The sequence below is a fragment of the Prionailurus viverrinus genome, chromosome A1 (assembly GCF_022837055.1).
Source record: "Prionailurus viverrinus isolate Anna chromosome A1, UM_Priviv_1.0, whole genome shotgun sequence".
Classification (NCBI taxonomy): Eukaryota; Metazoa; Chordata; class Mammalia; order Carnivora; family Felidae; genus Prionailurus; species Prionailurus viverrinus.
In genome coordinates, this window is record NC_062561.1 from 195856783 (window position 1) to 196145140 (window position 288358).

Genomic DNA, 288358 nt, shown 5'->3' on the forward strand with positions numbered 1-288358 from the left:
GGGTCTTGGGGAATAAAATAGACATAGAAATAAAAGAAACATGCGTGCCAAACAGGAAAGTGTCAGTGTGCAAGGCATTTGGTGGAGAAAAATAAATGGAAAAATACAATTAATAAAGTTAAAAGTAAGGTGGGAGGAGCCATCAAGGGAAAAGACTAGGTAGGAAAAGTGCATTGGGGAATATTTCTTTGAAGAGATAGTTAGCATTATAAGATATCTCAGCAGGGACTACGACTTAACTGATTTACCATTCCTCCATTACTTGCAGTTTCAAATTATAGATTTAAGCAAAGCTCCAATGAGATAAAAACATCTCTCTTTCCTCTGATACTTAAGCATCTCTCTCGTTAATGCTATCAGAGCATGTTCTTTAATTAAACAAGTGGGGATCAAAGGAATTTGCCAAGCATCTCAGAGAGATCCCATGCTGGCCTAAATTTTTCCAAGACTCTTTAATCTTTCTGTGTTTGATTCCTAAACACACAGGTGGTAGATCTGTTCAGAGCATTTTGTATTCTCAATTAGAGTCTTGTATATGTTATTACTTCCAAAAGAGGCAATCACAGGTATGCTAGGCCTTTGTTAAATAGTTATGCTTCATTCTACCATGCCTCTCACTCCTCAACATGTCTCTTTTTTAATCTCCTGTGTTCCAGGTGTCTTCTTCTACCTGAGCTCAGCCGTCAACCCCATTATCTATAACCTACTCTCGCGCCGCTTCCGGGCAGCATTCTGGAATGTGATCTCTCCCTGCAAACAGGGGCACTCTCAGCACCACCAACAGGGGCCACCTGCCCAGCGGAACATCTTCCTGACAGAATGCCACCTTGTGGAGCTGACTGAAGATGCAGGTCCTCAGTTCCCTTGTCAGTTAACCGTCAGCAGCTCGCACCCCCCTACAGCCCTCTGTAGTGGACAGGCACCATGAAAGGGACACTCAAAGAGTTGACATTCCTTTATGCCACCATACTACAGGAAGGGACACCCTGTAAAATTTATGCCTTCTTACATGATAGTAGGGAGGTAAAATGAGTCTTACAACTTATATACCCACTTCTAATTGTGTGTGTGTATGTGTGTGTGTGTGTATTTAAACAAATTGCTACCAAATCTGTATCTAAAACCCAGAACCTTCTGAGTTTTAGCTTCCTTTCCACCATCCTAACTGCCTCATGCTCCTTCACTAGTTCATGAAAAGAAAAAAAAAAATCATGACCAGTAAAGAATGACACCTATACTTTGAGTGATTTTCACTTTTGGAAACAGTTTGTCCTGAGTCATCCAAACTCTGAGTCAGGCTCTAACTCTCACAACCAATGGCCCCTGTGAGATATAAAAGGAAGACATGTAGATGGTATGTTACTTTATATGACTCAAGGGAGCCATACCAGTGTTCTTCCACAGCAAACTTTTTATCCTACTGCCTCATATTTGGCCTTTTTAATGTGATACATTAGAATTTTGAAGCCTCTTACTTGAAGAATCCTCCTGATAATATGGGGATGCTCCTTAGAACTATTTATTCCCACTTTCCTAATCCGCACATCATTCTCAGTCATTCCTCACCAGGAATCAGATCAGATATAAGTTCTACTTAGAAAAGAATGGGAAGATGGAGAAGGCCATGGTGGAGGGTCAAAACAGACATAAACTATACCAAACACAGGCTTAGTTGTTTTCATAGTTTTGTCTAGACATGGATTTCTGAAGTCTTACTCCATACATAGAGGTATGGTCTACTATCTAGGGAAAAAAAAAAACAATCATATAGTAACTACTAGGACTTTCACTGACTAAATCCTTCATTACCTATATAACACTCTTTGTACATATAAGAAAAATCAACTTTCCAGACTCCTCTTCTATTATATAATCACATGTAATGTATATTCTATTCAAAATAGAATACTTGCTTTTCTTATGAAAATATGCCCTGGTTATTCCGGCTGCACATATTTGCTTATAAAATTCCCTCTTTGTCTCTAGTTTCCATCTGTTGCTGTCCTACCCATCCTTCAATGCCCATCTCAGTGTGTCACCTCCATAAAACCCTGCTTTATTTATTCAAATAGATGTGGTATCTGACTTGTCAATCTCTCTCTTAGCTTTTTCCTCACTCTGCTTCGTATTTCAGGGATTTATATCCTTGTTTTGTCAGAATGTAAATTTTTCAAAAGCGTGAAGTATCTTGTGTTCATTTTTGCTGTTGCTGGGATCCTGGTAGTATATCTGTCAAAATGGTAGAGGTTCAATAAATATGTGGTGAGTTAGTTGAACTCACATTCCAGTGTGCTGAGCTAAAGAACAGCTCCAGATGAAACCACATTAAGAGCCAAAGACTAAAATTCTGTTTCTGACCAGGATATCTTTCAGTTCACTGTTTAACCAGTTGTGATTATAACAGCATGCCTTGCTGTGCCCACAGTACCAGAAGGTTCTTCCCAACCCCAAATTCTTACTGACGCTGAAACATACAAGTTCCAGCTTTTAGTCTCTGAATTTTCCCTAAATTGAATGAACCATCCTACTGATAAACCATCCTGTTATTGGTCTCTGACATCATTATTTCCTAACTGAACAATCATCTTCAAAGTGATTCAATATATATTTTTAAAAATCTCTTTGCTAATTAACAGCCAACTTTAATGAATCAGAATTCTCCAGTGATGGTTTATGTTGGTGAGCAGAATCCTTGGGTCATTTGGGGATTAAGTTGAAAAGACTCAGCAAAGCAAAACTCCAGAAATGGAAGAGAAATGAATTTCCTTCTCATCTTTTAGAGACCTTCTCAAATGAAGATCTAGTAAAGTCATCATCTTTAACATCAACTCCCAGTGACCAGGACTAAATATGCTTCTGGTGTAGGTAGATGGATAGAAAAAGAAACAACACTAAAATTGAAGCTAGTAATTTTGTTGCTTGATTACAGCTTTGATCTCTTTTTTGTTTTCAGGAGCAATAGGTTTAATTAAGCCTAGCATTAAATGGGGGGGGGGGGAGTGTTGAGATTTTGTTTATATACATATACATGCACACATGCATCCATATAAATAAAGGAAATTTATATTTCAAAACAAAAATTCAAATGTCACAAGTCTTAGAGTTAGCTCATATAATGGTTCACACACAGTTAGTAGAACAAAGGGAAAAACTAAAGTCAAATTGTTCAATGCTACTCAATAGTTGACTTCATCATCTCCTTGTGAATTCCTCATGATTTCTGCATTTTGCAATAATGAAAGAGGCCACACAGCAAACATGATTAATAAAATGCTGGTAATTATACTCTTTTGTAATTCAACAGTGACTTTTGAGCTCTCTAGTAATTCACAAACTTAGTGAACTAAAGCAATGACCTTCAGAACGTTGCTTGCCAAATTGTCTAGCCCATAAAGACCCATGAACAAGTGTCAGAAGTCCAAGAAGCCTCTGAAATTGTATTCATAATTCTTAGTGTGTACTTTTTTTTGTGGAGAAGGTTTATAGCTCTGGTTAGCTCCTCAAAGTAGTCTATGACTTAAATTATTAGAATTAAGGCACCCTTAATGGCCTCACTTAGTGGATGAGTTATAGTTGAATGAAGGCATTGCAGGATAATTTAAAAGTATCACTATTCCAACATAAGAATCCAGTGTCTATAAGTATTAACTGTTCAGTGATGTACTGGCTGGTACTGGCTCAGACTGTCTTGCAAAAGTTTATTATTATATATTTAGGAATTTTGAGAACTTGGTATTAAATGATTGGTAGCCTGAAATCAGCCACAGTGGGAATATTTACACCACAGACATTGGCAAACACTTTACATTGGAGCTATTTTCCCCCCAGAGAGCTATCTTATCAGCACATCACTAACCACTGATATGCTGGCAATCTGCCACCTTGCTGTATGACACATGGTTTGTTTATAGACTAGATGGCCAATAACAAACACCATTATAATTACAGACCATTTAAATTTGTGGTTAACTCACTGAAAAAAAAAAGTCAATGAACCAGATTTTGACCCAGAGGTATGAGATAAAATAAGCTAAAGCATGCTAATTATGACATGAAAGCCTCATCAGCATTTTATAATTAACCCAGAATGGAAGAATTATCCTTGGATTTTGTCCATTAGCATCAGTGCAGGAAATAGTAACAGTTCCACATGTTATCTTCCCTATACATCTGTTTTTAAATATCCCACAAGATTCATTGTAAAAAGATGCAGGATTCCACATTCTCTCTACTTGGCTGGAGATCTCGTTTTTTGAATATGTAGAAGTATACTATACAAACATTGTAAGAAAGCTTGAGGTTGTATTAGCTTATGCAAGCCAAGCAAATCGAAACAATCTATCTCTTCCCTTTTTTTAATCCCTTCTAAATCATTAAATTACAGTTGAACTCTACATTAGACATATGCATATGCTGTACTTTGGAAACATTTTCTAGGTAATGTCAATGTTTGGGAGTTTTAACTAATCTATACATAGAAATTGTTGCATATACCTAAATGATGCTATTGCCAGTGAAATATACACAGGGTGAAAAATATATACTGTGCATTTAGTAGGCAGGATGGTTAGATTGAGCTGGCAAACAAAACACTATTTAAAAAGAAAAGTAATTCATTATTTTTAAAAACAAAAAAACATATGTTAAGAAGCCAACATTAATGCATAGGTAAGAATGATTTGTGACTACATAGATATTTTGAAAATAGGTCTTAACCAGCCTTTGGTAAGGATTATTTATTTGAATATTATACCAACAGAAGGAATATCTTGTTCTAATTCCATGCTTTCTTTTTTAAACGTTAAAAATTTTGATATTGATCCTAACTTTATTACCAATTCTTTAAGTAGAACTGTGAGTTTTAGAAACTGTTAGTTTTACTTCAATAACATTCATGTACACGATTATCTCATTAAGTTCCCACAGCTTCACTAAGAGGATGTTGTCATCTCCCTGCTTACAGTTGACAAAATAAGACTTGTCCTCCCTTACACTTGGGAAAAGAGACAAGCAAGCACAAAGTCTGAGTGAGTCGCACAACAGTATTTATATCTTACTCATCTGTCTGCAGCCTAGCTGGGGTGACTCTACTCCACCCAAGCTGGGGCATTCCCAAGGAACACAATGGCCACCCACTGCATGCGCTCCCCATGCTAAGCAAGTCACATGGCCAATCTCAGAGTTGGGGGGCCTGGAAGTATACTCCACTCACCATGAGACCATGGCCTGACCAACGATGAGATGTATAATACCACCAGAAGTAGTGAAGTGTTGAGACTGAAGAATGCATCTAGCGAATGGTGCAGTGAGTTTGAACCCACAACTATCTGACTTCAAAGTCTGAGCTTCCCCCATTTTACTACATGGATTCTACATGGGACTCTAGTTCATTGCCATCACTAAAAAAGCCTTTCAGTTTAATGCCATCCCCAAATATTACCTCTTCACTTATTTCCCACTAAATCATTAACAAATATTGGAGAGCAAACACAGCAGTCAAGAACAGGGACCCTAGAGCCAGATGTCTGGGTTCAAATCCTGGCTTTAACATCATTAACTGCGTGACCTTGGACAAGTTACCTAATCTCTCCATAGTTCAGTTTTGCCATCTATAAAATAGACATGCTGACAGTATCTATCTATATCACTGTGGTTACATGAAGATTAAATAAGTCAACATATGATTTGTAACATTCCAGGACAGTGCTGGACACCTAGGAAGTGCTATAAGTGTTTGTGAGAAAATGATCCATAGAAATGGAGGCATTTATTGCTTCATGAAGATATATTTTTTGATGCCATTTCACTTTGTTTACAATTTTTAGAGAATGTAACTCTCACTGGAAGCATTCAAATGTAAGATTTAAATGAGCTCTATATCAGGAAATGTGTCAGGTGTTTTTTGTAGTAATTTCCAACAGATAAACAAACTGCCCAAGATTGTATCACCAACTGCTAGGATTTCATTAATAATGAAGGCACAAATATGCATTAAAGATTGTTTCTTTGTTACATGAAAGATTAATCAATATTATGATAGAGCAGTCAGCAAAACCACAAGGCTTCCAGGCTGCTAAGGATGACCAAGCATATTAATTGTCTTAAAAGGCCTTTGGCATGTCTTCATCTGTGGAATTAAATGTCTTCTTTTGGACTCTCAGAATTAGAAGACTTAGGAGGCTAAGGATCCAGGTAATGTGGTCATTCTAGCATAGACACGAAGCTCAGAGAGGAATGAAAAGAAGATAAGCCTCAGGGGTACTCACCATTACACTATCTCCAACACATGTAGAAATGAATGTTTAGCTGTATTATGTGTCTGAACCTCAATATCAGATTTGGATCATATATGGCTATTTACTAATCACTTAGACGAAGCACACAGTGGGTCATGTGCTTGACATTTTTACAAGTAAAGCTTGTAACAATCCCTATTGGACAAATGAGATAATTGAGTCTTAAAGAGGTAACTGAGTTGCCATTTATACAAAGAAGTGAGAGGACTAGTGGTCAAGGCAGGAAGTCTGACCTGGAACTGTTCTTAATTGCTCTACATGCTATATTTTATCCACTTTCCCTTTCCAGTAAATGCTAAATATACACCAAGTGGCAGACATTGATCTAGACCTAAAAACACAATGAATAACAAGTACACCCTTATTCTCAATCTGTTGAATCTATGGGGATTCAAATTTACCCACTAAAAGAAAATTTATATTCATTCTTTCATTATCTATTCTTAACCCTGTCCCTAACCAAATGGAGACATGCAGCCTATTTTGAATGCCTATGTAACTTAGAAAATTTATAGATAACTAGAACATGAAGGAGCCTTCAAGATCATCTAGCCCAATGTGCCTTTCAACTATCAACCTTTATTGAGACTTTTCCAGCTACTGTGCTAAGAGCTTTACATTTATCATATTATTTAGCCTTCCCAAGAACGTCACAAGAAATGGGCACTATTATAATCCCCATTCCATAGAAGAAAAATACATTGAAACAGAGAAGTTAAATAATTTACCCAAGGTCACACAGCTAATAAATGTTGAAGATGAGGTTTAATTCCGTTCTAAATTTAGACCTCCGACTCTTAGCTACAAATCTATACCACCAATTTAAAGCAAAAAAAAAAAAAAAAAAGAAAAAAAAAAGACAAGTGACTAGTCCAAGATAAAACAGTGAGTGGCAGGGTTGATATTTGGACTGATTTCTCCTGACTCCAATTTCAGTTCACATATCTCACTACATTTGAATGAATGAGGAGAATCTATAATCTGGATAATTCAGAAAACAAAGCAAAATCTAAAAATAGCATAATTCTTACATACATAATATTAGTCTTTGTGTCTCACTAAAGAAGATTTTATCAATAGGTTTATATCTACTTGATTAGCTATAAAATTACCTTATACTCCCTACATATGGACCGATTTTTGACAGAAAGGCATAGCTTTAAGACATGCCTACGTAACTGTTACATGGTTCATGCTGAGTAGAAAAAAAATTAAAATCACACGTTGACATGAATTGAAGAAATATCTAAGAATCTAGTCTTAATCTGCCCCCTGTAATTTTTATTTACTGGAGCTTTCATTGCAGTGTAGTGTAAAATAAAACAAAAATTGCACTAGGAACTTGTTAAAAATGGTGAGGAAGACTCTATGTAAGACCACTGTAATAAGGGATAGACTACTGCAATAGGGGAGAGAGACTGAACTCAACTCAAACACAACAGAACCCAGTGGGGATTTATGGCCAATGGTCAGGGTGAGGGAGTGGATGCAAAATTACTAAGAGGAACTTGGTTAAGTATCAAGGGCGGGGGAGGGGAAGCAGAACTTCTTTAGATAAAGGGTAGAATTAAAGAACTTGATCGGATGTCAATGGGAAGAAGGATGCTCTATAAACTGGCTTAGCAGGATCCACTGCTAAAACTGGACTTAGAGTCCCAAAGATGAGGGCCAAGAAGAAACTTTATCAAAAAGAAGGTTTAAAGGAGCCTGACTAAAGTTTGGTCAAGGAGAGATTCCTTGTCTACAGTGCCTAGGAGTTGAGAATGGCAATAGGAGGAACCTGTGGCAAAAAGAGAGACTTTCCAAGTGTTACATAGTGCTGAGGCCTGGAATATGATTCTTAGAAAAGTTATGACTTTTCTTAACTTCTCCTATCCATCCTCTTTTCAACTATTTTCTTCTCAACTATTTTCCCCAGAAGTCTTCCCATGACCATCTTTTCTTTTATTTATAAATTCCCTCAGGGCTTGCATTAGTCAGGATTCTCTAGAGAAATAGAGCCAGTAAGATGGACACACACACACACACACACACACACACACACTTAACAGAAGAAATTGGCTCATGTTATTATGAAAACTGAGAAGACTAAGAATCTGTGGTAACCAAGCTGGAGACCCAAGACAGCTAGCAATAGAGTTCCAGTCTGAGTCTGAAGGCCTGAGAACCAGTAGGGACAAGCCAATGGCATAATTTCCAGTCCAAGGATGGAAGACCAGTGGTCCAGTGCAATCAAGCAGGCAAACTTCCCTCTTACTCAACCTTTTTGGTCTATTCGGGTCTTCAATTGATTGGATGAGACCAAGCCACATCAGAGAGGGCAATCTTCTTTACTCAGTCTGTTCATTCAAATGGATCCAAATGTTAATCTCATCCAAGAAACACCCTCATGGATGCACCCAGAATAATGTTTGACCAAATGTTTGGGCACTGCATGACCCAGTCAAGTTGACATGCAAAATTAACCATCACAGGACTCATGAGTACTTTCACACAATCACTTCTGTGGCTCCTGGAAATTATTCTCTAGTAATTTTTTCTGTAGGATAAGTATGATTCATGCTTAGCATGAATAGGGTCCTACCCCTGCCCCCTACCCACCCTTCTATAGTCACCAGAAACACCTTATCTCTAGGTCTTAAATTTCTACCTCAAAAGATCACCTCTCTTTTAAATTACAAATTCTTGTAAACTATTAACATCTGTATATTTATTAATTTATATATTTTTTTCCTTAGGGGAAAAAATCAAGATATTACAGAAAAGCAAATAATTTTTGTATGTTAGCTTTGCTTAGATCTGTGGTCCTCCAAGTCAGAGACATTTTTTATTGTCACAAAGAGAGGAGCTATTTGTGACATCTAGTGAGTAGAGGCCGGGGGTGATTTTCAACATCCTCGAATGTCCAAGACAGCATTCACCCAACAAAAAGAATCCTCAGACCCAAAATGTCAATAGTGCTGAGACTGAGGAACTCTTATCTAAAGGAAAAAGAGTTGGACCCCCTTAGCACAGAACTTGATCATTTGTTGGGAAAGAATGTCCAAGCTACAAAGGAGAGTAAAGAGTATAATCCAACTGCCTCTTTTTGTTGACAAGAAAACTACAATTCAGGATTTAAATGCCTGAGGTGTTGCAGCTGGTCAACACAGAGGAAGGACTAGAATCATGTCTACTGACACCAGTACAAGACAGATTCTGGTCACCACATCCATAAAATAAAAATCCCATTAACTATTGAATGCTGTTGAGTAATTTTTCAAAAGAGAAATAAGTTAAAATGTGAAATCTGCATCTGTGTTAGGCAGCCTATTAAACGGACCCCTATAATGATACCTACATTTTGGTACTCATGTCCTAGGTATCCCCCTCCCCTTGAGTGTGGGTTGGACTTTAATGACTTGCTTCTAACAAATAAAATATGAGAGAAATGACTGACATCACTTCCAAGAGTAGATTACGAAAAGACTCTGCCTTCTCTACTGAGCAGGCTCTTCCTCCCTCTTTACATAGCATTCTCTGGAGAAGCTAGCTGTCAGTGAGTTTGGAAGCAGATCCTAACCCAGTCAGGCCTTGAAGGGACTGCAGGCCTGTGGACACCCTGATTGCAGCCTCATGAGAAATTCTGAGCCAGGGTTATCAGCTGAGCTGTACCCAGATTCTTGACCCATAGAAACTATGAGGGAAGAAAGATGCATTATTTTAAGGTTATTTATTTATTTTGAGAAAGAGAGTATGACCATAATCAGGGTAAGGGCCGAGAGAGAGAGAGAGAGAGAGAGAGAGAGGGAGAGAGGGAGAGAGAGAGAGAGAGAGAGAGAGAGAGAGAGAGAGAATCCCAAACAGGGTCTGCACTGTCAGCACAGAGCCCGATGCAGTGCTTGAACTTAAAAACCATGAGCCAAAACCAAGAGTCAGCTGCTTAACTGACTGAGCCACCCACATGCCCCAAAGATGCATTATTTTAACCCACTAAGTTTTACAGTAAATTGTTATGTTACTGTTATTATAATAAAAATGTAAAAGTCTTGAAATTGTTTAAGAGGAGAATGATTCAAGTGTTAGTGTATCTTTATAACCCAGGAATTTTCAAACCATCTTGGGACTATCTTACTGAATTGAATTGAATTGAATTGAACATAATGAAACTACCATTAAAGAATTAACACTAATGTCATTCAGCCTCTGGGCATATGTGTTGCTGATAAAACAATTTTAATTTGTATGTTTTTAATTCCTGGGTATTACAGGGAAAAAAGGGAAATAAAATCTGTGTTTGTTCATAATTCCTATTGTGTTTGTTTATACACTAGAAGAAACTGTCACTTACAAAATAAAAGACATAAAATAACATCTAGTTGGTATTTTTTTCACTTATACATATAATGTATTTGCAGAGGAAATACAGAAGACTCCCTAGAGATACTGAAAAAATACTTTACTACCCCCAAGTGGACACATATGTTATTTTTACAGAAATAAAATACAAAATTGCCATTGTTTTCCAACAACAACAAAAACATGGCATGCAATGATTATACATCAGACTTAGGATTTCAGAACTGGTGAGGACTTTAAAATTTATGAGGCTGGGTGGGGGTAGGGGAGAGGAGAAAATGGGTGATGGACACTGAGGAGGACACTTGTTGGGATGAGCACTGGGTGTTGTATATAAGTGATGAACCACGGGAATCTACCCCCAAAACTAAGAGCACACTTTGCACACTGTATGTTAGCTAATTTGACAATAAATTATATTAAAAATAAAAATAAAGTTTAAAACCCTAGAACTGGTGAGATATTTGAATTCCCTCCACAACCTATCTTAGACTTGTACATTTTAGTTATGTAAGTTTGCTGCCTGCCAAGGCAGCTCATTCTCTTTGCAGATAGCTCTATTTTAGTTGTTCTAGTAAATCTTCATCTCTCTTATAAACAGTCTGCAAACTCGTTGAGCTCTCTCATGTCATCTAATATTCATAATGTTCTGGAAAAAATAATTTCCAGAAAAGGAGATGTTATAACTTCCCAGAAAGCATATTCAGATAACCCAAAGAACTGAATCTTAGGCTGTCTGAGGTCTTACCCTAAAAGCTTCTCCAAATATTGGGACACCTGGGTGGCTCAGTCAGTTGAGCGTTCAACTCTTGATTTTGGCTCAGATCATGATATGAGCCACAGTTCATGAGCTTGAACCCTGCCTTTGGCTCTATACTGACCATGAGGAGCCTGCCTGGGATTCTCTCTCCTTCTCTCTCTGCCTCTCTCTGATTCATTCTCTTTAAACAAACAAACAAACAAACAAACAAACAAACAAACTTTAAAAAAAAAAGACTCCTCCAAATACTTTTTTTTTTTAATGAAAATGACTCAACTGTTCATAACATACAATGAATGCCTATAATCTTTAAGACTTCCAAATTTTCCTAGGTCCAATTTGTTAATCATGCCTCTGAGAGTTAAGTTTGCTCAAATATAAAACTAAAAGTCTAGAACATCTGCCTACCTGTGTCAGAGGTTTCCCAAGAAGATATTTGATTTTGGAGTAAAATGCAAACTTAGTTCCCCAGCCTGGAGTTCTATTCCAACCCTCTCTGCTGAGTTGGGTAGGATTGCATGTCAGCTTAAAGACTCCTTTTGTACCCACTAAATAAAGTAGAAAAGAAATATAATTGATATGCTAATACACACACACACACACACACACACACACACACATATATATATATATATAATGGATCATATAAAATACTCAATTACAATCACAAAAGGCAAAAGAAAAAAAGAATGGAAGACAAAAACAGGAACAAAGAGCAAGGGCAAGAAACAGAAAACAGTAGGAATATGACACATAGATATTAATCCATTTGTACCAATGATCACATTAAATGTCAATGGTCTACATGCAATTAAAAGACAGAGATTGTCAGAGTGGATCCAAAAACATGACCCAACTGTAGGTTGTCTACAAGAAATCCATGCTAAATGTAAACACACACATAAATTAAAAGTAAATGGGCAGAAACAAATATACTATGATAACACCAATCAGAATAAAGCAAAAATAACTATATTAATTTCAGACATTACAGACTTCAAAGTAAGGAAAGTTATTAGCGATAAAGAAGAGTGAAAGTGGACTTAGCTTTTTTGTAAATATATATTGCAAACTCTAGGAAAACCACTTAAAAATGATAGTTTAAAAGAAGACTTCTTTTGCTTCTCCAGCCAGTGTCAAGACAGTTGATCCTCAAAATATGACCAACGGACTACCTTATTTGGAACTACTTGGGGAGTTTGTTAAAACAAGGCAGATTCTTGAACCTGCTAAATGGAACCTCTGAGGTGGAATACAAATACAGGAATATGAATTATTATTAAGTATCTCCAAGAATTCTTATACCTACTAAAGTCTGAGGACCACTGGCTTAGGCCAACTTTCCCTAAGGGTGTGTCCTGGAAGATTCATGGTGGTCTCACGATGAATTCCATAAAAAAAACAAAAAAATATGGAAGTCAGAAAAGTTAGGGAAAATCAGCAAATTATAAAGAAAGGCACACTACAGCATCCTCTCACCATGCCAGGGCACTTCTTTAATTGTCTCCACCAACAGCAAAGAAGGAGGAATTGCATGTGAGAAGGAATTACATATCCAATTGTTCAGAGTTCCGGAATACTGACTGGACCATTGTTAGTATCAGATACAAACACTGCACCTTGAAAGCATAAACAAGATTCTACTCTCTCTCTTACACTTCCATTTACAAACTGGTGCTTTTGTGCAGGCATGACTCTGATCATTCTCTCATCTTTCCCAAGCACATAATTTAGGCTAGGACCCGATCTGCAAAGCTGCCATACTGCTCCTCAACAATCCCCTTAGAATGCCCTTTATCCATGAGTCTAACATGAGATGGTAATACCCCAAGACTTAAGTCAGGGGGAGGGTAGGAAGCACTTTATGTAACTTACATTATAAGTTGTGTGTTTCACTGTCACCATTTGCAGGAGAGCTCTGCAGTGAGGGACTAGACACTTGAGCAGCTGTTAATACTGTGGCATTTTGGTCTCACTCTATTTTTCTGTGTGGATATTACTTGTCCAGAGACCTCATGGAAAGAAGAGGTGTCTTTCAGGCCAGAATTTAGGCATTTTTAGAAATCAAAACCATTGTACCATCTTAATTCTCTAAGATTTTATTCTGAAACCTACAAGGTACATTTTATCCCCTTTTAGAGACTCACATCCATAGTGAAATATTAAAGGCTCTGTAAAGTCCTACAGTGAGGAAATAAGCTTAATCTTGTTTAATTTGGAGTTTCCATGCCTGTGTGTTCATTACCACTGAGGTAATGTCACTGAAGGCAATTTTAGGAAATGTTAGTACAGACCAGGGGGTGAGCAAACTTTTCTGAAAATGGCAAGATACTAAACATTTTAGGATTTTGAACTAAAAAACAGTGTAAACTAATTCTTTTTTGCAACTACTCAACACTGTTGTTGTAGCATTAAAGCAGCCACTGACAATATGTAAACAAATTAGCACGGCTATGGTCCAATAAAACTTTATTTACACTAATAGATAGTAAGCCAGGTTTGGCCCATAAGTTCTTGGTTTTTTGTTTATTTTGCTTTGTTTTTAAAGTTTATTTTGAGAGATAAAGAGAAAAAAAGCACAAGCGTGGAAGGGGCAGAGAGAGAGGGAGAGGGCGGGAAAGAGAATCCCACATAGACTCCACACTGACAGTGTGGAGCCCAACACGGGGCTCAAACCCACAAACCTGAGCTGAAGTCAGATGCTTAACTGACTGAGCCACTCAGGTGCCCCATGGCCCATAAGTTAATGTTTGCTGGCCATTAGTAAAAACTAAAAACAGTCAAAGGATTGCTTCTTTTCTTTCTTTCTTTTTTTTTTTTTTTTTTTTTTACATTTTCTTCTGTCCACAGCCTGATAATATACATATATTTTTAAGATCTTATTTCTTTGGGGTGCCTGGGTGGTTCAGTCGGTTGAGCGTCTGACTTCAGCTCAGGTCATGATCTCACAGTTTGTGGGTTCAAGCCCCATGTCAGGCTCTGTGCTGACAGCCCGGATCCTGGAGCCTGCTTCAGATTCTGTGTCTCCCTCTCTCTCTGCCCCTCCCCCACTCTCACTCTGTCTCTCTGTCTCTCAAAAATAAATAAACATTAAAGAAAATTAAGATCTTATTTCTTTGCTAAGGAAAAATACAAAAAGAATTGATTCCTCATTCTAAACTGAATCAATTAGAGTTGTTTTTTTGCCTTGTTTTTTATTGTTTTAATTTTCTCTCTCTCCTCCCTTCTCACTGCCCCCCTCTCTCCTCCTCTCTCCTCCCCCACCTCTCTCTATTTTTTTTTTCAATCTTTAATTAAGAGTTCTGGCCAGGACAACCGGCTTTCTGGAAAGTGAAATTCAAAAGCACTGGGCAGAAACCCAAAAAGAATATCATGGCCAAGAAAGGATGGGAATAAGAAGGAGCAATTCTAAAAGGGACAAGAGAGACTTCGCCTAGGACAAATCTACAGGTTTTCCCTTTATTGCTTTCCTCTAGAACTTACTAATAGCAATATGGTCTGGCTGGTCCTTAGAGTCCCTTTCATCCCTGATCCATAGTGAGTTCTTTCTCCTCCCCCGGCACAGAGAGAGATTAAAGAAGCAGAAAGAGAAGATAGTGGAGAGAGGAGGTCTTCTTAACTGAAAGACCTCAAACTTCCACTTAAGATTAGAGTGAGTGACCAATAATTACCAATAAATCCATTGCCTTCTCTCTTTCCTTAGAAGTGTTGGTTTTGAATTTCAATCCATTAAGTAATCATTTTTATGCAAAATAATACTTTCTCTCTCCACTTATCTGCTCCTTTTTTATAGTAAAATTCCATCACAGTCTATATTCTCTGCCTCCACTTTTCATCTTCCATCTTTTCTTGGAATCTCTCTGGTCAGGATTTTGTCTGTACTACTCCAGGGAAACCATATTTATTCAGCCCACCAATGACTAGCAAGTCTCTGTTTGCTCAACTCCTCCAAAGCATTCATTTATTTGGTCCTCCTCCTTATTGAAACACTTTCTTGAGGTGTCTGGATGGCCTAGCTGGTTAAGCGTCTGACTCTTGATTCCAGCTTAGGTCACTCACAGTGAAGAGCCTACTTGGGATTCTCTCTATCCCTCTCTCTCTCAAAATAAATAAACATTTTTGAAAAAAGGAAAAAAGAAAGAAAGAAACACTTTCTTCACCTTGCATCCTGGATGCTACACTCATCACTGATCTTGCAGCCACTTATGAAACACCTCTTCACTATCATGCTAATCCTCCCTTGTCTGATCTATCAAACAGCTTCTTAACTGTTTTTTTTGGTTCCACATTCCTTCCCCACAGACTATTTTCTACACAGAACATGGAGTGAGAGCTGATTTGATGATTTAAAGAATCTTGATCTGTTCAAAATCTATTAACGCGCACTAACAAAATGTAAAACTACTATGCAGCCTACAGAGGCCCTGCGTGAAATGTGGTCCCAATTCCACTCCATCCACATAATAGTCTTCTTCTGGCTCATTACCATCTCATGGCCTTTGTGCCTGCTGTCCTCTCTGCCCAAAGCATACTTTTCCCAGATGTTTTACGGCTTACATCTTCATTTCAGCAGCTCTCTATTCAAATATCACACTTCAGAAAAGCCTTCCCTGACCAACACTCCCTCTTTGCTATGTATCTCCCTTACTCTACTTTAATTTTCTTCAAAATGCTTATCACATCTTAATAATTTCATGTATTTATTTGTGGGGTGGTCTGTCTGTCCCAGTAAAAGATAAGTCTCATGAGGGCAGGGACTCTGTCTGTGTGTTTACTACTTTATCCTCAGCACCTGGAACATTGCCTAGAACACAGATGTTCAGTAAATATTTGTTAAATGAGCTGAGCACTGGGATATAAAATACTTATGAGACCTAATATTTAGTTTTAATAGGGTTCTTAAATCTAATTCAAAGTATGGAATAGGAAATAATGGAAAGTCATGCATACAATTACAAAGATAAAAGGGTATTTTCTATTAAAAAAAATAAAAATTTTTGAGAGCATGGTTAAGTTAGAAATTACCTCTAATTAGGCAAAGGCTTTATAGTGAAGATGAAATTAAGCTGAACATTAGGCGACATATAGTATTTTGTTTGAAAGAAGAGGAAGAAGGAACAGCATAAAAAATGCGATGGAGGTAAAAAAAATGTCCATTCTTTCATTTAATTAATATTTATTGATTTTCTTTTTTTTTAATTTTTTTTTCAACGTTTATTTATTTTTGGGACAGAGAGAGACAGAGCATGAACGGGGGAGGGGCAGAGAGAGAGGGAGACACAGAATCAGAAACAGGCTCCAGGCTCTGAGCCATCAGCCCAGAGCCTGACGCGGGGCTCGAACTCACTGACCGCGAGATCGTGACCTGGCTGAAGTTGGACACTTAACCGGCTGCGCCAATATTTATTGATTTTCTATTATGAGCTTGTTAAGCATTGCTCTTAAAGCTGGGGATTCAGTAATGAATAAAACAGAGAATACAAATTACAGCCTCCAAAAGTTTACATTGTAGTGGGAAGAGTTAATCCATAGTAAAACAGACAAAGAAATTTACCAAACAATTTCAAAACACAAATTAAGCAGTGTCATAACACATTGGAGGAGGAGACATAGAACTCAAAAGGATTGCACAAGAGGGAGAGGCACTGCTTGGGATGAACTTGTTATAGAAGTGCTCTCAGGGAAGTCTTGGGAACTAAAGTGTGAGAAGTATGAGAAGCCAGCTCTGCACAGAGTTGAAGAGAAATCATACCAAGCCCAGGGCACAGACAACAGAGTCACTGGTACGCTTGCTGCCCATTTCTGGTTCTCCACCTCCAAGGATTTTCCTTCTTTGTTCTTCTATTGGATGGGGACTTGTGACTAATTCTAGCCTCTAAATTCAGAGCAGAAGTAATATGTATCACTTAATTGCTGATGTAAGATCTGCCACAGTTATGTTTTTCCTCTGGAACAACAACTAGCAATTGTTGGTAGGAATGGTAGCTGCTTCATCATTCTATGTTCTCAAATGGACAGCAAGAAGCAGAGCCCCTATGCTGATCCACAATGGACAGGTAACAACATTCAGGTATAGTTTTAGTGTAGACATATGTTTTCATTTCTCTTGGGTGGGTACCTCCAAATGGAATTGCCCAGTCACGTAGTAACTCAATGTTTAACATTTTAAGAAACTGTCAAATTTTTCCAAAGTGACTGTACCATTTTATGTTCCCACTAGCATTGGAAAGGCTACATTTTTTTTTTTTTTTGCACCCTCACTGACACTCATTATTGTCTTTTTCATACGCTGGAATGGGTATGTGATGGTATGTCATTGTGGTTTTGACTTGTATGTCTTTAATGGCCAATGAACACATGATTTAACTGGCACTGGGAAAGAATGTATACAAGGAGACCATTGAAGAGGCTCCTTCCTAAGTCCAGAGGATAAGTGAGGGATCAGGTGGTAATAATGAAGAGGGTATGAACTATAAACTCCTTTGTGGCACAAAGGATTTGCACAGACACTATGCTAAGAGATTTGACTAAACTTGAGCCTGGCTTCTACCTGTACTAGGCCATGTCCCTAAAGGTGACCCTAGCTCCATTGCTGAGTCTTTACTCATAGAAAACACAATGCTGCCAAACTACAAAATGTGCATTGTTCCAACTCACACTGCCAAATCATTTTTGGTAATTCTCCACTTATTCCTTTCTGTAATTTTCCACTTCCCACAGCCCCCAGTCCCTTTTTATCACCCTCCTTTCACTTCCCCATGGTCCTTCCTTGTTTCCTGTCATCACTTTAAAAATCTCAGTTACCTTTGTCTTAACTGGAGGTGAGCTCAGTTTATACTAGAGTTTCTATCCCCTGCTGAATAAAGTCTGAATAAAATCTGTCTTGTCACCTTTAATAAGTTTTTGGTACTGTTTCTCTTTGACCAGAGAAAGAAGATATTTTTCAGAAACAGAATGAAACACCATGATTCTAAGTCAGGAATGAAAGTAAGGAACATATCAAGGTTGACTCCTGGGGTTTCGTCTTGAGTGGGTTCTGAGCGGACTTGGGTGGGTGAAGGTGCCATTTAATGATATGAGAAAGTTGGAGGGGCATGGAAGGAGAGGAAAGAAAAATTCAATATTTTTTTCTGTTTTAATTTTTTTTAGTTTATTTATTTATTTTGAGAGAGAAAGAGAGCAAGCAGAGGAGGGGAAAAGAGAGAGGGAGAGAGAATCCCTAGTAAGCTCTGCACCATCAGCAGGGAGCCCAACATAGGGCTCAAACCCACGAAATATGAGATCATGACCTGAGCTGAAACCAAGAGTCAGGCATTTAACTGACTAAGCCACCCAGGCGCCCCCCAAAACTCTGTTTTGAAAATGGCATCTTACATTCAATTACACATAGTAAGGAGTCAGATGGATATATAAATCTGAACCACAGAAAAGAATACAGGATAAAGATTTGATAAAATCCTTCATCCATTTGATATTTAAAGCCATGCAGTAGATGAGATCATTGTAGGAGAATGTATAGGCAGAGCATGGTCTAGGACCAACCAGTGGAGAACGCTAACAATTAAAGGTAGGATTGAAACAACAACAACAACAACAAAATAAATAAATAAATAAATAAATAAATAAATAAATAAATAAAAATATATAAAGATTCAAGAATTGTGAGAGGGTGATATCTTAGACACCAGGAGAAGGGTTTCATGAAGGAGAGACTGGCTACCGTTAATGGTGAATAAGAAGTTCAGAGAAGTGTCCATTAGTTTTGGCAACACGATGACCATAGACAGGAATGGTGTGAGAAGCAGCAATGGTAAAAGCCAGACTGGAGTGGATGAAGACACAGTGGGAGATAAGGACCCAGATCCAGTAAATGAAAGTAGACCAATCTTTCAAAATTTACGGTGAAGAAGAGAGAAATATGATAGAAGAATAGAAGCTGCACAGTTAGAGGGTAATGTAAAATGTGAGAAACTAGAGTATATTTATATGCAATGGGAATGATTTCATTAAAAGGAAGAAATTGTAATGCAGGGGATGGGGGAACTACCGAAGGTAAATGCTTGAGGAAGTTACAGAAGCAGGGAGACAAGAGACTTGGCCCTTTACAGAGGGAGCGAAAAGATACAAGATAGAGAATTGGGGTCCAAAGAAAGATGTGTTCTGGATTTGATAACGTGTATATGAGAGTTCCCTCTGCTTCTGTTTTTGAGGCAAAGTTATCAGGTAAGAGTGAGGGTACAAGTGTGGTAATACTTCTGAGCGGGTGAAAGACATCTGAGAGAGTTGTCTCAGAGAGGAGAAAACAAAGTTACCAGGATGTGAATTCTAGGCAACGTGAGTACCCCTTTGAGGTTTGTGGTCTTGAATTTAAACTGCAGTGGATTAATCACTATACTGTACGTGTCTTTTCCACTTAGGTGCAGATGTTCATCTGTTAGATACGGATACAGATAAGGTAAATAATTAGATTCAATCTGCATTGGGTTTAGCCACGCAAACACATTACAAGGTTGGTAAGGCAAGGTTATTGAGGGCTTTTACAAGGGAATGATCATCATGATGGACAAGTAAATCTGAACTGGGTAAAGAGACAACTAGCGTAAGAGGGACATTGTCAGCGATGCAAAATGGTGACATCAAATGTATTAGAGACATAGGTGGTGTCTAAATATTGTTGGGAGAACTAGATGAGAAATCAAGTCAGAAGCACAAAGGTTTGTGATTAGAGAGAAAGATATTTGAAATGACAATTTCAGAGGTGATACAATTACTAATGATAACAAGGTCTAGGATGAGGTGGGCTGGAAGATAACAGTTGTGGAGATCAAGGTGACCAATGGATTATCCTCTTAGACATTAAAGTCATCAGATATTCTGATAGGCACACAGCTTCTGCAAATTCATACCAGTGAATTTAAATGTGGAAGGCTCTTATTCTATGAAGATCATTACTGGGGCACCTGGGTGGCTCAGTTGGTTAAGCGTCCGACTTCGGCTCAGATCATGATCTCACAGTTCATGAGTTTGAGCCCCACATTGGGCTCTCTGCCGTCAGCACAGAACTCACCTGAAATCCTCTGTCCCCCCTTCTCCCTTCCCTTCCCTCACTCATGTGTGCTCCCTCTCAAAAATAAATATTTAAAATATTTTTTATAAAAAAAAATTATTAAAGGACAAAACCTTGTTTTGCTGATATTATCAAAATCTGAAAAAAGTTGCCCCAAACATTATTGAAATCTATGAGCATGGCACTCTGTGGAATTGTTACTATACCATTTGTGTAGCTGTATGCAACAGCCCTGTAGACATACTTAGTCTGACCAATGGTCTAGTCCACTTGTTCTCAACTGGGAGATTTTTTTCCCTTTTTCGTCCAGGAGGCAATTGACAATGCTTGGAGACATTTTCATTGTCATAACTTGGGGTGGGAGGGTGGAGAGAGGAAGAATGGCTACTGGAATATAGTGAGTAGAAGTCAAGAAGTGTTAAATATCCTACAGACAGGATAGCTCTCTAAAACATAGCATCATCTGGCCCCAATTGTCAATGCAAACTTCCAAAGTTGAGAAACCATGGTCTAGTCCTAGAAGTTATTTTGGGCATTACCTGTATTTTCCTCCTACTAGGCAGATAAATACATTACTCAGAGAAATATAAAAGACCACAGTAATTTTTTTTTTATTATTATTATTACAGCATGGGATCTGTGCAAGCTCTGATCAAGTGGCCCGTGCCCTGATCTCTCCCACTCCCACCTACATTTCTGATGCAACTTGTTTTCATTCCAGGCTGGAGATAGAAAAAGCATCTGTAATCACTAAGTCATTCAATTAATTACCTGATGCATAAAATTAAGGTACTTAAAAAGGAAGAATTAGGTCAATCCTTCTCAATTGGCTACACTCTAGTTATCCTATAAGCTGTTAGTCTAATTGTGGAGCCTCCATGGACTCTGAGAAATGCCCCAGAGGTATTTCTTGTCTTCTCTCAGACATTTGCAATTTGCCAAAGGGCTTGCAGTGGGAGTTCTATGTTAAGTATCCAATACCTGGGGGGCAAGTTCTGAATAATGTGCTACTTGTCCTAAGAACTTTACTTGAAGTTTTGTGCCACAGTAGGTATTTATTTCAGAGACCAGTTACTAGCCCCAGCTTTGCCACTAAATTCGTAATGTTATCCTGGAGAGGTCACTTTCCTTCTCTGGATTCAATTCACTGCCTGAAGCTTAAAGAAAAGGGGGAAATTAGGCCCTGTTCAAAGCAGAGTATTAAGAATCTCAGATTCATTTTGATGGGTGCTAAGGGATTTAACAGTGAAACTAATAGGTCCAATATGGTCTATGGTCCTCCGGGACACAATCACCAATAAGGGAAAGAGAGTTACTAAACACAGAACGATAAAATGTGATGATTGCATATAGGAGAAGGGCATATTGTCAGAGTCTTGCTACTCAAAGTGTCATTCTTGGACTAGCTTTACCAGCTTCATCTGAGAACTTGTTATAAAGGCAAGAACCCAGGTTCCCACCCCAGATGTACTGAATCAGAATCTGCATTATAGCAAGATCCCCCAAGTGAACCATACGTGCATTAAAGTTTGAAAAGCATTGTCTATGGGTCAGGAGGATCTCTCTGCACTTTTAATAAGCAGGAGGTAGGAATAAAGCTGAAAAGATTGGCTAGGTTCAGGTTAAGCAGTTTGGGCCTCCCTCTGTAGACATTTGTAGACAAGATAAAGCATTTAAGTGGGGGAAATACATAATCAAAGCTGAGACGTATGAAGATTCAGTTATTTATATGTAGAACAGATTGTTTAAACTAGAAAAAGGTAGATAGTTACTTAGCTATTCCAAAAGTGCAGGAAATTGTATCATGACAATAAAATGAAGAGAAAGTAATGAACAAAACCTAATGCTATTTTTGTATTTCAATGGCATGTTTACAAAACCACAAGATTTTTTTATGATTTTAGGGTTTGTTTACAGTCTCTGAGAGCCTTAAAATCAGCAGTGTACTCTTAAGTCTCTTTCCAAAGGGCTAAGAGTGAGAAGTTTAAATGGCAATAATATGTAAAATAATATATACCTTTCATATCTATAAGTAAAACCGGTCATCAGCCGCTTACAGACATGGATATTTTATCAACCATGGGTTTCTCTCCATTGCCAAGATGATCAAGTTAAAACAAGTAAATAAACCCAAGAATTGGGCAACATGAATAAATAAATTAAAAACATATAGGTAAGTCACTTCTGCTTTCTGGAAGAGGGTGTCTCCCCACACCAACAAGCAGTTCTCAAAGTCAGAATTCAATTCAATTTACCCAAAAATATTATCAGATCCCATAGGTTGAATCCCATAAGACTGTCCTCCTACAGACACTTTTGATGCCAGTCAGAAGCCCAGCTTGTTACCTGTACTTCTGACTGACTGGCTATAGATCAGTTTCCCAAGACCTCCTTCTCAGGTTCAATTAATTTGCTAGAGCAGAAACACCTTACTTACTAGATTACCAGTTTATTATAAAAGGGTATAACTCAGAAAAAATCAAGATGGAAGAGATTCATAGGGCAAGATGTGAGAAAAGGGCAGGGAGCTTCCATGCTGTCCCCAGGCATGCCACTCTCCAAGCACCTACATGCATTTACCAACCCCAAAGCATCTTGTCCTTTTTAGGTTTTATGCAGGCTTCATTACATAGGCATGGTTGATGAAGTCATTGGCCACTGGCAAATGAACTCAATCCCCAGACCCTCCAGCCTCCCACAGGTGGGGGGCAAAGGGACTGAACGTTCCAACCCTCTAATCATGAGGCTGGCTCTCCCATCAGCCAGGCCCCCATTTTTAGGTTAGTTGAGTGCTTTCCAAAAGTCACCTGATTACCTTAACAAAGACACCTCGCAGCTCTCATCATAGGAAATCCCAAGGGTTTTAGGATCTGTGAGCCAGGAACGATGAACAAAAACCAAATATATATGAGAAATATATTCTGGTCATCTCACTGGCCAAATATGTATTTCTTAAAAATTACAGTATTGCACCTATGATGACACCAAGAGCTATCCAGGCACGTGGACACTATGATGAGTTAAAGCAGATGTTGTTGCCCTCACAGAGCTCTTCCACCTTATGATCCTTGTGGGTAGATAAACCTTAAGCTACCAGAAAGATGCCCTGAATATTTCAAAACTTAAGTTGGAAATCTTGGAAGATAAGGTGCATTTCCCGTGACTGCTGTCACAAATCGGTACAAATTTGGTGGTTTAAACCAACAGACATTTATTCTCTCACAGTCGTAGAAGCAAGGGTTCAAAGTCAAGGTGTCAGCAGAGCCAGGCTCCCTCCTAAGCCTCTACAAAAGAATCCTTCCTGGCCTCTTACAGCTTCTGTTGGCTCCAGACATTCATTGACTTGTGGCAATAAAACTCTAACCTCTGCCTTTATCTTCACATGGCCTTCTCCTCTTTTCCCAGTGCCTTCTCCTTTTCTATCTCTTATAACGACACGGCCCATTGAATTTAGGGATAATTCAATGTATAATCCAGGGTGATCCCACCTTGAGCTCTTTAACTTAATTACATGTGCAAAGACCCTTTTTCCAAGTAATGTCACATTCATAGGTACCAAGTCTTTAGATTTGGACATATCTTTTTTGAGTGCTACCATTCAACTGCTATAGAACACTCTCGCTCAGAATATGATTAGGTACTGTTAATCCAGTTATATAAATAAAGCTACAAGTCCGCCAACAGAACCGACCATTGGTACTGCCCCCAAGTTGCTCCCAAAACATAATGTAAAAAGACATAAACCAAGCAGAGAGCTGGGGTATTAAAGAGGCACACACTTTGTCATTTCTGTAAACCATCTAGCCCATGAACCTTGACGATCATGTCAGTGATCCTTCAGATGGAGCTTTTGAAGAGAATCAATACTTAACTGAGGGGTCAATAATTTAACCCTCTTAGGGAAAGCCTTTCAGATTCACTTATTAGTACACCTCTGTTTCAGTAAACAGAGGAACAAAACTTAGCCCGTGAGCCTAAGGAGAGTGAGAAGAGTCAGGGAATGAATTTTAAAGCTAATAAAGGCTCTATGAGATTGGTGGGCTTCAGATCTACTTTAGTATTTTCAATACACTGACATAGTTTTCAACGAGTATGTCCCCAATCCCACCCTGTTTATTGAATGAGTATCAACAGACTTTATTTTTTATTTTTTTTCCAATAGACTTTAAAAGCATGGGATAATAAGATTATGTTATTATTATCCCCAATACTAAATTGTACAATTTTAAATAATCAGAATAAGAAAAAATTATTCTATGTAATATATGTAATCACTATTATTTGAGAGAATAAGTTGACTGAAAACCCATTCATGTAGCATGAAGCACTGAAATCTTTCGAGACAGAGAATATCTAATATTATGCTTCTCTGAGTTTTTATCCTAACTACAAAATTATCTGGATAGAGATGTATGTCATGTATGTATATGACCAAAATATACTTATAGCCACAAAACAAAAAACAGGTTTCTAGCCCAGGCCTTGATCCTAATAAAATTATTAACCTAGTCTAGAGCAAGATACTTTCTCCTCTGTGAGCTTCAGTTTTTGCTTATGTCAAAAGAAGGAAATAATCTCTGAGGTCATGCAATATAGGTCTGGCGGCGGGGGGGGGGGGGGGGTGGGAGGGCAGGGGGAGAACACTGAAGTCAAGTAAGTTTGGGAAATGCTTCAAAGTGTATATTCTCCTTAGATATTCATAATGCACTTTAATATACTAATGGTTCTGCAAAGCCCTGTAATAAAAATATACTTATGTAAGCTATTTTGTAGATATCAAGAAACTAATTCTAAAGTTTACACGGACAGGCAACAGACCTAGAGTAGCCAACATAATACCTAGAGTAGCCAAAGAAGAAAAGCTTCAAGACACAATACCTTATTTCAAGACTCATTATAAACTCTAGTAATCAAGATGGTGTGCTATTTGTAAAAAGAACAGAAACACAGATGCATGCAACAGAATAGGGTTCTTAGAAATAAACCCAAACAAACATTCTCAACTTATTTATGACAAAGACACAAAGGCAATTCAATGGAGAATGGATAGTCTTTTCAACAAACGATGCTGGAACAATTGGACATCTATATGCAAAAAAATAAACCAACACAGAGCCCTTACAACTTTATATCTCCCACAAGAATTAACTCAAAATGGATCATAGAAATGTAAAAGAAAAACTATAAAATTTCTAGAAGAAAAAATAAGGGACTTTGAGTCTGGTGATGAGTTTTTAGATACAATACAAAGAGTATGATCTAGAAAAGAGAAAAATTGATAAGTTGAATTTTATTAAAATTAAAACCTTTGATCCATGAAAGCCATTGTTAAGGCAATGAAAAGAGAAGCCACAGACTAGGAGAGTATATTTGTAAAGGATTTGCATTCAAAACACATACAAAAGTTTACAACCCATATATGAAAAACAAACAACCTAATTTAAAAATGAGCAAAATGTGTAAATGTACACTTCACCAAAGAAGATATAGAATGTCAAGAAAAGATTTTTAACATCACTTGTCATTAAGGAAATCCAAATTAAAACAAGGAGCTACTACCATGCACAATTAAAATGGCTGAAATGAAAATTAAAAATTAGATAATACCAATTGCTAACAAGGATTTAAAGCAATGAGAACTCTCATTGATTGCTGGTAAAAAAGCAAAATGCTACAAATACTTCAGAAAACAGTATGGTAATTTTTTGTAACACTAAATATAATCTTACCACACAATCAAGCAATCACACTCCTAGGTACATAACTGATTAGAAAACTCATGTCCATATAAAAACTTGTAAGCAAATGTTTAGAGAAGCTTTGTTAATAATCTCTAAAAACCAGAAGCAACCAAAATGTCCTTTAATAAGCGAGTGAATAAGCAAACTGTGATATGTCCAAACATGGAATACTATGCAGTGATAAAAAAGGGTTGAGCTATTGAATCATGTAAAGACATGAATGGATCTTAAATGCACATTGATAAGTGAAAAAAGTCAGTCTGAAAAGACTACATACTATATGACTTCATCTGTATGATGTACATACAAGTGTTAACAAAGAAGGCCTAAGATTGCTATCCTTAGAAAGGCCTGTTTCCAAGGTTGCTTCTTGGCTGGTGTTTCAGGACTTGGATTTCAGGGGGTTTCCCACCATTCCAAAAATTCATAAAAGTGAATCACTGTGAAACTGTTGTGCAAACAATGTGGTGTAAGCTGGACATCTTTCCTTGCATGAGTCCAGGTCTTTGGTACATGCTATACAGAGTATACCTATATGACCAATCTCTTTTAAAAACCCTGGGCACTGAGTCATTAATGAGTTTCCCTGGTAGACAATATTTTATACATGTTGTCATACTCATTGCTGAGGGAATTAAGCACACCCTGTGTGACTCCATTAGGAGAGAGCTCTTAGAGTTTGTGCCTTTATCCTGACTTTGCCCCATATGCCTTTCCTTTTGCCAGTTTTACTTTGTAGTCTCTCTTTTGTATTTTGTAATAAATCTTAGCTGTAAGTACTATACAATAAGCCCTGTGAGTCCTCCTACTGAATCATCAAACTTGGGGATGGCCCAGGAGATCCCAACATATATGACATTATGGAAAGGCAAAATCATAGAGTTGGTAAACACATAAGCTGTTTCTTTCCTGAAGTTTGAGGTAGAGGGTTAAAACAATGAATTTTTTTTTAGGGCAGTGAAACTATTCTGTATTATACTGTAATGGTGGATATATAATGTATTTGTCAAAACCTATAAAATTTTATAGGACAAAGACTGAAAGTAACATATGCAAATTTTAAAAAATGATTTAGATAATCAGGGAATCTCAGGATGGAAGGCATAATGTGGCCAAGGAATCTAACTGTGGTACAAATTTATGAAGCAACATCAGTCATGAGGATGAGATAAACCTACCTAACAATTAGTGCAGTCTGTAAGAGCAGAGGCAAAAGGAACTATATACATATGCACTGTCCTCTACTCGATAGTTTTTTTCTCTTCCATGGGAAGTCAGCTCTGAAACTATTAAGCACATATACTGGAATTGAACAATTAAATAACTGAGTCACCAATGGTGGGAGCCTGGTTTTTCCTGGTTGAAATAAAAAATTACAGATAATCAAGGGCAGGAGGGTAAAATACCTGTGTATAATGAATTCAAGTTAGAGACATCAGTATAACCTTTATTCAGTTTAATATAGACACGGATGGTTAAATATATTGGTATTTATAGGTAGGTATGTGTGTGTGTGTATACACATATACACATACATACACCAATTAGGATGCACACATATATTTCCTTGCTCTATCAGCTGGAAGCTATGGCACCCTAGCTGCAAAAAGCACTTCTAGCATCTAGCACCCAGATCTTGGTTTCTAATATCATTAACCAAAAACAAACAACCCCCCCCCAAAAAACACAAAAAATAAACAAACAAAGAGGAACCAGACCTCCTTGTAAAAATGACTGATTCTAGGACGGGGCAGGAAATCTCCAAGATGAGCCTGAAACACCTTACAGTGCCAGAAAGCAAACAAGTGCTAAAAAATAAATAAATACCCCCCATACTGAAGGTATGTCAAAAGAACACAGAAGAGAATCGGAAAAGTTCCCAATGGCCAAAGATTGAATAATTTGAGCAATAAAATAAAATTCTATTGCACTATAACAATTATTAGAATTTTAATACCTGGATTCATGGTACATCTTTCCAAATGGCCATATGCAAGCTACTGTTTCCCAAGAGCAAAAGAATGAAGGTCACTCAAGCCCTTCCTTAGTTGTGTCTAGTTCACAGTGTCCTTGAAGATCCTTCTACAACTCCCACTCAGCTATCCTGATTTCAGGGTTTGTGCCTCTAGGATATACAGTTCAAGCATGACTTGATTCTATTGCAAAAATGTCTCTTATTTGAGAGAGCTATTTCAATTCAGACTCTTACCTGACAGGTGAGCAGCATCTGGTTAACTTTCTATTTGGATCCAGTTTCATGATGCCTTGTACTCAGTGCCATGTGGGTTCAAGCCATGGTTCTTCTCCTGACAAAGTGGGGAGCTTGGAAGCATCATTTTACCCAAGAGTTGGCAACTTCCCCCTGAAAAGGAGATCATTTTACTTATCATGTGTTTCTCCTGAGAACATCATCACAGTCAAATAAGGGGATGTATGGCAATAGCACTGAACTACCAACATGTACCTACCTATGAAAGCAAAGAATGACTCCCTTAGATGCATCACTCTAGACCAAGCATTTTTAAACACCATCCTCCTCCTCATAAGGAGAACAACTGACTCCATATAAAAACTTACCCATATTTCAAGGCTCATCTCAAATACCATTTCTTCCATGAAGACTTCCCCAATTTTCAATTCAATACTCTCATAGTCTCAGTACTGTTGCATACTTCTAATCATTCCTTCCTTCACATTTAATTTTTCATGCATCTTTCCTGTAGTGGTCATCTCATTCAAGAGATATCTGAATGGTATTCTTGACCTCTTTTCTCTCACTCCCCACACACATCCAAGAAATACTTAATACTATAATTTCAGTTCCTTGGTATTTCATCCCCCTCTTCCCATTGCCCCTACTACTGCTTGCATTACTATCATTCATCACTTGGGTAACTGCAACAGAAATTTTAACATACTCCCCAAGCTCTGGTCTTAACTCTGTTCCACTCAACTCCCCCATTGGGCTACCAGAACAATCTTTCTAAAATTTAAATACAATCATATCACTGTTAATAGCTTTCGGTAGTTCCCCATGCCCTCAGGATGAAATTCAAACTCCTCAGTATAGAATGGCCCTGCCATTTTTTTTTTTTTGGGGGTCAAAAAAAAATTTTATGGTAGTGCCACAGAAACAAATAGACCAATTAAACAGAATCACGAGCCTAGAAATAAACCCAAGAATATATGATCAACTAATATTTGACAAAGAAGCCAAGAATATTCAATGGGTAAAAGACAATCTCTACAATAAATGCTGCTGGAATAATTGGATATTCACATATAAAGGAATGAAACTGGATCCTTACTTTACTCCATTCACAAAAATTAAATTAAAATGGATTAAAGATGTAAATATAAGACCTGAAACCATGAAAATCATAGAAGAAAACACAGGAACAAAGCCTCTTGACATGGTCTTGGTAATGAGTTTTCAGATATGACCCTAAAGCACAAACCAACAAAATCAAAAATAAATAAGTGGGACTATGTCAAACTAAAAATGTCTGCTCAACAAAGGAAACCATAAACAAAGTGAAAAGATAACCTACAGAATAGGAAAAAAATATTTGCAAACCATTCATCTAAGGGGTTTATTCCAAAATATATAAAGAATTCCTAGAACTCAATAGCAAAATATAAATAAATGATCCAATTAAAATGAGCAAATAACTGGAATAGATATTTCTCCAAAGAATATATACAAAAGGCCAACAGGTATATAAAATGATGCTCAACATCACTAGTCATTGGGAAGATGCAAATTAAAACCACAATGAGATACCCATACCCGTTAGAATGCCCATTGTAAAAAAAAGGTAAGAGATAACACATGCTGGCATGGATTTGGAGAACAGGAAATCCTGTACACTGTTGGTAGGAATGAAATTTGTACAGCCACTATGGAAAACAGTATAAAGGATCCTCAAAAAATGAAAAACAGAACTACCATATTATCCAGAAATTCCACTTCTGGGGATACGTCCAAAAGTAATGAAAACACTAACTCAAAAAGGTATCTACACACCATGTTCATAAAAGTATCATTTATAATAGCCAAGACATGGAAACAACTTAAATGTCAATCGATGGATGAATGGATGAAGAAGCTGTGGTATACATATCCAGCAGACTATTATTCAGCCATTTAAAAAAATGAGGAAATTCTAATATTGGTTACATTATATATGATTCTTGAAGGCATTATGCTAAGTGAAATAAGTCAGAGAAAGACAAACACTATATGATCTCACTTATATATATATGGAATCTAAAAAAAATGCATAGAAAAAGAAATCAGACTTGTGGTTACCACTGGCATGAGGTGGGGGGAGGGGGAAATGGAGGAAAGTCATCAAAGGATACAAACTTCAGTCATCAGATAAGTAAGTACTGAGGATGTAATGTACAATGTGGTGACTCTAGTCACACTGCTCTATGACATATAGGGAAGTTGTTAAGAGAGTAAATCATGAGTTCTCATCACAAGGAGAATTTTTTTTCCCTTTACTCTTTTTTCTCTTCTCTTTATTTTATCCATATGAGAAGATGGATGTTAGCTGAACTTATTGTGGTATTCATTTCACATAATTCATTTCACAAATCAAGCCATCATACTATATTCCTTAAACTTATACAGTATATATGTATGTCAATTATTTCGTAATAAAACTGGGGGAAAATTTTTCACCTAGGTGTCATCTTCTCTAGAAAACTGTCTTTAACCTCCTTCAAAGACAAAATACATTTCTGATCTACATTTTATAGCACTGCGTATTACACTACACCTACAAAAACTAAGTGAATATCCTATACACATCTTATTATTTATTATTCCCCATCAGACTGTTCTCCTTAGGTAAAGGAATAATAGGTACACCATATTCCAGGGTTTTCCATCACCTGTTTGGTTTTTGCTAGGAAAGACTGCTCTGAAATTAGTATTTTCCTTTTGAAGTACCTGGGCCCAGAGCCTAGTTTCCAGAGAATTCACCTAGTTTACTATACTATGAACTAGTCTTCCCTTGGTTGTTGGTGACTTATGACAGATTAATTTCAGACATTAATCTGTACTCATGGACTTTATGCTATATTTATTATTTTTTTAAACGAGCTGTCTTTTTTTTTCTTTTCAAATTTTTATTTAGATTCTAGTTAACACACAGTGCAATGTTGATTTCAGGAGTAGAATTCAGTGATTCATAACTTACATACAACACCCAGTGCCCACCACAAAAAGTACCCTCCTTAGTACCTATCACCCATCTAGCCCATCTCCCACCCACCTCCCTCCACCAACCCTCAGTTTGTTCTCTACCTTTAAGAGTCTCTTATGGTTTGTTTCTTTCTCTCTTTTTTTTTCTTTTTTTTTCTCCGCTTCCCATACATTCATCTGTTTTGTTTCTTAAATTCCACATATGAGTGTAATCATTTGGTATTTGTCTTTCTCTGACTTATTTCACTTAGCATAATACATTTTAGCTCCATCCACATTGTTGCAAATGGCAAGATTTCATTCTTTTTGATGGCTGGGTAATATTCCATTGTGTATATATATACCACATCTTCTTCATCCATTCATCCATCGATGGACATCTGGGTTCTTTCCATAATTTGGCTGTTGATAATGCTGCTATAAACCTTAGGGTGCATGTGTCCCTTCAAATCAGTATTTTGTAGAGTAAACACCTAGTAGTGAAATTGTTGGATCACAGGGTAGTCCTGTTTTTAACTTTTTGAGGAACTTCCACACTGTTTTCCAGAGTGGCTGCACCAGTTTGCACTCCCACCAACAGTGCAAGAGGGTTCCCATTTCTCCACATCCTCATCAATATCTATTGTTTCTTGTGTTGTTAATTTTAACCATTCTGACAGGTGTGAGGTAGTGTCTCATGGTGGTTTTGATTTGTCTTGTCTTTGGAAAAATGTTTATTCATGTGCTCTGCCCATTTCTTCACTGGATTATTTGTATTTTGAGTGTTCAGTTTGTCAAATTTGGATACTAACCCTTTATCAGATATGTCACTTGCAAATATCTTCTCCCATTCCATAGGCTTCCTTTTAGTTTTGTTGATTGTTTCCTTCATTGTGCAGAGCTTTTTATCCTGATGAGGTCCCAACAGTTCATTTTCGCTTTTGTTTCCCTGGACTCTGGCAACCTGTTTAGTAAGAAGTTGCTCCAGCCGAGGTCAAAGAGGTTACTGCCTGTGTTCTCCTCTAGGATTTTGATGGTTTCCTGTCTCATACTTAGGTCTTTCAACCACTTTGAATTTACTTTTGTGTATGGTGTGAGAGAGTGGTCCAGTTTCATTCTTCTGCATCTTGCCTTCCAGTTCTCCCAGCACCATTTGTTGAAGAGTCTGTCTTTTTTTCCATTGAATACTCTTTCCTGCGTTGTCAAAGATGAGTGGACGAAATAGTTGTGGGTCCTTTTTTGGGTTTTCTATTCTGTCCCATTGATCCTTGTGAAGGACTTTATGCTTTATATCCAGTTGGATGATAAAATAATTTAATTGAGTGAAAGAATGTATTAGTTACAGTCACTAATTGGGTGTTTTCAACTCAAACTATCATCTTAGCTAAATAGAAAACCGTCCAATTTCGCAGAATCAAATCCGTAGCCACTGGTCCAGCGCCTCCACACTCTTCTCAGGAAGCCAAGTAATGTCCTCTCATGCATGGGCTGAGTAGGTGGAAAACTAGCCAGTGTGAAATGAGGGGTAAGGAGAAAGCCTATGAGGGAGACCTCTCCAGTACCCCATCTAGAAAAATACTTTTCCCTTAGAGGATTTGTATTCCAACTCTGCTGCCCATTTCTTTTGCTACAGCAAATTAAATTCCTGCAATTGTTTTAGAGCAAGGGTCAGCAAACTTTTTCTTAAAGGGCCAGATAAACAGTTTAAGTTTTGTTGGGCCAAGCAACAAAATGGAAGCAAGTATATAGGTACTGAGAGGACTATTTAAAACGTAAGCATTTAATTTGTTTTAATTGTTTTAATGTTTATTTATGTTTGAGAGACAGAGACAGAGGCTTGAGCAGGTGAAGGGCAGAGGGAGAGGGAGACACAGAATATGAAGCAGGCTCTGGGCTCGGAGCTATCAGCACAGAGCCTGATACAGGGCCGAACTCACAAACCGTGAGATCATGACCAGAGCTAAAGTTAACTGAGCCAACCAGGCACCCCAAAAATGTAATCATTTAAAAATGTAAAAATCCATTCTTAGTATGCAGGCTGTGTGGCTGGATTTGGCCCTTGGGCTGTGGTTTGCCAGCCTATGCACTGGAGCGTTGCTTATCCTCTTTAAGACAGCAATTTGGGCATTTGAAGATAGTGCTCATGGTAGCATACTCCCAAATGCTGCCCCATATCCAATCCCTAGATACAGCCTTGGCTTCTTTATTTTTCCCCTTTCAGGGTCTCTGGAGCCCTCCAGCTTAGCAACACTTACAACAAATTATCTATTTCAAAACATGGCACTCAGGTTTAATGCAATACTCGAGCTCTTGTTTGTGAGGCATAAATTCCAGCAAGCATCACTTATTCAGAATCCATACCTTTATTTGTAATTCTCTTTTGTTCTCCCCTCCTACCTCTGCTTCACATAAGTAAGGTCCTAATCATCCTTTTTATCTCAACTTCAGACTCCTCAAACCAGCCTCCACTGACCACCATATCCAAAATCCTGCCCATTTCTCACTTCTATTTCAGTGCCTTTATTTGTTTTTCTTCAGAGACTCTAATGTAATTTATAATTATTTTATTAATTTGTCTACTTGAAGGATTTTTGTTTTCTGACCCAGCAAAATAAAGTAAAAGCTGTAAGAAAGCTACAATAATTTCTAGTTCTAGCCTTTATAGAGTAGCTGCTATCAGATTTAACCTGTGCTATAAAAGCTGAACGAAATATATAAAACAATTGTTTTCCGGTATTGAACAATAACCAAGGTAAAGCTTTGAGCCTCGAGAGAAGGGAAGCATATGAGATAAAACCCTCCCATTTACACACCAGCTTTCTTTGTGAGGGCATTTTTTCCAAATCACAATGCAGAAAACTAGAATCAAGCAGACAGCAGCAGTTTTGCTGGGTTGGGGAAACAGAGATCAGAGTTCACAACTGCTCAAATAACTGGGATTTGTGCAGACACAAAATTCCCTGAAGTTTATAAATTGCTCACACACACCTTCCCTCATTGACCCTTCCAGCAGTCAATGCAGAGGAGGTGAAATGAGATGAAGACTCTAAGAAAGTACTATTAGATGCTGAATCTCCATGGTCTGCTCCCTTCCCCAGAGCCTCTGCCTCTGACTGGTGCTTTTTCATGGCACTGCTATTTCCGTATTTGTGCTACTTGGGAACTGAGATTGTCAGTAACCGGACTCATTAACACCATTTTTTTTTTTTAGTTTATTTGTCTAGATGTTAGAAGTAAATCTGTTTCCTAGCAACTCTGTCCCCTGCTCCCTCAATTTTCGCTACTCATTATCTTCCCCATGATCAACTACAAATTAGCCAAATTATGGGCAGGTTTTAGATTTCCCAGAAACGGAAGGGGCATTTTCAAACATTTGTTCTTCTGGCATAAAGTGGCTCTAAGGGCCCATGCTTGCTGAGGACAAAGCAGGAAAATGGAAGTGGCCATTAATCTTAATGTGCCTGCAGATCTGGGAGCCAGGCCTCCCGGGATAGCCATTTAAGTGCAGTCTTCTAGCCATTTCATGTAAGAGCCAATGTTAACCCCAAGAGGAACCATAATTTTGGAGAAAAGGGGATCCCCCATGACATCCTCTGCAAAGTTAATTGTCAATATGGTGGCTCCACTCTCAGCTCTGTAGTGAAATCCCTGAATGACACTCCAATTCCACATCCCACACTTTAATATCCTAAAAATCAGACAACTATTCAAACTGACCTGCCAAATACCCTTTGAAAAAACATGAAAAAATGACTCCTATACCAATATAAAATGCAACTAGGGACTCATGCAGCCTAGATGCTTCTCAAGCTCAAGGCTTCCCAGCCATGAATGATCTACATTGAAGACAATTTCCCAAACATAGTTTTTTTTTCTGTCATTATTTCCTTAAAGGTTCTAACAAAGATAATTTCAGAACTGTGTCCAGGAACCAAGGTTAATCCTAGGTGATATGAACTGTTATTTTACTTTCATATATTTATTCAAAGCATATTTTAAGTACCTACCATATACCAGACACTGTTCTAAATGCTAAGCATGTAGTAGTAGACAAGTCAAAAGTCCCTGTGCTAGACATTATGAATAGGTCTCTTCTTCCAGGGCTATAGTAGGATTACACTTCCCTGCCTATGTGACGGGAGTGATTTGGCCAATGAAATGTGAACTGTACTATTATATATCACTTTGCGGTAGAAGCTTAAAAGTCAAGGTATACTTTGCCATGTTCTCCTTTCCATCTGCCTCAGCAACTAGCCTAGTTCCTAGAGTTAGAAAAGCTCATAGGAGGGGCGCCTGGGTGGCGCAGTCAGTTGAGCGTCCGACTTCAGCCAGGTCACGATCTCGCGGTCCGTGAGTTCGAGCCCCACGTCGGGCTCTGGGCTGACGGCTCGGAGCCTGTTTCCGATTCTGTGTCCCTCTCTCTCTGCCCCTCCCCCGTTCATGCTCTGTCTCTCTCTGTCCCAAAAGTAAATAAACATTGAAAAAAAAAAATTAAAAAAAAAAAAAAGAAAAGAAAAGCTCATAGGAGAACCCCCGGAAGATCCAGCATAGATATGTAACATCTTACATGTTATCGTGTGCCATTGAAAAAATATTTATTAAAATCTAACTTTTTCTGATACAGCCCAATTGTTGTGGGCGCATATATTCAAAATTCTCTCTCTCATGATATCCATCTGAGTCCTACCTACCCTGATCATATGGCATAAAATCTAATAGTCACAGTAAGACAAACCCTGTTTCTCAGGTACAGAAGAGTGTTGTGATGTCTTTCAACTATAAAGACAGCAGCAGAATACAAAGGAAAGAGCCCTAGCCTGGAAGTAAGAGGAACTAGGCCCTTGAGGCTGTTGCAGGTTGGCTCAGAATCAGGTACGCGCAGGCATCTGAAAGCCTAGCACGTCACAGGTTTCCAAACCTAACCGTCTACTAGATTCAGCACCTGATACTGTCAAACGAATTCTCTTAGCAGATCACTAGATCTGGGCAGATGCCCTGAAATTAAGCTTCTCAGCTGATTCTAACGCATCATGCAGCTTATGCAGTCATTGTTTGAAGTCATAAGCCTCCTCATAACACATGTCATGTTGTCCCATCCATTTGATAGTGCCTGTACCTTGGTTCCTGATTTTCATACCTACTCCCATTCTAGGATTGGGATTCTGTTCTGAACATAAGCATACCAGGCTGGAGCCTTGGCCACATGCATGCCAATCCCCCTGTTCTGGTAACTGAATCCTGTCAGCCAAACTCGCGGCCACTGGTTTGAGTTCTGCTTAACAGAGATGACAGGGGACAGATACTTGATACCTCTGTGATTCAGGGCATAATCACTGTTTAAAAAAGAGGCCCTTCTGGGACTCACATTTGGGATACAGTGGGATACCAATAAGCCCACATTCCCTTCTCAGAGAACTTTGCTCCCAACACCTGTTAAGGGGCATTTTAGCATGTGACCTAGTCAACTGCACACCTAACACACACAAAAAGGCAACACAAGAAAAGTCAATCTACTAATTGACTAGGAAATAATCAGTGCTCTCTCTTAAGAGTTTTAACAAAGTGGGGGGGGGAATGTATAATCAGGCACATGTATGTTTAAACTGAAAGGTCATGTAGAGTCGTGAACAGGATGGTCATTTTTAGCCACACACTTACTAATTATCTTAGAAAGTGGTATTACTCAGAGAAACCAATCAACATTTTTTAATGCAGCTAGAGAGTAAAAAACAGACACAAGAGAAAACTCCATCCTTAGGACCTTTACAACAAAGCCTATGCCTTTCTGAAGCAAAGTACACAGTTGTCTTTCATTTTTTGTGAAGTGTCCCTGTAAATTTTCAAAACTCTCCTTTACTTGAACTAGCAAGAGTGAGTTTAGTTCTTTGCAAATAAAAAAAAATTTCCCATGTTGAATTCCCTTAAGTGGCGAACCCTGGTCTTATTCTAGCCTGGAGCTTCCTTTTGGGTGTAACAAAGTAGACTACTACAGGACTTAGGACATCCTTTCCTACCAGCCGGGGCCACTAAAGCCCCAACATTACTCCCATCTGAATCAATCTTAATTATGCAAATATTTCTCTTTTTCCCCCCAGCTTTACTGAAGTATGATTGACAAATAAAATTGTAACATATTTAAAGTATACAATGTGATGATTTGCTATAAGTAAACATTATTAAAGGAGTCACGCCATCCAGCTAATTAACACACCCATAACTGTGCATATTAATCTTTTTTTTGATGATTTAAGAACACTCATGTTTTATTCCCTTAGCAAATTTCAATTATACAATACAGTATCATCAACCATAGTCACCATATAATACATTAGATCCTCAGACTTTATGCATCTTATAACCGTAAGTTGGTACCCTTTTACTAACTTCTCTCCATATCCCTCACCCCCCCCCCCAGCCCCAGGCAACCACCGTTCTACTGTTTTTATGAAGTCAACCTCTTTTTTTTCTTTTTTTTTAGATTCCACATATAAGTACTACCATGCAGTGTCTTTCTCCATTCAGTTTACTTCCCTTAGCATAAATAATGCCCTCTGGGTTCATCCATGTTGTCGCAAATTGCAGGATTTTTTCTTTTCTACAGCTGAAAAATATTCCATTGGGTGTAGGTGTGTGTGTATGTGTATACCTCACTAGTATATATAGGTAGGAATACATATATAGGTATATATATTACATTTTCTTTGTCCATTCATCCATTGACAGACACTAGATTTGTTTGTTTTTATGTGTTGGCTATTATGAACAATGTGACAATGAATAGGGACAATGAACAGGTGTGAAGTGATATCTCATTGTGGTTTGGACTTGTATTTCACTGATGATTAATGATGCTGGGCATCACTTGTTGCTCACGTGTTGCACGAGTACTTGTTGGCATTTGTATGCATTCTTCAGGAAAAAAATGTCTATTCAGGTCCTTTGTTTATTTTTGATTGGATTATTTGTTTTTTTTGCTATTGTGTTGTATGGATTTCTTACATGTTTTGGATATTAACATGGTTTATCAGGTATGTGGTTTGCAAATATTTTCTCTGATCCCATAGGTTGACTTTTCATTTTGTTTATGGTTTTCCTTGCCAAGCAGAAGCTTTTTTTTTAGTTTGATGTAGTCCCAACTTGCTTATTCTTTCCTTTGTTGCCTTTGGTGTAGGTGTCAAATCCATAAAATTATTGCCAAGACCAAAGTCAAGGAGCTTACCCATTAAGTTTTCTTCTAGGAGTTTCAGGGTGTTTTCCCAACACCATTTTTGAAGACACTGTCCTTTCTTCTTCTTTTTTTTTTTTTTTTGTAGTTTTGTCAAGAATTAATTCACCATATATGTGCGGGTTTATTTCTGGGTCCTTTATCCTATTCCAGTGAACTTTGTGTCTGTTTTTATGTCAATATCATACTGTTTTTATTATAATTTTGTAATATAGTTTGTGAGTAGGAAAAACAAATTCCTCCTGTGTTTATCCTTTACTCTCACACTCCTACACTTCTGATACCAAATGTATGGATTTTCCATACATCAAGCAATTCTAAGTGACACCACCTTGGTGTTCTACAATTTGAAGGTGGGCACTATCTACCTGGAGACAGTATCAGATCCCACAGGTTAAGGGCTCAGTCCTACAAGACTGTCCTCCTACTTCAGACCCTAATTCCAAGTCCAAGTTGTTACTTGTGCTTCTGACCCGTGGCTATAAATCAGAGGTTCCCATGACACCCTCCTCAGGTTAGATTAATTTGCTAGAATAGTTCACAAAACTCAGGAAAACCATTTACTTAACTCAATTACTGGCTTCTTAAAAATGACATAACTCATAAACAGCAAAATGGAAGACATACTAGAGCCAAGTATGTAGGAAAGAAGTGAGACGCTTCCATGTTCTCTCCCTGTACACCACTCTCCCCGAACCTCCACATGTTCACCAACCCAGAAGCTCTCCGCACCCTGTATTTTGGGGATTTCTATGAGGGCTACCTACCTCACAAAAGTATGATTGATCATTATCTCATTCTCCAGACCCCTTTCCTTTTCCAGAAGGATGAAGATAGGGATGAAAGTTCTGAGCTTCTAGTCAAGATTTGGTCTTTCTGGTGGCAACCCCATCCTGAAGCTACTCAAGAGCCCTGAAGAGTCACCTCATTAGAACAAAAGATACTCTATCAAACAGGAAATTTCAAGGATTTAGGAACTCTCTGTCAGGAACCAGGGTCAAAGATCAAATATTTAAACAACAGATGTTCTTAGTGCTCTTATCGCTTAGGAAATTATAAGGGTTTTAAGATATCTGTGCCAAGAACCAGGAACAGAGACCAACATAATTTTTTTCTAGTATTTCCCAGTTTGCTATCCAAAAGTGTGATGCCCCTAGCTTTGTTCTTCTTTCTCAAGATCACTTTGGCTATTCAGGGTCTTTGGGGGGGGGGGGGTCCATATGAATTTTAATACTTTTTTTTTCCCATTTCTCTGACAAATGCCATGGAAATTTTGGTAAGGACTGTATTGAGTCTGCATTTTTTTCTGCTCCCTCTTCACTGAGACTAGAGGGGACAGTCCTGTGGGGCTCTTGAATGCAAGCCCCAATGTCTCTCAGAGCTAGGTGTTTTGGGGTCCTGTCTCTTTGGTGGTAGTCTTAAAATTTGGGGTGCCAGATGTGTGGTCCACACCCTTGCTCTTCAGGGAGAAGTTGGGAGTTGGGGATTTCCCTCCTAATGGTAAGATGTTGTGACAGGGGTGAGGTTTATGGCAAGAGTCTGTCTCAACTTTTCCTATGCATTTTGATGTGGGTATTTCCTCAGATGCCTGATGTGTAGGAGTCATTCAACTTGTTTCTAAATTTCTCTCAGGGGGAACTGACCTGTGCATAGCTGTATATCCCCATCCATGTAAGGAGGGAAATTCAGGAGGTCCCCAGGTTGTCGTGTTGGTGATATCCTCCCAAATACTAAGTACGCCAATATTTCAACAAGATTATTTGTTTACTTTTACTTGGCCCTACCCCTAAATTGAAATAGCTTATTGTTCTTTTGCTACTTTTGAAAAAGTATGAAAACAATCAACTGATATCTATTTGACAAAGTGTTAAACAGTTGGGTAAACAATATTAAGATGCATCCTAGCACCATAATCGAGAATTTTCCACCATACTTTCTTATTAATCCATATGTGCCCTGATTTAAGGAAATTTATAACAAAAAAAAATATTGCAACTTATCATAAATTATGAGGGCAAATTTGCTTTCCCAAAACAACTCTTCAGATTCAGAGCACTCTCCTCCCATGTGTAAGCATGTGCTTCAAAGATAAAAAACTACTCGGGAAAACTGAGTGGCAAAGAAAGAAATATGGTAGTGTCCACTGACTGATGGATATCTTTGTAATCCACAAAAATCAATAGGAAAGCAGAATGTGATTTGCATATATCTCCAGGACATGCCACTTATTAATGATGGTGAGGCCCCCCTAGGGCTCCTGAGACTCTGGGATGAGTTTAGCTAACTAACCTCATTCAAACACACTCAAGACTATCCCCAGGAAATGATTTCACAGCATTATTCTTTCCAAAAGGCAAGTCTTGCTGTGAGTTAGTTACGTCTGTCTCCTCTTTTCACAACACAGCTAATTTAATGCCCAGAGTCCTGTCTGCCTCCACATCTTAATGTACTGATTTCCTTCTTTACTGAAATGCAGCGGATAACCTGGGACAGTCATAGTTGAAAGGGAAACTGAATCTCCTACCAGACTCACCAGTGTTTGCTGAGCAACACTCCCCTCACTGTACCTTGTCTTTCTTTTGCAGAACAAGGAAAAAGTTTTAAAACATGGATTTACTGGAAGACAGGCATTAACAGTACATTTATTCACTCATTATGTAGGAATTAATAGATGTTTAATATAATTGTTAGTGATTATATGTTTGTTAAATTTCTGTATGACAGTTTTATAAATCTTTTTATATTTTTAAGTTTATTTTTATTTTGAGAGGGTGGGGAGGGGCAGAGAGAGGGAGACAGGGAGAATCCCAAGCAGGCTGTGCATGGAGCCTGATGAGGGCTCTAACCCTCTAACCATGAGATCATGACCTGAGCCAAAATCAAGACACTTAACCTGACTGAGCCACCCAGGAGCTCCTATAAACAATTTTAAAACATTTAATATAGCATGATGGTTAAGGATATGGCCCCAGGAATCAGTTGTCTGGGTTTTAGTCATAGCCTTTTCACTCCCAGCTGTTGTTACCTTCTAAGTTTTAGTTTCTCCCTCTTTAAAACAGGAATGAAAATAGAAATAACCTTGCCCTGTGTAAATTGAATGATATTCATGTGTGCTGGTTAATTCTGTGTGTCAGCTTAACTGAGCCATGGTGGTAGAGGGAGAGAAGGAGGTACCCAGACAGTTTATCAGACATTAGTCTGGGTGCGTCTGTGAGTACGTTTTTGGATGAGATGAACATTTATTTATTTATTTATTTATTTATTTATTTATTTATTTATTTATTTAATGTTTATTTATTTTTGAGACAGAGACAGAGAATGAACGGGGGAAGGTCAGAGAGAGAGAGGAAGACACAGAATCTGAAGCAGGCTCCAGGCTCCGAGCTGTCAGCACTGAGCCCAACGCGGGGCTCAAACTCACAGATCGTGAGATCATGACCTGAGCCGAGGTCAGATGCTCATCTGACTGAGCCACCCAGGTGCCCCGGATGAGATGAACATTTAAATCAGTAGACTGGATAAAACAGATTGCTCTCCCTTATGTGGGTGGCCCTCACCTAATCAGCTGAAGGCCTGAATAGAACAAACAGCTGACCCTCTCTCAAAAAGAAGGGAATTCCTCCCACCTGGAGAGAAAAAAAAAACAAAACCAAAAAAAATACCTACCTGAGCTGGGACATTGGTCTTGTCTGGCCTTCAGTCTTGGACTGAAACATCTGCCCTTCTTGGTTCTCGGGCCTGCCAGCTTGCAGACTGACACTTCCATCATCAGCTCACCTGGCTCTCACACTTTTGGACTAGGACTAGAGCAACACATTTTCTCTCCTGGGTGTCCAGCTTGCTGACTGCAAATCTGGGATTTCTCACCCTCAACAACTGCATGATCTGATTCTCTGTAATAAATCAGTATCTCTTGATGATAGACAGAGAGACTCTAATAGTTCTGCTTCTCAGGTAAACTCTAATGCACCACACCGAGCACTTAGCACAAGCGTCAGACTCATACTGAGTACCTAATACAAGGATAGCAACTATCATAAATAAGAGACTGTCCTGGGCACAGGAGGAGGCCACCACTGAGATGACTCAAAATCAAACATTTGCCTTCAGGGAACTCGGATTAATAGTAGTGATAGGGTGTGTGTATTACTAAATGTCATTCCTTTGTTTAAAATCCTTCAATGGCAACCTAGGAGCTATAGAATAGAACTGCCGACTCCTGAAGATGGAATACAAGCCTCTTCATTATCTAGTCCTTGTAACACTTTTGCATGCCCTTCACGCTAACATGGTCTTCTATTGCACTGACTTCCCTCTCACCTCAGTGGGCTTTCAGAAACTGCACCTTTCCCTCTGAAGACGTGTTCTCTTTGTATTCCTGAAAATCCCCTATTCATCATATCTCGTGTGACTCTCCTCTACCCATGTTCTCTGTGGCACCTTTCCTTCTCCTTTAAAGCCCACACCATAGTCCATCACCACTGCTGGTTTTCAAATTCTGCAGAAGTCCCAGCATGAGTCCAAGTCACTCCCATCTAGGATAACAACACATCGAAGAATTCTGGAGGAGCAACCAGAGGCCACATGATAGTGAAAGGGGCCCAGGAGCCTCTGGGGAGAACCCGACCTCAAAGAAGATGATGCAGGAACAAAGCCTCCTGCCTGGACAGGAGGGTACTGTAATTAACCGGATATTTACCTAAAAACCTAAAAAGCTAGTGGTCAGGAGCTGTCATCTTATTTCTCTTACTTCCCTTAGAAATACTTATTCCACTTGCACTTTCTCAGCCCAGACTTTCTTCTTTTAACTTCCTGGAGCATGGGACAGAATTAATTTGCATGACCAATTCAGCTCATGAAAGGTTTCAACTTATCTTCTGGAAACTAGGGTGTGGCTGGTTAGCTCAGTAGTTAGAAGCTCACAACATGGATCCAGTCTCCATGTAGACCAAAACAACTACTATGGCCTGAATGTATCCAATGCCAATGTGAAGGGATGTCAATCTAAACTGGAATTGGAGGATATAAAATGGAGAATGTCAAGCATGTACCTTCAGCAGAACAGAATTTAAGAATGAAGCTCATTTCTCATGAACGCCTGATTTAGAGAAGACCTTCTGACCAATGCCCATCTACCAAGAATCTCTCCCTTTCCTCAAGCCAATGAACTTAGTGCTTGGACTCTGGTTGGACTTCCTTCCTTTTGCACTCCTTGCCCATAAATACAGCCTGCCCCAAATCCTCAATGCACTTGCCTGCAGCTTGCTACGCATGACTTTCTTGAATTGCAACTCCTCTGCTATCCCCAAATACCCTCAATTTCTGGTCATTTGAGCTTGCCTCAGTTCACCTGTGATAGGAACATGTAGGAGAGCACAGGGTACATGACATGAAAAAGTGAAGAACATCCTCTCTTCTAGCAAAACTAGAAAAACATGTTCTACTTGTGAAATGTTGCAGAAGCCTTGCCTGATACTTTGCTGTCCCCAGAGCCTTCCCAAAGCTTTCCAATCCCCATGGCTAAAGCCATTCCATATCTTGTGCCGGTTGAGATACACTTAAGACAGCTAAGACTCAAATTCTTATCAGAAATAATCCTTAATAATATTTAATATCATTGAATTTGATTACATGTTCAGCATAAAAAACAATAGAAATTATATAAAAGCTCAAAAATAAAATTACCTCTAATTAAGACCCTCAGAATAATATATAGTATTTTAGTATATATTTTTTCCAGAATTATACTCATATATACAAACATATACACACAGTGGTAGTATATCGAAATATTGTAGTGTGACTTGATTTTTTCACTAACTACATGATTTGGACATTCTTTCATGTTATTAAACAACTTCTACATTATTTTTATGGCTTTGAAATACTCTATTGAAAGGAAGAATCATAATATCATAATACCAATCCCTCTTTTGTTGTATAGCAAGTTATTTCTACTGTTTTTGCTATTCGAAATAATTAATGTTCTTGAACCATAATCTTTCTGAGCCTCCAGGAATTTCTTAGGTTAAATACTAAAAAAAAAAAAAAAAAAAAAAAAAAAAAAATGGAAACACCGGATTAAAAGATATGCATATTTTTGAGAATTTTGGAGCTGATTTCCAAATAACCCCATAGAAGGGAAGTTTGGGCAGAGTATTTCCTCCAACAATACATGAGACAGATTCAGAAGAATTTAGGGAATCCTAAGCTCATAGAGATAACACAGCATCCATCTATCCATCTATCCATCCAACCAGCCATGCATGTGGCAAATATTTACTGAGTGTGTACTCTACACACGTGCTAGGGACAGAATAATAAGAAAGACAAACATATTTCCTGCCCTCCCTGTACTCACAGTCTAGTAGAGAAATCAGACCAGCAATGACAATACTGATCAGTTTAGCCTTATTGCTGCTTCCATTCTGACTCTCATTTTAAAAACAAGGCCCTGCCTTGTGGTTTTTTTTTTTTAATCTTTTAATGTTTACTCATTTTTGAGAGACAGAGTGTGAATGGGGGAGAGACAGAGAGAGAGGGAGACACCGAATATGAAACAGGCTCCAGGCTCTGAGCTGTCAGCACAAAGCCCAACGTGGGGCTCGAACTCATGGACAGGGAGATCATGACCTGAGCTGAAGTTGGATGCTTAACCTACTGAGCCACCCAGGCGACCCCTTATTGTTGAAACTAAGGGCCCCATGCCAGGTCTTCTTATTTGTCCCGAGTAGGGTCTTTTTCTCATGAATTCTCTTAAAGGTGCTATAGGGTACTGGAATAGCAGCCAACCCAGCTGACAGCATCTCTCTCCCAGCTGAGAGTCTGTGCAAGTTACCCGTGCCAGACTCCAGCTGCACATTATTCCTTTTCTGGAGAGAAGTAATAAAAATCATGACCACTTTGGGCCTCATGTTACTCACTCTGTCCCAGGCCTTATACCAGGTCCTTAATAAAAATTATTTCATTTACTCCAAACAATAAGGCAAGGGAGATGATGTGTTGCTATTCCAATCTACAAATAAGGAACAGAAGGATCACAGAATTTCTAACTTGCCCATTGTCAGACAGCAGAGGCAGGATATAAATATAAGTCTCTCCTACCTGCATTGCACTGTACTATTTGCCTAGGTCTCTGTCCATGCCCTGCTACAATGTTTTGTCCTGCCCGACTAGGCATTTCCTGGTCATCCACTGCTAGAACCTTCTCCAAAGGCCTATCACACCCAATGGGCAGCTGGGGGCTGGCACTCTCCTAACTACTTGAGAAGGTATCAAACTGCCTGGAGGCAAACCCAATGATACCCACTGCCACTGATTCTCAAAGTGTGGACCAAAGTTCATCCCCCACAGAACAGAATTTAAATCCTTGTTTAAATGAGTAGCAAAATATGGTATATGCATACAATAAGATATTATTCAGTCATAAAGAGAAATGTAATACTGAAATATGCTACAACATGGATGAACCTCAAAACACTACGGCAAAGTGAAAGAAGCCGGATGCAAAAGGACATATACTGGGTGATTCCATCTATAGCAAGTACCCAAAGTAGGTAGAACCATAGAGACAGAATGCAGATTAGTGATCACCAAGACCTGGGGAGCACTGGGGGACAGGGAGTGACTGCTTAATGGACACAGTGTCTCCTTTGAGGGTGTTGAGAATGTCTCGGAACTTAGAGGAGATGGTTGCACAACATTGTGAGTGTCCTAAATACAGGATATTGCTCACTTCAGGATGGTTAATTTTGTCATGCTAAGTTTACCTCAATTTAAAAAGGGAGAGGGGCAACTGGCGGGCTCAGTTAAACGTCCAACTCTTGATTTCAGCTCAGGTCATGATCTCACAGTTTGTGAGTTCGAGCCCTACATCGGGCTCTGCGCTGACAGTGAGGAGCCTGCTTGGGATTCTGTCTCCCCCTCTTTCTCTGCCCATCCCCCACTTGTATGCTCTCTCTCTCTCTCTCTCTCTCTCTCAAAATAAGCAAACATTTTTTTAGAAAGTAACATTAGGGGTGCCTGGGTGGCTCAGTTGGTTGGGCATCCAACTTCGGCTCAGGTCATGATCTCACAGTTTGTGAGTTCAAGCCCCACATCGGGCTCTGCTTTGATGGTGCGGAGCTTGCTTGGGATTCTCTCTCTCTTCTCTCTGCCCCTCCTTGCCTTGCTTGCTCTCTCCCTCTCTCTCAAAACAAATAAATGAACTTTTTTTTAAAAAAAAAGGGGGGAGAGCAACAACCTACTGAGTCTAAATATTTGGGCTCAGAAATGTCCTTTTGTACAAGATCCCAGGTGATCCTGGCATACACTGAAGTGTGAAAATATTCCTTAAAAACACTCCCAGGATAGCTAAATAAGACAATCATCCAAAAGAACCCAAAAGTTCAGGGTGTTTGTTTTTCCAAAGCTCGAATGTAAGAAAACAAATCCTAATGCAAAAGCATGGTTATAAAGTAGCACAAAGAGCCCTAATGTGATGCAGCATCATTGATCTGCCTCGTGCCATTATTTTCAATTAGCAAGGAATCCAGAGGGTTTGCCTGAGTCACATGTATGTGTCCAGCCCCATCACTGGGAGGGGGAAAATGAGGACAGAAAGCAGGGGGCAGGAATAGAATGTGACATGTGTGAAGAAGGAAGAGTGCTAGGCCAGAGGAGGAGGGATACTGGCTAATCGATAGGACCAGGCAAAGTAACGGCAGAGCTCCTGCACAGCCCTGAATTCAAGTAAACGGGAATCGATGGGCTAAAAACCGTGGATTCAATAAAGCCATTAAGTCATGGCAATTCCTTTTGAGGCAAATTAATTCCTCCATGGCTGTGTCCCCTGTTGCTCCCAAGACTCAATACTCTACTGGCAAGGGATTTGGTTAGCACGGCTCTCTATAAAGGCTTCATGACCTCCTCTCCCCCATTTTATCCCGATGGGAGGGGGACTTCATTGCTTTGGCTGTCTTCCATCCACACATTGTTCTTGCGTCAAGCCCTAAGTGAATTGCTTATGTTGCAAGGGGAACGACCTGACTGCACCTGCTAAAACCTAACAAGGGGACAGATCCTCAATGGTTAGTGCTGTTGGTGCTAACCTTCCTAGAGAACCACACCAAGTCATTGTGTGTTCCCTTACTCATGAACACAGCAGCAAGACTAACCCTGAGACAGGAGCTATACTTCATTAATTTCTGCAAAGGCAGAAATACCTGTGAGGTAGCCACCATTGTGTCCATTTCATGGATGAGGAAACGGAGTCTTGAATGGTTTAGTAACTGTTGCAATGTCTCCTGACTCCAAAGTCTGCCTCGTGGTCCCTACACTAAACTGTCTCTATACACTGAAACCCTTTAAGACTCCAGGAAATGACAGGATCCGACTCCACCCACCACCCACCAGCAGTCAGGGGGGATAAGTGAGAGCATGAAACATACAAAAGAATGGACTTTCTCCCCACTACACAGTCTGTGTTCTGAGGGACACTGACAAATAGACTTCCATAGTCCCCTGCACTGTTATTGGCCCAACAGTGCTGTTATTGGTGCTGTCGTTAGCACACAGCCAGGTCAAGAAAGACAAGGGAATATATTTCAGGTGAGTGAGTACTAAAGACCCACAACCCAGACTTGCTACAAGGACACATATGCAATACATTAAGATAAGTGAAAGCAATTGTTTTGAATGTGAAAGACCTGTGTCCTAACCCCCAGCAACTCCTTCAAGTTGTATGGCCTCTGGCAGTTTTGACCTTGCTAAGGATCTACAGTGCCATTGGTAAATTAGACTATGTTTATCTTACATGGTGGCTGGAATAAGTGAATGGTGTACTCCACTTAAGAGCATTTAGCACATGCCTGGCACAGAATGAATTCTTAAATGCTAGCTACCATTATTATTCCCAAGACCAGACCACTGCATGACAACCCTGCCTGCCTGCAAACATTAGAGCCTGTGTTCACGTAGACCTATGCCCACCCAAACCCGGGTGTCCTTTCCACTAACCAGTGTGTAGCCTAGTTATGGAACCTCTCTTAACGTCCATTTACCTGGCAGCTAAACAGGGATAATAGTATTATCTGCCTCCCAGGGCTTATAGTCTGGAATATTAAAAAAGAGAGAGGCTTTAGTGACAGCCTGGCCCTTGATTTTATGGATTAGATCACCCATGGTAACACCCTCTTTACCCAGAGTTTTAGACTCCACCATTTTTTCCTTTCCCAATACTGCAAAACAGGTTGATCAGGAATTAATGCAGTGTTTTAAAACTCTGCAGGGCACAGAGCCAGAGGATAGCATGGAAGAAGCCAGGCGGGTCCTGGCTTGCAGCTCATGGCACTTGGAGTCACTGGCCACTAGGGGCCGTTGGTAAGCCACAGAAAGCAGGAAGGATGTCTACCTGTCAGGTTTTTAACGCTGCCTTTCTTATTTAAAGGCCTTTCTGGATTATCAGAAATCTAGCTCAGGGACCTTGCAAGGAGGCCTGGCTTTATTTTCTATAAGGGCGTTAGCCCCATTGCCTCCTGAGATTGAAGGGAAAGGGACATGTATGCATTGTGCATCTTTGAGGGGATAGCTTGCTCCTAACTAGTTAGTGAGCCACAAGGCTGGTCAGGAAAAAACACCTGTGTGGTAGAGTTTGTGAAATTCAGGGAGAACCTCCACCTGCAAGAATGTCCCCAGCGCCCAGTGGCTGGAATCCCTTTAGGTCTTATATATACTGTAAACTTGTAAACCCCACTGATAAATGTGGAAATGCAGGAAGGGGACCACATGGCAGGCCACTGTGAGATGCTGTTATGCAGAAAAGGAACTGGGAGCACAAGAGAAAGCATGCAAGCCTGGAGTTGTCAGATGTGGGTCTGACTTTTAGGTTAGCCAGTTATTAGCTGTGAAGCCTTGGACAAGTTACTTAACCTCTCTGAGTTTCAGTTCCCTTTAAATCCCCTATCTCCTGGGCTTGTGTGAGTTTAGTTAAATGAGATGACATATACAATATTTTGCACAGACAAACAGACAAAGTAATTTCTATTTAGTTGTCATTCTTCTTTCCTCAGGTCAAAGTAAGAGCTGAACTAAAGGCCTAGAGAGCAAATATGCCGGTGGGCATTGGGGGACTAGGAAGAGGAATCAGGGTACAAGGGAAGTTTAAAAGACAGGAGGTAATCAAATTAGATGTCTCTAATTCATTGATGTCCAGACAAAGCACATCAAGAAACCCCAATGTGACTGTGCACATATTCAGTGTTCTTTTTCTGTTTTTAGGGTACGTTTTTAGGGTGTGTAATGGCACATGTATAAATGTGTGATATTAGTGGTGTTCAAACTACAGCTCAAATATACATCCCAGATTCCAGAGGACTTGAAAGTCCCCTGCAGGCAGGACACCAGAGGCAAAATGTGACTAGAAAAAAATATTAGTTGATAGAGAGATCAGGAAAAATGAGGAAGACTATAAGTCTACCCAATTCTGGACCTCACACTGTGAAAGCAAATCAGAACACATCCACAGGAGAGTGAATGCCTTGGGAAGAGTACACAAACAGTCCCTGAAAGTGAGTTGACAAAAAAAAATATGGCAAGAGAAACACGAAGGGAATTTGATCCCTTTATTTGGATCTACCTTCCCAGAAGGTAGACTTAGGATCACTGACCACTGGAGAGTCCGTGAATATTGTTTTCAATATTGTATATTCACTGTATGTATGTATTGTACATCTTTGAGGGGAAAAGAATCCACAACTGAAGTCAGATTCACATCAGACTTTAAAAACACTCAAGCATCCTTGATATAAGTAATAACAGCTAGTATTTATCAAGCAATTACTAGGTACCAAGCACTGGGCTAAGCCCTTTATGTAAATCATTGCCCTTTATGTAAACCATTGAATCCTCACAAGAGCCTTCCAAAGCCATCCAAAGGTGGGATAGCTGATTATGAATGCAGGCTTTGGAGCCAGCCTGCCCTAGTTGATATCCCAATTCTGTCACTACACTAGCTACTTGACTTCTGGCAATCCACTTTCTCAGTTTCCTAGTCTGTAAAAGAGGGATAATAATGAAAACCTCCAAAGTTGTCTTGAGGATTAAGTTAGTACACGTAAAGCTCTTCAAATAGCAGATGACAAATAGTATATTTTATAACTGTTAGCTATTTGAGAGGCATGCTGGTAAATGTCTTAAAACAAGTTCCTGAAGGAGCAAAATAAGCTCTAATTTAGTGTTAGAGCTTATGTGGTATATGTGCCATCCTGGCCAATGTCAAGCTAGCAAAATGAAGTCCACCAGCTCTAAAATTCCTAAAAATCTAACAATCAGCTTTCATGAGATGATGAAGCCAGTTCCAGCATACCCCTCTATTACAGCCCCCCCCCCCCCAACAATAAGTGCTAAATGGAAGGGTGCCTGAGTGGCTCATTCAGTTAAGTATCCCACTCTTGGTTTCAGCTCAGGTCATGATCTCATGGTTCTTGAGTTCGAGCCCGGCAACAGCTGTCAGCATAGAGCCTGCTTGGAATTCTATCTCCTTCTCTCTCTGCCCCTCCCCTGCTCGCTCTCTGTTTTTCTCTCTCTTTCAAAAAAAAAAAGAGTGCTAATTGGACATGGCCAGCAGATATCTTCCTGGTTCCTTGAAAGAGTGGCGCTCATGCAGAATTGGGAGAAGCAAAGTTGATATTCTGTTAGAGGAGATAGGTTAGAAAGGGGGAGTTGAAGAAAGGCTGGCAAGAGAATGAAATCTGTTTGGGTGAAGAGTTTTCTGTAAGTGGTGGACATAGATCTTCTTTGGGGTAAGTAGAAATCAGCAGCGATCGCACACGGAGAGCTTATTACATGCAAGGTGCTTTCACTCCATGCTTTTGTTTAATCTCGAAGACAGCCCTGTGAGGTAGGTGGTCCTAGGTGGCACTTGCCCCAGGTTCACAGAAGACAGAAAGGGGGCTCCAGGACATGAAGAATCTGTCTAGGAATATAAGGCAGGAGGGAAAGGACCTGAGAGCAGAGCCCAGGCATATGTGACCCTAAAGACCACGCTCTTCCTACTTCTTTATGCTGCTGTTCATACAACAGAGAAACACCCAGGCACTTGGGTCATTTTAAGGGAGGAGAGGGACGTCCTTGGAACCCTCTTGGGTAAATTCTAAAGGTGGATCCTTGACTTTCCACACTCTTTCCACAGCTTGCTCCAGAAAACCCCTTCATGGATGAATCCTTCAAGCGGTTCCATGAACACAAGGCTCCCTCAGCCACCCAAATCTCTAGGACCTTTCTTCTGCTGCCACCATGGGGTTACTTCCCTGGGAAGTTTTCTGGGACTATCAATATCCTCTGACTTTATCCACTAGAGTCCTTCCCACAGAGTAAGTTCAAGCACCCACCCTGAGGCCATTTAGGGAAACTGCACCCATGAAGTCATATAGGTGACCTAGGAAGCCATGCCAAAAATGCTAAATCTTTCACCATCCCTTAGGGACATTCTCCTTCTATTTCTCTAGAGAGACAATATGGGTATAATTACGATCACAGTTTCAGGAATTATATTGCTCAGTTCCAACTATGGCTTTGTCATTTGTTAATGATGTGACTTTGGGCAGCAAACATAATCTTTATGTGCTTCAGTCTCCTCATCTGAAAAATGGAGACGATACAGGGTCCTCTTCAAAGCAGTGTCATGATTTACAATAAAATAATATTGAAAAAGGCCTTAAAGGAGGCTTAAAGTAATATTGTAAAAATATGACACACTCAATACATGCTATAGCCTGAGCATCTTCCAAGTGCAATTTTTTGGGTCCCATCCTCCCATTCTGGAATTCTGGTCTTAGAGCTCCTTGACTTGCTTATATTGAGCCCAAACCAGTGGTTCCTAATCTTTTGAAAAGTTACTGATCCTTTTGGAAAGTAAAAACTATATATCCTATTTCCAGTGAAATACACATATGCAAATTTTACATATATTTTTCAGGGGACTACTTTGACCTGTGAAGCCCATCCTCGGCCATGCCCACCAGCCTAAAATTCTCTGCCTTCCATTTCAGTTTGTCCATCCTTGATTTGGCTCCCAGAGCCTTGCCTCTTCCCCCTGCATTTCTATCTCCCCTGTTTTCTCGTATTTTTTCTACACGCAAGGGTTTTTCAGCATCCCCTTCTTGCCTGCCTCCAATCCCTTATTAACTAACATAGCTCGTCATCCAACAGCAACCCCATAACCACTAAGAATCAAAATAATTGGGATGTTCAAGTGTACATCGGCAGTACTAGAGAGAATTGTAATATTGTGCAGAGAAGATCCCGAATTATCTTCCCTTCAAACAATCACAGTTTCTCCTCGTCTAATTTACATACCACCATCCCACTTTTACCATTTCTAAAGCCAGCTCTCAGTTCATAATAATACTTTCAGTACAGGGCAAGCTTGATATTGTAGCATCCTATTCTCCATGAAGATAAGTCCAAAATACTTATCTTCCAAAGGCAACACTTCATTGGGATCTAGGCTGAAATTTAGCAGGTCCCCAGAAATAAGATACTGTCCATAGAAGTGTACAGCATAGTTAACCAGTAGAAAGACCACGGCTTTGGGGCGCCTGGGTGGCGCAGTCGGTTAAGCGTCCGACTTCAGCCAGGTCACGATCTCGCGGTCCGTGAGTTCGAGCCCCACGTCAGGCTCTGGGCTGATGGCTCAGAGCCTGGAGCCTGTTTCTGATTCTGTGTCTCCCTCTCTCTCTGCCCCTCCCCCGTTCATGCTCTGTCTCTCTCTGTCCCCCCCCCCAAAAAAAAGAAAGACCACGGCTTTTTCATATAATATATATGTGTGACCTTAGTCAAGTCCTCTGAGCCTTGCCTTAGTCATCTGTAAAATGGAACTAAGAATGAGAGTAAGCGTAGTGGTGAGCATGAAATGTCACCAGCAGTCACTCATCAACTGAATATGTTTATTGAGAATTTGCTGTGAGTTAGGCATCATGGTGAGACTGAGAATAAATGTAAGGGAAAGATGTAGTGCCTACCCTCAAATTGCTCACAGTGCCTTTGGGAAAACATATCTTGGCAACTCTGTGTTAGAAGAATACACAGGATGCTCTAGAAATCTAGAGAAGAGACACTTAGCAAAATGCTTAGCACACAGCAGGCACTCAGCAAATGTGACTTCTTTTCCTTAGCTGACAGGTAGACCCTCCAGTAACCAAATCAATATACATATATATATTATTTTTTTAACAGATGATGCCCTCGAGGGTAAATCCTTGGTAATGCTTGTCTTCTCTGACACCAGAAGGTATCATTTCCCATCATCCACCCAAAATGCAAGGGGAGAAATCCCCCAAAGCTTCATTAGGCAGAGGACAGAGAGCCATACAGACCAAATGAGTTGAGCCCAACTGTTCACTCCATTCATTAGAGCACTCGCTGTTCTTAACTTGTGGCCAGGAGAGCAATAATAAAGAAAGCAGCCAAGAAAATTAATCAGGACCCAGAGAATTTTAATAAAATGTTATTAGAAGTCAGCATAAACTGTGGGGAGGAGAGGAGGTACAGTCTCTGGGGCATCTATTCCTGTTTTAATTGGATGACTCAGGTCTAGCCGATCTAAAAAAAATGCCCCACTGATCCCTAGGTTTTGCTTTGCTCATTTGCCTACAGCCAAATCACCCTTCTTATTTCTCCTTCAGTGCCCACCATGTCCATCACCTGCCCCATACCACTTTTATTAGTGACCCCCAACCCTCTATTTCAGAGGACTCTACTTATAGAACATCCAGAGCACTTTCTGTGGCAGACAAGTGCCCGGTATTAGAAATCAGAGAACCAGGCATTTGGTCTCAGCGTCTGCCTTTAACCCACTGTTAAAAAGTTCCCACTGTGGAACTTTGATCAAAACCTACATTCCCCACTAGGCCTCAGTTTTCTCATCTGTAAAATGGGGACATTGGACCTTTCATTCTACCTATTGTCTTTCTACCAGTCTGTGATTCTAAAAAGTACATTCATACCCCATGATAGGCAACAGAAGAGTTTTATTTTTTTATTTTTTTATTTTTTTTATTTTTTTTTTCAACGTTTTTATTTATTTTGGGGACAGAGAGAGACAGAGCATGAACGGGGGAGGGGCAGAGAGAGAGGAAGACACAGAATCGGAAACAGGCTCCAGGCTCTGAGCCATCAGCCCAGAGCCTGACGCGGGGCTCGAACTCACGGACCGCAAGATCGTGACCTGGCTGAAGTCGGATGCTTAACCGACTGCGCCACCCAGGCGCCCCCAGAAGAGTTTTAATAACAGCTTCACCCCTACCTGGCATTAAAGGACAAGATGATCTTGCTTTATTCTTTTCTGCTTCCTGTGAAACCTCCAACCTGAATAAAGGAGTTAGCCTCTTTGCCAGCTGATATGAACCAGCTTTCTCTTTGGACCTTCTGCACAGTGCTATCAACACGCTGGCCTTCCCTTCCTTACGTTCACATAGTGCTTTGTCTGTCTCACTACTGGGGATTAAGGCGTGCATTTGTTGTGATGACCACAGGATGATGTATGGAAGTGTTAAATTACTGTATTTCATACCTACTATCACTGTATATCCCTAATATCACACTGTATGTTAACTAACTGCAATTAAAAAAAATATATATACATATATACATACATATACATATATACATACATATACATACATATACATACATACATATATATATATATATATATATATATATATATATATATGGCTGCCTCACCTATTAACTTTATCAAGGTTTCTGTGATGTAGGTAGAATGGACATTATTATTCCCATTTTACCTATAAGGAAACTGAGACTGAGAAAACTTAATTGAATTGCCAATGTTATACATCAATTAAATGATAGTCTAGACTCATGCTTAAGTCTCCCACCCACTGTTCTTATTACTCTATTATCACACTCTGCTTAGACAACTCCAGGGACATTCCAAAACTAATATTCTAACAGTCTAGGATAGGGAGAGTGTGATACTAATTTTAAAATTACTAATGAATACATACTAAAAAAAATAATTGTGTAATGGATAAAAGTATAGGAAGGCCAAAGACCAGATAAGAAAGGAAGAGGAAAAAAGAGTAATTTTTCACCATAGAAATGGTCTTTGGTCTTTCACCAAAGAAAATGATACCAACCATAACGGACGTAGATCAGCTTCTTGGCAATAGGAAAAAATACTGCAAACACAGCTTTGAAATTAAATTTTTCAGAAAAAGCAACGTAAGGATTTTTTCCTCCTCTTTTAGTTTATTTGCTCTTTTATTAATATTCTGTATTTCCTAGTTACAAAAAAAAAAGTCTTCTACAGCGTAGTGAAAATAAATTGGTAACGTCAGCATTTTCTTTTCACAGCTGGGTCCCAGGTTGGTAATGTTTTTCTCCATAAAACCATAATCCCATAAAATTTAAGGTTATTAAGTTGCAGGTGAATAATTCATGAGGCAATTATGAAACATTTATGATGGAATATTATGAGCTTCCAAATAAAAGAAAACATTTGGGGTCGCCAAATTGACAAACTTTGGTAGCTGTGTTTAGATCTCCCATGAGGGACCTACGTGGGCATTCTCTGCTACCTTGGACATTGAAAGGGGCTACAGTCCCTCCAAGACGTATCTGGAACATATCCCAGCAACTCGGCCAGCTGGTGTTACAATCCACTGAAAGAGCCATAAGTCCTGCCTGAGGCCAACAGTAGCAGTGAGAACAGAGCCTTGTGGAGGGTATACACTGTGCCAGGCTCTGTGAAAATCACTTCACACGTACTATATCTTTAATCCTCACAATGACCCTCTAAAATGAGGATTATTCTTACCAGCCCCATTCCTGAGACCAAAAAACTGAGGCACAGCAAGTCTAATAACTTGCCAAAAATCACATATCCAGCCAGGAGAAAGGCCAGGATTCTAACCCAGGGAGTCGAGCCCTTAAGCCTCCACTCTCAACAACCACGATATACTGCCAGGCAAGACAATGGCTGAAGAATGATGAATTCTGGCATCGTTAATGTAGCATTTACACACGGACTGTGCTGTCCTTCAGAGCACTTTCCCGTGCATCATTCCATCCTCACAAGGCTTCTCTGTAACACTATTGTTGGATATTATTGGGCATATTGGATATTGGATATTGGGAATATTGTCATTTTTCTGTTTTGCAGATGAGTAAACTGAGGTCCAGAAAGTTTAAATGATGTGGTCAAAATCACACAGCAAGTTAGTAGAGGCACCATAACTAGAACTTCAAGGTTTAATCACAATGATGATCACCATAAAATAACAGAATTGGAAAAAAGTTCCTTGCTAAGACTCCCGTCTAACACAGCACTTCTGAAGACAGTTCACCCAGTCTCTACTTAAGCCCCCCAGGGACAAGGAGCTCCATGCTTAACACAAAATCCCCTTCCACTGTTGTAAAATTCAAATTATTTCCTTATCCTGGGGCAGTATTTTCCTCCTTACAACTGACCACTGTTTTATCTGGAAAAACATAAATCTTCCTTCTCTTAGCAGCCATATGGCCCCTCCTCCTCACAGGCTTTCCCTCCATCACTTGTAGTTTGTCACCTCCCCCCGCAGGATCTTCGATTGTTCCATAGACAACATGGGTTTTCAACCAACGTCCTTTCTTATCTCTTTTCCTAGATGTGCCCTATGACATTAACACTCCCCTTCCAAACAGAACTGAATCCCATCTCCAGGGATACCTGTTTAGAGGTAGGCACCTCCTCCCTCCTACAAGGACCTATAAGCATCCCTCTCTACTGATACAGGTTAGTCTAGCTGAGACCCCATTAACTATTTTCACAATGCATTTATATGAACTTGCTAACCCATCCCAAAACTTTTTCATTTGAACAGCTATCAAACTAGGTTGCCTTTACCATGTCTTCCCTCTGTACACATTCCCTTCATCTCCTGCAGGATATGATAACTTCAAAACCTCTTCCAGTGCAGGCAGAAATAGCGCTCCAGTGCCATTTCACTTGTCTGCATTTGTTCTGCTGTACTGAGCAGTGAGCATGGGCTGAGCATCTGAGGATGCCCAAAGTAGTCCAAGGAAATAGAGGGAAAAGTGCATAGTGGGCAACAGGATGGACCATCCTGTTACAAGTTAACCCCATTCTATTAGATTCTCATCATGACATAGCTGTGGTTCAAGGGCTACTCGTTGCCTTCCTTCCTGCTAGAGATGGGTCGTCTACTCTTCAGAACTGAGAGGGACCGGAAAGATGTCTTGTCTAAACTCCCTGTCTTAAAGGAAGCTGAGGCCCAGAGAAGGGAAACGACCTGTCCAGCCAGTGCTAAATGTGGGACTCGAGCCCAGACTGAGGGTTCCAAGCCCCTCTCCACTACATTTGAGTCTCAGAGATCATCTGGCCCAATACCTCATTTATCACTGAGCAAACTGAGACACAAAGAGAGAAGGTCACCCAGCCCAGGGGTGCTCAGAAAAAAGACCAAGGTTTATTAACAATGCATTCCGTTGAAAAGGAATTGTTATCTATTGCATTTCTGTGCTGAGGCTATCCAGCCCGTATCACGGATGATAACATCCACATCATTTGACTTCTTTCAGCACCAAAGGCATTTTGCAGTGAGAGCTGGGTCTCATCTTGACTATTACTTCACTGCTATGTGTTCCCCAATAAAAACAGATACGCTTGATTCTCTAGGTCACCCTGAAGTCCTCATCAAGTGAAGACACCAGGGAGGCGAATTTCAAATCAAGGTGGAAATGACATCCAAATGTACCCTAAGTCAGCACCTTCAGCTGCCCATCAGTGATGTTGGCCTAAGAAAAATCCAAGTGGAAGTCCACAGGGAAAGCCCAAAGAGGAGCTAAACTAAACTATTCTATCACAAAAGCTGCCGTAACGTCACTCCACTGTCAATATTCTGCAAATAATACTCAGCTGCCACTGCCCTTCGAGCAAAAGTCCATTGTGCACTCTCTTCAGACAGCACACTGCTACCAACCTTCTGTCACAGATACTCATTTTTCTGCCTGTTTTCTGCCTGGATGTGAGGGTGATCAGTATGTCCAGACAAAACTGAATCCCCTTGCTTAGCAGTTAGCCGCGGGACGCTGTTGAATAAACAAAGAAGGATGAACAGGTGTCAGTGGAGAAGGCTCAACATAGGAGAGGCTTAGGTGGTAATCTGCCCAGCACTTGTCTTAAGTTACATTTATCTTACCTAGATTGTGCATGACTAATATTTTTTTTAAAAAGCCAAAGTTAAAAAAAAAGATGCTGCTTTCTTTCACATTTTTTAAATTTTTAAAAAAATGTTTATTTATTATTGAGAGACAGAAAGAGAGCATGCACATGGGAGGGACAGAGAAAGGAGGAGACACAGAACCCAAAGCAGGCTCCATGCTCCAAGCTGTCAGCACAGAGCCAGATGTGGGGCTCAAACTCATGAACCACGAGATCATGACCTGAGCCAAAGTCGGACACTTAACTGACTGAGCCACCCAGGTGTCCCTCTTTCACATTTTTAAAGTTGATAAAATATCTGTTGTTGTTCACATCAAAAAAAATACATATTTCTTTAATTTGGGGTAAGTTGATTGGGGGCTGATTGGGTTATGGGGAGAGAAGACCACCTCCACTTCCCTCATGGCCACTGTCACTTACCAACCACTAAGGCAAGGAAAAAGACCCTGAAAATGAAGCCAGGTGGCCAGCCAGTCCTGGGATTTCCCATCAAGGTATGTACTTTGTACTTTTCCGCCAGCTTCCTGCACCACATGGAGGCACTGCAATACTCCACATACAAACAACAGGAGGAGGCACATGGATTCCAAGCAGGTGAGCTTGTCTCAGCTCTGGCAGTAAAGCTTGGGTTAAGCAAAGCCACCTGCAGCTTGTAGCACCTCTGAAGAAGGCTTAAGAAGACACTCTTGGGGTTAGCAGGATCTTAATTGAAATCCAAGTTGCTATTTTTGCAACCCTAGAGAGAACCTGGGGCCTTCAGGTTTCCCAAATGGTGAGCCACCATCACTCCAAGAATCCAGCTCATTTGAACAGTTCTGAGTACAGGCCTACGGCAAGCACACCTTCTTTAGCGCAGAAGTTACAGCACGCACCCACCCCCCCATTTGCCTCTGATTTTCAATTACATTGGTATAATGTACTTAAAATCTGGCTTTTATTTGGAAAGATAAACACAGCAGTTTGGTAATTTCATTGCTATGTCAATTTGCAAAGAAAATTCTATTTAAACTCAGTGACTGGCCCACTGCCACGATCCCAGCCAGCAGCAAGCTGTCTAAAGGGACAGAAGAGGTGCCAGCGAAGTCTCTTGGGTGGATGATGCAGCTGGCAGGAAACCTCTCCTTGTCCCCCCAGCTGTCTCTTGAGATGCTCCAGAGGTTTTCTCAGTGTCTAAAGCCCAAACTTAGAAACAAAGATTGATTTTTTTTCTTATTCTTTCTAGCTGGTTTGCATATAGCAAATATTCATTCAATATCCATGATGCATCCAGCACTATACTAAGTATTTTTTACATGGTAACTCATTTGATCCTCATGACCATCCTTTGAAAAGTCTGTTATTATCCTTCATCTAATTGGTGAGAAAAAGGAAACTTGGGGAAATTAAGTGAGATGAACAAATTCTCATATTTTGTAGTCCCAGTGCAATCCCAAGGTTGTCTCTCCATACCTGACATGCTTAACCACTATTGTAAGCTGACTTTTACTCCACTCACCTGCCCCATCTCTAACCTACCTGGAACATGGTAGATACTCATTAAACATTTGTTAAAGAAATAATGATTGAATGGCCTTGAACGGACTCCCAATGTTGGCCATAGTTTGAACCCTATGCACAGATTAAGCCCTAACCCAGGTCACATAGCCCAGATCATAGCTTTAGACTCAGTCCCCAAGTCAGGTATTATTATACTGACCACCTGATTCTAGTCAGAGGCTAACTCTTCACCACCTTATGCACATCGTCTGTGACTCTGCCTGGATGAAAACTCATCTTTCTGCAGCTCAAACAAACACAAGCTCATTCCACCTGTGGGGCCTTTGCAAAGTCAATGCCTTCTGTCTAAGCCATGTCCCTGCCCCTCTCCACCTAAGTATCGGTTCAGCCATCATTTCCTCAGAGACACCTTCCTGACCCTGTGGTCTGGGTCAGGCTTCTTTACTAAACACTCTTACAGAGCTATATCTCTTGTATTTCACAGTCCTCATCTCTGTCCATTATCATTCAGCCCCTCATACCAGCCTCCCCTGCCAGATCATGTGTTCACAACAGTGAATCCCCAGTGTCCAGAGAAGCACCTGACTTATGTCAGTAAACATTTGTCAGTGAATGTCTAGACCATGCTCTAATCACAGCCAGAGGCCTTTAACCCCAGCCACGAACTGGAAACTCATATAGTTCAAAGCTAATGCACATGTACATTGGTATAGTTGAGTGAAAGTTCAAAATGGTGAAATAATTCAAGGTGTAGGTCTTCTGATGGTGAACGATTTTCCTAAATCAAAATCACATTATTATTGGGTTAAAAAACCTAGAACTTCAACTCATGCATCGATGAAACACAAGAGGTGATTTCACTGGTTTAGCATTCTCCCCCTCCTCTACATTTTGTTCCCATTCTCTTTACATCATGTCAAAAGGACTTTTGGTAAGTAAAGACATGATTTCTTTACTACCTGTCTGAAGGAAATTCCATTATATAGAATGTTAAAGGATGGTTAAAATTATACTGTTGACCAAAGTTCTGTTGCAGAAGATAAATATAGGTTTGCCCTGCTCTCTGAAAGTAGACTGTTCCCATGAAACCTTTTGAAAGTCAAAATGACATAAAGCCAAGAATCAATTACCACTTTTTTAAGTTTATTTATTGTATTTTGAGAGACAGAGAGGCAGAGAGAGAGGGTGAGAAATAACAAGCGGGCTCTGCACTGTCAGTCCAGAGCCCAACGTGGGGCTTGAACTCACAAACCATGAAATCATGACCTGAGCCAAAATCAAGAGTCAGATGCTTAACACACTGAGCCATGCAGGTGCCCCTCAATTACCATTTTGTAAAAGTGAAAATCCCCTTTGGATTTCTTTCAGTTAGTTAGTGAAAACAGCTACTAATATAGATCTTTTATAAAAGCAAAATAACATAAAGCAAATTTTCAGAGAGTGGGGGAAACCTGTATTAGGTATCATCAAGCCATTTAGTAGGGTTGGAACTAAATGCACCATACAGAAATTTTCACTGCAACCTAATCTTTTGAAATAAGATTTAATATGTAAATCATTTCGAGAGAAGATAAGCTGGGGAGGGGAATGAATGTGTGATATTTATACCTGCATTTCTGAATTAATTACTTAATTCATCAAGTATTTACTGTCTCTGCTAGAGAATTTGCTCTGTGTCTAGCACTAGGCTATGTTATTGAAACACAGTGCCTTTCTCAGCAGAGCACTTTGGTTTGGTTATGTGCACTCTGTATAAGGTAAGGAAATAAACACCCAAAGTGATTCAGTGCCTTGCTCAAAAGTCACGTGTGTGTGGCTAACGCCAGAACTAGAAGCCTGTTTTCCCAGCAAACAGCAAACCTCCTCCAAATGACAGAAGTGACTCAGCACATTTAGGGTGCCTTGAGGAGGGTCTGCAGCTGGGGCTGGGCTCTAGGCCATAGCTTGAACCAGCAATCCATCTGGCTAAAGCCAGAGGTTCACCTTGAGAGAACAGGAATGATCTCAGACTTATAAGGAAATCAAACCAGTTGGTGTTATTTTACTTTTTATAGGCTAAAATGGGCCAATAGGGTTGTCATCAAAGGGTGCAACAAAGAGAAGCAATCTGATATGGTAAAAGCAGCACCAATTAGGAGTCAAGGAATCTGAGTTCATATCCTATCTGAGCCACTGACTCTCTTGGGTTCCTACTTCCCTTCTGAGACAGTACCTCTGTGGAAAGCCACAGTGTCCCCCAACTGTAAAACTAATGGGCTGGACTGTGCAGCAGTGATTCTCAACCTTGGTTGTATCCTGGAGTTACCAGGAGAGTTTTAAAACAGAAACAAAAACAAAACACTGATAGCCTGGCCCTAATTCCAGAGATTCTGATGACATTTGTAAGGGGGAAGCCCTCTAGCAGTGGGAGTTTTAAAATTCCCCCAAATAATTCTAAGGTACAGCATCCAAGTTTGAAACACCAACGGGCTAGGAGATCCCTGGGGCTCCTTTCAACCCCAATGCGCCATAATTTTACAATGTACAATAGTAATTCTCACTTTAATATGCGTAAGAATCACCTGGGAAGGCTGATTAAAAAAAAAATCTGCAGAGACTCCAGTTCTATAGGTTTGAGATGGAACCAGGAATCTGCATTTTAAACTCTGCAAGCCCTAAGATCGCACTGTGAGACATACCAATCTAAGGATTAGCTGACAGGCAGGACTCCATCTCTCATCATCATTATAGTCAGCAAACAGGCTCTCAGACCCCAAGCTCACAGCTAGGTGGTAAGGCAGAGCTGTCCAACCACCAGAATCAGGCTATCACTTGGCCCATCATGGAGCTGACAGATGGCAGAGGGAGGGCCCCTTGGTTTTCAGGAAAAATAACACGGTGCCGCAGTATGCCAGCCACTGCAGAGGCAGAGACAGGCCGAAGATTGATAGTCCACAATGCTGTTGAAACCCACCATCAACTGAGCATCTTGTGACATCAGCAACGATGCCAGTGGCCATTATCAAATCACCCAGGGTGCCCAAGATTGATTTCCAGCTGTAGAAATGACACCTATCATCTCTAGGTGCAGAGGCAGGAAACGAGCTCCAAACCTGACTGTAATTTAGCATTCATTTGCATTTTTAAATTAGTTAGGCTGTGGACCGTTGCAAAGCAATGACAGAGAATTTTTATAATAATTAGCCTTATGGGATTGGGGGAAGGGAGGCAGGGAATGGCTCTGCCTCATGATTTCACTAGAAGGAAAACCACAATCACGGTATCACAGGTCACCAGATCTGATTATGATTTCCTGGTGCTCACTAACCTTAAGGACCATGGTCGCTTCTCCTAAATCTTGGCCAAACATTCTGGTCTATATATCCTTTTCTGGGGTTAACTTCACCCTCCCCTCTTCTCTCTCCTAAGCAGCCCAACTAGCATTTCCTTCTGTTGGCCGAATGCCACTACATTCCCTTTTGTTCACTTTTTTAATGGCTGGATTCAGCTTCAGTCTGTACAAATACTCAGTATGTGTCAAGAGCATGATGAGTCTGCTAAAAATAACTGGCATTGATAGAGTTCTTCATATTTTGCAAACAACGTTCCCATCCATTATCTCAAATGAGTCTCTTACCATTATCTGGGGGGTAACCAGGGGAGCAGTTATGGCCTCATATTTTATATATAAAAAAACTGAAGCTTGTTGAGATGTAGTGACCTCCCCAACATCGCAAAGCTAGTAAATGGCTTTGCCAAGATTAGAATGGGATCTTGGAACTCCAAAATCTCTACCAAGTAGCTTCAATCTTAGGATGCATTAGAAGGGGGATAGGGCTCATAATAAAGAAGGGTAAAATTCTGCTGTCTGTACAGTGCTGACATTCCAATGCAGCAATGTACTCCCTCATTGAGCACTGCGCCTGAAGAGGAGTTTTGAGAAGGAAATTGTCAACTAGAAAAGCAAAGGAGATTCTTAAATCTTGTCATAATGGGAATGACAGAAACTAGAAATGTTGAATCTGGAGAACACGCAGAAGGCTGATAAAAGCTATCTTCATGCAACTGAAGGAAATCCACAGGAAAAAGAAGACACACTTGTTCTGTATGACCACAAAGGAATTATAAAAAGGCAAATTTCAACTTGATATGAGCAAATCTGTAACGTACAGTGCTAAAGGGCTCTGGAATCAAACTGACTAGGTTCAAAACCAGCTCTACTACTTGCAAACTGAGTGACTTGGGTCACATTTGGAATTTCTGATCCCCAGGCTACTCGCCTGTACAGAAGAAATGATGTTGGTATCACCAAAAAAACGAATGCAAGCAAAGCCGTCAACACTTAACAAATACTCAATGTATCCTAGTTACAATCATATCTTTGTTTTGTAGACCAAGAAAAGAGCTTTACATTCACTTAACCCAGAAGATCTAATAAGTAGATTTTGGTCCTTCATATAGTTGAAGAATAGTTCCAAAATACAGAACAGGAGGGGAAAGCAACAAGTAATTCTGTCCAGCCATAAGAGACCCTTGCAAACAGTTACCAGACCGTTAATTCCTTTCACTCTAGTTTCTGGAGACCAAATCAGTAAATAAGTCATGTTGGTTTGACGAACACATGCCTTAAGCTAGAAGGACCCTGGCTGTACACATGACCACTTTTGTACAACACTGTATTCATCCTGGATACTGTAATAAAACAAGGAGCTTAAGACCCTCAGAATAGGAAAAATAAATGTATAAACTTTTTAAACCCTATAAACTTCTTAAATTAATAAGCAAATTTTCCCCCCAATTTTTATTTAAATGCCAGTTAGTTAACAAACAGTGCCATATTGGATTCAGGAGTAGAATTCAGTGATCCATCACTTCCGTACAACACCTGGTGTGCATCACAAGTGCCCTCCTTAATACCCATCACCTTAAGTGAAGATACACCCATCAGATACAAGGCTAATCTACAAAAATCAGTTGAATTTTCATTTATCAGTAACATTATAACTTAGAAAAATAAAATTTCAAAGAGTATATCATTTAAAACATAATAAAAAATCCCACCAACTTCCTAGGAATCAATGTTATAAAAGATGTATAAACCTCTACACTAGAAACTACAAAAAATTACTGAGAAAAAAAACAAAAAAAAAAAGATCTAAGCAAATGGGGGAACATGCTCATGGAGCAGACATATCAGGATAATGTAAATATGTCCGTTCTCCCCAAATTGACCTACAAACTACGTAACCCCATTCAAAATCTCATAAGAATTTTAAATACCAACTGACTGCCTAATCCTAAAATTTATGTGGGAATTTAAAGCACCATGGCCAGCCCAGGAAATCTTGAAAAAGAAAAATAAAGCTACAGACCTATGCTACCATATTCCAAAACCTATTATAAAGTATGTGTGAATACACACACATACACATACATATATATACCTATACCATAATTTTGTTTTTCTTTTATCTTTTGTTTTAAAGTTTCTAGTGTAGATGGTTGTGTACTTTGCTACATTTATTCCCAAAAACTGGATGGATTTTGATGCTATCATAAATAATGTACTCTTTTAATATATACATATTTATTTCCTTGCACAGTATTTATGCAAGAAAGTAGCCAACTAATTGAGTACAATGGTGACACTGCAGGTTAGTGTGCAAAGAATTTTTTTAATTAAAGAAAAAGTAGATCAACTGGATAGCCACAGAGGGAAAAAAATAAATCTTAATCCTTACTCATATAACACACACACACACACACACACACACACACACACACACACATCTCCAGATACAGCTAAGATTTAAATGTAGAAAAAAGAAACAATAAAGCTTAAAGAAGAAAATTTATAAGAACATCTTTATAATTTTACTGATGGCAAAGATTTCTTAAATAGGATTCATAAGGTGCTAACTATGGAGAAAAAATAATGAATTGGAATATAGTAAGTTTAGAAATCTCTGTTAATCAAGCAAAACTCTTAAATGAAAAAGCAGGGGCACCTGGGTGGCTCAGTCAGTTAAGCAATTTTGACTCAGGTTATGATCTCACCAGCCATGAGAATGAGCTCCACATTGGCCTCTGCACTAAGCTTGGAGCCTGCTTAAGATTCTCTCTCTCTCTCTCTCTCTCTCTCTCTCTCTCTCTCTCTCTCCTTCTGCTCCTCCCCTGCTCATGCACATGCACGTGCACATGCACATGCTCTCTTTCTCCCTCTCTCTTTCAAAAAAAAAAAAAAAGGAAAGGAAAGGAAAGGAAAGGAAGGGAAGGGAAGGGAAGGGAAGGGGAGGGGAGGGGAGGGGAGGGGAGGGGAGGGGAGAGGAGAGGAGAGGAGAGGAGAGGAGAGGAGAGGAGAGGAGAGGAGAGGAGAGGAGAGGAGAGAAAGCAATCCATAGAGTAAAAGATGATATTCACAGATACATATGTAACACAAGACTCATATACAGAATATAAAAGAACTTCTGCAAAAAACTAAAAATAGATGATTCAGTAGGAAAAAAGACAAAAGACTAAAACAAGCACAGCACAAAAGAGGATACCTGAATAGCCAAAAAAATTATAAAATGGTGCTCTACCTCTTAGTCATTAAGGAAATACAAATTTAAACCACAATGAGATTCCACCATTACACCCATCAGAATTGCTAAGAAAGAAAAAAAAAATCAGCATTAACAAAAATCCAAGTGTTGACAAGAATATTTACTAGCAATCAGAATTCTCAAACACTCCCGATAAGAGTACTTATTAATATGAATACATTGGGAAATGATTAGGTAGCATGTACCCTATGACTCAACAATGACATACTTAGGTATTGACTCAACAGAAGTGCATATATAGGTTAACCAGAAAACATGCAAAAGGGTGTTCATAGAAGCATTATTCATAATAGCTCTAAAGTGGAAACCCTAGATGCCTATCAACAATAGAATTAATAAACTATGGTATAATATACAAAATGGAATTCAGCAATGTGAATAAGCAAACTTCAACTATATTCAATGACATGGTTGAATTTCATGAATGTAATTTGAGCAAAAGAAGCCAGATAAAAGGAATACTTAATTTTGTACTTATATTGAACTCACAGAGAGATAAAAGTGATTTATAATGTTAGAAATCAGGGTAAAAGAGAGCATGAAAAGGGCTTCTGGGGTATTGGTAATTGATGTTCTAGTCACAGAACATACATGCATGCCTCATTACAGAACATAGGTGTCTAGTTATAGAACATGGCTGTCAATCATAAGGCTATGTTGACATTTTAAAAATTCATCAAGCTATACACTTAGAATTGGGGTATTTATTCTATACACATGTAATAATTCAATAAGAAGCTCAAGACAACTAAAAAATCATGAATTAGGTCCAGGGGAATAGAGGTAAATGAAACAAGAAGGGGTTGGGACCATATTGACAAGACTTCAAATGCCAGAAATAGATGCTTGGCACCTTTCTCTAGACTAGGATGTGGCAAACGCCTTAAGTAAAGGACCAGATGGTAAGTATTTTAAATTTTGTAGGCCATAAGCTCTTTGCCACAAGCACTCAACACTGACATTGTAACATAAAGGCAGCCATAGATAATATGTAAATGGATGAGTGTGGCTTTTCTGATAAAACTTTATTTACACAAACAGAAGGTGGGTCAGATTGCCCACCCAAAAAGATTGCTCTTTTTCCTTTTGGTCTTTTGGGTGCCTCCATAGCTGCTGTCAACCTCTCAGGGATGAGTCAAGATGAAAGGTATGAACACATCTCCACTCCCCAACCCAACCCTCACGCAATACACAAAGAAGAGTCATGATCATTTGGTTGGTCGGAGTCCACAAAACTGATTGGGCTGCTTTTTCCTGGATTGGTGCTCTCCGAGAGACACAGAGGTGTCCCCACTTCCAGGGGGACCTTTGGTCAGTTACCTCCATTTCAGGATGTTCTCATTCCTCTGGCATAGTTGCCAGGACTTAGAGTTATCTAGCCTGGAATAGCTTGAGGAGATAAGGGGAGCAGGATGCCACCTTTCCATCTCTCATTTTCTTCCTCTTTGTTATCAGCAGGTGTAAGTTATTATAGTGGTGAACTGACAGGTGCCTAAATTTGGGGGAAAATAGGACATTTGGATTTCAGTTGTTCTTTAGATTGCCTCTGGCCTCCAAAAGGAAAAGCTTAACACCTTATCCCGCCTATCCTTACTTTCGGGTTTAAGGCCAAAGCCCACCCAATAACAGAGTTACTTCTGCATATATCTTTCTTTCAAAAGTTTATTTACCTATTTTGAGAGAGAGAGAGAGAGAGAGAGAGAGCAGGGAAGGGGTAGAGGTGAGGGGGAGAATCCCAAGCAGGCTCCATGCTGCCAGCACAGAGCCCACTGTGGGGCTTGATCCCATGAACCATGAGATCATGACCTGAGCCAAAATCAAGGGTCATACACTTAACCAACTGAGCTACCCAGGAGCCTCTGCATGAATCTTTTTTAGGAAGGTCATGGGAAGAGGAATAGCTGGACCCAAGCAGGATTTGTGTACTCCTGGGTCCTCTGGCCAAATATAATTATAGCAACCCCCCTTAATGACACACCAGTATCCCCTAACAGTTATATTCCACTTGTCAGGCAAGCCAGCCCTACAGGTAAATAAAGGAAGAATGATCTGACCTAAACTTCCAGACAATGGGGAAATTGGAATAAGGAAATGCCTTCCTCTATTTCTTCTTGCGTCTTTTCTTGTGTCCTTCTTGCTCCCTTCTTGCCTGCCCGCCACCCCTCACCCCCCGCCACACACACACACACACACACACACACACACACACACACACACGATTAAATGAATTAGACTGAGAACAAAAGAGAGAGGTGAGATAACAAACCACTCCTGGCATCTGAGCTTACTTGAAATCCTCAGAGCTCCTGAAAATGAAGAAAGAAAGGCATGTGGCCTTCCATCCTAAGCCATTCTCCCACAGGCACTTCCTCTCCACCCTCTTTCCTTCGGGCAGATATATTCACCTTGTTAATCATTCTACCTGCATCAGAAAACATTACCTCCATGACCGCAAAGTAGCAGCCTCATTACTGGAACCACAGCCTGAAGTCAGATGGATTTCCCCAAAGGCCCCCAAACCTTTCCCATTTTATTACCATGTCACTCCTCATTTTAACACATATTAATCACAAAGATACATTTTTCTTTGGCTATGGATTTAAGTGGCCCTTTCCAAGCACTTGGTAAAGGTTGGTTCAGGAGAGGACAAAGGAACGATTAAATTTTCAAAGTCGTGTCTCTCTCCCAATTTGTATACACAGAAAGAAGGAACTATCGGGCTTGTTGCAGACTTCAAACATGTGTTAGGGACTCATTCCTCCTATGGGTAGGAGTCTGTAAAGCATGCTGAAGAAGAGTCTGGGGTTCAAACCATCCCGGTTTAAACCATGGCTCCACTACTTACTACCTATGTGACCTTGGACAAATGGACTACCCTTTCTGAGCCTGTTTTCTCATCTATAAAATAGGAATGCCTCCTCCCCAGGAGGCTGTCAGGCTCAAATAATGCAATCCAGTCCCTGGCTCACAGAAAGTGCTCAGTGTACAGTAGCCAACCTTTTTCTTCTTTTCCCTGGGTTACAGGAACCACACTAAGAACTTCACCTTGCTCCATGAGGACAAGGACTACCCGAGCTAGTTTCCTTCCTCTTTACTGCTGCCTACAAAGACAGACTGCTGTCTGTCTCTGTACTTCTATTTTGTGTTGTTTTGTTTTGTCTCAGAATTCTCTGAAATCTTTAGGGGAAAAGCAAACTGTGTTCCCTATTTATTTTACAGTTCCATGAACTTCTCTCCTAGTTTCTGTTATTTCAGAAGCAGAACCCCTCCACCTTTCTAAGATAAAGAAGTTATTGATTAGGGTTGGAAAATCCATGGCAAAGAAGAACATCAAAGTGTGCAACTCCTTCATGCAAAGCCATTGCTTTGGTGGGGCTTGGGGTCTGTTGAGTGGTGGGTCTGGGTTGCAGGGATCCAGCCTCTCTCTCTCATGCCAACCCCAGCACCTCTTCTCAACCAATAGCTTGGCAATGCCAGAGACCTGCTCAGGGGTGCAGGTGTGGACAATGACACAAAGGACACAAGGGAAAGCCCACTAGCTTTTATGAGGATCAAAACTATTATTGTGGCCTTGCAAAGGCTGAGCTCAAAGCATTAAGTCCACAAACATTAGTCAAGGATGGTTCAAGGGGAGAGCCAGAGTAACAGTGGGCTCAATGTCAGGGACTCTGAATTCCATACTGAGCCACCAATTGACTTTGGAACAATGGCCAAGACACACTTCATCTCCTGCCCTCAAGTTTCTTGGATATTAAATGAGGACATCTGATTGAACTCCCTCTGAGGCAGCTTTTGGCCCAAAGATTGTGTGTCTATGCTAGTGGACCCAATGCTTGTATGAAAGTCACTTGCTCTTCAAGGTGTGTTAATTAATAAGTGTAGTGACATTATATTCAAAGTGGAGACCCCAATCCATGTTGGGGCATTTCTGTCAAATATCAGTTGGATGCTTTGCCAGCAACAGATACTATTCCAACTCTTGCACAGAAAAAAAGGAAGTTAAATATATCAGCACTGGGTAGTGTTCAGAATTAAAGGCAGATAGTGAATGTCATAAATGTCATAGTTTTGTGAAGTCAGGGAAGAAGGGGGGGTCTAGAGTTTTCCATGGAAGGAATCTATGGACTATCTTTCTCCCATGTAGCCTTAAGATGACTCAGCTCCGGCTTCTTGTCTTTCTTACATGTCTCCATCAAGATTTAAGCTCCGAGAAAGGAGAATCTGATTGGTCAGTCTTGGGCCACCTCTCTATTCTTGTAGGGAAGTAGAGGATCCTGTGACTGGCAACCCACCAAAGCCAAATGAGAGGAAAGGAGGGTAGTCCTCCTGAGGCTGACAAAAGGGAGTTCCTCTGTAGCCTGAGGTCTATTGGAGAAATTCAACTTCCACCACAAAGGCATGGCCACTGTGAGATTTTGTCTACCAGTTAATAGGGGGGAAGAAAAGGATTAGCGTTTGTCATCTCAAGCCTGAAATAGCTAGGTCATCACTGTCATGATATGAGCAGATTTGCCTGTATAGTTTTCCTTATAGAACATCTATCCTGAGCCAGCCCTCTGTTTGACCCTTGCCTTTCCAATTTCTGAAAGAACATTATTAACCCCTTCTGCATAGATGAAAGCCAGAATTCAAAGAGGCTAAGTGAGCCGTTCAAGGCCACAGAGTGAGTAAGAAGCAAAGCTGGGATTTGAACACACATTTGTTTGGCTCCAAAGTCTGACCCTATTCACTGTACTCTGTACTAACAGAATAAAGGACCAGGGAGCAAGGCCAAGAATCCTGAGGGCTTGGATGAAAACTTTTGCCTTGGTCTTCCCTGGCAGCACACCCCTTCCAGAGAGGAGAGCCTGGAGACCAAGAAGGACCCTCAGGGAGGCACAGGGGATATTGAGACTTCACCCTTTACTAAACACAGTTCATACCTCCGGTTGTTTTTATCAAGCATTGGAAGTTTATAGCTTTTGATAAATAAAAAGAAGGCAAATATGATTTTTCAACTCCAAAACTGAGGAGGGAGAGAGAATGCAATCATTTCAATCCTCTCCAATGCTTCTACTCCTTAAGGTTTATTTGTGTTCCATAAAGGGACTGGGTTGAATAAGAAGAAAAAAATCTGAAACCCACCTTAAAAAGCTGGAAGTTATAGCTTTCCTTTTGAAAGGTGGTTTTTATTTCTGCTTCATTCCTATCAGGTGAGAATGAATAGCCTCAAGGTTCCCTTTTCTCAAATATTGAATCTTCTGTGTGCACTTTCGATTGAATCTGTGATTTGTCTCTCATTCATTTGAGCCGTAGAAAATTCCACTGCAGTGACAGGCCTTTGTGCTTTCCCAACTAGTAGACTAAAGGATCCAAATATCCCATTTCAGATAAGAAAACTTAAGACCAGAGTGTAGAGGTATTTTCTCAAAATTACTGTCAGGAGGACAGCACCTCATAATATAAAAACAGACACCCCTTCCCCCCAACAAAATGAGTGTGCATGTGGAGGTGTCTGGGTGGCTCAGTGGGTTGAGTGTCCGACTTCAGCTCAGGTCATGATCTCGCAGTTCATGAGTTCAAGCCCCCCATCAGGCTCTGTGCTGACAGCCCAGAGCCTGGAGCCTGCTTCGGATTCTGTGTCTCCCTCTCTCTCTGCCCCTCCCCTCCCCTGCCCTCTCTCTCTCTCTCTCTCTCTCTATCAAAAATAAACATTTAAAAAAAATAAGTGTGCATGTGTACATGTGTGTTCCTCAGTTTAGAATCAAGATAACAAATAAGGGGGCACCTGGGTGACTCAGTCAGTTGAGTGTCTGACTCTTGATCTCGGTTCAGGTCACGGTCTCACAGTTCGTGAGATCAAGCCCCTCATCAATGGGCTCTATGCTAACAGCATGGACCATGCTTGGGATTCTTTCTCACCACTTTCCCCCTCTGCCCCTCCCCCACTCACTCTCATTCTCTCAAATTAAATACATAAATATTTTTTTAAAAAATAACAAATAGGCATCTTCCTGCCAACTCTGACCCATTGGTGCAGTGCCTTCCCATATCACTGAATAGTGACAGCTTATGTGTCCATATCCACGCCCAGCAGGAATAGCTCTTGTGTGATTCTCACTGTTTGCTGTGCTCATCGGAGTGATGGGATATTTTCTGAGTGTGTGTTGAGTAATACAGTGAGATTCTGATTCAAAATAGATTAAGATCAGTGTCTCAGATCTATTAAGGGTCAAGGAGAGAGAAAATGACAGAAAAGTAGACTTGCATAGTTGATTGTCATCATTTTAAGAAAAGTCATGGGGAGGTCATGACAGCTGGTTGACAGAATAAGCTTGACCCAAGCAACAGAAGGCTTCTCACCCCTCCTCTGTCCTTGGAATGTGCCTCTCAAGTGTCTTCCTTGTTTCCAGAAGCTGGGAACATAGCCTTAAGGACATTGATGTGGTATTGAGACCATTTGGACAGTATACATGACTGAATCCAGTTGAAGCCTCTATATAAATTTTTAAGATTCTGGTAAGCAGGTGTGGAGATCTACTTTGTCTCGTGGCCACCCAAGACAAGCCTTATAAGTAAGTTTCCCCCACTTATGAAACCTGCCAGCTACCAATCTGGAGTAGTTTGCCTCTTTCCTGTTTCTCCCTGCCCTCTACTTCAGGGACAGTTTCAGATTACACCGAGGAAGCTCCCAAGGAGGTTCCAAACTGACATACCAAACAATACACAGTAGCAACTCCCTTGCCCTACCACTCCCCCATTTCTGCTCTTATCCTTTGAACCACTTGGGCTCTGGGGAAGCTCTACATTCTTGAGAGAAGAGTTATTGCTTTAGTTATTTCCCTGTTAGCTTCCCATTTGTTAGTTCATTCCTTAATTATCAGGTAGTATATTAAGTATCAGTAACACAGTTGTCCTCAAACATGGCTGCACATTACAATCGTCTGGGGAGCTTTTAGAACTCTCAGTGCCCAGGCCACATGCCAAATGTACCAGAATGACTGTGGAGTGCCCAGGTCACATGCCAAATACACCAGAATGACTGTAGATAGGAGGCAGTTATCACTAGTTTTAAAAGATCCTTAGGTGGGGTGCCTGGGGGACTCAGTTGGATGAGATCCAACTTCAGCTCAGGTCACAATCTTGTGGTTCGTGAGTTCAATCCCCATGTCGGGCTCTGTGCTGACAGTGCAGAGCCTGCTTCAGATTCTGTGTCTCCCTCTCTCTCTGTCCCTCCCTTGCTTGTTCTCTCCTCCCACCCCCCTCTCTCAAAAATAAATTTAAAAATTAAAAATTAAATAAAATATCCTCATATGATTCCAATGTGCGTCAAAGTCTGGGGACTAGTGAACTAATGTCTAAGCAAGTGAGAACAGAGGTGATTCCAGAAGCCCAGAAGTAACAAATAGGGGTACCAGAACCAAAGTTCTGGCTTAAAACTCTGTGAGCATTCATATTCTGGCAAAGCAAATGAAGGGTCCCCATGTAAAGACCTCAAAAACTCTTTCAGGACGAACTAAAGGAAGTGGTACTTACAGCAGGAATTCACCAACTTCTAAGAGGTAGAAGAGACCTCAAATATAAATAGAATTATATGACTTTAGGTAGACCCATGAATGACAAGTAAACACATTATCAGAATCATGGAATGTCAAAGCTAGGACAAGCAAAAGATATTACCATTATCATCTAATCCAACTTAAGGCTGGAGAACCTGGGACCCAGAGAGAGAAAAGAACTTACAGCCACTCAGTGAATTAATGGTGGCTCCAGAACCTTATCTGAGGTCCTCAAACTCAGGTCCCTCTAATGGTCTCACTGTCCGTTACTGTTACTCTGCTCTTTCTTTGGGACCCAAGATGTCCAAAATGGAACGAGTTATTCCTCTACTCCCACCCCTATCTCCCCCAACCCCCAGTGGCCTTATCCAAAACTATAGTGGTCACCTTTGATTTCTCTATGCCTTTCCCTCTCTGTAGCTAACCGAGCAGCAAGTCCTTTAGAGTCTATCTCCAACTATGTGTTCAACCTGTCCACATCTTGCCATCTTCCTTAACATCACTCCTATTCAGAGCCACTGGACTCTTCCTTGAGTCATTGTTTCTGTCTCCTGGCTTTTCTCTCTGGTCCATTCTCCACATGGCAGCTCAATTGGCATTCTTAAAATGCAAATCACATCATGCAGTTGCCTTGCTTAGAAATGATTTCAAAGGGGGGTGCCTGGGTGGCTCAGTTGGTTGAGCGTCCGACTTCGGCTCAGGTCATGATCTCACGGTTCGTTGGCTCAGGTCATGATCTCACGGTTCGTGGGTTCGAGCCCCGTGTCAGGCTCTGTGCTGACCGCTTGCTCAGAGCCTGGAGCCTGCTTCAGATTCTGTGTCTCCTCTCTCTGCCCCTCCCCCACTCACGCTTTGTCTCACTCTGTTTCTCAAAAATAAATAAATGTAAAAAAAAAAAAGAAGAAGAAAGTAAGGATTTCAAAGGGTTCCTATTGCACTTAAAATTTCAAACTCCTTACCGAGAACCATAGGCTGTCAATGTTCTGGGCTCTGTTGCTCCCCAACCTCAGCTCGGGCCACTCAATACTTACTCACTAAGCTCCAGGCCGTGCTGGTTTCTTTAGGTTCCTAGAATACTCCAAATCCTCTCCAGCCCCAGAACTTCTGCCCATGATGTTTTCTACCTGAAATGCCCCACCCCACTCCTTTCACTTGGCTAACTCCTTGTGGGTCTTCAGTTCTCAGCTTAAAGAGCTCTTCCCTTTTTCCTCTAATCACCATACTCACAGGTCTCTCCCTGTTATGTCTAATCTTGGCCCCCTTCATTTCCTTTCTAACATTTAATGCCACTTGTAATTATTTCACTTATGTATTGGTTTATTTTCTTTTTTCTTTTTCTCCTCCACTAGAAAATGAGCTCCACAAAGGAGGAAAATAAATACATTGGCTTGTTCATTCTTGTATTTATCCCTGGCATCTAACTGAATAGCTGTTTATTAAAGAATTGTTGAATGAACTAATGAATGAATGAGTGAATGAATGAAAATAGATGGTATTACGTTAAGCTGTCTTGGAGGCTTCAGGACAAGGTTGGGTTAATGACCAAGCCAGGACCAGAACTCAGGACTCCTGATTACAATGCTAATATTCACTACTCAGATAACGTCACCTGGTGAAGGGATTCATGGCCATGTATGATACTCCCACAGAACCTCTTGGTGCCCCACAAAGACAGACCCCTAGTGAGACAAAATTCAACAACTTATGAAAGATGTTGTGAACACTTTCAACGACTCTGACTGCAGCTTTGGCTACAGAAAGGAACAAGCTGGAAGTGAACAAGTACTTTCTCTTGTTTTGAGTCTGGCTCTGCCATTTCTGGTAACATTCAGAGCCACTGATTTGAGCTGCCTGTGTCTTGATATCCTTGCCTGATAAATGGGGATAATAAGTCTATGCTGAATATTACTAGAATAATAGTGAGGAACAAAAGAGATAGTAGTGGAAGGTGGATTTCAAGACCTCACAGTACTGTCTGTATCCATCAGAGCAATATTGTTGTTGTTTCTATCAGCTTTAGGATTTACAATGTATTCTGTTTTACCAAGTCTTTCTTTTTGTCTCTCTCTCTCTCTCTCTCTCTCTCTCTCTCTCTCTCTCTTCCAGACCTAATTCTTTTGTTTAATAATAATGAGGAGGATGAGGAGAAAAAACTGGGAGGAAAAAAAAGGAGAAGAAAAGAAAGAGGAGGAGGACGATAAGACGAAAAAGAAGGGGAGAAGCAGCTAACAGTGATCATCTTCTGTAAGCCAGACTTTATAGATGTAATTCACCAACTTCCTCTGAGGAAACTTCCATTGTCATATCTGTATTATAGATGAGAAAACTGAGGCTCAGAGAGAAAGTAATGCTCCCATACAACACGGTAGTTAAATAGCAAGATGGAAGTCAGACAAGGGTCCACTTGACTCCAAAGCTCATGCTTTTTCTACCATGCCATACGATCTCCCTTGATTCATGGAAAAAGTATCTGAGCAAGAGTGAAGAGTAAAAGCCAGCCACACCAACACTCAGTCTGCGGGCATGTTTACAGCTGGATGTCATTGTTGTAGTTGACTACCAAAGTGGCTGTAAGAAATCATGTTAGACACAGAGATGGGTGGGAGAACTGCACCTGTTGGCAAATACCCCACAAATATGCCCTATACATTTATGGACATGTTTCTTTTTTGTGGTAAAATACACAGGACACAAAATTTACCCTTTTAACCATGTTAAAATGTATAATTCTATGGCACTTAGTACACTCACAATGTTGTGCACCCATCACCACTACCTAATTCTAACACATTTCCATCACCCCCAAAGAAGACTCCACAGAACCCATTAAAGTAGTCACTCCCCAGGACCCTCCCCCTCCATCAATCTACTGTTAAGTATCAGTCTACTTTGCGTCCCCATGGATTTATGCAAACTCTCCTAGTTCCCTCTTGTATAATGTACTTGAACAAGACCCTTGAAAGATGGCTCTTTCAGAAAACAGCAGCTCCCTGTCTACTCAAGGTTCTGCCACAGCATTTTCACCTGGCTCCCCAGGGAGCTACCTGCTGATTACCTAATTGAAAAGCACAGGAGCCAGTGAACGGGCAGTTCCTTCCCCCCAGGGGAGCCATTGCGCCAGCAAATGAGGACGTGTAAGAACATTAGTGCTCATTAGAAGATATCCAGATCTCTGGGGACAAGCCTGGCATTTCAAGAACAAAGGTGGGCAGGACTACAGGGTGACTGCAGTGGCACCAACAAAGGGTTTGGCATTGGACAGACCCGAATTGAATCCTGGCTCCTCCACCTTGATCCAGTCACTCTACCTTCCTGGGCCTCTGTTTTCAATTTTGTAAAATCGGGATGGTAAAACCTATACCTTGCTAGGTTTAGGGGAGGTAAAAGGGATTCAATGAGACAGTCAACATATGTTTGCTATGTCTTTAATTTTTGGATCCCTGCCAACTTGGGACGATGCTACATCTACTGTTCATGATCTGAAAATTAAGAGAAATGATAAGGATCTATCTTCACCATGTGAAAAAAATAGGCATTGTGTCGTCTCTGCTGAGGTGAAAAACAAATGCAGTAAATTTCGGGTCAAATCTTGGTTTCATTCCTATCTGGTATCTGGGCCAAGCATTTTCCTTTAAACAAATTAAAAGCCTCCATTTGCTTTCCTTTATACTGGTTGAAATCCTATCAAACACTATTACTGCTATTATAACAACTTTCAACCTACTTCTACGTACTTCAGTTGGTGGAGAAAATCAATTATCGAAACAAACCACGATCTAGTCACTGTGCCAGGTTTAGTTCAAAAGGTATTTTCTATATGCCAGACAGCATTCTGAGTAACGGTTAAAGATTAATGAGATAAGAATATTGTAATCAGACAGCCTGAACTTCAAATCCCAACTACGCTAACTACATGACTTCAAACAAGTTACTTTCATCAAGGCTCAACTTGCCCATCTATATAATAGAGATGACAATACTAACTCCGTAAGGTTACTTTGAGAATTAAATGAGATCATCTATACCAGGTATTCAGCACAGTATACCAAGTCGACTGTCAAGAAATGTTAGATAGAATTATGATTTTTAATAATAAGCAAACTCAGTGACATACAGAGATGAGTTTTATTGGACAAAAACTCTGGAAGCCTAAGAGTGCAATATTAATACTGTTTTCTGGAGGCAGACATGTCTTTTTTTTTTTAAGTTTATTTTATTTTGGAGGAGAGAGAGAATGAGTGGGGAAGGGGCAGAGGTGAGAATCCCAAGCCAGCTCTGCACTTTCAGCACAGAACCCCATATGGGGCTTGAACTCATGAACCATAAGATCATGACCTGAGCCGAAATCAAGGGCCAGGTGCTTAATGGACTGAGCCACGCAGGTGCCCCAGAGGGAGTAATGTCTTAGAGGATAAGTATGAATTAGGCAGATGGTGAAAGCAAGTTCATTCCAAGAGGAGTGAACAGCATTAAGCAAAGGCAAAGAAGGCACAGAGCCAAGTGTATGATGGGAGCTGTAAGCGGCTCGCTGTGAGGGAGTGAGAGGTCAGAGAAGCAGATCCAGATGAGGAAAGACCCTGTGGGCCAGACCACCATTCAGCCTATATCCTGAGGGCAGCGAGGGCACCACTGGAAGGTTTTGAGAAGGGAAGTGACACTCTCTGCTCTGCATTCCAAAGGGTTCCCTCTGGCAGTTGCAGGTAGGATGAGTTTAAAAAGGAGAATTCAGGAAAACAGGGAGACCAGTTAGGAAGCTGTTGGCATCATTCAGATGACATAACTGAACTAAGGCAATGGTAGCAAAGACAAAGAGAAAAAAACAGTTCAAAAAAAGTATAACAAAAATATTTAAAAGTAAATCCAAGAGATGTGAAGAATGATTGGGGTTGAAGGAGAGGTTGAACGGAGGTTTCTAGCTGGGTGTCTGCCTATAAGGTGGGGCCCTTTATGCTAACAAGAAACACTAGGGATGGACAAGTCTTCAGGGGAAGGATGAGGAGTTCCCTTTTATCACATAAAGGGCATTTCACGTGGAGGTTGGCTAACCCTGAGTGTCCTGCGTAGCTCCCCCTCCAAGGCCAGGACTATGGGTCCTTTTAGAGAATTGCCTCCGCTGAAGAGATGTGCCCTGCCTATACCAGTCACTGTTGGGAATAAAGGCTGCTTCAGGCCCATGCACAACAACTCTGGACAATCTTCTCAGCCACAAGCCCCCTGCAGGCTTCTGCCTTCCCTTGCCTGACCCACTTCCCTTCCTTCCTTTCATAGGTGTGGATCTGAGGGCACTTCGTCTTGGACGTCCTGCCTGCTGACCACCTCAGAATCTGCCTCCTGAGGGGCATACTCTATATGTTTCTTCTACTCAGCACAACAGCTCTGGGAAAAGTGTAAGATAAGGATCATTCTCTCTGTGTAACAGATGAAGAGCCTGAGGACCAGACCTGAAGATGTGTGCAAGAGCGTTTGGTCATTAAAAATGAATCAGAATGAGACATCTTATATGCTCTACTCTATTTGGCAATCTGCTTTCTCTGCTTTGTTACTTGAGCAAAGTTCTCAAGCCTGCCTGTACATGAAAACCACCTAAGGGGATTTTATTTTAAATACCAATGTCTATAACCCAGTGCCGTGCCGGGGATTCTGATTCAGTGGGTCTGGGATGGGGCCCCTATAATCTATTAGAATCCCTTTGGTGGCAAGTGACAGAACCAACTTAACTCAGCCGTGGCAATAATAAAGTGAGTCAGGGGAATAATTTTTAAGAATACTGGCATGTCTCATAGGGCAAGCATAAAACATAGTTGAGCCTCAGAAATAAAGGATCAGAAGTCTCAAGTGCCATCAGAGGTCGTATTCTCTTCCTTTGCTCTTTTTTCCTGTGTGGTGCTTTTGTTCTGCCCACTCTTTCCTTGGAGTACCACAGCATTCGCAGCTAAAACCAAGAATGGCCACCAGCAGCTCTCAAGCTTTATGTCCTACCAGTATAGACACCCTAGGTTCTTTCTCTAGAATCAAACTCCCCATGAGACATTCTGATTATCTCAACTTCAGGCAGGTGCCTGCCTGCCCCTGAATCAATCAACTGTGTCTTAGAGGTGAGATCATACTAGAATATAGTTAATCTTTCTGCAATGATTTTGCCCGGGGTAAGGAATAATTCCTTGCAAAGTGGTGCTGAGCAGACAGTTCCAACATTGTCCACCTCCTCAGGTCTCCTTCCTTCTGTTTCTAATCCTGACATGGACTGGATTTCAAATTGTTCCTATCAATGGTCCAACTTGTATGTGTTCTTGACCTTGTGGAGGCAAAAGGGGAGAGAAAGCCAACTGGATTCAAGGACATAAAATCAGAGAAGCCTCTAATCTTAGAGACAGACAGGAAGAGGCTTATAGAGATCCTTTCCCTCAAACCCTGCCATTTTTTAATTTCATTCAGGGAAGGTGAGGAGTAAAAGGATCAAGGCTTTTCAAGATCACCCCATTTTCACAGACCCTTAGTCTAGTGTTCTTTCCTTCGCATTAAAAAATAAGAAGAAAATAAAGAAGGGGACCCCTGGGTGGCTCAACTTTGGCTCAGGTTATGATCTTGCAGTTTGTGAGTTTGAGCCCCACACTGGGCTTGCTGCTGTCAGTGCAGAGCCCGCTCTGGACCTCTGTCCCCTTCTCTGTGCCCCACCCTCACTCCAGTGCACTGTCTCTCCAAAACGAATAAACATTTGAAAAAAAATTTTAATAAAGAAAGAAAAGTCTTGGAGCAATTACCAACTGAAAAGAGTTCAAAAACTAAGATAAAACACCTCTGAGCTAAAGTAAATCAATAGAAAAATGGAATGTGATTTGTTCAAATTTGATTTACATGCTATTTCTCTCAACATTTACTCATTCTATAAATCAAGGACAACTCTCAGCAATCACACCATGTCTAATACCTATACAGTTCCAAGGCAGCTCCCATGACAAGTAATCATGAGGCAAATACATTATTTTCATCCTTGAAAGGAAGCAAGAGGAGGTTTAAAATTTGTCAAGCAGACCCCTAATTACCAGGTCAATTTCTGGGGGCTTTAAGAAAGATTATCAGAGGAGGATTATGGAAGCAGTACAGACAGGTAGAAAGCACACTGACTAGGAAGGAGGCGACCTGGGTTTCCAGTCCGACTCCATCCCTATTTCTGAGCCTGTCACTTCCACCCTCCGGGCCCCATTCGCCCTATCTGTTAATGAGGAGCGTGAACTAGAAACGCCTTTCCCCAGCTTTAGCTGTGCCATCTTGTCTTACACCTCCAGGCTAAACGATCTCTAGGGCTCCAGCTCCAACTCACTACCACTCTTATAAGTGGGCAGAAGTCAGGTGATGCAGAAGCCAGGGGTCTCACACATACCAGAATCTTCTGAAGACCCCAACTCTTGGTTGTGGGTTCTAGTTCTCCACTGTGTTCACCTTCCCACCACTGCCTTCCGAAGGTGCAGGACAGAGCCAGCCCAGGTTTGCCTATTTATCTTTTCATGGGCACCTCCCTCCAAACCCTGCTGTCAGGTAGCTTCTGAGAAGGACTGACAAATAGCAGCTTCGTATTTTGTCCCAGCTCAGTAAATTCTGGATTTTAATAGAAGGCAGTGCTTACACACACACACACACACACACACACACACACACACACACACACACACACTTTCTAATTCCAATGTTGGAACTTCAAGCAGCTCTAGTGAAAGGTATGGAAGAAACCATGGGCAGGACACTTCTCAGATTTTATCTATGTCTCTCATTCTATTGCCTACCATACCCACTTTTATTCTTCTTGCTCTCCCTCCCTCCTTTCCTACTAACTTCTTTCTCTTTGCACTCCTTTCTTTCTTGGTATTTCTTTCTCTCCAGTCTGTTTTTCTCCCCTGACAGGGGAGAAAATATAATCTTTTTAACCTTTTTAATCTTTTTTATCTTTATATCCCTCCACCTTATTTTTTCTCTTCCAACTTCCTTCAACATTGACTTGGCAAATATTTGTTTGGTGCCTTCTCAGTAAGAGGCATTGGCGCTGGTCTTCCCCACTGCATTTCCCTTACCTCTTTCCACCACTTATTCATCTATCTCTGTGGGAGCACCCAGTCTATGCCACCATTCACTCTTGCAACACTTACTCAGCACCTACTTCTTTTCCATCCCCCTCTTCTGGCCCTGTCAACTGCTGGCTGATTAGGCACAAAATCTCTCAAAGAAGCTAAAGTAAGGACAAGAGTGTGGAGTCCAGCAAAACTTATGACAAATGTTCCAGATTGGTCTGGAGCTCAAAAAAGTATCCAGGACTATAACAAGGACCACAGAGCCAGACTCCCAATGCCAGCCTCCAGTGGCAGCATGGGAGTTGCCAGCTTCGATACTAGGAGCTGGTATCTGACTGATAGGAAATAGAGACATTAGCTCCTTTCCCTAGGCAGTGGCAGGGGGACAATGCAGATCCCAGACATCTCACCCCTGCCTCCAGATCTTGCAGGGGTGAAAGTAGACTGAGCACAGAATCCAGTAGTGGAGTCATTGACTAGGAGAGCCAGAAGGCTCAGTGGATGGAGAATGACTCCATCCACTTACAGGAGAAAGAAATGAGGTGGGGAGAAAGAGCTTTATGTACCCCTGGTCACAGAGAAGTCACTGTCCAAGGTGAACCAGAACCCAGGTTATCTGACAACTGACGTCCACACCTCTCTCACTGAAGCTGTCCTACCTTCCCTTTTACCTAGCTACCTAAAAGCCCCTTTGGATGAATCAAATGGTGTTTTCACTGGCTGCAAAGAGAGAGTCTGATTGCGGCTCCATTCTCCTTACTGCCTGAGCCAGATGCCCTATAAAGTCAGTATAATAATCACGAGAAAAAAAAAAAAACCCATGATGATTTATTGAATGTTTACCATGTTAAGTACTTTACTAGCACTTCCCATGCATGATCTCATTTAAACCTCACAGCAATCCTCTGGCGTAGGTATTAATATTATCCCAATTTACAGATGAGGAAATGAGGCTTGTAGAGTTGTCAAGGATGTACAGTTAGCAATCGTCAAAACCCAAATAGCAGCTCACATTCTTTACAACAGTGCGCAGACGGCACACCCCAAGCACAGGGGCTTTAGAGGTGCTGGACCTTGTGCATACACCAGAAAGAGAGGTGGGGATCTGCAGAAACAACAAGTGCAGGTCGGTGAGACGCCAGCATCCTTGCTCCAGGCCCTGCACCCCTGGGGCTAAAGGAAAGGGCAGTGTCAAGGCAGAGCCTCACAGCTGCAGGGCCGCTCCCATGGCAGGTGGTGTGAGCGGGAACTTAAAGCTGGATGCATCAAGAGGACTGGATGTGCAGGAGGGCCCTGCCAAGGGCTGACAGTGGGCTGAAGCTGGGGTCCTGAGAAGACAGCAGTCCAGTAAGTAGGACCGAGGCACGAGATCACAGGGAGGACATGTGGTCTTAGAGACTTTGTCATGTGTATGGGCCAACCCTGGGTTGTCTGAGTAGAGGCCAGTGGGCTCCAGGGGCCTGACGAAGGCTTAGCCTGGTGATGAGGACGGAACAGGTGGCCCTAATTGTGAAGAGAGAAAGTTGAGGCGCTAACGTTGTGCCAGAAAATCAAAGATCACATATCTAACCCAAGAGGAACTAGGTCTATTATCCTCTTACCTAAAGACCTTCAATGCCCCCGCCCCCTCCAACCCTGCCCCACTGATGGAGGATAAAATCAAGGTCATTAGCAAGGCATACAGTGTATTTTCATATCCAAGTTGTGTAATCTCTTTGACTTCCCGTCATAGTTTTCTATTCTCAAGCCATTTCTCCAGGCCATAGCCTGGCTTGTGCTATCTCCTCAACCCTTCACCTGGATTATACCTCTACAGCCTCCAAATTTAAGGCATGACCTCCTCCAGGAAGCCTTCCCTGATACCCCTCCCCCTCAAGCTACCTTGGGTATTCCTCTTCCCCTTTCATTTCCTGGCATATTTATATCATTGTACTAACCATATTATGTTTTAATTTACTATTTATGTTCCAATGCTGGTCTTTTCCACTACTATGTGTTTCTTGAAGCCAGGGGTTGATGTCTGGTATCTCTCAACGCCCAAGGTAGGCTCGGCACACAGCAGCTACTCAAGGAACATCTGCTGAATGAATGAATGTGTAAATGGTTTTGTGGTTATATGACCTACATGATTCCCCTATGACTCAGTTTACCTAGCTAAAAAAAAAAAAAAAAAAAGACTCCCTCTCCTGCCTCCCCGGCAGGATTGCTGACAGGATGAAATTAGGTGATATAAATGAAAAGATGTGGGAGCTCTACAGCCAGCCGGAATGTAAGGGATTCTTATTATCTCAGGCCTCCCTTGGGCCGCCTGAGTGGCTGTACTATCTTCTGCTTCCTTGTTGGTCTTCAGAGGAAGTTTTCCTCTCAAAGAAACCAATTCAAGTTTGCTCCAGATAAATGATGATAAAGATCATACTGATACTCCTCCTCCTCCTACTCCCCGTCCTATTTTCATGAAAACGGGCTGCCCCAGAGGAGAGGAGGAAGAGCAGAAACGTGACAAGCATGTTCTCCCTGGTAATATCTCTGCGTGCTGCAGCAGGGCCACAGAAGTCCTGGTGCAGCAGGGAGGGGCTTGGGGGTGGGGGTGGGGGGGCAGGGATAACGATTTGAGATATTCAGGTCAACAAGAAGCCGATGGGACGAATGCTGTTTTCCCAATGACATTTTAGATTTGTATTTTGACTGAAGAATATGTGGTTGAGTAGAAATGCAGCGTACTGGACACCTGACACGTGGGCTTTGCCCCCAGTTCAGGTTCTAAGCAACTGTACGAGCCCAGCTAAGTCCCTTTTTTCTTTCTGCGCCCCACGCTTCTTCATTTGTGAAAGCAGACAGTTATGATATAATAAGCAGCTGCATCCCCGGATGGCCTCAGCTAGGTGCTTTGAAGAGGTTTCTTCCTTTGATCCCACCCCATTCCCTCCCCCTCCAACCATTTCAGCTGCACAGAGGACAGGACTGAAGCTCTGAGTGGCTAAGTGACAGGCCTGCAGTCACAGAGCAGGCCAGTGGCATGCCTGAGCTGAAAGCCCTCACTCCTACTCCATTTCCCAGTCCAAACGTGTGTCCTCATGGAAACCCATAGAATGAATGTGGGGGGGGGGGGTCGGGAATTAAAATTCTACATGATTAGGAGGTACAACTTTGAAAATGTAGTTTACCCTCGATGACATATTAGCCTTTAGGAAGTGATGCTTTTTAGAAAGCTGAAAGGAAGGGTGAGAAAGAAAAGAAACTAGATATTTTGTTTAATTTGAGCTCTCTCTTGCCCAAGACACTTATCCTTTATAGACATAGAGCCAGGGATACTAAGTAAGCCTCAATTTTTTGCCCAAATAGTTGGTAGGTCCAAGAACAGGTGAAAGAAGCGTTCTTTTAAGGAGCCTAGACTCTCAAATGTGTCATTGTCAGTTTGACCTTGGACATGATGCTTAATATAGCGACAAGATACAGAGACTTAAAAACTGAACAGGCAAGGACTAGACCCCCAGCTCTGGGGCTTATAAGACTACTAGTATTTATCTTTCTTCATTTGAATAAAAGGTGATGGAGCCTGAGGGTGACGATCTAACCATGATTTAGTGTGTATTCCATATGCCTGAAACCTGTGCACTGATGATTAACCAGCCGGGCATCAGATAATTTATAGCCAGATGACTATGGCCCAGGGTGCTGTAGAAAATGCTGGAGAGGCTTTCAGTCTGCACCCCCGGGGCCCAAGTCCCAATTTTGGTCTGTCTCAAGGGGATCGAACAACTTACTAACCTTTCTCAAGCCACAGTTCTTTCTCATCTATGAAAATATATTCCTATGATGGAGTCAGCCCTGCCCACGTCACAGGATTGACATGAAAGCCTACCTACAAATGACTTCAGTACTCCACATCCTCCCTGATAGAGATCCAGGGAATGTCCAATCCCCCTTTAGACCTCAATGTGGTCACCTCTGTGGGGAGGCCCTTCCGGAATCCCTACCCTGGATCAAGTCTCCACGATAACACATTCATGAAACCATGGGGTCAGCCTTCATAGGAAATTTCACCATCCACAATAGGACATTTAGTGATTATTTGATTAATGTGGTTCTCCCTAAAGGACCAGAAGGTTCAGAAAGGTGAGAACTATGTCAGTTTTGCTCATTGGTATATTCCTAGTATCAGTGCAATGCATGGGAAGTTGTAGCTACTGAATAGATATTGGTTGATTGAGTGAGTAAACAAATGAATACAAGGAATGAAAAATGGAAGGGAGGTGGGAAGGGAAGAGGGCAAAATCCAGGTAGCCAATCAGGGAGGTTCATTCAATTTTCTGACACCTTTCAGGTGTACCTTCTCCACTCCCAGTGCTATGGAAAATGTGGGAGACTGACAAGATGGTACAGGATATACACTTCAGGTAAATGAAATTTCAGAGAACCACACAGACCTTCTCTGACCCTAACTCAATCTAAATCGGAACCATTGTTATTCTCTCTCTAAGGGCTTCTCTTGTCCCTCCTAGCACTGGTCACAATTTATTTGGAAGGCTATTTTCTGGGTATCTATTGTCCACACTATGACCCCAGCTCCTGGTGGGTTCTAAATGAATTCAGTCACTGATCCAGTAGCAGGAGGGCTACAGGGCTACAGAGACAAAATGGACAAGACACATTAATCCAGTGAGAAGCACAAGAAAGATAATGAATGTGAAACACCTTGGTAAATGCTGTATGGATATAAATGACTGTTGAGTTCCTTCTTCTCAACATAATATGCTGAAGCTTCTGATAGCTAGAAATTTCTGAGTTGATAAGCCTAAAAGTCAGGCGCTTTAGGGACTAATTCTCTTCTAAAAGACCGTTCATTCATCCAACACTTACTGAGTACCTACTATGTGACATGTAATGTGTTAGTAAGGAGAGAGCAGTAAGCAGGATGGGTTGGATCCCAGCTGTTGTGGAGCTGTAACCTCCCAGAAATAGCAACTCTCTCTTCCTTCTTTCTCATTCTTGGTACCTTACTTGCCTGCAAACAAAAGGCCTGCTGTCATATACCACAGGATTGCTATTCCAGACTCATTAAAAAAAAAAAAAAGGCATTTAGGCAGAAGAAACTAGTCTGCCAGGCATCCAGAAGCTGCTCATGGATTTACAACAGTTATACATCAGCCTGTCTTGCATTTAAATTTAACTCTGTCCCAGCTTCCCACCCCTATTCTCCCTACAGTCCTAGCCACATGCCCTTACCCACACAACTTTCATTTCTCCCACACAGGCCCCCACCCCCAGCTTCCCTATGGTCCAAAGGCATCTTAGTTTTCCATTTCCAAGAGAAAGAATCACCCCAACCACAAGACAAGAGAGTTCCAAAGGAGACCCAGGGACAGAGCAGGAGCCAAAGCCAACAGTCTGACCCAGGGTCATTTGGGGAGCAATTCAGACCACAGCTTGGAAGGGGAAGAAAGGACGCTTTGGCTTCTGGGGAGGCATGAAATAAATCGATCAAGATCCAAGGATACCTACAGTCCCTTCCAGTCAAACTGCTTGAGAAAGATTTGCCCAGAGAAAGGGACTTTAAAGACAGCTCAAAAATGACCACACTCAAAGGGCCACCGTTCCCCATACTGACAATGTTCATTATTGCAAAATGTCATGATTCCTTGCAGAGGGAAAGCAGTTAAGCTTCCAGCCAGCATTCACCTGCCTCCTCCTGAGAGCGTGGCAAGAGGAGGGCACGCTGGGGAAGAGGGCTCCACAGCGGCAGATGTGAACTGCTCTCCTGCAGCCAGAGACAGCAAAGTTGAGGTTGCAAAATCCTTCCAACCTCAAAGAAAGGGAGCGAGTGGGAAGCAGAGTAGAGAATTCATTCGAGGACATGAATCAGAGGAACCACATTCCAGTGCTTTCGCTGCCACTAACTTGTTACGTCAGATAGGTGGGAGATGGTTCTCTTGGAGCCTCAGTTCCCCTATCTCACGAGTGAGGGCCTGGCCACCAATGGATGACTATCTGGCTCTGTCAGGCTCTGAGGACCTGCATTTCACTTCTTGAATCTGTTGCCCTGGTTCCCCCAGAGAGAATGAGTCAAGCCAGCCCATAATGTGCACTGAGAGGCCTGGTGCAGTGTGATTTACCGCGAGGCAGCCCGGATACCCAGTGGTACCTTTGGAACTAGCTTGCCATCTACAATCTTGAGCGTCATCATTATTGGCCTCCTGGGAGAAGTTTGTTTCTTCCCTGCCCTTCGATTTTCAGCACAAGGTGAAAGACTCCTGCTAGCTTCTCTGGGCTAGATCTACATCTCAGAACACAGGAACAAATCCATTTCAAGGGTTGACTTCAGGCAGAGGAGAAATGACCAGCCCCAGACACTGTATCACCAGGGTAATAGCATTCATTCCACAAATCTGTTTTGAGATCCTACTGTGTGATCCTTCTAAGTGCCCCCTTCCCACACACCCCATCCATTCATTCTCCGCCAGTCTCCCTCTGCCAGTAATGTGCTGCACCCTTATAAAAACAAAACAAAACAAAACAAAACAAAACAAAAACCTCTAAAATATCTCTTATCATTCAGGTTCCCCTGCAGAAAGCATACTCCCTGTGGAGTCTTTCCTGAACTGCCTACCAAACTAGCTGCTCCTGCCTGTCCCCTGGCCCAATGCTTGCTGATCCCTGAACTTCACACCCATTTCAACCTGCTCTGTTTTGTAATTAGTGACTTGTAATTAGTGACATAAAATCTCTCTTTCATCTGATGATTACAAGTTCACTGAGCTGAAGGAAGATAGCATCTCTGTGATTGATCCCAACCGACATCTTATACCCCCACGGCCCTCTGGGTATGTTTTCTCAATTGAAGGAAGACAAAGGAAGAAAATTTGAATGGCACACTTACTAATCCAATGGCGGCCGTCAGCTAACATTTGTGAGAGGATTTGGGCTACAGCACACTGTCAACCCCCTCTCTAGTCCTATGGCCTTCAATACCATCCTAAGCTGATGATTATGTTTGTATTTTTACCCCTGGCTTGTATGCTGAGCTACAGCGTCCTCTAGCTTCCTAGAGGTCTAAGACCCATCTCATGTGGAATACGTCCACAACAGAACTCTGGATTTTTCATCTCCAAATGTGTTTATCCCCAAACTTCCCTGGCTCAGTAAATGGTACCACCAGGCACCCAGCTGGCAAAGCCCAACACCTGGGTGTTTCCTTGACTTCTTACTTTGCCTCACCCCCCTGCAACCGCTGGCAGGTGTACCTCCAAAGTATTCCCTGAGTCTGTCTTCTTCTTTCCATCCCCACGGTTAAGATCCCAGGCCAAGCCACCGTTGTCTCCACCCTTGATGATTCCATCAGCCTAACTGACCTCCTGCTTCCACTCTTGACCAGTTCTTATCCATCTACCAGCCAAAGTAATCTTTGAAAAGTGTGCATCGTATAGTATCACTCCATTTCTTAAAGCCCTCCAATGTAACTCAAAGCAATTAGAAGAGACTCTAACCTCCTCTCCATGGCCTCCAGGTCTGCATACCAGGCTAACCTCATGCCCACAAAGCTCCCTGCAACCACTCTCCTCACTAACTCACCCAGCCCATTCCTTCCTGATGCTCCCTCTGCCTGGAATACTGTGCTCCTAGGTCTTCTAGGGCTGTCTCCTGTTTATTACGAAGACTTCCACTTAAATGCCCTGCCTTCTCTGACTGCTCAATCTAAACGTCTCCCTGACCCCCACACCGCATCTACCCTATTGCTCCGTTTTAATTTTGCCTAGCATGTACCACTCACTGAAATGATCATCTTCCTGTATTTACTCGGTTTGCTGTGTCTTCCATATAAGGTTGTAAATTTTTTGACATGACATAGCTTGTCCATCTATCTTGTTCATCTTTGTATCCTTAGGATCAAAAACAGTATCGGGCACATATTAGGTATTCAAAAATACCCACAACCAGCCAGCCAGGTGAAGTGAGAAGAGTCAGACAGGCTCCAAGAATGGTCACCCGGCAGAACAGTAGGGGCTCCTCAGTCCAGAATGACAACTGGTAACAAAGGTCAGATTGGAAACGAAGACTGCTGGGGCAGTCTACCTCCTTCACTGGTAAGCCAGTCTCCAAGTTCTGGCCTAGACCTTCATGCTTTAACAAGGGAAAAACAGAGACCCAATTGATCCATAATCTTGATGAGAAACAGTAGAAACAAACCCCTTAAAGAGCTGCTATATAAATCATTTCAGATGTGACTAATGTAAGGACAGGCAATTTACTTTAAACATTAGAGACTTTCAAAGCTTAGTTCAACTGTATTTAAAGTCCTTTCTGGAACTAGAACTTCCTACTCTAGGAAGAAAGTAGTTCCCTGGCACCAGAGGTATTCAAGTTCAGACTGGCTGGTCACGTGGCAGGGATGTTGGAAAGAAGATTAAGATATCAGACCAAGGTTGGGCTGGATATGCTCAAAGGACAACTCACTGGTTGATTTCAACTTGCCAGTAACAACAGAAAACAATAATGATGAAGATGGTAATGATACTGCTTGGAAAGATGCTCCGCCCCCATAGCTCACAAGGATGGCTAACATTTACTAAGCTGTATCCTTCCTGATTATAAGCTGCTTCAAGTACTTAATTGCTTTATGTCAGTTACCTCAGTTAACCGTCAAAACAAGCCTGTAAAGGTGGTATTTCTTACCTTTATTTAGCAAATGAGGAAATCTAGGTAAAGAGAGCTTTAAAGACTCACCCAAAGTCATGTAGCTAGTCAGGAAGCATCAAGGCAGCTATTTCAGCACAGCTCTATAGGACATACTCTTAACTATAACCCCAAGTGACCAATTTTCTGGTGCAACTGCAGGATGTGGTATATTCTCCTTGGGGTGCTGGGATGAATGAAGAAAAAAAATAGTTCTAGCAGACATCTTAAATACAGATATGCTGACTAGTCATGCATAAATGCATGCAGAATGATATCCATACTGGGGTGAACCAGAGCATCCAACCATGATTCAGAAAATATTTATTCTGGTGTAAGATCGGTCACTGCCTTGCTGTGTGACCCAAGTATGTTCCTTCCCCTTTGTGTACAACCTCAGTGTAAAATGAAAAAAGGAAATGAGATGATCCCTAATGTCAGTTCCATAGTGTTTATGTACTCATATGAATACATATGAATCCAATCCTATTTATTCATCTACAAATCTCTATATAGAAGTGAATAGCAGTTGGGGCACCTGGATGGCTCAGTCGGTTAAGCGTCCGACTGGATCTCAGCTCATGTCATGATCTCTTGGTTGGTGAGATGGAACCCTACGTTGGGCTCTGCACTGACAGTGTGAAGCCTGCTTGGGATTCTCTCTCTTTACCCTTGCTCGTGCTCTCCCTCTCTCTCTCTTTCAAAATAAATAAACTTAAAAAAAACTCTTAAAAAAAAGAAGTGAAGCAATTAAAGTATCTCCTCATGTGGATTAAGCAAAATGCAAATTCAAAACCCCCACTCACTCCTCAAAACACCAGGGATCTCAAGCGAGGGGTCAAATGAGGAAATGCAGGGTGTTTCGAAAGTAAACAGGCTGGAAACTCAAGAAAGTATCAATTTCTTCTTGGAAAGCCCCCAGGAATAAAAGCAAAAATATGACTCCTAAAATTGCATGTCCATTACTTAGCACAGTATGTGCTCAGTTTCCTACTCAAAACTAGAGGTCTTATACACTAAGGCAAGAAGGTGTTCAGAGTATCACTATCACATTCTGCAGATAAGTACATTCTATCCTCCTCCTCAGGCCTCATAAGCAACCATTCCTTCTCGAAGGTCGCCATAAGCTATCTTCTAAATCAGAATCACGTCCACACTTACTTTCTTCTAGATGTCAATAAATTTTTATTGAAATAAAAAAAAACTATCTTTCAAAAAAAAAGTCACTATGCTGGTTTTCCAATGAATTGTATGGAAGCCCTAATTTCCCATGGGGGGTTCAAAACCATAAATCAGCTAGAGGATTGCTTCAATATGACTTTGATCTCCTTTAGGAAGCACAGCAAAAGCAGTGCCTAGTCTCTGCCACCTTCTAGCCATGTGACCTTGAGTGAGTTCCTTCATCCTTCCAAACTTAACTTGCCTCGTCAGGGGAAATTTTACTGGTAATGGTGGAAATCAGCCAGTTGAAAGTGAATCTGCTTAAATCCTAAAATGTCATGCTAAACAGAAGAAGAGATACTATTGGGACTTCCACTGAAAAACAAGGCCAAAATATTTAAAGTAAATTATTTCTAGCTTATATTTAGGATATTATTGTAACTCCATGATCATTCAAAAAAGCAACAAAGACCAAATCAAGTGTGGTAGGGTTTGGGGCACACTTTTTCAAAAACGTTGCAAAGCAAGATACAACCTCCTTTTCTTTCTTTGATGTTCACAGCTGACCGTTAACAGGGTCATGTTTTCAAAAATGTTTAAGAATAACAACAATTGTCCCAAAGGCCTTTCCCATCCTTCTATTAAACACGTCTTTGAAAAAGCTAATCACATTTGATCCTCAGTGATCCTCTCTTCTTCGGTTGTTAATTGTAAAAACTCAGATCCTATTTGCTTATTATAAAGCACTTTTCCAACATAACTTTCGACAGCTCCATAAGACATCTTTGCTACAAGTGGTAATTTTACTTTACCACTACTTTGAATTATTCTTGCTTGTACTATTTGGTGTTTATATCTATTAATCATCAGCAACTTGCCAACATAAATATTGACATGATGGGTCAGGAAACAATTGCTAAGCAGAGAGGAATGCTTGAGTGGGGCTAATTTTGCAAGTAGTCAATTCATCAGTGAATATTTTCGCATTGAGATGATGTTTCCTCCTCAGTACAATCTCAGCATTATGTGGTCTTGGATAACCTTTGCCCACCAACCTCTCTCCCTAATTTAGGTCTTCCCTCAAATGTCCCCTCCATGAAGACTTTGATGACAATCTTATTGAACACTGTAGTCCAATTCCAACCCATACACATTCACTCCATTTACCCTTTCTCTGTTTTCATTTCTTTATAGCACTGACCAACAGCTAACACACTGTGCATGTTATTTATTAACCTGTTTATTGTCTACCTCTCCTCCCCTGCTCCCACTAGAATGAAAGCTCAATGAGGGCAGGGACTTTCCGTTTGCTTTTTTTCATAGCTTATAACCATTACCAAGAACTATGACTGGCAGGAGTAGGAGCTTTTAAAATATTTGTTGAATGAATAAATGAATGAATATTCAAACGAAAAGAACCATCAGTATCTCAAAGGATAGAGAGGGTTCCTGACAGGACCCGTGTTACGGGCTTTATACTTTCTGCTAGGAGAGACAAATGGATTCCATCACAGCTTTGTTAATGGCTCCCCGAAGCACCAAAATGAGTGATAAGGTTGACTAGCAATGTCTGCCCTTGGGCATCAGAAGTGCCCACAGGAATAATGGCATCACGCCAGGTATTCTTCTTTCCTGCCCTATATTACTGCATAATCGTCCCGAACTCCATGCAGACTTTTCACTAGTGTTTACCATTGCGCACCCGCGCTCATGTACATACACATACACACACACACACACACACACACACACACACACACACACACACACACGACAAAAGTGCAGTATGGCTCACATTGTTTTAAAAAGTAACAGGTATTTTTTAAGATCTCAGCTAGCTTATTACCTACTTTACACTGTGTTTTAGCTGCCAGCTAATTGTTAATTGACGACGTGTTACAAGTAGCCGTCAAATAATGTAGCATCTTTGGCAATCAGATTTTTCAGTTGGAAGAAGATTTAGAAATAATCTGATCCAAACTAATCATTTAACAGATGGAGAAACCAAGGCTTAAAGGATTAAGCGTTTGTTCTCAAATCTCACAGCTAAAATTATACAAATAAGAACTTCATATCACTAGCATTTATAAACAAAAGATAAACCAGAGACTTTGGGAAACTGAGAAAAAAAATTAAAAGGGAAGAAAAGAAGAAAAGAAACACATTTGGGCAGACACTGTGGAGGGCACTCACATACCTTGTGTTCCTCATCTCAGCAAAGTGAACAATCGCTGACTCCCCATTTCTAAGAGGTCAGTATGTCTCTGATCAGTCTCTGAATCCAATCCTCCCTGTTCTTGCTTTTGTTTTGTGAGAACAGGAACACGGACCTAGTGTTAACTGATCACCAGTCTTCCACATAAATTCCTCAGATGAGAATTTGAAAGATGACTTCACTTAAAACAGAATTCTATTTCTCTGGCCGGGGTGGCCCTTCCCTCAGACAAATGGTTTTTGTCCTTGTGGCTCTCTCAGAGAGCTGTTTCTTGCCACTGCCAGCGTCAGATGGCACCCAAGCAGCATTTTCAACTGATAGATAGGTGAAGCCCCTAGTCTCCTGAACCTGATGGCTGGAAAATTCCAACAAAGCTTTCTTATGCAACTACTGCTGTTTAAAGTTTATCAAAATTATAGAAATGAGCCAGCCAATTCTTTGAAGCCTCCTGACCCCACTATTAATGAAGAACTGTAGCAACACTGCGTTTGGCACATTCATGGAACTTTCTGGAATATTCAGGTAACGTGGAGGGAAACAGCCAGGTGGGGGAGATCTGACAATTACATCATTTCTGGATTTCCCTCACTCTCCAATTCTAGTCAAGCCTCAAGCCTTACCAGGAGGGCCTCCAGCTCTGCCAGGCTAGGAGAGACATATGTCTTTATTAGAAAAATCATCCCGGAGGCTGCCAAGCCCTGTGTAAACAGCAGAGATTGCTTGGCAAATGAAGGGGTCACCCAAGAGTCTGAGATAAATCGACACACGCTGAGGTTTCAGTGACCCAGAAAGCCCTGAAAAAATATGGTCTTACATAGGAAAAAGAAAAAGATATTTTCCATCTAAAACAGCTGATGGGTGTTTTTCCCCTTCCAAACGGACAAAATAATACCTTGAGGAACAGGAGAAAATGGGACTTTTTTGAATTCCCCAGTGAGAAGGAGCAGCTGGGATCAGAGATCCGCTGCAGCAGATTTGGTGCCAAACAAGGACAGAGCATGGCCAGGTCTATTTTCAGTGGCACTTAGGTTTCCCGCTGACAATGTCCCTGACTGTAGGGGCTGTGTGCTCCATGAGGGTGAGCATTGGGCCCTGCTGGCCCCAGTAAGAGCAGCTCTTTCTGAAGTCTGGCCCACCATGCATGCTCAGCAACTCCCTGGAGAAGGAGTTCATGAATCTTACCCCTGTTTCGTATCCATATCCCACTCCTACCATGTTCTTACCCCTAAGACTGTGATACTGCATGCTGGAGGCCATCAATGAGTAATAGGAGTTTCCCAATATATTAATCTAGCTTTCAGTAAGGTTTGCATGCCAACACAGTGATAAAGGCTGTCTCTAATGTCGTATCGCTTAATCCTTGCAATGTATTAGTGAGCTAGTACTAGTATTTTTATCTCCCATTTTACAGATGTGGAAACTGAGGCTCAGAAGGGCTACGGAAACTTGCCCAAGGTCACAACACAGTTTAGACTCAAAATCAGGCTCAATTCTAAAAGCTGTGCCTTCATCCTTATCCCTAAGGTCTCATTAGTGGTTTGTACAGCAACTTGGATTCTCTCGAAGACAGTGCCTCTCGAGCTGTACTGCTCACACAAAGCATCTTGTTAAAATGTAAATTCTGATTCAGAAGATCTGGGCTAGCACCTGACTCCTGCATTTCTAACAAGCTGCCATGTGGTCTGCAGACTGCACTTTGGGTATCCAGCCTAAGAAATCTTTTCTTTCGGATGACCTCCATTTCTTTTAAACAATAAGTATTGTTTTCAACCTAAAAATGTTTGATTTCACTGTGTATTGGCAGCTAGTGAAATATTTAGCAGAAGCTTTCTGGTATAATGTATTCCTAGGGACTTTCTGCCTTGCAGCTTGGAAGGAAACATTGAAGGTTTGGGGGCAGAGATGTGACATGATCTTATCTGCATTTTAGCTAGCTTGGAGCTGCTCACCCTTGCCTCCCTGGCTGCTTGTTTTAATCACACCACTAATGTGCAATAATTAGAATCAAAGGAGCTCAGAGGGAACTAGAGAAAACATTTAACCTAATCATGTAATTTTACAGGGAAAGGCTGAGGCTAAGAGAGAAATTTCCCAAGTCATACAATTTATGTGTCACGGAATTTTTCAAAGTACTTTCTATGCGATGCGAACAGGCATTGTGCAATAAAAATAAAAAGCTGAAAGAGATTTGAATGTGTTTTACCAAGTGTTTGATCAAACAGTTAAGCAGTTTTGTTTGCTGCAGGACTTCTCAGAGCCTCTAATAAGCTAACATTCCCTGTAAATCTTCCAGAGTGAGATGAACGTATTTCCCAAATGACCAGAGAATTTTTTTAGGATTTGTGTTTCATGAAAAACAGCTTGGGAAACTGGTGTCCAGTGTTCTTTCCCTGGATCACACTGCCTGTCATAGATATGGCCCACCTTGCGCATGTCTCGGAAAACCTCCTGAGAGCCTACATGGTTTCCTTTTCTTTTGTTTTTAATGTTTATTTATTTTAGGAGAGAGAAAGCGAGTGTGAGTGGGGGGGCTGGCAGAGAGAGGGAGAGAGAGAAGCAGGCCCCACACTCAGCCTCCATGGAGCCCCACGTGTTGAGATCATGACCTGAGCCAAAATCAAGAGTCAGACACTTAACCGACTCTTGCCACCCGGGCACCGCTAACTCTTTCCCTTTAATTTTTCTTCTATCACATCCTGTAATCTAGGAAGTATGAATTAATTTGGTTGGTCTGTACTATCTGATCCCCTAGTGGGGAAAGGTATTTTCAAATCAAGGAGAGCAGAGTTATAATATTGAGTGCAAACTCCAGCTTTGTTAATATCTTTTAATGTAATCATAAAATGTAACCCAACTGAAACTTAATTTTTTTTCTCATTTTTCAAATGATGTGGCATAACCAGATTATCTCTCCTTCCAGCTCAATGTGCATAATGTCATGGTGAAAGTGTCTTTGATCTCTCCTATAAGACAGGTTAGCAACTTAACTGAACTCAAACTTCTCCCACATAATGCCCATGCTCCCCATCCTCCACTGCCTTGGGGACTCTGTGCATTGCCCCTGAGAGGTATGCCACACGGATATCTATCAAAACACACTGTCTGTGTCTCCTCATATCCAGATGCAGAATCAGAAACTGTCCTTCAGAGGCTGCACTGCCATCTTTTCACGAATGACGATCTTCCCAGATAACTGGCCTGCGTGGCTATGAGCCCTGAGTCACCCAGGACAGGTAGCCCAATTCTTGGCCCAGGACTCCGTCCTAGACACCACAACCTTTTTTTCTTTTTTCGGATTGTGCCAACCAACTCCTTACTCCCAGCTGCCGTGGCAGTCACCAAAGCTACCACCCTTCAGAGAGAGACACAAATTCCTATCAGGTCCACACTCTGTCATCATGTGCCTCAGAGCTGACTGCCCAGGCTGCCATAGCCCTTCTAGCCACTTTGGTCCTGACAGAACAGCCTCAGGGAAAATCTCTGGCTCATTCAACCTTGCTCCAGCTGCAAGCAAAACCTGCCAGACCTCATTCTCCTCCTTTCTTCTTGCCCTCTCCCTTCTCCTGGCCCATTGGCTTTCAGTGAGGTTTCCCAGGGGAGCACTGTGTCTCTTGCGGTTGGGCTCAGTGTGCATATGAAAATACCATCTGCATAATTTATCACTCCCCATGCATTCTTCTTTCCTTGACTGAAGGGGTAAGGGTCTACATCTGTATCAGGAGAGACAAAGAGTTTTACATATTGACTGTGTTTATGCATAACTATATGCTACCTGCCAGTCACTGAACTCCACGGATATTTTAACACTTCCACGTCATTGCCCAAGCTAGTCCTTTGCTTTGGAAAGACCTTCTTGGGGTGCCTGCGTGGCTCAGTCACTTAAGCATCTGAATCTTGATTTCAGCTCAGGTCATGATCTCATAGTTTGTAAGTTTGAGCCCCACCTGGGGCTTTGTGTTGACAGAGCAGAGCCTGCTTAGGATTCCCTGTCTCCCTCTCTCTTTGTACCTCCCTGCTCACTCTCTCTCTCTCTCTCAAATAAACATTTAAATAAATAAATAAATAAATAAATAAGGACCTTCTTTTCCTCTACTTTCTATTGATATCACACCTACCTCTGGAAGACTTCTATTTATCAGCCCTTTGGTAACGAAACTCCAATTTTCCCTTGAGAACTCACTCTTCCATTTGATTAAGTTCACATGGTTTGTGTGGGCATGACCACCTCCTCCAGCTGTGGGATGGGTACATAATCCAACCTTGTCTAGTCAGAGCCCACAGTCACCTGGCCACCATGGTTAGTTAATAGATGTGCAGGTGATTCAAGGAAGGCCAAAGACAGTGCCGAACTTCTGCTAGGAATTATGAGAAAGACAGCATTTTGCAGTGAGATGCTGGAGTGGCAGGACGTGAGCCTAGACCAACATGCCTTTCTCTGCCACAACCTGAGTGTGAATGAGGCCAACAAAGAGGCAAAGTAGAGTCCAGAGGAGAATACATATTGTTGATAGTACTATCTGAGCTTCTGAATCCAGCCAGACTTGAAACTAGGCCTATCCACTGTCTTTTCAGATCTGTGAGCCAATAAGTGATGATAACGATGACGGCCATGATGATGGCTGCCTATGTCAGCATAAGCAGGTAGAATGGATGCTATCTTAAAAAAAAAAGGCGGTGGGGGGGAGGTGGGCGCTTGGGTGGCTCAGTCGGTTTGGTGGCAGACTACGGCTCAGGTCATGATCTCGCAATCTGTGAGTTCGAGCCCCGCATCGGGCTCTGTGCTGACAGCTCAGAGCCCTGGGGCCTGCTTCAGATTCTGTGCCTCCCTCTCTCTCTGCCCCTTCTGTGCTTGGTCTCTCTCTCTCTCTCTCAAAAATAATAAACATTAAAAAAAAATTAGAATGGATGCTATGGTATGTTACACTGATCCTTTAGGACTGAGGCATTCATTCTTTGAGTGGCCATAAGTGCTGCCTGCCTGATGGTCCAGCAGTTGCCCTTAGCTGAATGAAGCTGTCTGACCCAAGGCTATGTTCCCTCCCCAGAAACAGCTCACACCTGATGACCGATCAATGCCAGATACACAAGTGCCGACCCCTGTCTCAATTCGAGACAATTCTGAAATGCTGTCGCAGCTCCAGAATTCCCTTGGAGACTGGCTGAGGCCTTTGTTGCAGCTAAGCTGTAGTTCAGCACCTCGCTCTGCCTAATCCTGCTCCCCTCACTGCCTGACAGGTGCCATCCCCAAGAACAGTGCCCAGTAAACTCTCTGCATGCAAGGCTTCATCTCAGGATGTTTCCTGGGGGACTTTATCTAAGAGAGTGGACTTGTGCATTTGTAATCACAGGAGCCCTAATATACAATCCTACAGTAACCAACCCAAATTCCCCCTCTCCCACAAAATCTTCAACAGCATTATTTCTTTCTAAGCTCCCAGAGCTTACAACTTATACCCTCATGTAAACTTCTCCATTCCTCCTTGCATATAGTTGATGGTCTGTGTGTCTACCTCCCCCTCCCCCACCCCCACCTTGGAATTGTAAGCTCTCCATTTTTGTTTTTGTTTTTGTTTTGTTTTTATGTATTACTGAGCCATGATCACATAACTTGCACTCATCATAAACTGAGGGTCACCATGAGAAGTACCCTCCTGAAATTCCTCACTGGGATCTCTGCAGAAAATGTTGAAAGTTATATTAGTTATAGACTGCTGTGTAACAACATAGCCCAAAATTTGGCATCTTAAAACAAGAGACAAATATTATCCTACCAGTGTCTGAGGGTTGGGAATCTGGAAGCAGCTGAGCTGGACGGGTCTGGCTCAGGGTCTCCAGGACTGTAGTCAAGACATCAGGCAGCAGCTGAGGGACCTGATTCCAAGATGGCTCACTCCCATGGCTGTTGGCAGGAGGCCCGAACCCCTCATCATGGGGACTTCTCTGCATGTACAGCTGCTCAAGTGTCTTCATAACATGCCAGCTGGCTCCCCCTAGAGTGAGCTTCCCAGAGAGAGAGAGAGAGAGAGAGAGAGAGAGTGAGCCAATGCAAGACAAAGACCAGGATGCCTTTTACATCCTTTTGTCAGAAGTCTCTTACTTAAGAAGAGTTAGCCACCACCCCCCACCCCTGGAAGAAAGGAGCCTCAAAAATCTTGTGAGCATATTTTAAAACCACCACAAGGATATTGTCCATTAAACTGCCTAGACACCAACTGAGTCATAAGAGCATCTCCTCCAATGCCACCAGGAAAAAATCCTAACACCTTTCATAAGCAGCTTGATTGTTTTTTATCTCATGTTCCCTGTACACTGGGTAACTGATTTTGTTTCATCTTTTCTCCTCAGAAACTTAAACTAGATTTGTAGCCCACTTCCATCAGGGGTAAAATACTTCACAGCATGTATATTATATGCTATCTTTATTTCTAAGTTTTGATTTTCTCTTTCCTGGTTTTCCTTGAGCATCATTTTCCTTATTTTAAAATTTACTTTACCTTGCTATAGGCTCTGCATCTTAATAAGCTGCCTTAAATCCTTTTTAGGACAAGGCTGGGTATAAATAAATAAGTACAAGCATACAAATGTATACATACAAACCTAAAATAGGGCTCTTGATTTACTGGTATATATCCCTAGAGTCAGAGCACCAAATCGTTTAAACAAATTCGGGTCATTTTATCTGACAGATCCTGTGGCAAGAATAAACAAGAGCATTTACAATAACTGCTAGCATTCATTGTGCATTTACCGGTGTGCCAGGCACTTACTGTGGGTAAGAATTTCACTCACTCCTTGATTTGACCTCCACAATATCCCTTGAAGGTAAATACTATCACGACCCCCACTTTCCCACGGTCACCTTTCTAGAAAGTGACAGGGCTAAGATTTGAATTCAAGGTCACTGGGTCCTAGGACCAAAGTTACATGCTACTTCGGGTTTTTTAGGGCAAATGGAAAATATGTTTTAACATTTTATCAAGGAGAAAACTGATGCCCACAGAGGTGATTTCTAAGTCATCAAGTAGGTATTCAACTCTCCTGGGTGTCTGATGTAATGGTAAGAGATTCAGGGTATGCAAAGGAAGAGGAAAACATACAACCGAGGATTTCATAGTCGAAGCAGGAATGGGTAACTTACAAATGTAAAGCATTTTTTTTAAATTTATATTCAAGTTAGTTAACATACAGTGTAGTCTTGGCTTCAGGAGTAGAACCCAATGATTCATCCCTTACATATGACACCCAGTGCTCATCCCAAAAGTGCCCTCCTTAATGCTTGTCACCCATTTAACCCATCCACACCCCCTCCAGCAACCCTCAGTTCGTTCTCTGTATTTAGGAGTCTCTTATGGTTTATCTCCCTCTCTGTTTTTCTTATTTTTCCTTCCCTTCCCCTATGTTCATCTGTTGAATTTCTCAAATTCCACATATAAGTGAAATCATACGTCTTTCTCTGAGTGACTTATTTAACTTAGCAGAATGCTCTCTAGTTCTATCCACATTCTTGCAAATGGCAAGATTTCATTCTTTTTCATCATGAAGTAGTATTCCATTTTGTGTGTGTGTGTGTGTGTGTGCGCACGCACGCACCACATCTTCTTTATTCATTCATCAGTTGATGGACATATGGGCTCTTTCTATAATTTGGCTATTGTTGATAGCACTGCTATAAACATTGGGGTGCATGTGCCCCTTCAAATTAGCATTTTTGTATCTTTTGGATAAATTCCTAGTAGTGCAATTGCTGAGTCACAGGGTCATTCTATTTTTAATTTTGTATAACAATTTTAAAATAGAATTTAAAAGAGTCAAAATGAACAGAATACATAGTAAATGCTACAGGTGGGCAAATAAGGCAAAAAAACAAAAACAAAAACAAAACACAAACACAAAAACAAAAACAACTCTCCATGATCTGAGAAGATTACAGAAATCTTCTAGAAAAAGATAAGACTTAGGCCAGACCTTGAAGGATGAGCTAACCTTGGATAAATAAAGAAGATACTGGAATAACGACACGGAAAGAAACACAAAGATGAAATTCTCCAGGCAACATGTAAATAATTCCGTAACCTTTGGCCCCTTAGGGACAACCTCTTAGATCAACCAGTTGAAGTGCCTGGTAACTTGTAGAGAGGAAATAGGTATACACATATACATATACATATGTATATACATATACTTTTCAAATGTGGAAAGGAGTAAAGTTAAAAGCAAAAAGAAAAGGGCACCTGGGTGGTTCAGTCGGTTAAGCACCCAACTCTTGATTTCGGTCACGTCATGATCTCACAGTTTGTGAGTTCAAGCCCCGCGTTGGCTCCACATTGACAGTGCAGAGTCTGCTTAGAATTCTCTCTCTCTCTCTCTCTCTCTCTCTCTCTCTCTCTCTCTCTCTTCCTCCCCCATTCATGCTGTCTCTCTCAAAAAAAGCAGCAAAAAACATGCAGGCATTACATGTCTTTTTTCAAAAAAGCAGCAAGAAACATGCAGGCATTACAACAAAAACTAGAAACCGTACAACAGAGGCTATCTCAAAAAAAAAAAAAAGCAGGGACATACTGCATAGAAAGGAACTGTCAATGACAATCCTGTCATTTCTGATTTATAAGGTGAACCAACAAACATATTTAAACCTTGTAGGAAGAGTACTGTTTTGTGGGGTCATAAGCCATATATCATAGTTTTAGCTTGTCCAGGGAGGACTGGGCTCCTAAGATCTGATTGCTCATCTGTAAAATGGGGATAGTGCAAATCTTTTCTTTATGAAGATAAAATCAGAAAATTTATGTAAAAATGCATTCCAGCCAATAAAACTGAATGATGATCCCTATAACGAATCATTATTAGATATAAATTTAACACAGCTATTGGAAATAGCCTAGTGCAAACATCTTAATGTTTGAATGCCCACCACAAACTCTGTGACTTCTGCTGGAACTTCTCCAGTGTCAACGAGCTTCCCTCCACAAAATACCATATAGACCATTTGGAGACCATTTAAAATGAACTAAGAGCTGCCTCTTGGCCTTTTCAGAGATTCTGATTTTATCTTCTGGGATGCACAGAAAAAAAACGTTCATTTTTACATATATTATCCCTTCAAGTGTTTATAGCCAATAATTATTACCATTGCCTAACTTTCAACCAAAGCCCTAGACTCTTCCCCAAAATAGTTCCCATTCCTTCAAAGGTTTTTCAGGTAACATGATGCCAAGACCTCATAGCAAATCAGTTATCTTCCATCATACACTCTATAGATTCCAGTGTGGTGTCTATCACGGGACACATTACTCTAGATGTAGTTGCATTTAGAAGTATGGTAGTGACTCTAAGTACTCCTGCAGTCCACGTTTCTGGACCATCTTGGTTGACTGCAGGCACGGATCTAATTAAAGAGATTCATGCTGGATATTCCAATATTCTGTAAGTGTACTTGAATAAATGAGCACATACATCCAGCGAGTGTACCATGTAAGCACCAATCCAAAAATAGATATTGAATAAGCCAAGGTAACTAGCATTTATTGAGTACATATTGTGTCCCCTTAGAATGTACTAGACAAGAAAAGCACTATTTATTTGTTACTTGTGTCTTGTTCATCTCCCCTATCTGAATACAAGCTCCACGAGAGAAGAGAATTTGTCTTATTTTTGTATTCCCAGCTCCAAACAGTGCCAGACAAATAGAAGGTGCTTAATAAATATTTAATTAACTAATTCATTAATGATACTGCCTTACAGATAGACTGAAAAGAAGAACTTAAAGGGCAAAAAAGAGACAATGCGTACTAAATGAAGGCTTCCCAGGAAAAAGGGACTTGTCTAAGCCCCTCGCACACCCACTGCCCCCTTCTCACTCCACCTTCAAGGCAATGGAACTTTGATCAGATTGGCCTGATGGTGGGACCCCAACTGGGCTGTTTGCATATAAAAAGGGTTGATATACTTTAGAAGGTTACCCCTTAGGTATAGTTTTCTCTTTTCTAATCTAGGGTCAGAATAAGTGAGATCTAGAGCATTATTGGCCAGATGTCATTTTTCCACCATTAAAATCTCTAAAACTCCAATAAGGGATGTGGCTTGAACCATAACTATAAGAGTTATTCAGGGGAAGAAGATCGATAGGACTGAAATTGGACAGTTTCAGAGAGGTCAAAAGGCTCGACCCAAGCTTTGGAGGATAAATGTAGACAAATGGAACGGAGAAGACATAAACAATGGGACCAGAATCCATTTTGACTGAAGTTGGGCTCAGTGGATGAAAAACTTAGAATGATTCATTGTGTTGTTCAGACCTAATTTTACAACCAATGGGGAACCACTGGAGGATGCCAAGCAGAGGGGTAACATGGTGATAGCATATTTTTAGAAAGAAGGTTCCTTAACTGGTCTTCTTGAGGCCTTTAGGGAGAGCAAATCCTTTAAGGAGACTAGGTCAGGAGCACAGGACTATAAATTAAGCTCTACCATTAATTTGCAGATTTACCTTGGATAAAATGCTTTACTTTGATGGGTTTACTTTCCCCCATATCAAAAGAGAGGCATTGAGAGCAGTTAGTGTGTTTCATCACCAGTCCCAACTCCACACACCTAGCAGTAGATCCCTAAAGTACTATGTTTAGAAGGATTCAGAGATCCTATGTGGGCTCAAAAGAAAAGTGCTACCATCAGCTGGTAATGCCTGCCGTGAGTGCATAAAGGAGGGATATAGACAGATGTGCCACATATGTGCCACTGATGGTGGATTAGAAAGGCAGATTTAACATTTTGCCCCTACTCTCACTGTCAATACTACCATCACTCTATTCTTGCCAGCCCCACCCATTTCCTAAATCCTATCTTTCTGGGAGTTGAGGATAGGAATTTTCACAGTTTTCTGTGTTACAATTAAGTAGAAATGCTTCATAAAGTGTCTCCCAGCCTGACATTCCTACCAGGGGTCATTTGGAAGCACATCTCAGTGACCTCTTGCTCACTCCCCAACTTGCCCTCTGCAGGACAAATCTGCCAGGGGAACAAAGTGAAGAAACCATTTATTTCCATACAAATGTCCCCTTGATGGGTAATGAGGCAAACCACAGCAGCTGGATCTGCTGTGTAAGGCTGAAATGTCTCTAAATAGAATATGGCTCCAAGTTTTCCATGGGGTACCTGCATCAGCAATTCTGTAAGTAAGTCACCAAGGGGAAGCAACTTTCTCTCGGGCATCCTTTGCCCCTAGCAAATCAGAGCTGTGCAAGGAGGGAAAGTAGGGTAAAGAGGAGGGGCCATAAGTTGGAAAGGGGCAGGAGGAAGAGAGTCAAGAAAAAGGAAGAAAGCAGGACACTGGCCTCATCTCTCACTACTCATTCTCAAAATCTTACCCACACTAAATGACTTGTTGGTTGTATTCAGGTCTTTGCACATGCTCTTCCTCCCCCCTGGAATGTTCCACATCTGCTTAACATGACTAACTCATACTCACCCTTAAGGTATGAGCTGGGTATCGGGTGTCACTTCCTCCAGAAAGGCTTCTGAAACCTGGATAAAGGCCTCCTATCCTTTTCTTATCAAAGAACTGATCACACTATATTCAAATTATCTTTTTACTTATCTTTCCTTAGCTGATAAAAAGAGCAGCCAATGTCATTTGAATGTTTAATATGTGGTAGGCACTGCATAAAGCATCTAACACATATGATTGCACTTAACAGCACAATAATTCTATAAGGTAATGAACTCATTTTAAAAATGTAGAAATAGGCTCAGAGAATTTACGCATCTTGACCAAGGTAATACAGGTTATGCATCTAGCAAGTGGCAGAGCTATGATTAGAACCCGGATCTACCCATATGCTCTTAACCGCCATGCTATATCACATCCCCTTCTTCATGCTGGGCTCCATGGTGCAAAGACCATGTCCTACTCATATATGCCAGCACTGGTGTGTGAGCAAGTAGGTAATACTTAGTATATATTGGTCGATTGAAAAGACTGAATGTCTGTGTCCTCCCTCCTAAAATGTATATGTTGAAATCCTAACCCCGGGGGTGATAATATTAGGAGGATGGGGCCTTTGACATGGGATTTGTACCCTTATAAAAGAGGCCTGAGACTGCTCCCTTGCCCTTTCTGTCATGTGAGTTTACAGAGAGAAGGCAGCAATTTGCAACCCAGAAGGGGACCTTCACCAGAATACACGGGCAGTCCAATCTTAGACCTCTAGGCTCCAGAACTGTCAGAAATCAGTTTCTGTGTTGTTTATAAGCCACCCAGTCTATGGTACTTTCTTTTTTTTTTATTAAAAAAATTTTTTTTAACGTTTATTAATTTTTTGATAGAGAGAGACAGAGCATGAGCAGGGGAGGGGCAGAGAGTGATGCAGACACAGAATCTGAAGCAGGCTCCAAGCTCTGAACTGACAGCACAGAGCCCAACGCGGGGCTAGAACTCACAGACGATGAGATCACAACCTGAGCCAAAGTCGGACGTTAACCAACTGATCCACCCAGGCACCCCTGTGGTACTTTCTTATAGCAGCCCAAATGGACCAAGATGGAATGAATGACTACAGGAATGAATGAACAGAATCATCACACATGAGAAATAAAAGATTCTATTGGGTCAATTCCTATTTGAAGAGACGGGGCTAATTGACGGGAATTACCCTCATGAGAGTATGTGTTGCTGAGGGCAGCCAGGAAAGAATAAACAAAACAAAACCAAACAACAACAACAACAATAACAACATAAAACCAGAACTCATCCTAGTCAATGAGAGAAGCCAAAAGTTAGAACCAGAGAAGAAGTGCCAAGGGTCAGGCCCAGGGAAGAATGGGAAATGAGGTCAGAGGTCAGGAGCTGTAGAGACTAGGAATAGGTCTGGAGGCACAGTGCCAGAAAGATCAAGAAGAAAAAATACCTAAGATGACAAATGAAGGAGGTGCTAGGCCCACAGTGTAGGGTGGGGGGTGGGGTGAGTTGGTAGCCTTAAAGTCATGGATAGATACATAAAGATATATAATCCATAAGGATTCACATGGCTTGGGCCAGAACTGGTCCCCAAACCTACACCTTTGCTATTACTCCTCTAAGCAATGTCTGACCCTCACAGCATTTCTCTTCCTTTTTTTGTAAAAACACAGATTCTTTGGACTAGCCCCTTTTTCCTATAACTGTTGTCACAGTAGAAGTTTCAAATGTTCCAGTCCAAGATACAAATAAGCTAAGAAATGAGAGCAGAAATAACCTCTGCAAAGTTTGGGGTGTGTGGAGAGGGGCTCATTTATAAGTTGTCTTCTTTAGTGCTGGGCCCATCAAGCTCCATTCCTGCAAATCCATTTACGATCCATAACTGCTTAAAATGGTTTAAATTCTATAAATGACTATTTGGTGCCCTTTGTGTGTCAGGCACTAACCTAGAAGATATAGAGAGGAGTAATACAAGCTTACTTTCTATAAGCCTAGCAAAGGATTCTATGTTCCATGCAGGAAATCCAGAACAGTTTAAAATCAGAAAACCTCAGTTCAAGGCAAAGTCCAATCGCAGGTCTTCTGGGGTAACAGTAGTGAGCAAGCAGTCACTTACTGTGATCTTGGGCAGGTTAAATAACCTCACTGTGGTCTCGTTTCCTCACCTGCAGAATGTAGAATTATGACCCTCGCCTCACAGGGTTGTCACAGGAATTAAATGAGGTAGCATATGGGGAAGCGTTTTATGAAAGTGTAAAGCACTCAGCATATTCGATTCTTGTTACTAGAAATTCGTCTACTGCTCTACAGTGCCACCCTATTTAATATGCAGATTTAGCCCGATGCCTGGAATAGAGATTTAAATCCCATGAACACAAATAAAAGAAACAAATAAAAGACAAAAGGAACTGCAGTTGAGTCCAACTGATCTAATGTGCATTAAGGACCTGTGGCATTTCAGCACAAAACTGTAATTAAGCCTTATAACAGCTGTGTGAGCTAGCTATTGTTTCCCTATTTTAAAGAGACTCAGGGAAAGTAACTTGCCTGAGTCACTCGACAAATAGAGCTGGTGTTTATACACAGGTCGGCCAGTCTCGCCTATACCATGCTCCCATGTTCCCTTTTTTTTGGGGGGGGGCAAATATTTTATTCTGGCTATAAATGCTGTCCTCCATCCCCTGAATCAGTAACCCCCGGACAGTGCATCACAATGGATCTCCACACTCCCAACCCAGTGATAACTTTTCTCCTCATTTCACAATTCCATTATTTGGCAAGAAATCCACAAGGGACAAGCATATCAGCAATGAAAGGAAAGGCGTATATAAGCCAGTTTCTTTATCAGCCTCTCCCATGCTTGTGATTTCAGGCCGTGAAGGAGGAACGGGAGCTGTAAGTAATGCTAATAGCATCATCCAAGGAGTGGCAGATAACAGCTCCCCCCGGTCCTGGAGAGGAATTGCTTTTGTGCCAGATGGGTTTTCTTGTTACCATCCTGGCTGTGAGATGAGATGCAGAGAAATCATATGTGATGGGTTTAGAAACCCCACTCCCTCATAGCTGACCCACAGCCTCCCAGAAGAGTTACAGGAGCAAAGAATGGGTTCAGCCATAGATTGCCTGGGCAGAAGCTTAGCACTCCCTCACAAGGAAAGGAAGATAAACAATATGCCCGTGGAGAACCTGGTCCTATTCACCTGGGAGGAGAGAAGGGTCAGAAGGAAGACTTTGTCACTGCTGATGGGCTTCCATAGGGCACAGAGAGCAGGTGGAAACTGAACTTTTGGGGGAGAATCTATAGGAAAGTGGACAGCATCTCAATATGAAGGGGGAAGTTAACATCCCATAATGGAGTGGGCCCTCTGGAGAGGAAGTGGGCACTCTGCCCCAGAACGCTCAAGAAAAGTTAGAGAACCTCAGATGAAAGAGCCTATCTCTGCATCTGTTGGTGGTGAGATCAGATGGCAGTATATTCTGTTCCAAAGCTGGACTTCTTATTGGCTTTAAAATCACAAAGTCAGAATTCCAGCTTTCCAACTTAACAGTGATGTAACCCTGTACCAGTTACTTAACCTCTCTGGGCTTTCATTTCTTCTATGAAATGTAGATATATAATAGTAGTGATCTTACTGCATTGTAGTGAGAATACAATGAGCTAATGCCTACATGGTACATAAAGGAGTGTTTGCCACATGGGAAGAACGTTATAGACGTGTAGTAAGCACCTATCAGGTGCCACACACTTCTTTAAGCTACAGGAGCAGGTAGTCGTATACAACACAGATAGATCCATACTCTCATTAATAAACAAATACATTATGATTTCAGGTGCTGGAAAGAGCTACAAAGAAAATAATAGAATGTAATACAATAGAGTATATTTGAGGAAGTGGTAAAAGGGACATTAACTGGAGCAGGTGGGGCGGGTCTCTCTGGGATGAGTTCTACCCAATCAAGAGAAGAAACCAGCCATGTGGAGTTAGGGCATCCAGGAAGAGGGCATAACAAACACAAAGGCCCTGAGGCAGATCAAAGTTTAGTATGTTAAGAAACGGGGGTGGGAGGCGTGAGAGGTGGGAAGGATGGGAGATGAGATCAAAGACGCAGATAGGGTCCAACCATGTAGGGCCTTGTAGGCCACAGTGAGGAGTTTGGAATTTATTCTAAGGCAAGTGGGAAGCCACTGAAGGTTTCAGGCAGGGTAAGACACCATACAGTTTACATTTTAAAGAGATCACTGACTTGACTTATTAAAACCTCCCATGCATGATCCTTTCTGTTCTTTCCCTAGTCGTGGAAGTCCCTGAAGCCCTAGAAGGGCTCAGCGTTACAAGATAGAAGGTATCTGGGTCACTCGATACTCTCATAGGTATCCAGGACCAGGATCCCTAATGTTGGATTGTTATGGAGTAAAAAGAAACGATATGTATGAAGCCAGGGAGGGAGGGAGGAGGAGAGGGAGAGAAGAGAAAGGAGGGGGAGGTGCTGTTCCTCATGCTGCTACATGAGGAATGCAAATGTGGAGTCAGAAAACGAGCAGTGGAAGCAGGAGACTTCCCATCTATTTCCCTCACAGTGTTTTGAATAGAGTTAGGTAATTTCTTTTAAGTAAATCAGTGGGCACGGTCAAGGACCGGGTAAACTATGGTATGAACCCATAACCAACCATCTTCTTTGCAGATGTTGGCTCTACTGAAAAGTAGGAGAAATAAAAGTAGCAGACCAGGTTATAATGCCTGAGACAATGTCCTCTAAGTATCCTCTCTCCGTTTTCAGAAGCCAGGTTTAAAAGAAATAACTTGTTTTTCTCCATCAGACCAGATTACCTTTTTCAGTCCTTGCAGGAAGACAACATTTGCTTTCATAATTATAAATGACAAAAATTACAAGGCACAGGTAGTTGAGTTTGAGGCAATAATCCGCACTTGCTAGTCCTACGCATCCTCTGTTAGAAACAGCCACTACCCAAGAACTACAGATACATTAGATGCATATCTGTGCACATATTCACTCATTCAACAAGCATTTACCGAAAACTTACTTTGTACAGGGCACTGGTCTAAGTATAGGGGATACAGTAGTGAACCAAACAAATAAAACTCTTTTCTTGCTAAAATGGTCAGGAACTGTATGCAGACACACAAGCTTCCTGTTCTCATAAATAAACAGAATTTCAGAAGCTGATAAGGGCTATGATGACAATAATAGCATATAATACAATAGAGTATATTTGAAGAAGAACATAAACTAGGGCAGACACGGAAGTTGACACTCCGGGAGGGAGGAAAGAGATGGTAAGCAAAGAAGGAGAATGTGCATCAAGTGGTAAGAAGCACCATAGTGAAAAATACAGCATGAAAGCGTGGGGAGCAGTGGTGGGAAGGATGTTAGAAGGTGGGTTCGTATAAGAAATTTCTAGTCAGGCCTTGTGATGCTTTAGTTATGGAGATAAGGAAAAGGAAGGAGTCAAGAACACCTCCTCTCTTTCTGCTTTACGCAGTGGATGGAGGTGTCATTTACCAGTATAGGGGGCAGTATAGGAAAACCAAGTTTGCGGGGAGAAGATCCTACGTTTGGGTCTGAACATTCATTTCTCTGTGCTGTTCAAATAGTAATATCAGGGCACCTGGGTGGCTCAGTCAGTCAAGCGTCCAACTCCTGATTTCAGCTTAGGTCATGATCTCATGGTTTGTGAGGTTTGTGAGTTTGAGCTCTAAGTCGGGCTATGCACTGACAGTGGGGAGACTTCTTGGGATTCTCTCTCTCTCTCTCTGTCTCTGTCTCTGTATCTCTCTCTGTCCTTCCCCTGTTCATGTGCTCATTCTATCTCAAAATAAATAAATAAACTTTAAAAAGTGTAACAAATAGTAATAACAAGTAGATGATGGACATAAACAACATATAAATGGTAACTAAAATTTGGGCCATTGTTCTAGACTATGTACACCCCCAAAATTTATATGTTGAAATCCCAACCCCCCATGTGATAGCATTAGGAGGTAGAGCTTTGGGGAGGTAATTAGGTCATGAGGATGGGCCCTCACTACTGGGATTAGTGCCCTTATAAAAGACATCCCAGACTCCCTTGCCCCTCCCACTGGGTGAGGATGCAGTGAGAAGACCACCATCTGCCGATCAGGAAGCAGGCCCTCAATAGGGCACCTCGATCTTGGACTTCCTAGCCTCAAGAACTGGGAGAAATAAATGTTTAACCCACTCAGTCTATGGTGTTTTTGTTACAGTAGACCTAGTGAAGTAAGACAGAAACCAATGAGAATTCACAAAAATACGAAGGTCTGCAGTCCAGGGTTGGTATGGCAGCTTTCTGAATTTGTCCATGACCCACACTCCTTCCACCCTTCCACTGCACCATCCTTAGTGGAGCCCATCACATGGTCCAAGATGGCTGCAGGTACTCCAGCCATTAAGTCTAGCCAGACAGCTCTGCCATTAGTTTGCTCTGAAACCCTGGGAAACTCATCTCTCCTCCCTGGATCTGTTTTCTCCTCTGATCTGTCAAGTTCCTTGTTGCTCTAACATGTCCTGACTCTGTTGGAATAGGGCTGAGCAACTTCATCCAAAGCAGGGAGTCTGGGACACAACCATACAAACACAGTATTGATTTGACTAAGAAACTGACCTTTAAATATTCCACGTTCTTATTGGTGCTTTGGATAAGAACTCTCCAGGGAACTCTGAGGGTAATTGCTTTTGCCTCTGCTTTAGAAGGGGCTGACTTTGATGCAATGCTGTTCTCATCTGCAGGTTTAATTTAGCTCTTTTGTCTGCATTAAACTCACTGGGAACTATCCTTTGTGTGCTGCCAAGCACATCACATGGCCAGTCATTTCTAGCTGAATTTAGACTTGCCCTTTCAGGTAAGGATCCCAGGGTGCTCTGACTGCCAGGTTGGGCAAGCTGACTTCCATCTCCCTCCCTAGGGATCCTCTTTCTGGGAGCTGTGGGTGAGCTGGACCAGCCACTGGGTGTCAGCATTGCTTTGTCCAATTATAAGGAAAAAAAAAGATATTTATGTGGTTCAGGAGTTGTTTATGCAGTAAGTTTGGGCTCTAACGTGAGCGCAGCCACAGTTCACATTTTTACAGCACTTAACATGAATCTAAGAAGTGCTCCTGTTTTACATCTGGACTCTCCCTACTCATTCAGCCCCTTCGTGTCCCTCCTCTATATTACTGCCCAATTCTCATTTCCACTTGTGTGTCCCTCAAGTCTATCTTCATCCGGTTACAATCAGGTCTATAACAGCCTCAACTGTAGAATAATGAGCCCTCTGTCTCTGAAGGTTTCCAAACAGAAACTGCAAACCACAGAACCACCTGGTAGGAATTATTGTAGAGAAGAAAAAAATGTGTACATATTTACATACTTGTGTATCATATAAATATAATTAGGAGATAGAAAAAGAAATATATATTTATATATAATATATAATAAATATAATATATATGTGATATATATGTGTGTGTGTATATATATATGTATATATATATATATCTTTTCCCTGACCTTCACTGACCCACCTCATCCATAACAGGGTAAATTCTAAACTGTCTAGCTTTGCAGACCTGTCTATAACCTGACTGTCCCCAACCCCTCCGTCTCATCTCCTGTCTCCAACATCATACTTCAATGAGAATGAACTTTTCCAAGGACAATTTCACACTCTCCAGGCCTTTGTTCACCCTTCTTACCAGGAGAACCTCTACTCATTCTTCCAGATGCTCCTCCGAGGGGCTTGCTGGGAGCCCCAGTGGGCATTCTCCAATGCCCACTCCCAGCCTAAGCCTAGCATCCTTTCTGGGGGCACCTAGGGTGCATCAACTAAATATACAATTTACCCTAGTGAGTCCAAGTTATCTGTGATGCATCTCTCACCCACTAGATTATAAACTGTGACTTTAAAGTTTTAAACAAAGACTTTGAGTTTTTCATCTTTATATTTCTGGTACCTGCCACTGTGTCAGGCAGCTTGTTGACATTTATAACGTATGTTTATTTAACTGAACTCAGCTGAACCCATGTGGTTATTAACTTTATTCTGCTGAGTCTGCAACGTCTTTTGCATGCAACCTCTGTTCAGAGTCCCAACTGCAATCATCCTGCTTCAGTTTTCGAAGCATGCCCTTCCTTTGATGTTGTTTGCCTACCTGTGTACCATAGGGGTTACTTTTTCTAAAATACTCTTTTTATATCCACTTATATTTTTCTCAAATAAATTTTTTAGAAGAAAACTTTATATTACTACCATAGTTGAAAACTTACACCTGCCACAAAAAGATAGTTTTTAAAAATAATAGGGAAAAATACGCTACTAAATTCTAGCTGGATAATCTTGCCTGCTATACTAGATACACTTAGACCATTAATGATTCCTTCGTGTCTTCCTGTCTGCATGTCCCTCTTTGCCACAGGACTGAGTTCCTCTCACTAAGAAGTCAGAGTACATTTCTCCATTCCTTGATTTTGCATCCAACCATAGAACTCACCCTGGCCAAAGCTGCATTAGTATCCTTGACACAGACAGAGGCAGGAAAAGCTCTTGTATGACTGGGGTCACTCCTCTACAATGACAATGTGCCCAGATTACACTGATGGGAGAATGCAGGAAATATATAAAGCAGAGTCCAGGTACCTTACTAAAAGTCAGCTGAGAAGCTAACCACTAAAGTTGACAGCAACTCCAGTCCAAGACCAAAGGAACCATTGACCTTCATGATTGGTTTGCAGGCTCCTGAGCTAAATAAAAGTTTATCACTAGAAGGCACAGAGGTTTTCTGAATGTTTGCTACCTATATTAATATGGCAGTAGATAACTAATACACCTGCCAAGGCTCTGAGCCTCCAGTGTGTTTTCTGTTTGTTAAAAAGTAGGATTAGAAAGCATTGGGTTTCTGAGTGCTAGCACCTAATTGAAACTGTCTCCTTGAAGTAATTGGAGGGATTGAAATGGAACAGGAAAGGGAATAATTGTTTCACTTCATAATTTTATATAATTCATCACAGTTTATGCTTAAAATTATCTCTGTACTTCCCCCCACTTTGAGATACAGTTCTTGCCCTTTTTTACCTGTTTTGCAGACAATGGATATGGCTTCCAAAATGGTCTTGGGCTCATTGCCTAAACACTAAAGCCCAAACTTGATTCAAATTCCAGGTGCTCCATGATCTGGTCCCAGCCCTGCTCCTCCAGTCCTGCTCCTACTGCTTCCCCTCTTTAGATAACCAATACGACAACCCAACTTCTATAGTGTTTATTGCACTCAGTATAGACGTTCAGTCATAGCCAGGCGCCTAGCTAGGAGGTGAGGGGCAGGGGGAGGTGATGATTAAGATGCAGCCCTCATTTTCATCAAGTCCTCAGCTCCTAAGAAACCACGTAAGAACCACATAACTCTAATATGTGAAGAGTAAGTCGGAGCACTGTAGATACCTATCAGATTGGTACCTAATGCCAACAGTAAGGAGCAAAAGAAGCTAGAATCAGAGAAACATCCCAAGGGGAAGTGATGCCCTTGGATCCAATGAAACCTTTCCTGATTCTCCCACCACAACCTACAAGAGGTGTTTCATTTTCCCCATCCCATTCTGTGTCTCATCACATATCATTTAAACTTATTTCATCCATTCTCTCAGACTATCAACTCTTTTTTTTTTAATTTTTTGGGTTGTTTATTTATTTTTGAGAGAGAGACAGAGTGTGAGCAGGGGAGGGGCAGAGAGAAGGAGACACAGAATCCGAAGCAGGCTCCTGGCTCTGAGCTGTCAGCACAGAGCCCGATGTGGGGCATGAACTCATGAACCAAGAGATCATGACCTGAGCTGAAGTTGGATGCTCAACCGACTGAGCCACCCAGGTGCCCTGAGACTACCAACTCTTTAGGAACATCGATCTTTTATTATTGTACTAATCACAGCAGTAGCAGGTCATGAGGCAAACATTGAGCACTAACAGTGGATAAGTGGACAGAGGGATGAACAGATGTATAAATGGAAGGTCATGAAATACATCATATTAAAAGAAAATCTTTAGGCTCTCCTTAAGTCACTCCATTCAGATGGCTGCCTAATCCCAAGGTTCCCAAATCTGGTAGCCCATAAGGTATATCTAGGGAGCTTTAAAACATATATATTTCTAGGATGTGCTTCCTTATTATATTCAGATTCAACAGATATAAGATGGGATCCAGTAATCCACATTTTAATGAGTTTCCCTAGGATCCTCTGAGGATGCCTAAACACCTTCATGGGAATTATAAATCTAACTCACCTGAGTGTCACATTGACTTCATATTCTCAGATATCCTATTTGTGAGACACCAAACCTCTCTTTTCACTGATGGCTCAGCCTATTCAAATAACCTACAAAAGAAAAATACTCCTATAACTTGGAAAATTCCACAAGGAGCTGTAACAATATACTAATAATTTACTGACATATATTAAGTAACAAGTATAAGGCATTTTGCTAAGTGCTTTTATGAATATGTGCTCATTGAAACCTATCAGCAACCCTAATAACTCTAAGAATATTGTGGGTTTTTTTTTCCTGTTTTTATTTTTGGGGGGTGGGGGTGGGGAGAGGAGAGCCAGATGGAGAGAGAGAGAGAATCTTAAGCAGACTCCATGACCAGTGTGGAGCCCAACCCGGGGCTCAATCCCATGACTCTGGGATCATGACCTGAGCCAAAATTAAGAGTTGGATGCTTAACTGACAGAGCCACCCAGGTGCCCTAAGAGTTTTGTTTAAAAAACAACATTTTATTGAGGTATGACTGACATACAACAAGCTGTACATATTTAACGTATATAACTTATTGAATTTGGAGATAATTATACACCTACAGAGCCATCATCACAACCATGCCATAAATATATCCATCAGCTCCAAAAGTTTCCTCCCACTCTCTTAATAACAAATTATTTTTTGTGATAAAAATACTTATATATGATCTACTGTCTTAGCAAATTTTTAAGTATACAACACAATATTGAACTGCTCTTTGGTCTGAATGTTTGTGTGCCCCTCAAATTCATATGTTGAAATCCTAACCCCCAAAAGTAATGGTATTAGTAGGTGGGACCTTGGGGAGGGACTAAATCATAAAGGTGGAGTCTTCATGAATGGGATTAGTGCCCTTAGGAAATAAAAAGTGATCCCTAGTCCTTCATGTCATGTGAGGATACAACAAGAAGTCTGTGATCCAGAAAAGGACCCTCACCTGACCATGTTGGCCACCTGATCTCAGAAATGTAGCCTCCAGAATTATGACCGATAAATTTCCGCTGCTTATAAGCTAGCCAGTCTGTGGTGCTTTGTTAGAGCAGCCCAAAGGGACTAAGGCAGGCCCTATGCTATACAGCAGACCTCTAGGACTTATTCATCCCATGTAAATGAAACTTTGTACCTTTGACTAATACCTCCCATTAATACCTTCTGTCGGCCTGTGGCAACCACCTTTCTACTCTCTGCTTCTATGAGCTTCACTTTTTTAGATTGTATCATCAAAATGGTAACATGTAGTATTTGTCCTTCTGTGACTGGCTTACTTCACTTAGCATGATGTCTTCAAGGTTCATCCATATTGTTACTAATGGCAAGATTTCTTTTTTAAGGCTGAATAACATTCCATTGTATATACTGCATTTTTAAAAAATCCACTTATCTGTTGATAGACATTTAGGTTGCTTTCATATCTTGGCTATTGTGAATAATTCTGTGATGAACACCTGAGCACAGATATCATTTCAAGGTATTAATTTCATTTCCTTTGGGAATATACCCAGAAGAAGGATTAATGGATCATGGAGTGCTTCTATTTTAAATTTTTTGAGGACCCTCCATGCTGTTTTCTAAGTTTGTTGTAAATTGTGTCTGTACCAGTTTGCATTCCCACCAACAGTGGCATTCCTTTTCTCCAATATACATTATATATTATATTAATAAATATTATATTATATTATATTATATTATATTATATTATATTATATTATATTAATATATATCATATTGCTATAATAAATATTATGTTAATAAACATTATATTATAATAAATATTATATAATTATTATACTATATTAATATAAGAATTATATATATTAATTATACATATATAACTGCCATCCTAACAGGCTTGAGGTGATATCTCATTGTAGTTTTTATTTGCATTTCCCTGATGATTACTAATGTTGATTATTCATTTTCATGTACCTGTGGGCCATTTGTGCATCTTCTTGAAGAAATGTCTATTCAATTCCTTTGCTCATTTTTAAATTGGATTATTCTGGTTTTTTGCTATTGAGTTGTAGATATATTTTATATAATAATCCTTATATATTTTAGATAATAATCTCTTGTCCGATATACAGTTTGCAAATATTTTTCTCCCATTCTGCAGGTTGCCTTTTTATTTTGTTGATTATTTCCTTTGCTGTGCAGAAGCTTTGGTACATACTCCTTTTTAACCCTAGTCTGCAAACAACAGAGGTACAGGGAAACCAACTAACTATATGGGGTTAAAGTTGGAATTCAATCCCAGGTCCACATGATCTCAGAGTCCTACGATTATAATGTGTAAAGGTAATATCCAGAAGAATTACATATACATCCAGACTGAAAATGGAATAAGAGGGCATGGGTCAAACTAAAGCAGGATGAACCTCAACTAGATATAAAGAAGATTTTGGTGGGAAATAATTTAGGGAAATAAAAAGAGGACTAGTCAAGGACTCAATCCCCAGTGTTGTCAACAACAACAAGAATAGTAAATACTTACACGTAATTTACCATGAGCCAGTCTCTATTTTAAGGGCTTTATATAAATTAACTCACTTACCACCACTTTACAGATGAGGTAGCTGAGGCATAAAGAGGTTACACACCTAGGAAGCAGTATCCTGGAATTCAAACCCAAGCCATTTGGCTCCAGAATCTACACTCTTGGCCACCATGACAATAGTTATTCAAGTAACTTTAGCAATTCCCATCCTTTCCCTTGGTCTCTGTCTCAAATAAAAAATGGAGGAGTTGGTTTAAATGATCTTCACAGTTTCTTCCAACTCTGATCTTTTTTTTTAGTCTAATTTTATTTAAAGTATAGATTTCCCCTTTTCTGCAAGAATATTTTAAAATTAGATGCTTTCTTGAGGAAAGATTAGACATAGTCTTGCCTGAAACTGGAAGTGAGGTAGATACCCTCTCAAAGTCAAGAAATAATGAGTGATAAGTCAACTCAGGGAATTCCTGGGGGTGAGGATATGTGCCTCAGTCACTTCAGGCTGCAACAGCCAAAATACCACAGACTGAGTCTCTTAAGCCATAAACTTTTATTTTTCATAGATCTAGAAGCTGGAAAGTCCAAGATAAAGGCACCAGAAAATTCGAGGTCTGGTGAGAAGCTACCTCCTAGTTCATAGATGACTGTCACCTTGCTGTAATCTCAAACAGCAGAAGAAGTAAGGGAGAGCTCAGGGTTTCTCTTATAAGGGCACTAAGCCCATTTGTGAGGGCTCCATCTCTGTGAGCTAATCACCTCACAAAGGCCCTATCTCACCCAATACCATCATCACATCAAGGGTTGGGAGTACAACAAATGAATGGGGGGGGGGGGAACATACAAACATTCAGTTCACTGCAACATTTCATAGTCAAGGCCCTTCAAAAAAATCACTGCTCATATCTAAACATCTGAGAGGTCCAATCCTCCCTAAAAGAAGATAATGATCTCAAGTGTACAAGTCAAAAGAAAAACGAAACAGACTTTTCATAGCTCTGCAACTGCTTTAAGAGACACAGGCTGTGATAAATCAAGTCAAGCAAATAAGAATTCCAAAAGAGCCTACATAGTTGGTTTAAATTGCACTTCTGCCACGCATAAGCTATGTGATGCTGAGCAAGTTACCTAACCTCTGTAAGCCTTAATTTCCTCATCAGTAATATGGGATAATCATACCTTTCTCAAAAGGTCATCATGAGATTTAAGCAAGAGAATACAAGTAAGTACAGGTGGAAATGATATTACTAATAACAAGAGTATAAACAAAGCCATTACACACTAATGTGGTGTCAGGTACTGTTCTGGGCAATTTACAATCTCCCAACCAATAAAAACAAATCTATAACATTCCTGAGAAATTATCTCCACCCTCTTCTTGGACCCCCAGAAATGGGTAACTCATTAACTTCCAGGCCATCTCTCTGGAATGTAATATTTGCTGCGGTAGAAATCATCCCTTTTCGTTTATTGTTGTAGTCCTAGCACCTGGATATCTTTTCTCAAACAGACTTTTTTTTGTTGTTCCGAATCATGCAACATTTTATTTTTTTTTAATATAATATATTATCAAGTTGGCTAACATACAGTGCACACAGTGTGCTCTTGGTTTTTGGGGCAGATTCCCATGATTCATCACTTCCATACAACACTCCTCCGTGCTCAAATAGATTTTTAAGAATTGTATCAATGAGACACATGAAGGATTAACCATTCTGTAGGTTTGTTATTGTTACTGATGAAAAACAGTTAACATGGACCGAGCATAATATTAATAGTTAATAATAATAATAATAGCTAACATTAATTGAGCATATGTAACATATTACTGTATATGAATGATGTCATCTAAGCCTCATGGTAACCCAGTGAGATATGTACTATTTTATTATCACTCCTGTTTTATAGAAATATACACCATGGCATGAAAAAGCCTAGGTAACCTGCCCAAATCCTCAAACTCTGTGCAGAGTGGAGCAGGGATTTCAACCAGGCTGTCTGACTGTGACACTCATGCTCTCACAATACCATGTTGTTTCTGTTGGGTGTGACACTAGAGGGACCCCAACAGTTAGCATCTCTCATTTTGCAAGAGCCTGCTTTTCATCAAAATCTTTTCACTTTATCCAGAGTGAAGTAGGCACAGCCAGAACTTTAAGGACATTACTGTTCTGGTGTCCATCATATACTTTCACTGAGCTTTCCAGATTCCAGCTTACACAATGGATGATGCCCTGCAGTTTAGGCTCTGCCCAAAGTTGCAGATGATGGGTTGCTGGTTAGCATGTCAGCTGAAGGACAATAAATTTTAATGCAAATGCAATGAGCCGGAACGACAGTATTTTCTCCAAGAGCCTTAACTAGGTTAGCATGACCTCTGAGAGGGGCCAGAATTCTAACAGCAAAATTAGAATAGAAAGGCTTATGGAGATTTCTATGCTAATCAGCCACGTTTTACTGGAACAATTATGTTCAGCACAATGGCCATTTGCCAGCTTCAGCCAGGGCATCATGTGGTCAGGTGACCAACAGAAAAGGATGACTCAGAAAGTGCTGGGGAGGCCACGTTAAGGCAGCAGCACCCTAAAAATGGTGGCAGAGGTGGGATAAAAGTGCCAGGACCCCCAAAGAAAGAAGATTTTCTTATAGGAATTCTAGCACACACCTTACCAGCTTTGCGGTTTGTGCTACAGTAAAAATCCTTTGTTTGAGAGTTGATAGGAACAATATACCTCTGGGACCTGAAAACAGGGATAAAAAGGAGAGAAAAACAAGAAAATGTCTCTGTTCGGATTAAGGATTTTTACTCACACCTAATCTTTGCTCTTGGGATAGAGACTTTGTGTTCTGCTCAAGTAAAGAAGAGATGCTGTTTTATTTGACCTGTGCCCCCCTCAACCAAGAAATCTCATCATCTCTCACATCTGTTTTGTTTTGAAATTGCAGCAATTTACAGAATTGAGCTGGTTAAACACAGAACTTTATATAGACAAAACCTAAAAACAAACAAACAAGCAAACAAACAGACAAAACAATCAAACCTGACTGTCTCTAGTCTACCCACACATGTGTAAGAGTCAACAACAATCAAAGAAGGAAACAAACAACTAAAGATGTACCATAGCACCTCTTGGTATTTACAATGCCTTCTGAACAGATTTTCAATGGTTTTCAAAAGATACCTTGGCCCGCCCCCAGAAATACTGAATCATAATCACAAGGAGAAACAGAGGAGAAATAACCTATATTTTTAAATAAGCTGTCCAGATGGTTCTGATGCAGGACCAAGTTTGGGAATCTCTGCTCCGGACCACACCTCCTTACATCATCACACAAGGAAAAGCACTGGTGCTATTCTGGGTCCAGCTTGCCTAGCATTCAGGCTCTAAATGCAGAACCAAGAGCTGCGATCCAAAGAACATAGTTGTTATGTTTCCTGACATTGACCCCAAACAACATTAAAATAATTAATATTCACCTAGCACTTAATATGTGCCAGGAACTTTTACATATATTATCTTGTTCCAGTCAAAGGTTAATGCCACTTAAATATTTAAAAATACAGTATGTAGCTATGCTACTCTTAGTCAGAAATGTTGAACAACAGTAACACTGTATATAACTGGATCACACAATTTTGTTCATACTTCAACCTAGATAAAGACAGAAAATTCATTTATTTTGTCTGTAACTGAGGTTTCCATCGTCTATAACTTCACTTGACAGTCGGTAGAAAAATGAACTAAATGATCAATCTAGTTTAAATTCTGTCTTTTCTTATTATCTAAACACTGACTTTAGGTTGTGTCAGTCTCCCTAGAATAAAAATTTCTAAATCTCTGAAATCACTTCTCCCTGCTTTTCCATCAAGCTAAATTCTGGGTGTAAGGCAAGTGTGGAGAAAGAGAGAGATATGTGATTTCCAAGTATTCATGGTGACATGTCAAGTAACGGGATGGCCTTCTGCTCATTCTTGTCCAGGGATCACATCCTATGTCCACCTGCTTTCTGCTTGCCCCTCTGGCCTGCTCAGCAGAAATGGAAGCTGGCATGACTCTTAATCTCATATATTCTCCTGCCTCAACCAGAACACAGACTGGGGGACCCTGCCTGCCTGAGCCTCTCCTTATCTGCAGCTAGCAGCAAAGATTTTTCTAAGGTTTGGCTGGAACTCCCTCTTCCCACCTGGCAGGTCTGACCTGCTATCTTAATTACAAGGCCAGCTTACCCCAACCACCATAACCTCAGGGACAGGATCCCAAACACTCTCAGGTAATTATGGGGCCAACCTGCACCCCACAGGACAAGCAGGTCCATCTTGTGTCCTAAACTGGCCACAAAGCAAACCTACTCTCAGTGTGGAGCCAATGTATCTAATCAGCCTCCTCCCCTCTGTGCCAAAGCTAGCACAGGACCCTGTCTCTTCACCCTCCTCTCCCATGCCCTTCTCTCTCCTGTATCCCACTATCTTTGAAGACAAAAAGGGGCAGTCTCTTCCACAAGGCCTTCCGGAGGAGACCTCCCATAGATAGAGCATGCCCTTGATATGCGTAACAGGAGCTAAAGGAATTTAGGCAATTCCCTTTAAAGCCTACAGCCTGATTTGGTGTGGATGCTTCTTTTGGTCAGCATCCCTCCTCTGGTAGCCCTAACCTTCCCCTTCCCTTCTCTGGGTAACTAGGGCAAAGCTCATGTCATTGGGAAGACAGAAGATAAAAATATGAATAATTTGGGGCGCCTGGGTGGCTCAGTCGGTGAAGCATCTGACTCTTGATTTCGGCTCAGGTCATGACCTCACGGTTCGGTTCATGAGATCAAGCCCCATGTTGAAGTCTGTGCTGACAGCACAGAACCTGCTTGGGATTCTCTCTCCCCCTCTCTTTCTGCCCCTCCCCGCTCATACTTGCATCCTCACTCTCTAAATAAATAAATATACAAGCAATTTTAAAAATTCTTTAAAAATGAATAATTTAAAATATTTCCCCACTGTATATGTATACTTTATAATTTCCAAAATGAGTTTACTTTGTAAGGAAGGGAAAATGGGAATTACTAGTCACGTCTTACAAAGGAAGACACTGGGGCACAAATTGCCATATGATTAGTTAGTGGTCTGGAATAGTGTCCTTTGTATGTCTGTCTTCTTTGTATGATACATATTTCTTTGCTTTGCTTAGTGGTATTTTTTTTTAATTTTTTTTAATGTTTACTTATTTTTGAGACAGAGCATGAACAGGGGAGGGTCAGAGAGAGAGGGAGACACAGAATCCGAAGCAGGCTCCAGGCTCCGAGCTGTCAGCACGGGGCTCAAACTCACGGACCAGGAGATCATGACCTGAGCCGAAGTCTGACGCTCAACCGACTAAGCCACCCAGGCACCCATGCTTAGTGGTATTTTTTAACCAACACTTTCTTGAGTAATGAGTCCCATTAGGCAAGGCCAAGTGCCACACAGATGGTCCTACTATTTTACCTATCTATTCAAATCTGACTGCCCTAAAAGGCCCAAGTCACACATCACCTCTCTCATATCCCTTCCTCTACCTTGCTATCTTTTGAATACTTTTTGTTAACCTGTAGTCCAGACAGCATCATGTGACACATAATTTAATATAGCAATGTCTTGTGTTTGCTTTCTACTTTGTCTCTCTGTGCAACTCTAGCCTCTCAGCTAGTCTGTAAACTATTCTGCGAGCTGTATGAAGGCAGGAATTATGCTTCTAAAGTCCTGTTCTTGTGGTTAGGACCATAGATTGTGAATTCGAATGAACAGGTTCGAATAATGGTTCTGCTTCTGAGATCCTGGGAAGACCACCTAACCTTCCTGAGCCTCTGTTCCCCCTACCCTCTGCCTACAAAGCAGAGATAGTAATATGCCTGCTCACAGGTTTGCTGTGAACATTAAATAAATGAACGTATTCAAAGTATTTAAAATAATACTAGATACATAGTAAGCACTACATGTGCTTGGCATTGTTATTTTTATGCCCCTTAGCACATGAGACGGAGTACAAAGCTGATACTTGTTAATGCTTCTGAGTGGAGTTATTTGAATTAGCAGAAGACTTTTATTTAAGTCTTTTATTTTAAATAATAAACTTCTGAGATGCAAAGCTAAACTTATCGAGATTGAAATTCTTCAGACAAATGAGTCTAGGCAAGCCTAAGAAACAATTTATCACAAAAATAAAACTGCCCACAACACCACATTCCACACAAAATAACAGCTCTCATCATTCTTCTGCATTTCTACATTACACAAAGAAAGCATTTCCTTGATTTTACCCCCTTTAAGCACCACAACACCGGAGAGGTTAGCAAGTCAAGGATGAGGGCTCTTACTTTATAGATGACAACACTGAGGTACTGGAAGTCAAGAGGTTGGACCACATCATTGAGAAAGTTTTTTATGGGAGGCAGGAACAGAACTCAGCAATCCTGCTCCTGGATGAACACCTGTGCTCAGGGCTAGCCAGTCACAACACACTGCAACGACCATGATCTCCCTTGGCCCTCATAGTGACTTGCTGAGCTTCTCAGAAAAGGCATCACAATCCCTATTTTGCAGGTGAGAACACCATAACTGGGGGGGAGGGGGGGGGGGCGGGGTGGTGGCTAAGAAGTGACAGAGGCTGGGCCAAAGCCCAAACCCCTGATCATAACACTGTGTTCCTCCACTTCCCCGCAGCACCCAACCACAGTGTTCAGTAATGAGAAGGAGGTGCTGCAGCATGGTGCTTACGAGGTGGGTTCTGGCCTCATACCAACCTCAGTCTGGATCCCATCTCACCACATTCCCCGATCTTTTTTCATCTATAAGATGAAGATGATACCAGGTACTTTTCTCATAAGGTTGAAAGACAATTAAACTAGACAGGCTACGCAGATACTTGAAACAGTACCTGGCAAATATTAAGGACTCAGCCAATATCGATGGGGGAAACACTTCTCACTCATCATGACTCCATGGGCAGGGACTTCAGCTACACCACTGTTCCTGGCCTCTCTTCCCACTCTCACTTACCCTTCCCAAGAGAAAGGAGAGTTTTATCAGGGTGTATTCGGAAGAGTCCTTTGGGTCCACTCTCGGCCATGCATGAGGCTCTGAAAAGAAGACTCCCATTCTGTTTAAGGGGAGGCCTGTGATTGGACAAACACACTGGTCTGAGAACATTCTCTTCAGGGGTGCAGAATTAAGATTTCCATTGTTGTCTCATTCCTAAGCCAAATCCCTCAACCTAACTTTCATCAATAATAGATAGGACATTTTGATATCCATTTTTTTCTGATTCTTACATCTATCTCTTAATTGGTTCAGACTTAGGGGAAGAAGGTAGGTACTATCCACTGACCCCATAAAATGCCAACAAATATTAGCTGCTGCCATGATTATCGGTATCATGTAAAAACTGTTTCTAAGCAGGAGTTCTAGAGATCTGCAGTTTCCCTGTATCCCATCCAATGGCTGGCAAAGTTCTACAGGGTTTGGCTGCTACATTCAGCAGTGATGACCAACAGCCTCAGCACCAAGAAGCCAGAGATGAAACTGACCAGAGTCTCCAACCCTTCCCAAAGTCAGATCTCAGGAATGCATTGAGGACAAAGCTGACTCAAGACATTTTCTCAGGACTTTCTTGTGCAAGTGGCCCACTAAGATTAGGAATCAAAGCCCAGCAAAATCTCTGCCACTTTCCCAATGTTCTGGTGGATGAGTTTCACCTTGGGTGTCTCCAAAACTTTGTCAGAGCATATGGGGAATACTAGGAGGGTGACTGGACATCCAGTCTATTTTGGTTCTCTAATTCTCCAGCAGCCTGGTGTCTGAGCTAAGAGAAATGTGACGGTGTCAGAGTACAAGAGAGCGCCAGTGGCAAGGGCTTCTACATGTCTATTTCTGGCTGTCCCCTGATGCTGTGTCATTGGAGGAGCTGTGACATCACAGCCTCTGCCTTTTTACAAGGGCCTGGCACTACAAGTGACTCATAGAGAATGTCAACTGTGGCTGCCAGCCTGGATCAATACACAGACTCGGGGAGTCACACAGAGTGACTTGTGCCGGGGTTGGGTAGGATCAGGAAGACAATCATAGACTATTAGGCCTAGAAGTGACCTTAATTGTCCTCTAGTAAAAACCCCATCTAAAGTCTCAGGCCCTGCCACAATATCTGTGATAAATGGGCCTCCAGATTCTGCTTACATATCTCCAAGGACATTGAGCTCATTATCTTCCAAGGCAGCTATATTAGGATGATTTGAGCCACAAGTAACAGCATATTTAAGCAATACAAATTTTAACATCTCACTTAACAAGAAATCTGAAGGAAAGTGGCAGGATGGTTGGTTAGTGGCTCAGTAGAGTCACCAAGGTCCAAGGCCTTTTCCATCTTGCAGGAAATCAGTGATGGTTTTCTTCACTGGCTCAATTATCTTTTTTTCATCTGATACTATCAAAGCAAAGAGAAACGTGGCACACACCAGAGGCTTTCTTCCTCATGTGTTTCTCCCTTTTCATCAAAGTGGAAAACCTTCCCCAGGCCCCAGAAGACTTCCTGAGCCTCTCATAGGTCAGAAAAGGATTTCAGACCCACTCCTAAACCGATCACTGGCAGAAGGGTATAGGATTGACAAACTGGCCTTGAACAGTTACGGACCATACCTTGGAGTTGGACCCACTGCTACTAAACTAAGGATAGTTTTATAAGCAAAGAAAAAGGGAAAATGGCTATTAGGCACAGGCATTCAATTATATCTGCTAGAGTAGCCTGACCTGTGTTGAATTATTTCAAAGTATTATAGAGTATTGAGTTTGAAACTGCTTAACACCACATTTCCTCAGCCATTGGGTCTAGATCTACTCTGATGCCTCATAGAATAAACATGTTTCCAAATGGTAACTAACCTAAAGCATATGTGAAAATTGACTGTTCTAGAAAGTCTTCAGTTTTCTGAACTCTTCACTGGGAGACAGCATAGTACAGAGTTCTAAAGCCAGACAGCCTGGGTTCAACTCCCAGCTGTCCTACTTAATAGCTGGATGATCCCAGGAAAGTAACTTTAACCTCTTTGTACCCAGTCCCTCATTGGACAATGAATACAATAACAGTGTTTACCTCATAGGGTTTCTGTAGAGATTAGTGAGTATACATAAGCACTTAGAACAGTGCCTGGCACATAGTTGGTACATTCAAGTGTCTATTATTGTAGGGTCAGTTTTAATTTTTTGATCACTTTATTTTGTCAGCAATCTGTTTTTCTGCATCTCAGTTAAAAAGTCAAAGCAAGGACTCAAATCTAGATTTCTCAGTATACGCCCGATATTCTCTCCATGGCTGCCTCAGAGAAAGTTGAATAACAACAATGATCTTTAATTCACGGTTGCTAAACCATGTCTTCAATATGTGCAGTTGAGTTTTTTGAACTTGGATAAAAGGCTTACATTTAATTTGATCTCACTTCACGCAAACACCGGAGGACTCAAAGTGTGTCTGTGACTCTAAGAAGGGGAAATAAAGAGTACAAAAACCTTAAACTCACCAGGCAAGATTGTTCTCCCATCCCTAGGACCACCTTCCTGAGACTCTCCAATTCCACCACTAGGATTTACCCATTACCGAGCCTGGTCTTTCAGCCCCCTATCAGCCCTGTGGGCCTAGAGCAGTGTCGTGAGATGAATTATGTCCCCTCAAAATTCACAAGGTCTAACCCCCTGTACTTCAGAATGAAACTCTTTGGAGACAGGTCTTTCTGGGACTTCCAGGCTCCAGAACTATCAGAAATAAATGTCTACTATGTAAGCCATTTGCTCTGTGATATTTTGTTATAGAAGCTCTGGCAAATGAATACAGGCAGCCTGATTGGTTTCTGGCCTTGTTATTAAAAACCCTGCTTAGGATGCACCACGGACACGTCGTCCTCCACTTTCACCACACCTACTACAACCTTCTTCATCCTCTCCTTGTCCGTCTCTTCTTTAATCATCTAGAGCAACTTCAACAGCCATTTGTCTGCCTGGCTGTGCCTGCTTTCCTCATCGGGGTGCCCTCGTGTGCTGAGTAATTGTGGGAAAGTCACTCTAACCTATTTGTACCAACAAAGAGATCCACACCAGTGCAGATGTGCTCGTCAAATAATCTACAACAGAATCACTAGGTGTATTCCTGGGCCCTACAGATCTAGCAAAAGAAAATATATTAGCTAGCTTCCCAGGTGATTCTTATCGACCTTCCCAAACACTTACCTGTTACTAACAATTTGTTACTTTCCTGACTGGCTTTGAAAATCACAAACTGGAATAAGGAGAGAAACTTGCTACGGGGACTTGGAAAAGTCATGTTCCTCTTCTGGACCTCAGTTTGCTCTTCCTATGCATCAAGGAAGGTGAAGCCCAAGTTCCCTTCTTGGTCTGTTACTTCTCTAACTGGAAGCAGGTTTGGGTTAGAAATAGAATATTATATCAGCCTGATATTAACCAACTTTCAAATCCCAATGGTTAAACTAAGACAACACACTTTGATGTGAGAACTAGTGCTACCACATAATTTAGAAGGGCAACAATCAAAACCAGACAGAGGAATTTATTGGCCCACGATCCAAACAATAGGACAAAATTTGGCCAACAGACAGTCCTTCACAAACTATCTAAACACCTCTAAGGCCTGCTACTCCAGGAAGCCCACCTGGACTAAGTAATGCAGAAGGATGATCTTCCTGTTCCCACCCTAGTGACCTAGGAGTGACCAAAACAGCAGAAGAGTGTCACCAGGCCATATGGCTGCCTTTGACCATAAACATCTGGGGATAGGGAAGGAGAGAGAGACTTGACTGTAGGTCCTAAAAAAGATTCCTCTGATTCGATCAGTTGGACCAGCATTGGTTCTAACACCTGGTGTTCAACACCCAGGCAACCCCCGGTGGCAGAGAATGTAGCCAAGCTCTGGCAATCAGTCCTCCTGGCCTTTATGTGAAAATCGGCCAAGGGTCTGTCTAACTGGGTGGGAGAGGAGTGGGATACAGAGGACAGTAAGGAGTGAAAGACAGTAGATAGAACAGGGGTGGGGATGGGGGATTTTATAAAGTATAGGGAAAAAAAGTCTTTGGGACCTGCCAGCTTCCCTGGGTCAGTCAGCTGTGCTGTCAGACCCTGTCACCAGCTTTGGACCAGCTTGGTCTTGTTCCAGTCCTGAATATACTGTATAATTTTAAATCACTTTGTATTTGTCAGCCTAAAAGCAAGGGACCTTTTGCCTTTGCACACAAAATGAATGAAAAATGCATTTGTGCCACCATTAAATTTAAAATATCTTACAAGATATAAAATATGGAGGGACAGTCTGCTCCAAGGGAGGACTATTACTCCGAAATATTAAAACTCAGGCTCTATTTCTAGCTTGTTTATTAATTTATCATTAATATATTCATCTATTTGTTCATTCAGCCAACATACATTTATTAAGAGCTCTCTGTGTGCTAGGCATCATGTTAAATGCAAAGGATAGTACAGTAAACAAGACCAACACAGTTCATCCCCTCAAGGAGCTCCTCATCCAGTGGAAGGGAAAGATGATAAGCAAAATGTGAATAAATGATTACAGAGTTTCAATTTTTATAAGTGCTGTGGAGGAGACATATAAGCTGCCGTGAAAATGTTTGACTTGTACTTTTTCTATGCAGAATCGGGCAAGGTTTTCCTGAGGTCTGAATTGGCTCTGCCACTGGATCATATGTATGACTATTCTACTGGGCAAGTTCCTTCAGACTTATTAGGCCTCAGTTTACCTATCTGTAAAATAGCAAGGCTGCATTCATGAACGTGACTGTCTCTTCATTACATCATGATCCTTGTATGTTTACTACGCTGATGCTTGTACCTGTGAGTATATACAAATAAAGTGTGGGTATATATAATCCATTATAAAATGGATTTAAGGAAACTGCCACAGAAAACAAGGTGACCTTTCTCAGTACAGAGACCACTGAGGCAATAGCTCTCCCCAGAGAACAATTTCTCTCCCTGGAACCTGGTCAAATGCATCACTCCAGCTCCCGACAGGGCCATCTCTGGGTTGGCGGCTTGCAAATTTTCTTCCCCCAGCCAAAAGCATATTTCACCGGCATGCAGGCAGGAGTGACAGAATGGGGTTAGGACGTGGAGAAGAGTGACATGGTTTTTTTCATCTGAGGCACTGCAGGGGAGGAGACGGCAAGGAGCCAACGTTGGTAGCTCTCTGGCATGAGGCAAACAAGGATGCCTATGTGAAGGGCAACACTGGGGTTTGTCAGGAGGAGAGGGGTTCAGAGTCTGGAAAGGGACTGACTCAGGAAACTCACACGTGAGATCCAGCCTTGCAATGAAATTTCTATGTAATTTTAATCAAGACATGGACTTTCTCTGGGCCTCGGGTACCTCTTAAATAATTAACCATTTCCTCTAACTACCTGGATGATATTAACATGAGGATACGAGTTATATGATAAACGCGTTAGAGAGATAAACAATGACTTTAGACAGCCATCTCTTTTTCCCTTTAGCAAAGATACAGCCAAAGTTTTGCTACATGGGCCACCTTCAGTAAAGAGCCATACAGTAGGGAAAAATCAACGTCTCTCAAGACAGCTATGATAACGCATACTAAGGCGTTTCGTAAACTGTAAAGCACCATGTTCGTGTAAGTTACCATTACTTCTTAACTGGGCAGATGGATGCATAGATGAGTAATTGAAGAGGTGGATGATATGGCGATACAAAAGTCACAAACAAGCACATTCTCCATCGTCTAACAGAGTGTATGAAAAGACCTCTGTAACTCTTGCTATGGAGAAATCTAAAATAAACTGGCTCTCTATAAACCCAAGTGACACATGAGTTGGGATGTGATCAAGGATTCTTTTTTTTAAGTTTGGTTTATTTATTTGGGGGTGGGGGGGGAGGGCAGTGAGAGAGGGAGAGAGAGAATTCCAAGCAGGCTCCACTCTGTCAGAGCAGAGCCCAATACAGGGCTTGAACTCACCAACCATGAGATCATGACCTGAGCTGAAACCAAGAGTCGGATGTTCAACTGACTGAGCCACCCAAGTGTCCCTATGATAATGGTATTTAAATGCCAATAATTTGAGTGAATGGTGCAGAGCATTTTAATACATATCAAACCATGTGGTATTCACAAGATAATCAGCTCAGAATGGTGTTATTATTCCTTTTTGCAGATGTGAAGACTGAGCCAACAAACATTAATGGTTTGACTACTAATCACAAGGTTTTAGAGAAAGAAGGAAGAAAAGAGTAGGTCTTCTTGCTTCAAAACCAGGGCTCCCTCAAAGGCAATCCATGGAATGGGAGAAAATGTTTGCAAATCTTATCTCTAGTAAGCGGTTAATATCCAAAATATATAAGGAACTCCTACAACTCAATAGTGAAAAAACAAATAACCCAATTTAAAAATGGGCAAAGGCCATTTCCCAAAGGCCACAGGTATATGAAGAAGGTCAACACTAATCATCAGGGAAATGCAAGGCAAAACCATAATCAGATATCACTTCATACATGTTATAATAGCCATTAACAGAAAAACAAAAGTAACGAGTGTTTTTAAGGATGGGGAGAAAAGGAAATCCTTGTGCATGATTGGTAGGAATATAAAATGGTACAGCTACTATTAAAAACAGTATGGTGGGGTGCCTGGGTGGCTCGGTCGGTTAAGCGTCCGACTTCGGCTCAGGTCATGATCTCACGGTCTGTGAGTTCAAGCCCCGCGTCGGACTCTGTGCTGACCGCTCAGAGCCTGGAGCCTGTTTCAGATTCCGTGTCTCCCTCTCTCTCTGCCACTCCCCTGTTCATGCTCTGTCTCTCTCTGTCTCAAAAATAAATAAACGTTAAAAAAATTAAAAAAAAAACAGTATGGAGATTCTTCAGAAAATTAAAAATAGATCTACCATAAGATCCAACAATCCCAATTCTGGGTATTTATCCAAAAGAACTGAACACGGGTCTTGAGATATTTGCACTCTCATGTTCATAACAATAGCCAAGAACTAGAAACAACTCAAATGTCCATCCAGAAATGAGTGGATGAAGAAAATGTGGTAAATACATGTAATGAAATAGTATTCAGCTATAAAGGAAAGAAATCTTGTCATACACTGCAGCACAGATGAACTTCGAGGACATTATGCTAAGTGAAATAAGCCAGTCTCCAGAAGGACAAATACCACATGATTCCACTTTATGAGGTATATAAAGAAGTCAAACTCACTGAGGCAGAAAGTAGAATGGTGACTGCCAGTGGCTGGGAGGAAGGAGAAATGGGGAGATGATGTTCAGTGCATATAAAGTTTCAGTTATGCAAGATGCAAAGTTACAAAGATCTGTACAACATTGTATTTATAGCTAACAATACCTTAATGGTCACTCTAAAATTTAAGAGAGTAGATATCATGTGCTTTTTACCACACTTAAAAAAACAGCAACAAGGGGCACCTGGGTGGCTCAGTCGGTTGAGCGGCCGACTTTGGCTCAGGTCATGATCTCGCGGTCCGTGGGTTCGAGCCCCGCGTCGGGCTCTGTGCTGACAGCTCAGAGCCTGGAGCCTGTTTCAGATTCTGTGTCTCCCTCTCTCTGACCCTCCCCCGTTCATGCTCTGTCTCTCTCTGTCTCAAAAATAAACAAAACAAAACAAAACAAAGCAAAACAAAACAAAACAAAAAAACAGCAACAAAACGAACAACAAAGAGGCACCTGGGTGGCTTAGTTAGTTAAGCATCTGACTTCAGCTCAGGTCATGATCTCACAGTTCATGAGTTTGAGCCCCATACTGGGCTCTGTACTGACAGCTCAGAGCCTAGAGCCTGCTTCAGATTCTCTCTCTCTCTCTCTCTCTCTCTCTCTCTCTCTCTCTCTCTCTCCCTCCTCTGTTCCTCCTCTGCTCATGCTCTCTCTCTCTCTCTCAAGAATAAACATTAAAAAAAAATAAAAACAAACAAACAAAATAAAACAAGGTTCTCTCCACTGCTGTTCTCATTGTTGCGATCAATCGATCAATTACCCACATTTGGTTAGGTCTTGTGTTAACGTACAATGCCTATCTTGGCAAGCAACAACAACAATAACAAAAGCTATCTTTCTTAGAATTCTAGAGCCAAAAATTGCAATTGCCATGCTTTCAGAAATGCAATTATAACCCACCAACACTAGAAAAAACTTAGAGACAGGCTAATTTCCCATGTGACCAGTGAGAAACCTGAGAACCAAAGCTGGCAGGACTTGAAAAAGGCCCGATAACAAATTGGTAAGTTAAATAATAACTGAGCTTTCATTCCTAGACCAATATTTTGCCTAGGGAAGTTGTTTAGAACCTAGTTACATTTTAAGACCACTTGGGAAAATAGATTATAAATGCCTGGATCCTAGCAGAGCTACTGAATCCAAAATCTCTAGGGGTGGGCCAAGAACTAATATTTAAAAAGCTTCCCTGGTGATTCTGATCTAGGCAGTCTTCCAACTGTTGTTCATCATTCTGGTCAACCCAAACCCTTGGTTTATATCTAGTATGTTCTATCTAATGGAAAACAAAAGGCACTTTAGTCTAGCTGATGTAAATCAATCTTGAGATGGCCTACCTAAAAGGACAGGGAAGGATTCTCTCACATCAACATCAGTTCTGTTTTGAAAGTAATTGGATAGTCATGAGTTCATCAATGGTTGAATATTCCTTCTCTGTGAAATAACTATGAATGATTTTTCTCTGAGGATATCCTCTATCTGTACAGCTCCAAAATGACATTTCTCAAGTTGAGCTCCAAACTTCAGGCTTTTTGGAATGGAAGATTCATCATTTTCACTCCATTTGCCTCAACGAATTAGGATCGTGAGCAGCTCGCTGGCAAAAAAAAAAAACCAGAGGCCTCAGAAGGGCCCACGGCAGTGAAAGGCGAGGCCCACAGGTTGTTTCCACTAATGCCATGAGAGTATGAGGGAAGGGAATACCGAAGCCTGTTAGGGTCACTCGGTGATCAAAAATTAATTAAGAAGAAAAATCTCCATTTGTTTACTCTGGGCTCTGTCCACGTGTTATACCCCTCATTCCCTCAGTGTGTCATTTCCTATAATGTGTCTTCACCGTGTTTTCTAGTTATGCACATGGCCCCAGCCATAGCGGCCAGTAAGTGATGAAGCTGTAGTCCAACCACAGGGCCCTGTGACCACAAAGCTTGGGTTCCCTTAACCACTATGCTATGACGGGTCCCAGTAGGAAATGCCTGTATCTCAGGTATTGCCTCTGTCCCCAAAGAGCTAAGAGTTCAGGTGGGAGACAAGGCACGGACACAGAAAAAGTATCCTGTTTGAAAGGCTGCTAAAATATAAAGAACATGTATTTTATCATTCATATAATATTAATCACTGCTCTTCCTTGACTTTTGTGCTTTTTTATATTTTGCATGAAGTGTTAGTAAAATTAGTGTAGTTGTTATGAATTCAGACTCTGGTATCTAATAGTCTGATTTGAAACATGGCTCTTTTACCATGAACTACAGATCTAAATTCTTTCTGCAAAAACCTTTAGGGGCAAAAAGCAACATTAGCTTGACTCCAGGATCCTGTAAGTCTTCTTTAACATATGAAAATCCTTTTTGGAAACTTCCTTTATCTCAACCCACCTTCCTCCCTAACTTAAAACTACATAATCAATCGTTCCTCACAATCCCAGTGCAGCTCTCTCTGCCCACGGGTGGGCTTTAATAAAAAGCTATGCTTTAATAATAATAATAATAAACCACCTATTTGCACCAGAAAAAAAAATGCCTTTAGGGGCAGATGTATTTCTAAATATCAGATATGCGCAGCTGGAGGGGCACAGGGTTAGGAAAATAATATACAAATATAACGCCTCCCTAACCCTAGCAAGGTCTAGAGCAGTACTCAAACATTAAACAAAAATATTTCTGCAGCAAAACATATGAATGTGAACAATAAGTAAAATAAATAATTATAGTCTAATGTCAGGTCAGATCAAGCTTTGCCACAAAATCAGTACGTGTCAGATCAGGCTTTGCTGACAAATTTAAGAAAAAAATAACTTTTCATTTCAAATCCATTTCAATTTAACTAACTGAACCTATAGCTGTTAACAACGAGAAATTTAACTAATTTCTTTCTATTTATGTTTCCATTTGTAAATGAAAATAATATATGTGCATACTTCACAAGGCTTTGTTTGGATTGAATGAATTAATGCAAGTAAGTCACTTAATCATTCATAGAAAATACTCGCAAATACTAACTATTGTCATTTTTATTATCCCTTATGTCTCTTCTGTTTCTGGTATTCATGAGTCTAAATAATCAAACAATATTTAAATAAAGTTCAAGTTCACTGCAGAAGAGATTTCATGATGCATGGTCTTATGGAGTAACTGCCATAAGAATTTATAGAACTAAATTTCTGTGGCACCTCGTAATAGAAAGTTGAACACCATAAAATGGGATAGCCAAAAGAAGGTTTCATAGAAGAATCAAGATTTACGGTAACCTCAAAAGCAAGTGGGGTTTTGATAGCTAATAAGGAAGGGAATGCCATTAGTTAAAAAGTGGCAAGAGAGGGGCACCTGGGTGGCTCAATCCATTAAGTGTCCAACTTCGGCTCAGGTCATGTTCTCACGGTTTGTGGGTTCGAGCCCCATGTCGGGCCCTGTGCTGACAACTCAGAGCCTGGAGCCTGCTTCAGATTCTGTGTGTCTCTCTCTCCCTCTCTGCCCCTCCCCTGCTTGTACTCTGTCTCTCTTTCTCAAAAAAATAAATGTTAAAAAAAAATTTTAAAAACATAAATAAAAAGTGTCAAGAGAATACTTATAGTAAGACTTGGCTTTGCATATCACTTGAGCATATTCATATGTGTGAGATGAGATGAGCCTTTTAACCTCCCTGAGCCTTATTTTCTCCTCTTTAAAGAAAGGAGGGTAAAGATATCTATCGTTCAAAATTATTCAGAGGCTTGGAAATTATGAACGTAAAACAACAGAACAATGGCTAGTAAGTCTTCCATAACACTAGGCATTAGAGGAAAACAAACAGATTTCAAGTAAAAGTAAAGAAGACCTTTCTTACAGCCAGAGCTTCTCAACAAGTGTGGAGACTTCCATAGCCGCAGGTGTTTGAGAACCAACATCTCACATGTTTGAGTAGGGATTACGGTTTGGGGACATGACAAGACAGATGCCGTCCACTCTCATCCTTTCCAGTGCTGAAACTTTATCATTAGAGATTATGATGAGTTATTCTAGAGTTCATCTTAATTCAGGTTTTCCTTGTAAAATGGGGAACTCTAGGCCCTGAAGTTGGTAGTCCAACTCAGTCGAGATGGACGACAAAAGAGAGTTACATAGGTTGGATGAAACTTGAATGCCAGGATGAGGATTTGGCTCCCAATGGAAATAAGGGTAACATACTATCGAGGTCTCTCTTCCTCTGCAGGTTGCCTGTACCATCAATCAAAAACATATTCTGCCTCCGTGTAGCAATGAAATTAGAGTTCTTTTACTGTTTCTCTCTTTGCTGCTCCTCTCCTCAGTGTTCTCCTTCCTTTCTCTTCCTCTGTTCTTCATCTGCATTCCCACTGTCATTTTCTTCAATGTACATCTCAACATGATCATCAACCCCAGGTGGTGTGCAGGAGGCCAAGAGCTGTAAGTAACGAGGGGCAACATGGAAGCTCATCCTTCCTTGTGCATCTGAACGTCCTCTCAACTCCTTGGAGGAAAGGTCCCAAACAAACCCAAGCTATTATTACCACCAACTGCCATACAGTAGGGAGCATATAATTGGTGCCAAATAAATAATTCCCCTTGGCAAGTCAATAGAGCGAGAGTGTGACTAGCCAGCAGCCTGGCTGGGACACAGGTTACACTGACACAGAGCTTTAGAAGGAACCATATATCAAAGTAATGGCCTAGTATGTCAATGAGCGACTCATGTCCTTTCAAGTAGGTGGTTTTAAATAATTCAAAATTCATCGAAGCTTTGCCAGGAACGAAAATCCACTCTCTGACTTGAAGAGTCAGATTTGTACCTGCTAAGAAATATTTGTGTTTAATTATTGAGTACTGCTCCAGACCTTGCTAGGGATAGAGGGTGCTGTATAATATTTGTATGTTACTTTTCTAACAAGGCTCACCATTATCAATATTTACTGTGATGGTAACCTCTGCTTACTTAGCTCTTGTCATCATCCACTAATGGGAAACTTGTGATAGTTTGAAAGTGGGAAGCCAATATCTGAAATGTCTGATATTAGTATTAATAAATATAATATTAGTATTCACTGAGCACTGTTTCACACCTATGTGAGAGGCAGTGCACTAAACACTTCACACGTATTGCCTAATTAAAATCTCGCAACAATCCCAGAAAGTCAGTAAAATACTTAAAATACTACAGCTGGTATTATTACGCCAATTTTACTATTGAAAATATGGAGGCTCCACAATATTGGTAAAATTTCCTAGGGCTAAATAGCTGGTAATTGTTGGAACAAGATCATTCTGACTCTAATTCAGCTGAAGTCATAAGCTAAAATGCCTCCTGTATACAAGCAAAGTTTATTAAACAAAACAGTATTAGGACATATTCAGAGGAAATGTTTAAAAAACCTTAAAGAAAATTATTTTTCACACATTCTCACACAAATTAGGTGCACTGCCCTTATACTTTTAATTATACGTTAACTCCATAACATTCCCATCTGTTACTTCGATGAGTTTAACTAAGGATACCCACTTATTTAGACTGGTGTTAGTAGGTAATAGAAAATTGCAAGTCTCTGTGTTTCCTAATTCGGGCTAGTCTTCTCATTTAGTGTGAAATTGCTCTAAAAATCTTTAGAAGAGGGAGAGTCCTGAAATTAAGTATATGATGTTAACTGCCTTAGAAAACTCTTCACAGGTCCGTGGAATGTATCCAATTTGAATTAGCTACCTCCAGATTCATGGGTCTCAACTGCTTCTTACTCTGATGTTCCTAAATCCACCAGACATAAACAAAGGTGATTTCCTGTTAACTCTCCAAGCTTCTATGAAGCCAATGATGGGGACCTATAAAATGGCTTTTTGGGTTTTGGTGTTTTTTTTGTTTTTTTTTTTTTTCATTAAAGTAGTGCTGGTATGTCCTTGTTCTGTGATTAGGAAAATGGCTACATCATGATGAAACCATGCATTAAACAAAGGGGCATTTCTTGCTAGTGTAAGAATTGAGAAAGGAAACCAGAATTAAGATCTGCCACCAAATGGCTAACTTCAGGCAAGTCTCTTTGCTTTCTCTAGGCCTGGATTTTTCCATACAAACAGGTGACATGTTTGACAGACACTTTGTGAATGAATGCTGGGATGAATGGACACATAAAGAATAAAGGTAGCTAATCTCCAATGTGCTATCAGCTCCTTATCTCAGGAAAACCAGGTTTCTTCCTCTGGCTGGAATAGTTTTTTCAGGACCATGGCTGCGGAAGAACCATGGTTGGCATTCAAAGAATGCGGAATGGATTTATTAGCCTGTGCCTGACTTTAACTTGGAGAAGGGTCTACAATTCCAAGGACTCCTATTCAGAGATTAAGAATTGTAATATCCTAGAATATCAGCATTGACACAGACAGCAGATCATTTAACCTAGCTTCATCATAACATTAGCATCTCCAAGGGGATCTTTGATGCTTTAAATCAAGGAAGAAATGGGCATTTCAAGGTTCCTGGCATGGCCACAGGCAGTCAATAGGATCTTTTTACTCCTAGTGAGATGATACAACCTACAAACCACTTTATTTCTATGTGGAAGGCTAGACTCATTCCTCTCCTAGGGCAAATGCCTGAGAAAGTTGCTTCAGCTTTGCTTTTGATCTGGCCCAGTTTAGAAGATGAATCAGCAGCTTTCCAAAGGCTATGGAAAAGCAGCTCCAATTTAAATCTTCCTCCACACCAGTCCCTGTTGGATGAGTCTCGCTCCCCAGGCTGAGGAGTCTTTGCAGAAAGTCTGACTTGATGGAACTTGCAGCTCGAATTTCCAGTCTCGATGACTTAGCCCTCATTTCTCAATGAGCAATCAATTTGAGTCAATTACAACTGGCCTCTGCCCAGAAGCTAGGCTTCTGGGAGGATCAGGCCTCAATAGGATAAAAAGCAAATGGAAAATGAAGTTCACAGAATCTACCTTGGTGAAATAAAACTGCCACTGTTTGAGGCTTTTAAATCACTCCTGAACAGTCATGGGTTAGTTGGCTTTAATACAAATATCATGTTGCTCTGGTATTATTAAAATTCAGCTATAAAGAGGAAAAACAGACAAAAAATACATATCAAATACAAACACAGGACTTGTAAATTTTAAGTAGGAAAAGGAAAACCTTTAAGATAGTTTGTCGCTACTTACATTCTTGTATACATGCCTGTGTGCGTTCACTCATCCATTCCATATATACTCACACCAAATATTGTGCTAAGACCAAGGGATATTTAAAGAAAGTTTCTGCCCTCAAGAAGCTTACAGTCTATAGAGTTGGATGAGTAAACATATTAAAATACAATGACAGCAATTCCCTTAACCCCCTTTCCCCTTAAGGGGGAAAAGGGAATTGCTGTCATTGTATTTTAATTTTCCACTAAAGGTGACATATGCTTTTAATTATTCTTCTCTCTACCTCCACAACTAATTCCCCAGTGCAACCTCTCTCATCTTTTGTCTGGATCACTAAAATACTTCCCTGGGTTTGCTATCATTTCAATCCTAATAATCCATTGTGCACAAATAGCCAGAATAAGCATCTGATCCTTTAAAAATATGTATGAAACCGTATTACTTTGCTGCTTAAAATGAGTAGGTTCCTGACGCACTTAGAATTGACAGCCTTCAATGTTCTAGACGGTTTTAACCTTAATCAATTTCATCCTGTCCTACACAGTCACTTGCCCATAAGGCACCAACTACACTGCCCTCGTTCTGTTTTTTCATTGTCCTAAATCTTTGCATGACTTGCTCCTTCTTGTCATGCAAGTTTGGGCTTAAATGTCACATGCTCAGAGGTGGTCTTTCTTTTTTTTTAATGTTTGTTTATTTTTGAGAAAGACAGACAGAGCACAAGTGGGGTAGGGGCAGAGAGAGAGGGAGACACAGAATCCAAAGCAGGCTTCAGGCTCTGAGCTGTCAGCACAGAACCCAATGCAGGGCTTGAACTCATGAACCGTGAAATCATGACCTGAGCTGAAGCCAGATGCTTAACTGACTGAGCCACCCAGGTGCCCCTTTTTTTGTCTGTTTTAATGTTAGAGGTGGTCTTTCTTGACCATAACATTGATATTTGCCCTCTTCATCATCATGTTTGATTCTCTTTATGAAACCTACCTAATATACTTTTATTTGTGGATTGTCTGTCTCTAGGAGAACAGGGACCTTGTCTCTCTTGCTCACCATTCCATTTACAGTGATTAGAAAAGCACCTGGCAAATAGAATGGCAAAGGTAAGCTTAATAAAGGCAGAGAGTATGTCTATCTTGCTGTAGCTAATCCCCAACGGCAATACTGTAAGTGGTCCAAAAGTATTAGCTGAATGAAGTTTCTGAGAAAGATTCTTCATCCAAGATGATGGGTCACAAGCATGAAAGGCTTTCTGTGTGGCATGGACCCCTCATCCAAGATGGCTGATCAATAAGCATGGACAAAACATTTTGCTCATAATAGATTCAAAGAGAATAAAGACAGGGGCGCCTGGGTGGCGCAGTCGGTTAAGCGTCCGACTTCAGCCAGGTCACGATCTCGCACTCCGTGAGTTCGAGCCCCGCGTCGGGCTCTGGGCTGATGGCTCAGAGCCTGGAGCCTGTTTCCGATTCTGTGTCTCCCTCTCTCTCTGCCCCTCCCCCGTTCATGCTCTGTCTCTCTCTGTCCCAAAAATAAATAAACGTTGAAAAAAAAAATTAAAAAAAAAAAAAAAAGAGAATAAAGACAGAGCAGAATCAATCATGTCTGTATTTCCTTGTAGTAATTTCTCGCCAAAAAAAAAAAATGTGTCTCATTAAGAATCATGTACTCTCATGGAAACATCATACCACCCTGAACGCACCCTATCTTGTCTGAAAGATCAAATATTCAATCCTCAAATTATTCCCTCCAACATGTATGAGTTTGCATTGTGTTTGCATGCATATAGACATAATGAATAAATCTGTTTGTGTTCAACCAAAAGAGGGAATATCTACACATGTAGGCAAAAAATCAGTTTCTGATAAAAATAACTGAGAAGTACCCATTATCCCAGCCAAATATAGGTATATATCTCCCTGCCCTCTCTTGGTGCCGTAATACCCATATTTCTTCATGACTCCAAATTATCACATTAAAAATCTCTCTTCTATGATGAAAAAAAAATTATACAGGAATATCCATAAAACTGATTCTTACCTTTGGATGGAAATTTTCAATTTATGAAGCGCTGACAAATGTATCGCCTCTTTTTATCCTTAGGCAGACTATCATTTCCATTCCACAAATGAGGAAACTGAGGTCTAGAGAGATTAAATGGCTTTTACAAAGTATAACAGTTGTTTTATAAAAAAAATCCAAGATCAAAACCTGGGTATTTTGGCTCAAAGGGGAGATCAAAGTATAGGACCCCAAACTGGTAAGTTTTGATCATAAAACAGTAACAGGACCTGGAAGCTGAGATGCTGTAGATGGTACAGCAGTGAGAGAGAAGTTTCTGTATATCCAAGCAATGGCCTTGTTGGAGAGAGAATTTGCCCAGACCTGGGTGAAAGGCTTCCAGTGGTCATTTCCTTTCCAGGGCATCTGGCCTCCCAGCTATTCCTTCTCCACTGGGATTAATCCATCACTAGACTCAGAGCCATTTTCCAAGTTATTAATCATTTGGGAGCAGTGCTGCCTCAGCAAGAACCCAGCAAGGTGACTGCTAAAAACCAAGAGAGGACAAAAGAAAACTAGAGATGGGCAGTGAGACAGCCAGCCAGAGGAACTCAAGACCAACACAGCAGCAGTCAGAGAGACACCGCAATAGAGGTGCCAGGGACTGACGTTTAAATAGAACAGAGAGCAAGTGAGCGCATAGGACCACTGAACAATTTAAAATCATAATTCATCAACTCCTTCCCTACCCAACCATCACTATAGTAAAATCCCTATTCTAGGTCTTGAAATTAGGCTATTCATTTCCAAACTGTGAAGTAAAGCCTTCAGTAGCTGATGAAGTTGGAAATCTCCTTACCTAAAAATGAGCTGAAAGCTATCTTTGAAGTCCATGCAGAAGGTGGTATAAATGTTCTACAGTCCATCTGCTGCCCTAGGTTGCAATCACATAGTATGTTCTGGCAGATTTGTCCAATGTTAAACTTCCCATTACCAATGGATAGCTAATGCTGAGATTCAGCACTAAATGACAAGGAGCCTGAGATTAAGAATTGGATCCCATTTGAGCCAGTCTGCCTACTCTGTCCCTTGATGGGGCACTGCCTCCCAACCCTAGTCTCCCACTCAGCCTGTGAGGGTGACCACAAGCTATACCTTGCTCCCACTAACAGACTAAAACCTAATCTCAGCTACAAATGACCAGACTTATCCCTGAAATTAGCCACAGATTTCCATCTAACCCTGGACACAGAATTAGCCTTAACCCCAACCAATTATGAGCCCTCATTGGCCATAGAGTGAGACCATTCATTAATTCTTATTCAACAACTATTAAAGTGCCTACTGTGTTCCAGGCTGTCTTCTGGGCAATGGGGATACAGCAATTAATGAAATATTCATGCAAGATAAACAGAGAAAAAAGTTGATTAATTACAATTTTTGTTATGTATTTACTGTGATGATTTAACTCCTGCATAAATTGTCTTCAGACCTCAGTCACAGATTGACTCATAACCCCCAGGCACAAACTGAGCCTTAATTCCAGCCACAGACTGAGCCAGAGCTGAGACGAGTATCTATGCCAACTAAAAATTTGGAGGAATTATAGAAAGAGCTTCTTAGAACCACTTGAGGCAATACTCGGATTAGATGCCCAATAAAGACCTGACAAGCTACAAAAGTAATCGTTCAGTGTGTGGTGATGTGCAGAAAAGCCAATAAAGTTTCACAATGATATTGAAACAGACAGACACACATGGAAACACACCCTAGTAGCATTGGCCAGGAGTGGGTGATAAAGTCTGCTGTGTGCACACTAATTATTACAGAGAATGACATGGAGGCAGAGGATACAGAAAACTAGGGGAGGCCAAGTAATGCCTGAAAAACTATCTAGAAAGGCGATGGGATTTGAAGGGCCAAAATAGGGAATAAAAAGAGGGATTTCATACAGAGATATCAGCATGTCAAGCTGTAGAGTGTAAAATGCTCACACTCTGTATAAAAGACAAGATAGACATGTTTGGATTAGAGGATACTATGGGATCAGGTGCATATGGAAGAGTGAGTGGGGTCATTTTATGGCCAGACTTACATGCCAGGCAGAGGCTCTCAACAGCAAGAGACTATGCTTATACATTCGGTTCAGTTTAGAAAACATTTATTAAGGATAAGCTATGAGCTTTTTTTCTTTTTGTATGCCCAGAACTTAATCTTTCAGCAATACACAATTGATATGGAAGGGACATGAACAAGAGGGGGCCAAGGAAGAGAAAAGGGCAAGAGAAGAAGATGAGAAGGTTCTGCTGACAATTCTTCATCAATGATGCCATGACAGTATGACCAAGGACTTGGAAAGCTCTCTAGAAATAGATCTCATTGACTGAACAACCTTGAGTTGTTTATGAGTGAACAGCAATTCTATAGCCTCCACATTGGAACTATCTGGAGTAGGCCTCCAACCCTACCCTGAATGTTCAGGAACACTAAAACAGTAGTTGAGCCTACAAGGTTGAGGGATAGAGGTTGAGAAATAAGTCTTACTCACTACTGAATTGAATCCAGTAGGGTGTAAAAACCAGGGAAAGGTCACTTACTAAGCTCCTTCCCCAGATTCCTTTAACTCCAAGAAACTCAAATTGAGTATTGTACCCACTGTCCCATTTGGCTCTGCCAAAGAGTCAAGTTATAGAGAAAAGAAGGAAAGGGATAAAAAAAAGAGAAACTAATTCACTGCGATTGGAATTAATCCCACTCGAAGCCTCAATCCATGTTAGCAGGTAATCCAGTTAGTACAGTTTTCATGGGGAGCTTGGATAAATCCTTTAGCCTCTTTCTGGAACCACAGGCCCCTGAACAGCTCAGCATTCATGAGGATATCCATCAATAATGCAGGAGATCTGGCACTTTTCAGGCTTATCAACATGTTAGCCCAAATCAAGACCCCACTCAGGGTCGGAGCCTTCCCAGACATCACTAGCCCTTGCTGAATCTCATCTTGATAGTTTTAGATTACCCAACCCAGCTCTTACACTTTTAATCTTGTACTTCTCAAAAGCAATTTTATGTGTACTTAAACTATTGTTCCCAACCAGAAATCCTTGAGATTAGGAATTGTGCTTTAGATATCTACAGACAGTCCACAGAAACACCCAGAATAGAGCTTGACACAGAGTAGGAGCTCAAAAAAAATATCCGCTAAAATGGGTTATTAATAACACTACCCTCTTAGAAACTAACTTCAATACATATACCAATAACATGGAGTTTGGGTACTGGCCTCACCCTTCTCTCTAGGTTACCATAATATGCTCTGCCACTATCTTGGGACTCATAATTTCACCTTATAAATGGGAATGCAAATTTGTGTATAATTCTATACTGTTCTGGGCAAAATCATGCAGATAAAATTCAACTCTAATATTTCCAATCTATGTTTAAATTTTTTTATTGTGGTAAATGTATATACCATAAAATTTAGCATTTTAACTTTTTTTAAGTTTATTTATTTGTATTCAGACAGAGACATAAAGAGTGAGTGAGGGAGAAGCAGAGAGAGAGGGGGGGAGAGAGAGAGAATCCCAAGCAGGCTCCACGCTGTTAGCACAGAACCTAATGTGGGGCTCAGTCCCACAAACAGTGAGATCATGACCTGAGCTGAAATACAGAGTCAGACACTTAACGGACTGAGCCTCCCAGGAGCACAACATCTTAACTGTCTTTAAGTGCATAATTCAGTGCCTTACCATTATCTATTTCCAAACTTCTTCATGATCCCAAACAGAAACTCTGTACCCATTAAACAATAATTCTTCATTCTTCTCTCCCCCCAGCCCTGGTAACTTCTTATTTCTGTGTCTATGAATTTGCCTATTCTAGGTACCTCATATCAGTGGAATCACAATATCTGTCTTTTGTATCTGGCCTATTTCAAAATTCATGAGGTTGGGAAAAATAAATCCCATGTCATAGCATGTATCTGAATTTCATTCCTTTTTCTGGCCAAATGATCCTCTATTGTATGTATATACAATACATGTACATTTTATTTACTGATCGATCTGTTGATAGAGATTTGGGTTGTTTCTCTCTTTTGGCTATTGTGAATCAAGCTACTATGAACATGGGTCTGTAAGTGTCTATTTAAGTCCCTAATTTTAATTATTTTGGGAATATACCTAGGAGTGAAATTGCTGGATCATGTGATAATTCTATGTTTACCTTTTTGAGGAAGTGATTTGCTTGCCACAGTAGCTGAACCATTTTACATTCTTACCAGCAATGCACAAGTATTCCACATCCTCTCCAACACTTGTTCATTTCTGGGTCTTTTGTTGTTGTTTTGTTTTGTTTTGTTTTTTATAATAGCCATCTTCATGGATGTGAAGTGCTATCTCATTATGGTTCTTATTTTTATTCTCTAATGATGAGTGATGTTGAACATCTTTTTCTGTACTTATTGTTCATTCACACATCTTCTTTGGAGAAATATCCATTCAAATTTGTTGCCCATTTTTAATTGGGTTATTTTGTTTCTGTTGTTAAGTTGTAGAAGTTCTTTATATTTTCTAGGTGTTAACCTTTTATCAGATATATAATTAGCAAATATTTTCTTCCATTCTGGTTGTCTTTCTAATCTGTTTTTTATGCTCTGTCTTTCTCTTCTTTGTATATGGCCCTCTTTTCCCCTTACAGATCACATATTCTCAATGTATTTATACTGGTCCGTGAATACCCAAGAGGCCCCAGAGAGCCTTCCCAATAGCATCAGTGCACCCTAATTCAGCTACTATTCTCTTTCATCCTCATCATGATCATCATGATTAACTATTAGCAGCTATCTCTTATTGTGACTTACAATGTGTCTGATACTCTAATATGAAGGTTAGGTACAATTTCTCTTTATAGCAACTAAGAGAGTCATGCTACCATTATTCCCATTGACAGATAAGAAAACAGATTCAAGTTAATAACACAACGAAGAGAACACATGTAGTGGAAGGTTTTCCAATTAATGTTAATCCATAGAAGCTCTCATATCAAAAGAGATTATATCAACTAATTTACACTAAAATGCTAAATGACATACCTCTAACCAGGCCATCACTATTAAAGGCCATGTATTTATCCAGTGGAATTCCTTTCATGGTGGACGTTTCAGGGACAAAGTCAGGGATATTTTAGAATAGTTGGTACATGTCAAATTATTATGGATAGGTAATTGCTTGTTCTGCTCATAAGCAAGGACAATTCTTACACAAGTCTCCTGATTACCTAACAGTTAAGGAAAAGAGTCCTCCTCCTTGACAAACTCAGTCAATGAACTATCTTCTGGTGAAAAAGCATTGAGCAATATAGAGTGTCTGAGAAGCTCTCAGATCTGCTTCTAACTGTGTGGCCTTAGTCATTTCAGATATTACACGGAAATTAGTGTTTAGCTGAATTTTTTTCCCCAACATCCATATGCTGAAGCCCCAGCCACCAATGTGATGGTATTTGGAGATGGATCTTTGAAAGTAAATTAGTGTTAGATGAGTTCATGAGGGTCAGGCCCTGGTCATGGGATTGATATCTCTCTTTTAAGAAGGAGAGATGCCAGAATTCTTTCTCTCCACATCAGGGAAAGGCCATATGAGGACATAGCAAGAGGGCAATCATCACCAAGCCAGTAGGAGATCTTACCAGAAACTCAATTGGCTAGAACCTTGATCTTGGACTTCTAGTCTCCCAAAAGGTGAGAAAATAAATTTCTCTTGTATAAGGCAACTGGTCTATGGTATTTTGTTATGGCAGCCCATGCTGATTAGTACATTAGCTATAGAATCTTCAATGTCTTTTACTAGGACTTATTTTTCTGTTAGATGACTATACAATGCCATTCCATCTATGGGTCACCTAATGTTACCTCATTTGCCTAGTAAGCAGTCCTACATTTGACAGAAGGATCAATGATTTAACACAGCCTAGTAAGCGAAGTCAGGAAGACACCATGTCTGCAAGCTGTGCGTATATTTTATCAACAGTGACATGAGTAAAATACCTGGGTCATTGCAATAACTTCCTTCTTTGGCTGTTGTATGGCCCAAACAAGCATAGAATGTGCCTACCACCAATGCACTGAGTTTTCCCCTGAAGTCATATGATTTTTTTTTCCTTCTTTACCCTAAATTCCTATCATATGCAGTGCTGCAGATTTGCAACTAAAACTAAAGGGTTTAAAGTCAGACGGTACCACTTGCAAGCTGGATAAGTTAGAGAAAGTCAATTATTCTCTCTTAGCCTTATTTTACTCATCAGGAAAACAGTAGTAACAATAACTGCTATTTGTTATTCTATTATGAGGGAAAACATAACAATTCACAGAGTAAAGAGAAGTTCTAATTCCATCAATAATAGATTAGCTTGTATTGAACTAACCCAGCTACAAATAATAAGTTGTGAATGAGATACTTTTTAAAAAACAAAACTATCTTAAGGCACTTAGAGTGATCAAAAGCAGGCAGTAACTGGAGTGTATTCTTTTTTTTTTTTAAGTTTATTTATTTATTTTGAGAGAGAGAGAGAGAGAGCTAGAGAGAGGCAGACAGAGGGAGAGACAGAATCTCAAGCAGGCTCCATGCTGTCAGCACAGAGCCCAACATGGGGCTTGAACTCATGAACCATGAGATCATGACCTGAGCAGAAATCTAGAGTTGAGACTAATAACCAACTCAACCACTCAACGCTCCTGGAGTATATTCTATCCATGAAAGCAGGAAGCCACAGGCTTAAGATCCATGTCTATTTTTTCCTGAGGACATCTCTGGTCCACATGGTGCAGACTACATTGTATTCATCCAGAAAGCTGCAGTCTTGTTGGCTAAAAGCATCAGAAGATTTCATTGCTACCAGAGTTGCTCAAAACTGATGAAAAAGATACAGGAAACCTATAGAGTGGGAAGCACAAAAACCTGAGTGTAAAGATTTCTCAAATCTTTGGCCTACTCCAGAATAGAGTGAAGACAGGTTCAGTGAGTTCAGCTGAAATCAACAGTGGAAGGCAACAGGCCTAACGTGGCATTTTAGCCACTGCCCAGTTCAGAGGAGACAGTTTTGGGGGGGTTAACCACGTTAGAAATGCTTGATAAACGCCTTGGGCTTTCCCTTAATGCTCCAGAAAAGCTGTAACACAGGGGAAAGATTCTGTCTCAGAATTAAGGGATTCTCATAAGGATTAAGAGCAAATGAGAAACATACATATTCTAAAGATGTATCAAATCAATCCTTCACAAGTTCAACATGATGACTCAGTAGCTTCCTAAGAGAGGGACAAGTTTTTTAAACATAAAGTATCTACAATGGGGTGCCTGGGTGGCTCAGTCAGTTGAGCATCCAACTTTGGCTCAGGTCATGATCTCATGGTCTGTGAGTTTGAGCACTGTGTCAGGCTCTGTGCTGACAGCTCGGAGCCTGGAGCCTGTTTCAGATTCTGTGTCTCCCTCTCTCTCTGCCCCTCCCCCGCTCATTCTCTCTCTCTCTCTCTCTCTCTCTCTCTCTCTCTCTCTCTCTCTCAAAAATAAACATTAAAAGAAAATTTTAAAAAAAGTATCTACAATGCATCATCCACAATATCCAATATTACTGTATGTGAGAAGAAAAGAAAAACACAACAAAAATCAAGGGAGAAGGCAAGTAATAGAAATAGACCCCCAGAGGGTCATAGATGTAATTATCAGCCATATTAGGAATGGGTTCAAAAAGTTAAATGAAAAAATACAGTTATAATGAATAAAGAGAGGGAATTAGCAAAAGGGAAATTTAAGTTATAAGAAAGAACCAAGTGGTAATTCTAGCAATAACACATGTAATGTTAGATATGAAATATTCCTTAAATGGAATTAACAGCAGAATGAAAACTACAGGCAAAGGGGTTAGCAAACTTGGAAGGAGATCAATAGAAATTACCCAATTTTAAGAAGAGAGGGAAAAGTATTTGGAAAAATGTGAACAGAGTTTCAATGACCTAAGCATCCTAATGTGTGTAATTAGAGACTCACAGGGATATGAAAGAGAAAAATGAATAAAATGTAACTAAAGAAATAATGGCTGAAAACTTTCCAAATACTGTGAAAAAGATCAAATCAGAGATAAAAATCACAGAAAACACCAAGTACAATTAATATAAAGAAAATCCTATATCAGAAATTCCTACAAGTGAAAGAGAAAGAGAAAGATCTTAAAAGCAACCAGAGACAAAAGGCTTATTAAATACAGAAGATAAAAATATTATGATGACTGATTTCTCCTCAAAGAGAACAGAAGCACTATAAGCCAATGCAATAGTGTATTTAAAGTTGAAAAAAATAAAATTGTTAATGTATAAATCTATATCCACTGAAAATATCCTTCAAAACTGAAGGTAAAATAAAACACATTATTCAGATAAATAGATGTTGGGAGAATGAATTACTAGTACATCTGTACATACAAGTGGTAAAGGAAGTTTTTCAGGCTGCAAACAGAGGAAATGAAGACTGAATGAAACTTTAGATTTATAGAAATGTCAAACACCAGAACTGATAAATAGGTAGGTTAAAATGAAATTTAGATATCTATTTTCTTCTAATTTCTTTAAAAGATAAATGATGAATTACATTTTACATAATAAACTACAATATGGAAAACAATCTTTGCAACTTGAGCTAGGCAAAGATTTCTTAGATGCAACATGAAAAAGATGATTTATAAAAGAAAAAGATTGACAAACTGGAGTGCATCAAAATTCAAAACATCTACTCTACAAAAGACACTGGTAAGAGAATGAAAAGAGGGCAGATAGGAGAAATATTTGCAAAACACATGTCTGGCAGTAGACTTTTATCCAGAATATATAAAGAACCTTCAAAGCACAATAAAAGTAAACAAGCCAATTTTTTTTTAAGTTGGGAAAAGGATTTGAATAGACATTTCAATAAAGAAGACATGTGGATGACAACTAAGCACATGAAAACAGGCTCAACATCATTAGCCATTAAGAAAATGAAAATTAAAACCACACTGATTCTACTATACATCTATTAGAATGATACCCACCTTTCCACAAAAAAGAAAAAGAGGCACATGCTGGAGAGAATGGGGAGTATATTAATTTCCCAGGACTGCCATAATAAATCACTACATACTTGGTGGTTTAAAACACAGAAATCTGTTCTCTCACAGTCTGGAGGCTAGAAATCCAAAATCAAGGTGTCAGCACAGACATGCCCCCTCTGAAGTCCTCTCAGGAAGAATCCTTCCCTGTCCCTCCCTAATTTCTGGTTGTTGCTGGTAATTCCTGGTGTTCTTGGCTTGTTACTACATGACTACAATTTCTACCTCTATCTTCACATGACTGTCTTCCCTCTATTTGTGTGTCTCGAAATCTCTCCTTAAAAGACACCAGTCATTGGATTTAGGGCCCTCTCTATTTCAGTCTGACCTCACCTTACCTTGATTATATCTGCCAAGACACTATTTCCAAATAAGGTCACGTTCACCAGTACCAGGGTTTCAAAAGTCAACATATCTTTTGGGGGACACAATGCATCCACAATACAGAACAACTACAACTCTCAGAGTTACTGGTAGAAATGCGAAATGTTACAACCATTTTGCAACAGAATTTTGCAGTTTATTATAAAGCTAGGTATACACTTAACCATGTGACTCTAACAACCCCACTCTTAAGTCATCCAAGAGAATGAATATTTCTGTGGACACAAAACCACTATAGAAAAGCTTATAGTAACTTTATTTATAATAAGAAAAACTCTTGGGGCACCTCAGTGGCTCATTTGGTTAAGTGTCTAACTTTTGATTTTGGCTCAGGTCATGATCTCACAGTTTGTAAGTTTGTGCCCCAGGTCAGGTTCTTCACTGACAGCATGGAGCCTGCTTGGGATTCTGTCTCTCCCTCTCTGTCTGTCCCTCTCTCATTCGCGTGCACACGCATGTGCATGTGTTCTCTCTCTCTCAAAAACAAATCAGCAAACATTAAAAAAAAAGAAAAAAGAAAAAAGAAAAAGGAAAACTCTTAATAGATGCAATAATATGGATGAATCTCAAGGTATTTTCCTACATGAAGCTCTCATGTACTGTTGGTGGGAATATAAAATGGTCCAAACACTCTGGAAAACTATTCAACAGTTTCTTAAAAAGTTGAAAATCGTCCCACCTCAAGACCCAACATAAAAGAAAACCCATATGAACCAAAAAATCTTCAAAGCCACTTTATTTGGAATACCTCAAAACTGGAAATAACTATCAATAGGTGAGTGGTTAAACAAAACATAGCATATTCCTTCAGTGGAATACTACTCATCAATAAGGAAAAAAAGCTAATAAAACCTAAAATAGTATGGATGAATCTTAAAAACATGCTGATTTAAGGAAGCCAGACTCAAATTCTAATGCTGTGCGATTTCACATATATTTAGTCTTTGAACAGGCAGAACCATGACATGCTATTAGACAGGGAAGCAGGGGTTTCCTTTGAGAAAATGAGGACTGGCCTGTGGCATATAGGCACTTACTGGGGTATTGGAAATGTTGTGAATTTCTTGACTGGGATTGTGCTTTCATGGGTATATATACAGATATATTTACTAAAACTTACCAAGTTGTACACATAAGATTTGGAGATTTCATGGTATGTATGTTTTATTTCCATACCATTTATATAATATGTACCCAGTAGAGTCTCCAGCAACCATGCCTTGGACACAGTTGGCACTCAGTTTATGCTAGTTGCTTCATTGGAATTGTCTACCCCTGCCAACTTCACAGCTGAGAAATAGGATCTCCTGCGGATAGTGGCATGGTCTCTACATTTGTATCCACATTCAGTGTCTAGCATAGTGCTGACACTCAAAGATATTTGTTGAATAAAAGAATGAATGGGTTCAATGCATGCAATACCAGAATTACAAGTGAAGGTTTTCCATTCTAACCTCTCATTCAATGCATAAAACCCCCTCCACTCTTAGCTTCCTTGTATGAGGTCACCTAATCTGGGTTGTACTTTAACCTGGCAGGACAATCGTCATTTCACAAGGCAAACTATTTCATTGTTGTCCAGCTTACATTGAGCAAAAAAAAAAAAAAAAAATCTCTTTCTCCAATATTTACTTTTAGGACTAGCAGGGGACCTCACAGTGTAATTACAATCGCCTTCCTCATGGCAGGGGTAGGATTGGCCTCTGTGGAACAGGAAACAGGGCTAGGACTAGGGCCAGGTAGGTGAGGCACCAGCCTCAGGGGCAAAACTTAAGGAGGAGGCAAAAACACAGTAAGCAAGATAAACAGTATCTTCACAAAATATTTTAAGAAATCAAATAAGCAAACTGGAGCCCACAGAGCAAACCACAGCCCACCAGGGCAAACCTCAAAAAGCTTAATGAAGCTTTTCTCTTCGGGCTGAAGCACAGGATTACATTTCAAGCTTCACCAAACCATTGCCTATTTTTTTAAGGGATATTTTTGTTTGTTCTTTAATAACCCCCTGAAGCTAAGGCCTCCTACGCCGAATAACAAATGAATCCACCTCCCAGCATGCCCTGAAGGCTGCTTTTCCATCAAGCAAACTTGGAGTCAGTCTTCTAGTGATAAAGCAGCCTCAAGGATTATAGTCTGCCTTCTCAGAAAGTGACAAAACAGACCTCCTGGAGCAAGTGTGTACATAACCAGCTGTGATGTTGCCCAGGCCACTTCAGGAGAAACAAAAGAGGAGGTGGGAGGTTCAAATCAAGACAGCATTTGCTCCTTTATTGCCCTCCCCCTTTTCTTTCATTCATAACGACTAAAGCACGGTGATCCTCAGAGCTATCTTCCTTTAGCACCTACCCAGTGCTGGACACTGGGCTTGGTACCTTTCATGCTTATTTCTTAATCTTCAAAACAGCCTTGCAAATGAAGCACTGTTGTTTGCCTCTGACTCTCTAAGACTCAGAGATGTGAAGTATCGAGCCCAGGATTGCACAGCTGACTTTGGTGGTAGGACTAGGAGTCAAATCTGTATCCTCTGACGTCAAAATGGTGCACTCTTCAACCTGCCCCAGATAAGAGCTTTGGACCTAGTTCCTGGGCAGTAATTCTCCAACTTCACTCATTTATTCTCATCTTGATTTTGCCAGATCTGTGTACAAGTACTATAATCTGCACTATGATATACATAAGATTCTTTTTTATAAGTCAACTCATTTTTGCTTAAATAAATTTTAAATAGAACAGAAGTAAAATTTTAAAGAAACTTTAGATCAATTCATGAGTTGAAAATGAATATCATTTGTCATATGTGCAAAGTATATACAAGGCAAGCAACACAAAGTCATTAAATTCTGCCCAGGCACTCTTGCCTACCTAATGCTGTGACCCAGAGACCTGTACATTCTGCTAAAAAAGGGACATAAGCAAGGGCTTGAGAGGTGTTAAAGTCAAATTAGAACCCAATAGAGACTTTGCCTTTAACGGAATACCTACTTCCATGTCTAGGTGACACCAAAATTCACCTTGAGCACCCCCTGTGGCTGGGGTTCCTCACACACTCAAGTACTGCAGAATCTTTCAGACAGTTATGCAGTGTCTTATCCACAACACATTCCATCCCAATCACCATGACTGAAGTCTTTAGAGTGACAGGAAGTTGGGAGACCCATATTCTTGTATGGACTCTACCACGCACCAGCTATAGGATCTGAGGCAACTTACATCAACTTTCTACACTTCAGTTTCTTCCTTTTTTTTTTTTTTTAAGTTATCTCTATGCCCACTGTGGGGCTTGACCTTACCACCCTGAGACTAAGAGCTGTAGGCTCCACTGAATAAGTCAGTCAGGTGCCCCTGAACCTGTTTCCTTATCTATGAAGAAGAGAAAGATTATTCTATAATCTCTTCCAGATCTAAAATTCTCTAAATTTAATCTCATCTTGCCATTTATAGGATTTTCCCCAAATTCTGTTATTTAAATTTTATTCCTATGAATTACAGCTCTATGGCCCTCATATTTGCCTTTGGATAGGACAAATATAACATAACTTATCATGGTAAGATTTGAAAACCTTAATAGGGATCAGTCTATCCAACTGCTTTAGATGATTACTTAAATAGAAGGTCCTTGAGTATAAATGCATTATTTGATTCAAGTGTCACACAGAGCCAGACAAATGAATTCTAGAACTGGGTCTGCCCCTTATATGTTTGGGGGACCTTGGGCAAGTGTCTTACCCTCAATGACCCTGTGCCCTTATATAAGCCTGGGTGAATAATTCCTATCCTCTCCTACTTTATAGAGTTGTTATGGGGATGAAACGATCTCACTGATGAGAAAATACTTGAAAAAAAGAAACCCAAGTTCAACATATTATAGGATTATTCTTACTGTCAGATGAGATAAGAGATGGCAGAGCACTTTGATAGCCTTATATAAATTGTCACTTGACCTCGTACAAGTCAGTCAGTCTCTCTTGGCCTGCTTTCTCATTTAAGTAATAAACCCACTTAGGCCCCTTTTATCACTAAAATTCTGTAGTTCAAGGATTGATTTATTGTCAAATATGATTACTGTTACCCCACAGCATATCACAGTCAGAATCGCAGCAAAATAGATAATAAAGGAGGACCAGTACCTGAAATGGAAGGAGAGCTAGGATGAGAGGCAAAAGTTCTGGGTTTGAACTTCAGCTTTGCCACTCCCTAGGTTTGTGGCCTTTGGCAGGTCGTAAAACCAAAAGTTGGGCTGAATCGTTGTGGAACAGATCTTTGCCGTTTATGCCTCTCTAGCATCTATGCCTCTTCTTGCTGTGCTGACTCCCCACCGATCTTCTGGGGAACTAGCCCTACCCTAGGCCTCATCCATATGGTCCGTGTGGCACTGACCCCAGTCCCTGAAGCTCCATGATCCTGGAACACATGATTAGGGCCAGACCAATGCTGTTTCCATTTTACTGGTCATAGTGATTGACTCAGGGATAGGCACTCACCCAAAATGGTTCATTGAATCCATATCCCAGGGTCTACTGGAATGCTTAGGGAGAAGTTCTTTTCCTAATGTGATTGTGAGCTGTAGGGATTGTAAAAACCTGGAGTCTTCCTGGTCTCCCACATGGGAAGAAGCTTCTGTGAATGACACCAATCCAGCCCTGCCTGAGGACAAACACCCAAAGTTGTTTAAGCCCCTAAGTTATCTTTTCAGCTAAAGCTAGATCGAGTGTGTGTCACATGTAACTGAAGGAATTCTGACTGATACAATGAAGTTTCCAGACTTGCCCAGTAGAGTCCTGGAAGTTCCCTAGTGGTGCCTTGGGGGTCACTGAGGCAAGGCTTAGGCAGGCCAAACTAACGACAGGATGTAGGGCAGGCCCATGTACCCCATTTAAAAAGACCACCTTCTCCTTTATTGCTTTTATACAGTGGACACCAGGTGGGATTTGTTTTGAGGACAGGTTCCAAGAATACTTGACTGGACGCTTTCCTGCAGAGCTCTCTTTCTGGAACCCAAAATATGAAACTGTAAGAGGCAGGGGTTCTTGATCTTAACCGTCCTAGAGTAAGGGACAAAACTGAAAGGCTAAAAGTAGGGAGAAGGAACGGCTGTCCACAGCTAGAAAGCCTTTTCCCTGTTAAAACAAAAAAAACAGCCCAGCTCAGCCCAGCTGAGAGCCACCATGGCAGCCCAAGAGTGCCAGACATTTTGGCTTTTTAAGAGGAGATGGACACCTGGATTTTTACGTGGAAATCTTTCTGATTTTAGCTCTTGGCAACTAAGGGGATAGAATTTTCAGTCACCTTTAAGCCAAGCAAAATACATCTGCAAACTGAATTCAAAATGTGCATCACAACACTTCCTTCCTGAGTTCAGAAAAACTCTTCAGTGGGTCTCAGAGTTCCATGACATCATATGACAAACTCAATAGCCATGTCCACTTAGGTGCTACCCTGAGGAGAGCTCCAGAGTTTCCAATTAGACTCCTCTAAGGGTCTCCATAATCTAGAGAAGTTTAAAAACCCCCGATCTACCAGGAGAAGATTACCCTAGAAGTGTTGCCAACTGTGTGAGTATGCATGCGTGATGGCACACTGTCTCCCCAATATTCTTTTCTTTCAGAGCGAAAAGGCCAATCCCTCCTCTCTTCTTTCCCTCGCTCTCCCCTCAATGAGAAAGAACATTATACTACCATCAATAGTTACTGTGCCCAGCTAGCAGGGAAATAAAAGTTCATGGGCTGTTGATCCAGCTTTAACCCTTGGCAAAATTTACCTCTGCCTACCCTGGCACAAGGCAGATCACAGAGAAGCACATTTGTTCTTGGTTGGGAGGTGGGGCCATTGCGGGACTGGTGCCCACCAGCTGGTGTTAGGGAGCAGGTCATATCTGCTTCTCTCCCATGAGCAACTGACACCAGAGGAGACTCATTTGTTGGCTCACTCCTTTGTTCATTCATTCATTCATTCATTCATTCATTCATTCATTCATACCAAGTAAGCCACATTATGGACTTCCTGTAGACAGAACTGTACTGGAGTTCAGGAATATAGAGACTCTGTCCCTGTTCTCAAATTCACAGCTAAATAATTATTTATTCTCATTATACGCTTTTCAGTTTACTCTGCAAACTCACTCCTACTATTATCTTCACAATTGCCCTTGCAACCAGCAAGGAAGGAGAAATTATTCCCATTTTAGATGAAACCAAAGCTACAGAGGGTTAAATTAGAGCCAAAGTAAAGGTTCAAACAGGTCTAATGTTGCCGTTAGCCTAAATCAAAAAGCTGAAAACTCCATAATAAGAAGAGATGTTATTTCTGCCCAATGTGTCAGTATTATTAAGGTATCAGAACTCACTCTACCAGCTTTGGAACAGAAATTTTACAAGAAATATGCCCTGACTGAGTATGAGAGCACTGGCCATTGTGGGAGGTAAGGAAACAGGGAACAAGGGCCTCATAGATTTCATCTCTGTTACTATGAAAGAAGTTATTACTGTGGTTCCTATTAATAACTACTACTACTAATTAAACCTTTCCTTACTCTAGGATAACCCATTGTTCCAGATTTCCCAGTACTAGGGAGGTTCAGAGATACAAGACTTTTACTGCCAAAATCAAGACAGTCGTGGACAAAGTGGGAAGGTTGGTCACGCTGCCTGTGTCAGACATAGGGCTAGAGCCTTATGTGTGTTCTGTGGCTCCTTCTTCCTGAACCCCAAAGCAGAGGTCCAATTAGCCTCACTTAACAGACGACAAAACTGATTTCCCAAGAAGGTGAAGTACCTGACTTAAGTAGCAGAGCCAGGTTTAAACCAGGTTCATCTCACCCAAACACCTGCCCTTACCAACATCTTAAATGAAAGTGCTAGCTCCTTGGAGATAGAAATTGATCCTCCTCTGTTGAGACAGAAAGAGAGAGAGAGAGAGAGAGAGAGAGAGAGAGAGAGAGAGAGAGAGAATCTCAAATCACCTGCTGACATTTAAAATAAAATAAAAAGAGTTGTGTATGATATCCTGGCCACAAGTCTAACAGTGCGCCCACTGATGATGGAGTTCTCTGCACAGCATTGCAGAGAGACCAGACTCTCAGCAGCAACAGGGGTGGGTGGGCAGGAAAAGAGCAACATTCTGTGTTATACTCACTCTGTTCCCACCATGCAGCATACTGCCCCTCAAGCAGTCTTCACTCACTAAAAATATCTCGCCAAAAGCCTGTTGAAATCTTGAATGAATGTTAAGATTCTTTGGGCTGTGGAGAAATGTTTTGGCCACCCTTAATTCAGTAGTGCACAAGCTCTACTCATTCAAGGCCTAACTTGAATAAATATATATATATGCATTTATGTGTTTCCTGCTAGCATCTAAATTGTTCTTTGAACTGAATACATTTCCATTCCTACCCCCATCAAATCAACTTCCAGGGCATGGGTTGCATTAATCTCACAAACAGTGTCCCTTTCCCCACTTCCCCAAATACACGCAGACACCAGTTCCTGTTTTATTTTTATCATGGCAATTATGGAAGGAGGGAGGAAGGCAGGAAGGGAGGAAAGAAGGAAGGGAGGGAGGAATATTTTAGCTCTTGGCAACTAATTGGAAGGAAGGGAAAGAGAGAGGGAGAAAGGGAGGGAGGGAAGAAGGGAGGAGGGAGAAAAGAAGAAGGGGGTAAGGAAACAGACATACAGATATGTATAATTTTTAAATTGCCCTATTTCACAGGGCAAATAGATTCAATTGAAATCATAGCTAAAATGTTTTTCATGCAACGAATAATAAGTTTTATACATGTTAAGAGATGCTTAATATGAGACCCTAATTACTGAAAAACAAAACATCCTGCAGTTCACGACGCTTTCTCTCATTCATTAACACAGGTTACCTAGTTGCAGGGAAAAGACTTGTACTTTACAGATGAATAAACCCAAATTCCATGTCAAGTCCTTCTTTTTGCTAAAGTGCTAAGACTAGAGTAATATTCTTGCCCAGTCCCCTAAAGGCCATTCTTATTAAATATTCATAGTGTTTCTTAACAGGGGTAGGGGTATTGTTGTCATTTGGGATGGAACCTTGTGTTGTTGTTGTTGTTGTTGTTGTTGTTGCGTAGGGCAGGATTATTCTGTATATCACAAGAAAAGGGCATCCCTGACCTCCTGTCTACTAAATGTCAGCAACGTCCCCCTCCATTGTGACCAACCCAATGGCACCAACAATTCCAAATGCCCCCTGAGGGGAGGGACACTATTGCTCCAGTAAAGAACCTTGCCAGGAAAGCAGTCATAATAATAGTCAACAAGCCATTCGAGATCTTCACGCTGCCCCTGTGCATTTGAATAGCCTTATCCCATCACACCCCATGTCCTACTCTACCTTGTCAACTCCACAAACACTCTCTGAGCAGTCATCCTGTTCCAGGCACTATTCTAAGTGCTAAAGATACAGACAGCAGTGGACAGAAAAGATGAGGTTCCCACTCTTGTGGACATTCTAATGTGTCAGTAAAGGCAGGCAAAGAAAAAGTGAACTCATATTATTTCAGGCAGTGCTGTGTGTTAGCAGGAAAAGTAAAAGAAGGAAGGAAGGAAGGAAGGAAGGAAGGAAGGAAGGAAGGAAGGAAAGAAAGAAAGAAAGAAAGAAAGAAAGAAAGAAAGAAAAAGAAAAGAAAAGAAAAAAGAAAAAAGAAAAAAGAAAAAAGAAAAGAAAAGAAAGATGCCAGCAGCTGAGGGGAGGGAAGCAATTATAATTGGCAGGGTGATCAGGGGAGGCCCCTTGGTTGGAGGTGACATTTGCATCAGGAGAAGAGTCATGCAAAGAACTTGGGAAGAGAGTTCTAGGAAGGAAAAGCAAACACAGAAAACCTGAAGCAAGAAAAGTCTGGCATAACAGGACAAGCAAGGACAGTGTGGCTAGAGCAGAATCAGCAAGGCAGAAGGAAGGAGATGCAGTCAGAAGGGTTGGCAGGAGCCAAACCAGGATCTCCTGGTTTCTCAGGATATTTCACACCTCCACATCTTTGCTCTAGGTGTTCCAATGCCTGGAATGTCCTTCCCATTCCTTCCACCTAGAAAACTTGATTTTGTATTCCCTTTGTAAACCTTTTCTGATTTCCCTAGGTTTTAACTAATGACCCTCTTCTTTCTTGCTTCTATACTTTACACACATTGTACTTGATGAGCCAAATCACCTGCAGTCAGAGTAGTTCTGTATCCTTGGGCAAGATACCCAACCTCTCTGGGCATTGGTTTCCTTCTCTTCAAAACCAGAGAAAACTTTAGTCCCCTTGAGTACTATTGAGTTAGGGTGAGGATTAGAGTTAATTTAAGTGCTTTGAACATTGCCTTATACACAGTAAGTTCTCATCCAATGTTGTTATAAAACACTGTATTACACTCCTACAGGTCCATGTCTCTCCAAATAAATTCTAACGTCCCTTGAAGGCATGACATGGGTCAAGTGTCTTCCACATGTGTCCTCCATAACTAATATTGTGCCTGAAACATAGCAGATGCCCATAAAGTTGGTAGAAGGGAGGGAGAAGAGGAAGGCAGGCAGGAAAAGGATTAGAAAGCCAGAGAAGAGAGGCCTTACACTCTTCAGATTGCTTTCACATCACTTTGCATATTGCATTTTCACAGCAACCCAGTGAGCTGGCAGAGAAAGATCTGCTTGTCTCATTTCACATATAGGACGACAGAGTCCCAGAGAGGTGATTGACTTGATCTTCACAGTGAATGACTGAGTCCAGAGGGCTCATACCACACATGGCTACATCTAAAGCATAGGACATCCTCATTGGCCTAAAAATAATCACTAGAATCCTTCTGTTTGCAGAGGACTTTGTGTTTGTGACACATTTAAACACTACTGAACTTTTGCAACATCCCACTGGGGTGATCAAAGTTGACTCTTTCTACTTTCCAGAAAAGGAGGTTGGGGTCCAGAAAGCTTAGGACTTGCATTCACTGGCATTAGGACTGGATCTAAAACCCAGGATTTCTGGCCCACATCCCAGTGCTCCCTCCACTCTAGCATGGCTTTCCCGCAGCCAAGGGACCAGAGACCCAGCCAGATGTTCCTGGGTTTTGTTTAGACTTGTCTTCCCTGTTTGGTCCAGTTTCCTCATGGAGGAAACATACCCATTTTTTTTAATAATAAAAAAGGAAAAATATTTATTGCCTAACAAATATCTGGGTCATACTCAAAAATGGTCAGAACTGCTTTCCTGAGCCAATTGCTATTCTAGGCACAGTCAGTGACTCACTGGCGACCTTGGACAAAAAAGAGGTAACCTTTATTCCTCTGACAAGTTCCTATTTCTCAGAACCCAGAGTCACAAGCAACACAGTTTCTGACAAGATCTCCCCATTTTCCAAAGCCTATATGAGCCCTCCAGAGACAATAGACCCAGGCCCTCCAGCATTTGACAGATTTTGACAAACCCATTTTAGGCTGAAGCCACCAAATAGTAATACAACCTGGAACTGATCAGTCTATTAAGCTAAAATTTAAGTGGCTTTCCCAAGATCTTTTAGCTAATGAGTAGTGCAGGTATGACCAGGATGCACCTCATGATTCCCAGTGTGATGATAATGGCAGACTCACCTGACATCTTCTTTGTTAGGTATGCTCAGAAGAAAGTGCACAGAATCTTCTAGAGTTTCCAAATACTAAGGGATCGCAAGACTTAGAGCCCAGTATCGGTGCAGTAGGAACAATGTCCAGGTAAAAAAAGGATTAAATGGACTTGACTTGTTCCTTTCTCAGTACGTAAAATAACTACCCCAAAATTAAATACTACCTGGAGAACATTTCTGTAGCTGTTCAACCAATATGTATTTATTGAGTGTGTACTGAATCAAGTATGATGTTAAGTGCCAGGCAAACATCTTTGAACAAAAGCTTCTCTTGGGGCTTATAGTCTAGTCAAAAAGGCTGATGTCAAATAGACAATCACACAAATAATTATTGAACTAGATGATGGAAAATATAAGAGCTAAGGGAGTATATAACAGGAGACCTGATCAAGTCTGGAGGATAAAAGTGGGCTTCTCTGAGGAAGTAATATTTAAGCTGAGCCAGATAAGCCAGAAGGAAGAAAGAGCTTTCTAGGCAGAAGGAACAACATGTATGGAGACCCTGAGGCATGAAGAAGCATAGAAAACTTAAGAAATTGGAAGCATACTTTTATGGATAGAAAACAGGGTAGACGTGTGGAGAGGTGAGATGACAATTAGGCAGAACACAGAGTTTCAAAGACTGAGTGGTTAACAGTAAAGAATTTAGGCTTTAATCATGACTGCGTCTTCCCAAGGAGCATTAGGCCTCCCATCCCATATGGAAATACTTGGAGGAGCCAGGCCCTGAGCCCATGTCAGGTGCACTCCCCAGGGAGTGGTCAGAAGGCACTGGAGTTCATGTGCTCAAGGACTGAATATAAAAGAAATAATTTCTCAGGAAAGAAATAATTTCTCAGTATCCCTTCACTATCTTTCTTCAAGCCAAAGAAAACCAATGTCCAATGTGATGGCTTGACCTAGCAAGAGCCTTTAAATACACTTAACTCAGTGATGCAAAGTCCAAATGTTCCACAAGTAACAAAACCAAAGTCAAGTAGATCTGTCTTGGTACTTTTGCTTTCAGTTCCTAATCCCCAAAGATACAGATATTTTACCTCTACCGGACTTTTTAAATTTTTTTTAATGTTTATTTTTATTTTTGAGACAGAGGGAGACAGAGCATGAGTGGGGGAGGGGCAGAGAGAGAAGGAGACACAGAATCTGAAACAGGCTCCAGGCTCCAATCTGTCAGCACAGAGCCCAATGCGGGACTCGAACCCACAAACCGTGAGATCATGACCCTAGCCGTGATCCACCTTAGCCGAAGTCGGACGCCTAACCGACTGAGCCACCCAGGCACCCCAACCTCTACCTGACTTTTAATGACAATTACAGATGATCAGAGTAGAAAAGAATCTTAAATGCTTGATGATGATGATTTTATAGACCAGCATGTTATACATATACACAATGTACACACATATTCATATTTTCACAGCGTGGAACCTGCTTGAGATTCTCCCTCTCTCTCTCTGCCCCTCCCCCACTCTCTCTTTCCATCTCTATCAAAATAAATAAACTTAAAAAAAAAAAAGAATAATCTCTCTTCTGAAAGCAGAAATGATACATTCACACCAACATTTTCACCGTGAACAGACAGACCAGCCCTGGAAACCAGTGATGTAGTCCCTGCTGTCCAATACCATAGCCACTGGCTATGTGCGGCTATTGAGCAGTTGAAATGTGGTGAGTTGAAATTAAGATGTGCCATAAGATACATGAGACTGCAAAGATTCAGTAAGAAAAAAAGATTTAATATCACACTAATTAGCATACACTGATTGCAGGCTGAAATAATATTTTGGATATACCGGGTTAAACAAATTATTTTTTTTAATGTTTGTTTATTTTTGAGAGAGAGAGTGCACACAAGGTGTTGGGCGGGGCGTGGGCAGAGAGAGAGAGGGACACAGAATGGGAAGCAGGCTCCAAGCTCTGTGCTGACAGCAGAGAGCCCAAGGCGGGGCTCGAACTCATGACCTGAGCTGAAGTGAGATCACGACCTGAGCCAAAGTTGGATGCTTAATCGACTGAGCCACCCAGGCGCTCCTGGGTTAAATAGATTATTAAAATTAACTTCACCTATTTTACCTTTTTAATACAGTCACTAGGAAATTTCAAATCACTGATGAGGCTCACACTGCATCTGTGCCAGACTGTGCTGCCTATTCTCCCATTGTACAGATGGAGAAGTTCAAGAGAGAATCTTTGGACAAAGTAAACAACAAAATATAAAAGACAGTGCTGGCAGTGGGATGTGGACATGGCGGGAAGAGCATCGAGTGGCATTTAGGAAACAGGGGCTCTGATTTTGGCTCCATTTCACACGCACCAGGTGAGCTAAGTGAGGGGTTCTGCCTGGCTGTGGTGCGGGTTCCACGCTTAAGTGACCACCTTGGGTGCATCGGGTGGGGAGGAGCTGAGGTCTCTGACAGCTCTGATGATCTGACCCTCTCACCCTCCCACCCCCGGGGCAGGCCATCACTTACACTGCCTGAGATTGGAGGCTAAATTTCCATCTTTATAAGAATCCCCAGAGAAGGAGACCTGGAGAACCCCGTGGCTGACACATGTCGAGTGTCACAATATTGATGATGTTCCCTGAGAACACAGAGGCCGCCTGCCTCCGGAGCTGAATGTGTAATTGTGTAATGCAAGCAATTGCAGAGCCAAAGCTGTCAGTCTTTTTCCTCAGCACTGAGCTCTCCTTTGACAGAAGAGGCTCCTCGGTGAGAAGGAAAAAAAATACATCTATTGAGGATTTACTCTGTACCCAAAACTGACGAAGCACTTTGTTATGGGCTGAATTGTGCCCTCCTGAAAAAGATACCTTGAAGTCCTAAATCCCAGTGCTTCGGAATGTGATCTCATTTGGAAATAGGATCCTTAGCGAGGTGATCAAGTTAAAACAATGTAATTAGGGTGGGCCCTAATTTGGTATGACTGATGCCCTTATAAAAAGTGGAATTCGGACACAGAGACAGACATACACAAAGGGGAGATGATATACAGACACACAGGGAGAAGACACTATGTGACATCTATAAGCCAAGGAACAGCAAGCATTGCTGGCAACAGCATCAGTTACAAGAGGCAAAAACAGATTTTGCCCTCCAGCTGTCAGAAAGGGCATGTCTCTGCTAACACCTCGGTTTGGACTTCTAGCCTCCAGGATTGTGAGACAATAAATGTCTCTTGTCTTAAGCCGCCTTGCCTCGCGAGTGGCACTTTGTTACAGTAGCCTCAGGAACCTAATACAGGCTGCAAGTCCATTACCATACTTAATCCTCACAACAGCCCTATGGGTGGGTGCTACTGTTTTGCTGGCGGATAGAAAAGGGTAAGTAACTTGTCCAGATAATAGAGTAGGAGCCAAAATTAAAACCAGTCATGCTGGCTCTTTGCTATTCTGTTCTAGTGCCCCTGGCTGAGCGGAAAGAAGAGGAAGGAAGAGGACCGGAGACCAGCCCGGGTTCTTCATTGTGTGGCCCTGGGAAAGTCATGTCACCTGTTGAGCCAAAAGAAATGCTGACGCGGGTTCCAACTAGGATGAGGGGTATGAGACTCAAAAAAAGTTAATAAAATAAAATTGATAGATGTTGAAATGGGTTACATGTGATAAGCAAGAGGGAGGACTAAAAATCAGACCGTCTGTATTCTGCCTAACCAGGAGATGATTAATGATTATCGCCGACCACAAGGACCACTGCCGTCACCAGTGCGACCACTTGCATCTTGTCTGCAACGTCATGACCACAACCACAAGTGCCACTCTTGCTACCAGGGCATCAACCTTCTCTTCCCAACCCCCACGCCACCACACATCCCGTTTACTGGTGGTTTACTATGTACCTAGTACCGTCACTATCCCCATCTTACAGATGAAGAAACTGAGGCTTGGGGAGGCTAAAAAAAAAAAAAAAACAGGTTACACAGCTAATAAAAAATGGATATCTAGGGGCGCCTGGGTGGCGCAGTCGGTTAAGCGTCCGACTTCAGCTCAGGTCACGATCTCGCGGTCCGTGAGTTCCAGCCCCGCGTCAGGCTCTGCGCTGATGGCTCAGAGCCTGGAGCCTGTTTCTGATTCTGTGTCTCCCTCTCTCTCTGCCCCTCCCCCGTTCATGCTCTGTCTCTCTGTCCCAAAAATAAATAAACGTTAAAAAAAAATGGATTTCTAAAAGAAGGAATGCAAAGCCTCTTGCAATTCCTCCCATAACCTCTTCCTTTTTCTCTCGTAGACTTAAGATTGGGAACAAGCTGCCCCATCCCCAAAGAGGAGGCATGCTGGTCTGGACTGCTCAGTTCCAGGACATTGCATGGTGCTCCAGGGTGAACTTTCAAAATGATATGATACTCTGCAATGTAAATAAATATACTCTTTCTCCGTCTGTCTCATGCCACACAGCCAGAGTCTGGCTAGTCCTCTTTTACCCAGGTGCCTATAGAAAGAAATATCTACTGAAGACTATTCTAGAAGAAAATGCAGACTTCTTATTTTTTTCTTCCTCTGTCTCTAGAGCCTCTGGGACCTAGCCTATCAGAGCCTGGGTACGTGACTACAAATTTTTACCCACCCTCTCTAGTTCTTTGTGTTACCCTATATAAGGTTTGTCATATGACAGCAGGGATTCCAGTTTGGCCTTTGGGTTACAAGTAGACCAGGGCCCCTGGGTGACTCAGTTGGTTGAGTGTCCAACTTCGGTTCAGGTCATGATCTCACAGTTCATGAGTTCAAGCCCTGCATTGGGCTCTCTGCTGTCAGTGCAGAAGCCCACTTAGGATCCTATGTCCCTCTCTCTTTCCCCTCCCCCACTCATGCTCTCTCCTCTCTAGAAAAATAAACATTAAAAAAAATAGAAATAGAACAAATCTTTCAAGCTACCTTGTTTCAAGACCACTTACATTCATCAGATGGAGAAACAAATCCTCTGCAAGTTCACCTTGATTCACTTTCAGTTCTAGACCAGGTGTGGGGTCCAAAACCACAGCTAATAACCAGATTATTCCCTTTGCTTTGCATAAATCTCCTTTGCAGATCTTGTAGGGACTGGTGGCCAACTAAGGATAGGATTATTCTTTACTCACATAATCAAACACCATCACCTTATTATCTCAATCTCACCATGACTTCTGCTAGTGGTATTATCCATGAAGATAGGAAATGCAAAATGGGCAATTCTGGTAACGAGTGGTAATGGGAGTGGAGGCTAAATTTCCTTTTGAGATGCCAGTGGACATGTATCAGGCAGCTGAATCAACAGGAGCTCAAGGAGAATTCTAGGCTGGAAAGACAGATTTGGTCATAAGTGTATAGATGGTGACTGACATCATAGAAGACACGATTTTGTAGGGACAATGTATAAAATGAGAAGACAGAGCTTTAAGAACATAACCCCAAGGAACACCTACCTTGTGGGGAATAAGTTTAGGAATTCCCTAAGCCTGCACTGATGGGTTAACAAGGCATAAAGAATTAGAAAGCACCCAAGTTTGGGTAAACAAGATTAGGTAAATTAGAATAGGTAAAGTGGGGCAAAGGCCCCCAATATAGGACAAAGATATAGGAAGAGGGAATTTCATGATGAAAACATCCAAGATGAGGTAAACAAGATTAGGTATTCAGGGCAGAAGTGCCCCTGCAACTCAGTACTATAGCAGAAAGCTGCTTTCACAGGAAGGAAGGACCAAAATAGGTAAATAGGGCTACAGACTGCTTCAGAACAAAGTTGCCCAAAGCAGAGCTAATTAGCAAAAGAAAGGTGCCTTTTTGACCCTGAGGTAGCATGCTCTGTCTTTCTTGTCCCCTAGGCCAGATTAGGTAAACAGAGGTAGGGCCTCTGTAAACAACCTTCAGCCCAGCCCAGCCAGGATTTTGTTTTGTATCAACCCAAACCCCTAACATGGCACATCTCAAAACCCCCTTTCCCTCACACCCAGGAGTTAATGTTCACGATTTCATTGTCTCTGTGTGCACACCCAAATACCATATTTGTACACCTTCTGATCCTAATAAAAATGGAACAAGGACCCTTAATCGGGGCTCTTGTCATCTCCTGGACATTAGTCTCTGTCGCATTTTTAATCCTGCAGCCTGCTTTCTTGCTGGACAAGAACTCCAGACCCAGAGTCTACAACAGTACCTAACCTTTTAGAGCCTCATTTTTCTTGTCTGTAAAATAAGGATTAAAAACAGGTCGGTGATGAGGAGTGAATGAGGTAATACATGCAGACATTCAGTAGTTTCTGGTGTATAATACACGCTAAATAAAGGTCAATGGCTAATTTTGATACTTCTCTGAGAGGGCAGGGAATGAGCTAGGGGGAGAAGCTGGTAAGAAGCACAGGTCGCGAGAGACATCACCAGAGATGGCTTCTATTTTTCCTGTGAAGTAGAAGGCAAAGCTGCCTTTCAAAAGTGAAGACAAGGTGGTGAGATCGGAGGCTTGGAGATGGGGATCAAGAATGGTAAAAACTCTTCTGAGCTGCTCTGCAGTCCACAATTCTGGGTTAGGATATAAAATTGTGAGCACACTGTACCAGTGTTTTGACTTAGAATCCCGGGGGTAACTTCTATTTCCAACCTATACTCAGCACTTCCTTTGACCCCACCCACCCTGATTAATTTCCTTGTTTCTTCCACACCGGACTGTGAGGTCCCTGGAAGTGGGATAGCGCCCAAAGCACACACTGTACGTAATGTACACCGGTAAGAACATGAGTTCTGGTACCAGACTGCTTACACCCAAACCCCAACTCCATCATTCACAATCTGTGGAACGCTGGCTAAATTCTTTAAGGCTGCTAAGCCTTAGTTTCCAAATTTCTAGAACAGGGATCCAACAAGAGAGAAGTTGTAGTTAGAGAAGATTTAGATAAGGTAATCCATGCAAAATGCTTAGCACAGCACCTGGTCATAACAAAAATATCAGCAACTATTATTTATAGTAATAAATGCAATGATTTAAACCAGCATGCAGCAGGTTTGGGGTGTTGGATAGGGATCAGTTCTAACCCAGAAGGGAATGTAGTAATACAAAGTTAGTGGTGAAGTTGAAAAAGACATGAAAAAACATGAGGGGCTTTACAAGCTGGAGGCAGCTCTCCCCACTGAGCACTGTCTGAGAAAAGGCTGTTTGCCAGGGCCTCTGAGCCCAGACATCTTCTCCAAAATAATTGAGAAATATGTTCCTCATGCATTCCTAATTGGAATATAGCAGATGGCAGAGGCCCTTGTTTAATGAAATATGTCCATTCGATTAAGCTGGGCCATTGGGGATTTAGGAACTTCAATGCAATCTCATTGCTATCTTTCCTCTTTGGAGACCAGGGAAGTTTCGGGGATTTTTACAAACTTGGATTAAAGGTCGGAGAGGGAACGATGCCAGTGGAGGAGTCTCGAAACCAAAGAGTCAATCTTTTATGTTTCTGGCTCGATCTACATTTTCATCTGTGGCAAAGAACCATTGTGTGGAGTGTCTCCTATGTGAGCTCTGGGCACGGGTGGAGCACAGAGCTGATCAACCAACCTATTTATGAGCCAAGCAAACTGAACTGATTGGGATTCTCGACACTTAGGCTACATGTTTCTTCCTCTGTACCCTAATGCTAGTCCCTCTGGCTAAGATACCTTTCCTGCCTATTACCATATGCTCGAGACCCTGCTTGTGTGTGTGTGTGTGTGTGTGTGTGTGTGTGTGCACGCACACACGGGTACGCATGAGCAAACACACAAGCATAACCTCCTCTATGAAAACATCCTTAATTTCCATACCAAAAAGACAATACAAAACCCCCAAGGGACTTCATCTAAAGCTCTTCAATGACACATTACTTTCCACTTTGAATTATTTTTGTTCATGTCTGTACAAGACTTTCTTGAGATTATGTTGATCTTCTTCCTAAAGGTGAGGGCCACAGAGGTGGCTTACTCTTTTTTTTTTTTATCTTTTTAAATGTTCATTTATTTTTGAGACAACGTGAGAGACAGAGTGCAAGCAGCAGAGGGGCAGACAGAGGGAGACACAGAATCTGAAGCGGGCTTCAGGCTCTGAGCTGTCAGCCCAGAGCCCGACGCGGGGCTCGAACTCACGAGCTGCGAGATCATGACCTGAGCCAAAACCAAGTCAGACTCTTAACCATCTGAGCCATCTAGGCGCCCCTGATTTGTAGGGTTTTGAAACATTTTCTTCCCTTGCCTTCTGGGATACTACATGTTCCTTGGTTTCTTCCATATTCACTTGCTGTTCTAAGTCTCCTTTGATAATCTTTCCTCTCTTCCAAGTTTCTAAATGTACTGCTTTAAGATTCAGTCCTTAGACCTCTTTTTGTTTCTTCCTATTCTCACTCCTCACATGGTCTCATCCAGTACCAGGGCAATTTATTTTGAAGATGTGTTTTTCCTTTATTTATTATTTATTTATTTTTAAAGTTTCTCTTTTAATTCCTGTTAGTTAACATACAGTATTAGTTTTAGGTGTATAATATAGTGCTTTAACACCTCCATCCATCACCCGGTGCCAGTACTTTAAACACTATCTGGTGTTCTAAAACACCCGAATCTACAGCTCTGGTTCTTCTGACTATTCCCTTGTGATCCAGACTTAACTATCTAACAACCTACTCCACATGCACATGAAGAAGTCAATGACATCTCACATTTAACATGGATAAAACAGAACTATGGATTTTGCTGCCCTGCTCCATATTTCTATCCATTAATTTCTTAGGTCAATAAGCTAGGAGTCATCCTTTTTTCCTCTGACCCCATTCATTATCAAGCTTCATCAGTGATACCTCTGGAATCTCTCCTGAACCCCAACCCCTCTTACCACCTCCCATGCTAATAACCTGGCCCAGATCACCATCATCTCTTGCCTGAGAAATTACAACCTCTTCCTTAGTGGTCTCTATCTCTCTACTCTTAGCCCCCTATTGTTTATCCTTCACAAAACAGCATAAACCAGCATATCCCCCCATTAGAACTTGCCTATGGCTTCCTATCACCTATAGGACAAAATTTAAATTCCTGGAATGACCAGTAGAACCCCTACATGACCCAATCTGCCAATCTCTGACAGCAAGTCCCGACATTCTCCCTGCCATTTACCACAACTCAACTGTGCTGGCTTCTTGTCACTGAAACCAACCGAACTCAGCCCTGAAGTAGAATATTTGCACTTCTTGTTTGTTTGTGTTGGCATACTCTTTCCCCAGTTCCTGGCACGGGCACCACCTTCCTATCCCTGAGGTTCAACATTATCTTCTCTGAGAGAGGCCTTCCCTTACTACCTTAGCTCAAGTAGCCCCTCTCCATATTATTTATTGCTGCTATTTTCTTCAAAACCCATAACAGTACCAAAAATGTCTCACTCATTTTATATGTTTATATTTTAAAATTTCTGCTCACTGGAATGTAAACTTCTTGAGGACAGGGCCTCTGACTATTTTGTTCACTGCTGCATCCACAGGGCTTGCACAAAGCAGACAAATAAGTCTTATGTGTTGATTGAAGTGCCTTTGTTTAGATAATATGGAAAAGGGAAGATCTTGGACTATATAATCCAATAATCTGCCCTCTTAATGTGTTTACCTCCTTAACTGCAATGAATTTCACCTCCCTTCCTTCAGCCACATACTGTGGTTGGCCATGCCAGGACTGCCTCCATCTCCTATAACTGCTTCACCAATGATATCAAATTCAGTCATTCCTTGCTAAGCCTGGATCCCCCTAATTCCCTATGGCCCCCCTCCGTACCTATTCTTCCTCCTTCTGAAATGTCTGGCCCCTGGAATCCCCTTTGCCAGTCTCTTCCTATATATATATTATTCTCCTCTATACATACCCAATGAAGACTTTGATTCATCACTTAAACCTTTATTTGCAACCAAGATTCTAAATTATCTTTGCTCATCCCAAATTATCCAATGGTTGGCCTTCTTTTCTCCTACATCCAGGAAGCTCTACCAATTAGAAAAAAATCTAGTTTAGAATCATTACAAGCCACTGTCCCTAGTGCTGCCTGGCAATCCTTCTATGTTTCCTTGTTCAGTGTTCTTTCCCATTTATTTATATTTTTTAATGTTTATTCATTTGTTTTGGGGGGGGGCAGAGAGAAGGAGAGAGAATCCCAAGCAGGCTCCACACTGTCAACTCAGATCTCAGAAACTGTGAGATCATGACCTGCCTAGAAACCAATAGTTGGACACTTAACTAACTGAACCACCCAGGTGCTGTTCTTTCCCATTCAATGCAGGTGATGTTCTAAACCTTCTTTGACCTCACAAACCACCTACCCCTGACTCTTGCTCAAAGTAGACAACTGTATCACCTATCACAGAGACAAGGAGAGCCTCTGGATTCCATCCTTTCTATATTCCTATTGATCAACCCCTCTGTTCTGTATTATCACCTCCAGTCTCCTAGATCCATTCCAGCAGCATTTAGACATGTAAAGATCTTTCAAATCTTATTTTAAAAACAAACAAAAATGTACCCTCCCATTACAAACATCTTACTTCTCCCCTCTCTTTTGGAGTCAAGGATTTGTCTACACTATCTATCTTCACTCTTCCACCTCCAATTCTCCCAACCACTCTTCATCATCTTGTAATATGGTCTTCTCTCCTATTACTCCATTGAAACTACCCGTGTCAAGGGTACAAATGCCTGTGTCACTAAATCCAAGTGGCAAATTTTAGACCATTTCTAAGATAAGCCCTTAATATCTGTGCAACATTGACTATTTGTTCATCCTTGAAATGGCTCTTTTTAAGATCTATGACATTATAATTCCCTTGTTTTCCTCATACCCATCCAGATATTTATTCTAAATCTCCCTCAAAGTCTCTTCTTCCTCTGCCCACATAGTGAATTTTTATGTCCTTTAGTGTTTTACCCTTTGCCTCTTCTCTCCTTGCTGTATATGCCTTTAAGAAACCTCATTCAACCACTTGACTTCTATTATCACATATGTGCTGGTGACCACCAAAATCTGTGTCCCCCAGTGTGAAACTCACTCTCTCTATAAATAGGTAGATACATAGATACATAGAAAGATAGATAACCTACAAATATCTAAATTTTAAAATGCCCAAAGGTGAATTAATTACCTTTTCCTTTTTTCAAGTTTGATTTACACCTAGCATTCATTCTCTTCATGAACAACAGGTTCAACTATGTAGCCACCCAAATACAAACTAGAATCTTCCTCAACATCTTCAACTTCCTCACCTCCTATATTTAATTTGTCATGAAGCCTTTCTAGTTCTACCTTTTCCTAAATTCATCTACTTAGGTTAAATCTACTCTTATAGAATTACCTGCATTGCTGACCTTCTTACCTCCAGATTTCTCCTCCTAAGCAAGTGTCCTCACTACAGCCAAACTGACTTTGCAAAGCACAAATTTATTCATGGCATGTCCACGCTTGAAACTTTTATGGCTCCATATTACCTTTAAAATAAACTCCAAATTCTTCTTCACAGTATAGAAGATCATAATGTTCAACTCCTGCTTATGTCTCCAGTCTCAATTCTTGCCACTCCCCCTCATAAGCTGAGCTTTAGCAAAGTTAAACAAATAAAAATAAATGCAAATAAAAACTAAGTACTCTTACAGTACATAGACCACACATGCTCTCACTCACCTTCAGACATTTATGTATGTTCTTTTTGTTGCTCAGTTCAATCTTCCCCCTCTCCTTGGCCAGGTAGTCCTCATTCATTCTTTAGGTCTCTGTTTAGATAGCACTTCTAAAGTGATAGGCCCTTTGTCTCTTTGAATTTGGGTGCCTCTTAAGAGAGTTCCCATGGTACCCTGAATTTATGTCTGTTAAGTCACAATCACTCTGTGCTTCAATTTGGCTCTTTTTTTTTTTTTGTGGAAAATTTCATTTAAATCCCTTAGTTAACATACAGTGTAATATTTGTTTCAGATGTATAGTATAGTGATTCAACACTGTGATAAAACACCCTGTGTTCATCACAACAAGCCCACCCCTTAATTCCCATCACCTATTTAACCCATCCCCCACCCGCCTCCCCTCTGCTAACCATCAGTGTGTTCTCTGTGGTTAAGAGTCTGTTTCTTGGTTTGAAATCTGACTCTTTTCAAACAGATTTATTGAGCTATAATTTACACATGGTAAAATTCACTCATTCTAAGTGTACAATGTAATGAATTTTGGTGTATTTACAGAGTTGGAGTATAATCCCCACAATCTAATTTTAAGATAGTTCTATCACCCTTCTTCCTAGGAGATGAACAACTTGAGGGAGGTGCCATGTTTTGTTGATCTTTAGACCCTCAAGTCATAGCATAGCATCTGTCACCAAGTAAGTACTTGTCGAACAAATAAAAAATAAGTGAAAGGAAAAAATTAATGTCAAAACTATGACATGTTGCATTTCTCTTTATCAGATATGGCAACCTAATTTTGAAGCCTTCAATTTCATACACATTCCTCACCCTCTCTTTGACATTTCACCAACTTCCCCACATGGTAGTCACTTGATCAATTTGCTCTGACAGAGAAAATAAGACTTTAAAACATCCAAGGGGCCAAGAGATCCAGCACTGTGCATTTATGGGTGATTGAAGCATGCCTAGAAACTCATATTTGCCCCAAATGATGTTAGGTGCGTTCCCCAAACACTTGAGATTTCATCCAGTAAAAATTGCCAGTATGTGTTAATGTAAAATGTCTTCTACTTGGGTCTTATTCTCTTTATTTTTCCTGCCCTTCTAAAACCTTCAAGCGAGAGTCAAGGGACCTATGTTCTGGACATAATTATGTCAGCAATCCACCAAGCAACTTGAGATACATCACTTCACATTTCTGTACCTGAGCTTCCTTAGAATATTCACCTTATCTCTCCTGATTCTGATTTGGTGAGGATGAAGCCACGCTAGAAAGCAAAACAAAGCACATTGAAAAGTGAAAAGCACTGTGTAAATGTAATAGATTTTAATTGGCCACTCTCCTCTCTGGTTTACAGAAACCACTTTATTTGTTTAAAGATACTTTTGTGGCGACCTGAATTATTAAAACTATCTAGAACTGATATTCAGACATACAAAATCCTTCATGCATAAAGCTGATGTACTCTGCTAACAGAAGAGGACTTCTGCTCTTTCTTAGAGATGGCTCTCATTTCACGAACAATTCTAATGAATGTGGTTATATTGCTTCCCAAACAATAGCAGATTGGAAACAGAAATGAAAAGACGCAGAGGAGCTACTAACAGCAAACACCCTGCAAACAGGAAGGTTGGCAGCTGACAATAGAATAAAATAGAAACATTATAAAAGTGGATATTAGAAGTTAGAAAATTATAACCAGGGGATGTTCAAAGGAGGGGCCTATGGTCCTTCCCACTGAATGAGTCCTACAGAGCAAAAGATCAACGCTCATCATAATTCTGAGTCATCAGAAGACTCCACTGCTTGAGCGTCAATTCTAAAGAGAGAACATGTAATTTTCTAAAAAACAAATTAACTTCTTCCGTTCTTTAAGTCTTAATACAGCAATGTAAACAGAAATTATTTTGATCTCTAAAATGTTAAATTATTGTTTTGGGTAGCCAGATGACATTGTCTTCTCACGTTCTACCCAAGACTGTTCGCATATAGAAATCACTCACTGCATATGTAGTATTTTGACATGAATTAATGTCATGGGAAGTATCCTACCCAGCATATTTGCAGTATGATATTGTAGAAAGAGTTATCATCTTAATTCCTTCACTGTCCAATGAAGAAAATCCTGTAAAGTAGTAAACCCGGAAAGGTCAGCACACTATTTTATTATTACAGGGGATCATGGTAAAGAGAAACAAAATAATGCACCGTATGTTTTGCCTACTGAAAGATGGACCCTGTATTCATTCCCACGTGCTCTCTACTATTCCATACATGTGAAGAAACTGATGTGACATAGGCCTGAAAATTTCAAGTAGGTGTTCTGAATTATCTGTGGGAAAGTTTTGTTTGTAGGTATTCAAAGAGACAAAGGAGACAATGCATTGCTAACAAGGGAGGAAAAGTGAGGTGAGTGTACGATTTCTTCCTAGAACTCTCTCTGCCTCTGGGCACATGGTCCACTAGCAAAACTGTTTACAAGACATTTTCAAAGTCCCTGGAGATGCTTTTGGCTCAATTAAAACCTGATTATTTCATCCCTAAAATCTGAAGTGAGCTATGAAATTAAGAGACTTGACTAAGTTAGGTTTCACATTTCCTCCCTTCCCAGACCCAAGAAATTAACTCCTCATCAGGCTGACAAATAGACATTGCATCTTGCTTATCATCATTATAAATTTGTGCTCCCCATAACTGACCTTCTTAATGAGCCTGGGTTGTTTGAGATAATAGTCAATAATGTCGACAATTGTTTATCTAGTACAGTGACTGTTAAATGGTTTTTACTCATTTGTAGGAGGAAGGATGATAGAAGGACAGATGACTAATCATAATTATAATCGTAATCATGTAGTAGAAGTTATAAATATTGATAAGACCCTAATGAGTGATAGATCATCTATAGTAGCAGCCTTAACAGTCTGCATGCAACTAGCATTATGAACTAAATAACCTGATATCCATATGCAAAACAAACTTCTCAACCCATAAAAAGAATTTACTCAAAATGAATCATAAGTCTAAAAGTTAAACTTAAAACTATAAAACATCCAGAAGGAAACAAAGGACAAAACCTCTGTGATTTTAGAAAAGGTGAAGATTTCTTAGGCACAATATCTAAAGCATGATCTACATAAGAAAATTTGATGAAAATAAATTAAAAGCTTCTACTTTACAAAAGACACTGTTTAGAGAATGAAAGGATAAACTGTGACTGGGATGAATATTAGAAAAACAATTATCTGACAGAATATCAGAATATATAAAAAATTCTCAAACTCAATACTAAGTAGCCAGATTACCCAATATAAAAAACCGAGCAAAAGACTTGAAAAGCAATTCCACCAAAGATATACTGACAGAAAAACGGCACATGAAAAGATGCTCAAGAACATTAGTCCTTAAGGAAATTCAAATTACAACTACAGGGGCTCCTGGGTGGCTCAGTCCGTTAAGCATCCGACTTCGGCTCAGGTCATGGTCTTGTGGTTTTTTAGTTCAAGCCCTGCGTCAGTCTCTGTGCTGACAGCTCAGAGCCTGGAGCCTGCTTCGGATTCTGTGTCTCTCTCTCTCTCTCTGCCCTTCCCTTGCTCATGCTCTGTCTCTATCTCTCAAAAATAAATAAATGTTAAAAAAAATTTTTTTTAATTACAACTACAATGAGATAACATGGCACACCTATTAAAATGGTTAAAACTAAAAAGACTGACCATACCAAGTGCTGGGGAGGAAGTGAAGAAGCTGAAGTCCTCATATCGCAGATAGGATTGTAAAATGTTAACAGTTGCTTTGGAAAACAATTTGACAATGTCTTATAAACATACATTTCTCATATGACATAGAAATCACACTTCTAGGTATTTTCCCAAAAGAAATGACAGCCTATATTTACCTAGAACCTTGTACACGAATGTTTACAGAATCATTATTCATAATTGCTCTGTACACACTGCAAACAACACACATATCCTTCAGCTGATGGATAAACCATTTGTGGTACATCTCTACACTGGAATACTATTTGGCAACAAAAAGAAAAGAAACCTTGAGGTATAGATATATCTAGATATTTGTACATCTATCTATATATATCTATATCACATCATGGATGAATCCCATGAATTATGCTAAGAAAAAGAAGATAGTCTCAAAAATTATATACCATATGATTCCATTTAAATGACATTCTGAAAAAGACAAAATTACAGGAACAGAAAACAGATCCATTGTTTCCAGATCTAGATGCAGGTACAGGGGTTGACTCGAAAGGGAAAAAGTTGAGAATTTCTTGAATGATGGACTGGTTTCATATCTTGACTGTGGTGGTAGTTATGCGACTGCATGAATTTACCAAAACCCAGAGAACTATATGCAAAATAATAATAATAATAATAATAATAATAATAATAAAGAAAAAGAAAATGTACTGCCTGTAAATTTTTTAAGTGGATATATGTTGCATTCTAAGAAAAGCCACAAAAGCATGCACATAGCTAGAAATCTCTTTAAAATCTTTCAAAATAATAATGACTGCTAACATGTGTTTAGTCCTTACTATGTGGCAGACACTGTGCTAAGGGATTTTTTACTTGATCTCATTTAACCCTCACAAATACCTTTTGAGGTAGGAACCACTGTGATTCCCATTGTCAGATAAGAAAAGGAGGGTCCTAGAAGTCAAGTATCTACACTCTGACTTCAGTTCACAGCCCAGGTAACACATCTCCGGATGCTGCATTGTGATCCATCAACCTGCACAGCATCCCCCTAAAACTGAACTGGAACCTGGAGCCCAGTCTCAACCCTGGTTTGCTACCAACACGCTGTGTGAGCATAGACAAGTATTTGACCTTCTTGTGCTTTCTTATTTCAAACTCCAAGGCACTAGAAAAATGAGGTCTGTTTCCATTTATTCTTAATAAGTGGAAATAAGCCTATGACTAGGATTTAGTTACTTGCTGCCTGCAAAGACTGACATTTTCTAACTTATCTGGGTTCTTGCTCTCCTGCTACCCTGTTGGGTGCTAGTGTGTAAAATTCCACTATTAGTTCTTTATTCCTTAAGATTAAAGCGCAGTGGCCTGAGAATGGTACTATGTGCTTGATATAACCCCTGGAGTCCAGGAGTAGGTGCAGGGATTGTCCAGGTTGCTCACAAGTTGTTTCAAGTTGTTTATAGTCTAGCAGATGAGACAGAAAAATGAATAACAGTGACCCAGGATACTGTGCTGTGTGTTGAGTTCTTTGCTGGGTAGCAGCGGTAGGCAAAACTATGGGCTATGGAGACAGGGAGAGCTGGCTTTAAGGCTTCTCTTTATGCTCAGCTTTTTCATCTACAAAATGGAAGAATAACAAGATGTATGGGGTGACTGTGTGCCTCACTGAGGCACTGTACGTAAAGTGTAGAGAACCCTGCATAGTATAATGATTAGGGTTTCTCACAACTGTTACTGTGGTATTAAGAAACTGGACAAATTGAACATCCTTCTTGAACCAAAGAAGAAAGGAAGAAACAAACCCTCAGAGAGGGTAAATAAGTTGCTCAAGGTCAAATAGCTGGTAGAATTCAAAATATCATACAGAGCTGTGTAGCACTTGAATGGGAGATTTGGCTAAATGTTTTAATATCACGAAATTCTGTATGTCTCTGACCTTGTAGAGTATGCTGTACCCTTCATTTTCCCTCGAGATCCCCTTTCTATCACCATCTCTAACTAGAAGTTGGCAAGAACTATAAACCCCTACTCTCTTGTGCCATGGTAGAAGGGTTCTTCGATGAGATTGATCTCTCCATCCTTCTTTAGGGTAACACATTGTTCCCACAGGAAAGATGGCTGCCCAGAAATGATGCTGTATTTGGCAACATCTTCACTCATGTATTATCTTCTGTTCCTCACTGGAGACACCTCTGGCACTCTCTGCAATTCCACTTATGTGACAGTTTCTTCTTCTTCTTCTTCTTCTTCTTCTTCTTCTTCTTCTTCTTCTTCTTTTTGCACCCTCGCAAAGTGGTTATATCATTAACAATGCCTGACGTCAATATATGACTCTATATCAGTGGTTCTCAAACCAGGGTTGATTTCCTCCCCAGGGGACATTTGACAACATCTGGGAACATTTTTAGTTATCACGACTGGGGAGGAGAGATTGCTGGCATCCAGTAAGTAGGGCTAAGGATGCTGCTCAATATCCCACAACACACAGGACAGCCTCTGACAAAGAATTATCTGGCCCAAAATGACAATAATGCCAAGGTTGAAAAACCCTGCTGTATACTGGTAAAAGCACCTACACATCTGTTTTACACATTGGATTCTTATAGCACCCTTGGGATAAAACCAGGCCAATATCCACATTCACCTCCAAATATTTCCTTATAATGAGGTGGATGTAGACAGACACACCCATTGTTAAGTTGAGAAAACTGAGACCCAAGGAAATAAAGCGAATGGCCCAAGGCCACAAAATAAAGTGGTGGCAAAGTCAAGATTTGGCTTTTTTTTTTTACTTCCAATGCTGCCTCACTTTTGGCCATTCTTAAGAAATGTAATAAACATTTCTCTCCTCTAGCAGGTAAGAGTGGCACGAGTCAGAAAACCTTAAAGTGGAAAGCAAATACATTTTCTTAAGCGATCATAAAATATTAGCTTGGGAAAGATCTTTCGATCATTTTACAGATGGGGAAAAAATAGTGGCCAATGTCACGAAGTAAATGCATTTGGGGGCACCTGGGTGGCTCAGTCAGTTAAGTATCCTGTTGTTGACTTTGGCTCAGGTCACGATCTCACAGTTCGTGGGTTCGGGCCCTGCACTGAGCTCTGTGCTGACAGCACAGGGCCTGTTTAGGATTCTCTCTTTCCCTCCCTCTCTTCCCCTCCCCTGATCACTGGCTTTCTCTACAAAATAAATAAATAAACATTTAAAACACAAAAAAACAAAGTAGATGCATTTGTCGAACGGGGTATGCCAGACTATTTCCCTTCTATTCACCCATAAAGTGGAGTATTGGCCATTGCGCTGGAGAAAATACTTGAAACCTCAATGGTCTGCAGGTGCAATTACATGGGAAAGCTCCAGAGGGAGCTACAGAGAAGCAAGCTCAGGCATCAGATGAAGGCAGATAAGCTAGCCAACTGAGGCTACAGAGGGTTGGAGGAACAGAGGGTCCAAGAGAGAGAAAGTAGGTTAGGTGGAAATGAGGGCTTCTTCTAAGGAGAGGTGAGGACTAAAAGAAGTGGAGAAAAGAGAAAGAGAAATTATACATTTCTTTTATGTTCAGGGATTCCCCTGTACATTGAGTCTCTCAAGAAATAAGGGGAAAAAGTTTATCTTTTATAGAAACTAAATTTAAACCATACTTTACTTATTTTTTATTATTTATTTTTACAGAGAGAGAGAGAGAGAGAGAGAGAGAGAGAGAGAATAAGCAGGGAGGGGCAGAGAGAGAGAGGGAGAGAGAAAACCCATTCTGTCAGCACAGAGCCCAGTGCAAGGTTCAATTCCACAAACCGCGAGATCACGACCTGAGCTGAAATCAAGAGTCAGATACTTAACCAACTGAGCCATCCAGGCACCCCAACTTAAACCATACTTTAAAAATATCCTTAGGGGCGCCTGGGTGGCACAGTCGGTTAAGCGTCCGACTTCAGCCAGGTCACGATCTCGCGGTCCGTGGGTTCGAGCCCCGCGTCAGGCTCTGGGCTGATGGCTCAGAGCCTGGAGCCTGTTTCCGATTCTATGTCTCCCTCTCTCTCTGCCCCTCCCCCGTTTATGCTCTGTCTCTCTCTGTCCCAAAAATAAATTAAAACGTTGAAAAAAAAATTTTAAAAATAAATATCCTTATTTTTAAATAAGATGTAGATAACATATAGATAACATGTGATAACTATATAGATATAGATAACTATATAGATCACATGTGATTAGTTTTGAAATGAGCATTATAGCTCATGGATTGGAAAAATAAATATTGTTAAAATGTCCATACTACCCAAAGCAATCTACACATTCAGTGCAATCCCAATCAAAATTGTACCAGCATTCTTCTCAAAGCTAGAACAAACAATCCTAAAATTTGTATGGAACCACAAAAGACCCCGAACAGCCAAAGTAATATTGAAGAAGAAAACCAAAGCGGGAGGCATCACAATCCCAGACTTTAGCCTCTACTACAAAGCTGTACTCATCAAGACAGTATGGTATTGACACAAAAAAAGACATATAGAATAGAATAGAGAACTCAGAATTGGACTTACAAATGTATGGCCAACTAATCTCTGACACAGCTGGAAAAAGTATCCGATGAAAAAAAGACCATCTTTTTAGCAAATGGTGCTGGGAGAACTGGACAGTAACATGCAGGAGAATGAAACTAGACCACTTTCTTACACCATTCACAAAAATAAACTCAAAATGGAGGAAAGATCTAAATGTGAGACAGGAAACCATCAAAACCCTAGAGGATAAAGCAGGCAACAACCTCTTTGACCTCAGCCACAGCAATTTCTTGCCTGACACATCTCCAAAGGCAAGGTAATTAAAAGCAAAAATGAACTATTGGGGCCTCATCAAGATAAAAAGCTTCTGCACTGCAAAGGAAACAATCAACAAAATTAAAAGGCAACCGATGGGATGGGAAAAGATATTTGCAAATGATATATCAGATAAAGGGTTAGTATCCAAAATCTATAAAGAACTTACCAAACTCAACATCCAAAAAACAAATAATCCAGTGAAGAAATGGGCAGAGGACATGAATAGACACTTTTCCAAAGACAACATCCAGATGGCCAACAGACACACGAAAAGATGCTTGACATCACTCATCATCAGGGGAATACAAATCAAAGCCACAATGAGATACCACCTCACACTGGTCAGAATGGCTAAAATCAACAACTCAGGAAACAACAGATGTTGGCGAGGATGTGGAGAAATGGAAACCCTCTTGCACCATTGGTGGGAATGCAAACTGGTGGTGCGCCCTGGAAAACACTGTAAAGGTTCCTCAAAATATTAAAAATAGATCTACCCTATGACCCAGCAATAGCACTACTAGGAATATATCCAAGGGATACAGGAGCACTGATGCATAGGGGCACGATGTACCCCAATGTTTATAGCAGCACTACCAACAATGGCCAAATTATGAAAAGAGCCTAAGTGTCCATCAACTGATGAATGGATAAAGAAGATGTGGTTTATATATACAATGGAATACTACTTGGCAATGAGAAAGAATGAAATTTTGTCATTTGCAGCAATATCGATGGAACGGGAAGGTATTATGCTACGTGAAATAAGTTAGTCAGAGAAGGACAGATATCATATGTTTTCACTCATATGTGGATCTTGAGAAACCTAACAGAAGACCATGGGGGAAGGGAAGGGAGAAAAATAGTTACAGAGAGGGAGGGAGGCAAACCATAAGAGACACTTAAATACCGAGAACAAACTGAGGGTGGATGGGTGTGGGGGTCAGGGAGAGGAGAAAATGGGTGGTGGGCATTGAGGAGGGCACCTGTTGGGATGAGCACCGGGTGTTGTAGGTAAGCAATAAACCACGGGAATCTACCCCCAAAACCAAGAGCATACTTTACACACTGTATGTTAGCCAATTTGACAATAAATTAGATTAATAAATAAATAAATACATACATACATACATAAATACATAAATAAAATGAGCATCATAGAAAAATGTAATGTAGAGCATGAGATTTTTCCCAATTTTCCACCTTCTGAGATAAACACTACTAGCAGCTTAATCCATATTCTAAGTCTGTATTTTCATCTATATTCTATATTATAAACTATTAAGTGCTTTATGTAAAAATGGTATACACAAAATGTACGGTGTCTTGATTTTTCTGTTGGAATATATAATGAACATATTTTCACATAGAGATATTTCATTTTTCTTCCTGTCTACTTAGCCTTGTCTTATGGGGATATATAACTCATTACTTATAAATATGTATTTTTGTTCTTACATGAATACTTCCATGTAATAATTCCTTCAAGTGGCATTGTATGGAACTCCATGGAATCATGCAGTAGAATATATACATTTTAAATCTGATAGTCAAATTGCCCTCAAAACTTCAATCAATGCTAACTTCTCCCACATGGACATTTTAAATTAGAAGCCACCTTCTCCTTGAAGCAATCCCTGATTTCTGCAGCTAGAAAGAAGCTCTCTCCCTGAAAACATTTCTACCTCTCAGTATCCTCTCTTCTTTCTCCTCAGTGGTAGCTCCATATATTTTTTTAAGTTTATTTATTTATTTGGAGAGAGACAGAGACAACATGAGTGGAGAAGGGGCACAGAGAGAAAGAGAGAGAATCCCAAGCAGGCTCTGTGATGGCAATGCAGAGCCCGATGTAGGGCTCAAACCCACAAAACTGTGAGATCACGACCTGAGCCGAAACCAAGAATCTGATGCTTAACCACTGAGCCACCCAGGCACCCCACAGCTCCACGTTTGAGTTAACTTCTATTATTCTCCTGGTGTCAGCACCTGGAACAGGAAGGTTGGGGGAGAAGAAAAAGAGTGTGAAATGAGGAACCTAGCATTTCATTAGCTGATTCCAGCTCCTTCCCTTTATCTGTTGATCTCACCTGAACAGGTTCGGTCAAACATGCATCTTGGATGGTTGTGCCAACCATTGAAAAATGAATTAAGAAGGACAGTTAATTACAAAACCAAACGACACATTGAAATGAGTAACTCAGACCTTCCAGAAATGTTCCACTGCTCCAAATGTCCTAAATAAAAAAACTATGGGCCTTCCAGGGATGGCCCTTTGCACCTTGTCCTGCAAATCAAAGCAAAATGTCAATATTCTCTCTTAAGGTGAAAGCTCTGAACTGAAACCCCAGTAAAGAATCAGGCCTGGAATAAGAGGTCATCTGTCTCCAGGGGCTTACCCTGGATAGAAGGGCCCTAGGCCAAACTTCCTGAAAACCTGTTCCCTGAAACCCAAGCCCACGATGTGCTTTAGGGAATAAAAGTCTGGTTCAAATAGGTTGGCAAATATCACATACTTTATTCCCTTGTTAGGTATTCACAAGCAAGAGTCTCTGAAGAGGCTTTATGAACCCCCTGCTGTTAAGAAATCTGTTTAACATATTAACATTCCACATTACTCACTTTGGGAAACATGGCCATGGCTAAGTTTTGCCTCCATCCTCCCTGCCCTAACTTCTCAAGATTCTGCACAAGAAATGGGTACTGTTTGAGAATCATATAAAGCCATTTCATGGGATGTAAAGCATGATACTGATAATCAGGGCTGTTACGGCAAGTATATCAATAACAAAAATGTTAAGTCAATACTCAAGAACTGTTTATTTAGTGCCTACTAGGTTAGGGGTCCAGCAGTAGGAACCTAACAGCAAGCAACAAGGTCCCTTTTCTCTGGTCTAACTCTTGAAATAGTCTAACCTTCACACCTATCCCCACTCCTATCCCCACCAAAACATCCTCAGTGGCTCAAGATGCTGGGAAGGTGCTCTTTGCTGAGGAAAGAATAGCACTACTAATCATCCTAAAGGACAAAAATGTCACCAGTAAGAGGGGTCTCCTGTGCTGAGTTAGGATTCAAGAGAAAATCCAGTGAAATATAACACTAGCTCTATTGACATTTCAATGTAAACAAGATGCAGAAGCTGTGAGGACTTTGCCAAATTCTTCTTATCTATGGAATTATGTGAACATGCAAAGCTTGAAAGCCTCATTATTTGTTTCATTGTTGAAACCACCATCCCTATATGGGATGTTTCTGAAATTTGTCCTGGGATCCTAACAAATATATGGAGGTTGAATCTATCGTGTCCACCTCTGGAAGTTGGAGTATAAAACTAAGAGTTGAGACAAACTCTTAATGGGTTGTGTACAAAAAAGACTGAGTTCTCATATTATCAACGGGACTGTAACTCTCATATATTATTAGTATAAACTCTTTATAGAGCAATTTGCCAATATCTATCAAATGTTAAATGCTCACACCATCTGACCCAGCAGTTCATTCATTAACTCATTCAACAAATATTTATTGAATAGTACTGGAGGTGCTGGAGATATAGCAGTGAAGAAAACAAAGTTTCATCCCTCATGGTTCTTACATTCTATTGGTAGAAAGACATATAACAAGTACATATAATGTTTCAGGGGATGATAAATGGCATGCTGAAAAATAAATCTGGTTAAAGGGAAGGGAGAATACCAACGTGGGATGATGTTACTTATGGAAGGCCACTCTGATCAAGTGAAAACTAAGCAGATGCCTGAAGGGAATGAGGGAGTGAGCTATGTAGATACCTGAGAAAAGAATGTTCTAGGCATGAGGACAGCCTGTGCTCTGAGGTCAGAGTGCACGTGGCATTTTAAGGAGCAGAAAGTAGGCCAGTGTGGCTAGAGCAAAGTGAGATAAGTCAGAGAGGTGGCAGGACCCAAACCATGCAGTTACAAATCAGATTGTATAGTTTCTCCAGGCCAGAGTAAGGACTTTGATTTTAATCTACAGGAGATGGGAAGTTACTGGGAGCCTTTGAACTGAAGAGTATATAATGTAATGTTTTAAACAACCACTAAGACTTCTTTTTTTTTTTTCCACTGTGACTTCTTATGTGCAGAATAAGTTGTAGGGGAGTAATACAGAAGGAGAGAGGCCAGTTAGAAGGCCACTGTAATAATCCAGGGAAGACAGGCAGGTGGTCTGGACCAAAGTAGTAAGCCAAGGAGTACCAAGAATTGATCATAGTTTGAACAGAATTTGCTGATCAGATTTGCTGACAGTTTGGATGTCAGAGAAAGAGAGACAGCAAGGATGAATACAAGCTTTGTGGCCTGAATGATCAGAATGTTGGAATGCCATTTACTAAAATAGGGAAAGTGTCAAAGTAACAGGTTTTAAGAGATAGATATAGGCAAGTTAGTAGTTCAGTTTTAGACTTATTAACTTTGTGAAGCATTTTAGACATCCAGATGGAGATAATTAAGTGGGCAAATGAATATACAAATCTGGATTCACAACAGATATCAGGCTGGAAACATATATTTTGGAGTTGTCATTGTAATGGTATTTAAAACCACAATACCAAGCAAGATCTAGGGAGTAGGTCTTGATATAATAGAAAAGAGGGTCATGTTTTAAGAATTTATTCTACCTATACATTCACAAATATGGAAAAAGATGTATATATATACATATATATGTGTATATATATACACATATATATGTATACACACACACACACACACATTCACAGGAACATTATTAACCAAATGATTGATAGCAATAAAAATCCACTGATAACTAAGTGTAGAAGTAACTATAGCACAATCTTACAGTGGAATATTATTCAGTAATCTGTTAACAGAATGAAGCTACATACTGCTAAGATAATTCTTAAAGGTGAAAAACTGAATAGGGCATCTGTGTGGCTCAGTCAGTTATGTATCTGACTTTGGCTCAGGTCATGATTTCATGGTTCCTGAGTTTGAGTCCCGCATTGGGTGAGCTCATGCCCTGCTTTGAGTGAGCTCATGCAAGCCCCACTTTGGGCTCTTCTCTCCCCCCTCTCTCTTCCTCCCCCTTCCTCCCTCCTTCTCTCTCTCTCTCTCTCTCTCTGCCCCTCTTGGGATTCTCTCTCTCTCTGTCTCTCTCTCTCTGCCATTGCTTACTTGAGCCCTCTCTCTCTCAAAAGAAAGAAAGAAAGAAAGAAAGAAAGAAAGAAAGAAAGAGAAAAACTGAATATTTCCCCCCTAAGATCAGAAACAAGGCATGGATGTCTACTCTCATCATTCTTATTCAATACAGTACTGGAATTACTAGCTACTGCCATAAGGCAAGAAAAAGAAATAAAAGCCATACAGTAAGAAAAGAAGAAAGGAAACTATCCCTATTTCCAGATGACCTGATTATCTAACGTAGAAAATCCCAGGGAATTTATTAAAAATAAATTCTAGAATTTTTTAAGCATTAGTGATTTCATTAAGTTTGCAGAATATAAGATCAAAATGCGTGCACACACACCACAACATATTTCTCTTATGCTAACAGTGAACCTGTGGAAATTGAAATTAAAAACACAATACCATTGGGGCACCTGGGTGGCTCAGTCAGTTAAGTGCCAGACTTTGGCCCAGATCATGATCTCATGGTTCATAGTTTCGAGCCCCACATCAGGATCTGTGCTGACAGCTCAGAGCCTGAAGCCTGCTTCAGTTTCTGTGTCTCCCCCTCTCTCTCTCTACCCCTGCCCTGCTTGTGCTGTCTCTCTCTCTCAAAAATAAACAAACATTAAAAAATATTTTAAAACACAATACCATTATATTAATCACTTCACTATATATATATATATATATATATATATATATATATACACACACACACACACACACACATATATATATGTTAAACCATCATGTTGTACATATTTTAAAAATCATGTTGTATAACCTAAATATATACAATTTAAATTTTCAATCATTCCCAATAAAACCGGGGGGGGGGGGGAGGGTAGAAAGCCAAAATATCATTTACAACCACCTCAAAAAAATAAAACATGGGGCGCCTGGGTGGCTCAGTTGGTTGAGCGGCTGACTTCGGCTCAGGTCATGATCTAGCGGTCCATGAGTTTGAGCCCTGCGTTGGGCTCTGTGCTGACAGCTCAGATCCTGAAGCCTGTTTCGGATTCTGTGTCTCCCTCTGTCTGACCCTCCCCTGTTCATGCTCTGTCTCTCCCTGTCTCAAAATAAATTAAAAAAAAAAAACGTTAAAAATAAATAAATAATAAAACACTTAGACAAAATCATGTACAGAATATCTATCTGCTGAAAATTACACTATGCTGATGAGATAAATCAATGAATGGAGAGCACAGAAAATATTAAACACAGTAAAGATATCACTTCTACCTAAATTAGTCTGCAGGTATAATGTAATTATAGCTGGTCCTTGAACAACACATATTAGAACTGCATGGGTCCAGTTATACAGATTTTTTAATAAATATAGTACAGTACTGTAAATGTATTATGTATTTTCTCTTCCTTATGATTTTTTTTAAGTTTATCGATCCTGAAAGAGAGAGAGAGAGTGCACAGGGGAGGGGCAGAGAGAAAGAGGGAAAGAGAGAAACCCAAGCATGCTCCATGCTATTAGCACAGAGCTCAACACAGAGCACAATCTCATGAACCATGAGATCATGACCTGAGCCAGAATCAAAAGTAGGACACTTAACTGACTGAGCCACCCGGGAATCCCTTCCTTATGATTTTCTTAATAACATTTTATTTTCTCTAGCTTCCTTTATTGTAAGAATGAAGTATATAATACATATAATATATAAAATGTAAATTAACTGTGTTGTAAGGGTTCTGGCCAATAATAGGCTATTAGTAGCTAATTGGGGGAGTCAAAGTAATAGGCAGATTTTTACATGTTCAAGGATCAATTGTACTATCAAAACCCCAACAAAGATTCTGTGTATATAGACAAGCTTATTCTGAAATTAATGTGGAAAGGTACAATCCCTAGAATACCTAAATAATATTGACAAAGAAGAATAAAGTGGAAAGAATCAGTCTGCTTGATTTCATGCCTCATTATATATTACAATCATCGAGGCAATGAGATATTGGTGGATGGATAGACACAAAGATCAATGGCACAGAAGACACATAATTAGACCCCACACAAATATGTGCAATTGATTTTTAATAAAGGTGCAAAAGCAATTTGCTGGAAGGAGGATAGCATCTTCAAGTGATGTTGGAGTAATTGGATACCAATAGGCAAAAAAAAAAAAAAAAAAGAGCCTCAACCTAAACCTCACATCTTATACAACAATTACCTTGAAATAGGCCATGGGCTTCAATGTAGAATGTAAAACTTAAAAGTTTTAGAAAAAACATAGGAGACAATCTTTGAGATCTAGGGCTAGACAAAGAGTTCTGGCCTCCAAAAGCACAGTTCATAAAAAGAAAGAGTGATCAATTGTATCTCATCAAAATTAAAAAGTCTCATTCTGTAGACGTCCATGGGAAGAAAATGAAAAGACAAGCTACAGTCTGCAAGAAAATGTTTCTAAGCCGCAGAGTCAACAAAGGACTGGTATCTAAAATGTATTTTTAAACTCGCAAAACTCAACAATAAAAAATAAAACAATCCAATTAGAAAATGGGCAATGAACAGACATTTCAACAAAGAGGATATGCATATGACAGAGGCACATGAAGAGATGTTCAACATCACTAGCCATCAGGGAAATGCAAATTAAAATCATAATGAGATATCATTACACACCAAACAGAATGGCTAAAATAAATAATGGTGATATCATCAAACACTGGCATGGATCCAGAGACACTGGATCATTTATACATTGCTGATAGAAATGTAAAATGGTACAGCCACTGTGGAAAAGTATGGCAATTTCTTATAAAACCAAACATGCAATTACCATACAAACCAGAAATCACACACTTGGGCATTTATCACAGAAAATTGAAAACTTATGTTCACAGGAAAATCTGTATATAAATATTCATAGAAGCTTTATTCATAATAATAAAAAACTGGAAAGAGCCCAGATGTCCTTCAACAGATAAACAGTGAAAAAAAACTGGTGCATATCCACACAGCCAATAACAATGTTCAGGATGAAAAAGCCAATCCCAAAAGGTAACATACTGTATGATTCCACTTACATAACATTTTTTAAAATGACAAATATTTAGAAGTGAAGAAAAGATTAGTGAATGACAAGAGCTAGGGGCAGAGAAGTGGGAGGGAGGGAAGTGTGATTATAATGGACCCTGTGGTGGTAGAAATATTCAGTGTCTTGACTGTGGTAGGGCATACATGAAACTATGCATGATGAAATTGACTAGAACTGAATACCTATACTCTCTCTCAGACACAAATGAACGCATGTAAAATAGGAAATCTGAATAAGATTAGTAGATTGAATCAATGCCGATATCCTGAATGTGATATTAGCCTAAAAGTTTTGCAAAATGCTACCATTAATGGAAAGTGGATAAAGAGTACATGTGATTTTCTCTAAACTATTTCTTACAACTATATGCAAATCTACAATGATCTCTGTAACACTTTCAATTAAAAAAGTGATTGTTTAAATAAACCATAAAAGAGAGAAGTGAGGTCGGCGGCAAGATGGCGGCTTAGGAGGACGCTGGGCTCACCGCACGTCCTGCTGATCACTTAGATTCCATCTACATCTGCCTAAATAACCCAGAAAACCGCCAGAGGATTAGCAGAACGGAGTCGCCGGAGCCAAACGCAGACGAGAGGCCCACGGAAGAGGGTAGGAAGGGCGGCGAGGCGGTGCGCGCTCCACGGACTGGCGGGAGGGAGCCGGGGCGGAGGGGCGGCTCGCCGGCCAAGCACAGCCACCGAGTCTGGCTTGCAAAAGCGGAGGGGCCTGACGGACTGTGTTCCCACAACAAGCGCGACTTAGCGTCTGGGAGGTCATAAGTTAACAGCTCTGCTCGGAAAGCGGGAAGGCTGGAGGACAAAGGGAGGGAGAGCTGCTGAGCCCCCTGACAACAGAGCTCAGTTTGGTGGGGAACAAAGGCGCTCGCCAGCGCCATCTCCCCCGCCCATCCCCCAGCCGAAATCCCAAAGAGAACCTGTTCCTGCCGGGGAACTTGCTCGCTCAGCGCAAACACCCAACTCTGCGCTTCGGCGGAGCCAAACCTCCGGCAGCGGATCTGACTCCCTCCCGCTGCCACAGGGCCCCTCCTGAAGTGGATCACCTAAGGAGAAGCGATCTAAGCCTGCCCCTCCTGCCCCCGAGCACCTTGCCTACCCACCCCAGCTAATACGCCAGATCCCCAGCATCACAAGCCTGGCACGGTGCAAGTAGCCCAGACGAGCCACACCACCCCACAGTGAATCCCGCCCCTAGGAGAGGGGAAGAGAAGGCACACACCAGTCTGACCGTGGCCCCAGCGGTGGGCTGGGGACAGACATCAGGTCTGACTGCGGCCCCGCCCACCAACTCCAGTTATACACTACAGCACAGGGGAAGTGCCCTGCAGGTCCGCACCACTCCAGGGACTATCCAAAATGACCAAGCAGAAGAACTCCCCTCAGAAGAATCTCCAGGAAATAACAACAGCTAATGAGCTGATCAAAAAGGATTTAAATAATATAACAGAAAGTGAATTTAGAATAATAGTCATAAAATTAATCGCTGGGCTTGAAAACAGTATACAGGACAGCAGAGAATCTCTTGCTACAGAGATCAAGGGACTAAGGAACAGTCACGAGGAGCTGAAAAACGCTTTAAACGAAATGCATAACAAAATGGAAACCACCACAGCTCGGCTTGAAGAGGCAGAGGAGAGAATAGGTGAACTAGAAGATAAAGTTATGGAAAAAGAGGAAGCTGAGAAAAAGAGAGATAAAAAAATCCAGGAGTATGAGGGGAAAATTAGAGAATTAAGTGATACACTAAAAAGAAATAATATACGCATAATTGGTATCCCAGAGGAGGAAGAGAGAGGGAAAGGTGCTGAAGGGGTACTTGAAGAAATAATAGCTGAGAACTTCCCTGAACTGGGGAAGGAAAAAGGCATTGAAATCCAAGAGGCACAGAGAACTCCCTTCAGACGTAACTTGAATCGATCTTCTGCACGACATATCATAGTGAAACTGGCAAAATACAAGGATAAAGAGAAAATTCTGAAAGCAGCAAGGGGTAAACGTGCCCTCACATATAAAGGGAGACCTATAAGACTCGTGACTGATCTCTCTTTTGAAACTTGGCAGGCCAGAAAGAATTGGCACGAGATTTTCAGGGTGCTAGACAGAAAAAATATGCAGCCGAGAATCCTTTATCCAGCAAGTCTGTCATTTAGAATAGAAGGAGAGATAAAGGTCTTCCCAAACAAACAAAAACTGAAGGAATTTGTCACCACTAAACCAGCCCTACAAGAGATCCTAAGGGGGACCCTGTGAGACAAAGTCCCAGAGACATCACTACAAGCATAAAACATACAGACATCACAATGACTCTAAACCCGTATCTTTCTATAATAACACTGAATGTAAATGGATTAAATGCGCCAACCAAAAGACATAGGGTATCAGAATGGATAAAAAAACAAGACCCATCTATTTGCTGTCTACAAGAGACTCATTTTAGACCTGAGGACACCTTTAGATTGAGAGTGAGGGGATGGAGAACTATTTATCATGCGACTGGAAGCCAAAAGAAAGCTGGAGTAGCCATACTTATATCAGACAAACTAGACTTTAAATTAAAGGCTGTAACAAGAGATGAAGAAGGACATTATATAATAGTTACAGGGTCTATCCATCAGGAAGAGCTAACAATTATAAATGTCTATGCACCGAATACCGGAGCCCCCAAATATATAAAACAATTACTCATAAACATAAGCAACCTTATTGATAAGAATGTGGTAATTGCAGGGGACTTTAATACACCACTTACAGAAATGGATAGATCATCTAGACACACGGTCAATAAAGAAACAAGGGCCCTGAATGAGACATTGGATCAGATGGACTTGACAGATATATTTAGAACTCTGCATCCCAAAGCAACAGAATATACTTTCTTCTCGAGTGCACATGGAACATTCTCCAAGATAGATCATATACTGGGTCACAAAACAGCCCTTCATAAGTTTACAAGAATTGAAATTATACCATGCTTACTTTCAGACCACAATGCTATGAAGCTTGAAATCAACCACAGAAAAAAGTCTGGAAAACCTCCAAAAGCATGGAGGTTAAAGAACACCCTACTAACGAATGAGTGGGTCAACCAGGCAATTAGAGAAGAAATTAAAAAATATATGGAAACAAATGAAAATGAAAATACAACAATCCAAACGCTTTGGGACGCAGCAAAGGCAGTCCTGAGAGGAAAATACATTGCAATCCAGGCCTATCTCAAGAAACAAGAAAAATCCCAAATACAAAATCTAACAGCACACCTAAAGGAACTAGAAGCAGAACAGCAAAGGCAGCCTAAGCCCAGCAGAAGAAGAGAAATAATAAAGATCAGGGCAGAAATAAACAATATAGAAACTAAAAAAACTGTAGAGCAGATCAACGAAACCAAGAGTTGGTTTTTTGAAAAAATAAACAAAATTGACAAACCTCTAGCCAGGCTTCTCAAAAAGAAAAGGGAGATGACCCAAATAGATAAAATCATGAATGAAAATGGAATGATTACAACCAATCCCTCAGAGATACAAACAATTATCAGGGAATACTATGAAAAATTATATGCCAACAAACTGGACAACCTGGAAGAAATGGACAAATTCCTGAACAACCACACTCTTCCAAAACTCAATCAGGAGGAAATAGAAAGCTTGAACAGACCCATAACCAGCGAAGAAATTGAATCGGTTATCAAAAATCTCCCAACAAATAAGAGTCCAGGACCAGATGGCTTCCCAGGGGAGTTCTACCAGACGTTTAAAGCAGAGATAATACCTATCCTTCTCAAGCTATTCCAAGAAATAGAAAGGGAAGGAAAACTTCCAGACTCATTCTATGAAGCCAGTATTACTTTGATTCCTAAACCAGACAGAGACCCAGTAAAAAAAGAGAACTACAGGCCAATATCCCTGATGAATATGGATGCAAAAATTCTCAATAAGGTACTAGCAAATCGAATTCAACGGCATATAAAAAGAATTATTCACCATGATCAAGTGGGATTCATTCCTGGGATGCAGGGCTGGTTCAACATTCGCAAATCAATCAACGTGATACATCACATTAACAAAAAAAAAGAGAAGAACCATATGATCCTGTCAATCGATGCAGAAAAGGCCTTCGACAAAATCCAGCACCCTTTCTTAATAAAAACCCTTGAGAAAGTCGGGATAGAAGGAACATACTTAAAGATCATAAAAGCCATTTATGAAAAGCCCACAGCTAACATCATCCTCAACGGGGAAAAACTGAGAGCTTTTTCCCTGAGATCAGGAACACGACAAGGATGCCCACTCTCACCGCTGCTGTTTAACATAGTGCTGGAAGTTCTAGCATCAGCAATCAGACAACAAAAGGAAATCAAAGGCATCAAAATTGGCAAAGATGAAGTCAAGCTTTCGCTTTTTGCAGATGACATGATATTATACATGGAAAATCCGATAGACTCCACCAAAAGTCTGCTAGAACTGATACAGGAATTCAGCAAAGTTGCAGGATACAAAATCAATGTACAGAAATCAGTTGCATTCTTATACACTAACAATGAAGCAACAGAAAGACAAATAAAGAAACTGATCCCATTCACAATTGCACCAAGAAGCATAAAATACCTAGGAATAAATCTAACCAAAGATGTAAAGGATCTGTATGCTGAAAATTATAGAAAGCTTATGAAGGAAATTGAAGAAGATTTAAAGAAATGGAAAGACATTCCCTGCTCATGGATTGGAAAAATAAATATTGTCAAAATGTCAATACTACCCAAAGCTATCTACACATTCAATGCAATCCCAATCAAAATTGCACCAGCATTCTTCTCGAAACTAGAACAAGCAATCCTAAAATTCATATGGAACCACAAAAGGCCCCGAATAGCCAAAGGAATTTTGAAGAAGAAGACCAAAGCAGGAGGCATCACAATCCCAGACTTTAGCCTCTACTACAAAGCTGTCATCATCAAGACAGCATGGTATTGGCACCAAAACAGACACATAGACCAATGGAATAGAATAGAAACCCCAGAACTAGACCCACAAACGTATGGCCAACTCATCTTTGACAAAGCAGGAAAGAACATCCAATGGAAAAAAGACAGCCTCTTTAACAAATGGTGCTGGGAGAACTGGACAGCAACATGCAGAAGGTTGAAACTAGACCACTTTCTCACACCATTCACAAAAATAAACTCAAAATGGATAAAGGACCTAAATGTGAGACAGGAAACCATCAAAACCTTAGAGGAGAAAGCAGGAAAAGACCTCTCTGACCTCAGCCGTAGCAATCTCTTACTCGACACATCCCCAAAGGCAAGGGAATTAAAAGCAAAAGTGAATTACTGGGACCTTATGAAGATAAAAAGCTTCTGCACAGCCAAGGAAACAACCAACAAAACTAAAAGGCAACCAACGGAATGGGAAAAGATATTCGCAAATGACATATCGGACAAAGGGCTAGTATCCAAAATCTATAAAGAGCTCACCAAACTCCACACCCGAAAAACAAATAACCCAGTGAAGAAATGGGCAGAAAACATGAATAGACACTTCTCTAAAGAAGACATCCGGATGGCCAACAGGCACATGAAAAGATGTTCAGCGTCGCTCCTTATCAGGGAAATACAAATCAAAACCACACTCAGGTATCACCTCACGCCAGTCAGAGTGGCCAAAATGAACAAATCCGGAGACTATAGATGCTGGAGAGGATGTGGAGAAACGGGAACCCTCTTGCACTGTTGGTGGGAATGCAAATTGGTGCAGCCGCTCTGGAAAGCAGTGTGGAGGTTCCTCAGAAAATTAAAAATAGACCTACCCTATGACCCAGCAATAGCACTGCTAGGAATTTATCCAAGGGATACAGGAGCGCTGATGCATAGGGCCACGTGTACCCCAATGTTCATAGCAGCACTCTCAACAATAGCCAAATTATGGAAAGAGCCTAAATGTCCATCAACTGATGAATGGATAAAGAAATTGTGGTTTATATACACAATGGAATATTACGTGGCAATGAGAAAAAATGAAATATGGCCTTTCGTAGCAACGTGGATGGAACTGGAGAGTGTGATGCTAAGTGAAATAAGCCATACAGAGAAAGACAGATACCATATGGTTTCACTCTTATGTGGATCCTGAGAAACTGAACAGGAACCCATGGGGGAGGGGAAGGAAAAAAAAAAAAAAGAGGTTAGAATGGGAGAGAGCCAAAGCATAAGAGACTTAAAAACTGAGAACAAACTGAGGGTTGATGGGGGGTGGGAGGGAGGAGAGGGTGGGTGATGGGTATTGAGGAGGGCATCTTTTGGGATGAGCACTGGGTGTTGTATGGAAACCAATTTGTCAATAAATTTCATAAAATAAATAAATAAATAAATAAATAAATAAATAAACCATAAAATATTTTTTTTAAAAAGGAAGAAAGAGGCTGCTCTTTTACACTGATAAGGAAGATATCAGATATTTACCTGATTTCATCCATGACATTATAAATAACAACACAAGGTACATAAGAGAGACCTACCATTATAAGGAAAAGGTGGATATATAGACCAGCCATGGATAGGACAATCAAGGAACTAGCAATAGCAGTTGTCTCTGGGGGAGGGAACCAGGAAACGGAGATGGGAGGGAAAACCCACTTTTCATTTCACCTTTTGAATTTTGAGCCATATGCATGTATTGCCCATGCTCCCAAAGAAATAATTAATTCAATTTAAAATAAAAGTAAATTGTTCTAGAATGAAAATGGGTATGCCTGAACAATAAAATAATAACACAGAGACCAATCAACCAACACATATTTTTTTAACTATCCCCCAAGAGAGATGCACAGATAGGAGCTATGAGTCAGAATGATGTGCAAAAGGTATTACCAATATCAAGTCAGGGGGAAAATAATTTACAAATAGGGAGAAATAGATAATATTATATGGTAACTGTTCTAAGTGCCAACAGAGCGGCCCAAGCAGGGAGGACTATGGAAAGTTAGTGACAGTGGAGATTTTGGAGAGGTGGGGCAGAAGGAAGTTTTCCTACAACAGGTGGTACAACTTTGACCTTGAAGTTCAGAAAGAATTTGAACAGGTAAAGAGGGAACCAATTTGAAGATATGCAGGTGAATTAATAACAGAAGTGATCTCTTATATTTTCATAATGCTCTAGAGATAACCAAGCATTTTCAAATTATTAGAGGACTAACAAAAGCCCTCTGAAATGGGTATTAATATTTTGCTCATGTGCAAACTGAAGACTGGAAAAATTAAATGGAGTTCCCAAGGTCCCAAGTCTCATAAGCTAAAGGGAATAGAATAGAACCAGGGGCCCTGACTGCTAAGGATTCACTCATTCCACTCCTTACGGGACAACAAATATTCAGATGGCCAATATATTAAAGATGTATAGGCTGTATGTCCAATCCAGACAAAAAGGGCACCACCACCAGAGAGAAAAATTTATACCCAGAAAATAGACGATTGTCAAAATTGTGTCTGTTTTTAAATGTATCAATAAGAAGGAAGGATGAAAAATAAGTTCTGTTGAACCCTCACCATGTGCCGGCCATTATGCTGAGTGTTTTTCATAAGCCTGTTTATTTTATCCTCACCATAACCTTGTAATTTAAATATATTTAATCCTGATTTTGCAGACAAGGAACTTGGGAACCATGGAAATACACAACATGACTCAAGTCACAAAGCTATTATGGGACAGAGTTTGAATGTAAATCCAGCCTGGTCTTCCTCTACATCCAATGCTCTTTCCACATCACTGGTATCATGTTTTGCTATAATTACCAATATACTCTACCAGGCTATTGTCAGGGAAATGAAAAGAGTCTGGCCTGAAATGTTAAGAATGGTTATAAAAATAGTAATTATTATTTCACACAATAATTTAATATTTTCTATTTCCTCTTTTGATCTTTATAACCACTTTATAGTTGAAAGAAACAAAACTAATATGGTCTGTCCATGAATCAGAATCTGCTTTGTCCTCATATACTCGCAGATACGTAAATATCAAAGCTGGGAGGATCCTAAGATATAAACCATATTGTCGAGTCTGGTCATTTTATAGATGAGGAGGCAGAGACCTAGAGAAGTAGAGGGACTTCCTTGGGGGTCCCAGAGCTGATCAGTTAACGATATGGGACCAGCATTTGCGTCCCTGCCTGGTTCTGAATCCTATGAGAGAAATTATTGCTAGCAATATGCAAGAGTAAATCACATCAAACCCTGAAATATATGGACTCCACAGACTGGGCTGTTAAGGAAGATAAAAAATGAAAGGATGGAGGAAACTATTTAAACAGGAATCTCAACAATAATTGGACTTTACAGATCACAAGAGACAAAAATCAGTCTTTATTCACTATCTAAAACCGAATCAGATATCGCAAAGGGACACACCTAAAAACACACACCACCATCTGTGAAAACAAACACCAAAAAATAAATTCTATTTTATGAATTTGGATCCTGGGAAATGCATTACTCCACTGGCATGGTGACTTTGATTTGGATTTGGTTTTGAATACAACTTTTAAAAGTGGCCATCTGCCAGACTAAGACATGAAAGCATACAACCTTACAGACGGCAGGCTATACAAACTTCATTCATCCCATTCCTTCAATTGGCAGATAAAGAAACTAGGACTCAGAACAGAACAAGGACTCAGAATAGAACCAGATAGCCCCAAGTTGATCACATTCTATTGAGTACAGGAGTAAAAGTCGGGTTAGCTAATGCCTGGTCAATGAGAGCATGGAGTTTAGAGGCAAATCTGTGTTCCAGTACTGGCTTCACCACTACTGTCTGCCTGACTATAGTAGAGACATTTGTAGGTAACATACGTTTATTGCAATGCCTACCTCCCTTGCCTGCCTCCTCTGTAAGGGCAGAGAAAGACTAGGTTTCCCAGCAGCTAAGGGTAGTCATGTGACATAACTCTGGCCAATGAGATGTAAGTGGAAATCAGCCAGGGTCTTTGAGAAGAATGTTTCCTTTTATGATTAAAGAAACACACATGGCTGGTGTGGCCCCCATTCACTTGCCTCTTCCTTTAACACAACAAGCACTTCAGATCATAACCATCCTGTGCCCAGCATAAAGAAGAAAAGTCAACACGGTGGACACAGCAGGAGCAGAGCAGAAGCTTAGAAAGAACTTGGGTCCTTTCTATTCTGTTCTGAGTCCTAGTTTCTTTATCTGCAAGTGGAAGGAAGGGCTAATGAAGTCTGTATATACTGCTGTCTGTAAGGCTGTATATCATTGAAGTGGAATCAGTATCAACAGCACCACCAGAATTCTTGTTTGAGGGGGGAAAAAATGCAACAACTCCCATTTGCTTAAATAAGCATTAGCTGGTTTTATATTAATGGCAGCCAAGGAAAACTGATTTGGTTACCTTGGATAAATTAGTCTCTCTAAGCCTCAACTGTTGTATCTATTAAATGAAAAACAAGCATACTTACTTCATCAGTCTCCTGTCATTATTAATTTAGCATATATTAACTGAGCACCTGCTAACTATGTGAAAGACGCTATTCTGGGAGTTGACAATATAGCAGTAAATTAAAGGGTCTTTCAACTATGGGTCACACTTTCTAGTCTTGAGAGATAGACATAAAAAAATAAATATAAGAAATGTCAGGTAGTGAGTGGACTAAAGTTAAAAATGCGTGTGAAGCACACAGAGCTAGGCACAGAGTAGGACTCTAAACAGCAGCTGCTACTATGATTTTTGTGGTCATTCAATAAATACTGCTGAAATTCTTAGGACTTCCCCAAACCTACATATATATGAATTATTAGAAATGAGGAGATCTCAAGCCAACCCATATTGTCACAGGAAATCCCTGCACTCTGACCTGATTAACTTTCTCTCCTCAAGCTGGAAACATTTGCTTTTAAATCTCGAGGCTCCAAGGTTCACATGCCTTTAGATCTTTTCAGTGCTAGGACTTGTTCTGAATGATCAAGCCAGAAAGGCTAACATGGCTGGAAACAAAGAGGCTGGAGAGGAGTGGGGATTTGCTACAGATGACTGCCTGTCTGTGACTAGTCACCTGCAGCTAGTAAAGTCACTAGCTTTACCTGGAGCAATTAGCCCATGCAAATGCACGCCAATGACCACTTCTCTTAGGAGATGGCCAGGAGACATGTAACTGGGACTGGACAATAGAGTCCAAAATGCCTTTCTTTTTCAGGTATCATTTTAATGAAGAACTGATTTCATGAGTGAGAATCATAAGGTGGTGATCTATGGAGTTAGACTTAAAACAACAACAACAAAAACAACAACAACAAAAACCTTGCAAATACCATTGGATAAATCCAGGCAGGCTCTCATCTTGGACCTACCCATGGTTTTCTGTGTGATCCTAAGCAATCCCTTCCCTTCTCTGGACCTCAGTTTTCCCATCAGTACGGTGATGGAGCTGGGCTAGACCGAGTCTAAAGGACCTTTCAGCTCTGACATCCTGTCATTCTACTTTTCTCAAATCATCTGCTCTGGTAAGCCTCCCTCCTCCTAGCAGCCATGGAATGGGGTGCCTCTCTCAGCATATTTGCTAATGCCCAGCCACCAGGGGGAAAAACTGCTGACAGACGCTCTGGCTGCCTCCGTGTTGTTAAACACCTACTTACAGCTCTAATCGGCTGGTTTTCACACCCAGGAGATGAGGATTGATTGCTGACATTGACCTGGCAAGGAGAGGATCCTGCAATCACCAGCCAAAGTGACTTAGGCTTGCGGGCTGGAATTTGGCAAGTGGTACTATGGAGGGGAAAGCAAATATGGAAAACAAGAGTGCGAAGCATTTTAGTGCAGTGGTTAAGAACACTGGTTGCAGAGTCAGGCACACCTGGGTTTTATTCTTTCCTCTGCCACTTTCTAGCTGTGTGAACTTGGTCATGTCACTTCACATCTCCGAACACATTTCTCAATAGCAGCGGATCCTGTCCCCACTATCCCATGGAGGGCATCTTGATGGGTCTCCATAGCATGGTCTTCTCTGTTTGCCAGTGACTGCATGTGTAAATGGCATATGACCCAATCATGGCCATTGAGAACTAAGAAGAATTTTTCTGGGTAGCTTCTTGAAGTTTTCCTTGCCAAAAAATACCACACAACAATGGTACCTACAAACCTCTTGATCATTAAAGTTCTTATGCTAATTTAAGCCATCCTGGGTATATGAATGTCCATGAATGTCCACTACCTGCTGATAGACCTAGTACGGCAGAGCAAAAAGAAAAAATCTGGGGTTAGTAATGATGCTATTAAGCCACCAATTCTTCACAACCCTGGATCTGCCCTATACGCTGACTGCTTGCTCTACAGGATGAGAAAATAAGTCACTATTAATAAAACAACTTATAGTGGGTTTTCTGTTCAATGTACCCAAAGGCCTTCTAAGAGCAACAGTCACATTGATCAGAACTGAGTCACGTGTTACGCAGAGAAGAGTTAACCTAGCAGGTCACCAGCTGCTACCTTTTAGAAGAGTCTACTGGCAAGGTTGACCCAAGACTGACATCTGGAAACTTAGTATTTGACCCATTCCTTTAGCTGTTATCATTGCTAAGATTCTGTACTGTCCAGAGCAGTATAAAAAGCACCTTACACCTGTTTCCTTACTATTAAAATAGAGATATGCCTCTGAAAATCATAAGGATTTGAAAAGTCATAAGGATCTATATGAACTTCAAGGAACATTGTTAGTACCACTCTGCCATTGGTAGTCCCTGATATATAAGGAAAACACAACTGCTAAGGGTCAGAAGAACTGGTCCTTCACTGTGGCTCTGACACCAATTTCCTTGGTGACATTAGACAAGTCCCTTCCCTTCTCTAGATCTTTGTTTCACTATCTGTAAAATTAGGGTCTTGGACTAGTTTAATCTAAGGTCATTCTTGGAATTGATATTCTATGAATCAAAATGATACCTTTTTATTTTATACACAGAAAGAACTTGTTGGCAGAGATGGCCAAAAAGTGAGTGGAAAACCCATGTGGACATCTTATAAGTGCTGAGCACTGTGCTTAGTGCTGGTGCACTGCCATTAGCTATTGCACACAGTCCCCACTTGTGCAAGATCCCACCTCACTCTCCTCCCAACATGAGACCATCTACTGCACCCTACCTTCACCTCTAGCTCTCCTGTTGGACAATATCCCCGGGATCTCAATCAACAAAGAAAACACTACCTGCAAGTTCTCAGTTTGTTTGTTTGTTTTTTTTCTCACAAAGAACCAGCTATTTAAAACACTAAAAATAAAGACTGTCAAAATGAAATTATTTTGGCTTGATGCAGAATCATTTACTAAAGCAGACTAAAACTCCTTATACAAATAAATCCACTGCAGACACAACACCAGATGGAGTGGAAGCAGGTGCCACTTTACCTGTTTCCAAGTAGACAAAGCAAGTTTTCCTTGTGCCTTGTTCATGTAGACTGACAGAGAACCTTCCCAGATATATAGCATTCAGTCCTTTAAATGCCCTGTTACGTGACTGCCTTCAACAAGAAGGCAAACGGGGGTGGCAATATGACATAATAATTAAGAGCTGGGCTTCAGAATAAATAATATTTGAAGCCAAAATATGGTTCTGTTCAGTTCATTCTTCTTCCCTCTTTCTCTCAAAATGTGCATACTTTCTATTCTAGGCTTTAACATCACTCTCTGACATACATACATATATATATATGTGTGTGTGTGTGTATATATATGTGTGTGTATATATGTATATAGGTATATATGTGTATGTATATGTATACATATGTATATACATATATAGAGACGATATACATATATATACACATATATACATAGACATGTACATATATACATATATATTCTCCTTCCCAATGGATCCCAAAATTTCAAATATGTGTTCAGGTGCAGGGGGTGGGGGAAGGTAGGTCCCTTCCCAGGCCAGAACAGTAAATTGTGCTGATTCACACTAGTCACTGTAATCCGTCTCTTTCCTCTCTGATTGTTAGGTGTGTCCCAGCCAGCATGTATTCCAGGGGTCTCGAAGACCACGCAAACATTTGATGATATGCTAGAAGCTCTCATGGCTAAACCTTATTACTGCAAAAAGATACACAATAGGATTAGCCACAGAAAAAGACACAAAGTGGAATCTGGAGAAATACATGCATAAGCTATGCTCTGCTATCTCTCTCTGATGAGAGGATACATGAGTGTGTTCCCTTCACCAGCAATTAAAAAAATTTTTTTTTCAGTGACGTCTACTGTGTTTCCACCTCAGGAAGCCCATTTGAACCCAGAATCCAAGGTTTGTAGCAGGGGCTGTTCATGTCAGCACTCTTTGCCCAGCACATACCAAAATTCCATACTCTAAGAAGAAAACCAAGTGTTAAACAATAATTGCACTGTTGGTACAAACAGTGTTGGAGCCATAAGCCATCCATATTGATTAGGGAATGGGTTAAATACTAAGTTCCCAGATGCCAGTCCTGGGCCAACTTTGCCAGCAGACTCTTCTAAAGGTAGCAGCCGGTGACCTGCTAGGTTAACTCTTCTCTGCATAACACGTGACTCAGTTCTGATGAATGTGACATCAAGAGAAGTCTGCTGGAAACTTTCTTTCGGGGAAAATAATAGATCTGCATGAGGAAAAAGCCCTTTATTCTATTACTTCCTGCTTACTGGGGTGTTGATTAAAAATATAATATCCGGAGCAGAGCCATCAATCTTTCAACAGTGATGAAATAAGCATGAGGATGAAAACACAACCCGTTGAATATGGCCAAAAAACAGGAGAAATATGCCTGGGTCCTTGAGAGTATGAGCAGCTAAGCTAACAGCTACTGATCTCCACATCTGAGGGAAACAAGTCCAAGCAAGTTCAAGCCACAGCCAGGAACCAGCCACTGCACCATTACTTGTAGGCAAATACACTCCTGATACTTTGATATAAAAATCAAGCAAAAACAACCACAACTCTTTTTCATGAAGCCAATCTTTTTTTTTAATATAACTTATTGTCAAATTGTCTTCCATACAACACCCAGTGCTCATCCCAACAAGTGCCCTCCTCCCTGCCCATCACCCATTTTCCCCTCTCCACCACCCCCCATCAACCCTTGGTTTGTTCTCAGTATTTAAGAGTCTCTTAAATACTTATGAGTATTTTATGGTTTGCCTCCCTCCCTCTCTGTAAGGGGTTCTTTTTCCCCTTCCCTTCCCCCATGGTCTTCTGTTAAGTTTCTCAAGATCCACATATGATGGGAATGCAAGCTGGTGCAGCCACTCAACAGTATGGAGGTTCCTCAAAAACTAAAAATAGAACTACCTTATGACCCAGCAATTGCACTACTAGGTATTTATTGAAGGGATACAGGTGTGCTGTTTCAAAGGGACACATGCACCCTCATGTTTATAGCAGCACTGTCAAAAATAGCCAAAGAATGGAAAGAGCCCAAATGTCCATCGATGGATGAATGGATAAAGAAGATGTGGTATATATATATACAATGGAGTATTACTCGGCAATGAAAAAGAATGAAATCTTGCCATTTGCAACTATGTGGATGGAACTGGAGGGTATTATGCTAAGTGAAATTAGTCAGTCAGAGAGAGACAAATATCGTATGACTTCACTCATATGAAGATTTTAAGAGGCAAAACAGATGAACGTAAAGGAAGGGAAACAAAAATAATATAAAAACAGGGAGGGGGACAAAGCAGAAGAGATTCATAAATATGGAGAACAAACTGAGGGTTGCTGGAGGGGTTGTGAGAGGGGGGATGGGCTAAATGGGTACGGGGCACTAAGGAATCTACTCCTGAAATCATTGTTGCACTATATGCTAATTTGGATGTAAATTTTAAAAATTTTTAAAATAAAATAAATAATAATAATCTTTTAAATAAAAAAAATCCACATATGAATGAAAACATATGGTATCTATCTTTCTATGACTGACTTATTTCACTTAGTATAATACCCTCCAGTTGCATTTCATGAAACCAGTCTAGTGGGGAAGACAGACGACCAAACAATTATACCAATGAGTGTGTAATTGCAAACAGACAAGTGTTCTGAAGAAAAGGAATTTGGTCCTTTTCTTCTAAGGTCCCATAATTCTAAGGTCCCATAAGAACATAGAATGAGGAAACTGACCTAGGTTGGTTATAAAAGGGGGAGGAAGCACCCATGGAAAACTTTGTTAAAGTTCTTTATTTCCACATGATAAATGGCCCCAAAAGGTAATAGCTTAAGACAATCATCTTATTTTGGCCGTGATTTGTGCATTCGATATTCTGTAAAGGCTTAGCTGGGAATTGTCTCTTGGAATATCTAATGGGGTTTCAATCACATATCAACTAAGCCTCCAATCATCTGAAGATCTGACTGAGTTTGGTATTTAAGAGGGGTTACTCACAAGACAGGTAGTTGATGCTGGCTGTCATTTGGGAGCTCAGCTGGCTGCTGACCAGAGCACCAAGCTTTGCCAGCACAGAGTCTCAGGAAAGTCGTAGCTCTTGTGAGGTGGTTCAGGGCTCCATGTACAACTGTTCCAACGAACAAGGTAGAAACCACATGGTATCTTACCACCCAGCCTCAGAAGTTACATAGCATCGTTTGCATCTTGCTCCTGGTCAGAGCAGCCATAAAACTGCCGAGATCCATGAGCAGGGATACAGACTTCTTTTCTCAATGGAAAAGATGTCAAAAAATGTATGGGTCTATTTTTAAACCTCCGTAGCCTTCCTTAGGAGATGAGAGATAAACTAGTATCCGGAGACTGAGTAGGAAGTTTTAAGCAGGTAGAAGAGGAAGGGAGATGTGACATCCACAGAAAATAACCTGTTCAAAGAAAATCCCAGTGGTAGAAGAAAGCACGGCATGTTGGAGAATAAAGAGAAGGGTAGTGTGGCTGGAGCACAAAAAGTGAGGCATGGGGGTCAGGGTGGAGGAGCAGTGGGTGAAAGGAAAATCATGCTGAGCCTTGGAGGTGGTGGTAAGGATTTGAATCTTTATTCTAAGAGTCAGCACCTGGGAAATCTTGAATAAGTCACTTAACACTAGTGTCACTCTATCTGTTAAATGAAGAGAGATACTGACCGTCCATACCTTATAGATCTGTCATAAGGTTTAGTAAATTAATATGTGCGTGGTAACTGATCAAAAAGTGGTAGTTGTGGCTGTTATTGTGGTTATCATCATATTTTTATTATATTACTAGATAGGGCATCCACCTTGCAGACAGGAAACTGAGGCACCGAGTTTAAGAGGCTCAGAATACTCAAAAAACAAGTAGCTGAGCAAGGATCGAACCCAAGGCTCTTAGCCCCCTTGTCAGTGTCCTTCCTTCCTCCCACCCCCAAGTGCAAAGTCTTAGGGATAGCCATAGCATAGGGGTTGAGATGAAGGCTGATAAAGGAAGAGGATATGAGAGCTGAGCAGTGCACCCACAAACTGACACTTCCTATATTTCTAGATGACGTCTGCTAGAAGCAACAGATTTCAAGAATGGCATCAGTAAACTGAGGTCATCTCTACTGCAAGCTGAAGGATGAGAGAGTCTTATCCACATGTAAGCAACATAGGAAGTGATGTAACAAGGGGCAAGTTTGTTGACTTTGTCACAGAGAGACTCCCTGCTCAACACTTACTGGCTCTGTAACCTTGAGCCAGTAACTAAACCCCACTGAGCCTCAGTTACCCCATCTCTAAAATGGGAATGACACCTACCTCATTGGGTTGTTTTAAGAATAAGGGAGAAAAGGTATGTGAAATACTTGGAGACCCAACAGTACCAAATAAATGTCTTCTTTCTCACTCAAAAGTCAACCCTGAAAACAGTGAAATAACACTGACTCATTCAACCAGCTCTTCTCATTGCTGATGACAATATAAAGCCGAATCAAACACTGACTGGTCTCTAAATCCACTTGTGCTGGTCCGTAAATCCACCTAGCAGTTTTCAGGTTCAGAATCTTGCCCTTTTGCTCTTCCTGTGTCTAGAACCTCTCTCTTCAGATTCTTGTATAGATTGCTCTGCAGTTGATTCAGGTTTCTGCTCAGATAAAGAGGGGATGAGAAAAGCCTTCAGGAGCTAGGATCTCATAATAACTGGGATTTGATAATACAGAAATCAGGGCAGAGGGTGCATCAAGTGAAAAGAACAGCATGAATTAAAGCACATGGCAGGAAAAGTGAAGATGCTATTTGGGACCATGGTGGACATTCATGAACTATAGTAAGAGGAAACATGGGAAGATACAATAGGAATGGTACACTAACACCAGTGAGGCCTGAAAGTTGTTCTAAACATTGATGAGTAGTAACACAACAGGGCCCAAGGCCCTGACCTATTATTAATCCAACAATCAACTGACATATATCTATCCATTTATATCCTACATCTTTCTTTCTTTCTCCTCACCCCACATCACCTGTGTGCTTGTGCTCTCTTACACACACATACACACACACACACACACACACACACACACACAAAGGACCACCTGCCCATTTAGTTCTCTTATAAGTCTGAGGACTCACTTGCTAATGAGGAGCTAAGAGAGAAGCCCATCCCTGATGGAAATCAGAGCTAGCAGACAAGTTATGGAAACATAGCGGGGGCCACAGGGTTGAGTAAATAAGACGCCTACTGATTGACTCAGAGACAAAGGAGTAAGAGGAGAAGAAAGGGAGGAAGGAAGGGGAGGGAAACATGGAGAGAGGAGGAGGAAAATGGAAAAAACTCTAAAGTTCCCACTCTCCCTGAGGTAAGAAAGTGGCTGCCAAAATCATTCTTCCTGAGTCACCATTGTGGGTAGGTAGAGCAGAGAACACCCGTGTTAGCTAATATTCAGGGACCTATCCCTTATAGCCTATAAATATCTCTCCTGCCCCTGGTTCTGTCTAACCACCTAAAATTTTTCCAGTTAGGACTGCAGGCATCTTTGGAGTCCAGTGTTAAAATGTAAACAGCTCTAGGAGGAATCCAACATTAAGCCATTATCAACAATTAGCATTTCTATAGGGATAAGAATCACAGGAGAGGTTCTCAAGATAGGAAGGGATTTTTAAATGTTAGTTTATGAGATAATTTACTCACATCTGGGACGTCAGAACGATATCCTCAAGAGAGAAAAGTGCAGCCCACGCTCTATATCTGTCTCATCCATCTACCTTCATTTCCTCCTCTTCCCTAAGATACACTCACTCATTCATTCATTCATTCATTCTACAACTACTTCTTGAGTACTGTCCTAGGCATTAGTGATACACTATAACGAAACAAGGTCTTGACATTCTAGTGGAAAAGTTAGGCAGTTATAAAGAAACTCTTTTTTCTTTGATTACCCCATCCTTAATCTTCTCCAGACATTCTTGTGGTACATGCTAAACCGTACCTCCCACGGCTATCTCCCTTTTGGGAGTGGCTACTGCATTATGCAAAGTCTCCTACAGTTTAATTCCTAATTGTGCTCTAACTTTTTTGTGTGTGCCCATTCTTCTTTCACATCCAAACTGTAAGTTCTTGAAGGGCAGAGGCATTGTTTTGCTTCTCTGACAAAGCCAAGCCCAAGAGAAGCACACTACAGGAATTTAAGGATTTAACAATCCCCATGAATCACAGCTTTTGTTTCTAACCACTAAACTCCTGGTATTTAGTAGAAACTCTGCTGGCAGTTTTTAAATACATAAACACTAGTTGGGGTGCCTGGGTGGCTCAGTCGGTTAAGCATCGACTTTGGCTCAGGTCATGGTCTCACGGTTCGTGAGTTCGAGCCCTGCATTGGGCTCCTGTCAGCTCAGAGCCTGGAGTCTCCTTCAGATTCTGTGTGTCTCTTTCTCTCTGCCCTTCCCCCACTCTCTCTCTCTCAAAAATAAATAAAACATTAAAAAAATGTTTTAATAAATAAATAAATACTAGTTGATTGATACGCAGAAAAGATATTCCAGGTAGAGTATCCTGAGGAAAGGGCAGGGCACAGGATGGGCAGCGTTGATATTCTAGATATTTAAGGCTGGTACCTGGGACAGGAAAGAGTATATACTAAAAGGGAACAGGAGGGTATAGAGAAACTCTGACCTTATAATTTTGTTAATGCTTATTCCCAGGTATGAGGTAGACTAAAATGCCTTTCAACTTGGCACTTAGGGACTGAAGGATAGATTATTTAATTGATCTGACTTATTGACTGATTTATTGCAACCCTCAACATATACACTGAGTATCTATTAAATGCCACGCATTCTGCTAGGCTCTGGAGAGGACAGAATCTGTATCTGAGCAGATTGTGTGAGACCACCGTGTTATGATTCTGAAGGTCTCTTCTCTGGGTGTCCAGAGGGCAGGCAGCAGATGAATATTTGCAGTTATGAATAGCAATGACCTTCAATCCTTTTGTCACAGACTGGAAATATCCAGTGCTGCAGGGCAAGACAGAAGTGCTCTTGGTGAGGTTGTCAGATGGGGCTTCCTAATCTCCTTACTGCACTGGACCTGCCTGGTCAGTTAAATCCCACCTTCGTGTCCTCATTTATTCTACAACTGGATCTGAAATACCCTTTGTCTAGCAGGTTCTGGAAGTAGACAACCAGGATTCTATTCCTGGTTCCTCCTCTACTTAGTGGTGATGTGAACCTAGCCAGCTTACGGAATGACAGCCTTAGTTTTCTCATCTATGAAGTGGGGATGATAATAGAACCTACAACTGAGAATGAACACTTCACTACTTCTGACACATGGCGCATGTCTAATAATGCTTGGCTGCACATACAATTTGTGCTGGAAGATACACCTGTCGTCCCCACATTCGCTGCCTCGAGAGGGATACTAGCTGTTCCAACGCAGTGAGATAGGCGCTGTTGTGGGATAAAGTCGAGGGAATGAGAGGGCACAGGAGAGGCCGGGTGCCCTCAATCAGGGGGTCAGGGAGAGTTTCTAGGAGAATGTGAGGGCTGTCATGAGATGTGACAGAGCTGCCCATCACAGATGTCAGGAAATAAAGCTCCAGGTGGAACACATTTACCATCTCAGATGTCAGAGGGGGTGTGATCTGGGCGAAGAAATTGAAACTTCAGTGTGGCACAGAGACCAGATGAAGAGACAGCAACAAGAAAAACCTAGGAAAGTGCAAAGAAACACAAAAACTGCAGTAGCAAAACTAAGATAGCAGAATTCTAAGGTGCTTATACAAGGAAGCAAAAACCAGAAAGCAACCCACGTTATACTAAAGGAATTCCAAAATGCTCAGGGATTCGTGGTGCCAGAACCTCTGGAAGAGGAGGAAAGGCAGAACCAAATCTGGGGGGGGGGGGGCTGTAAGTATGTCTGAAGTATTGAAATTGGAAAAATACTGAGAAGTATTGAAGGTGGGTGTTGGAAAGATGGGTGTTATACTCTTCCCTCCATTTTGGTTTATGTTGGAAACCTTCCATTATAGAAGGTTTAAAAAACAGTGAGGCTTCCAGATGTTCTCCCAAATATGCATAGCTGAGAAACTACTCCGAACTGATCCTGACAGAAAACTAGGAATTTACTGTGAAGAATGAATAAAATCAAGATCTCTGAATATGCAGGCACTGAGAAGAATTGAGAAAAAGGGGATTATACTCGGGGCAAGGGTACTGACCAAATAGTTATAACCTCCATGCTGAGACTTCCTGCTTTCATTCTTCACTTAGATTATCAAAACAATGACAGTCAGATTGTCCACTCAAGATATTGGAAGAATCTTACATGAGAAATCTAACTAGCTAAAGAATAAAGACTTCAAAAAAACAACACCAGGACTTCTCATAAAGTAGCCCAACCTGATTTATCCACGGGATACAGGTGTGCTGTTTCAAAGGGGCACACGCACCCCCAATGTTTATAGCAGCACTATTGACAATAGCCAAAATATGGAAAGAGCCCAAATGTCCATTGGTGGATGAATGGATAAAGAAGATGTGGTATATATATATATATATATATATATATATATATATACACACACACACACACACACACACACACACACACACACAATGGAGTATTACTTGGCAATCAAAAAGAATGAAATCTTGCCATTTGCAACTATGTGGATAGAACTAGAGGGTATAATGCTAAGGAAAATAAGTCAGAGAAAGACAAATATATGACTTTACTCATATGAGGACTTTAAGATACAAAACAGATGAACATAAGGGAAGGGAAGCAAAAATAATATATAAACAGGGAGGGGGCTAAAAACATAAGAGACTCTTAAATATGGAGAATAAACAGAGGGTTGCTGGAGGGGTTGTGGGAAGGTGGATGGGCTAAATGTCTAAGGGGCATTAAGGAATCTACTCCTGAAATCACTTTGCACTACATGCTAACTAACTTGGATGTAAATTGAAAAAATAAATTAAATATTTTTTTTAAAGTAGCCCAACCTGTAACTTTAAAATGCAAGTAGGTACACACATACAAGGCTTTCGTTCATTTTTTGTTTCTCATTCTTACATGTAAGTAGATAGCCAAAGATGACTAGGTACCTAAATAAAGCCTTTAAAATGAAAGACAACAAGACAGCAAACTAAGGAAAAAAGTAACTTGGTGAAACAGAGAATGTTCAGGAAAACAAAAACCTCAAATAATAACTGCCAACACCTGCCATTAATATCCTGAGAGAGAAGAGGGAAGATATTGCATCCATAAAGTAAAATTACAATGTTATTAAAGGTATAATTAGAAAACATGAAAGAACTCCTAGAAATTCAAAGTGTGATAAGAGAAATGAAAAGCTAAAGAAAGGACTGACAGATGAAGCAGAATGGGGTGTCTGGGTGGCTCAGTTACTTGGGCATCTGACTCGATTTCGGCTCAGGTCATGATCCCAGGGTCATGATATTGAGCCCCATGTCAGGGGGGTTAAGATTCTCTCTCTCTCCCTCTGCCCCTCTCCTTTGCTTGCATTCTTTCTATCTATCTATCTATCTATCTATCTATCTATCGAAAAAAATAAAAAATTTTATCTAACTTATTTCACTTAGCATAATACCCTCCAGTTCCATCGACATTCCTGCAAATGACATGATTTCATTCTTTCTTGTTGCCAAGTAGTATTCCATTGTATATATAAACCACATCTTCTTTATCCATCCATCAGTTGATGGACATTTGGGCTCTTTCCATAATTTGGCTATTGTTGAAAGTGCTGCTATAAACACTGGGGTACATGCGCCCCTTCGAAACAGCACTCCTGTATCCTTTGGATAAATTCCTAATAGTGCTATTGCTGGGTTGTAGGGTAGTTCTATTTTTAATTTTTTGAGGAACCTCCACACTGTTTTCCAGAACAGCTGCACCAGTTTGCATTCCCACCAATAGTGCAAGAGGGTTCCTGTTTCTCCACATCCTTAACAGTAAAAAGAGTGTTTAAAAAATTTTTTTAATGTTTATTTATTTTTGACAGAGACAGAATGCGAGTGGGTTAGGGGCAGAGAGACAGGGAGACACAGAATCCGAGGCAGGCTTCAGGCAAGCTGTCAGCACAGAGCCCGATGCAGGGCTCGAACTCACAGACCTTGAGATCATGACCTGAGCTGAAGTTAGATGCTCAACCAACTGAGCCACCCGGATGCCCCAAAAAAGTGTTTTAAAAAGAAATAAAGATGAAGCTGAAGACATCTCCCAAACAGAAGAGCAAAAAGACAAAAAGAGAAATAGGGAGGAATATATAAGAAAAATAGAGAATCCTTCCAGAAGATGCAGTATCTATACAATAGGGGTTCCAAGAACAGAGGAAAGAGGAAGTGGTGGAGAGAAAATCATCGAAGAATAAGTTCACTATGACTTCCCATGACCAAAACACCTGAGTTTCCAGACTGGAAGACTCACTAAAAAGCCCACCATAAGAGGTGAAAACATAGCTAAGCCAAGAAACATCAATAAAAAAAATCAGAATGTTGAGAATAAAGATCTAAGAGATTCCACAGAAAAAAAGAAGAAAAAAACAGGTTATATACTAGGAATCAACAAGCAGATAGGTTTCAGATTTATCAACAGCAATCCTAGAAACTTAAAGAAAGTGAAACAATGTCTTCAAAATCATAAGGAAAAATAATTTCCAAGCCAGAATTCTATACCAAAACAAAATGTCAAGTAAGTATAGAGATGAATTAGAAGTATTTTCAGACATGCAAATGACTTTAATTTCCATCCTGTGCATCCTTTATAAGAAAACTACTTGAATGAAGTGCTTCACCGAAATAAGGACGTAAAACAAGAAAGAGGAAAACACAGGGTTCAATGCAAGAAAGAGGGAAAGGACAACTCAGGATGAAGACCCCAGAGTCAGAGTAATATAGCAGACTCAGAGAACACTATCCAGGCTAAAGCAAGCCCGAAGTTTCTAAGAGTGATGTCTCTAAGAATATTTAATTAAGAAGAATACCTAGTATGGGTAAATGTAATAAGGAGAGATTATGACAAGACAGGTGGCACCTGGGGACAAATTTTGGAAAAAATTACATTTTACAAAACTAAACAAATCAGAGAAAGACATTCACTAGCTAAAAAAAAAAAAAAAAAGCAAGAAACCCAGAAAATTAGAAAAGGCAAAGTCATCACAGTATTCTACATGGCTCAGCAGTGAATAACATTTACATAATGTAAACATGGACCATTCATGCAACTAACTATTAACTATGCCATAACTGCATTATGGGCCAGAGGAACCGAAAATGTGCTTGTGTGCATGGAGGGTGGTGCTTTTGGGTGGAAGGTAACTTTATATCTTGCATCCTGGATATAAAAAGATAGTGTTAAACTGAAAACAAAACACAAAGGGGCCCCATATGCATATTACATTGAGATAATTTAAAAAAAATACATAAAGTTATTAGGCACAGTAGTATGTCTTTCATTATAACTTCGATAGGATTATTTGACTCTAAATTTTGATATAAAAATAAAAACTATATTAAAAATAAAATTAAAAACAGAAAAGTCATGGTATGGTCCATTGGTGGGTCACGTATACCACTTCAATAATGCAGCTGATCTAGTCTTATCTCTAACTCTGTTTTACAGGTAATGTTATCTGAGACCCATAGGCGTGAAGAGACATGCCCCAGGATCACTTGGGGTGGGTTGGCATTAGTGGCATTGACAGAACCAAGAGTTAGATCCTTGACCAGTTTACAAACCCAGAGTTTTTGTCAATCGCACCCTGCTAATATACCATATCCGCCCAAAGAATCTCTGGGTTTTGATAATTTCTGAATGAGTTCTATAAGGACAAGCACCACAGGAGGCTTGAGCGCTGCTTCTAGGAGCTTACTACGGTCAGAGGACGAAGACTTGCACATGCCAAACCCCTGTGGAATAATTAAGCGCCCTAGGAACCCGCCCTTGACGAGAACTCTCGACACTCTGGTACCAAGCCCTCTCTTTTGTCCTCACACATTCAGGCTATAACCCCTTTGGCTAACTGAGAAGTTTACATACGTGGACTTGCCTTTTTTTCTTACCTTGTTAGACAAATTTTAGAAAATAAAGAAATCTTTGTTATTACAAATATGAACAATTATGTTTTCTCTAGCCTCCTATGTGATAAAGAAAACAAAACAAAGGTCAGTAGAGCATATATAACAGCTCAGAAGGCAACAACAAGTTTAGACGGGGATTTCTGAGGTAACAGAGTTCTACCTGAGGTAAAGCTCTACCTCCACCAAAAAAATGATCAAGAAAAAGGGAAGTTGTGGGGCACCGGGGTGGTTCAGTCAGTTAAGCGTCCGACTTTGGCTCAGGTCATGACCTCACGGTTTGTGAGTTCAAGCCCTGCCTTGGGCTCTGTGCTGACAGCTCAGAGCCTGAAGCCTACTTCAGATTCTGTGTCTCCCTCTCTCTCTGCCCCTCCCCTGCTCATTCTCTATTTCTCTCTCTTGGTGTCTCTCTCTCTCAAAAATAAATAAACATTTAAAAAAATTTTAAAGAAAGGAAAATGGAAGTTGTGAAAAAACAGGTCTCAAATACCATAGGTTGGGATGTTAATCAAGGCAAACTTTGAAAGAGAATATAGCAATAGCTCTCAAAAATTAAAATTCACTTACCTCTTGACTCAGCCATTTCTTTGCTAGGAATTTACTCAAAAGTATGCCAAGATATATGTACAAGGAAATTCATTGCAGCATTGTGTATGAGGCAGCAAGAAGAGAAAAAAATAAAACAAGTATCTATAAATAGCAAACTGGTCAAATCATTAATTGTATATCCCTGCAAGGTAATAATAAATAACCTTTAGCAATGAGTTAGATCGATCTTGCTGACATGGAAAGGTTTCCAAGATCTAATGTTTAGTTAAAACAGCAAGGCTCAGCATACTATATTCCCATTAGTTTTACACACACACACACACACACACACTCTCACACACACACACACACACACACACAAATTGTCTTCCAGAAAAAGAGTTGTCATCTTTGGAGAGAAGAGTTAGAGTTCAAGAGGAGAGATGAGGAAGAGTTTTGCTTGGTTTTATACCTTTTAGAAAGTTTATATTCCAATCATAGTCAAGTATAACTCTTTTTAACAGTGAATTTTAAAAATAGATCATTCATGAACAGCAGTGGGTGGTGAACTCACATTCAGAGAAGGGAAATTATTTTCCTAACTTCGCTCAAATGATAACATCAGTCCTGGAACTAAAATGTAAGGCTCTTGCCTACTGCACTGGTGTGCTTTCTGTAGCTTTGCCTCTCAGTTCCCTAATCTGTGAAATGGGAACATTTCTTCACTCTCCTGTAGATGTCAGAAAAAGATGCGTGACACCTGGTAGTTGGGTCTTGGTCTGTTCAGTGAATAAGTGAACATGGGCACTAAGGGACATAATGCAGGTGAAAGGCTCTGCTGGGAGAAAGGATTACTACTTTAAAAGGGTTAATGCACTCTGTCCACCTGGGACTTGACTGTCCGACCCCTGAGTCTCCATTTAGAAAGAAGGCGATTGTCCCAGTGACTACTATGTGTGGCATGATGGATGAGAGGACCATGAAGGAAGCAGTCACCAATGGCTTGGCAGTGGCTCCTGTTGGCTTTCTGATCACATCGCTGCTGGCTGTCAAGTCCACGGCCTAGCAATTTATGGCGTCCCTGGGCAGGAGCAGCCTGTACAAGGCTCCTGCTGCTGCAGCCCAAGGACAGGAGCCAAGCTCTTGTTCTCCTTGAGGCTGGAACCTTCTCTCCTATGGGCCAGGAGCTCTCCCTGCATCAAAGCAGAAAGAATGTACCCTGGTGCCTCCCCAACCCCCACCAATGGCTTTTGTACCAGGACACAACAGTTGTCAGAGCAGTGACTCTGTGGTCAAGCGGACTGGTGCAAGGAAGGCATCTTCGCCAGACCCAGCTTCCCAAACCAGTGACAGTGAGAAAAAGGCACTCACTACCTCTATCTGCACCTCAGACGTATACATGACTCGCTGCATCCAGGGACAAGCTGAGCAGAGAGCTTCCTAGAATCCATTCAACCAACTCTAAGGCGGAATGCTGCAGGCAGCAAGAGTAGTCAGGAAGGAATAAAGGGACAGAGTGTGCACTCTGGACTTCAAAAGCCCTGTGTCTAAATGCTGGCTTTGCAGCTTCTCAGCAGCAGTGTGACCTTGGACAAGTTACTTAACCTCTTTGCACCTTAATTTCCTCAGCTATAAAAGGACAACCCTCATAATAATACCTAGCTCATAGGTCTGTGGTGACAATTAAATGAGATAATCAATTTGAACAGGACTTCAAGCATGACATTTGGGTCGGCTCTTCGGCAAAGAATGGACCCCGCGTAGAGTAGAGGGCAGAAACATCACACCTAGTTGGAGGAATCATTAGAGTCTTTTCCAGTGTTGGTGACGAAGGAGGGGAATTCCAAAAATAGGAAACACTACAAAGGAATGCGTGGGGGAAGGAAAACAGGGAACAACCTTAGGGTTGACGCACAGCTTGGCAAGGCTGGGATGTGGGACGGTATGGGGAGCAACAGGAGATGACCTGGAAAGGAAAACTAGCTGTATGGACTCTGAGTGCCAGGCCGAGGAGGTGGAACACAACTTGGAAGTCAGTGGGGAGCCACCTGAGCCGTGTGAGCTACTTTAGAGGAGGCACTTGGCAATGTCTCCCTTGGCATCAGTGAGGAAAGCTGCAGAGGAGCTAAGCCATGGAGACAGCGTGTCACGGCATGCTCCCTCCCAGACGTCCACTCTTCTGGAGACAACAGGCTGCCTACAGAGGCTCTGCGGAAGGGCAAGTTTATTCAGTGGCTGTGCTTCTAAAATGCCCCAGGTAATCCTTCAAGTCTCCTTTATTGTAACATAGGAAGCCTGGGGCTACAGCTACCTCTTTCCCTCCCACAGGAGCAGGTGCCACAACCAGACCTGTTCATGAGGAGCACTGTCCCAGTTGGTTCCAAGGGCCACCAAGGCATTTCCACCTGACTTCTGGTTCTGATCTAGTCAATAACAAGTTTGAATTAGATGAATATCACTCAGCCTTCCGTCAATCCCTGAGCATTTCCATAATGTTTTGCCACCTCTATGTACGCCGTTTACTATTATTTATTTACTTTTTTCTTTCATGACCCCACTGGTTTTTGGTCTATGCTTAAATACGTGTATTTGGAAAGAAGGAATCTTTCTACCACAGCCATGAAGAGAAAAGTTCTAATACAAGGTAACTATTGTAAACAGTAAAGAAAAAATGCCACAAAGGCAAAGCATCATGGTGACAGATATTAACTAGACTTACTGTGATCATTTCACATAAAATACAAATATAGAATCATGTTGTACACCTGAAACTAATATAATATTATATGTCAATTATACCTCTTTTTAAAAAAATCATGAAAATCTAGCTATAGTCTCTCGTTCTTTCTTTTTTGGGAAGGGAGATTGGCAAGTGTTAATGAGGTAACATACGGCACCAAATTGAAATTCTCATCCTCGAACTAACTGCAGTGAGTAAAAGAGGATTGAAGAGGAAACAACCTTCTCACAAAGGATTCACTGTTATTTAATAGCATACCACCTAAAATCTTTGCGCACCAGGCTTACACGGTCTCACAACTGGGAAAACCCTGAACTCAATGATCTCTAAGAATCCTTCCGTTTCATTTTTCTTTCTTTTGACAAATATTTTTTTGAGTACTTTCATGTAGCGGATGCTTCACTAAACTCGGGAGATCAAAAAGATGAATAAGAAATGTCCCCTGCTGCTATCAAAGAGTTTACAAGGACGCTTTGTCAGCCCAGGTCAGCTGAGACCTTTTCAGTGTCACTGGGCAACTTCCTCACCAAGTCACACTCGGGCTTTGTTTTGTCTACCTCTGAAATACTGAGGTTGAACCACATGATTGCTGCGCGCTCTTCCAGAACTGACTTGTTATAACTCACTGAAGCCAAGGTGAAAGAATTTGGAGTTACGGCAAGGGTTAATGCAGAAAGTAGGGTAGGAATGAGTTCAGATAGCTACACAGGCAAGTTGATCTGGGGGAAGGTCTAAGGTAGGTGCTAAGGTTGTCTGGCTTAAAAATCAGGGGAGTTGGGGGGCGCCTGGGTGGCTCAGTCAGTTGAGCAACTGACTTCGGCTCAGGTCATGATCTCACAGCTCGTGAGTTCGAGTCCCGCGTCAGGCTGTGTACTGACAGAGCTCCAGCTCAGAGCCTGGAGCCTGCTTCGGATTCTGTGTCTCCCTCTCTCTCTGCCCCTCCCCCACTCACATTCTGTCTGTCGGTCTGTCTGTCTCTCTCTCTCAAAAGTAAAAATTAAAAAAAAACATTAAAAATTTTTTAAAAAATCAGGGGGGTTGGATGCAACCACTTTAGAAAACATTTTGGCAGTATTTGCTAAATCTAAGCATATGTGTGCGAAATGATCCAACAGTTCCATTGCTTATGGAAAATTAGTGTTCAGATCCAGCAAAAGACACATATAATAAGGTTCATGACAAGTTTTTTCACAGTTGCCTGAAGCTGGAAACACTCCAGATGATCTGCAGCAGGAAAATGGATAAATAAAACGTAGTGGATTGAAGTAATGGAACACTATGCAGCCATGAAAAAAGAAACACCTGTCACACTTAACAACATAATGACTTTCATAGACATTATGTTGAACAAGAGGCTAGATATAAAAGAATATATATATATATAATATATATAAGAATATATTATATATAAGAAGATATTATATATATAAGAATATATTATATATAAGAATATATTATATATAAGAATATGTATATATATATATGACTCTATTTATATGCTATGAAAGAACTGACAAAATAAATGGTCAGAACAGTGCATGCCTGCAGGAAAAACGTTTATGTTAATTGGAAAGGGGCCATGAGGGAAACTTCTGGGCTGCTGTAAATGTGTTATACCTTGATCTGGATAGTGGTCACATAGATACATACATATATAAAAATCTATCAGGCTCTACATTTATAATTTATATATTTTAGTCTGTATAAGTGGTACTTCAACAAAAAGGTAAATTAAAAAATAACCAAGGATACCAACGGTTGATGAAGATATTAGGCTGACCCAAAGATAGAAGAGGAAAAATTCCTCCAGAAGAAAAGGGTTACTGTGACCTACCCCACTAACCATAGCCACTTCTCTGCAGCTACAGATTCCCACAATGTTAGAGCGACCAGGTAGATCAATTAATGTAATGACACCAGGTATTAGAAAGTTAAATAATAGAAATGGATTCCAATGTAGGGTAAAACCCTCAAAGGAGATAGAGTGGGAGAGAGGAGGCATGGTCAGATATCACAGACCAATGGTACCAATGTACTATATTTCTGGAGCCACCCATGTCCTTAAACCTCCACCAAACATCCCACTCAAGTTCTAAACCCAAAGCCAGGACAATGAGGAAGTGCAGTGTGTGTAGGAAATGTACAAGATCAAGTGTTTGGACATATTGGTCCAAATTGTGACCCCCCTCACTAACTTATACTTTGACCTTGGACATCTTATAAACACTTCCTCAGCCTTAGTTTCTTCATCTATAAAGAATGGTAAGTAGGGGCGCCTGGGTGGCTCTCTCAATTAAGGGTCCGACTTGGGCTCAGGTCACGATCTCACAGTTCATGAGTTCGAGCCCCACGTAGGCCTCTGTTCTGATAGCTCAGAGCATGGCGTCTGCTTCAGATTCTGTGTCTCCCTTTCTCTCTGTCCCTCCCCTGCTCGCATCATTCCCTCTCTCTCTCTCTCTCTCTCTCTCTCTCTCTCTCAAAAATAAATAAACATTTAAAAAATGGAAAAAAAAAAAGAATGATAAGTAGATTAGACCACTGGCCTTGAATTTTAGGAGATCATGAAGCATTTTGAGACTCTAAAGAAACCCATGGAAAATGCCCACACACAGTGAGTTTTGCATGATTTCAAGGGGCTGAAAATTAAGAGCGCACAGATTATGGAATTTCTAAAGTTCATTCTAAGGATGATTTGTTTACATTTTTTTTTTTGTATTGCTACAACTCATTCTCTTCCTCCATTCTCTCCCTACTTCCAACTCCACTGGCTGCCAAGACCACTAACTTTGAGCTGCCACGTTCAGATTAGGTTGGGAACCAAAGGGGATTATGATGGACACACACAGCTGGTCCCGGCCAAGCATTCCCCCTGCCCATCAGACTCATCCGAGTCTTAGGGGATGTGTGTTTGCTGGAGAGGCAGAAAATCAATTAATTGCTGGGTAGCTAGAAATCCCTTCTTCTGGTTGTAACTGTTCAGTAGCAATTAAAATGAGGGAGGGAGGTAGAATAACAGTCTTTTTCTCTTTCCACCTGCCTATCCATCCCCTACCGCATGGCTGAAAAAGGGATCCAGAAGCCTAGGGGTCAAGACTTCTCTTGATGAACCTAATTGCTTAGGGGCTACATTTTGTGAGAGAGAAGACCACAGGTCTAATTTCCTAACAGTTAGGTTTTTCTTGTCAAATGCAGGCATCAGATATTCAGAGAAAATACGGAAGTCACAGAGCAGGGAGAGGGCAAGGGCTGAAAGAGTAGCGTGCGTGATTTCTTCTCTTAGAGTATTAGCCAAACCAATGAAGCAGGTTTGGAAGACATTGGACGAAATGCCTGTCCTTGTTTTAGCAGGGGTTTCCCTAAAGACCCAAGCAGGTCCTTCTCACAACTACACATCTGCTCCAAGTCACTTCCTATTAGAATCCAGCTGTGCTGAAAAATTGCTAGATCTTTGGTTTCATACCCAAGGTATGAACAGTAACTTGAAAAAAAAAAAAGAGACACCCCAAACTTCAAACCAGTAATTCATGTTGAGAATTGCGGGTAGTATGGATAATGAGAGTGGGGGTGGAAGGGAGGATCTTTTCTTGCCATTACATCACCACCACCACCCCCATGGAAATCTACTTTGCAATTAGAGGAACATAAATTCAAGGCCAGACATTTCCCTTCACTGGCTGTGAGATATTAGACAAGTTAGTTTTCTTTTATAAACTTTAAGTTTCTGGGACACATGGGTGGCTCAGTTGGTTAAGCACCCAACTTCAGTTCAGGCCATGATCTCATGGTTCATGGGTTCAAGCCCCCCAGTGGGCTCTGTGTCAGCGTGGAGCTGCTTTGATCCTCTGTCACCCTCTCTCTCTGCCCCTACCCCACACGTGTTCTCCCTCTCTCCCTCTCTCTCTCTCCTCTCAAAAATAAAACATTTTAAGAAATATTAAAATATATATATAAGCTTTAAGGTCCTTGTCTCCAAAATCTGGATATTACCAACTACTCCAAAGAGCCATTGGAAAAGGGATCACAGGTGGAGACTTGCCCAGTGGATGCCTAATACACACGAGTTCCTCCTCTACCCTTGCCTGACCATCCCTGTTTCCTCATGGGCTGTGCTGTGACAGCTCCACTGCTCTGAGCCCCTAGGAGAGAACAGAACACAGTCAGTCACACAGCTGGAGCAGTGGTGAGGGAGGGTATCATTCCTGACCATACACCCAGAACAGGCGGGGCTGTGAGCTCCAAGGACAGGCAGACCCTGAGATTAATGTGCTCGTGTCTTATTACATGTGACACTGCAATCACGTGCGTTCATGTCTCATACCCTAACAAGATCATATAATTCTTACGCAAGAATCTGTTGCTATTTCATCCATCCCTGAGGCTGGTTGAAACATTCATTCATTCGTATTGCACCTAAGCCATATTGCAGAGACTTCGGTGCCAGACTGCTGGGTATGGGTCCCGATTCTACCTCTTTCTAGCTGGGGCACCCACAACAAGCAAGGTTGTGAGTCTGAGTCTCAGTCTCCCCACGAGTAAAATGAAGTAAAAATAGCTCCTGCTTTAAAGGACTGACTTCTCTGGGGCTCCTGGGTGGCGCAGTCGGTTAAGCGTCCGACTTCAGCCAGGTCACGATCTCGTGGTCCATGAGTTCAAGCCCCGCGTCAGGCTCTGGGCTGATGGCTCAGAGCCTGGAGCCTGTTTCCGATTCTGTGTCTCCCTCTCTCTCTGCCCCTCCCCCGTTCATGCTCTGTCTCTCTCTGTCCCAAAAATAAATAAACGTTGAAAAAAAAAATTTAAAAAAAAAAAAAAAAAGGACTGACTTCTCATTGAGGTCCAAGAAATGAAATACTAAGCAAATAGCACAGAAAGGGATCTTTAAATATTCGTTGTAATTATTGCTATTGTCAGGGCTGGGGACATGACAGTGAGCAAGACTGAATCTCCACTCTTAAGAACCTCACAGTGTAATAAGGGACACAGACAAGAAGAGAATTGATAACAAAAAGTAAAAGTGATGCCAAGCGAATACCCAAATACAAGCAATGGAGGGCCATTGATCCAGACAGGAGAAAGGAAAGGTTTCCAGGCCAAGTGACATCCAAGCTTAGAAAAACTGAAGAATGAATAAGAAACAGTGCAAAGTCCTGGAGATGGGAAGAAAGACACTGGCTTCTTGGGGAATAGATCATCTGAATGGAACAGAGAGCCTGGGTTGGAGAGGACATCAGGGGTCAGATCACAGCTCTTAACACCATGCCTTGAATTTGGTCATGGCTCATGTAAGTACCTGTTCATGCTACAAAGGAATCTGCCCATTCTATGGAAGCTAGAAAAGGTCACAGCTTGCTGAGCCAGAACAGAGGTAAGGGCTTTTTCTGAAAGTAGGCATTTTGGAGAGGCTAACATCTAGCTCCCTTGAGTTGTGGTAATAATCACCCTCTTCGGGCTGGGAGACAAGGAAGTGGATGCAATCACGTCCCTCCCACCTTAACTGTATAACATTCTCTGAACTTAGACAGTGGGACAGAAATATTCAAGGAAATAATTCCTCCATCTGAAATACCAGTACCAGAAATAAAGATTGGACAGATGAGGAAAAAGAGAAGCCACACCAAGGAACTATCACTGGAGTCCTTATTCATTTTGCTTTGCAGGAGTCTCTGCTTCATGAGGGAAGACAACAGATATAAAAACAAACAAAGTCCCACATTTGGGGAATGATTTAATAGGGAGTAGTGACCCTTGGCAAGTATTAGAAGGAAAAAAATAAAAGTGATCACTGAAATACAATTTAGCTGAGCCACAGGAAAAGAAAAGACTGGAGAGAAAGGAAATGAGAGTTGTGTTGGTTTCTGAGATTTTTCGAGCAATGGCCAAAATCTGGAACATAATGCTGAAGCAAAGGCAAACCAGAGAAGGAAGAAATTGAGGGCAATTTGACTTTGAAATGAGAGAGAAAGTGAAATTACACTCTTTAAGTCTGTGGGGAAATGTGCAAATAGAATCAAAACCCTTTGTTCCTTGACATGGTTGCCCATTTGCCTCAAAGGAAGGCAATGGAATAAAGGATCTTCACGGCATTTCAGATTTCAAAACTTGAAGGTTCTTCTGTGGAACAATAAGAAGGGACCCCTTTCAAAAACCTTTACATTGATAGAACAGACACTCAAGAACACCAAGGCTATTGTGGGAATGAGATGTATGGGTGGGTCAGGGACGGGGATATTTTCAGAGAAGAGTGTGTTATGTTGTAGATGAAAGAAGGGTGTGCTTCAGAGACAGCACAGAGATGGGGCATCAAAAAAAGGAATGTATTTCAAGAAGAAACTCTAAATTCTCCCTTTTTTGGTATCAAAGAGCAATCATGGTCTCTGCTGTGTGCTTTTCCATTTCATCACACATTGCCTTGGGTTCCCAATAATTTTATATAATCTTCACTAGTAAACATCAGTTCCATTACCATTAATTAACTCTACTTGACAACTAGGCGAAAAGCAACAAAGTAGAGTACAGAAACCAAACGAAGAGGAGTTTAAATCTAGCTTGGAGGCAAAAATTCATGTAGAAAAAGTCAATGGCAAGACAGGACAATGAAGTGTCAAAACTAATAATAATTATGCATATAATTAATTATTATAATAAATATATAATTTATTATTATTATTATTATTATTATTATTATTATCATCATCACTGTAAAGGCAACAAGTGCTGTAGAAGTTGAGAGAGCAAAAATTTCTGCTGGTCTTGCCACCCAAGCAAGGCTGGATTCTTCACACAGGTTAAGAGTCCTGTTTTCTGTTTCTCTGTATATGCTCGGACCACCAGGCTGAGGGAAAAAAGAAGTTCACTACAGACTTGTCTTTAAGCAGAAGGAGTAATATCAAATGCAATCCAAGCATAGAGTTATGTATTTGCCGACTAGATGTTGGGAGTGAAATAGCAATTGTGGTTAATATTCATATGCTACTTGCTCCGTAGACAGAATAGTACCGTTAAGAATATGGCACCTGCCTGGGCACCTGGGTGGCTCAGTCGGTTAAGCATCCGACTTCAGCTCAGGTCATGATCTCACGGTTCTTGAGTTCGAGTCCCACATCAGGTTCTGTGCTAACACCTCAGAGCCTGGAGCCTGCTTCAGATTTTGTCTCCCTCTCCTTCTCCCCCTCCCCCACTTGTAATCTGTCTGTCTCTCTCTCGAAAATAAATAAACATAAAAAAAAAAAAGAATGTGGCACCTGCCATTAACATGCCTAAATTTGGAACTCAGGTGGTTTTGTTTTGTTTTTTTATAAGCTTATAATGTGTAAACCTGGATTACTTTCATAAGCTCTGTATGCCTCAGTTTTCTCATTTTGAAGGGGAGGATAAGAACAATATCTAACTATGGAAGCCATCCTCCAAGATATTTCTCTAATATCTCTTCTCTGAATTGAATGTTTGTGTCCTCCTAAAATTCTTATGTTGAGGCTTAATCTCCAATAGGATGGACCTTTGGATGGTGATTAGACCATGAGGGGTGGAACCTTCCTGAACAGGATTAATGCCCTTATGAAGGAGATCCCAGAGAGTTCCCATGCCCTTTGGTCATGTGAGGATATATAGCAAGACGACTATGACCAGGAAGTAGTTTCTCACCAAACACCAAACCTGTTAGTGCCTTGATCTTAGACTTCCTAGCCTCCAGACCTAAGAAATAAATGTTGTTTCAGCCACCCAGTCTTTGGCATTTTTGTTATAGCAGCCCACACAGACTAAAATAACCTTCCTCTGCTATTTACACTCTTGTAGAGTCCCCTAACATGTTGTACTGGTGCTGGTCAGTGCTACCATTAACATACGGCAGAAAGGATGGGATATCATGTCAGAGATTTGGCTATAAAAGACTGTGGCTTCCACCTTGGACACACTATCTTGTCTCTTCTCTCTCAGATCTCTGGCTCTGGATGAAGGCAATTGCCATCTTGTGAGCAGGCGTTTAGAAAGGCCTTGCTGGCAAGAAACCAAAGCCTCCTGTCATCAAGCCAGTGAAGATCCACACCTACCAAAACCACATGAGCAACTTTGGAGGTAGCTTTTCCAGCCCCGGCTGAGCCTTGAGATGACTATGGGTCAAGTCAACAGCTTGCCTACTACCTTATGAGAGGCCCTAAGCCAGGACTACCCAGCTAAGCCCTCCGGATTTCCCAACCCCTCGAAACTGTGAGAAGTAAAAGTTTGCCATTTAAAGATTCTAAATTGTGGGGTAATTTGTTACAGAAATAAATAACTAATTCCCTCAGCTCATTAAAGGTTGTTGTCAAAAGTAAAGGAGATAATATACCTGAAGCATTTAGTGCCTGGCACTTAACAGTCAAGGGTGGTTCCTAACATCATGGGTAAGACACCATGCAAAGTATTTCACATGTACAATCTCATTTATCTCTCATACATGAGTTCAGTATAGGACAGCCCAATTGTATACATATTTGAAATACTGTGATAAAAAGATAAAATCTCACTTTATGCACAAAAGGTAATATAATGCCAGTCTCCACTCCTCCCCATGTTGGTCAAACACCATGCAATTTTAAATTTTGTGACCTAACAGATTTATAAATTAGGTTTATGTGCTTTCCTAATCTTAAAATGATAGTGGTGCCAGTTCAGCTCAAAGACTATCTTTTAGCTTCTGAGCACCCATTCCATTGCGTGTGCTGGGGGAGCTCCCCACATAATGCCAAACAATTCTCAGACACCAGCAAGACGTCTGAGAAGTCAACTCAATTCGGTCACTATCTACCAGGAAAGCATCAGATTCCAGGTTAAGGACTCAATCCTACCAGACTCCCATCCTCTTCAGATCAGTTGCAAGCCTAGGCTCTCACCTGAGCTTCTGACCAAAAGCTACAAATTGAGGTTCAAACAACCCCCTCCGATTCAGGATGCCAAGCCAAGTTCAGGTTGTTACCTGTAGTTCTGACCAACAGGCTATAAATCAGAGATTTCCAAGAATCTCTCTTCAAATTCGATTAATTGGCTAGAGCGGCTCGCAGCACTCAGAGAAAACATTTTACTTCCTAGATCACTGGCTTATTACAAAAGGATACAAACACAGGAACAGCTAGATGGAAGGTATGTTTAGAGAAAGGTATGGTGAAGGGGTATAGAGCTTCTATGCCCTCCCAGAGCACCCCGTTCTCCAAACATTGTTGCTATTCACGAGCCTGGAAGCTCTATGAACCCAGTCTTTTTGAGGTTTTTATGGAGGCTCCATTACATTGGCACATTTGATTAAATCATTGGTCATTGGTGACGGCTTCATCCTCCAGTCCCTCTCTCCTCTCTAGAGGTTGGGGGTGAGACCGAAAGCTCCAACCCCCTAATCACATGGTTGCCTCCATTGGCAACCAGCCCCCATCCATAGGTGGGTTCACAAGTCGCCTCACTAACAACAAAATATACCTTTATAACTCTCATCACTTAAGGAATTCCAAAGGTTTTAGGAGCTAGGTGTCAGAAACAAGAACAAATGTATATTTCTTATTGTAAATCACAATATCACAGACAGAAATACCTCCCTCTTCCTTTGGTAGTCTTATGGGAAAAGTGATTCTGAAATCTGTGAGTTTGGAAATACACATGGTCTTCAGGAATGCATCCCTTAGATAAAAATTATTTTCTTCTACAATCTGCAGTTAAGGAAACTGGGACAACTGGCCTTGAGAAACGCGGGGTAACTTGTCCAGAGTCACAGTAGCAAATGGCAGGAGATGGCTTTTGACCTCAGATAGTTGGACTCCAGAGCCATGCTCTGAACCGGTACGCAGTTTCTGGAGAAAAGAAAGGCCAGCTATACAGTGTCCTCTGAGCTGCATTGGGGTGAGTCCAAGATTAACATCTTTCAACTATTGAACACCAAAAGCTATCTTACTTCCTCTATTATTGGTGCATTTTAATTAATGTCAAGGTTAATCAGCAACCTCAACATTATCCTCTTTTGGACTTTAGCCACAATGCAAATACTTATATGTATACAATATATGCCAGTGGTGTTTAATGCAAATTTATACACCAGTAATCTTTTCTTCACTTCTTAATTACACTATGCTTCCATTTACAGTTATCAAGTCAAATACAATTTATTCAGAAACACAATGCCTGAGAAATGAGCAGTGGCACTGATGTCACTGTGAGGCATTTGCTGCAGCTTTCAGATGAACCCAACCCTCCCATCTACAGCAAATTTTCCTGTTATGTCAAATAGAGTTTTTCCTTCAAGGAATGGGTTATTCTTTGGACATAAATCGTGTGACTCATGGAAAGGAGAAAGGATGCCAACATTGTGGGTGCTAGATTATGCACTCATTGCTTCACAGAGTTATCTCACTTAATCCTCAAAACAAACCTTCAAGGTAAAAACGTTTGTCATGTATGCATTTATATGTATACACACACACACACACACACACACACACACACACACACACACTTAACAGAAAAAGTGGTACAGTAGAATTCAAAACCTGTTCAGTCTGACTCCAGACCCCAACAGTGAAAACACAATCCCAGATTTATTCACAAGAGAGTTTTGCTCCCGGAAGCATTGCCTGGCTTGGCCGAGTTACAGCACAAATGTCTACGGCAATCTTAAAAGTAGACAATGGTGTACCTTCCCTGTCAGAGGTGGGAACACCTTCTCCATCCCACCTGAAAGCAATGATTCAGAATCAATAGATGTGGGAGAACAGAGCTTCTCAAATTTAATGTGCACAAAGGTCACCTGGTACCTTGTGAACAAGCAGATTCCGATTCTGTAGGACTGGAGTGAGGCCTGAGCCTCCTGATTTCTTTTTTTTTTTTTTTCAACGTTTTTTATTTATTTTGGGGACAGAGAGAGACAGAGAATGAACGGGGAGGGGCAGAGAGAGAGGGAGACACAGAATCAGAAACAGGCTCCAGGCTCCGAGCCATCAGCCCAGAGCCTGACGCGGGGCTCGAACTCACGGACCGCGAGATCGTGACCTGGCTGAAGTCGGACGCTTAACCGACTGCGCCACCCAGGCGCCCCCTGAGCCTCCTGATTTCTAACCAACTCTCGGGGGATGCCCACGCGGCTGGTCTGTAGCCCACCATTTGAGTAACAATGTTGTAGGGGACTATATCAAGAGTGCAATACCAATAGCATTCAGACTTATGTACTGGTAAAGGAAGGTTTAAAAAACAGTTAAAAATGAAAAGTCCTGCCTTTAGACTAGAATGTTCAATTATATGTGTAAGAGATGATTATCTTGATAATGAAGGTAACATTTACTGAAAGCTTACCATGCATCAGGCACTGTTCTAAGTGCTTCATGTGTATTAAACCCCGTCATCCTCACAATTCTTTGTAGATGACAACTATCACCATCCCATTTTACAGAGGAGAAAACTGAGGAACAGAGAGGAAGGTAACTTGCTCATAAACATCATTTAATATAGAGTCAGGATTTGAAGCCCAATAAGCTGGCTCCAAAAATGAGCTTGAAACCCGACGCCATAAAAGCGACCTGACAATTTTAGTTAAACCCAGGCTGAGCCAACAACAATGTGTGCCATTGGCTAACACCATATGCAATGACCTTGACAACCGTGCCAGGCCTGACAATTTGAGAAATCAATAAGAACAACAACAAACACAGAGCGCACGTGAGTAAAGTTAGCAGTAGGCAACAAGATAGTTGAGGGTCACTGCAGGAAACAGAACCCACAGCATTGGAACCTTAATGAAGGCAGCCACAGACAGAAGCGTGGACAGGGTCAAGTGACAAGTGAGCGATGCTGAGGCACTTGGAGACTAGCAACAGGGGAAAGCCATGAATTCCATACGGCTGAAAGGGCAAGGGTAGGGAGTGGTGTTTTCAGATTCCAGTGAGAATCAGATCGGTGCTGGAGGGACCATCAGCAAAAGCTTCAGAGATGGAGGGATGTAGTCACAACCAGAGTCAGGCTGAGGCAGGGAAAGCCTGCAGGAAAATACCTCATCCTCTCTCTACTCCTGTTTTCCAAGCACATCATCTGCTTCTTATTGGCTCACCCCAAAATGTCACAAGCCAGCAAAGGAGCCCCGGTGAAGTGCCCAGACGGGCCTATCTCCCAAGGCAGGGAACAGAACAGAAAATAGCAAAAATGGGTACAGAGAGGAGAGACAAATGCTTGTAATCACAAGCATGGCTGGTGAGGACTCTGGGAATTCTTATATGCGGGACAGTTTAGGCAAATGTGGATATTTACAAGCAAGGAGGGAAAACCTGGAGGTAACATATTGACCACAATACAACTTTCAGGGTTGATGTATATGGCAGGGAGAAGACAGTGTTCCAGTGGGGGGAGGGGGGGAAAACAATGCAGAATGGACCAAACATATACGTAGACTTCACCTGATATAAAGAAACTTTTAACAAATGTGGAAAGGATGGTTTTATTCAGGTACTGAGCTTTCATCACAGGAAATCTTCCAGCATAGAGTAGAAACTGCCTGTTTGGGGTTTTATAGAAAAGATGCCAGCATAAAAATGGGTCCAGATGACCTCTATAGTTTCTTCCAACCTCAGATCCTATAAATGTGTGAAGTTATGACAAGCCAAGCCAGTCCCATCTCTCGAGAGATCGCTGAGTCAAACTATGCCAGGAGCACAGCCTCAGGACTCTGTGAATGATTCCCAGCCTGGTGATCCCTTCACCTCTCCCTGACATTGGGAGGGATATTACTACAATGCCATATCTGGCCTGACAGCCGAAGCTCCTTTCTCATCACAATGAGACCCTCTGACTTATCTGGATGGTTCCCATTCCTCCTCAGTGAGTGTATTACTAACAGCACCACATTTGATGATCTGTGTACTCAGAAGGTCTCATGCTTAAAGCATGTGAAATAGGCATCCATTTGGGGTGAAAAATTAATCCTACTAAAGTTCACATATCAGTGTTACTTAATGAGACAAGTCTTTGGCCCCGTGTGAGACTCTCAAGGTTAAGGACGGGGGGTTGATGTGCGACAGACTTGAGCTCAAATCTTGGCTTTGCTACTCAGTATATGCGTAGCCACAGACAAATTACTTGGCTCCCTTGACCTTCTGTCCTCTCTTCTACAAAATAGGGATATTAATACCAATAGCTCAAAAGAATTAAGTGATAGAAAGTGACTAAGATATATGAAATCCTCACTGAATAAGAGCTATTGTTATTAACATCATCACCATCCAAAAAGTGACTAGAACACCTGGAGTCCAGGAGAAATGGTAAAGTAATAAACCAGGAGTTGAGACCTGTTTTCAAGTCGCACCAATGCTCTCCATCTCTTTGTGGGCTCAAATAGCAATCTCTCTGACTCACTATTTCCTCTTCAGTTGAAAGGGTATAGTAACTTTTATCCTACTTAGTAAACTCATGCAGCACAAAAAGATGCTAAGGAAATTACCTGTTCAGGGTGTCACAAACTCCAGCGCTGACAAGATCCAGAGAGCAAACCTCAATGAGCCAAGTGGGTGGGTGGAAACCAAGTTTATTGGGGGTGGGAAGCCCTGGAAAATGCATGCCTCACCTAAATGAGGGAGTTTGATACTCAGCCCCAACTACCTATTGCCAGCTGGCTATTTTCCAAAAGAACTGGCTATCTGGAGTTTTCTATGAAATCTCTGAAATTTTAAGTGTTGATAACTAAACCAGAATTTTAAAACCGCTATAAGCCAAAACAAAACCCATCCGCGGGTACCAATTTGGGACCTCCAATAAAATGTGATAGTCTCTCTCTCTCTCTCTTTAAACACACGAGGAAGCAGGAGAACAGAGAAGACTAGCAAGCCACCCAAAGTCACATGACCAGTTAATATTGTTGGCTAACCATGAAATGGTATCATTCTTTCCCTTCTCAGAAGCCCTTTGCTACCCTCCTTTGGGCAGCTCCAAGGTGCCTTTTACTGTTGTTTTAGCCACATGTGCATGTATTTTCCCTCCGAGTAAATTCTTTGAGAGCCACTGCCCATGTCTTGCTCTGCCCAGCACTGATCAAGTGTGCCTGCCTGTACCGATCACACTCAGTGTGAGAAGTGCAGGCTTAGTTACCACATGGCTAGTGAATGATGAGCACAGAGTGACAGCACATCTGTGTCCTCAAGGCAGGGCTTTAAGACACCCAGTTATGAGTGATAACCTTCTATGGGCACTACACTTCTGAATCACAAAACAAATAGATACCCTTATTGGTATCTTACCTTATTCTGCCTTACTGGTTATAAAAGAGTCTTATTTGGGGGGAAAACACGTTTAAGTAGATATAATAAAGTTTATTGAGTCCTGCCACATGCCAGGCCTAGACCAAAGACTTTACAGGACTTACTTAATCCTTACAACAATCCAGTGATGTAAATAAAAATGATCACTATTCCCATTTTGCAGATCAGGAAACTGAGGCACAGGGAAATTAAACTAAATTGCTGAGGGTCACAATGCCAGAGAGAAATAGAGCCAGGATGTGAGCCAGGCAGCTAGATCCCGAATGCCATGCTCTGACCTGTGCAATGCACAGCTCCCTTGGATGATCTAAGGTCATCTTCAATGACTTGATGAGCCAGACCTGCCATTTCCATTGGTACCTGGGTAAGCTGTCACAAAGGGAGGAAAGTGCCTTACTCAGGGCTCCACAGCCAGCACGTGGTCAAGTTAGGACTACCGCCTTTCCCATGAAAACTCTGGCAGGGAGGAGTACCGGGACAGCACATCTCTAAGCTGTTCTCTTGATCCTTAATAGTTTCTCACCCATCCCGTCCCAGATACTGGCTCCAAAAGCCACGCCTGGGTCCCTAGGTAAGGCGATGGATACTACTAGCTCACTGATACTACTAGAATGTGAGCTCCACAAGTTAGGAACCATGTCTGTTTGCTCTCTCTTATATGCCTAAAATCTGGCACAGATCATGAACAAATACTTGCTGAATGAAGGAATGGGGTGAATGCACAGTGAGAGCCTTCAGACTCTCCAGTTATGTTCCAAACACATCTCTAACATACCAAAGAGAAGGAAAATTTTAACCTGAAATATCTATTTTTATGTATTAAATATTTTAACCTGAAATATATCTGAAATATATAATATAAATAGATCAATATATATTATAATATATTATTATTAAATATATATTAATAAATTTATTAAATATATGTTAAATATATAATATAATTATATAATATATAATAATATATAAAATATAAATAGACATAAGTATAAAATTATATATTATATATATAAAATATTTATATAGTATATATAAATTTATAAATATATATATAAATACATATATAATATGTAAATATTGTGTGTGTGTGTGTGTATATATATATATATATATATATATATATATATATATATAAGCAGAAAGCCAGAAGGCCAATAGCAGAGTTTGGCTGAATAAATCTTTTCAATGTTAACAAAGCCATCATTAAAGAGAAAGAACAAGAGAGCAGTCTGTTGGGAACCTGCAGTCTGGTCATTCAGGTGCCCAAGTAGAGTAAAGGATGTCAGAAGGAAAGAAAACAAAGAAATGCGGCAGGAGCAGCTCTGCAGGGAGAGGGAAGCAGGGACAACGAAGAATCGGGGAAGCCTCACCCTGAAACTCTATCTCTACATCAGCACCTCTGCCGTCCCTTGTCCAGCGTGTCTCCCTCAAGTCTACTCCTGTCCCACAGCGTTGGATTAAAAATACACAGAGCCAAGAAAGAAACTGCTATCCCTCCTGCCTCCCAAAAACACCATGAGAATGGCCAGGATCCCTCACTTAGGTTGTAATGTCTGAAGGCTCCCTTACTTTGTTTTCATCATGTCCTCATTGATCCTCATGAGGCCCCTAGAAGATAGGTTGCCTGGGCATGATTATCCCCCGGGGAAAGACCTGACCACAGAAACCGTGAGTTCAGCCCCGTGGTTCATACAGCCAGGATATTCAGCCAAAGAGTCTGGCTTGAATTCTAGTGCTTCTCCTCTCCTTCGGCAACTTCCTAAGACCTGAGACCTCCTGAAGGGTGTAACAGACACAATGGCCGTGCATTTCTTTGGTGGCAAGCAGAGTCTCCTTATCCCTCCCTCCATTCTCAAAACCTATACCACTCTTACACCAGAGCAATTTATCAAGGAGTAACGACCTCATCCAAGCTTACCAATAATAATTCCCCATCACATTGACCATCGGGAGGTAGACAATATGCCTGGGAGGTAGACAATATGACCCAAGACAAGTCAACGCAAATCCTTTTCTGCAATTTTTCTACAGCTAACTTGAGGAATAAGCACTCTATAATAGATAGGGTGGCAGACTTCCCAACATCCATGGAACCTCAGGTAATTTTTATAAGCCAATGATAGTAATCGCATATCAGTAATTGAGTCAATAACTGGTATGTGAGACAATTCTGGCCAATGAGGGGAAGTGTGTTTGGGGTGTGCCCAGGAAAGTTTCCTCTCTCCTGAGGAGAAGCCCCAGACTGTTTTTGGGTCTGGATGTGACACTGGGAACTTGTTCAATCATCCTACAACAGGTTGAAGATGAGGCCAGCACTGAGAATAAAATCATGAAATAGAAAGACCTAGGGTCCATGAGGACTCATCAAGCCATTAATCATGTTGATTAGAGTCTGCCCTACCTCTTGGACTTCCAGTTATGTGACATAAAAAGGTTTCCTTTTATATTTAAATTACTTTGTGCCTGGATCTTCTGTTAATTGCAGCCAAAGCCTTCTTTGTGATTCGTGCTTCTTTCCTTTCTTTCCTGCAGAGGCTACAAACTGATCCTAGAGATGCTGGCGGTCAACCTGAGCTGCCCTTGATCTTGGAAAACAGTTGGTCTAGAGGAGCAAGAGTGACTACAAAAAAGCAGAAATAAGAGGCAGGAAGGAAGAGATCCGAGAGCATTCAAGTTCCTGGTTTCTGCAACCTTGCTCTGTGGTTCAAAACTTGAGTCTTTCCTAGTCCATGTCCCAAAACAAGTTCTACGCCAGGCCTTAGCCAGGGACAGGGTCTGCACTACAGTGAAAAGAGCCCTGGTCAAGCGCTGGGAAAGCAATTTCTAGTCCTGATCCTGCCACTGGCTCGTTGGGAGATATTGGACTCTTCTTTTCACTGGATTTCTTGAACTATCTATAAAATGAGGAGGCTGGGTCAATATCTGCTATGACTTAAAAATGTCATAGCAAATGCACTCCCATGAATTCATCTGCCAAACAAACCCAACAGACACTGGAAGATGCAGGACAGAGACGATCCTAGCATTGTTTATAGTAGCAACTTGACTGTCCACCCAGGAGACTCGGTAAATGAGCTACCACCGTGGACCAAACGTGGCCTGTTTTTGTATGGCTTCTGAGCTAAGAATGGTCTTCATATTTTTAAAGCAATGTTAAAAGAACAAGAAGTAGTAGTAGGTCATACAGAGACCCTAGGACCCACGAGACCTAAAATACTGGCTCTTTACAGAACAAGTTTGTTGACCTGTATAATCTTCCTATGAAATAGCATCCGTTGAAAATGGGGGGAAAATGAGATCTATATGTGCTGCCATGAAAAGAGACTTACTACATATTGTTAAATAAAAATGTGAGTATCAAAACAGCATGGGTAGTCTGATCACATTTGTGTCAAAATATAGGATGCAAGTTATTTACGACGCATATGTAAATAAAATTTCTGGAAGGAGGCACAAGAAAACTAACAGCGGTTGCCTCGGGGTAAATGAGGCTATATGGAGGTGGTGATAGAGAAAAAGCCTTTTACATTTTATTTTATTTCTTTCTCTGCTCTTTGTTTTTTATCACAAGTACATGTCATAGCTTTAATCATAAAAATAAGCCAGTTGGACAAGATGATCTCTTCAGACACCTGCAGCTCTGAGTCTCTCTAGAATAACAACTTGTAATGTTGAGTGGCAATCTTTTGCCACTGTGACCACTACAATTCTAGGCACATCCTATGCTTTATTCCTTTTAATTTTGACAACCACTTCTGGAGGTTATAACAACCCCTCTGCCAGATCAGGAGATTCAGGCTTAGACCTTGTGAGCCTGAACTACAGCTGAGGATTCTAGAACTCTGGCTCCACTTCTTAGCATCAACTGTGGTGATACAGTTTGGTGTACCTGAGCCTGAGGAGCAGAGTGGGGCTGCCTGTAGGAGTCCAAATAAGCAGCAAAGATAGATGGTGAAACCTCGGAGTGTGAATAACTTGTTCTGCAAGCATCCCGCAAGACGAGCAAACATTTCTAATAAATTTTAACTTTAAATGAGCGATGTCTTGCCATACGAGTAGTACGTAATGCCAAAGGTCACATGATCACAGCTGAGCCAATGGTTCTTGAAATTCACTTTGACATATGAGTACTTTGGATTACAAGCGTGTTTCCAGAACGAATTATGCTCACAAACCAAGGTTTTACTGTATATAAGATATGATCTGAAGGAGACCAGAAATGTAATATGGCCAGATTTCTCTTTCTGGGGCCCACTGCAGATTGTTATGGAGCGGATGCCAGGGGTGGGAAGTTAATTTTCCACTGGGAAATGGGGGGAAAAAAATTAAGGCTTTTCTACCACTTTGCAAATCCCATCTGGAAATGGCACCTACTCTCTCCATGGGGAACATCGTGTGACCTTGGGTAAATCACAGGCCCTCTCCGAACCTCAGTGCTCTTACTTTCAAGATGAAGAGGTCAGCCCAGATCAGGGGTCACAAACTAATGTTGAGAGGGCCAGGCCGGTCAAACTAAAAGGTCAGGGACCAGGTGGGAACTGTGGGGAACTTGAGAGCCCTACTTAAAGCAGAACAGAGTCTGCCTGTTCCTCACAGGTTGCTGCCAAGGGTGCAGTCAGACCGGTGCCGTGAAATGGTCTGGTTTTCAAGAGAAGCCAGAATTCATATTTTTATATCAAAAAAATAATCCAATTTTAAAATCTTGCCATCTCATTCTAACATTGGGGAAAAACATAACAAAACAAAACAAAACAGGCACCAAATCAAATGTACTCGCAAGCAGCCTACAAGCCTGCCGGTCTGTCGCCTCTAGCTGATAGGGTCACCAGACACACGTGCAGCTCCATACCGTTGAGTCCCTGACGGGGGTTCCCGGGGCTGTGTCACCCACAAGCCAAACTCCACTGAGCTTTCATCTGCAACATCCATCAGAATTGTACCTGTTTCCTTTCTCTCGGCCACCTCTCCTGCTCGCCGAGCAAATCAGAATTGACATCATGCAGGAACTAGAGTGCCAAGCAAAGAAGGGGGGAGGCATGGACTTGGGCGATCTGCAGCAACAGGTGGTGAAGTGCACCTGAAGAGTGGGAGGCAGCCTTTGCTGAAACGACTGACCACCCTTTTCTGGGGACAGCCCCTAAAGCAGTTGCAAGAAGGGCTCTCTCTCTCCTCTCTCCGAAGGCAAGCGGCCTCTCACCCCCTTTCTTTCCCCTCTGCCAGTACCTCCAGCGCCTTTGCACCCACACCAGAGATCTCCATACAAGGAAACAGGCACTCAATCTAGAAGCGACAAGCCCCCGCCAGCGGCCGACCGTGACGGCCCAGCTCGTTCTTCATTCTGACGTGGCCGCAAGCGACAGTAGGCTCCTTGGCGACAACCTCAAGGTGATTGGAATACTGAATACACACAGCGGGTGTGTTCATGTGCATGTGTGCGCGTGCACACGTGATGGGGGCAGCAGTCAGTCAGGCTCCTGACAGCCCACACCTCACAGGAGCCGGAAAAACAAGTCATACGAGAGAAATGGAAAACCGCCCGACTCAAGAATCTGCCATGGCTCCCCATCACTTGCACAATAAAGCCAAGCTCCCGGCACCTATGTCCAGCCTCACCCTCAACTGTACTATTCCTTCAAGGAACACAAGTCGCATGTTTTCCCTCAACTCTCCCAGTTTGCGCAGTCTGCCTAGAATGGTCCTCCACTTGGAGGGAGGCATGTTTTCATGTTTAATGCAAAAAAACAAACAAAACAAACAAAACCAATTTAGGTAATGAATCCCTTGATATCTGTTCTAGCAGTTCTATTATATAACCACTGAGAATGTCTTCTGACCCGTACTACCATGCAATCATAGAAGCAATGGAAAACATCATTTACTGAACACCTATTGTGTACCAAGCACTATACTGAAGGCTTTACCTGCTTTCAATTATTCAACCCTCACAACCTCTATGTCAGATGAGAACACTAAGCCACAAAGAGGTCACGTGCCCTATCCAATGTCACACAGCCAATACAGGTACAGCAAGGATTCAAACCCAGGACTCCTGTCTTCAGAGCCCATACCCTCACCACCAGGAGATGCCCCCTTCCTCTGAGGCTCCATGCAAGTGAAAATCTCAGTCACCCACCACACCTTGGGGGCCAGGGTGGGGGACGGCATATCAAGGACACGGGGATGGGAAGGCAGTCAGGCAATCTTGTCACTGATGTGCTGGGGCACTTTGAACAGGTTACTTCACCTCTCCAAGCCTCTACTTCCCTCTTCTCTAAAATGAGTGTTTAAATTAGATGAGCCAGCTCGATGCAGTTCATGACACCCTATATAAGTCGTTTTATCTAGATTTATTACCAGACAGACAAAAGAAAACAGAGCTGTGTGCCACAATTAAAGTGATATGTAGGTCTTAGTGACCATAAAGGAAATAGGGCAGCAAAGGAGAGAGATGTGCATAAGCCAAGGCACAGAATGATCTGGAAATCAATTTTCTTTGGGACAAATTGGTAGGCTCTAGTGTGACTAATGAGTCCCTGGGAATTCTACCCAGAATGTTCACCTCCAGAGGGAGAGGCTCTGGCCCCCTGGGCGATTGCCCAGATAGGCATCGTTGTAGATTCTCCAGTGTCCAGCAGAGGGCGCCCACATCCACGTACTTGGCTGCTCCCAGGGACTTCGCAATCTGCTTCACACAGCCCGCCCCCCCCTCACCCCCGCCTCCGCGCGAGGTCCTTGTCTGTCCTGCTTTGTCTTCCCTGCTCTGTTCTGCCAGTGGTAATTGGAATCAAGCAAGACATGGGATAGGCAATTTAGACACTTAAGTGTGTTGTTATAGGCCTCTGGATTTCCAACCAACCTTTTTAAAAGATGAAGAGGCCGTGGAGTGGCCCCATTCCTCTCTGCCGTGCCTCCTCTTTGTTTCCGGGAGAACGTGGGGACCGCCCTCTGGCTGCGCCTTCTCTTGCTACTCTCAGGGGACCTCTGATTTGGTTGAGAAGGGTTTCTCCTTATCAAATCACAAGCCTCCTTAGAAATGGCCCAAGAGACCATCACTGCCTGCCGGGTGCTGAAATATGTTATCATTAGGCTCAACGTGTGATTTAGTTAATTAAATGTCATGCTTTTGATGGCATTAATTAGACCCGCTGCTGACTCCCCAGAAAACAAAACTAAACAAAAATGAAAACATCACTCCTAACCCGAGGAGGCTCCATGGAACCAAAGTGAGATCTTTCTAAATCCCTTTCTCCTCCTAGGACAAAATTAGTCCAAACCGATCTCTGAACAGTTCAGTGAGCTTTATGATGTCATTTTTTCCTTTGAGGGATGATGCTACTAATGTCCCTGGTATTTCAGAGCATTTAATGTTTTTATTAATAATGACATAATTGTTCCTTACATGAATATATTTTGGCGGTTATAACCCACTTTCACATTCATCACCTCTTTTGTGTTTCAAAATAACCTGGAGGCCTTGGTAGGGGTCGAGGACAGAGGCTCCCTTGCTGGACGAGGTCACTCGACCAGCCAGTCCGGGTGCTAGAGCTCAAGCCCAGGCCTTTCCACGGACCCACACCCCACATTTGTAAAACACTTCCCCATATGTTTTCTCCTATGTGAAACTTCCTAACAAAACCCCTGGCAGGTAGAAAAAGGAAGAATTATCTGCACTTCTTGACAAGTGTCGACACAGAGGCCCCAAGATGTCAAATGAGTTTGTTAAACAGCTTCCACTCATTAGTGAGGTTTTAGTTAATGATAGTAATAGCCGACAACACGAAGACCCAAATCTCAGCATTCTAGCCTAACTGCTTACGGATACGTCTGAGAGAATCATGAGACACCATGGTTCTTCCAGCATAATCAGCAACAATAATCTGAGTGTCCACCCATTATTGAACACCAACATGTGCCAAGCACTGTCCCTGCATATCCTGCTGCAGCACGTCTAAGCGCTCACAAAACTTCCCAACCAGGTGTAGTTTTCCAACTCAGACTCGACTGAAGAAACAAAATCTTAGAGAGCTCCTCATCGTTGGAAAAGGGGAGAGGATAGGATCTGCCACCGAGGCTTGCAGAACCCAAAGCCCATCGTCTTTTTACTTTAGTACAACGCCTTCAAGAAGGCTATTGCAGTGTCAGTATTTATTGGATGTGCTCTGCATCCTCGTCCTTATGACACACGTATGGAGGTAAGAGAGACACTTTGGACACAACTTCAGGCACCAGGGGCTTACCACACTGAGAAAAACCAGCTCTTCTTCCATTAACAGAAATGGAAAAGAAGAATGCAGAGAGCAATATGGTACACAAGGCACTCAGGAAGCATTCCTTGAGCAAGGTGACTGTCGTCTCAGCCATTAACTCAACCATTGAAAGTGCTCTGGGCCCCGAATGGTTTAAATGTGTCTTATTACCTATCTTGTAGGGTAGATTTATGCAGTATACATGTTTAATATACATTCATTCATTGGCATGCACTTGGCAGAGAAAGAGAAATAGGGGGTTGAGAGGTGCCCCTGCATGAGCATGAGGGGAGAGTCATTAGCCTACTGGTCCCCGAGTTATTATCTGCCCCTGAAGCTCTCTCTCTCTGGGCATGGACATCTTGGTAAGATGACCATGATTGTTTTGTTTAGAGACATGAGATTACTTTGGATATTAATAGGTTTCTAGACACAAGGCAACCATCTCATGTGGGGCTCAACAAAGAGCCATCTGTTCCAATGCTCAAGGACAAACCAGCTGTGTCAAACGTAGGACAAGATGGAATCATTTTGCACTTTATAGACAACTTAAAGTATTTTCTAGGGTAACTTTTATTATGCAGAGTTCTCTGCTTACATGTTGACTTTAGAACTTAACCACCCATACAGTGTGACTATGGTGTAATTTACATGCACCTAGTTATCACATTACCTACTTACCAAAATAGCTGAGTCTATTGGCATTGCTTCCAGAATAGCTGCTGTGTATGAACAGGTAGCCACAGGTCCGGAAATCTAGGAATTGCAATGATGACCAAGGGTCACAGTGACACAGTAGCCAGATGGTCCTTTCCAAAAACCTGAGGCAGGCTCCAGATTAGATAGAAGTCATCGAGATCCAAGGTACAAACATACATAGCAGGATCTAGCAGAAAGAGGGCTAAACATGCAATGGTAGGCCTATCCCTTATCACTGGTGATCTTGAGTGAGTCACTTAGCATCTGAGCCTCAGTTTTCTCAGTTATAATTAAAAAGAATAGGGGTGACTGGGTGGCTCAGTCAGTTGAGCATCTGACTTCAGCTCAGGTCGTGATCTCACAGTTTGTGAGTTCGAGCCCCGTGTCGGGCTCTGTGCTGACAGCTCGGAGACTGGAGCCTGCTTCAGATTCTGTGCCTCCATCTCTCTCTACCCCTCACCGACTGTGCTCTGTCTCTCTGTCTCTCAAAACTAAATAAATGTATAAAAAAAATTTAAAAAGAATAGACAAGGTGATCCCTAAAAGATTAACCTCCAAATTCTGATGCCAGTTGTTAAAAAGAACAAAGACAGATTTCTGGGTGTCTGGACTACTAAGAGTTTCGCAAAGCAGAACCAGGGCGCAGATGGGCACAGTTGCACTAGATGGGCTTGTAGGAGGGGAACCATTTAATGGGGGACATTTTGGAGTCTGTAAGCCGAGGGAATAACACTTAGGCAAGCACAATATTCTTATGCCAGAACCATCTCAGCAAACCAGCTCCCATGGCCTCTGGCTTGCAGGGGATGAAGGTCTCAGAACTTGGAGAATACCTTGTGGCCTGCAGTTCCCCTCTGCCCGGGTCTGTCTCATCAGCACTGTTCTGCTTAGCTGACTGCTCTTGGCTTGCCTTGGCCTGTGTCTTAGGGCAGAAGTCTACTTGGAGCCAGGCTGGGAGTTTTTAGAAGAGTCTAAATCCTTAGTAAACGCATTTTTGTTAAACAAGAGGAACAGTCAGATTCAGCAGCTGGAGGCTAAGGCATCCAGAAGTGTAGCAACATATTGGGGAGGGGGGGCAGTATATTTAATCGAGACCCAGGAAGTCTGAGTTATAACACTAGATATATCTCTGACTTTCTGCAGAATTTGGGAAAGTCACTTAACTTCTCAGAGCTTCCATTTTATCTCCTACAAAATCAAGGGGGAAAGGTTCTCTCTGACACTGTCAGCCCTAACATCAGATCATTTTATGGTTCTTGTAAACATGGGACTGTACCGTGGCACTCTGATTTGGGATTTTCAGCTTCTCCTTTACAGTATAAAACATCTAAAATCTCTAACCATATCCATTTCACTAGCTCTTGACATGGTGAGTGTCCGGTGAATGCCATCCGTTAGGAATGACAATGGCCACACCACAGGTATTCACAGAAGAGTTGCCAACACCCTAATAGTTCATGTCTACTGCAGCATTTTTTATTCTGCCTGGATGATCAAGGGTAAGATTACATTTGCATTACTCATCAGTCCTAATCATATCATTAAGCATCTGGATCTAGCCATGCCTGAAGCCAACAATTGCCAGATTTTCCAGTTAGGTGAATCAGTCAACTTTGTTCTTTATCACCTATGTGGGTTGGAAAGCTCCTTGACTCAATTAATCCTACCACATTCCATTTCTATCACTTGTAACTGAGAGACCTGAGAATACACAATCCATTTAGAAAGTGAGATTACTACATACAGTATATAAGGGTAGATTTAGATGTCTCTCCATGTTTTCTTTTCTATAGGTCAAGAGTCAGAAGGGGGGAAATTGTAGAGTCAAGATCATGCCAAAGTCAAGAATCTGCCAGACTGGGTTGCAGAACTGTTGGCTGAAATGCCTTTTTGCCGGGTCATGCTGAGCATTTTGAACAGACTGCATTTTGCTCCTGAGAAATTTCACTGCCTAAAGAGAAGTTGCTACCTCTTGTGACACCACGGTATTAATGAAATAGACAAATACTCCAAAGAGATGTGCTGATAGGTTCTACATGACGTGTGCCTGAGGAGAGGTGACAGCTACTTACTGAAGACCTACTGTGTGCCAGGAATGTCCTGGTACACTGATGTCCATTCTAACAACAGTCCTACATAGTCAGTACACTCATCTTTCTTTTATTTACACTGAGGTTAAAGGTTAGAGAGGTTAATAACTTTTCCAAGGCATCAACAGTTAGTACGCAATAGAACCTACATTCAAAGTTTGGTCTCCTGCTTCAAGTTCAGTGTTCCTTCCACCATGCTATAGTAGCTCTCCCTGCACAGAATGGAGGGAGCTCACTAAGGCAATGAGAGCACAAAATGAGGTAGGAATAAGAACAGACCTGGACGTGTGGTGGGCCAGTGGTTATGGGGAAACACCTGATTCTGCAGGGCAGGGATGATGGTGAAGACAGGCAGGTGCTTTCCTGGGGTCATCGTCCTTTACTCTTCTTCCTCCATGCAACCCTGAAGATCAGGTTCAAGGTCACAGTGCTGGTAAACAGCAGAGGCAGGATTTGAACCCATGCCTGTCTTGTTCCAGGAGGCCCAGCTCCTTACAAACACTTCAGGGATTCCCAAATGTCATCAGTCTCATATCACATTCTGGATTTTTTTAGACCCTTACGTACACTACCTGCATTGTTCTTTACTTAGCATATTAATTTTAAATGGCTAGTTTCCATTTAAATTTATTTTAATGTCTATTTATTTTTGAGAGAGAGAGTGTGAGCAGGGGAGGGGCAAAGAGAGAGGGAGACACAGAATCCGAAGCAGGCTCCAGGCTCTGAGCTGTCAGCACAGAGCCTGACGTGGGGCTCGAACTCACGAACCATGAGATCATGACCCAAGCTGAAGTCGGACGCTTACCGACTGAGCCACCCAGGTGCTCCACCATTTAAATTTATTTTAAAAGGAAACTTTACATCACTACATAAGTGGAAAAAGTATATTGTTTGCCATAAGTAGAAGGAAATTTCAAAAAAAATACAAGAAGAACAGATAAAGTCATTAAATTTAAGAGATGCTGTCACTAGGTGATGCTTCTGAGGCTGACATGCTTTTCCTTTGTTTAAAACAAAGAAGATAGGGTGTTATCCAAGATCTTAAAACCATATTAACACAAACACAAGTCTTTCTCCCTGGGATGATCAGGTGGATTGAAGGAGAACTGAAAAGGAAATACCTTTCTCACAGTGCAGGTGCACACTATTGAATACGGAGTCCCTGAGCCACAAAAAATCATGGTGGAAATGCCAGCAGGGGAACCCAACCCGTGCTTTGGAACATCTGCCTTGGCGTACATCCTGGCTCAGGCAGTCCTGCCACATCCCTATTTCTGTACCCGTGAGGATGCGACCATCCTTCCCTTTCTTCTAGCCAGCCCCATTTCTCCTTCATGGAGCCTTCTAGAAATGTTTAGTCCTAAAGTTCTGTCTTGCCTCTGGACCCAACATTTACACAGGAGGCATTTAGTGTTCTGAGCGGTAATGGAACCATCTTATGTGTAGATTTCGTCTCACTTGGATGAGTCTGATACCCAGACAGGCAAAGTGTTCCAATCAACCTGTCTCCCTGTCTGCAAAGTAAACTGTGTAACATCTAACATCCAGGCCAGTCCCGGCAGTGGCTTCATTTCTTTTAGAACTGGAAGATATCTTAATGATCATCTGATCTATCACCTTATTTTGTAGATGAGAAAGCTTAGGCCCAGCTTTTAAAATGACTTTTTTGAGGTGCCTGGGTGGCTCAGTCGGCTAAGCATCTGACTTCGTCTCAGGTCACGATCTCATGGTTCATGAGTTCAAGCCCTGCGTTGGGCTCTGTGCTTGGAGCCTGGAGCCTACTGTCTCCTTGTCTCTGAGCCCCTCCCCTGCTTGTGTGCTTGCTCACTCGCTTGCTCTCTCTTTCTCTCCCCCTCTCTCTCAAAAATAAATAAAAACATTAGAAAAAAATAAAATAAGACCTTTTCAAGGTTAAACCCCCAGAAGGTGATGGCATAGCTGGGGTCTCAACCTAGGGCTTCTTGGTAGTCAGAGATCTTTTGCTCTTCCTATAGTTTTCTCGATGATAAGAATATAAAAGTACTTAATAAATACAACCCAGATTTGAAATACTTAAGAACAAACAGCTGTACCCCTGGTTCAATTGATGCAAAATTCTGGTGGATACAGAATCTTCCAAAATTCCAAGGAAGATTTTCATCTTGCAAACCAGGGTTCACTGATCTTGTAGGGATTTGTAAATGAGGACCAGTAGGGGTGAAGGGGCAGGTCAAAGGGATCAGGGAGGCGTGATTCTGCCAGTGATGACATTGTAGAAATGATAAATGTCTCCTTAGGGAAGGGCGCTTTTTTTTTTTTAACTGTTATTATTAGGCCTCTCAAACATAACCATGTAAAGTGCACCTGCCAAATTGCACCTACCTCTGTGGCTGCTCAGATGATTCTGATAAGCTTTAGATAAATATCCCCCCCCACCCCCATCCTGATCCATGGCACTGATCCAACAGGAGCTGGAACTTCTAACACTTTGAGGTTTGCCCAGCACTAAGTAATTATCCCTGGAAATATTTACTGTTTATCTACCTTCAAATTTTAATGACAGAGATTCTACTGTGCCATTGTGATTCAAGGCACGAACAAAAGCTCCCCTGGACTCTCCCTAATACAGCACAGAGTAGTGCTTAAATTTTTATAAGTCTGCAAAGTCAGTTCCTCATGTTCACCCTATCACCCCTTTCCAGCTTTTTGTGTGGACAGCAAGAAGTGCTTCTTAATTTGTTCTCAAAAAAAAAAAAAAAAAAAAAAAAAAAAAAAAAAGACTGTCCTATCTAGGTTACTGGTTCTATGAATCACCTTTGTTTTAAGACTTATTTCTTTGTCTTTGCTTTGCTGGGAATGAGCTCCATTTCTCCTAACGGAGGTATGTTCGTCTGTAGCACATACTCCCTAGATTCCAGGAGTGTTTTTGTAACCTTTCCTATTCATGATTGCCCAAATCAATGTTACCTTCTCTTTTCAGGGTCACCCTAAAGACCATGTTCTTGGGGTGGGAGAAGGGAAGGTATGAGAGTCAAGAGATGCCTCTGAGCCTCAGTTTCCTCATCACAAGAGGATCGGAGTGAGGCTAGACCAGTCCAAGGGTTTCTTGCCTCTCTAATCGACTGTGGATCAGCTTGTGATGAACATCCAGTGACTGTTACTATCAGAGAACTAACTAGCTCTCTGTTTAATCAACTGCAAAAGATGCTGATGGTCAGGAATGTTACACTTGAGGAAAATTATCTGTCCATCTTGCTATTAGGGACACACAGCGAAGAAGGACTGACTCTGAGCCAGGCAGTCTCCATCTCCCAGGGTAGGCACAGACCCAGGAAAGGCCATGCTTCTCTCTTCCTGCAGAATGTGATGAAATCATCCTCCTTCCCCTGCTCCTAAACAACCCAGGATGTCAGCAGATTTGCCCCCAGGGTGGTTTTGTCACCTGCCCCAACCCGATCTCTAACAGGCAAGTAGGACAGAGTAAGGGTTTGACTTTCTCAAGAGTCTGACTGTAACCCATGGGCAGGGCTGAAGCAGCCAGCTCTGGAGCAGGATTTTAGGGACCTTTGGAAAGCTATATCTCCCACAACACGTGTCCATACTTACTGTCACACCACTGGTTTTCTTTTGTTAATTTGTAGGTAGAATCAAAATAAATATTTGATAGCTTTAGTTTACATAAAGTAAAATTCTTGATTAGATTTTAGTGTCTGATCTACGTAATAAACAATTTCCCCTCTAGTATATAATTGCCAATTCACGAGGCACGTAATGCCAAAATCAGACTTCTCGAGAAGTGAAACATTCCTAGCACAACATCTCTGGCTTAAAATCAGAAGACTGAGATTCTAGTCCAAGCATTTTCTCACTAACTTGTTATGCAGCCTTGAGCAAACCTCTTCACCTCTCTGAACTCCAGGAGAATCCAAATCCATATAACCCAACTTTTATTGAATGTCTATTTAAAAGACACTAATAAGCAAGATAAAGTTATGCAAAGAGCATAATGATATCTTTGCCCTCAACCGAAGGTAAGACAAACATTGATGGATTATGGTACAAGATCAAATAAGAAAAGAATCATGGGAAAATTATAGTTTGGGTCAGGGTAGAAATTGAGAAGCTACCTTAGAAAAGTTAGTATTGAGGCATGGATGAGAAGGTGAATGAGTTTCAAGGGAAGACATGAAAAGTGAAATGAATATTTCAGGGAAAGGAAACGTGAACCAAGATTTGAAAAGATAGAAAAATGACAGACTGTGTGAATGCCTGGGGTGGTTTGGCTTGGTTAGAGGACAGAGTGCTAAAGAGGAGTAGTAAAAGTTGAGGACTAGAGACAGATAGTGAAGCCTGACTTTAGAAAGCAGTTATTTTGTCTAAAGAATTTATCATTCATTCTGGCAATGGGGAGCCATTAGATACTTTGGAGTGAGGGAGTGCCACGATCAAAGCTGGGCTTTGGGGACGGGAGTCTGGCAACTGTGTAGGATATGAATGAAGGGTGGAGAAAGACTGGAGGCAAGAAAGCAGTCAGGAGGCTACTGCATTACCTCTCCCAGGGAGCTATAACAAGGCACTGATTTAAGGCAGTGTATAGCTCCCGTGGATGTGAGAAAAAAAGAAAAGAAAGAAAGTAGATGTGAGAGCATTTTAAATTCTTTACTTTTATAAGAAATAGGTCATCGAGAACTGGGAAGGGTATGAGCTCCTATGAGATAATAATTCAGCCTGCCACAATTTCAAGATGCTGACAGAAGACGTGAGACTCATGGGTCTGAAACAATGGAGTTTATTACTCAAAGTACAGCAGGCGGCAAGAGCTTCATGTTCGCTTGCATTTCCCTGGTCCTGCACGTCTTGTGGGGCAACAATACAGAGATGCGCCCAGGGGGGTGCAGCCACCACAGTGTATTTGTGATGCAGCTGAAGAACCCACACCTCAGGAAAGCTCCAATCTTATTAAGGGGGGTAACCAACAAACCTGTCCAATCTTTCCCCCAGAGTGAGATGCTATCTTCATTCCTCTGATCAGGAAAGAAATCTTCCCTGGGCCCTAGAGAGGGATGCTATCTTGATCTTCCAAGGCTGCTTTTTGTACAAATATCCTTGAAAAGGCAGCTCTGAACAAAGCTGTCAGTGTCTCTCACTCAAAGATAGGCAGAACTGCAGGAGACCCACAGAGAGCTGTATCCTAACAGTCTTCATCGACGGAAATGAGCGTTTCATGCTTCTGTACATGACTGGAGAGCTTCCCTATGAAAACAACCAGGTAGGTAGACGTTAGCAGGGCCACATAAGTGCCAAATAAAAAAGAAGGCTGTGTCTCCTTTGGTTTACTGTGAACCACCAAAACACAAACATTTCTTCTGTTGATGAAGACGAAAGTAGGGTTTACCAGTTACCCACCCCGGGGAACCATATAGTGGGCAGGACCTTTATCTCAACACTTCATACCCAGCTTGATGGTTATTACCGCGCATATTTTTATCCTCCTGAAAGGTTCTGGTGTTGAAGAAGATGGTTTTGCATAGCTGTGTAAACATCGCTTCTGCTTCCCGGGATGACAGAGAAGGGGGAGACTCATAACAGCATTAGCATTTTCACTTACTGAGCACCTTTTACCTGAAGAACCCAATTAATGCTCTGCCTAGGATGTATTCATTTATACTCCATGATGCCCCTGAGAGGCAAGGTAAGTATTATTACATTCACCCAGCAGTTCTACAATGGGGGTCATGAAATTGAATGTCAGGTCAGATCAGAAGGGTTCAGAAGGACACTAGCAAGACGAGTTGCTCGAATAGATGCCACCATTTCCTCTGTCGTGCTTTCTAGAGAATAACTGCATATATCAGACGCTATCTTCTGGCAAGATACTTAGGTTATTCTTGTATTTCTAGAACACTGAAGTCATACATGTGTGTCTTTGAATAGTACCAAGGTAGAGAAAACTTGAACAGGGAGGTATTATCTTTGCTCACAACTTATCTGCACACATGATTGACAACCTCCAAACCTCCAGTGCACAAAACCTTCACTATTGAAAAATAATAATAATCCCTTACATTTCCATAGCCCCTTTCACACCCTTTATTTTAGGTGATCTTCCTCAGAAGGTACTCTGTATTATCTCTACTTTAGAGATGAGGAAAGTGAGGCGGGGGGAAGAAATGACCTGAGTTGCCCAAGGATAGATCACTAACTAGAGATATGCCAGGATGGGATCACTGGTAACTGATTCTAAATCTAGGGCTCCTCTCTTCCCTCTTAGTGAAAACAAACAATCTACCAGTCTGTCATTGAAAATTATACTTAAGACTTACTGCTACTTAAATAAGCATGTATTTAGTGCCTTCTTTGTAGTTCAACACCAAGTATGGAAGAGGAAATTGAGTAAGCATGGTCTCTGTTCCTAATGAGTTCACAGTATGGCTGGGAGACCATAAAGTCAGCAACTACAGTGATTTGTGTGCTGTAATCATAGTGTATATCTGAGTGGGGTGCACACTCAGAATAAAATGGCATAAGTACCTCAATAGAATAGAAAAAGCGTTTGACATAATCCTACACCCATTCTTGATAAAAGCTCTCAACAAACTAGGTATAGAAGAAACACACCTCAACATAATAAAGGACATATGTGATAAGCCCACAGTTAACATCATGGTCAACAGTGAAAACCTGAAAGCCTTCCCTCTAAGATCAGTCACACAGCAAAGACACCCATTCTTGCCACTTCTCTTGCTTTAATTTTTTTAAAATTTTATTTATTTTTGAGAGACAGAGACAGAATGTGAGTGGGTTAAGGGCAGAGAGAGAGACACACACACACAGAATCTGAAGCAGGCTCCAGGCTCCAAGCTGTCAGCGCAGAGCCCGACACGGGGCTCGAACTTACGAGCTGTGAGATCATAACCTGAGCCGAAGTCGGATGCTGAACTGACTGAGCCACCCAGGTGCACCCCCATTCTTGTCACTTCTATTTACAGAGGCCTCAAAGTCCTAGCCAGAGCAATTAGGCAAGATAAGTAAAGGCATCCAAATCAGAAAGGAAAAAGTAAAATCTTCCCTGCTTGCAAATGACATAATCTTATACAAAGAAAACTACAAAGACTCCATTTAAAAAAAACTATTAGAATAAATAAATTCAGTGAAGTTGCAAGATACAAAACCAACATACAATCTCATACGAACTATGCATCTACATACTAACAAACTATCTTTGACAAGGGTGCCAGGAATACACAATGGAGAAAAGACAGTCTTTTCAGCAAATGGCGCTGGGAACATTGGATATACACAGGAGGGAGAGAGGGAGGGGGAAGGGTGGAGAAGGCAGGAGGAAGGAAGGAAAGAAGGGAAGAAGGGAGGGAGGGAGGGGAGGAATTGACTTTAATCTTACATCACACACGAAAATCAACTCCAAATAGGTTGAAGACTTAAACTAAGACAGAAACTGGAAAGGAAAACGGGAAGTCCTAGAAGAAAACACTGGGGACACTCTTCATGACAGTCTTTGCAATAATTTCATAAATATGACACCAAAAGCACAGGCAATAAAAACAAAAATAAACAAGTAGGACTACGGCAAACTAAAAAGCTTCTGCATAGCAAAGGAAACAATCAACAGATTATAGGCAACCTATAGGATGGGAGACAATGTTTGCAAACAGTGTATCTGATAAGGAGTTAACTTCCCAAATACATAAGGAACTTTAAGTTCATACAATTTTATATGTCAATTATGTCTCAATAAGTTTTTTAAATAAAATTTAAGTAAAAATAAAACTTACTCTTTAAATTTTAAATAATGTTTCTAAATAAAAATAGAGTGAACGGACCCCAAGAAATGAGTAGGCAATGGTTAAGTAGACAAAGTGCTTGGAATAAATGCTGGGTGGAAAAACTATAGGGCCAGAGACCAATCATGGATGACCTTGTCTAACAAATAAGAAATTCAAAATTCGTTCTGACAGATTAAAGCCATGGTAGGGGTAAAGGGGAGGAGGTACCTTGAAAATCTTTAAATAGGGAGATGCATAAACAAATTTGAATATTACATTAATCACTCTAGTTATTGAGGGTAGGCAGGAGGATGACAGTATACTTTGAAATCGGGAGACCCTTGGGAAGCTCCTACCTAATTGAAATCTAGGAATTATGGGCCTGGATTAAATTTAGAATAAGATGTTAAATCATAAGATATCAAAGAAGAACTAAGGAATTTCTTGAATAACTACATTGGGATAGAACATATGAGGGAGAGAATCTAAAACGACTCCCAGATACTGAGTGAATGATGATACCATTCAGGGAGACAAGAATGTTCAGGGAGAAGATGATGAACTTACTTGGAATACTGCATTTGAATTTGTTGTATGAGGTGTGGTTTGGAGTTTTGTTTTCAGAGCCATCAGATTATAATTGATAGTTCCTACAATAGGCTTAGAAAAGGTCACTCACAGGGAGAATATGTAAGATTTGAAAATAAAGGGATCGGAGTGAGGAGGGAAGACAAAAGGAACTGAAAAAAGTAGAGATGATGCCATTCTTTTCTCAGGCATGGAAAAAATTAAACTCGAATGCTCTAAGGCATCCATTTTATCTAATTATTTAACTTCTCTCCTATGCACCTAGAATGGTACTAGTCATGTACTTTCCATGGGAGAATTGAGCAAATAGTCCCTAAAACCATAATTTGCTTTTTGTATCTCAGGTGAGGATCCCTGATTAAGAAAGGCTCTTGGGTAGGGGCACCTGGGTGGCTCAGTCGGTTAAGCGTCGACTTTGGCTGAGGGCATGATCTCACAGTTCGTGGGTTCGAGCCCTGCCTTGGGCTCTGTGCTGACAGCTCAGAGCTAGGAGCCTGCTTCAGATTCTGTGTCTCCCTCTCTCTCTCTGCCCCTCCCCTGCTCACTCACTCTATCTCAAAAATGAATAAACATTAAAAAAAGAAAAAAGAAAGGCTCTTGGGCAGAGAGGAAGAAAATCAGGAGACAGTAATGCCATAGAAACCAAGAGAGATGGTCGATGGAAAATGCCACAAAGAAGCTGAGAAGGAAAAGGACTTGGAAAATAAAGGTTATTACCAGTTATCCAGAGCAATTTTAATGTGTAGGAGAAGACAGGGCATTACATTGGTAGAGGAGTAAATGGGTCCTGATAAACTGGCTGAAAACTAGTGTTTACTTTTGAGGAAAGTTGACCATTAAGAACAGAAAAGAAATTAGACCACAGCTCCTGGGGAACGTGGAATTGCTCATGTTTATATACTGAAGAGAAAGAACAAGTATTACGAGGTGGCATTTGAAGGTAAGACCACAAAGTGGAAGATGGGCAGAACAAGGTTTGCAAGCGAGTGGAGGATGGGATTGAAAGACAAAGATACTATACCGTGGACCAGGGGAAAGAATTTATCTTCCTCTGAGATAGGGAGGAAGTTGGAAAGTTATTGGAAGGAGATAAGCTGGGAGATGTCATGAGAGGCAATTTCTGGAGCTAGAATGATGGAATCCACCTTCTCAGTGAAGCATTTAAGGTCAGCCACTGAGTGACAAAAGAAACATGACAGAACTGGGCACCTTCAGGAAGGGTTAAAATCATGCAAGAATCTTGGAGGGAAACCAGGAAGGGATGTGATTTAGAACCTGTGGAAGATAGCCAAGCTGCATGGAGAAGCCAAATGAGATTGAAAACCCCTAGAAACATGTAATGCCTTATATTCTAGATTGTCCCCAATGGAGCATTTGCAATCATTGCTACTCTCTCGAAGCCCATCCTTTAGGAACCAAAGACATGCACTCGCCAGAGAAAGGGACACTTTTAAGGCAACCATACTTGGCTAGGAAAGAAGCATGTCTAAGAAATTTTAATGGACACTAAACCCTCTAACAGTTCTTTGTCCTCCTTAGCTAACAAGCTCAGGAAAACTGGTTCCTTTCCAGGATAGTATTCTCAAATGCATATTATTTGCCTTTGTGTCAGTCAGCCACACAAACCCAAATGCACTGATATATTATCTACATTGCTACCAAATGCAATAGGGCCCTTGAGTTCAGAAGATTCAGCAGTTATTCAAGCACATCTCTACATCACTCTTTCACTTGACCCTTAATTAGTCTTAAGATGAAGTTGATGTTCCAGGTCAAAGACTAAAATGCAATGGCAAGTATGTCTCTTACCTCTGGTATTGGAGGTACTGGTCGGTGGATTTCTGTCCTTGATTTCAAGAGAGTTAGCACATTGTGACTTAAATGGAGAGGTCTGGTTTCCAATCAACCAATATGTCAATTCAGTGAACCTGTTATCTGTCTACAACCTGCCAAACACTATGCTCAGGCTGCACCTGTATGTCAAACAGAGACAGTCCCTGCTATTGTGAACCTTACAAGTGTAGTGTGAAGAAAGGCCATCTTATCAATGGTAAGGTCACCAATGAAGGGGTCAATAGGAGAAAAAGAGGGTGTCCATTGGAAAGTTGATGTGGAAAAAAAAAAGGAAACTTGGATTGTGAGCTAGACTAGGAAGTCTAAAATCCATTAGCCCCATTTTTTGAGAGTAAAATTGATGCTATTAGGGGGTTTCCTGGCCATGCAGGGTTTCTTCATCACTCTCATCTCCATGTATCAAGCTTAAAGAGGAAGTCTAATCCATGAGTTTAGATGATATGTCCTTAGATACACATAGTGAGAACAGTATGTAAGAAACTTAGAAACATAGACTTCTATGGGCTCCTGGGTGGCTCAGTCGGTTAAGCATCCGACTCTTGATTTCGGCTCAGGTCACGATCTCACAGTTTGTGAGTCTAAGCTCCGTGTCAGGCTCTGTACTGACAGTGCAGAACCTGCTCGAGATTCTCTCCCACTCCCCCTCTCTCTAAATAAATAAATAAATAAATAAATAAATAAATAAATAAATAAACTTAAAAAAATTGCTTCTTTATATTTGAATGGAATTCTCTCTTCCTGTCATTTCTGCCCACTTAATGCCCTAATTTTAAAAGAGATTTGAAAAAATAAAACCAAATAAAATAATCTTTAGCTATACAAGACAAGCTAACAGGATTTACATGTAGGTAACGTCATGTATTAAAATTATTGGGGCGCCTGGGTGGCGCAGTCAGTTGGGCGTCCGACTTCAGCCAGGTCACGATCTCGCGGTTCGTGAGTTCGAGCCCCGCGTCAGGCTCTGGGCTGATGGCTCGGAGCCTGGAGCCTGTCTCCGATTCTGTGTCTCCCTCTCTCTCTGCCCCTCCCCCGTTCATGCTCTGTCTCTCTCTGTCCCAAAAATAAATAAAAACGTTGAAAAAAAAATTTAAAATTATTGACACAGCTCTTGATCTTGGGCTAATTTATACACGTTTCCAAAAGCTAAGCGCGTGCATTCCCACCGCCACCACTGGGGAAGGAAGGAATGTGTCATGTGTGTATATGCTGAGAAATCAGTCACTTTTTGAGGCAAGTCTGGAATTAGAGACAGTCCAATAGAAAAGAAGCAGAGGTTCTCATCAGTCTGACCAGACAACAGGCTTCTTCTGTCTTGAGCTCTCTCCATCTCTGCCTCTCACTCACTCGCTTAGGTCACTGGTGTCCTACACTGGAGTAAACTATTCCTGTTTTCCATCCACCCTAGTCCCCCATAAGCTGAAGGGTACGGTTACACTGTATAGTGTATTCCTGTGTCCCCTAAGCAAATTTTATACGAGAACATTCCAAATGTGATGTTCTCCCTGAGCCAAATCCTTCATTTATCGGAAAGGAGAGTACTTTTGAGTCCAGTACAGTATCTCAGACTCCAATTTTTCCTCAGCTTGGCTTCTCCCAGGTTGTGTGTAGAAGGGAAACAAACAGAAAGAGCTGTCACTGGAAACTCCAGAAGCGGTTGGGCAGAGAGCTACAGACACCCCAGCAGGGAGCTAAAGGAAACTGGGTACATTCTCCTCCACTTTGCCCCAGAGCCCCACACAGGAACGGCCCTTGGGACCCGAGTGCATCCACTGCACTGGCAGAAGAATCAGAAACTGACAGAGTGAGAACTGATTCCTATAGTGGCCCTGGGGTCTGGTTAGTCATGGCGGGGGCAGTGGCACCGCAGAACTCAGGGTTCTGGAGGGAAACCAGGAAGGGACGGAGGCCCTCGGGGTCTAGGGAAGTGGTGGAGCCTGTCAGCAGGTGGCTTGCCTCTGGACACCAGAGAAAGCAACAGCCCCTGGCCAATGAACACTGCAAAACGTCAGCTATGAGCTTCATAGCGGGCATCTAGAAGGGGGAAATGGCAGATGCCAGGTAATAGCTGACCAGATTTATTTGTTAGCACATATGCAACTCTCCCTGGGGACCCCCTGAAATAGTTTGAAGCGCCTTGCCGGGGGGCTGAAGGCACTGCATTAGCAGGTGCAGATGAAAGGCACAGCAATATGGGCTTTTACCAATAATGCTTCACTCTAAAGAGAGACTGAGGGGGTTGGGGGGGAAACCAAAATGATGAATTCAACAGAATCACAGAATGAGTACGAAATAGGCATTGTTTGAATGGGCAAACTAAAACCCAGAAAGGGACAGGGACAATGGCAAGGCCACACAGCTGGGGAAATAGCAGAACAAGGACTAAGGTTCCTGTCTAGCACATCCCCCTCCCCTGCCCCACTGTGGGTCCCACATCTCCAATTAGACTGTCACTGGCATTGCTCTTGTGATAACCATGCTGGCCCTTGAATTTGTAGATTCAGACTAAATATGTGTGGATTGATGATTTAGACAGCAAAACTGACTATTTCTCTGTCTGCATTTTTTATCAGACCTTCAGAGGGAAGAGAAAAAGGAGACCAAAGGTCAGGGAGAGGCTGAGCTGGGGATGGGGGGCTGCTGAAATGCAATCTTTCTCCCCCACCTCCCAGGGCCCACTCCTGTGTTCTCTAGAGAGGCAGGGGGAGGGGCAGTGAGGTAAAGAAGCAGGCGGGTCACAAGGGTTATGTGAGTGCATGCGTATAGAGCATGTGTCGTAGGTTTTCTGTGTTTCTGCCGATGGCTGTGTGTTTCTGGCAGAGCCGGGAAGAAGGGAGGGAGACTTTGGGCGGAGGGCACAAGCTCTAAAGAGAGAATGGAATACAGGTAATAAAAAAGCAAGTGATAATGCCTTCCACAAACAGCAACTAGCAAGCCTGAGCCGCCACAACCATAAAACACCGGCGCCTGCCACAACCCATAACCAGCTTGATACAACTCGCCCGCCCAGCCTGCCTCCTGCACCGCTCTGTGCCAGGCTGCCGCAGAGGCGCGTCACGGGCTCCCCGGAGATTGCTGCCTGGTCCCACACCAGAACCTGATTACCTTCCTCTTCCTCATCACCAGGAGCACAGAGCACCTGCTGAGATAGATGGAAGGAGGAAGGTTCAGCTGCAATGATCTGTCACCTTTACAGGGTTTCCAGGACAACACCATGGAGATGGTGACCACGGAGTTCCTCACCATTCATCTCCCAGGGCCTCCCCCATTCACACCCTCACCCAGGCCCTGGTCTCTGCTTGTCTAGGTCTGCTCCCCCACCGGCCTGTGCTTGGATCTTTTTTCACTCTCCTCCAATAGGGAGCCACAGCATCTGAACTACTCACATTACTAGGTTTTCTTTAACACCTACAATGGGCCGTGTGCTTTGCTAAAGGTTTTCCCTGCACTGCCTGATTTAATTTTCACAGCAATCTTATGACACAGGTACTATTGTTACGATACTTGCTTTGCAAACCAGAAAAACACGGCCTAAATGTCACAGACCTAGAAAGAGTGTGATCCAAGGGTAAAACCATGGGCCAGAGCCCCTGCTTCTAAGCACTTGATTCTAAGTTTGCATTTTAACCAAACCTCCTGTGTTCAAGCTAGCAGGGGCATATTGCCCTAACAGGCTTTTCTAGCCCATGGAACCATCTGCTTGAATTATCTCAGCCACCTGAATTTTCTACTCCACTTCAAGTCAAGGCCATACTCCCCATCACCCTACAAAGGTGCTCGACTGGGACCCATTTCCTTCCATGGAAACAATTCTCTTCCCTTAATGCCAACCTTGCCAGTGTGTGCATACCACTTGGCACTCTTCTTGTATATTCTGCCACTCAGTCCTCAGACTGCCCCTGGGATGTTAGCCTCATCTTCCAGGGGTGCGGGGAAAGGCGAGCTCACCAGGGCGAAGGTGAACAGGGTCACAGAACCCATGAGCAACACGGCCAGGGCTAGAAGTTGAGTTTTCAAAGTTCTTACCAGCACTTCTCTCCATCACATCCAGGTTGGAACAATCAAAGATGTCCCACAAGCCAGTCACCACACAAATCAATTTCAACCAGGAACCACTTGCACCAGTCAACGAAGGCCTTCCTTCTCTTCCCCAAATCCTGGTGAATCAATCAGGCACAGATGCAGTGATGTCCTCCTGCTTTATTTGCCTCGGCCTCCACCCAGGGAGGGAGAACACAGAAAGAAGCACAGGATGCTCTTCTCACAAAGAGAGAGCATTTTACATGATGCTCTCAGAGGGAGGGAACAACCACAATGCCTTCATTAAAAAGAAGATGTAAACAGCTGTCTAGCCTTTTGAAAACACTCCCCATTGGGAGCAGAGATGGCAAAGAGAAAATGCAGCAAAAGGAAAGAACATTTAAAGAACAGGAGGCAGCTGCCCCAGGACAAGGCACGAGGGTGTCAGTTAAGAGTTCTAGATCCTCTGGTGGCTTTCTTATGCCTAAAAAATAAATCCAGGTGCTTCCCTGGTTTCTGTTCACCATTAGCTGCCTTTCTAGTTTTGGTTCCCACTATTCTCCTGGACCTTTTTATTTAAGTTTCTTTATTTTGAGAGAGAGAGAGAGAGAGAGAGAGAGAATGAGAGGGGGAGTGGCATATAGAGAGGGAGAGGGAGAATCCCAAGCAGGCTCTGTGCTGTCAGCATGGAGCCCAATGTGGGGCTTGAACTCATGAACCATGAGATCATGACCTGAGCTGAAACCAAAAGTCAGACCCTTAACCACCTGAGTCACCCAGGTGCCCCTCTCCTGGATCTTCTCTAGGCCTTAACCCAAATGGGTTATGCCCTGTACATACTCTACAACAAGGGGTTCCTATTCAGATGCCTAAAAGGTCCAGCCAGCAAAGTGATAGAATAAAGTATACCCAGCTGGATGGAAGTAAAACAATATGCAGGTATATTTTTGACGACTAAAGACCCTCAGAAAAACAAGAGAGAATGAGAAGGCTAAGAAAAACTGGAACATTTGTGCCCCCATCTAAAGGGGGGTAGAAATGACCCACCTCCAGTGAGTCACAGCCCAACTTAGATGACCTAATTTTACACCTCAAGGAACTAGAAACAAAAGAACAAATTAAGCCCAAAGTTAGCAGAAGGAAGGAAATAACAAAGATCAGGGAAGAAATAAGTAAAATAAAGACTAAAAAGATAATAGAAAAGATCAATGAAGCAAACACCTTTTTTTAAAAGATAAACAAAATAAACAAATATTTAGCTACACTGACCAAAGGAAAAAAAGAGTGAGGGCTCAGATAAATAAAACTGGGAAGAGGAGACATTACAACCGATACCACACAAAGTATCAAAGAGACTACTATGAACAATTATACACCAAAAAATTGGACAACCCAGAAGAAATGGATAAAGTCCTAGAAACATACAACCCACCAAGACTGAATCACGAAGAATACAAAATCTGAACAGAATAATTACCAGTAGGGAGATTAATGGAGCAGTCAGAAACCTCCCAACAAAGAAAAGCCTATGACCAAATGAGACACTAGTAAATTATACCCAATGTTTTAAAGAGAATTAACAACAATTCTCTCAAACTCTTCCAAAAAAAAAAAAAAATAGAGGAGCAAAGATCTCATTTTTACAAGGCCAGCATTACCCTGATAACAAAACCAAAGACACCAGAAGAAAGTAAGATTGAGGGTAAATATTCCTGATGAACATAGATGCAAAACTACACAAGAAAATACTGCCAAGCTGACTTGAAAAGTACATTAAAGAGACCATACATGGTGATCAAGTGGATTTATTCCTGGGATGCAAAAGCGACTCGACATCTGCAAAGAAATCACGTGATAGAAGCACCTTAACAAAATAAAGGATAAAAATCGTATGATCGTCTTAATAGAGGCAGAGAAAGCATTTGACAAAATTCAACATCCTTTCAAAGATAAAAACTCTCAACAAAGTGGATACCGAGGGAACATAACTCAACATAAAATCCATATATGAAAAGCCCACAGCTAATATCCTGCTCCATGGAAAAAGCCGGAAGAGTTTCCTCTAAGATCAGGAGCAAGGCAAGGTGCCCACTCTCACCACTCTTATTCAATATATTATTGAAAGTCCTACCCAGAGCCACTGAGCAAGAAAAAGAAATAAAAATTATCCAGAGCAGAAAAAATAAATTGTCTCTATTTGCAGATGACATGATATTATATATAGAAAACCCCAAAGTCTCTACCCAAAAACTGTTAGAATTCAGTAAAGTTACCAGACACAAAATCAATCTACAAAAATCAGTTATATTTCTATATACTAACAACAAAATTATTAGCAAGAGAAATTAAGAAAACAATCCCATTTACAATAGCATCAAAAAAAAAAATACTTAGGAAAAAATTTAACCAAGGAGGTGAAAGATATGTACACTGAAAACTATAAGACATTAATCAAAGAAATGAAAGAATCCACAAATAAATGGAAAGATATTTTGTGTTTATGGATTGGAAGAATTACTATTGTTAAAATGTCCATAGTGTCCAAAGATATCTACAGATTCAAATGCAATCCTACTCAAAATTCCAATGGCTATTGTAGATAAGGTTGCTGTAAACATGGGGGTATATGTATCCCTTTGAATTAGTATGTTTGTATTCTTTGGGTAAATACCAAGAAGTGAAATTTCTGGATAGTAAGGTAGTTTTATACCCATGTATGCTGTTGGTGGGAATGTAAATTGGCACAGCCTCTTTGGAAAATAGTACGGATATTCCTCAAAAAATTAAAAATAGAACTACTATATGATCCAGCAATCCCGCTTCTAGATGTATATCCAAAGAAAATGAAAACAGGATCTGGAAGAGTTATGTGCATTCCCATGATCATTGCAGCATTATTCACAACAGCCAGCGCATGGAAACAACATAAATGTCTGTTAACGGATGAATGCATAATGAAGATATGCACAATGGAATATTATTCCGCCACGAGAAAGAACATCCTGTTGTTTATGACAACATGGATGGACCTGGAGGGTGTTACGCTAAGTGAAACAAGTCAGAGAAAGGTAAATATTGTATGATACCACTGACATATGGAATCTTAAAAAGCCAAACTCGGGTGCCTGGCTGGCTCAGTTGGTACAGCATGTGACTCTTGATCTTGGAATTATAAGTTTGAGCCCCACATTGGCTGTAGAGATTACTTAAAAATAAAACATTAAAAAAATAATAAAATAAATTAAAAAGCCAAACTCACAGAAACAGAATAGAATTGTAGTTAACGGGGCGTCGGAGGTGAGGGAAAAGGGGCAGATGTTGGCCACAGAGTACAAACTTCCAGTTATGAGATGCATAAGTTCCGGGAATCTAATGCCCAGCATAGTGACTACAGTTAATAATATGCTACTATATACAGTTGATTTTGAACAACACTGGTTTGAACTGCATGGGTCCAATTATACATGGATAATACAGTACTTAGTACATATAACATACAAAATAATGTGTTAATGGCTGTTTATGTTATCAGTAAGGCTTCCTGTCAACAGTAGACTATTAGTAATTAAGCTTTGGGGGAATCAAAAGTTATACAAAGATTTTCCATTATGCCGGGGGTCAGCACCCCTAATCCCCATTTTGTTCAAGGGTCAACTGTACCTGAAAGTTGCTAAGAGAATAGACCTTAACTATTACCACGACTGAAAAGAACTGTGTGACATGATACAGGTATTACCTGATGCTATGGTGGTAATCATTCTCCAATCATCATTTGTATACCTTAAACTTACACAATGTTATATGTTAATTATATATCAGTAAAGCTGGAAAAAATCATGGCCCAGAGTGAAGGCAGGCTAAGGGTTGATGGAGTTCCTGAACAAAGAGAACTTTGCAATGCAGATATCTGTATGAGATATCCTGATGTAGGTGATAATTTTTTAAACATACACCAGGCTAAACAACATATTTCTGTCGGGCCAAAGCTACCCTGACATTGGCCAATTTGAAGCCAATGTCTAATGAGTGATGGGTATTAAGGAGGGCACGTGTGATGAGTACCAGGTGTCATATGTAAGTGACGAATCACTAAATTCTACTCCTGAAACCAACATTGCACTGTGTTAACTAATGAGAATTTAAATAAAAACTTGAAAAAAACAAAAACACAAAAACAAAAAAAAAATTTTTTTAATGAAGCCAAGGTCTAATTTCTTTCAGCACAGCCTCACTCCTACCTTGACATACTGCTGTCCCTTCTCTGATGCCTATTAAAAGCCCACCATTCATAAACTAAGAAAGTAGTTCAATGCCAAAAACAATGTCTTATGGTTGCATTTTTTTTAATGATATGTTAGGGAAAAGTGGTATAAAACTTAAAAACCAAATCTAGTGAATATTGTAGTCTCTGTCAGGTTAACACTGTGAAAAGATGAATGGTCACTAATGTGCTGGGGAGGGGGGCACAGCAAGACACAGGGTAGGATGTCAAAGGGCCTTGGGACCCTGCGTCAGAAGGCTCTGTCACTTGCTAGCCATGGTATCCTAAGTGGATTACAGAGCGGGGCTGAGAATTATACTTCTTCCTCTGAAAAATGAGAAATCACGGCATGCACCTTTCTGCCTCCAGAGTTGCTCTGAGAATCAAATGATCAAATGTATGCAAGCATGCTTTCACAACTGTAAGATGATACAAATATGTTAGGAATTATCGCTAATGTAATATCTCAGGTTAATAAAAATTTGAGTAACACAACTTTATAAATGCCTTTTTCAAGCATATGCTCACTATTCATTTCCAGAACTTAGAAATAATTATTTTTTAAGTATATGCCCCCTTGGCCCCAAAATTCCACTACTAAGAAATTAGCATGAAGAAATAGTCATGTGATGGCATTACTTAGCTACAACTATGTTTAATGTAATATTGTTTGTAATGGGCAAAAACTAAAGAAACCAGAAGGCAACAAGGAAATACCTTATGTGTCCAGCTATAGAAGCTTGGCTAAATGTATCACGGAATCTCCAAGAGTCAAATACAAAGCAATAGTCACAAAATCTAAGATCGTGTATTGTACATTTTAATTTTTACGTTTATTTATTTATTTGGGAGAGAGAAAGATGGAGCACACAACTGAGAGAGGGAGAGAAAGAGAGAATCTCAAGCAGGCTCTACACTGCCAGCACAGAGCCCAACGCAGGGCTCAAACCCACGAACCGTGAGATCATGACCTGAGCCAAAACCAGGAGTCGGACACTTAACCGACTGAGCCGCCCAGACTCCCCAGGTATTGTAAAGTTTAAAATGTGCGTTCCTGCTGCCTCAACATCTCTGTGAACAGGCATGAGCACCCTGAGCAGGCAAACAGGTGCACCAATGAAAAGGTGGACAGACCCCGGCCACAGTCCCCTTCTTGCCTTCCCCTGTTATATAGTGACAAACGCACCAGTAAAATCCCCTCATGCCTTTTGCTTGTGGGCGCCACCGTGACCCCCAATAAAGACATTTGCCCACGGGACCTGGCTCTTTCTCGACTCCCCACCTGACTAAATGAGCCCCCTCTCCTGGCATTTCCCGTGTGTTCCCCTCATGGTGTGTGGTGACTCTCCTCTAGGACCTATGAGTGCAATAAGCTGTTTTCCTGCCTCTCTCACGTCCTCTCTTGTGGCAGCACCTGAGTGACCATCTCCCAAAAGAACACAAAATGGAACACTTGATGGAATAAATGGTGTTTTAAAATTTGTTTAAAGTTAGAAAGAAGAAATGGACTATAGAATAGTACAATCTCATTTGTAGAACCACGTGTGTACATACTTGCAAAGTAAAATCTTTTAAAATTATACAACCCAATGATAACTAGTTATCTCAGCGGGTGAGATTGCGGGGGGGTTTGATTTTCTTCCTTTGGCTTGCTGGGTTTTTTTTCTAAATTTTCTAAATAGATCAGGTACAACTTTAACAATAAAAAAGAAAGTATCCGAAATGGTACCTACCCTATCTTCAAAAGAATGAAAATCTACCCATCTTGCAAAGCACATTCCCAGAGCCATCTTCGTCATAAGACTCAAAATTCCACCCGTTCGACGGTACAAGTCTGTCACTGAACCTCCATTTTACTTAGCATCTCTCCTAGGAACTTGATTTCTACACATTCTTATTATTATTTATAAACTTACACTCTCCTTTTAAACCCCTTGAGGACATGAACTGTGCCTGGGACAGACACTTGCTTGTGCATAACAGACACTCAATAAATTTTATTGAACTGATTAATTAAAAGTGAAATTAAGTAACTATTCTGAAAGGACTTATGCTTTGAAGTTTCCGGTCCCCTTAAGGACATAGTCTGTCTTTGGTTAAGTAGGCTGACATTATCATCATCACTATCCTCATTCTAATAACCAACATTTCTTGTATACTTGCTATATGCCAGACATGTATTTGCTTTTAATAAAATAATGCTATCTGCAGCGTCATTGTTACAACCATTTTTAGTTGAAGAAACTGAGGGAGGCTTCGAGAGGTAAAATAACTTGCTAAGGTGAAAGATCTTGAACAGCAGTGAATCTGCAGTTTGAACCTGTATCTGTGTGACTCTGCAGCCGTAAATCTTACAACCACCACATTATCCTGCCTTGAACACAATGGTGAACCTATCTACCGTGGTCATCCATGTGGTAAGGTTATAAGTTGATGATGTTAGTTACCGGATTTTCCTTTACCCTTTATTACCTTCTATGAAAGACTTACAATAAGACCACAAAACATCTGACATTCCCATTGAAGACAAAATGTGAATTATTAAATCCCTGCGAAAAGGAAAGCATCTGCTTAAATGTAATGTGGTACGGTGGCAAGTATATTGCCCTACAAATCATTAAACCAGTGTTCAAGTCCTGGCTTATCCATCGACTCCTGAGGGATTTGGGGCTACGGGTTCAGCTCCATCTGAACCATATGGGCAAACGTTGGACTCTGGTTATTAGATTCTTTCTCTCTCAGGATAACCTCCTAATTGCCTCGGCTTCCATTCTGGCCTTCTCCAATCTATTGTCCATCCACCAGCCAAAAACCAGATCATGTCATGCTCCTGCTTAAAATATTTCCGTGGATGCCTTCGCAACTTGAATAAACATGAAGATGCTTAAGATGTCGTCAACGCAATCGGGTGTCTGCCCACCTCTCCAACCTCCTGTGCCCTCACTCATTCAATAGAAGCCACATCACCTTCTTTCAGGAGCTAAGGTGCAGGTCAGCTTTTGTGCCTGTTACTCATTCCACTTGGAAGTGCCTCCTGCTCCAAACACGAAACCCAAATTGCATACCAGGTGAACTCCCACTCATCCATGACACCTCCAAACAAGCAATGCTTCCTCAGAGAAGACTTACCAATTCCTCTGGTCTAAAACCAAATCTCTCAGGGCACCTGGGTGGCTCTGTCCGTTAAGTGTCTGACTTCAGCTCAGGTCATGATCTCACGGTTCATGAGTTTGAGCCCCGCGTCGGGCTCTGTGCTGACAGCTCAGAGCCCAGAGCCTGCTTCGGATTCTGTATCTCCCTCTTGCTCTCTCTACCCCTCCCCTGCTCACACTCTGTTTCTCTCTCAAAAATAAATAAAACATTTAAAAAGTTTTAATAAAAATTTTAAAAATCTCTTTTAGTACTCTATATTTCTCTCTATAGTGTATCCTAATTTATGATTAAAGAGTTCCTTATGTGATCGCTTAAAGACTATCCCTCACTAACAGACTCCATGGACAGTGGGGTCCTGTCTGTTTTGTCTACCATATATCCCCAGCATGTGCCTGCCTGACTTATACCAGGTTCTCAAGGCTCAGTAAGTAGTTAATTAAAGACTATAATAATGGTGTAATCATTGTGATTTCCCAGAACAGATAGGAGGGAACATGCCAGAGATGGGAAATCGAATATATGACTGGTTTAGCGGACAAACAAGCGGTTCTGGCATGTAGTGTCTTGGCTTAAGTACTGAGAATAACAAGAGCAAGGCAAGAACACGAAAAGGTCCAAGAGGAGGCATTTTGCAAAGCCGGGCCAGTGCGCTTGACACAGCACCTTGGTTGGACGGGGCGGGTGTGTATCAGGAGAGGAAGGTGGACGCAGCTCTGCTCTGGCAAAGCTGGACCCTTCCTCCTGCTCCTGGCACCGCATCCGTCTCAGATCGGCGTCTGCACCTCTGGAACGCAGTCCGCACTGGCAGGTGGAGCCTCACCACACTGCACGTCAGTCCCGCTGGGCCGCACTGCAGCCGCCGCGGTCTACCGCACTGAGCCGTGACAGGGCAAAGCCATCTAGCTCCTGATGGCTCTCTGCCGCGCCAGTTTTCACCCTGAGACGGGACCCTCCAAACAACAGCCGCTTGTTCTCGCCGTCACTCGAAGCCTCCTCGCGGTAACAACACTATTTCAGTACAGCGAGCAATGTCTAGGAGGTACTGATCCATCCCAGACAGCCTCTCTTGCAAGTGCGGGCCCCGGGCAGCTGCAAGGAGAGACCACGGTCTTACTCCTTCACCCGGACAGCAGGCGGCCAACACCTAAAGTGAGGTCAACGGGGAGTATTTGCTCCAAACGTTATTCTTACTTGAAAAGTCACTTTTTTTCATGACATTTTTATTACCTCTTACGAAAGTTCTGCCTAAATGTGCAATATACAAATGGCTATATATGCGTTACTTACCAATTGTGTGTGCTGTCCCCTGGCTTGCAGGTGAGTTTACACAGCACAGCTACATCCTTTCCCCTAGGAGCTCCAGGGCAACCCTCTGGAGCCTGGGGGACGGCGTATTCATTTCCTGGGGCTGTTGCAACAAATTACCACCAACTTGGTGACTTAAAATCAACTTATTTTCTCACAATTCTGGAAGCCAGCAGTCTGAAATCTGGCAGGACCATGCTGTCTTTGGGGGCTCTAGGAAAGACTATTCCCTGCCTCTTCGAGCTTCTGGGAGCTGGCATTTTCTGGTGGGTGTCTGCTCACTGCAGGCTCTACTTGCCTTCCTCTGACTTCCTAAGTTCGAGAGAACTTAATTACCTCAAACACCCTTCTTCCAAGCAAGCTAACCTTCATAGGTTCCAGAAATTTCAAGTGGACATCTTCAGGTGAGGGGGTGTTTTTTCAAACTACCATGGACGACATGAATGACTGTGGCCATTTTGTGGATACGCAAACTAAGGTTGGAGGACTTGCCCATGGTCACCCAGAGACAAGGTGGAAACCAAATCTAACACTAAATCCAGGACACTTCTGCACAGGAAAAGGGTTACCGTTAGGCTGGTTAGCAGGGAGAGTTAAAGGATCTTCAGGGAGGCAGACTGTAGCGGCAAGTGGGAGGCTGAAGAAGCAGCAAGGTTTGGGGGGAAGGGGGATAAACTATTCCAGACCCGCTTGGGCTGGGTACCACGCATGGAGTCTCACCAACTTTCTGATAAGGTCCCAGTAAAAAGTCAGGGACAGAAATCCTCATTGGCTACCCAGTCGGGACCCCTCTCACTCTTGAGAGCTTTGTACTTTCCCTCAATAAACTCTATCGCTTTGCTCACTCTCTGTTGTCCCCAAGATTCATTCTTGGGCTCCGTGAGACAAGGACACCAGCATGTCTCCCACCTTCCTGTGACACTTCAACTCCATCACATGGCCTCCCTCTGAAAGGGAGAGAGGAAAAGCACAAACAAAAACCTCTCCTCAGCTCTCAAGGAGACCTCAGTCTACGTGGGGGAAGTTCTGGAATATTCCAGATAGACTCAAAATCAAGTGACTTGCCTCAGGTTACTTAACCAGTTCATGACTGAGCCACCATGGGAGCCAAGCAGACCGGCTGGAGAAGCTTCCTGTTCTGAGGCTTCTGCGTTCAGTCCGTTCTCAGGGCCACCCAGCCACAGCCCTCCAACCGGCTTTCCTGCACCCATTCAAAGACAGTAGGTGCAACCAACGAAGACCCTGGAAGCTGCAAACTGTAAGCCAAACCCACTGGGAACAGAGATCTGTGAAGTAGCAGAGAGAAAAGGAGAATGTCTGAAAGAGGCAGAAACATATGTCCTGGGCAGGAAACAGGATCAGACTGCCCGGACTAGAAACTTCCCCAAAGGTTCTGTAGGGAAAAAGTGCACTTCCGTGGAAAACTATGCATTGTCTACAGCACACCCTCTGTCTTATCTGATTCTGACGATGGGAACTATTCAACTCTGTTAACTTGTAGATTAATGATAGCAATGCACAATAATTCTTATCTAGAGACATGCAAATGAATTCTGTCCAATGTTGGGGAACAACCCTCCCCATCCCGTGGAAAAAATGAGTTTTGTCTCCATTTGCAAATTTATTTCAATGTCCCTGATTTCTAAATGCTCCTGTTCTTTGGATTCTCCTTTGAACCGGTTGAAACATCATAGCTGTTTCCTCATTAAATAAGTTCAGAAAAATCTTGACTATGAATTGTGTTCATTTTTACATCTGTATGAGAATCAGGATTTTGTCTTTCATCTTTTCTTTTAACAATCTGTAGGAGAGTGAGTTCTGCACTGTCAGAGCAGAAACTACATTCGAGCTCACCTCGTTCAATATGCTTTAATTTTTTTTAATGTTTATTTTTGAGAGAGAGAGGGATAGAGGGAGAACAAGCAGGGCAGGGACAGAGAGAGAGGGAGAGCCAAAATCCAAAGTAGGCTCCAGCCTCTGAGCTGTCAGCACAGAGCCTGAAGCAGGGCTTGAACCTATGAACCGTGAGATCATGACCGGAGTCAACCAGGGGTCCCTATTTTATTTTTTTTTAAGTTTATTTATTTTTGAGAGAGAGAGAAAGTGTGGAGTAGGGGCAGAGAGAGAGAGGGAAACTGAGGATCCGAAGCAGGCTCTGCACTGACAGCAGAGAACCTGATGTAGGGCTCGAACTCACCAGCCCTTAGATCATGACCTGAGCCGAAGTCAGATGCTTAACCAACTGAGCCACCCAGGCAGCCCCAATATGTTTTATTGATGAGGAAGGTGCATGCCAGAGAGGGATTAAGACTTGTCTGAGGACTGGGGTGGGGTGGCAGAGCCTGGGCCAGTGTGTGGCACTGGGATATTAGCCCCACACACGTGAACTCCTATCCCAGCTTGTCCCCAATAGGCACAGGACTCAGGCAAGTCACTTACCTCAAAAAGTTAGTTTCTTTTGTAACAACATGGTTGGTGCTTGAAGATACTATGCCAAGTGAAATAAATCAGACAAAGACAAATACCCATATGATCTCACTCATATGTGGAATCTAAGAAAAAGAAAACCACCACAACAAAAAACCGAGCTCATAGATAGAATAAATTGGTGGTTTTCAGAGGCTGGGGGTGGGAAGTGGGCAAAATGAGTGAAGGGAGTCAAAAGGCACAAACTTCCAGTTATAAAATAAATAAGTCATGGGAATATAACGTACACCGTGGTGACCATAGTTGATAAACACCATGTTGTGTATTTGAAAGTTGCTAAGAGAGATCTTACAAGTTCTCATCGTAAGAAAAAAAAATATTTAACCACGTGTGCTGGCAGGTGTTCACCAGGCTTATTACAGTGATCACTTCACAATATATACAAATATCAAATCATTATGTTGTACAACTAAATTAATAGAAAATATCACTCCAATAGATATAAATATTGAACCATTATGTTGTATAACTGAAACTAATAACAACTAATATAATATGTCAAATACACCTCAACTTTTTTAAAAAAGCTTCGGACTCTCCATCAGAGGACATATTTCGTATCACGCACCTACACTGGGTTGCCTCGAGGGTCAAAAGAGATCCATGCTGGTACAGCGGTGAGAAAGAATTTAATGAGAAATGCTCCGCAAAGATGTGCTATTATGATTTCTGTGACGTGGTCCTGAGGTGGCAGGAGGAAAAAAGAGCTGTGGCAGAGCTGATCCTGTGAGGTGATTGAATTTCACATTTATCTTGCAGTGGATTGCCATGTTGCTGCTTCATTATATATCTATCCCCCCAAGAGAAAGAGAAATTTATTGAGGGCGTGGATCATCAGGTTCTCTTGGATAAACTCTCCATGTGTTTGACCTGGGTCATCTCATTGAATCCTCCCCAAACCGAAGTGGATAAGTAATGTTATTTGGCTCCTGTGGCAAAGACTGCTGGTTACCTAGTCGATATCCATTATCCCTTTCTTCCTTACTAAGTACACTCCAGTCTTATTAGGAGGTGCAGAGTAGCCAGACAAAATGTTTTCTCTCTCAACATCTCTTACAGGTAAGGAGGGTCACATGGCCAAGTTCTGACCATAAGATGTAAAAAGTTGATGAGCCGCCTGAGAAACAGTGTTTTAAAAAGGACTGACTCCCATTTGCAGGTGACTTTTTTCCCTTCCAAATTTCCTCTGTATTCCTAAAAAAATTTGAATGAATGAATGAATGAATGAATTGGATATGATGGCTGGAGCAGAACAACCATGTTTGACTATGCATTAAGAATGAAGAAAGGAGGGGCGCCTGGGTGGCGCAGTCGGTTAAGCGTCCGACTTCAGCCAGGTCATGATCTCGCGGTCCGTGGGTTTGAGCCCCGCATCAGGCTCTGGGCTGATGGCTCAGAGCCTGGAGCCTGTTTCCGATTCTGTGTCTCCCTCTCTCTCTGCCCCTCCCCCGTTCATGCTCTGTCTCTCTCTGTCCCAAAAATAAAAATAAAAGTTGAAAAAAAAAAAAAAAAAAAAAAAAAAAAAAAAAAAAAGAATGAAGAAAGGAGCCATGTGCTAAGGATGGCAAAAAAGAAAAGTAGAAAGAGCCCGAGCCACTGGGAGACTACAACTGGCATACAAGCCTTGACCTGTTCCCTTCTTTGAGTGTGTGTGTGGGGTGGGGAGACTAATATGCTCAAGTCACTCTTTGAAAGACTTTTTTCTTCCTACCAGCTGAATGTAATTTCTAACCACACCCCCATTCTCCAATTGGAACAATTTAACCTCAGAGAACTAGCAAGTACCTAAGGTCAGTAAATGTAAAACTGGGGAATGTTAACAAGGTATTCCTAACCAGGTGGTTACACTGCTTCCCTCCCTGACCTCAGGGCCATGTATCCAACTCACAGGGCCATGTTGGATACTTTGTCTCTGACACACTCCTATTCATTGAATGTCGCTTTGGCTGTTGTAAAGCCGGCCAAAGTTCATCATCCTCCCACTTTCTTGCATTTCCCCATCTAAAGCAGAATGCTTTGGGGATCTTAGCATTAAAGATAACATTATCAGGATCTGGACCAGGAAGTAGACCTCAGTTTCTCCCTGTGTGTAAGGAAGTACTCAGACTAAGTTATCTCTACAGCCTGAATGTGTGGCATATGAGCTCCAACATTCTACAATGCTAATGTCATATCAGAACGCAGTTTCATAAGTCACCAGGCAGGGAAATGCTCATAAGTCCCAGAGCATTACACCAGCTCACTCAACACATGAATCTCCTCTACAGCATCCCATGACTCATTGCCCCCCCCCCCTTTACTTACATTCTTACAGGTTTTTTAACCCATTCTGAATCCTCAGCATCTAGGGTGGTATCTGGTGATACATTCCATACATGTGTTAAAGGAATGAATTAACGAATGAACGACAAACGATCAAATCAGAGGACAGCTCTAAGCTAAGGAAGTTCTGCTGTGGGACCCAAGGAACTTAACAAAAATTCCCTACCCCTGGACAAGCAGAGCAAGACTAACTCCATGTTCTACACCCACCATCTCATTATACCCCCCACATGACCTGCTTATTGCTTAAGACACTCCCCCACCCTAGTCAAGCTGCTGAGCACACCCTTACTGGAAACCGGCTCATATAGGAATGCAGAACCCCAAACCGCCAAAGAATGTAAACCCCACCTTTTGCCCGCCAAACTTGTGCGCCAATTCTTAAACCGCGCCTTTTGCCCGCCAAACTTGCACACCAGTTCTGACCAGAGTGATAGGCTAGTTCAGTTACTATAGGGTAAATTGTAATTCAATTGGCCGCCTGCGTGTGGACTGACATGACTCTGCAACTTTCTGTGTGTGTTACGATCTCATTGGCCACTGGCCCCCATAAAACTGCTACGCCTCTTAACCTAGGGGTCCAAGTCCCTGCTCCGCTGTGTCGGGCATCCTTGGGCCCAAGCTCGAGCTTGCAAATAAACCCTCACGTGTTTGCATCGGTATCGGCTCCTTGGTGGTCTCTCGAATTCGAAATCGGGGGCATTACACTACATCATAAAAACTCACATTTAAAATAATTGCATCAGTACAGCAATGATCACTTATCCAGTGATTATTCGCTCCCCAGCACGATACTAATGCCTTAGCGTGCATTCCGTTGTTGAGCTGCAACCAGTTTCAACACACTGGTCCCACTTCTACCCCAACAGCTGCCGTCTGAGGCCTTGCTGTGTGCCTGCCACTATGCTGCCCCTTCACACAGCCTCTTGCATTTAATACTATCAACAAACTTAAGAAGTAGATATCGTCATCTCTACTTACCAGTGAAGATTAGGGACATCAATAACCAGCCCAAGAAGACAATGCGTAGAAGAGTCTGGATTATACGCCAGGACTGCCAATGCAAAACCCCACGTGGTAAGCCACAGGCAGCACCCAATCCCAATGACTAAGAAGCCTTAGCTGTCTCAGTGGAGAGATCCAACCGATGACAGAAACTAAGGCATACAAAACACATGTGTTCTGAAATACTCCAGGTAGAAAAGGGAAACCAGAAAGGCAGTGAGAGCAAGACTTCACAGCTGTCCCCTCCAGGCCTGGAGGTGGTATCCACGAATTGCAGTGGCTCCTCCCCAGAGTGGCCCCGCCCTCCAGGGCTCTGCACAACACAGGACAGGGGCAGAGGATCCTGCCTGGGGCCAAACAGAACACTGCCACGCCCTGATGCATGTAAACCTACCAAATCCCCAGCAAGGAAAGGCCAGAGACAAGGAGCCTGGCTCTCCTCTCACCTGGAAGCAGCAAAGGCAACACACACTGGAGCCTAAAATATCCCTTCACCTCTCCCTGACCCTGGTTGCACTTTACTATTGCATGAGATCAACAGATCATTAACCTTTTGGTCTCAGGACTGTATTATACCTCCTTAAAATCATGGAAGATCCCAAAGAATGTTGGTTATATCTGTCTGTATTTATTATATTAGAAATTAAAATTGGGTCACCTGGGTGGCTCAGTCGGTGAAGCGGCCGACTTCAGCTCAGGTCATGATCTCGCGGTCTGTGAGTTCGAGCCCCGCATCAGACTCTGTGCTGGCAGCTCAGAGCCTGGATGGAGACTGCTTCAGATTCTGTGTCTCCCTCTCTGTCTGCCCCTCCTCTGCTTGCTCTCTGTCTCTCTGTCTCTCTCTCTCAAAAATAACAAACATTAATGGGGCGCCTGGGTGGCGCAGTCGGTTAAGCGTCCGACTTCAGCCAGGTCACGATCTCGCGGTCCGGGAGTTCGAGCCCCACGTCAGGCTCTGGGCTGATGGGTCGGAGCCTGGAGCCAGTTTCCGATTCTGTGTCTCCCTCTCTCTCTGCCCCTCCCCCGTTCATGCTCTGTCTCTCTCTGTCCCAAAAATAAATAAACGTTGAAAAAAAAAAATTAAAAAAAAAAAAATAACATTAAAAAAAATTTTTTTTAAGAAATTAAAATTGAAAAACACTTTAAATTATTTTAACACAATCCACAATAAATCCATTCATAAAAATAACATATTGTTACATAAAATTACTGTTTCTCAAAGCAAACACACACACAAAAAATTCCTGGGAAGCATGGTATTGTTTTGCTTTTTTGCAAATTTCTTTAACGTTTGGCTTAATAAAAGACAGCTGGGTACCCTGCCTCTGTATTCAGTCTGCTGCAATATCCTAAGTCATATTGCCTCTAGAAAATTCAACTGCACCCTCTTGAGAGGATGAGAGTGAAAAAGGCAAATAATGAAAATAGTTTTGACTTCACACATCAAGTGTCCCCAGACCATACTTTGAGAACTTCTGCCCTAAGCCAATCACAGAACATGTATGCTGGGAGCATCTGTGCTGCCCCCTCGGGTGTCTCCCACTGTAGCCAGTCCCTTGTCTACCGTCACCTCCTCCGTGAAGCACTCTCTGATTGTGCATCCCCTATACACAGGCTGGGGAGATTCTCTGCCTCTTTGAACTCTGAAAGTCCTTTGTTTTTCCTCCTGTGTGTTATGCATCACTTTCTGGTTGGCAAGAGAGTCATCTGTGGTCACCTTTGACCCCCCTGCTCTCGTGTCAGCTCTTTAAAACAGGACCTGCATCTCACTCAAGGTCACACCTCTCGTTTAGATGACATACAGAGGCGGTATCCACAGGAAACATTTATTTGATTCATCTCATGCCAAGTCCAGCCTGTAAAACAGAGGGTGGCAATAAACACACAGACTTCCAGTCAGATAGCCCTGGGTTCAGTTCTTTGCTCAGCCACTTCCTACCAAGGTGACTTGATGCCAGTTTCTCAATCTTTCTGAGCCTTAGTTTCTGCAACTAGAAAACGGGGATCGGTAAGAGATGTCTTCCATACTTCGGATGTGAAAATTTAGGCATTGAGCACAATGTTGGACCCAGTAAGCGCTCAATGACGGCCTTAATTATTTTCTTAGAGCCAAACCATCCCTGACTCCGGAGTGACACCTGACACAGGAGGTCACTGTGTACAGGAGGTCACTGAGGACAGGAGACAGTGTAAACCTCGCTGTGAGGGGATTCCACCCTGGCTTTTCTACGGCTCAGCCTCCAGCATCCTTTCTCAAGTGCAAGTCTTTTCCTTGTGTCTCCTTTCAATTCTTCCCTAACGGTGCCCTTCTGAAGACTCCCTATGAGCTGTCACCACTGCTTCATTTCTTACAGTCCACCTGCCAGTCCATCTGCAGAGCTGCTCATCTCTACGTCTCTCCATTTTCACCATGCCGCCATTTCCAGCCACCATACTTTTCTCATGCTCGGCTACACAGCCCTTGATCTGTCTCTACTTCTCCCTGGAGAACCTTTTAATCTATTCTTCACTGAGCAGCCAGAATGACCTTTATCAATGGTCTTTGTCAATCTGCTGCTCAAAGCCCTTTAATGACTTCCTGTTGCTCATAGAATAAACACCTAACTCCTTACCATGACCTACAAAGTCCTCCATGATCTGGGCCCTCCCCAACTCCCCAGCCTATTTCACAGCATTCTCCCCACGCTGCCCTTGCTTGCCATCCTGTCTTTCCATCCCTACAACCTGCCAATCTCTCCGCCACCTCAAGGCTCTTGTGTTGGTTGGTCTCCTGCCAGAAGTATTCTCCTGATAACTCCTATGTGTCTTGCTCATTTTCTTTTCAACGTTTATTTATTTTTGGGACAGAGAGAGACAGAGCATGAACGGGGGAGGGGCAGAGAGAGAGGGAGACACAGAATCGGAAACAGGCTCCAGGCTCTGAGCCATCAGCCCAGAGCCTGACGCGGGGCTCGAACTCACGGACCGCGAGATCGTGACCTGGCTGAAGTCGGACGCTTAACCGACTGCGCCACCCAGGCGCCCCATCATTTTCATCCTTCAAATCTCAGCTCGAATGTATGTCCTCATGGCCAACACGGCCTCGCTGGCAACCCACTCACTCATCACCCTGTTTCTTTCATGTCGCTTCCGATGAGTTATACTTATTTATTTGTTGGGTTTTTGTGTGTCTTTTTTTATTAATACATAACCTCCAAGAGGCAGAAATTTTGTATGTTTTTTTCATATTATTCACCAAAACTGCATATGGCACTCAGTGCTTGTAGGTACTTAATAAATATGAGATATGTATTTAATAAATGACTTATTGGTCCAATAGTTGGTAGGTGGTAGGAGACAAGTTTCCAAACCTAGCCTGTTGCAGTTATCAAGGGGAAGGGAAGGGAAGGGAAGGGAAGGGAAGGGAAGGGAAGGGAAGGGAAGGGAAGGGAAGGGAAGGGAAGGGAAGGGACACCGACTCCACCCTGGAACTTCTACAGCTCAAACTCAAGGATCTTTCTCCAGTGCAAACCAGTTCCTCATGTATTCCTCCAGCCTTTCCCCGATGGTCCTCTATCAGTAACTATCACCATTTCCCTAATTCACCCTTTCCTTAATTCCTTGCTACTTCTCCAGCTTTTCCTATTGGAGAGGGCAAAAAAGGAGCCCAGAAGACTTTCCCCCTAAGGATTCACTGCTAGTTGCTATGTGGACACATTCAGGATTTAACAGAATTTATAAGAAGTCCAGAATCTTACAAAAATTCATGATGATCGCCCTTGCTCCATAGTTTCTGACTCTCTCTTGAGATCTTAATCTGGTGCTTCTTTCTGCTATGAGAATTGGATCAACCTTCCTTCCTAAAACAGCCACACATCTCAGTCTGTCAAGACCATCCTGGTCTCACTTCTGTAGGGTAAAGCCCTCAGTGCTCAGGGCTCTGCTCTCCTCTCCTCCACTGCCTGCCACTCATGGCTGGTAGGCAAGGATGGCTCTTTACAACCAGCGGGAAGGTGACCACTGATACAGTGGCAACCAGCCAACATACCAAAATCATCATCCTCTGTGCCCTTTTTGGCCCAGATTCCAGCATGTGCCTGCCCCCTCCCAGGCACTACACAGATCCTTGCCAGTGAACTGATCAAATCGTGGAAAGCTATGCTCAGTTGGTCTTTATGGTTATAGTACTCTCAAAGCTTGTAAACATCCTTGAGGTTACAGTACAGTGGATGATGTTATATGCATGAAGACTGGGAGACACAGCTTCTTGCCATTTAAATGCTTAGCACATCCTCAAGAAATCCCATTCTGCCTCCTCTTACCACGCAAGTTCCAGGGAGCTGGAAGGGAGAACAGAATTACCTCCCCATGTCCACCATCAGTATCCCATCTTTATTGTCATTGTTTAGCTGAAAGCTATTTAGCAAGCCGTTTTGAAAGCCCCCGGGTTGTTAAATTCAAGGAACTCATGCAAGAAGCCAAGAGAAAAATAAGCACAGCAACAACAACAACAACAAACAAAAAACCATAGACTTACCCTGGACATTACAGAAAATTTCCCTCCTCTTCTCCATCCCTGACCAAGACATTGCCCCCTGCCTGGAGCAAGTGAGAGACCTGGACTTTGTTGATGAAGTCCTGTGATGTGCTGTGCCTGCAGGACTCCTGTTAGTATCACTCATGACCTGTGTGCCAGGCTGGAGCTGCAGAGCAGAGGCTTGAAGAGCAGAGAGACAGTGGTCTACCCATGCATGAGAACAGACACCGGAAGAAAGCTTAGGGTTTTCAGAGTCCATCCATACACATTGTACTTGGTGATTTTTTTTAATGTTTATTTATTTATTTATTTTTGAGAGGGAGAGAACAGGGGAGGGACAGAGAGAGAGAGGGAGGGAGAAAGAGAATCCCAAACAAGCTCTGGGCTGTCACAAACCATGAAATCAAGACCTGAGCTGAAACCAAGAGTCAGATGCTTAACCAGATGAGCCATGCAGGCACCCCTTGGGTGATTCTTGCACCCCTTGGGTGAGCCCTGCAAGGATATCTCTCCTTAAAAGGATAAGAAGCAGAATAAGAAAGGTTCAGTGATTGTCCAAGATCACACAGCAAGTAAAGTGCCAGTTCTCAAGCCTAAGGATGCTGACTTCTGATGCAAGCCTCTTTCATTAACAAGAACAATCCCTGTTTGCAACATATATCACAGTCAAAGGCTAATGTCACTGTTAGATACATAGATACCTGCCCAATATCTATCTCCAACTTTTGTGTTATACATGGAGTGTCAGTTCTATCCAGGACAATAAGAAGCCCAGACCCAGACAACAAATAATTGGGTGAGCCAGTAGTTCTCAAAATTGACATCTCAGAATCACCCAGAAAGTTCATGAAAACACATATGACGAGCCCCACTCCAAGGGTTTCTGATTCAGTAGATCTAGGGTAGAGCCCAAAATTTGCATGTCCAGCAAGTTCCCAGGTGATGGGGCAGATGCTGGTGTGGAGACCTCCCTTAGAGAGTCACCTGCTGAAACTAATCACGACAACCCTGATCTCCAGCTTCCCTGATGCCAGATGCGGCTGTGAATCTCAGCAGTTTGACCAGTAAGATGTTAGGAGAAGGCTGCTGGGTCTTCGAGGAAGGTTTCACTTCCTTAATATAAAGAACAGTATGCTTTGTGTTATCCCATCCCTTTTGTTCTGCTCTGGACAGAGAGGTGATGCCTCGGACGCTGGACTCATCCTACTTCCATGAGGCACCAAGACAACACCGTAGGGAGAAGGAGAGGAGGACAAAAAAGAAAAGTCTAGATCATTCATGACATATCTGAGCCCCCACAGGAGTGCTGGACCAACTACCTCTGAATGTCTTATCTTAGGAAGTTAGACAACCAAACATCTTCATTACATAAGCATCATTAGTCAGGTCGATTGTTATTCACAGTTAAAAGCAACTGTAACCTATACAAAAGGTTTCTGCAAAACAATTTAAAAAAAACAACAACACTGGAAACTGATGCCTTCCAGTATGCAAAGGGTACCTTCACATTCATTAGTACACTCAGTCCGGGGGCAACTATGATGTTGGATTGAAAAGTTATTGAGGCACCAGGGTGGCTCAGTTGGTTGAGCGACCAACTTTGGCTCAGGTCATGATCTTGCTACTCATGGGTTCACGCTCCTCATAGGGTTCTGTGCTGATAGCTCAGAACCCAGGGACTGCTTTAGGTTCTGCATCTCGCTCTCTCTCTGCCCCTCCCCTGCTCACGCATTGTCTCTCTCTCGCACTCTCAAAAATTAATAAACATTAAAAAATTTTTTTCAGTTTTTTCTAGTCTGACTTATTTCACTTAGCATAATACCCTCTAGGTCCATCCATATTGTCACAAATGGCACAATCTAATTCTTTTTTATGGCAGCATAATATGCCATTGTGTGTGTGTGTGTGTGTGTGTGTGTGTGTGTGTACACATCTTCCTTATCCATTTGTCTATCTAATGGACACTTTGGCTGCTTCCCTCTTGACTATTGTAAATAATGCTGCAATAAACATAGGGGTGCATATATCTTTTCAAACTAGTGTTTTTGTTTTCTTAGGGTAAATACCCAATAGTGAAATTATTGGCTCATATCTGATAAGGGGTTAATATCCAAAATATACAAAGAACTCACACAATTAAATATCAAAGAAAACAAACCATCCAATAAAAAATGGGCAGAAGATATGAATAGACATTTCTCCAAAGAAGACATCCAGATGGCTAACAGACACACGAAAAGATGCTCAACATCACTCATCATCAGGGAAATGCAAATCAAAACCACAATGAGATATCCTCTCACAACTGTCAGAATGGCTAGTATCAAAGAGACAAAACATAGCAAGTGTTAGCAAGACTGTGCAGAAAAGGCAAGCTTTGTGCATTGTTGCTGGGAATGCAAATTTGTGCAGCCACTAGGGAAAACAGTATAGAGGTTCCTTAAAAAATTAAAAATAGAACTCCTATATGATCCAGCAATTCCACTTCTAGGTACTTATCCAAACAAAATAAAAGCACTAATTTAAAAAGATATGTACTTCCCTATGTTCAAAGCAGCATTATTTACAAAAACCAAGAAATAGAAGCAACCTAAGTATCCATTCATTGATAGACATACCACACACACACAAACACACACACACACACACACACCAGAATATTACTCAACCATAAAAAAATGAAATAAAAAAGAATGAAATCTTGTCATTGATGACAACATGGATGGACCTAGAGGGTATTATGCTGAGTGAAGTAAGTCAGACAGAGAAAGACAAGTACTATATGATTTCACTCATATATGAAGCCTAAAAAATAACGAAACAAATGAACAAACAAAACAAAACAGAAACAGACCTGTCGACACAGAGAACAAACTGGTGGTTTCCAGAGAGGAGGGGATCTGGGGAAATGGATGAAATAGGCGAGGGGGATTAAAAGGTACAAACTTCCACTTATAAAATAAAGTCATGGGGATTTGCTATACAGCATAGGGAACAAAGTCAATAATATTATAACCACTTTGTATGGTGACAGATGGTAACTATACTTACAGTGATGAGCACTGAGCAATGTATAGAATTATTGAATCACTAGGCTATATACGTGAAACAAGTATAATATTGTCTGTCAACTACACTTCAGCCAAAAAATAGTTTGATGATTTTTAGTTTTTAAAAAAAAAAAAGGTTTTTATCTACTAGCCATGCTTTATCAAAAATGTTTGGAGTTCATTGCCATGAAAAATGTTTGGATTTCAGTGCCATGAAGTATGCTTTGAGAAACAATATTCTAGGTATTAAATACATGTGTTTTTAAAATTAATACTAAATGAAAGACATGGACCAGAAAAAAAAAACTATCTAAAGTTGTAGGCTTAATTTCAAACTTGTCTTTACAGATCCACCATGCCCGATAAGCAATAACTGTCCCCCAAAGACTGGAGTCAGTCTTTGCAAAATCAAACTTGACCTTCAGCACACATTTGTTGCAAGGTTAGAGAAATCACCTACTACTGAGTATTGAGAAATATGTTCCAAAGAACAAGTTCCATAAAATGTTCCACCACCAAAAAATGTTTCAGAAATGATGCATATTATATCTCACTCCTTGGAGGTACAAAATGAATGTTGACATTGGGGTGCCTGTGTGCCTCAGTTGGTTAAGCATCTGACTTTGGCTCAGGTCATGATGTCGCGGTTCATGGGTTTGAGCCCCGCATCAGGCTCTGTGCTGACAGCTTGGAGCCTGGAGCCTGCTTCAGATTCTGTGTCCTCCCTCTCTCTGCCTTTTCCCACTCACACTCTGTCTCTCTCTCTCTCTCTCAAAAATAAACATTAAAAAAAATTTGTTAATGCATGTTGATATTAAAGGCTTAAAGAGGTCCTGCAGTAGAAAAATCTATTATATTCTGTTTATTGAAGTCTTGCTCAAATTTACTTGGTTCACAGAACATTTTCCTCCATGAGATCTATGACCCTTTCCAAACATTTGGTGGCCAAGACTGACTCAACCTTGCGGCATATGCTGAGCATGGTGGGAAAGCTGTAAGCTCTAACGTTGATCAGCCTGTGTTCAAATCTCAGCTCTGTCAGGTACAGCCATCGATTCCAAAATGTATTTTTTCACATTTATCATTTCTTAAAGTCAGTTACATGTCTTGGTTTAATTGGTAGTATTTTTTTCCTTAGTACCAATAAAATAATGGTGCATCTTATAATTATCACACCATTAATTACTTACCAAGATTGGTAAAGCATTGTGTATGACTTTTAGCTGGTCACATAATCATGGTGTGTCTCAATTTTCTCACTGGCAAAATGGGGACATTATCTACCCCCCAGAGTAGACGTTAGGACAAAATAGTGCCTAGCACAAGGTAAGTACTCAGTACATTAGCCATCCTAACAACCGTTTCAGGAACACTAAAAAGGCCCCCAGCTCCTCAAATCCCTTCCTCACCTCTTTATCGATTCTTCCTTTCACAGTGAGTATTTTCCCAAAGAGATACAAGTCTTAAAATGCAAGTCCATCAGGGAGAGGGGACCACAGGCTGGCACTCATACTCAGGGATAAAGACGAATAAAAGATGTTCTCCTGGAGGCAAATGTTGACAGAGGGAGGGGGAGGGGGTCACAAGACACAAACAGTGTGTGAAGGTGGGGAAGAAGCTGGGCCGCGTCTAGTGGGGAAAGGACAGGGGTGAGGCTGGAGAGGTATCTTCCACTTTCTGCAGTTTTTCTCAGGGTTGAACCCAGGCTCGTTTCCCCTGAGGGCCTCACAGTACTCTTTGCTTGGAAACTGAGCATCTCCAGGAAGCTGCAGCCCTTCAGATGGGATCAGGCTTCCATCTAGGAAGACTAAGGCTAGCTGCTGTCTCTTAACTGCTGAGAAGTCAAGCTAAGAAGACCAGACTCCGGGCCCACCCCAACAACAACAGGACCACTGAGAATTCTTAAAACTTACAAACTACTTTATTTTTTTTAATGTTTATGTATTTATTTTGAGAGAGAGAGAGAGAGGGAGGGAGGGGTCGAAAGGGAGGGAGAGAGGGAATCCCAAGCAGGCTCTGCACTGTCAGTACAGAGAGCCCGATACGGGGCTCGAACCCACGAAATGTGAGATCGTGACCTGAGCTGAGATCAAGAGTCGGACGCTTAACCAACTGAGCCCCTCAGTCACTCCAAACTTACAAACTACTTTAAAAACCCAACCCCTTCATGGGGGAGGGGAAGGAAAAAAAAAAAAGAGGTTAGAGTGGGAGAGAGCCAAAGCATAAGAGACTCTTAAAAACTGAGAACAAACTGAGGGTTGATGGGGGGTGGGAGGGAGGGGAGGGTGGGTGATGGGTATTGAGGAGGGCACCTTTTGGGATGAGCACTGGGTGTTGTATGGAAACCAATTTGACAATAAATTTCATATATTGAAAAAAAAAAACAAAAACCCAACCCCAGGGGTGCCTGGGTGACTCAGTCAGTTAAGCATCTGACTTCAGCTCAGGCCATGATCTCACGGTTAGTAAGTTCGAGATCTATGCTGACAGTGTAGAGCCTACTTGGGATTCTCTCTCTGCCCTTCCCCTGCTTGCATTTTCTCTCTCTCTCTAAATAAATAAATAAATAAATAAATAAATAAATAAATAAATAAATACATTAAAAAAAAAACAAACATCAAATTGTGAGGAAATGTCTCTCGTTTCTTTGAGAAATATTTCATTGCTCACCAGTGTTGTCATAATTATCATCGTCCTCTTTAAATAAGTGTGGCATTTTTGTGATGGCCTTTCTTTTCCTAGGGGGTTTTCAAAAATAAATAGGTAGATATGAAGATATGAAGATAGATAGGTAGATAGATAGATAGATAGATAGATAGGTAGATAGATAGATAACCCAAAAGAAGCAGAGGAGAAACATTTAATGTGTCAAGCACATGTGTCAAGGGCACAAGAGTTCTAAGAACAGGCTCAGCCATTTGCTGGCTGTGACCTTGAACAAGTCATTCAATCTACTGAGGATCACCAGCAAAATGGAGGGAATGCCCTTCACCTTGCCCACTGCACAAAGATGTCACAAGTATCAAGGTAAAGGGGCTCAACAAAAACTAAATAATTAAAGGAAGCAAAGGAAGCTATTGAAAATTAAAACTTATATTTCCTCTGTCCCAATAATCCCATTTGGGGGGACTCTGTTCTACAAAAATATAAGCATCTGTATGAAGGGAATTATGAACGAGGTTATGTCTTACAGTTCAGTTGGTATAGGAACAGGAAAGGGAAGGAGGGAATGAACATAAGAGGGAGGGAAAAGAGAACAAATCTGAACAGTATTTGACTGTCTTTAAATAGAGGATTAGTCAAATAAGTTAATGGTATTTCCATACAATGGAATATTATAAAGCTATTATTATTTGTGTTAGACTTACATATCCTAACCTAGAATCTTTTTCTTGACGTATCACTAAGTCAGAAAAACAAGTAATATACAGAGTTTTGGTTTATTCTTTTATTAAAAAAAAAAAAAGGAAGGGGCACCTGGGTGGCTCAGTCCGTTGAGCGTCCAACTTTTGGCTTCATCTCAGCTCCCAGTTGGTGGAATAGAGCCCTGCATCCAGCTCTGTGCTGACAGCACAGAGCTTGCTTGGGATTCTCTCTCTGTCTCTCTCTGTTCCTCCCCCACTAGCACTCTCTCTCTCTCTAAGTAAATAAACATTTTTTTAAAAAAAAGAAAGTAAAAGGGGAAGAAATTTTTATACTTCTAGGAGCATTCTTTAAGTGTGGAAAAGAGCAAACAATATTGGTTATCTGGGGAGGGGAGGGTTAAGCATGGATAGAGGGAGATTATAAATGTTTTTTTCCCTGCACCTCTGAATTGTTTGACAAAGAAAAATAAATACATATTACTTTCATAATGTGAAAAATCTAATAGACTTGAGGGAAGGGAAGCAGAGAGGGAGGAAGCCAAGAGAGAGTAGGAGGAAAAGGGAAAAGAGAGAGAGAGAGAGAGAGAAAAAAGAAAGTGATTTAAGATCCTTGATCAAAGTAGAGCGAAACACCTTATTGGTCTACAGGGTTTCCAGGATCTTGCCTGGTCCTTTATGGATATTTGGACTTTTAGACATGGAATTGACCAAATAAATCATGACTCTTTGAAACCACCTAGTCCTTCTTCAGAGTCTGCCAAGCTCCAGGGGTCCAGAGAGAAACAATTCTTTGTTGTTCCAATTCAGCGTGGGTTTTTATTTTCTGAGCTGAATGTTTAGGCGACTCCTCTGAATCTCAACTGTGAAACTTCCTTTGGTTATCATCTTGACTTTTCTCTACCTGATATGGGAGTTTCTCATCCCCCTGGAGCTTTTTGGAGATTTCCCTGGAGGAAGAGACACAGGGAGATCCTGTATTTCTGAGTCCTTGGCCAGCATGACACCAGAGTGCACACGCATTGTCTCCCTGCCTTTCCTCAGCTCAGCTCCCGGGTTCCACACCAGCCGAGTTCGGACGTTTTAGTAGACACCACGGCAGCTACTGAACTTGTACCAGGTGGAAATTGGGACAGCTTCAAGAGTCCTTGGAGGTAGAAATGATGCAGTAGAAAGCACTCGGGGCTCAGACACTTTTTAAAATGATAAAAAAGAAAAAAAAGGGTACTGGTCAAAATGAAGAGAGAAGAGCACGCTCAGACCGTGCTGGTGTGAGGAAATCTCCGAATAGCAGTTTGGTGGCATGTCTAAAGAGTCCGAAAAATACTCACGAAAAATACTTTCTAAGAAATAATCAAGAAATATCAAAAATAGGTATGTAAGTATTCCACATGGTTATTGTGGGAATTAATAAGTTAATTCATGTAAGGTGCTTAAAATAGTTCCAGGTACCTAAACAGCCCTGGATAACTATGAGCTAATACTAATAAGTGTTATTATTTCCCTATGTAAATTTCCCTAGATTTTTAAACCTTCTACGGGGCGCCCGCGTGGCTCAGTCGGTCAAGTGTCCAACTTTGGCTCAGGTCATGATCTCACAGTTCATGGGTTCGAGCCCCGTGTCAGGCTCTGTGCTGACTGTTCGGAGCCTGGAGCCTGCTTCGGATTCTGTATCTTCCTCTCCTCTCTCTCTCCCTTTCCCCTACTTGTATTCTCTCTCTCAAAAATAAATAAATAAACATTAAAGACATATATATACACACATACATACACAAATATATATGTGTGTGTACATATATGTGTGTGTGTATGTATATGTGTGTGTGTGTATGTGTGTGTATGTATATACACATATATCTTTGCATTATATTTATAACCAGAAAAAACTCAGGGCATCTGGGCAGCTCAGTCACTTAAGCGTCTAACTTCAGTTCAGGTAATGATCAGGCTCTCTGCTGTCAGCACAGAGCCTCCTTCCAATCCTGTCCCCCCCTCTCTCTGCCCCTCCCCAGCTTGTTTGTTTGTTTCTCTCTCTTTCTCGCTCTCTTTCTCTCCAAATAAATAAACTTTAAAATAACCAGAAAAGATATTTTAATATAGATGTCAATCCTAAAGAAACAATCCAAAATTTTTAAAAAGTGCTTTATGCCCAAGATGTTCATACCATCATTTAGAAGAGTGACAACTTGGAAATAATTTCAATGTACAACAATAAGTGGTTGATTAGGTAATAGGATGCCCCCATGTGATTGAGTACTTTGCAGAAATTAAATATGATGATCCTGAGGAATTTTAATAGCTTTTGGAAATGCTAATGTTCCTAAGTTAGGAGGGAGAAAGCCTACAAGATTATATACACATACTTTCAACCGTGGTCAAAAAGCAACAGGGATGTGGAGGAGCCCGGAAGAGATTCTAACTAAGGGTTAGCTAATACCTCCTTCCTGCACCTAAATCTCAAAGGGGTTCAATGAATTCCAAGGTACACACTTCCAATGAAGTCCAAGGCTCAGGGAATGAGCCTATGATAGTGTCCTAGAACAGGGGGCCCAGAATAGCCCTCTGTCCAGAGGAGTCATGGAAGGTTAAGGTGGGAAGAAGCATCAACAGCGATGAGGGAGGAGCAAGAGTTCAAGCGTAGGACCAGCCAGGTTCAAGTCCGGATTGCACTCGCACTCCTTGGGTGGCCCCGTGCAGGTGATTTGGCCTAAGTAAGTTGGTGGTAACCACAGTGGCTACACCATACGTGACACGAAGCAATGGAATGGCAGCACCTGACACGTTCTCAGCAGCTGTGAAAAGCGCCAGCAGTGGTGAGGACAGTGGCCTCCCCAGAGTCTCCATCGCGCCGTGAGTCATCTGTGGTCTTAAGAGATGGAGACTCGTACAAGTCACAAGCCAAAACAACCAAAACTGACCCCAAACCTCCAAATTTCCTTTCTCTGGCCCGGAACAGCCTCCCCAGAGTCTTGTCTCTTCTTGGTTCGTGCCCTCCAACCCTGACTTCCTCTTTGCAAACAGCTGAAATTATCACTTTGATATTTAAAAACGAAAGCCGCTGTCAAGTGCCCAAAGTAATAAATGTTTTAGAGTTTCAATGAAATTAAATGTAGGAAAGCCGGATCCCATTCCTCTGTCTAATGAGTCACACAGACCCATCACCCCACCATCCATTAATTCTAACAAGGTCAGCTCATTAGTGCAGTCTCCTTGTGACTGGGTAATGAACCTGCACAGGAGTGTGTGGGGAGCAGACCCACAGAGAAACCTGCAGCCAGGGCCTCTGGAGTTTCTGTGCCATTTCTCCTGCCCATCAAAACTCAGGCCTCAGAGTGAGGGAGGTTCACACGAAGGCCACAGGTCCCAAGGGAAACTTCTGAAATCTGCACATCTAGCCTAGAAGTCACCAAGTCCCCACACTGGTTTCTCCTGATGCTGGAGAACAGCATTCTTCCATAGTTGTTCCCTACCTGCTGTGTCTCTCCCAAGCCAGAATCTCAAGTTCTTAAGGAAAGACACCTTAATACATATTGACTGTCTACTGCGTCAGGCACAATGCTAGATGCCATTTCATCACCATCTTAAAGACGAGGAAAATGAGTCTCAGCCTCAGAATGGTTGAGTAGCTTTCCCAAGGACACACAGCTTATAAGTAGCTGTGGGATTGAATTTGAGCCCTGCCTGACTCCCAACCCCATTGTATTAACTACACAGTTTTCATCTCTTTTTTGGTAAGCATTCCAAACGAGTTAAAAACAGAGGTCTCTGGACAAGGACCACCTGCTGTATCTCCAGCATATTTTCTATGGCTGATGTGAGGATTAAGTGAGATAATGGAATAAAAGCACCTGACATAATACAGAGGTTACTGGTGCTAAAACAGAGGTAAATACAATTATAATGTGGGGAACTTCTTGGTGATCAATACACATTCAGAATGATAAAACTTTATATCTGGAGAGACTTCAGAAAATATCTGTCTTAACGGTCTCATTTTATGGAGAAAAAAATAACTTGGCTAAGAGGACAAAACTAATTAAAAACAAAAGTGGGGTTGACTTCAAGTCTGGCTCTCCCTTCTCTTCAACTGTGGTTTTTACACCCTGTTCCCTATAGTGCTGGAGTTTTGCAGAGTTTCGGGGAGGTTCCTAAAGAACATAGAAGGAAAGAAAGAGATGGGGTGTCTGTTTGGCTCAGTCGTTTAAGCATCCACCTTCGGCTCAGGTCATGATCTCAGGGTTCATGAGTTCGAGCCCCACCTCAGGCTCTCTCCACTGTCAGCACAGAGCCCTCTTTGGATCCTCTGTCCCCCTCTCTCTCTGCCCCATCCCTGGTCCCCCCCCCTCACAAATAAACTTTAAAAAAAAAAAAAAAAAGAAGGGGGGCGTCTGGGTGGCTCGGTCGGTTAAGCGTCCGACTTCAGCTCAGGTCATGATCTCACAGTCCGTGGGTTCAAGCCCTGCGTCGGGCTCTGTGCTGACAGCTCAGAGCCTGGAGCCTGTTTCAGATTCTGTGTCTCCCTCTCTCTCTGCCCCTCCCCTGTTCATGCTCTGTCTCTCTCTGTCTCAAAAATAAATAAACGTTAAAAAAATTTTTTTTAAATAAAAAAAATAAAAAAATAAATAAATAAAGAAGGAAAGTAAAAGGGGCCATAATCCCCCCCCAAGATGTTGTCCTGCTAACCAGAATAGCTCTGCTTTTACCCATGTTTAAACTGGCCTTCTGCACAAGAGTTTACGTGACAACCAGATTCTGCTGCTTTAAGAAAATAAAGTTTGAAAAGTAGACGTTCTATTTCGTTGTTGAATCATGCAGAACAATGTAGAAACTGATGGGGCAAATGAACAGAAAATGAAGACAAAGATTTTCCTGATATGATTAATATGCTAGAGCTAGTAGAATATAT

The 288358-nt window shown here is 41.3% G+C and overlaps 1 protein-coding gene and 1 long non-coding RNA gene across 2 annotated transcripts in view; one reads left to right on the forward strand and one right to left on the reverse strand.

The window, feature by feature from the left end:
• NMUR2 (neuromedin U receptor 2) overlaps positions 1-928 on the forward strand; it is a 13129-nt gene extending 12201 nt beyond the window's left edge. Inside the window, exon 4 of the mRNA XM_047868837.1 lies at positions 657-928. Coding sequence (XP_047724793.1) covers positions 657-928 — 272 coding nt within the window. The remainder of the gene's footprint in view (positions 1-656) is intronic.
• Positions 929-28405: 27477 nt separating this feature from the next.
• On the reverse strand, positions 28406-174028 carry LOC125171669 (uncharacterized). Its single transcript, XR_007154411.1, has 5 exons — positions 173969-174028; positions 142249-142352; positions 116317-116408; positions 100345-100573; positions 28406-28564 (listed from the first exon to the last, which is right to left on the reverse strand). It is a non-coding gene; the product is annotated as an uncharacterized LOC125171669 (long non-coding RNA).
• Between the last annotated feature and the right edge of the window lie 114330 nt (positions 174029-288358).